The following is a 202,528-nucleotide window of genomic DNA, read 5'->3' on the forward strand; positions in this document are numbered from 1 at the left end:
TTTAAGAGAAAAGGGGTTAATTTAGGGATTTTTTGGGGGCTATTTTCGATTTGAAATGAACATTGAGTCAACTTCACATATCGTGACGAACGTGGTTTAGGCTTTCCATTAAATTTCAGCAAATCTATGTCACGGGTGTTCTCTATATTATTCATGCCATGGCCTTTACTCTTTGATAAGCGAGTCAATGCCATGCATGTGGCCAGCGCTTCAAACTCTCAAGCGCCATCAGTCAGTTAAGAGATTTGATATCGCTGCTGAAAGAGGGACATGACAGGCTTTCATTCAAAGGCAACATTTTAAAGTCTGAAAAAGTCTCAAAAGTTATTAAAGTGTTTAAGACATTAACATATTTTTGATACAGAGTACATGGATTGGCAATTATCTGTGTTTTAAATTAAATATACTCAGCAAAACAAGAAACATCCCTTTTTCAGGACACAGTATTTTAAAGATAATTTTGTAAAAATCCAAATAACTTCACAGATCTTTATTGTAAAGGGTTTAAACAATGATTTCCATGCTTGTTCAATGAACCATAAACAATTAATGAACATGCACCTGTGGAACGGTCATTAAGACACTAGCAGCTTACAGACGGTTGGCAATTAAGGTCACAGTTATAAAAACTTAGGACACTAAAGAGACCTTTCTACTGACTCTGAAAAACACCAAAAGAAAGATGCCCAGGGTTTCTGCTCATCTGCATGAACATGCCTTAGGCATGCTGCATGGAGACATGAGGACTGCAGATGTGGCCAGGGCAATAAATTGCATTGTCCTTACAGTGAGACGCCTAAGACAGCGCTACAGGGAGACAAAATGGACAGCTGATCCTCCATGCAGTGGCAGACCATGTGTAACAACACCTGCACAGGATCGGTACATATATAACACTGTAAGTACTGTAAGTACATCTGTTTGCGTTTCTGTGACAGCTGAAAGGTGTGTATAGACATAAAGACATTATTTTAAAGTTGTTGATAGATAAACCAACATTTTCAATGAAATGTGTTTTCGAAAGTAAGTTAAAAATTAAGTCATTAGTAATGTGATTACTTTTTCGATGAAGTAATCAGTATAATAATCTAATTACAATTTTAGAGAAATCATAAGAAATCAGTAATGGATTACTTTTTTTGAGTAACTTACCCAACACTGTTAACAATGAGCCAACACAAATGTCCACACAAGTGCAGACACCCCTGGAGACCTAATGTGTGAAATGAAAAAGGATTAGTTTGGTCATGAATTCATTTTGCACTCAAATAAGATCATATCAGCACTACATTTAGAGTCTAGAGAGAATATTTATTCCAATAGTATAGAATTACAGAATTACTGTAGATAGAATCTAACTAGTAATTATATCTTTATTCGGTCCACTAGCAGTTTGTCTATTATAAAACATTTGAGTCTGCAAGATTGTTTTACAGAGGTAGTAACCTTTCTGTTATATTTGGGGGAAAGAATTTTGCAGCATCCACAACAGGTCCGTGGCAAGAAATTCTGGGCCCTCTGACTGCTTTTGGCCCCTTCATATAAAAAAAATTCTGTTTATAATTTGTTGTGGGCTGCCCTGGACCTGTGGGCCCCTAGAATTGGTTCCACCTTTCAGCCCATTAGCTACAGCCCCGATTCACGGACTAGAATTGTATTTCGAAATGCCATACTACCATATAAACCCTTCCAAACTCAGCCTTGGTTAAACTTTAAACTGTGTTAGCCATTCAAGGTATTTGACTTGTAGAATATCGTTCAATCAACAATGTCAACTCAGGCAGAATTTAGGTCATGGGTTTAACCATGCTGCACAATCTCGAGACCACCCAGCCCCCATCCACATCAAGTGCATCAACATTCATTGCCGATAAATCCAAGGACAACAAGATAACAACCTGATATCACAACTTCCGAGGGAGGTTGTGTAATTGCAGTGCAATGGTTAACAATGACTTGCCCTGTCCGCCATTTTAATGGTAAATTGTCTGCACTTATATAGGGCCTTTTTAACCTTAACGGTATTCAAAGCGCTTTACACTGTTGACTCATTCACCCATTCACACACACACATTCATACACCAATGGCGGCAGAGCTGCCATGCAAGGCGCTAGACTGCCATTGGGAGCAACTTGGGGTTCAGTGTCTTGCCCAAGGACACTTCGGCATGTGGAGTCTTGTAGGCCGTGATTCAAACCACCAACCCTGCAATTAGTGGCCAACCTGCTCTACCACCTGAGCCACAGCCGCACCATTTGAGGCACAATATCATCCATATTTGATCATTTTGCTTGCATTGGTTGGGTTAAACAATCATGAGGTGGGTTTACTCTACTAGTGAGCTCTACTACTGAAGACTTGCACCATCCATGATTATGGTGTGAACCCAATAACCCCTGAAGAGAGCAGATCACCATCCTCCATGCATACATTATTAAAGAAGCCAGAACAACAAAAGCAACAGAATACCATTTAAGTTCACACTCTCAGTTAGCATGTAAAGTGATTTTAAACTTTCCCCAATCAATGATTTTCTTTCAAATAAAATTATTGTTTATGTAACTATTTATGTAACAAATAATGCTGTCATGAAAGCATTTGATGGCAGATTAACATAAATATTAGCATATATATTATATCTTGCAGAGGCTATATTGCTTTTAGGTGTATTATTTTACACCCACTATTGCACAAATACAATTTGTCTGCTGTCCAATCAAGAACTCATAAATTATTAGTTTTTTTCTACCAGCTTCAGAGTAACTTCACATAAACGATAGACTCCATCCTTAACTATACAGAGAACAGCCCATCCCCCTGGTTTACATATAATGTTGTGAATTTGGGATTTTTCCAGTGCATAGTTTAACATGCACAGATTTTTGTTTTTACCAATGAAACAAACTGAGCTTTTGGGTTTAAAAACATGTTTTAAAATATGAACTGATTCCATTGCTTACTCTAAATAAAGGATTCAATGGAGTGAATAAATAGCTTCACCAAAGCTTTAGCAAATAACATTGTTAGCCCCAAAGCTATTCATCAAGAAACCAAACTTTGTATTATCAATTTTTTTAACCAGATTGATTTAATGGCAAGTATGACTTCATAGAACATACTGCAGTTAAGCTGCATAGCCTATATGGCAGAAGCACCATCCATAGCTGTACATTGAAGCTAATGACCTCTTGAGGGAAAGCCGCCCATCCCCCATGTCCATTAATCACATAGAGACTTTGAGTGCAGTGAAAGAATGCTACAAATGCTCATATAGTTTCACACAGGTTAAGAAATATTGTAAATGTATATATATATTTCCTCACAGATATAAAAATTGACACAGGACTTCCAGAAAGGCAAGTGTAGCTTAAGTACAAATTATCCTAAATTTAGTTTCATTTTATGAGTAAGAAGATAATTTTTATGGGGATAAAATGATAAAACTTAATAGCTAAAACTACACCCGAACAGCTAATTGGCTGTTCCCTTTTAAATGTGGAGATGGAGATGCCTGACAACCACTTATAGCGCAGTTGCTATGGTAATTTACATGGCAGTAGAAGGTGGAATTATCAAATGCAGAGGAAGCAACCTTTTCTTTATATTTAATTTCCCCCCCGAAATATTTTAAGAAACATTTTAACACTTCTTCCACTTAACCATGCTTGTCTTTATTTATTTATCTCTTTCATTCTCTATATATTTAACTATCTATCCTATCGTTTGTCTCTCTGTCTATCGATCTATCTATCTATCCTATAATTTGTCTCTCTGTCTATCTATCTATATATCATTTTTTTCTATCTATCCATCCATCCATCCATCTATCCTATCATTTGTCTATCTATCTTCTTTTCTATCTGTCAATCCATCCATCTATATATTTATCTGTCTGTTTATATATCTATCATCTATCTATCTCATTCTTTTCTATCACCTGTCTGTCTGTCTATCTATCATCTGTCTGTCTATCTATCTATCATCTGTCTGTCTGTCTATCTATCTATCATCTGTCTGTCTGTCTGTCTGTCTATCATCTGTCTGTCTGTCTATCTATCTGTCTGTCTGTCTGTCTGTCTGTCTGTCTATCTATAAACATTTAAATATAGTTTTAAAAACAAGGCTTTGTCAAGCCAACATCTAACTTTGTCTCTACAAAATGTACTATCTAGTTCAAGATTATTATTTTTTGCAAAAATTCTAAATAAAAGCTTTAAATAAAAGGAAAGTTTTAACACTTTTTCCACTACCTGTTTCACTTTTAACCACGAAGGATATGACTCATAAACCCTGAGTCTGACACTTGTCACAAATGTGCCGTTATTTCAAAATAGATAATGTGGTAAACTCTCTGCCTCTTCTGCTTTACCAGGCACTGGTACCATCACAATAGTTCAAGCTGAAGTATGTAATTCCTGCGACACTAGCGCAACAGAATCGGACTGCAAAAATAAACAATGTTTCAAAACATCTTTCCGAATTCGCCTGTACCATGAAGCCGGTTTCGGTGGCTAGCAGGTAAGTTTTAGATTAGTTTGCCTCAACCCCAGGTTTTAGGTATAATAAATGCTGGTCAGCTTTTAGCAGTGTTCATCGCCATAGCAATTTACGCTACACGGCTAACCTGCTCCGTAGCATGTTTCATTCTGGATTACAGATGCTGAACCAATCAGCTGTCAGTAAAATGACATCTCTGACGTAATCAAGTCCCTCCCCCGTATCTCTTAAAGCGCACTTTACAAATAAAATCTTAGAAACCCACAAAATTGACTCTTCATGATAAATTATTTATTTGAGAATCTAAATATTAATGAGTGTTGTATTTTATTTAAAAATGTCATTTATTTTAATTTACCCTCTTTAACCATAGCAAAAACATTTTTGAAAACATAAACATAATATATTATGCTATCTATAACACAGCCAGTAAGATGGATTAATATGATAACTGCAAAAAAATAATCATTTTTAAAATATTAAAAGCTCAATATTGCTATGGAAAGGGGTGAATGCCACCCAAACCCCCTTCTTTCTTTCATGGACTCGAGATGAACATACAGTATTTTACTTGAAGTTTTACTGGAGAGAAATAATCACCATTAACCATTAACAACATATATATTATATATATTTATAACATTAAGAATTTGTTTGCAGCAGCTGCTGTTTCTTCTTGTGTAAATGTAAATGGCTTCATCATTTTAAAGTAATCCCTTGTACTGTGTAAATCACGTGTTTTACGTCTTCCTGATTTCATGCAGAACTCTCGAGCAATGTAAATGCATTTGAAATATATAAAAAAATGTCTTGTGCAGTTTAAATTAATTTAAAGTCTTATTTTCATAATCATCCCCCTGCGTCTCTAGCGAGACGTGAATCACGTTCTCTTTTTTTTTTTTTTATTTTTTTTTTATTTATTTTTATTTTTTTATTGAATACAAAATTATACATACAACAAAGGCACATTTTTTTCTTTTTACAATGTGTAAGAATATCGAATGAAAAGGCTCAACACAGTTTAACAAAACAAAATAACTAAAATAAAATAACTAGGTTGAAATAATAAAATAAATAAATAATAATTTAAGGGGCAATATCACACCAAATAATATGAAATCAAAAGATCAAGCAGCTTCATCGCACTCCCACCTCTCATTCCCTCAAGGGCTCTAGAAAAACACTTTAAATCGTTTTTGAACACAACAAGTAGTGGGAGGGATTTAAAAAATCTACATTTATGAATGAAATATTTTGCCATTATTACAATGTTATTAATCAAATAAAAATTAGCACAGCAGTCTTTGGGAATTCCAAATAGAATATGTTGTAAAGTAAAAGCAAAACCATCAACAACCACCTCCTTTTCTATCAACCAGTCTTGAACTGATATCCAGAAGATTTTGGACAGATTGCATGTAAAGAAGATATGGTCAGTGTCTTCAGGATGGTTATTACAGAAAGAACAAGGGACAATATCTATATTAAATTTTTGATTTAAGAATTTGTTAGAAGGATAGATTTCATTTAAGATTTTGAAGTGTGTTTCTTTTGCTTTAGGGGGAATGGGAAAACTTAAGTAAGCTGTTCTAAGATATTTTACAGTAGTCTTATTAAACATGTGATCTAATTTATTTCTTTTAATTTGACAAGGATAATATGTTTTTAAGATAACCTGTCTTATATATTTGTTAGTACAATGAGCACTTTTAAGATTAATATCTCCAATGAATAAAGTGGGAAGAGCTGGATTAACATTAGCATAAGAAAGAGCGCATCTCATCAGCATTTTTATGCCAGAAGGTATTGCATTAATGACAGTGAAGAACTCTTTGGGGTGACAAGTAAATCCATGCTTTAATGTAAAAACATTATAGTTTAAAAGGTTACCCTTTTCATCCATTAGATCCCTCACCGACCATATACTTCATTGAATCACGTTCTCTCACATGATTGGCTGGCCACAGCAAACGTCACTCATTCATGTGCACGAGCGCGTAGTCTAATTTTAAGGTCAGACTCTGAGTTGACAGAGAAAGTTGATGAGCCGCATCATGGTACCAATTAATCCTGATTGGATTTATTTGAATTCGTCAACGTGAAACCAATCCTGAAACCTTGAGTTCGTTCAGTGACCTTCATGATACAGGCTTCTCGTTTGCTACTGTTCAGTTAGATAGACCCGCCCCCAACTAACGCCATTGGTTGAGGAACGTTGTTGGGGCGGGTCTAAGCAAGTTATACTTACTTACAGTTGTCTCTGCATATCAACCTGGGATAGAACACTAAAAAGTTACATAACTTTATGGGGTTATTAATCAATGGTGGAGGCATAGTGGTCTAAAGCACATAACTGTTAATCAGAAGATCACTGGTTTGATCCCCACAGCCACCACCACTGCGTCCTTGAGCAAGGCACTTAACTCCAGGTTGCTTTGGGGGGATTGTCCCTGTAATAAGTGCACTGTAAGTCACTTTGGATAAAAGCATCTGCCAAATGCATAAATGAAATGTAAATTCAGTGTTGATGAATCCCTGGTTCAGTATCAGTCATTATAGATCAAACAGCAAATGGCTTTACTTTTGTGTTTCCAAAACTTTAACATCTAGAATTACGTTTTTCACAGGCAATAATGCAAATAAGAAGTCCTTGTGATTTGAAAGCTTTTTATTATCAAGATCATACAGGCTGATAGCCAAAATGTTAAGTCAACAATATCACAACATCCAAAATGAAGGTGGTGTTACAGCACAGGAAAGACCTTCTGATGGTGAATGCTTAAAACATTTGCAGAATGTTCCCAGGTTTGTTTATCTTCACCTTTCTTAATAAATAAACACTTCTGACCCAAAGGTGTTTCTGACACACCTTTGGTATGACTCCATGTCACATCTGTTGGTCAACATAAACAGTCGTTCAAGTCATTGGTTTTCTTAACATCCAAGCCATGGATCTTGCCTTTGAGCCCTTGATATGAAAGATATCTTCCGGGCCATCTCAGCTTGGTAGATTCTCTTACAGTTCTCGAAGTTCTCTCGCTCTCGCTTACGACAGGGCTTCTCGTAGTATCTTTTACGTTTCACGGATTCAATTACACCGTCTGAAGACAGCACTCTGCAGAGGAAAAGAGAGCATGTATCAACTAAAACATCTGTAAATATGAAATAGCTCACAAAGCCATGCCTTTGTAATTTCATAGAGCAATAATTTTAATGACAATTTGGCATAGTTGCTATATGAAACGTTTCTGGAGACAAAACATGTTTTACATAATCACCAAGCAAGCTTTTTCTTTTCACTGCTTTGGGTGGGAAAGTAACTTGCAGTAAACTGCAACTGCAAGTCAACTGCGCCCTCTATGGTAACGTGTGTCATGACGCAAGGGACTGATGGAGCAAACCAAAACTTTAACTTGTGTTTAAAAGGATAGTTAAACAAATAAATGAAAATTCACTCATCATTTACTCACACTTATGCATCCCAGATGTGTATGGCTTTCTTTCTTAAGCAGAACATAATTAAAGATTTTGAAGAATATTTCAGCTCTGTAGGTCCATACAATACAAGTGAACGGTGGCCAGAAATCTATTGCTCCAAAAAGCGATTTGATCAGTGTGTGTGAGAAACAGATCAATATTTAATCATTTTGTACTGTAAATCTCCAGCTTTGACCAGCTCCGACCATGTAGGTGATGATGCACAAATAATGTGAATCGCCAAAGAACAAAAGAATGTGAAAGTCAACATTTATAGTAAAAACATTGATCTGTTTCTCACCCACACCTATCATATAACTTCCGAAGACATTGAGTTGTATGGATTACTTTTATGCTGCCTTTAAGTCAGTGGCGGCTGCTGGTCTTTCAAAGAGGGGAAGCTCATTTTCGGCCTACATTATAAACTTATTTACCCTATTTTTTGCACTAAATCAATCTTAGGTGTTGATCTGCCCTGCTGTTTAATTCTAATTTTTTCCTCACAAGGAAGACTTTCAAATGGCTTCGCCAAAATCAGGTCGACAATATTAGCACCGTCTGCCATCGTGCGCAGTTTCACCCGTACGACGCTAGCCTAGCCTACTGTATGAATGAATGAATGAATGAATGAACGAACGAACGAACGAACGCTCTAAAACAAAATATATTAAACTTGGTAAAACTGAAACAAGGAATATGGTGTATAATTGTGTGAAATGTATTATGCAAATTGACTAGCAATTTCGCCAAACAAATATAAAGAAATAGGTTGCAGCAGTTTGTCTTTCGACTACACTTGAGAAATCTGCAATGGGACTGAGCGCGAAATAGCTTCAGTGACTTCTTATAGTACAGATTCGCTGTCAATCAAAAGGAGATGCAGTCTTTCGACAGATCCTCCAATCATCACGCGGAAGCCCGGAGTCCGGGCCAGACCACTCCTCATTCACCCCCAGAGATGCTGAGCCTCCGTGGGCGGGACATAATCGCAGCATTTATCCAATGACCGTCTATTTTCGAGCACTGAAAAAACTGTTCAGAGCAGCCCCATTGAAGTCAATGGACGCTCGGCTTCAACAGGGAAATGCACTGACGCTACGGGAATGTATGAGAAGTAAATCGAGTCAGCCGATCTGCTATATGTAATGTAGCTGATTCTGAACGAACTCGTCTTCGAGATGAACGTGTTCTAACGCATTTTTAGTCAATAAATTGTTTACACAATAGTACATATTTGACCATTATTATTTTGACATTATAGGGGAAGCTGAGCTTCCCTTGCAGTCTTAAAGAAATCCCCACTGCTTTAAGTGCTTTTTGGAGATTCACATGTCTGGACACCATTCACTTGCATTGTACGGACCTACAGAGCTGAGATATTCTTCTAAAAAATCTTTGTGTTCTGCTGAAGAAAGTAAATCATACACATCTGGGATGGAATGAGGTTGAGCAAATGATGAGAGAATTAACATTTTCGTGTGAACCATTCCTTTAAAGTGTAAACAGCTTGTTTTGGTAGGTTGTGGCTTTACGAGCGGTATTTGTGGACGTTAGCAGGGCAGATATGAAGCAACAGCTTTAATAACAAAATAAAGTCAAAGAACAGTAGCTAATTTTTTTTGTGCTGGTTGTATGGACTGATTGATGTACTAGAATAACATGACAACATATTTGATATCAACAATTAATTACTATATTGTTCTGCAGTGGAGAGCAGTGCACCCCTATTTGCTATCTCGAACATGACGCGAATGAACATAAAATGTCAGCAATATATACTAGTATAAAATTGCCTAGTAAAAAAAAAAAATAGCCACTGAAATGACATAATTTGTTCGGTTGTTTATTTTCAGACAGGCACAACACGACTGCTGTATCACGGTTACATTGCTGCCACTAATGAATAAACATATTAACGGCTAACGAGAAAATCGTTTCGCTATAGACAGGTAACAGACGAGGATGGTAATCAGGCATTACCTGCTGAGAGCGCCGTATGCGGCTTCAACATTGCCGTTCTGAACCATGACAGTCCGAGCGACGAAACGAAGGTGGTTCGCCATGTTTCATGTGTGTTGCTCCTAATTGAGCTCGGGTAGAAACGTAATCTGTTGAACGGTTAAATGAGAGTTCCTGTACAATAGCGCGCGTACGCAAGGTGGCGCCAAATAGATGTTTTAGAAAACGACCGTTGGGCTGAACCGTTTCTTTTAACGGTCATTTGGTTCAAACTGACAAGATGATTCTGTCAAAACATTTGGAGGTGGCACGTTGTTTTAGTAAAATATCCCATAGTCCATTTGTAAAGCTAATACACAGCTTTTGTACGCTTTACATTTAGGAAGAGACTTTTAGTGTCTTTTCAGTGCTTTACATAACAGTGCTTAGATGAAAGACAACATGTGGTATGTGTTTGAACATTTATAAACACGTCTGGGGCCAGTTTAATTCCCCATTACATTTAAAAAATGTCCCCTGTCTTTCTCTAGGTTCAGTAGGTGATATGGGAGCAGGATTGTTTTCTCATTCAAATTCAAGTAGCTGCATTGATTCGACCACTTCAAAGCTGATGTGCTTTTAGGGAACGCATTCAAAGAGAGCAAGAAAACAGCTTGAACTTTTGCCACTGTCTCCATTCTGACTGAAAGTACACAGTTTCTCTCTCTCTTCTCCCCTTTATTTTCCTCTGTTCCATTTCCAGGGATGTCATTTGTGATCCAGACTTGTTGAAATGCTCTTGGTAGGGGGGTGAGATCAGGGGGAGAAGGGAGAGAAAGAGACGGGTGGGGAGCAACTCAGGAATTGGTTGGTAATTACCTCCGAGCATTTGGAGAAGAGGATGTGGTTTCGGTTTACACGGCCTCATTATTTCTCTCCTCCCTTGCTCCCTTTTGGCCACTCAAACACTCCATTTGCTTTTTGTCTCTCCACTGCTGCTTTCACGCCATTTGTATGAGGAATGTGGAGACATGCACAAAAGGAACAAAGCGAAATGAAGCAGATTACAGAGCGAGAGATGGAGAAAGTCAGTGAGTGGGTTACAGAAGGTTTGAAGAGAATGAACGAAACTGGTTAAAGACAACTAATGGCAATACCTAATCATTTATAAAAGGCATACGAAGTCTGTGGCTAAAAATGTGGATAATCATGAATAAGCAAGAATAGCTCAACCAACAATTTTTGGTCTTGCTTTGTTTTCATTGTCTGCAGCATATCAATGAGAATAGATTCGTAATATGTCTGAAAAGCAATTTTGTCACAAAGCATTTTAAATTAAAGCATTTTATTATTTTGTAACATTCATTTCAGTAAGTAATCGTGCACTTATATGGCATCATATGCTAACTCAGCTTTTACATTTCCTTCTGCCCAACTTTTTGTCGAGAAGGGCAAGCTGATGAAACCACACCGAAATAGTAGTCCTACCCTTTCTACATTAGCCGTGTTTGTGGCCCCACTTGCTATTATGTTCTAGCTCAGTTCACACTGGAATGAGGACTGAATTATCTTAAATTTAGCTCATTAGCACACATTTCTTTGTTGTAGCCAAAGCTTGGTTTAATGAACATAAAATCAAATGGCAACAAGCAGGAAAACAAGGCAATTACTCATCCAGAAAATTAGGAAACTAGTGCTCTATGAGCATGCATTAAAAACAAATGCTATTGTCTGAAGTTGTGGTTAACTGAAATTGAAATTGAAACATAAAATCCCTCAAAATGTCAGTGACTCTAAATGCAAAGCTAAAGCCTGTGTCTTGTTAGGACACTGAGTCTACAACGGGACACTCAGCAAGAGAGACAAGAGAGCAGAGATTTGAAGCTGTGATATGATTGACTGACAATGGCTGACTGTTGTGGTTTGAATACTAACAAGGCTCAACATGAAATGCCTTTGTTAGCATATTTGTATGAGAGAAAGGGGTCCGATGGGAGTTTCCTTGTATTTTTCATTTGAATCATTTAAATTTTGTCCAAAACATCTTGACAAAATCTCCAAAGCATAATGGAATGTTTTTTCTTCAGTATGACCACAACCAAATAATGTCCCGTAGACGCTATTTAGCAAAGCAACTTGCATTTAAAGGAACATCCTGGGTTGGGACCTGGGTAGCTCTGCAAGTACTGATGCTGGCTACCGCCCATGGAGTCACAATTTTGAATCCAGGGCGTGCTGAGTGACTCCGGTCAGGTCTCCTAAGCAACCAAGTTGGCCCGGTTGCTAGGGATGGTAGTCACATTTGGGGTAACCTCTTGTGGTCGCAATTTTGGGTTCTCGCTCTCAATGAGGAGCATGGTAATTTGTGCGTGGATCGTGGAGGGTAGTATGAGCCTCCACGTGCTTTGACTTTCTGCGGTGTCATGCACAACGGGCCACGTGATAAGATGTGTGGATTGACTTTCTCAGAAGCGGAGGCAACTGAGACTTGTCCTCCGCCACCTGGATTAAGGTGAGTAACCACGTAGTAGGCTAAAGCACATAACTGTTAAGGTCGCTGGTTCGATCCCCACGACCACCACCATTGTGTCCTTGAGCAAGGTACTTAACTCCAGGTTGCTTTGGGGGGATTGTCCCTGTAATAAGTGCACTGTAAGTTGCTTTGGATAAAAGCATCTGCCAAATGCATAAATGTAAATGTAAGTAGTGGGAATTGGGCATTCCAAATTGGGAGCAAAAAGGGGATAAAAAAAAGAGGAATATACTTGGTATAATGCAAAGTATGCTCATTAACAGCATTTGTGGCATAATGCTGATAACCACAAAAAATAAATTGGGCTCGCCCCTCATTTATTAACGTTTAATAAATGGTTACAATTAGGCACAACAATATTGTCACAAGATTAAAATATTACACGTTATCAAGATTTTATTGTGATAAAATGTACACCTTCTTCTTGCATTATCTGTTTAAAATTTAATCCAAAACATCAATTACAGGGTTTCATTGTCATAGCATCAAAGTTGTAACTTTACACAGATAGTTAGTAGATGATTTTACATTAAAATAATGTTAACATGTATAATGTTTACATCTTTTGGCTATACTTTTGTGTGTATTTAGCGTTTTTGGACTGGCACCATTCACTTCAATTGTAAGTGCAAATAACTGCGATTAGCGGTTTCTTTTTATAAAGGAGGGACCAATCGAAATAATTTTTTGTGGAATCTTATGGCACAAATGCTGTTAGTGGAACTTAACTTGTATTGAACTTGGAAGATTCCTTTAAGTGAAAGTGCATTTAAGGGATACATTTAATCAGTATGTGTGTTCCGGTAATCAAACATTTATGACTTTGACATCTAGTGCTCAACCATTGAGCTCCAGGAACACAATGTGAAATCAACATTTCATTAAGCACAACCTAAAATCAATATTTTTTAGTTACTTAGGTTGCAGGTTGAGATTACTGGCACCATTTGTCACTGACCTAAGAATTACAAGATGGCCAAGTTTATTTGCTTTTTTATTATTCTTTAAACAGACTATGAAAACAGATAGCTATGGAATAACTGTTCACTTTAACACGGCTATACCCCAGAGGGCCACCACGTGGTACTTGATCGTCAGGGTTGATACTCCCAAAGTCCCAGGTGAGAACCGCTGGAGGTGTGATCCATGATTTAGGTCAGTGATATTTCCAATCACTATTGTGCTCTTCAGTAAAGTACTTGAGCAAGGAGTCTGATCTTGTATTGCGCGTGCTTTGGGTAAAATTTACATAAATAACATGCATTCGTTGCATTGATGGGAATGACCAGAATGACCCGATAGCAAATGGCTGGGCAGAGTCTTCATGTTTGTAGATAGCGGTCTTGTTCAGCCTAATTGTTTGATCTTTACGGGAAACACATGTGGTGCGCGCACACGCGCCACCTAATGAAACCGCACAGGCGCAAACGCACAGGATTGGAGGAGAACTCCGAGCGCTTATTTACAGGCTCATCCGAAGAGAGAAAGAGAGCACTGAAAGCCGGCTGAGGAGAGGAGATCCCTCCAAGACAATTATCTGAAAGAAAATACACGACAAACTGCAGAAACTCCAGAAACTAAAATTAAAAAAAATCTAAACAATCTCGTGAGCAGAGACGTGAGTCATGGAGCAACAATTTGCCGACTTTTCCGGATCTTGGAAAATGAAAAGTTCAGAAAATTTCGAGGAGCTTTTGAAAGCACTAGGTACGATTTTTACGATTCTTAATAATTGCTATTGTGTGCATGTATTTTTATTTTCACAACGGACACAAAATAGCCTATAGATAAACATTTATTCAGAAACTTCAATAAAATGTCAATAGTTTCATTTTCTCCAAAATCCTACCATTTGCTTGTACCAATATTTGTTTATGCGCTGCAATATTCGCTTTAATTAACGTTATACTTAAGCCGGTTCAACTATGATATCGTTGTCCATATTTCGAGTTTAATTAAGCTTATCTGCTTTGCCTAATTAGTCCTTCCGATAAAGTGATTATAGTCGACATAATAAAAACAGCAAACAAAGGTTAGGCTAATTGCTATTCTTTTCTCAATTGAATGCAATTTAGTTCATGATCCATCAATTCCAGTCAACGTGCACGGGTCAAAGACTCAATTTGTCCATGAACAGGCTGTATGGAAAGCTGCATGGAAAAATGTTCTGCCTCACTTCCTCATGGGATTGTGATTAGGCTCACAAACCCTGATACGGGCCCCTCGGCCAGCCATTTGGCTCTGTAGACACACCGTTCCTCGACCCCCAATTATTTGCCCCAGGGGGAGTTCACTTAGTCCAAGTATGCAGTTACCCCTAAATGAAATAAACGGGGCAACGAGTTCACTGTCTTGACTAAATATTTACTAAGAGTTATAGATTTCCTTGACTGGGGTGAACATTAATTCTGGGGTCCCTAATTCTGATTACATAAATATGTGTATGCTGTTAATTAAGCATTCCAATGCAGATTAGACATGCTCATAAAGGACAGGAAATTGGCCATAGTAAAACTGGAAAACTGGCTTTGATCCCTGGTTTAATAACCTCTCATCTAGTACTTTGTGTGTATGTGTTCTGTAGGGGTAAATGTCTTTCTGAGGAAAATTGCAGTTGCAGCAGCCTCCAAACCGGCTGTTGAGATTGCACAGCAGGGAGAAAGCCTCTCGATTCAGACGTCCACTAGTGTGCGGACCACTCACGTGTCCTTTACGGTGGGCCAGTCTTTCAACGAGACTACAGTGGATGGACGACCATGCACAGTAATTACATCTTTTTCATCTATGCATCAATCCATTCATAATCCAGCAAGTCATATTTGATGTAAATTGCTACAAAAGCACACAAGACAAGGCTGAAATGTTAAATAGTCTAATATCTCTAACTTAATCTATTATTTAATTTTTTTTTAAATAACTTTCTGTGTATTTAATGGTGAAAGTTAATCTATCCACACACACACACACACACACACACACACACACACACACACACACACACACACACACACACACACACACACGTTGTGTTTCCATGTTTTATGGGGACTTTCCATAGACATAATGGTTTTTATACTGTACAAACTTTATATTCTATCCCTAAACCTAACCCTACCCTAAACCTAACCCTCACAGAAAACATTCTGCATTTTTACATTTTCAAAAAACATAATTTAGAATGATTTATAAGCTGTTTTCCTCATGGGGACCGACAAAATGTCCCCACAAGGTCAAAAATGTCGGGTTTTACTATCCTTATGGGGACATTTGGTCCCCACAAAGTGATAAATACACGCTCACACATACACACACACACACACACACACACACACACACACACACACACACACACACACACACACACACACACACACACGCACAATGAATTATGTTTTCAGCAAGCAATCTTCTTTATGAGACACTCACAAACTCATATTTCCACTCTTAGCCCTTTTCTGACCCTTTCACTTTCTCCTCAGAGTTTTCCGAAATGGGAGACAGACAGTAAAATCTCTTGCGAGCAGACACTGCAGAAGGGGGAGGGACCTGAGACATCATGGACACGTGAGCTGACCAATGATGGCCAAATGATTCTGGTAAGAGATTCAGAAGAATGTGACCACATAATGGGGACAAAATGTAAAAGTCTCAGAATCTGTTATTGAAACATTTTCATTGTATTTATTGATGAAAAATCTGAATATTGGGAAGGATGTGTCTAATGGCCCTGCTTTAAAATAAGTCACTATCATAAAATACAGACATCCAGTGTTGGGTAAGTTACTCTATAAAGCAATTCACTACAAATAATTAATAACTTCTCTAAAATTGGACTGTTTATTTGACTGATTAATAGCGAAAGTAATCAAATTAATATTACTTCCTTTTTTAAGTTACTTCCTGATAATTCATGTTTTAAATGTATTATTTTTAGAAATATTTGTACAATCTTTAGGCTCCAAACAGTTGGAGTTTAAAGGGATAGTTCGCCCAAAAATGAAAATTCTCTCATCATTTACTCACCCTCCTGACATCCCAGATGTGTATGACTTTCTTTCATCTGCTGAACACAAATAAAGATTTTTAGAAGAATATTTCAGCTCTTTTTTCCATTCAATTCAAGTGAATGGTGACCAAAACTTTGAAGCTCCAAAAAGGACATACAGGGAGCAGAAATGTAATCCATACGACTTTAAATGGTTTAATCCATGTCTTCAGAAGATATATGAGAGGTGTGGTGAGAAACAGATCAATATTTAAGTCAAGTTTTGATAGAAAGTCTTTTTCCTGCCCAGTAGGAAGTATGCATGAAGAATGGGAATCACCAAAAACACAAGAAGAAAGTGGAGGCTGACTGAGCAGGGAGGAGAATTTATAGTAAAATTGGACTTAAATATTGATCTGTTTCTCACCCACTCCTATCAAATCACTTTAGAAAACACTGATTTAACCACTGGAGTCATGTGGATTACTTTTATGCTGATTTTTGGAGCATACAAATTTTGGCACCCATTCACTTGCATTACATGGATCAAAATCTTAATTTGTGTTCTGCTGAAGAGAGAATGCCACACACATCTGGGATGTCATAAGGGTGAGTAAATGATAAGAGAAATGTCATTTTTGGGCAAACTATTCCTTTAAGATTATGTCCCAAGGGCCAAAAGCATTTTTAGCTCATGATCTCAATACATATCCAGTTTAGACTGAACAATCAGCCTCTCATCCTTAGATATTACAGTACATCAACTCCTTTGATGTTATGTTTGAATGCCATTAACATTAAAGGATGTGATTATTCAAATGTCTCACACCTTCATTATCTTCCGTCCTAAGAAGAAGGTGGCAGATCTAAAGATCTTATACACATGATGAATGAAAGGCCTCTCTTTAACGTGATTATGGAAGTTACACAACTTACGCAATTTACAGTAAACAGTCCCACGACTCATAGTTTAATAACTGTTGTTATTAAACTATGAGTTAGACCACTCGGGCATGCTAGAAAATTAAAAAGAGAATGTATTGCCTGTGCTTTGATTCAGAGAACTGGTCTGATTCGATTTTTGAATATAAAAACATGTTTATAATACATCTCTGATGTTAATTTTCCAGACCATGAGAGCTGGGGATGTCGTCTGCACCCGTATGTATGAACGAGACTGAAGAATCTTTACACATCAGTTCATTCCACATCTCAACAATAACTACAGAGCTCATAAATGCTAGTTTTTCATTGTTTAATATAGTCTGTTTCTTTCCATTTTGAGATTAGCTTCTGTTGTAGGTTTGACATTTGCTGATCTGTGTATGACAGAGAAGGGATGTTTGGAGTCTTTGTTTTTCAGTCTGTGTTTTTCTTAGCAATGCGTCTATCAGAAAAACTGTATTTATTGCTATTGTGTATTTTAACCTGCAGTTTTATGTACCTGCCACAATGTGGCTTATCAATTAAATATGTTAATAAACCTGTATACATATATACACAAAAGAGTGTCAGGATGTTTTTGCTGAAAAATGTGTTGTTACTATAGAGTTATACACCAAATACAAAATACATAACCAAAAATCACATGACTACTTTCATTCTGTCCACAATGCTTTTTTACTCCTATCATCTTGGCTGGACGTATAAATCTCTTTGACACTGACCTCGGTTGCACTTTTCCACACATTTTCTGTCTCATTCCCTTTCATCAAAGTTTCCTTTGTATTTATTCTCACCTTTTCGTTTTTGAACCAACCTCTCTTAGGTTTGAACAACCCTATATACATTTATATCACATCAATGTGCCACAATTTTGTTTTCAAAAAGAATTCCTGGCAAGGAGTAAGGGTGAAAAAGGGAGAGGTATGGAAAGAGTGAGTAAGAAATTTAGAAAGAAAAATAATTTCATATTTTGAAGGAGTTATATTCCCTCTGCTCTCTCTCCCATCTGCAACTAGTTACCATATGAGGTCAGAGAGAATGGCTGTCATTCTTTCTCTCTCTCTCTCTCTCTCTCTCTCTCTCTCTCTCTCTCTCTCTCTCTCTCTCTCTCTCTCTCTCTCTCTTTCTGCAGCCAGGTTCATGTTCTGAACTGTGCATTTTTCTAAATCTAGGGCACATGCATCTGAAAGTTAAATGAAATATTATAAATAAGTAAAAAAACACGAAAGACTGCCAATTGGATGAGTCTTAACATACTTTTTCGCACACTGCAAAAAAAAAAAAAAAATAGAAAAAATCCTAATTCAGTATTTTTGACATGTTTTACAGTAAAAAAATCAAAAATAAACATGCTTAAAACAAGATAAATTTACTTGAGAAGCAAAATTGTGTAAAGCAATAAGACTTTGAATTATGTTTATTTTTTCTGCTTCATTGGCAAATAGTTTTTTCTTGTTGTAAGGCAAGCATAAACCAAGATTAGATTAACTTTAATAAGATAACTCAATCTAAAATTAAAATTCTGTCATCATTTACTCACCCTCCTGTTGTTCCAAACCAATATGACTTCCTTTTTTCTGTAGAACACAAAGGAACACTGTGGCAGGCCCTCTGTCACAGGGGGATCGGTAAGAACACTCCAACAAACTTTAATTGGAGCACTTTTCAGTGTACATCAACATGCAAAACTGTGCTTTTCAGGACACCAACTAAAACACATTCCACATACAGCCTTGCTTTTCAGAAGACACATTAACACAGACACACACACAGCTTCATGCATCTCTCTCTCTCCCTGTCTGCCGCTGTCTCCGCTCCTTAAGTACTCCCCCTGCTCCTCACTGGAATGCGAGACAGGTGTGGCGCACAGGTGGAACTTGTTCACCACTTATCTCCCCGGCCTAGCTCTGCCCAGAAGATGATTGGCCACACCCTACTCACTACAAAGACATTAGACAGAATGTTAGGCACGAAACGTGATCACACAGAAAGTCGACATGCTGTTTCCGAAAGTTCTGGTACCCTATGATCGGCGACAGTACAGCCCAAAGTATACTTTGATTTTGACGCGAACACTCAATGTCTGCGTACTGACAAACGCAAATCTTTCATACACAGGCATTTGCCTCATGTGTGCTTGGTAATACATGTGCTGGTATCTCCTGACATCCTAACACGCATGTTCTTGACGTGCAAATCCACTGTTGTTGTTTCAACCTTTGTCTCCTGTTGTTTACCGGCGATTACATCATCTTCTAGTGCTTCTTCATGACAGCATTGGAAAAATTGGGCTGCATGCGTTCAGTGCTCGAGCACTCAGCTGATGACGAGATTTGCATAACGTGTCCTGTCTGACCGAAGTATACTTTGGGCTAATGCCCACTCACTGATATTTGGCACTTCCCATCAGATATTTTTGCGTCGGTTTCAGGGTATTTATCTTCCCACGTGGCTTGACAGCATAGGTAGCGTTCACTTAATCAGTGTCGAGCGTGATTCTGAGGTTGCACTTTTCCCCTCCACTAATGGTTAGGGTTAGGTTTGGGTTGGGGTTGGGGTTGGGGGGGTATAGTCCATAAAATATGCATTCCTTTTTACTGTATTACATCCTGTACAGCTGAAAGGAACTAGCTTCACAACTTACTTTTGGCGACCACTGCTGGACATAAATGGAGCTCACACGTGCCTATACGCCCGACAACACTTACCGGTTTGGCTACTGGGGGCAGTGTTTTAAATTTTGGTAAGTATACCGATTTTTGCTAAAGAAAAGTCTGCGTTTTATTTCCGATTTCACTATGAGATCAGGCTGTAGGCACCGAAAGCCACAGTCACCATTCTCTTTTATTGTATGTAAAAAAAGCAGTGTCAACATTTCTCCTGTTGTGTTCCACAATACATGTTTAGAAGGGGTTTGGTGAGACTAAATCACAACTAAATTATTCTTTTAATTCAAGTCTGAATATTTCACAAATATTATAATTGATCTTTTTGTTTTAAGGATTTGTAGGTCTTTTTAACAGCGAAATGACAAAAAATATTGAATGAGCAAACTTTTTTTTTATGTACAACATAACATAACTTGTATATAACTTAACATAGTTTATGTTAAGACTCTTCCCTCTACTCTTCCTATCTTTCCTCTTTCCATTCACAGATATGCATATATCTCAGCGGAGTTCACAGACTGCTGTGTTATTTCAGTCTGCAGCCAATGATGATTTTTCCAGCTTCCCAGACAACAGAGCACACTGTGAACTGATTCAAGATTGCACATAATTTTACTCTGCTGTGCTGAGTATGTGTGCACATGTGTGTTCTACGATTCTCAAAGGTCCTTTTAAGGGTTTTATGTTCTCATAACACTTGAAGTCCAAAATGTGTCCATGTTGCAGTGTACAAAGGTCATTGTCAAGTTTACACACTTTGTCAAGTCAATATACCAATTAGTATACCCTCTGCTTAACTAGACAGTGACTATATATTTAGAGGTGCTTGACAAGTACGTTTTAACCTTAAGTATTAAACTTTAACATACAAAATGAACACCTCAAAACATGCTGCTTGTTGGTATTTTTATTTTTCTATGCACTCTATCACAATTTGTGCCAGTTGGATGATAAAATGGGTGAACCAAATCCTATAGACTAACACTGAAAGAATGAAGACATTGTCATTTTAGTGCAACAAAATATTAAAGAAACTTGGATGGGCTCTTTTGACTTATAAGCAACTATCTAGCATCACCCTAGCAACTACTCAGAACAACCTAGCTACTGCATAGCAACTCCCTGGAAACCATCCAGAACAACCTGGCAACTGTATACCAACACCCTACAAACCACTCAGAGCACCTTAGGAACCTCAGCAATGCCCCTGGCAACCACCCACAACACCCTAGCATTGTGGCGGTAAGTTTTGCATGGGCAAGCACTACTTACATTTTGTACAGAAAATAAAAAAATCTAGATTGTGTTACATGCATAAAATGTGCTTAAGAGAAGCATACTTTGTACCATTTGTACTGCATCAACTTCTATTTGTTCCATCTGTCTAGGCTCCTTTATGCAAATCCAAAATTCCAATCCCGAGAACATGCCAAAATACTTCTGAACACAAATTCATGTCTGCCGTGAAGCTTGGGATATTCACAGAGAGAAAAGTTATATTGCTCAAAGGATGCTCTTTTAGTTGAGAAATCTTTGAGATCACATTAAAATGTCCTTTAGTATCTTTGCAAATCTGAGCACAGTTTTCATGTTCCTATACCTTAATTTTTGCCAAATTATATTTTATGTGGCTCTTTGTACATATCACAGTGAAATCAGAGACAGTAGGTTGACTTTTCTTTAGCTGAAATCAGTCTGTGCTTACAGATATTCGGAAAATTGCCCCCAGTGGCCAAAGCAGTTAGTGTTGTTGGGCGTATGGCACACGTGAGCTCCATTTTCAGGAGGTAATGTCCACAGAGGGGCGCCAAAAGCAAGTTGTGAAGCGAATGGTTTTTAGCTGTACATGCTGTAATACAGTGAAGAGAAATGCATGTTTTATAAACTGCACGCCCCAAACCTAAACCCAACCATTATTGGAGTAAAAAGTTTATGTTGGAGGGAAAAGCACCGCTGGATGGCAGTAGTCGCTAGAGTACATGAGGCTGATTACTTCCTGAAGGTTCAGCGGTATCTGAACCCCGGCTTCCACCACTGCTGATGTTATTCGCAGTCAAGGCACTTAACTCCAGGTTGCTCACACGGAATTGTCCACTGTAATACATTGTACTGATAGAGATGCCGCTTGTCAGTGAGTCGGCATCCTAGTATATCGGAAATATCAGAAACAACATTCTGACTTTAAGCGTGATCTTGTTAGTATTGCAGCAGTTTCCTTGTGAAATAAACACTACAGGCGCTATAACATCAACTGGTGACAATTACTTGTATTCCCCTGCATGACTTGGAAAGCAATACATTTTAATGTTTGTGTTACAATAACCAATTACATTTACAAACTTGTTCATATGCACTCAATTTGCGCGGTATCTCAAGTGGTGAAGAGTTGCACTTGCATCACGGAGGACTGTGATATGATTCCTGAAAAGCACACGAGTCGACAAGTGAGCTGAAAGTGTGATAAAAGCACCAAAAAAAGATGTTGCTTCAGCAATTGTGTTTTTTATGTCACATTTGCTTTTTTGTTTCTCCCCTTATCTCCCCTAATTCCCAATGCGCTCTAAGTCTTTGTGGTGGCGTAGTGGCTCGCCTCAATCCGGGTGGAGGATGACAAATCTCAGTTGCCTCCTCAGATAGTCTGAGACTGTCAATCTGAGCATCCTATCACATGGCTTGTTGAGCGTGTTACCATGGAGACATAGCGTGTGTGGAGGCTTCACGCTATTCTCCACGGCATCCACGCACAACTCACCACACGCCCCACCGAGAGCGAACCACATTAAAGAGACCACAAGGAGGTTACCCCATATGGTTCTAACCTCCCTAGCAACCAGCCCAGACCTGGCTGGAGTCACTCAGCACACCCTGGATTCGAACTCGCAACTCCAGGTGTGGTAGTCCGTGTCTTTACTCGCTGAGCTACCCAGGCCCCCACATTTGCTTTTTATGACACTATCTGTTAGGTTTAGGTTTAAGGTTTAGGTTAGGGAGACAGGTCTTGTTGATTTAAAACTCAATGGAGCATTGACCTTAATAACAATCATGTGTTTGGGAGAAAATATAACTCACTTTTAGCACCACTTAGTGGACATTTTACAGAACTGCCGTGATGTAATGAACCACATCATTTTTCAAAAATGTCGCCACATTCACGTAGTTTTCATAAGATCAGTTCTATCCTTCCTAAATCTAGACCATACTGCTGGAAAACAAGGGCAAAACTCACAAACACACTCGGTCCACAGAACCTCCCTCCATCCATCCTGCTGGTTGCCTTGGCAAGTCTCTTGTGAAGACTTCATGTCAGCTCATTCCACAGGCGGTGATGTCATGGGGCCATGCATTGCTTGATTGGCTGTGGAATGTTGTGGCTTCAAGAGGAAAGCAAAAGGAAAGGGAACACACCCATTCAGAAAAGAGAAAGGGAGATAAAAGAAAATAGGCCTATTAGAGATAATTATGAGAGAAGTGACTACAATGACAAATCTTTATAACATTTCAGTATACTCTTTCTGAACTTAAAAAAGGAACACAGATAAGCTGTTTCTTATTAGATGTTTGGCAGCATTTTCAGTCTTGCACACCTTTTACTTTCATTATGGAAAAAAGATGCAATGAAAGTGAATGGTGACTGAGACTGAACATTTCGCCTTTTGTGTTCCATGGATAATAGAAAGTCATACAGGTTTAGAACAACATGAGAGGAGGTAAATTCAAATCGAATTTTCATTTTTGGGTGAACTATCCCTTTAAGATCTCATTCCTGTTTACAACTTTGTCAACACACTCAATGATTAATGTATCGCATATGAATTTCCGTGGAAGCTTGTGTGAAGATTAGAGCAAGCATACGGTCTGATCCAGAAATCATGCTGTTTTACAGGCAATATGGTCGAGTGTTTGGTTTCCATTCATTATGTGTAAATTTCTTCCACATCTGGTCACGGCCAACTGAAGTCAAAGTGTTGCATTAGTTTTGGAACACTTTGTGCATTAGCAGCAGTAGAAACTATATAACCAGAGAAATCAACCTGAACTTCTGTGGTCAGCGAGGTGAAACTTGAAAAGGATGTTTTCTGAATATATATCAATGTTATAAAGAACAGCGTTTTTTAATCTTTACAGACGCTTTATGAACCCCCCACCCAGACTTTCAGTCAACCCAGTGACCCCAATAAAACAAGATGGATTGTCTTGGTAATTCTTTGTAATAACTTTCATCAATAGCATACAAACATTACATTCTGTCATCATTTACTCACCCTCACGTCGTTTCAAATCCCTCTGACTTTTCTCATCCTTGAAACATAAAAGGAGATGTTAGACAGAATGTTAGGGACGGACAGTTTTAGACACTATTCACTTTCATTGTATGGAAAAAAGCAGGAATGAAAGTGAATGTTGACTGATGCCGTCTCGTTTTGTGTTCCTCAGAAGAAAGAATATCAAATGCATTTTGGAGGACATAAGGTGGAGTAAATGACCCTCAGACAAACATGGTCTTCTGTATCATTTGAAATAAATTTTCATACATATCTATAATATTTTATAGATTTTAAACAACATCCTATATGTATTATACTGTATATGTTCATAGAACAGGGACTTAAAAGGACCCACAACTGAATAAGCTAAATAGGAGACTAGAGACAAGGTTACAAGGAATAGAGAAAGCAAATAGAATAGTGGGTGATGATTGTGTGTGTGTGTGTGTGTGTGTGTGTGTGTGTGTGTGTGTGTGTGTGTGTGTGTGTGTGTGTGTGTGTGTGTGTGTGTGTGTGTGTGTGTGTGTATGTGTGAGCGTGTATTTATCACTTTGTGGGGACCAAATGTCCCCATAAGGATAGTAAAACCTGAAATTTTTGACCTTGTGGGGACATTTTGTCGGTCCCCATGAGGAAAACAGCTTATAAATCATACTAAATTATGTTTTTTGAAAATGTAAAAATGCAGAAAGTTTTCTGTGAGGGTTAGGTTTAGGGGTAGGGTTAGGTTTAGGGGATAGAATATAAAGTTTGCACAGTATAAAAACCATTATGTCTATGGAAAGTCCCCATAAAACATGGAAACACAACATGTGTGTGTGTGTGTGTGTGTGTGTGTGTGTGTGTGTGTGTGTGTGTGTGTGTGTGTGTGTGTGTGTGTGTGTGTGTGTGTGTGTGTGTGTGTGTGTGTGTGTGTGTGTGTGTGTGTTTTGTGCTATCATATGACTGACTGGCTGCCCCCTTGTCATCCATGTGACCTCACATGACTAGCAAAATGCAAGCCTTCAGTAAAGGTGGAGAGAAGCAAAGCAGAGATATAACATAAGACATGCCAAGAAATTATAAGTGAAATTGAGATTATGAGTGTGGAGTGTGTGTACATGTGACAGTTGATTGGGGAGAAATAAAGGTTATGACAGAGGAAATAATGTTTTTTTAGTTTTACAATTGAAAGAGATGGAAAGGATACAGAGGTATAAAAATGAATAATATATCATAAAGCAAAATCATTACTTCATGATTTCATTTTGGAATTAAACTTTTTTAAAATAAAAAAAACTGTTTTTTTTATTATTATTATTATTATTATTATTATTTTATTTTATTTATGAGGTATTCAAAAGAAAAGAAAACAAAGCACAGTTACTTGCTATAAAAGTACAAAACATTAGCTTTGGAGTTGATGTAAGAAGTAGGGATATCCAAGTAAATGGAAAACACTGCAAAAAGGTGGTTTAACAGACAGAAATTTACATTTGGGTACAAAAAACCTGACCAAATAAATAGGGTTACTGAATTAAATAAATGACTGAATAAATAAATAAATATATTTATTGCAATTTCATTGGCTGTCAAATAAAACTTTTGAAAACTCTCACACACAACATACAAAAACATACCCTCAGGCCATTTCAGACGTGTTTGACGTTTTGCTTCTGCAAAATTTTAGAAGAATATCTCAGTTCTGTAGGTTCATACAACGCAAGTGAATGGGTACCAGAATGTTGAAGCTCCATAAAACACATAAAGGCAGTATAAAAGTAATCCATATGACTCCAGTGTTTAAATCCATGTGTTCAGAAGCAATATGACAGGTGTGGGTGAGAAACAGATAATTATTTAAGTCATATTTTTACTATCAATCTCCAATTTCACGTTCACATTCTTGTTCACATTTTTGCTGATTGACATTCTTCATGCATATTGCCAGGGAGGAGAATTTATAGTAAAAAAAAACTTTAGTTTAGTTTAGTTGACAACTTTTTTATCCCACATGGGGCAATTAGTAGTAGGGCTTCAGACACAAACAGACAAGAACAGCAAAAGACCACGTGCAATCAGAGGTACAATAAGACCAATCAATTACAACACTTACAAAAGTGTTTTGCATAAAACATAAAACATATTGCAGCACATTTTCTCAATATAAAAAAGACTTAAATATCAATGTATCGCTTCTGAAGATATAGATTAAACTACTGGAGTCATATAGAATTTGTTTATGCTGCCTTGATGTGCTTTTTGGATCTTAAATATGACCTGTTTCTCACCCACACCTATTATATCACTTCTGAAGATATGGATTAAAACACTGGATTACTTTTATGATGCCTTATTGTGGAGAGTAAAAATGTTGGCACCCATTCACTTGCATTGTATGAACCTACAGAGCTGCAGATATTTCTCTAAAAATCACAATTTGTGTTCTGCAGAAGAAAGAGAGCCGTACACATCTGAGATGGTATGAGGGTGAGGACAAGATGAGAATTTGTATTTTTGGGTGAACTATTCCTTTAAGGACAAACATTATTGCTCACTCATTTTTAGTGGCAACAGTGACGTCTTGTGGTTGAAGTGTGAACTGCACTGGATTTTAAGGACATTACCTATTTTCCTTATATTAAAAGGCTTTTGGCGGATGAAACATTTATAAACGATACATCATGCAATTGTTTAAATAATAGGACTGTCTTTGAAATAAAAACATTTAAAATGTGCCTATAAGTGAAAAGCGCCCCTTTCCTTCCGTCCACTGACACGTGTTTCTCTTTCCTCGTCACATGACGGAACTACGTCCTACATGGCTCACAGGTCATGTGATCTGAACACACTTCCGGAACACAACCCACACGACGGTGCAGTCAGAGTGAAAAAAGAAAAACATCAATAAGAACAAACAAGAACATAAACCACTTCAAAATAAGGAAAGGATATGATAATGGTTTGAAAAGGAAGCCTGGCGGATGCTTTTAACGTTGGTTGGTTTGCTAGCAGGTGGCGTTGACCGGGGTCGCAGTCTGGTTTGTTTTGGTTAAATCATAATAAGATAAGAGGTAATTAATTGCACTGGACTGACTTCTGGCGGTTACTTTCCGTTATAAAAACGTGCCATTATCAATACGTTAGTCTGCACGTCTCATCTGAAGCTAATTTAGGTTTTTTACAAGATCTAATCTACCAAACCAAAACCAAGATGTCAAAATATACGACCTTTCCTGATGCCACTGATGATCACAATCCATTTCAGGTAATATTGTACTATTGTGTTTGAAACAGCACACCTGAAAACTGCTTTTTGTTGTTGTTTTCATTTGTGGCCTTGTTATTGTAGTGCAGCATCTCTTGTTATAATGACAGTGATGTCAGACCTTTGACGTAAAGCCCGTGTCAAATAACTGCCATAATAATATGTTATATTTGAAAAATATAACACTTTCAAATAGCTATTTTTTTTAACCAACATCAGTCCTGATCATAACTACCAAATATTCATTCATTTTTAGGATTTAAACCCTTTAAATGACAGTTTGTTTACATAGTGCCACTGTTGTTTTTACACACACACACACACACACACACACACACACACACACACACACACAGGGGCGAAAATGTCATCAATATGTTGGGGGAGACAATAAAAATAACAATTCTCAAGAGCAATTTTTGAAGGGGACACTAAGGGGTTTTTTGTTGTTGCCCCATTTGCATTTGTATTATTTATTTCTTAAACAATTATTTTAAGAATATATCATTATATTATTTACAATACACATATTTTAATGATATTTTAGGGGGGGCCTGACCCCCCACCCCACCGATTTCCGCCTATGCACACACACACACACACACACACACATTTCTCAATACACACATACAAAACACACTCTGACATCCATAACAACACACCCACACAATTTTAGCTGCATCATTTATTTAATTGGCCTACAGTGCTCTAATACAGAGAATAGGGGGAAAGCATGTATTTGCTCCACAGGCTAAACATGAGAAAAATGGCACAACTGGTGGAAAATATTAAACATTTCAATTTTGAAGCCTGGGCTCCAGAATGAAAGCATAATATCATTTAATTCACGATTTTATGCTTTAATGGTACTGGGATCAAATATTGCAGTTTCAATGTGGACATTTTTGCCCTTAAGGTCCTGAGTGCAACTATTTTGTGTACATTTTGTGTATTGTAGATGTATTATAGGAACTGAGGCGGAAATTCGAATTTCCCCCCCAAAATGCACACCTTTGGCAAAATGTATTCCATTGGCATTAACACAATCATAATGACAATAATAACAAAAATATACCTAAGGTCACATAAGGGTTAAAGTAAGTTATGTTATTAGTAGTTTGATACTTCTTAGGCTACATTTACTTGGGTTTACAATGTGCTAATGTTTGTTTTAGCAGCCTCTATCTTTAACCAGTGGCTGCCACTTGTTATAAATTAACTGAAAGGTTTGTTTCTGTGTTCGCAGGATCCATCAGTGACTCAGCATAGCAGTAATACAGGTTATGCCACGCTGGACCTCTACAACCCATTTGACAACAACACCGTTGGGGTAAATATACAGAGATTTTGTGTCTTGGAGTGAGAGAAATTCTTAGTTAGTTTATGAGGATGTTTTCATGTACCAAACTAAAGGGCTATTATATATACATGCCAGTCCTGCCTGATTTAGATGGTTTACGTAAGGCATAATACAAAGCTAGGTGTGCCGTAAATGATTTGAACGCACAACATGGAGGCAAACAACCACCTGACGCAGCTTGCAGGCTGTGAATGAATTTCTATTCGTTGTCATTTTCATTTTAATGAGGAAAAACCACCACTGCAGACATGACAGTTGTTAAATTGTCACTTACATGATGAGGGAAAACCATCCAAAATGCACATCGTCTTGCCGGACAGTTATAGACGCCTTTCATAGAGTCCCTGGTTTCCTTCCCTCTCCCTTCATGCAAAGTATTGCTGAATGCCAAACCATACTTTCCTTACTAGTCCTATGTGTGTGTAAGGGGAAAGTACAGGTGCATTTGTAATTTTATCCAGTTCGGGCTGTGATGATGAACACTGGTGTCTTCTATGTTTTTCTCTAGCACTTAACAATTGATTTAAAGACCGCATTGCATGACTTGAAGTCTGCATGACTTATGATGTTGTTTTTTGTGATGTTACGGTTAATCCCAGCTCTGACACGCATCAGACTTGTGACACTGTATCCGCGTCCAGAGGTAGTTTGCTTAAGCAGAGGCATAAAACTCTCGCAATGTCTCATTACGGAGCACAGCAGAGTTGGTGCACTAAAATAGAGTGATTAAAACCGACTGGAACTGCTAGTGCATTCAAAGATTTTGACGCACATATCCCAGCGAATCAGAATTGAGTGTTCAGAAAATGTTGTTTAATGTATCAGAATTTGTGTTATGTTCTAAGATGACATTCATTCTTTTGTCTTTTTCACTTTTGTTTTTAATGAATAAAGCCACCACCTCCTTATGAGGCAACATCTCCAGCTGCCCCGCCCCCGGCCTCAACCCCAACAAACAGGACCACGCCTACTGAACCCAGGAATTATGGATCCAATGGAACACAGGTGCTCTTGAGTTTCACAGTGGACTGTGACTGCTCATACTTGTTCGCAAATTTGTATAACACTGCAATTATTTTTAGGCATTTGTAGCACTATGTTGATAACCACAAAAAATTATTTGGACTCATCCCTCCTCTTTAAAAAACAAAACAATATTATGATTACAGTGAGGCACTTACAATGGAAGTGAATGGGGCCAATAATTGAAGAGTTTAAAGGAATGTGAAGCTTATAATTAATAAAGTTCTTACATTAATTCTTCTGTTAAAACTTTTGTATTATTTGAGCTGGAAAGTTAGGGTTTAAGGGGATATACTGTAGCTTTACAGCGTCATGGCAACAAAGTTGTAAAATTGGCTATAACTTTGTACAGAAAAGGTTAGTGAATGATTTGATCACTAAAATCATGTTAGCGCATATTGTTTGCGTCTTGTGGCAAAAGTTGGCATTTAAACGTTTCTGGATTGTCCCCATTCACTTCCATTGTGAGTGACTCACTGTTACACAGATATTTTGCTTTTTTTAAAGAAAAGGGGGAACAATTTGTAATTAACATTATGCCACAAATGCTGTCGATTGAGCTTAACTCCCGGAATATTCCTTTAATAACAATGTTAATGCAGCATACTTTTACTCAATATCTGAAGCACTGCATCCTTGTTATTTCTGATGTTAAGCAGCACTTTTAGTATCACTCCGTTAGATCTATGCTGCTGTGATGCAATTGGTTATTGAGAAATCAAAGGGTAGCTTCAAGTTGCAACTATCAAATGTAATGAAGGTTAACTTAAAATGATTTCACTGTATATTCACAGTATATTTGGAATGCTTCAGTATTTCTCGGAACATAAATAATATGATGGAATTGATTTAAATAAATGTTCTTAATATTGCAGGTGATAATCCATCTTTAGATACATGAGTCATACATAGTTACAAGATATCAGATATGTCAGCTTTAATGTCATTTACCCACAATCCAAAATTTACACCCACCAAGTGCCAGTTGCTGGTAATTTGTTTTATTTGGCCTATGAATTTCACAGTGTGTCAAGTAGGGCTGGGTATTGATACAGATTTCCCAATTACAGATTGGATTTGTTTTCGATTCAATATCGATTCATATGTGCATATTTCAGTCATAATGTCACTTTTGCTTTACATTTGAAAGACATTGTTTCCCAGCTAATGCTGTTAATTATAGGGGACCTTCTAACTAGGTACATTATGAAAATATTAATTTGACTTAATATATTTTATTCGTTTTGTTAGCTTTTAAAAAATGAACACATCAATGTATTCAATCATTAAATATGATATTATACTGCATATATTATAATGTTTTCATGTTTATTGTTTAATTGCAGAATTTGTACTGTTTACAACTATTTACATTATTTTGATACATTGATTCCCAAACAAATGACTCGTTTGAGCAGGTTCTTTTTAGAGAATCTAACTACGGAGTTACCAGTTTTGTATGATTCCAGATCAAATGACTCTTAAGAGCTGGCTCTTTTAGTGAATCAATAAGACTTGTGCATTTGTCGAAGCCAGCTGAATGAATCTGACTAAATTAATTGACTGAAATAAATCAAGAACTGTTTCACTGTTTTTCAATTCACTTTTCAACATGCATTCAGTATTGTTATTGAAGTTGAAAATTAAAAAAATGCATTTATTTTACTTTTAGATTATGTAACCTATTACTTTTGTATTATCATTTTTTTTTAATATTTTCTCCCCAATTTGAAATGCCCAATTCCCAATGTTCTCTCAATCCTCATGGTGGCACAGTGACTCGCCTCATTCTTGGTGGCGGAGGACGAAACTCAGTTAACTCTGCATCTGAGACAGTCAATCCGTGCATCTTATCACGTGGCTTGTTGAGAGCGTTACCGCGGAGAATGGCGTGAAGGCTCCACACGCGCTATGTCTCCGCGGTAATGCACAACTCACCACGCGCCCCACAGAGAGCGAGAACCACATTATAGCGACCACGAGGAGGTTACCCCATGTGAATCTACCCTCCCTAGCAACCAGGGCAATTTGGTTACTTAGGAGACCTGGCTGGAGTCACACAGCACGCCCTAGATTCGAACTCTCGACTTAAGGGGTGGTAGTCCACATCTTTACTCGCTGAGCTACTCAGGCCCCAACATTACTGTTTTATTAACAGAAAACAGTTATGCATTTCATACTTTGTCCATTCTCTCTATATATTTCTTTTTTCTCTTGCAGTCTGCAGTGAATGCCACCACAGCAGATCTGTTGAGGAAACAGGAAGAACTGGAAAGAAAAGCAAAGGAGCTGGAGAGAAGAGAGAGAGAGCTGGATGCTCATGCTCTTGGCTCTGGAGCCTGTGAGTGAAGTATAGACGGGGAAAGTTACTTGATTTTTGTGGTTTGTGTTGGAGTTTGCCAGGACAAGTAAATGAAATGGCTTCATGCTGCTGGCATCATGTCTAAAAAAAAAAGTGCTAATCTAGGGTTTGTTTTTGCCCTTTATATCCTGGTGAATAAGACTGTAATTATAAAAATAAGGTGTTCCTAAATCATCACTTTTTCTTTAAAACAAATCCTCTAAGAACACATAACCTAACAGGCCATGACTGTTTATATTTTGGATCAGGATCCATGATGGCAGTATAAACAAAGATGAGGAAGACAACTTGCATGAAATCTGTGATGCAAAAATGTCAATTTCAGTAGGTCATAATTCACAAAATTCTGCACATCCCTCCCCCCTTGTCTAGCGGTTATTTTTGAAAGGGACACAAGAAGTTGTTTGGAAGATGTGGATTTGAAGGTGCAGAAATGGATGAATCCAGAACAAGAGAGGAGGGGACAAAGAAACTGAACTGTTAAAAAGATGACAGTGATGGATGGATGGTATTTGCAGAGGAGTAATATTTAGACCTTGGCAGTAATGAACAAGACATTAATGGAGTGATGCGAGCGGATGTGATTAAAGAGTATGGAAATTAATCTCTGTCTCTCTTTCTCTCCAAGCTCGTCAGAATAATTGGCCCCCGTTGCCCTCCTTCTGTCCGGTGGGACCCTGTTTCTATCAGGACATTAATCTGGAGATTAGCCAAAACTTCCAGCGCACTGTCACCACTATGTATTACTACTGGATGTGTAAGTTTGTCCACTTAGGCATGTCTTTTACAGGCATGTTGGTCATCTGACTGTTTGTATCTGTTTCTTTTAAATACTTTTATTTAATTGAATTCTCAGACATCCTAAGCAAACACGTCAGTAATGGGAGTCTCCCATATATTGATATACTGATTAAACGACCTACATCTATCCATTTTAGCATTATCGCCATCAGCTGACAATCAGCATTATTCAGTGTTTTTTTTCTCCCCTTTCCTCCCCAATTTGGAATGCCCAATTCCTAATGCGCTCTAAGTCCTCGTGGGTCGTAGTGACTCGCCTTAATCTGGGTGGAGGTGGATGAATCTCAGTTTCCTCCACGTCTGAGACATCAATCCACACATCTTATCACGTGGTTGTTTAGCGCATTACCGCGGAGATGTAGCATGTGTGGAGGCAGCATCCACACACAACTCACCACGTGCCCCACCGAGAGCGAACCACATTAGTGACCACGAGGAGGTTACCCCATGTGACTCTACCCTCCCTTGCAACCGGGCCAATTTGGTTCAAACCTGATTGGAGTCACTCAGCACCCTGGATTCCAACTCGCAACTCCAGGGGTGGTAGTCAGCGTCTTTACTCGCTGAGCTACCAGGCCCCTGCATTATTCAATGTTGATTTCAATTTCACCTAACGGTTCAAGTTCATTAATGATTCAATTTACATTTCTTTTTATACTTAAGAGTAATTGCGCCTTACTATATAGTTATAACACAGTACAAAAACAATACCCGTTTAGTAAAAGTTATTTTTCTCCTAATCAAATGTGTATCTTTAACATCCAGTGAGTATTTACACACATTTAAAGGGATAGTTCACCCAAAAATGAAAATTCTCTCCTCCTTTACTCAACCTCATGCCATCCCAGATGTGCATGACTTTATTTCTTCTGCAGAACACTAACGAAGATTTTTAGAAGATAATTTAGAAGAATATCTCAGCTCTGTAGTTCTATACAATGCAAGTGAATGGCGACCAAAATTTTAAGCTCCAAAAAGCAAATAAAGGCAGCATAAAAGTAATTCATACAACTCTAGTGGTTTTATCCATGTCTTCAGAAGTGATCTCATTTATTTAGGGTGATAACAGACCAAAATATAACTTGTTTTTCACTATAAATCTTGACATCAGTGTTCTCTTTTCAAGCTCGATTACACTTCCTGCGCATGCATCAAGCACAAGTAAGTGTAAATGAGCTTGAAATCATGATCGTGCCTAGAGACTGCAATGGCAAGAAGATGTAGAGTGAAAAGGAGTTTTATATTGGTCTGTTCTCACTCAAAATGTATTAGATTGCTTCAAAATTAGTGCTGTGAAATAATTTGACAAGGAATCAGTTCTCTCTCTAGCATTCTGCTGGGGAGAGCATTTTATATAACCTGCAGCAGTGCTCAATGCATCATATCATGAACAAGACAAACAGTCTATCAATGTATGAATCAAACTCACTCCGAATGTTGAGACTGTTTGCCATTAATCGTATTTATTAGCCCATGTCAAGTTGTCATTTTTATTTGTGTAGCGCTTTTCACAACACACATTGTTTCAAAGCAGCTTTACAAAATTCATGCATTAACAGAAGATAAAACTGTAATATCTATAAAGTCTTAAAGAGTCATCATTGAGTAGTTTGATTAATTATGATTGTACATTTTTTATAAAAATAAATAATTAAATAATAATTGTATTTTGAACTCCAGTGAGCAAGCCGAAGGCGACTGTGGCAAGAAACACAAAACTCCATAAGATGTTGGTTAATGGAGAAAAATACCCTTGGGAGAAACCAGACTCACTGTGGGGGGCCAGTTCCCCTCTGACTAACAGCATGAATATAATACCAATATTAGATATATACGTGCAGTGCAAGTCATGGTTTAAAATGTTTAAAATGAGTTAGTGTGAAGGGCCAGTTGTCTGTAACCATAACCATAGACATATCCATGTCTGTGGTTACAGACAAATTATATAGAACAGTGAAATCGCTCACAGAAACTTTTAACCTCTACACAGTCTTGCCTGCATTTGACTCCAGTATCCCACGTTCACAGCAGATGGATGATGTGAGCTTCACTTCCTTCTATCTCATCGGTAGTCATTCCTGAATGTCACTCGTCGTTTGCATAGAGATGCGGTGCACTCTTGGGCTGGGCGATATGTAAAAAATATTTGAATGATTATCGCCTTTAAAAAAATTGCGCGATATACGGTTATATCGTCAACCCCGCTGCCGAGGGTCGTTGAATATTTATTGATTTGGCTTTAAAAATTTAATTAATTTATTGAAACACGAAACAAAGACATTTCTAAATTTAAATTGCACTTTAAACTAAACAAAAAGATCAAATAAAATAAAGAAGTGGTCAAAAAATCTTATTTAACCACTTCCCCATATCCAAAGATTTACCATCTGAAGATCAGAGCAGCAAAATGTGAAAAATTACTAATAGCCTAAAGATTAAGAACTAAAGACTATTATAAATGTAAAGACAATGATAATCAAAATAAATAAGCCTAATAGATTCCCTTGTGTTCACAAAATAATGCTGCCAAATTTGTGTTATTGAATTTGTGTTTTGGTATCACAGTTAATGCTGCCTATAGAAATTTTTAGTTCTAGTTGAACGTGTCTTGTATTATTTTATGATTTAATCACTTTCGTCTTTGTTTCTTTAATACAAAGATATATATTATTGAACCTGCAGAGTTGCGTTGCACAATGTTAACCACAAACTGGTTCGTGGAAATAAAGTGAACTAAACTCACAGCATCTCCTGAGATGATCAGAGATCATTTCCAGCATTTTTATAGACGACATTATTATTGCAAACTGTTTTCAGACAAATGAAACTCTTTAAATTCACGGTGTGTTTCTTCAAGCACGTGTCTTTGTGACTAACAGCATTTCTTGTCATGTGTCACTCCGAGACGTCTTACAGGTCAACTGCCTGTTGCGGGTAGATGAGCAAAATTAACCACGCATGAAATACATTTGGACAAGAATCTTGTGAATTGGATTCAGCCTCGTTGCATTTGGCGGGTGCTGGTTTCACACCCTGGCCACTGTTTAATATATTTGCTGACTTCCCAGATCCATGGTTTTGGCATTTCCCAATATTGTTGATCATCGTCTGTTAATTGAGTGTCACAGTCGGCGATATCTGGCAACATTGTCATATCGCCCAGCCCTACTGCGTTCCAATCGACCGTTAGGGTCCTGCGAACTAGACTTCACACGATATTCAGCCATCTTATATGATATTCCATTCTGAAAGGAACGTTTATGTTCATTTAAGGGCACTTCAAAAGGCATAGGGAATAAATGAATATTGATTTCACAGTTTTATATTGAATGTCGGGGGCCTGGGACAAGGCTAAAATAACAAAATCATGTGTTTTAATGTGACCTTCATAAAACAAAAAGAAAAAGGTGGAAATCTGTTAGTTTGAGGGAAAAAAATCAACCGCTGGCACATGAAAGCATCCAAAGATCAAGAAACACCCAATAATGAATTTCAAGTGAATTTTGAGTAAATATTGTATAAAATAACCACCCTGCTCTCTAGATATTGGATTGGCCTTTAAAAAAAAACCCCACTTGTTCGACCACTACTTCAGTGTGTTACTTTGCTTGCCTGTCTGTAGTTTTCCTTTGTATTAATCCCCACCTTCCCCCCTTCCTGTTCATCATTTTTCTCTCTCTCTTCTAGTCACAGCATGCACTTTGCTCTATAATTTCATCTCCTCCTTGGCTATGTTCTGTGTGGACACCACTGGTAGTGGAGTGGGCTTAGGTCTTGCCATCCTCTGGACTATCCTCTTCACCCCCTGCTCCTTCGTCTGTTGGTACAGGCCTGTTTACAAAGCCTTCAGGTACGTACTGCTTTAGATTCCCGCTCAGGTGCGTCTCTCAAGACACCAAACTCTCATGTGGACATAGATATGTATCCAGTAGTGATGAAACTATAACGAACGCATTTAAACAGCAGTGCTAATTTTTTATTCTTAATTTTAGGTATTACGGTCATTTAAAGGCATTAGTTGCCAAAGCTTTGGTGTTAAATGAATATTTCCGGGTTCAATACAAGTTAAGCTCAACCGACAGCATTTGTGGCATAATGTTGATCTCCACAAACAATTACTTTGCCTCATCCATCATTTTTGCTTTTTATTTTTTAAATAAAAGGGAGGTTATATTGAGGTACTTACAATAGAAGTGAATGGGTACAATATTTGGAGGATTTAAAGGCAGAAATTTCAAGCTTATAATTTTATAAAAGCACTTACATTAATTCCTCTGTTAAAACTCTTATTTATAACTTTTGATCAACATTAACTTGTATCAGTATCAACAGTACATTAACAGTATAAAACCTGGAATATTCCTTTAATTTTATTAAATGGTTGTTGCCATGATATACTTTTGGTAAGAAGACATGTCCTGTGATGTGACATGCTACATGGTATCTAACGTTTTTTTGTTATTATGCCTGCAGTCTTTATGATGTCCTATTCATTTTAGAGACTTTGGTACTTTGTATTTTTAGAAATGTATTTGTTACACTTTATGACCAAAAATGTCATTAAAAGTATTGAACATTTTGAAAAGAAATGGTGACCAGTCACAGCACCTAAAATATACACTTTCCTTATACATTCATACACATTTTAAGTGTTGGTTTAAATGTGAACCAACACATTCTCAATAAATTTGGCATATCCAGCTATAATCATCCTAAACTATTTTTGATAACATTTTGCTATATTTACCTTTTTTTTTTTTTACTAATATAAATATATATATATATATATATATATATATATATATATATATTTGTCACACCTCACAACCATTTAAAATGATCTTGTGAAGATAAAAAGGTGTGAGTGGGGGAATGGTGAAAAACTCACAGCACCGAAAATATACTTGAATGCCAGTTGATAGCAAAAGAGCAAGGCACTCAATCTCCAATGCAGAGTGTTTATTTCATAGGCAACAAAACATTAAAAAGCCAACGCGTATCGGCAGGCTAGCTAGTCTGACTAACTAGCTATTGGAGATTGAGTGCCTTGCTCTTTTGCTATCAAATGGCATTTGATGTTTTGACAAGAACCTCATGTGGCAATGAGCACATCTCCTCAGGATTCTTTTTGGATACATTTTAAGCCTAAGTAGCAGTCTTTATTTTCTATACCTAAAATATACCGTTTCATTACACCTAAAATCTTCATGTTGATTTAAAAACTGCTCATGGATGCCTTGAATTGGTATCATGTTGAATTTACTTCTCAGACAAAAGTGGATCTGGAGCCATTTTATGCTTCTCTTCTATTTTTCTCAACAGGAGTGACAGTTCCTTCAACTTCTTTGCATTTTTCTTCGTATTTTTCGCCCAGATGGTCGTTTACGTTATCATGACTATCGGTATCCCTGGCTGGGGCTTCAGGTGAGCGTGACAAAATAGACATGCTTACTATTAGAGTTGTTTACTTGAGTCCGGGCTTGTAATTAATGATCTGGAGACCAACTATATCCATAAGTGGATAGCTGCGACCCTGATGTTGACTCATCCTTCTTCTTTGTTTTGAAGGTTAAAATAAGCTTAAAATATTGATGTAATGGCTTAATGATGGGTTTACAGCTGTAATTTGAATTCAGATTCATAAACTGATTCACTCGAACTTGGACTCTGCAGTTATGGACTCCGTCTCGAGTCTTGACCCAAACTTGATTGGTTAAATACCAAGGCCTAGTCGCAAGAAACCCCTTAAGTTACTGTAAGACTACCCCTAGCTATAATTGTAACAAGAGTTTTCTTGACTCAGGGAGGTTTTTGGTTTTTTAACTTGGAGTCGACTAAGGTGGACTCAAGCCCAAAACTACTTGCTATAACTTTAAATTTTTTATGTACCTCTGTCAGTTGCATTCTATCATTTGACCACATACTTGATCTTAAAATCCTCTGAAATTCTCTTTCTCTCCTCTTCATGTCTCAGCGGATGGATTGTGAGTTTGGCCGCTCTTAAGGTCAACAAGGTAGTTGCTGTGATCATGATTCTGAATTCAGTGCTCTTCACCGGTCAGACAGCCATGGGAGTGGTGTTGCTCAAGAGGGTAAATCACATCTTCAATAACAGCAGCAAATGTACCTCTCAGGGTTCCCACGGTCATGGAAAACCTGGAAACATCAAAGAACATCATAATTGTGAAAGTTGTAAATTAATAAAATCTTAAAAGGAATAGTTCAAGCAAAAATGAGAATTCTCTCATTGTTTACTCAATGTCGTGTTGTTCTGTACCTAAAAAATACACATCTTGTGCCCAAACGTCATAATGTCATTGCGCATGAACCATTGAGGTTTGATGTGATGTTGCTCACAAGCCATAGTGATTTCAGAATTGTGAGTGAATCGTTTATAAATCATTTCACAAATCGGTGAATGATTCATTAGTGAATAGGTCTGAATTAGAATTATTATCAAAAGTCTTGAGTGGAGACATCATTGAGCTTCATTGGCCAAAAAGTGTGGAAACCCTGACCTGTACTCATCCATTAGCATTACACCAAAAGTACACTTAGAAATAAGAAGGTTTAAAACCTTTGTGTGTGCTCGATTTGAAAGCATTCAATAAAGCATTATGTCTGCTGCAATGGGTGCAAGATTGATTGTCATTTAGGATTCAGCTTTCAGTGTGTAAATGCACGGCCATTGCAGAACGGCAGCTGCATTTTCATGTTATTGTTGGGCCACATCTGGATGACTGCTTTTGGATTTTGCCAGAACACATCACATTCATCATGCCCTTGAGTTCCTTACATTCTGAAATAAATACTTTGATGCTTAATAATATTTTGTAATTCAGGTTCTCTGTTATAGGTGAGTCTGGGGCTAGTTGTTACACTTTTCTTCAGTGAATGTTTTTCAGAGTAGGTTTATTTTAATTTTTTCACATACCTTAAAGGTATAGCTCCCCCAAAAAATAAAATTCTCATCATTTACTCACCCTCATGCCATCCCAGATGTGTATGACTTTCTTTCTTCTGCAGAACACAAACTAAGATTTTTAGGAGAGTATTTCAGCTCTGTAGGTCCATACAATACAAGTGAATGTTGGCCAGAACTTTGAAGGTCAAAAAAGGACAAAGGCAGAATATGACTACAACTGTTAAATCCATATCTTCAAAAGTTATATGATATGTGTGGGTGAAAACAGATATTAAAGTCCTTTTTTACTATTAATTTCCACTTTAACATTCTGGTTTTGTTTTTGGCGATTTGCATTCTTTGTGCATATCGCCACCTATTGGGCAGAGAGGCGAATTTAAAGTACAAATGATTTTGATCTGTTTCTCACCCACACCTATCATATCATTTCTGAAGATATACATTTATATATGGATTACTTTTCTGTTGACTTTGTGCATTTTTGAGCTTCAAAATTTTGGTCACCATTCACTTGCATTGTATGAACCTACAGAGCTGAAATATTCTTCTGAAAATCTTAATTTGTGTTCTGCTGAAGAAAGAAAGTCATACACCTCTGAAATAGCATGAGGGTGAGTATATGATGAGAGAATTTTCATTTTTGGGTGAAACGTGTTTTCCACTACTGCCCAGCAAAAAATATATAGTTCATTTAACACACATTGGCATTTAATGACAACATGCCCCAATAGCGAGGCATTTCAGTAAGTGTTTGAAACCAACTTCTAGAGAAAATATACATTTGTGTAATTTGACTTTTGACTCAAAGCCTTATGCTTGGATATAGATAAGATATAGTCCTTTTGACAACTTTCCTATGTGACTACTAGCTCCATTCTCTCTCTTTTTAATTCAGCCTTTGTGTCTTTGATATTCATTAGACAGGAATTTCTGTAGTTTTAAAATGAATAAAACTCACCGATTCATTTTAGTAATTTAGGTTGATATATGAATGATAATCTTGTTTATTTAAAAAAAAAAATGTTTTACCTCCTCTCAGGTTCATTCTATGTACAGGAAGACTGGGGCAAGCTTTGAGAAAGCCCAGGCAGAGTTTGCCACTGGTGTGCTTTCCAATCAGGCAGTGCGCCAGGCAGCTACCAGTGCCACCGTGTCTGCTGCACAGGGTGCCTTCACTGGACCCCGGTAGAGAGCTGGATGGGCAGGAAGAAATGAGGTTTAAGAACCTGATTGATTCCGCAACCTTAAGACATAGTGACATATACTAGCACTCCTCGACATGGCCTAGTTACAAACCAACAAATTCACACTTAGCCTAGACCCCACTTGCATGTATGACAAGATAAATGGATGCATAATGATAGTAATGCAGCATTGGAAACTATTGGAACTCTGTTTGTTGGCCATGCTGAGCACTTCACCACTACTTCGAACAGAGAGGAAGGATCTAGGAGTTCATTAATTTGAGAATAGGGTTAATGGATATGCTCTCTTATCATTGTCAGGATAGAAAAGTCAAAAGGTGTACCAAAAACTTTACTGATAAATACCTAAGAACCCAGGTTTAGGCTTCCAATTCTAAAGGGATAGTTCACCCAAAAATGAAAATACATTTACTCACCCACATGCTGTTCCAAACCTGAATGACTTTCTTTAATCCATGGAACACATAAGGCAGATTGTGAGGGGCCGACAGCCTCAGTCGCCATTGACTTTCATTGCATGCTTTTTTTTCTTACAATTGAAGTGAATGGTGATTGCACTGAATGGTAATGATTAAGGCTAACATTTTGCCATGTAACTCCTTTTGTGCTTTCATTTTTGGGTTAACTATCCCTTTAAGATCTCTGCAGCTTCTCCAATGTGTATAGTGCAGATTCCAAAAAGATGTGCCACCGTCAGATTTTCCTTTTGCCTTTAATTTGTTCTTCATATGTAAATAGATGTACATGGCAAGGAAAGTAAATATTTCATTGCTCTAGAATGGAGGTTACTCGGAGCCTGTGAAGTTTAAATTGCCAAACTTTTTTTCTTATATGTAAGGGAGAAATCCCAAATCATATTTTAGAGTTTCATAATTCACTTTATCAGTGTAAAGGTGGGTGGATTATTTTTGCTTTGGTTAACTGACCTTGATTTATATAAAAAGCATGCTTAACGTGTTGATGCAACAACAACTACTGTATGTACCTTTTTGCTGTGATTCGTGACCCAGGTTAGGTCAAGCTCATGAGCTAAGATAATGTGTGCTTTGAAAACATTATGACAGCTGAACCTAAATATGAAATCATGAAGATCAAATGTACAAATTTGCATATCAAATGTGGTAGCGGACAATGGTGCGGTTATCTGTGGCTATAATGTTTGTGTTGCTTTTGTGATTAGTATTGTTTGTTTGTTTTTCTGTACACTTCGATCTAACGTTTTGTCTAACGTTAATGTACCTAAATGAAAGTATTACTTGGTTGTTTTTATTATGTTATTGCTGCTGTATGTTATTGCCATAAGTGTCACAATGTTCTTTGTTTTATTAAAGTTCCTGAATACGCATCTTGCACACTGAAAACCCAAATAAGTTGACTGTACTCAATTGATTTGAGTAAACTTGCTCTCCCAATTGGATTGAGTAATGACATCTCCAAATCCTGTGTTATTATGTTAACTTAACCGTGTTCATATGGAATGAACTTAACTATTTAAGTTAAAATAATTAGATGCAAGTAGACTAAACTCAGATATTCTATTTAAACATTGTTGTTTCTACTTAATTTTAGTTGAATTGACTCAAATTTAGGTCATACAATAACACAGCTCAAATAAAGAAGATTATAATCGATTCTAGGTCAATCATTAAAAGTAATTCTCCACTGAAAGGCATATATATCTGTATTTCTGTTACACATGCTTAAGGTGAACTGAAATAAAGTTAATGGGGTCAAACTTGAACAAAGGGGACACAGATCACCCTAATGGTAAATAATTATTTGCAATAAAACAAAATACTTCAAAAGAGCTAAGAACCTCTATGAATTTTTTATAACTATTTAAATGCCCCCATAAATTCCCTTTGACCAAGGAAACATAATTAAGTAATTCAAGTGCAAGGGCCTCAATGTACTAAATCATTTGAGTTATTAACGCTTGCTATCTTAAGTCTATAGATTTTTAAGATAAATAAGTTCAAGGAATTTATGAGCACAAAAATTGACATTTCAAGTAATGTTTAATTAAGGCAACATGCTTTTCCAGTAATAACAACTTTAGGGTTTACAGAGTACTGTTTGTCTTAAAAAGGTCATAACATGAGGAATCAAATTTCCCTTTGTACTCATTGTACTATAAAAACATACTGTAATTTTCAGAACTCAAAACTTCCTCCTCACTGCAAAAAAGAGCAATTGTTGAAACCAAGCTGCTGTAACGGTCCTGCTTGGCATGAGAGGCTGGCACACTAATGAGGAGTATACTATAATTACGTACCAGCTGGCTCCTGTTACACTCACCCCCCTAAACCTCACTCCCATCCGGGTCATGGCACCACTGTAACCAGTCTAGCTCAAACTGCTGCAAGTGGGATTCGAACCGGCGTCTCCGACATGAGAGGCAGGCGCACTAACGAGGAGGCTAAAGGCTACAGCCTCTAGCATTAGATGCTAGTGCACCTCTTGAGGCTAGAGGAGTGAGGTTTACGCACACTGCACAGCTATCACATACCAGCTGGCTCATGTTACACTGCCAAAACAAATTGTTCTCTACATCTTCCACATTGTGATGTCACACTGTGGTAGACATTTGCATCTGACCGCCTCCACAACAACACATCAACGCCTACTTTATTACTTTTGTAGCCCTGCCCAGCAGCAGTGAGCAGTGAGATGACAGGTCAGTCAACAGCAGAGAGACAATCATAACAGTGGACATTTACTGTCAAGTCTTAAAGGAGATGCAGCACCAAAACCAAGCATTTCTAACAGATGCTCAGAATGAAAGTGAAATATGATCATGTTTTACAAATATCTGACTTTTCTTTTTTTGTGCAAATAAATTTACTAATAATATAAGAGAACCTCAATGAACATATAATAATAATAATAATAATATTTATATATTTTTAAATGATAAAAAAGGCATGTCATGGCCTCTTTAATGCGTTTGGTTTCATAATAATCAAAAAATTGATAGCAAATTACACCATTGTGTGATTTCACAGGACACTTTTTTCTCAGGGATATCTGTCAGGTAAGAAGCCTTGAAATGATTCATTTTGGTTGAAGTATAATGCAATTGCATTTTGTTATTTATATTTTTTATTTTGTTGTTGTTATACACCTATCTGCTCAGCAGCTTTAAACAGAACAAAATTATATCAACTTGACATGAATGGAAATCATATGCTTCTACTTCCACTGACAAACAAATACACTATTATAAATTAAGTTGCCTCACAAGTCCAATAAATTAACTTCAGCTGTTCGAAAACAGCTTACAAACATATGCTATATATGGAATTTGATCACCTTATTAATAAGGTCATGGAATTCCAAGTGACCTGATTGTACTGACGCGTCTCCCTGACAACCGACGCTCCGCAACGTCACGATTCTATAAGCTCTTGAGTGAAGATGGCGGAGGCTGCCGCGACACCACGACACCGGTTTTTCTGTCATTGCTGTAAAGGTGAAACTGAGCCTAAGTTACCGGTGAGTGCACACCAACAACTGTGTGCTGTATTCATTTGCATTCAGTGTGCTTGATTGCTTTTATCACAACTCAATCATTAAAGTTTTCCTTTATATTTTTTAAACTTAGTTTTTGTTTCTTTTAAAATGTTTTTGTTATTGTTGTATTAGTTCACAAGCATTGCTAGAACAACCGTTATAGCATTATTTGTGTTAACGGCGGACTACACGTTATTTAGTGTGTGTGATACAGTAGTTGCGGGGAATTCGGGATCCAAGTTTGGGAGTTACACTGATGCCAAATTTAGCACAGCCAAGAACGTCTCTGACTAGTCTGCAACACGGTTAAAGCAAAAACACATGTTTATGGATATAGAAGAAGCAAAACATTGATTGACAATTGATTGGTGGGTGTAGGTCCAGGATAGGTTGCCTGACACCAAGGTGCATGTCTGGGATAGCATATTGCCAAAACCAGTACAGTATAAATTGCAAAAATTATCTAGTTTTATTTTATTACACAAGTTCTATGTTAGCTATATTTTCATGTGTTTTAAACATATGCTCAGTGGTGGTGAATCTGTGCAATCAGACAATAAAGTAGTATGATGATCATTTATTTTAAGTTTTAACCTCCTAAAACGGTGACTGATTAATCCTGTTAAGCAGGATCATGGATGCAAATATTTGCTGGAACAAAATTCAGCCTCACCCCTAAAATGAGACTGGTTCTGGTTGATAGGCATGTTGTTCCAAGACCAACTTATCCTAATTGGCAAAATCCTGGTCACCCACTGGGAACTTCTAAAAGATCATATTTGGAGATAGTTCATGTGGGACTGTTGGCTGGTGATGACAACCTGTGAAACACACACACGAAAAAGAAAAAAACCTATAAAAGAGTTATAGATGAACAGCTTAAGATACCTGATACTATTTATTAATATGCCTGTTTATTAATCCTTTAAACAGGAATATGTATGTCCCAGATGTGAATCTGGCTTCATTGAAGAAGTTGCAGAGAACTCCAGGTGACTTTCTCATTAACAGCAATAATTGTGGCTCATAGTGTTGTTCTCCATGAACTATTTAGAAAGCACATGACATCATTGTCTATATGTGTATGTTCTGTTTTTGAATTATGATGTCATTTACACCGAGTAAACTCTGTTTCAGTCTTCTACAGAGTGGTGACTTAACTGGTGATACAGCTGTAGCCAGCGATGACATGGCCTCACAGTTTGCAGAGGTGTAATATTTTACTCTGTCCTTGAAGACAATTGTCCGAAATTAAATCTCCTTGTACGCTGGAAAAACATAATACACTTTATAATTTTACATTGACTTATAATTCAAACTGATACATAGTTGTTTTCTGGTGTAGAGGAAATTAATGTAATGTACTATAATGTGTGTGTGTGTGTTTTGGGGGGGGGGCTCTCAATAAGCCTTTTGTTTTCTCTTCATCATTAGCTGTGGCAGCTGCTCTTCATGGAACATTCAGCCCTCCTGTCCGAGTCCGACCCCACTGTAACAGACGTGCTCCGCAGCCGCTCTGGTGTGGAAGCAGCAGTTGGTGATCCTGCCTCTGGGACAGTGGGACCTGCTGCTTCCGTGGAGACAGTTTCAGAGTGCACCGAGCCTGTACACCTCCCTCAACAATACAACCAGCAGCAACCCTCTAGACTGGATCAGGGACAGGCTGTGGAGGGGTGTGTAGTGCTGTCTACTAGGAGTTCTATAAAGGCTAATTTATACTTGCTGGACGAACAGGCTTTTTGAGAATGCCTATAAATGATGACCAAATGCACTGTGATGGTAAATGGTCTGCACTTATATAGCGCCTTTTTAACCTTAAGGGTATTCAAAGCGCTTTACACTGTGACACATTCACCCATTCATACACCAATGGCGGTAGAGCTGCTATGTAAGGTCTGCTATGTAAGGTCTGCCATTGGGAGCAACTTGGGGTTCAGTGTCTTGCCCAAGGACACTTCGTTGAGTCGTGTGAGCCGGGATTTGAACCACCAATCCTGCGAATAGTGGCCGACCCGCTCTACCAACTGAGCCGCCCCTGATGTCATTGTTCTGCTGCTAGGTCGTTCCTTTGGTAATATTTCACCTGCTGGTGCACATCCCTGAAATTCTTGACCTGGGAGAACTTGGATAGTCAAAGAATGTTGATGATTGGTTGTGAGTGAGGTTTGGCATGCCATCTGAAGAGAATGTAGCTAGCAAGGTTACCATCTTAATGTTAAAAATGGATAACGTTGAAGCTCGTCTCTCTGAGGTTGTTAAAAATGACACTTTTTACATGATGCAAACTACTTTTAAAATTACACAGCATGTATAAGTTCGGGTTTCGTTCGCCTAGGGTGCTTTAGCTTGTTTAGGATATTTTTTATTGGCTTTTTCCATTATATAAATTAGCCTTAAATTAAGTTTAATTGTTTTGAAGTACTATTTTTGAAGCATTTGTTTAATACAGATTTAATACAGTATAATCACATTTCTATTACTTTGCAAACCTGCAACATTTTAGCATGCGCTTTTCAGTTCAGGTCAGCATGTTTTAGCCTGCACATATAAAGATCTTAAATGACGCTTGGTCATGCTCATAAAACTTTTTGGTTATGAATTAGTAAACCAGTATTTTAATTATTGTCCCTCTTGTATCGGTGTAGGGTTCGCTCACCTTTGGCCAGTCAATTTCCAGGACCTTTCTAAAAATGTTCCAGTTGTTCATGATTACTGGTTAAAGATTTGTATTTATTTATATATAATTTTATAGCAGTTGCTAGGGCATATCTCTTTAATTGGTCAGGTCATGTACCAATTCTTGGCATCAATAGATTTAAACCATTTAAACACTGTACTGTAAATGCCTGCAATGAGTCAAATAATTCCTTAGATTTGAATTCCTGCACTCCCTTGAGGAAGAATACTTTGTAATACTACATTTATATTTCTACCAAAATTAAATTTTGGTGAAAAATCATTGGTGCTTCTGTAAACAGATAATTACATCCACTGAATCGATGCTTTTGTAGCACAAAAGGCTGATGTCCTGACATTTCTCTTTAAATAGCATTTACACTTTTTCTTTGTTTCTTTAAGGATTGTTCAGCAGTTCCTGGCTGGTCTGTTTTCCAATTCTGACAGTACAGGATCCCAAACATCCTCATGGTATGTGATTATACCCTTCATGCTGGGTCCATTTTTGTCATCCAAATTCATACTTATAATTTTTAGCCATTATTTACAAACAAATTCAGTGATTTATCATTAACCCTGTTCCTCAGGTCTAGCGTTTTACACTCTAACCCCGGAGACTATGCTTGGGGACATGGAGGTTTAGATGTGGTCGTTACACAGGTGAGTAACACTGTCATTGGTGACATCATCTATTGCACCATTTTGTGAAATGACTCATGTCCTCAACCATTTTGCTTTGCCTCATTAGACTTCTCTGTATTTTGCCTTTTGGCAAAACTAAATTTGTTCTCCATTTAAGAAAATGTATTCAGGCTAGAGTCTGCAATGATGTTGTTTTTTCATGCTTCAATTACGGAGGTATTGGAGATCGCAACCTTTGGCATTTTTTTTCTTCTAGCTGCTTGGTCAATCTGAAAATACTGGTCCCCCTCCTGCTGAGAAAGAGATGATCTCATCTCTCCCTACCGTTAGCATCTCGCCAGAACAGGCTGGTAAATTCCCATAATAAACTTGAGTCATCATGCATACTACAGTGCTTTTAAGTTCTGTGAAATGAGAGGCTGTTCACATACTCGGACACCCCCACTTTCACGGCTCACTATTATACTGAGTATGCTAAATGTGTTATTCTATTTGTTTGAGTGAGTGAACTGGAGAATGCAGAGTTAAACTAGATTTTTACAGTTTTAGAAGAAAATGTGAGTGGTGCTTGTCCATGAAAAACTGTGTTCTGGGTCATTTTCAATGTGCTTCTATGTGGCTGCTAGGTAGTTGCTTACTGACTCAATTCAAATAGCCCACCCCCAAGTTGGCTAAAGACCCCTTGGAATAATTCAGGTCACTCCTTTAGTGCAAGACCTGAAACATACTTTACACAAGTCGCGTACGTAGATGTGTGTGCTTGGCCAACGCATTGCCAACGTGCATTATGGTTGAACATGCTTTCCTTACCGTGTGTTCTTGCAGTAAGGCTGAAACATACTCTATGGAAGCACGTGAAATGAGATGCTTCTAGCTAGGCAACCTTGATTTAGTGCATTGTGTTCTACAGTGTGTCAGACCCCAATTCATACAGTAACATAACACAAATGTGCATTACATTCTCAACGTTGCAACAAGGGGCACTATTGGCGGATATTGATGTGAACTGTCTGCTTCTATGGAGCGTCTACTGTATGGCAAAGGCTTTTAAAGGTAACTCCGTCACCCCCTTAGTACTGAGGTTTGTTACCGCAACAGTAACGCAAGAACGCATGTTAAGCATGTTCAACCAGACCATGTGTTCGACAAGTGCTCGAATCTGCATATGCGCACTTGTGTAATGTATATTTCTGGCTTTACTGTAGTGGTAACAAACCTCAGTACTCAAGGGGGTGATAGAGCTCATTAAAAAATCTGTGCCATTAAACTGGATGCATTATTATTCAGGTAAGCTGCAATAAATGTATTGCTTTATTGCTAAGCAATATTCTCTTCAATCTGCTGTTATGCAATAACAGTAGTTGGCTTGAAAGAGAAAACTCACAGTTCACACTAATGTCTGCTATAGCTCCCCTTGCAGCAACGTTAAGGATGTAACCATGGAGTGGTGGTGGCGTAGTGGGCTAAAGGACATAACTGTTAATCAGAAGGACTTGGTTCGATCCCCACAGCCACCACCATTGTGTCCTTGAGCAAGGCACTTAACTCCAGGTTGCTCCGGGGGGATTGTCCCTGTAATAAGTGCACTGTAAGTCGCTTTGGATAAAAGCGTCTGTCAAATGCATAAATGTAAATGTAAACTCATTCTTGCGTTGTGTTATCAATTGTGGTCGGACTTATTTTGGAATGCAACAATGCATGAAATCAAGCTTGCAAAGCTAGAAGCGTCTGGATTTACATACTTGCATAGAGTGTTTCTGCCTTAAATGCATGGGATTTTTTCATCTGCTTTGTTGTTTTCTTGGTGAAAATTGTCCAAAAGTTTAGAAAAATAATTGCACATTTCTCTTTAGCAAACTGCATAATAGATATCGTTCATGTCAATCACAGAGTTAAATTGTGTACATGCCAAAATGTAATACTTAGGAATAGGATCAGGGGTGTATTCGAATTGCTAGCTGAAAGTGCAGTATGAGGAATTACAATGAACGTTTTCCCCCACATTATTGATCCTGAGCCACGAGTCCATATGTTAATTTAGTTTGTTTTCTCAAGCTTTCCATTTCAGTATAGTACAGTAAAAGCAACACTTGACAACTGTTCTCTCCCTTTTCCTTCTGTTTGTTCATCCATGCATATTTTGCTCTGTCTTTTTATCTCTCACAGCATTCCGACTGGAATGCCCTGTGTGTAGAGAGGAGTATTCTTTAGGGGAATCTGTCCGACAGCTGCCCTGTCTGCACTGTTTTCACAGCAACTGCATTGTGCCCTGGCTTCAACTGGTATGAGTCCCATAAAATAAACTGTAATGGAGTAAAGATGTATTCAAAAGGAAATTGATCAAACTAAAATGTAAGCTTGATATGAATGCTAGCTTTTGTGTATAGCAGTGACCATGTGTAATTGATGGATAAGTTATCTTTTACTTTTTTAACTGATAAAAACAAATCAGACCCTATTCATAATATCAACAATAGGTTACAATTAAGAAACGATGTATTCTCCTCACTTTACATTAGATATGTGTTGAAGAATGACATTGAGTTGCCCAATATACACATTTTCAATGTTTTGTTTCTGAAATATATAGGAATAGTTCACCCTAAAATTTTACATTTTGTCATTGTTTAGCCTCATGTTGTTTCAAACCTATGTATTTTTTCCTTCCGTGGAACACAAAATGAAATATTTGGCAGAATATCCAGGCTGCTCTTTTCAATACAAAGAAAGTAAATGGGAATCAGGCTTGTCAAACTCTGCAAAAGGACAAAAATAGCACCATAAAAGTGGTCCATATGACTTGTGTGCTATAATTCTTCGAAAGCCATACAATATTGTAGCTTTGTTTGAAGACCAAAATGCAAGTCGATTATCTTCCCTTCTGCCATATCTCTTATCTTGCACTTGCATATTTTCTAGGGATGGAACGATAGGATTTTTTCTCTTGCGATTCCGATTCCTGAACTCTCAATATTAGCTGATATCATAATAATGTTATAATAAGCATAATAAGTATAGAACATCTATAATTCACTGTGTGGAACTGATTGGAAGTACTCTTTGTGTAAAGAAACAAAACCCACTAACAATTAATTATTTCAATATAAAAAAGGAATACAAAAAAAGGGTTACATAAGAGCATGTGCAAAACTTTTTGTTAACTAGTCTGCAGGATGCAGCAGCAAAAATAACAGTAATTCCAATGAAAGTTTTCAGGACAAAAGAAGCCAGTTCTCTTTACACATTTGAACTTGTATCAGGACTTGGAAATGGTTTCAGATCTCCCTCTTTCTCTCTCAGTGTTATTTATGTATTTAATTTGAGTTTTATTAGTATGTCAATACACTTTTCAATCACATAGTAATTTTTGGAACAATGGAAAAATTAATAATAATAATATTTTTACTATACATTGGTGATAAATATCAGGTGTAATTTCTTAAGGCTTTTATTTTGAAAGTGGCGCTGAGTGCTCCAGGAAGTCAGTGTTTGAGTGTTTGTTTGTAGGCTAATTCACAGTAGCGTAATACACTTTTCATTCAACATCTGGTAAAATGCTTGTCTGTTGCTGTTCTCAGTGCATGTTATTGGCGGACTAAACTATTGATCATCTACATCTGAGATGGAGTTTGTGTGATCACAAATTGTGCTGAGCAGCACATCACAAGCCTCTGCGCGTTTATGTGTGTGTTGACAGAGCAGTGCTCTTCAGTAAAGCCTGGTGCCAGCAACTACTTAGCTGTGCATGCTGACTGTATATTTATTATTAAACACAGCCTTTTATCCAGGGCGTGCTGAGTGCAAAAACAGCCTTTTGCAATTGACAAAGCTTTTGGATGTCTAAGAGCCTGAATAAATGCATGAGTTATATGGACTACTTTAATGGCGATTTGAAGATTATTTATGTAATTATTTGAGCTTGACAGTGACGTCAATGACCAACATGCAGTATTGGATTTGGATCGAGCTTGTCGGACCTATACCCGATCCGGTTAAAAATGTGATAGCTTTGTGATAGCTTTTTAGGAGCTTTGCACTTTGGATGTGTTGTGTATAAGTAGTGGAATTAGGATGCTGTGTCAAGTTAAACGTAGTTTGAAACTTAGAAAAATTTTTGAGACCTCTGCATTCAGAGTTGTGCTCCGTTTAGCTGTGTTTGAAAGCAAAAATGAGTCCTCATCTTGCTGTGGTGCCTGTATGGCTAGAGTTGCATTTACTGCTCCCTGCTGACTGACACTTGTAAAAACAAGAAGGTGGTACTTCGAGCTTGAATTGCTCCGATTGGTAGGAAAATTCTGTATTACGATACAAAGGGAATTAAACATTGCATCATTTGTTTTACGCATTATTTTTATATAATTAAATCGCACTGAATTAATGCATTAAATCAACAGACATAGTACTTGTCTTTTAGTAACTTTATGCACTCACTTTGCAACATTTTGTTAACAGCACGACACCTGTCCTGTCTGTCGGAAAAGTTTGAATGGGGAAGACTATAGTTTCCAGTCACAGACAACACCTCCGGAGCCAATCCCATCACCATCGACTGTAGAAGACCATAGCACCTTAGAGACTCTTTAGCCACCTTTTATTCAACTGATTAATTCAGGACTGACACAGAGAAGCAAAGTCAAAATCAAGCAATGTGCAGAACCCCAAAAAATGTCCTGCCGTGTGCTTTTTATAGCTAAATATATTTTAACTGAGAAAGACAAACTTCTTTGATTCAAATTATATTATATTCATTATGGAATTTTGAGAAAGCTTTTTTGTGATCAGCGTTTGTATTTTTTTTTTAAATGTTTGTGAAGTTGTTCCCAATTGTGCTCTCAATTAGAGAATTCATTCACTGAACTATCCAACCTAAACCAATGAACAACTACCAAAGCCATCAGCCAACACAAGATTAATCAATTTGGATATTTCCAGGTTGGAACAAACACAATATCTTAGGTGTACCCCCAGGACTGGAGCGGAGTTAGATGATACGGAGACAGTCTCAGAGGGTACAGTTCAAGTTGCATATGTATATTTTATGATGCACGTTTACCCTATAGCTTCTTCAAGCTTTAAATGTTTGAATACCTCACAAATAAGTGAGCACACAGTTCACATGCACTTGTCAATTCATGAAATCTGCTCCACATGTCTTCACCCTTTTGAAGGCATCACATAGAGAATTTTAACTATATCTGCTTGTAACCAAAATAAAACACTCAAAATGTTACATTCGATGCCCCCTTGGTTGGCATCAAAGTTAACTGTGAAGAATACTTCCCTATTGAGAAATGTATGTGTATGTAAATGTTGTATTGTTAAATTGCTTTTTGTTTTGGTGTGTGGCTTCTTATGGCTATTGAGTAAAATGCCCTTTTTGATTCAAGAGGGATTAGTTAAGTGTCTGTGTTTTAATTTAATAACATGTTTAAACATGACACTGTTTATTTAAATGTTTCGGAACTGTTTTGATGTACATTAGGATAATTTTGCCTTCATTCTCAGGGTTGTTTGACTTTCTGCTCCATATTTTGATACCAAGATACAGTACCACTTACAAGACTGGACTGAGTGGTATTTGGAATTTTATACCATACAGCTACTTAAAAAAAAAGTATGCTTCCAAGAAAAAACAAAGTTGCAACTAATATCTAGAAAAAGGCATTTCACCCATAAAATAAACCAACTTATCAAGTTTGTACTCACAAAGCAAATAAAGCACATAACACCATCTGTACGACCATTTGTGAGCTCAGATTGCATGGACTACAGGTTGACCGAAGTGGGGTTTTCATAAGCCAATGGCAATATAACAACAGATATATTACAAATAATAGAGCTTAATGACGGCAAATAGGACAAAACTGTTTAGATTAAAGGTGCATTCAGTAATATTTTTTTCTTCTTAAAAAAGTTTTAATCCTTTGAAACATATGAATAATATCATTACATGAGCTGAAGTCTCAACTCATATCAGTAACCTTATAAAAGCTGTTTTATTCTACACGAAGAGTGTCCCTTCATGGGGTGGCCATGCTAGAATCACATGAGCAGCCAAATACTACTCACTTAATTGCAACAACTGTCCTGTTATTGGATACTTTCACTCATGGATTAAATTGCTCATGGCTGACTGGGAATAGTAAATTTCTTCAATGGCAACAGTAACTGAAAACTATTGCATTTAAATTAATTGAAATGAAATTTAAGCTCCATGCACATGCCTAAGTGTCATTGTAAGTCCAAGGGTGCATCCCAAACCACAAACCTACTATTTTTATATTGTAGTCTAAGTAGTGCAAGTAGTATGTTAATACTGAAAATGCAACAAAAAGAAGTGTACATCAAGTACCCGGATAATGCACTTCTTCGACTGTCAAAAACATAGTGTGGAATGTTGGACACTATGAGCCTGCCTTACCTAGCCAAATAAGCAAAGTCACCTGGCTGTGTTGCTCGTCTGACAAAACAATTGTAAATATCGGAGAATGAAGCAACTAGTGAAACTTCGGTGAAGACAGCACCTTAGAAATCGAAGTTAAATGCTTTACCATCACTTCAGTGTCTGAATATGTACATTGTTTGAGATACAAGTGTTGAACTGAGGTTGGCTAATGCGCTTAAAGGAATACTTCACCCAAAAAATTGTATTCACTCATTATTTACTCACCCTCATGATATCTCAGGTGTGTTTGACTTTCTCTCTTCACCAGAACACACTTGAAGAAAAATATCTTAGCTCAGTAGGTCCTAAAAATGCAAGTGAATGGAGATTTCTCTTTTGAAGCTCCAAAAATCACAGAGAGTCAGCATAAACCTCATCAATACGACTCCAGTGGTTAAATTAATGTTTTTTTAAAGCGATATGATCACTTTTGGTGCAAAACAAGATACATTTTTAAGTACTTTTTAACTATAATCCAAAATGAGGGCAAGCTTCACGAGAGGGTGGAGTCCAAGTGGTCTCTAATGTGACATATTTGCTTTGCCATGATACCGATGTAATCTCATGTTCTCCACTCCGCTGAGACATCCAGGATAAGCACACAAACGCAACATTATGAGTAAAGCAACAGATAAATACAGATCTAAACCAAATCCAAGCAAGCTACTGTACAGCATTCCTCCTTCTCACTTGTAAACAGCGATGCCCTTCCGGCTGTGACACATGCGCGTCAGTTCTCGTGTGTTTCAAATGCCAATGAGATTACATCACACACGCATTAAATTAACCGCTGCTGTCCTATCGATGACGTTTATGCTGACTGTCTGTGATTTTTGGAGCTTCAAAAGAGAAATCTACATTCACTTGCATTTTAAGGACCTACTGAGCAAAGATATTTTTCAATTTTTCTTCAAATGTGTTCTGGTGAAGAAAGAAAGTCATACACACCTGAGATATAATGAGGGTAAGTGAATAATGAGAGATTTTTTCATTTTTGGGTGAACTATCCCTTTAAGATAGCGAAAACACATCGCATGCATTTGAAATATAACTTCCATCAGCTGTTAACCGGTGAATACATCCATGAAGCAAAAAAAAAAGTTTGATGTTACACTTTAAATTCATACACTAGATGACTGAGTGCATAGAATATTTTGTAAGTGCATAATGTATAGTATCATTTTCTGACAGCTCAAGACAACTTAAATAAAAGTTACAGAGTGTTCCTTTAAATAACAGACAATTTATGTGAGCAGCTGATATATTGATCCGAGTTAAGATATATTATGGTTAGTTCCTCAAACAATTATATTACCATTCTTTATTGTTAATGTATTTGCATAAGTAAATGTGTATAACATGTAAATGTAAAATGTGAATAGTGCAAGAGCTAAATTTGCTTTTCAAATCGATAGCAGGTCACTTATTTGTCATACTGACATCACACCTAGACTGTCTAAGAACTTGCATGAAAATTGTTATCTCATTTATAGCTAAAAAAAGAAACTAGTGGTTTCACTGTTTAGCTGAAAATACCACTAAGTTTCTATTTGTTTTGCCAATGTCACACAACCTTGCATTTTGGCATGATTTGTGGCAACAAACCAGTCTTGAATTCACGACAGTTCGTTTTTCTTCGTGAAGTCACGTCAACACAATAATACTCCCTTGACATATCCAGCCACTCGACACCAGTGTGCAGATGCAGAATAGAGCAGCCAGTTAGATCAACGTCAAAAATAAACATATGGATTGTGCAACCGTGTATTTCACCATCCCGCCTCCTCCAAACGTAAGCCAATGGTTTAATGGGAGATGGTGTGAACGGAGAAAAAATGTCAAATGAAAAGCAGTTGTCGTTGCTTCTCTCCTAATGATTGGATTCAGCCCACATGTACAGTTAGGGGCCGTTCACACCGAACACGTCCTCGCGATTAAAAAAAAAAACGCTTGACGCAGTGCCACAAACGCAGGTGTTTTGAGATATTAAAAGCTTAAGTGGTTTTTCAATCGACATGCCAACAAAATACGCGAGAGCCGGTGCAATGGTAAAAGTCGCATGTTTACACAGGAAAACAAGTGCAAAAGAGCGCGGACGGACGTCAAAACGTGTTCGGTGTGAACTGCCCCTCACACAACCCGCCTCGCGGCAACAATTCCCACGGGAGTCTCTGTATTTCACTGTGGGTAAACACTGCCACGAGCGTACGACAACACGACCCCTCAACCCCCCTTTAAATACGCGACGATGCCATGTAAAACACATAACAAGTGCATTGCACGAGCACTACAATACATCTTCAATTATATTCAAATGGGACCAGTTGAATTTGTGAGCCACTGAGAAAGTGTCGAACAGCCTTCGACAACTGCCCTCTCCTCCCCTCCCTTCGCCCCGTCCCCCCTCCTCTCCTCTCCGCGACTCTCCCTCCTCCCCTCCCGCTCTTACTGTGAGAATGCCCGTGATGTACTGACAGAAACGATACGGGCTTAGCAGACATGGAGGCCCGATTAACGAGAGAGGCCAGTTCAGACGCGTCTCAGCTCGACTAACGCGGACCCAAAGAAGGATTCGGGCAACGTATCGGACCATCACGGGTAACGAACGCCACGCACGAGAGGAGGGAGAGGGCGAAGAATTTGAGAGAGAGATCCATTTCGGGCTCCTCTGTTGATTCAACGCAGCGGCCGCCATTTTGTTGACAGTTCGTGTTTTTAATTACCCGTGCAGGGCTCATCCCGAAGAGCGTTTAGATTTTCAATTCCGATGCCTTTGGCGCTTCTGTGGATGTTTATACTTTGTTGGGGGATTTTTATTGACGGCTTGGGCGAGAAGGCAACACTTTACTAAGCTAGGCGAGCTGAGCCACACCAACAGCGGCTGCTACGTTACATTACTAGTCGTGTGGACGGGGGTTTACACAAGTAAATGTGCCTGACAGGGTTTTTTGAGAGGTGCGAATTACCTGGTGTGAGGCCAGTTGTTTTGGGGGGTAGTAAAGACGAAGGCGAGAATTGAATGAACGTTGACGTTTTATATGTGCAGTTATAGCTACGAGGATGAGGGGAAACCAACTTACCTTGCCCAACCGTCATTGAGGCGGTCAAGCTCGCGACCTAATAAACACAATAACGTCACAAAGGGTGAATTCTGACAAGCGAGAGATAAGAGTGATTGAGCGCGCGCCACTTGCTCGCAGACATGTGTCTTTCGAAATCGCAGTGGCAGTACGTATTTTGACGTCCCGTTGTGGTGACAGTCCCAGCCAAGTAGCTTACCATTTTAATTTCACATCGCTTAGTTGTAAGCATACGTATGCATGATTTAGGACGAGATCATTGTAGGTTGCTCTTGGCTAACAAATTATGCTTGCTAGATGAGGATCATAAACCGTGACCAGTGCGCCTCACGTAGATAAATAACATTTACCGCATATTATTGATGCATGCAGGGTGGCTAGATCTTCGGACTCGACGAATATTAGCCTGTGTTATGCCATGCATTATGCAATGCATTGGCTGGAATGTTATCCCGAGCAATCTGACCATTTTTTTTTTTTACCCTTTTGCTTTTTTTTTCTTTTTCTTTTTTTTTTTGGACACATCAGCAATTTCAAGATAAATATCCAGGCGACCATGCTGTTACGTGCAAATGGAGGATTTTGATCCCAAATGATGTGAGCGCCGTTCTGGATCGTTATCAAGGTGAGTCTTTTTTTGCATTGTGTACCAAATTACATATTTGATTGTACAGTTAACTTACAAATGGACGGTGGGAGTGTGTACTTTCTATACAGGTGTTTGGAAGGGGGTTAGGTTGACTTAAATAAGCAACATAAATGACATAAAAATGCAGTTGTACAGAATAATACTTGAGCTTTGTTTGCTTGTTGTCTCCTAGAAAGTATTGCTGGAAATCTGTTTCAGAAGTTCTGTGGTATTTATTCACAAGATAAAAGGTGAAGTGGTCAGTTAGTTTGACTTATCTTCCTTTAGCAAATCATACTGAAGACCAAATTCATACAAATCCAACTTCAGTGGCACCTGCGAGTTGTGTATCTAATTCATTCGGTCTATGTGGCAGCAGCTTCACAGTTCATCCTCAGTTAACCTCGTTCACAATAAGGTTCATCGCACGTGCAAATTGCGCGCGCCTTTTACTAGGAAACGTTTTTCCCATTGGAGCACATGCAGCTGTACAACGAGCGAACGTCTGTGTAGAAAGCGCCTAGTGAGAGCTGTCTGGAGCCTTTGAGCCACCTTTGACCTCTGACACCGCTGTCAAGGAAACCAGAACCAACGCTTCCCGCTGACTGAGTGCCGTTGAGTGGAAAGCTGATTTCAGAAGGCATTTAGTTTTGTGGTGTGAAAAGATTGAATGCTTTCAGTTTGTAATCTGAGTACAGATTAATAGCAGATCCCTTCGTGGTCCTTTCTGGTTGTTTTTGAGGGCAAGTTGGTAACATTACACTTCAGTACCTAAATTAACCATTTGATGTATGGAATCAAGTGGACACCTTCTAAAGAATGATAATAATAGTCCTAATGCATTAGTGCTTTTTTTTTTACTAGCATTGAACAGAAAGGTCTTGTAAGGTTGACTGTGAGGAGAGAATCACAAGTACATATCAAGTATATCAGGATGTAAAATGGGAGGAGATGCTGATTGTTTGCTGTCAATCTTCTAAAACATATTTTTGTGTTGTAATCTGCCTTGGCTTCTCATCTTTGCCATCTTGTAGTCACCCTCAGTCTCAACTTTTTCAGTGTCTCCCGATTTGTCCAGGAAAGTGTGTTTTGGTTGGCTGGCTGTAGTGGCTTTCAGTGTTCATAGTAGAGATGAGGGCACGTAATTTCATAGTAGAAGAAAGAAAATCTAAATAGAGTTAGAATATTATATCTTTAGGCTGCCAAAACAAGCACAGATTAAAGAGTTGTGAGTGACAGGTGCTGAAAGAGTGTGGACAAAGAAGAAAGCAGAGAAAAATATGCCTTCTGAGTTTCTGTAGGGTATCTTTTGTGTGTTAATAAATTTGCTTTGATGTTACTCTTAAAGGAACTGTTCACCCAGAAATGAAAATTCTCTCATTATTCACTTACTCTGATGCCATCCCAGATGTGTATGACTGTCTGTCTTCAGCAGAACACAAATTCAATTTTTTAGAAAAATATGGAAGCTCTGTAGGTCCTTATTATGTAAGTAAAGGGTGCCATCAGGCATTTGGCGGTCCAAAAGGCATATTTAGGCAGCATAAAATTAATCCACACGATAAAGTCCAGTCTGATTAGGGCTTTCCCCTGATTGTCGACTGTTACTGTTAGTTGATGAGAAGAGTCTTGGTCGACCAAGTTTTGATTGGTTGGTTGGTCGCAGGGAGAAAAAATAAAACTCAGCAGGAAACCGACGCACACCGGTATTACTGCTGGTTGGACGCTAGGTGGTACTATGGTGTAGTTTTCGTTAAGCAGGGTTGGCGTTAATCCTACACAAATTAAAGCAAGGAAAAAACTGGAAAAAAATAAGTGCATTAAAAATGTGTGTTGTTTGAAAGATGGCTTTACAACAGTTGTTACCATTTCTCTGGTAAAGAACCTGCTTCATCAGTGCATTATCTACCGGTCGGATATTTCGTTGTCCAGGATAATACATCATGTGTGTGAATACATATGTTTTGTTCCCTCTTTCAGGATAAATATATATTTATATATATTAGGGCTGTCGATTTAAGGTGTTAATTCAGTGCGATTAATTTGATAAAAAAAATAACGCGTTAAAAATGTTTACATAATTAATCACAATGCCCCCGGACCATAATAAGGAAGATTCCTGAGAAATGCAAGCTTGTTATACCACCTGTTTACTCCAGAGGGCAGTAATTGAAATATCAGCTGTTTGGCAACTAGGGCTGGGTATCAAAAGATTTCGATACCGATACCTTGATTTCGATACCGGTTCTTAAACGATAAATTTTTCGATACCAATTTTATGAAATCCATTTTAACAAGATTACAAACATCAAGGATAAGTACGGTTTAACAAGATAACTAGTTTAATGTGAGTTAAACTTGATCAGTTACTGTCAACCATTAAAGCAGTTTTAGCATCGATTTTGTTATCTATAGCTGTACATCCAAACAATATCTAACGTTACGTAGGTCCCAGTTTATAGGACTATGTCACCGTGCACAGAAATGTTAATTTAACATGTATACAAACATGTACCACTACAAGTTAGCCAAATTTTTGTTGGTTTGTTTGCTAAACGTTAACCTTACCTGTCCCAGTCATAGCGCTGCTGCATTCATCAGTAGTTTTGGAGGATAACTCGTGTGGTGGGCATGTTCAAAGAAGCTCTGTGGCAGGACGCTGAGAGGATGACTGCACCGGCTCAGTCTTCTTGCAGTCGAAGACGGAGCAACTTTCGGCTCTTTAAGTTTATTCCGTGCACTGTCAAGTGCTTCATCAGATTTGTCGTGTTGCCGGTCTTGCCAGCAATTATCTTGTCGCAAATTTTGCATCGAGCCTGGTGAAGTGTAGCCACACTTTTGATCTTTTCCACATCTTTTACATCTATAGTGGTTGAGACGCATACACACTACAGCCTCACGTGTGAGCCACGTCTCTGGCCGTAACTGGCGTAAACTAGTGTTTTTACTTGATACCTAAACACAGCCATTCACCGGCACTTTTAGATTTGGGCACATCTAGCATGCTACATGCTTATCACTGACGTTGACGAGATTAACCCCATAGGTATCGAAATTTGTTACCGAACGACTAGACATTTTTTGATACTTGATTGTTTAGAGGCAATTCGGTTGATGCCTAAAATGTATCGAAATCGATACCAAGCCCTAGTGGCAACATGCAGTTTATACAGTGCAGAAAATAACCCTTCAGCAAGCAGCATAACACAAACATGCATTAGGTTCTTGCGTTCAAAACACTTGATGGATATCTGAATATTTGTGTATGTATATATAATTTAAAGATAACTATGTATAATTATTTCATCATTATATATTGAATTATTGTTATATGATGGGCTTTCTCAGCAAATATTTGTATATGCGATTAATCACGATTAATTAATCGGGACACCATGTAATTAATTTGATTAAAAATTGTAATCGATTGAATCCCTAATATATATATATAATTATATTATATATATAATGTGTAATCGCAATATCCAATTACATCGGCAGCCTCTGGGCTGAGGGATTGTGGATATTCTTGATTTAGTGATTTTACAAAATGAAAAACTTAAATACATTTCTAAATTCAAATTGCGCTCTAAATAATAAAGTGATAAAAGAGTAATATATATATATTACTCTTTTAGGCAAGTATCCGTCTTAACATGCAGGTGGAAAATTACTTAAATGAATACATAAAAACAATTATAAATGTAAAAATAATAATTATAATGATGATAATAATCACGGTTAGAGGTGAACGTGTTTTTGCATTTTATGTTTTAATCACAGATGTATAGGCTGCAGAGTTGCGTTCACAATAAACTGTTCTGTGGAAATAAAGTGAACTGAAATCAAAATACCTCCTGAGCTGAGATGTCTGAGGTCATATTTATAGCACTCTCATGGACGATACTGTTCTTGCAAAAAAAAAAATCAGAAGACAGAAACAAAGAGTGAGAACCTTTTACATGCGCGTGCTCCACGAGACTGCACGCCAGAACCTTTTACATGCGCGTGCTCCACGAGACTGCACGCCAGAACCTTTTACATGCGCGTGCTCCACGAGACTGCACGCCTCCGTATCGGCGCGTCATATAGGCACATAGACGGCTTTCTGTTATCTGTTCTTAATAATATAATAAAATGTGTTTCTTCAAGCGCGTGTTGGTATGTTAACGAGCAAATTATTTGTAATATTAACTTGATAATAATAATAGCCTAATAATAATAATAATGCTTTATTTATTGGGAAAATGACCCAAATATCGTCTTGACATGGTCAGAAGGATCAGCTATTGGCGATCACTCTGTCCATCGTTGATCCCAGAGATCATCGTCTGTTGGCACAACACTAATGTGCATTTCTCTCTATAAATTAACAAAATGTTCAGACAGACTCCTTGCTGGTTTTTCCGACACATTCAGAATCATTACTGCTTTTGCCGTTGTCGCTGCGGCTTCCTTCGTGCGTGCGCTTGTAAAATGTATATTTTAAGGCTCATTATTACGGTTTAATATTTCTCTGTATCGTAGAACAGTGTTGGCAATGTTACTTGCATTTTTTCTCAGACCTGGAGCATAAATAATTTTCTGGTGCCCCCAAATATATATATATATATATATATATATATATATATATATATATATATATATATATATATATATATATATACAGTGAGGAAAATAAGTATTTGAACACCCTGCTATTTTGCAAGTTCTCCCACTTGGAAATCATGGAGGGGTCTGAAATTGTCATCGTAGGTGCATGTCCACTGTGAGAGACATAATCTAAAAAAAAAATCCAGAAATCACAATGTATGATTTTTTAACTATTTATTTGTATGATACAGCTGCAAATAAGTATTTGAACACCTGTCTATCAGCTAGAATTCTGACCCTCAAAGACCTGTTAGTCTGCCTTTAAAATGTCCACCTCCACTCCATTTATTATCCTAAATTAGATGCACCTGTTTGAGGTCGTTAGCTGCATAAAGACACCTGTCCACCCCATACAATCAGTAAGAATCCAACTACTAACATGGCCAAGACCAAAGAGCTGTCCAAAGACACTAGAGACAAAATTGTACACCTCCACAAGGCTGGAAAGGGCTACGGGGAAATTGCCAAGCAGCTTGGTGAAAAAAGGTCCACTGTTGAAGCAATCATTAGAAAATGGAAGAAGCTAAACATGACTGTCAATCTCCCTCAGACCGGGGCTCCATGCAAGATCTCACCTCGTGGGGTCTCAATGATCCTAAGAAAGGTGAGAAATCAGCCCAGAACTACACGGGAGGAGCTGGTCAATGACCTGAAAAGAGCTGGGACCACCGTTTCCAAGGTTACTGTTGGTAATACACTAAGACGTCATGGTTTGAAATCATGCATGGCACGGAAGCTTCCCCTGCTTAAACCAGCACATGTCAAGGCCCGTCTTAAGTTTGCCAATGACCATTTGGATGATCCAGAGGAGTCATGGGAGAAAGTCATGTGGTCAGATGAGACCAAAATATAACTTTTTGGTCATAATTCCACTAACCGTGTTTGGAGGAAGAAGAATGATGAGTACCATCCCAAGAACACCATCCCTACTGTGAAGCATGGGGGTGGTAGCATCATGCTTTGTGGGTGTTTTTCTGCACATGGGACAGGGCTGACTGCACTGTATTAAGGAGAGGATGACCGGGGCCATGTATTGCGAGATTTTGGGGAACAACCTCCTTCCCTCAGTTAGAGCATTGAAGATGGGTCGAGGCTGGGTCTTCCAACATGACAATGACCCGAAGCACACAGCCAGGATAACCAAGGAGTGGCTCTGTAAGAAGCATATCAAGGTTCTGGCTATATATATATATATATATATATATATATATATATATAAATTGAATTTAATTAATATCATAAACTTGCGACTAGTCGATTAATGGCTTAAATTAATGCCTACTAGTCGATTAGGAAACTCTTTGGTCGGGGGCAGCACTACTTCTGATGCAAATCGATAGGTTGGTGTGAGAAACAAAATGATAATTAAATCGCTTTTATTTTTAAATCATTGCTTTTGGCCAGCGCTGGGTGACTTTCTGAAATGAACTAACTCTCACCTGACGTTCATTCCTCTGTTGTATAGAAAGTGTGTGCCTCCGACTCCACGCATGAACGCACCATACCATTTACGTCAATGATGCGTCGACTGCTGGCAGGAAGCGATTTGTTTTGTCATGTGGATTGCTTTGCTGCTTAAATATGCCTTTTGGACAGTTAAACAGCCAGCAGCCTGATGACACCTGTTTACTGACATTTATAAGGACCGACAGAGCTTCAATATTTTGTAAAAACCTTAATTTGTGTTCTGCTGAAGAAAGACATCTGTCATACACATCTGGGATGGCATCAGGGTGATTGAAAAATTAGAGAATTTTAATTTTTGGGTGAACTATTCCTTTAAGAAATGGCTATATCCTCTAGCTCTCTTTAGTTTGAGATTTACATTTACAGTTATGCATTTGGCAGACGCTTTTATCCAAATTATTACAGGGACAATCCCCCCGGAACAACCTGGAGTTAAGTGCCTTGCTCAAGGACACAATGGTGGTGGCTGTGGGGTTTCGAACCAGCAACCCAGCAACCTTCTGATTAACAGCCCTGTGCTTTAGCCACTACACCACCACCACTCGAGATTTAGTAAAGTGACATGATTAGGGATGTCCTGATACAATTTTTTGGAGAATGTAAATTATTTTTTTCTGAATTCCATATTACACATCTTTTTCTGTCAATTGGTGTCTAAATAAATTAATTCATTAACTTTAATCAAATAGAAATATATTAATACATTTTCAGCATAATATTGTATTATTTTTAAGTGCTTTCATACAGAACCTCACCGCACAATCAAGAATACAACATTGGGGTTATTTTTGGTGAAATAAAGTGTTGCGCAGCGGAACATCACAGATGAGAGATATTTCTTAAATATAATTATTATTGATTTATCATTGTTATTATTATTATTTGTAGTACTGCTACATAACTATGCAGTAGTGATATATTTCTTGTCAGGTTTTATTTTGGAATGAAGCCCTTTCCGTTTCTGTGTTTTTAAAAAATATATATTTTTAAATTTTTATTTACGGTAGCTTCTCACCTCTGGGAAAGCAGGTCGCTAGGTGACTCGGTATGTGTTTCATTCAGAAGTGATCAAACCTTTGCCCTATTCTGTTGAAAGACTTCATCCACTGTGAGAGCTTTGGAGGGTTGAAAGGTGTGTGGCTCAAAATAAGGTTATGTAATACTGAACTCACTTTTTAAATATTTTTTATTGGAAAATCTGTTTGACACGATCTCACATCATGACTACCATGATTGTTATTCCCATCGAAGTGCCCTTCGGAGGCTGATTTATCTGGTTTGAATCGCAGGCCAGTTTGATCATTAAACCACAAAAGACTGCTATTTAATTAAATGCATATGTAGTCTGTATATGCTGCTCGCTACAAAGTGAATAGCGCTCTACTCACTGTCATCTGCTACAAACAGAGCATGCAATGCTAATGATGGTGTGTTCTGCAAACATAATATATATATATATATATATATATATATATATATATATATATATATGGTTTTCCATGTATGAGCAGCACATTCATGCATTTACTTTAAAGTGTGGAGCACATGCAAACTTAATTATCTAATTAAATCACAGCTTTGTGGGTTAAGAATCACACTAGGACATAATGGGATTTTAATTTGTGCACTTAATGTTTACACAATGACATTCATACGTCAGATGTATTGGTTTTTGGTATTGAATAATTTGAGTACAAGTACATGAAATCAGAATCAATTTGTTTCTGTAGCTCAACCGATAGAGCATTGTACTAGCAACACCAAGTGCATGTATTCGATTCCCAGGGACCACGCAATAATATGTATACTTTGAACATTGTAAGGGGCTGTTCACACCAAATATATTTTTCCATCTGTCTGTGCTGCTTAAAAAAATAAAAAATAAAATCCTATGTAAACATGCACTAGGTGAAAAAAAATTTGCACCACGTCTCAATTTTTTTCAGCGTATTGCACTGGAGTGCAAGTTTAAAATAATTTTAAATCTGTCCTGAAATGCCTGTGTTCTGTTTTATTAATGGTGCTGCGTCTAGAATTCTTAGCAGTGGGAACGACCCCCAAGCCTACTTTATATAAAAATGTCTGCTAAATTTGTAAGGGTAGTTGACATTAAATACTTTTGGGAACTTGACCTGTCCTGTTATACTCTCATCTAAATGTATTTTGAATATTTTGTCTTTTATAATTGTTATGCATTTCGGGTTATTAGAGAATGCATGGATATTTTGTACGTTTAAGAAATTAATTTCACACCGCAGGAGCAATTAAAATGAATCGGTGAAAGCAAAAGGTGATTAAAAGTGGTGAAAAAATTGCAATTAATTTCCCTTATTCATTCCAATCAAGTTAAATTAAAATCTTGATGTTCATGGACGTCTTATGCGACAAATACCCATAAATGTAATTGTAAAATGTTGGTTTATAAGTAAACGATAACCCACTTGCAGCATTTTCTAATTTGTCCCGCTTCCCCTCAAGACTTTTCCCGCAGCCATTTTACAATACAAGGTACCATTTATTTTTGGCATCTTCTCAGCAAAGAGCGGAGGGACGAAAATGTGAATAACACAGTAACAAGAAGTGGAGTACGACCCAAAGCGCTGAGGAAATAGGGGAATGCTTGTCACTAAGGGAGGGACTGACAAGGAAAAAATACGGAGGGAGGGTGCACTCTGGAAAATGTGTTTTCGATTAGCAGGAACACAGCGACTCTAGTTTGACCGCTTTAATGCTAGATTTCCAAGTGAGTGTTACCAAGTGAGTGAATGAGTGAGAGGATGAAGAGAGTGACAGAACAGGGTGAAAGGGTAGGTCGGGCAGAGAATTAGTGAGGTGCGATTTTTGGATTGCAGTAAGTGAAACGGGCCAGGGTGGATTGAAGAGAAAGGGCGTGTTTAAGTGAAATGGGGTGAGTAATTATAGTAAACATTGAGAAGTGAGTGGGGGAAGAAAGGCAGGACTCCAAGTTCTGGAGCTAAGTTTATAGTTGTGGTGATTTCACAGAAAATGACTACCCCAATATAAAAGACCACCACTAATGAAACAACACTCTGTAAAATGCTCTCAAGAGCTCTGTTTGGTGCCGAGCGCTAAACAGCCGTAACCTTACGTGTACTGTTCAAATGACCTAGGCATTCTTAATAGACTTGTATAATGTAGAAGCATTTGGTCTCAGTAGGGCATAGAGAAACTATTCAGTTTTTTACTCTCAGTCTTTCAATCTCTCCGTGGCAGTCATAAAAATGGCTTGAAAAGCTAGATCCTCTGTCTCCCAGAGAGCCCTTTATCCTGAGGTCACTGCTCTGACTCGCCTCTGAATGACTTGACCCTCTGAAAGCACCTGTGGCTGGCGTGGTACTAAATTACTTGTTGGCCTTTTGTTTTGGAGGTGTGTTTGGTGCATAAGGTTACTTTTGTCATGCCCCTAGACAATTTTTTAATTTTATTTTTTTCATTCCAAAAGTTTACGGTCTCTCCATTTTATAATCTCAGTGAATTTGTCAGAAACTATTAAACAGGGTTGTAAAACAGGACTGTTATTTCTGTGTGAACTTTACAACTTTAAGTTTTCAATAACAATTAAAAACTAACTAATAACAACTACGCTGTAGTTGCGTAGACGTCATTCGGTCTTGTGTTCAATTCAGATATGGCATCTTTGACAGGTTGACATCAATGATATTCTCTTGTGTCTTGTCATTGATGTAAAACCTGGTGCAACACGTCTTCTTGACATGCCATATTTAAAACTGAACAAGATTTGAAAGCTAGTTTTAGACTAATGACAATATAAAGTGTGTATTCCTTTTCAATATAGGATTCATGTCTAAAGAATGCTTTCATTATTATACAAACTGTTATCAAGGAAATGGGAGTGCAGGACTAGTCAACTAAATGGTTGAAATTCGACACTGGAATTTTTAGTTGGTCAGTATTTTTGCCCATTAATCTGTTCAACATTTTTAAACATTCACGTTTGGCTTTATATTTTTACAAAGGATGCACTTAAATTACTTTGTCATGTTGATGTTACATTTTAAATATAATTAATAATCAAATTATTTAAAAAGAGGATATCTAGAGCAGATGTATAAAGTGTTTCATTTCACCTCAGGCCGCGTGTGCTTCTGTTCTCTCGCAAGATGAGCAAACTAGCTATGAAATCACTTCGGTGGTGGTGCAGGAAGCAGATTTTCGAAATGTTGTCGCCATGGATTTTTTCACATTTGAGTCTTCTTTATATCTGTGCATGCAAGTTGTTTTCCCAATGAGCAGACAAAGTGCAGGATAAATGCCTCAGGTGAGTCAGGTCACGTCTTTCAGAATTTTGTGAATTCTGTTTAGGACAGGCTACTAGGTTTGCTCTTATTGGTCCTGCACTGCATATTCGTTGAATTGTTTTTAGTAAATATTGGCTGTATTCGCTTACGTCGATTCAGTGAATGTGTGTCATGTTCTATATTTAATGTACAATGATGATAATGCAAGCTGGAATTCATTTCTGAAAAAGGGGGAGGAATCCCCCCTTTACATGACTCATATTGCTCATAGCACTAAAACATCTGAAATGTTACAACAAACTGAATTAAATCTCACAGGGGAGCTATTTTTTCTCAATTCCTGTATAGGGTCAGAAATCAACTTTTCCATTAAGGGGCAATACCTGCCCCTGGAATTGATTTTCAGGGGCATTTTTTCTAACCTTATAAAATGACATCCTTTTATGTCAAATACTTAAAACAATTAATTCAATTTTAAAATGGCATGTTTCAATCATTATAAAATCGCATGATCGCTACATTGCATTATTTGCATTGTTACTGAAATGGTTTTTTTCTCATTCACATATTTCCAAAATATTATAGCTATTAAATTAACATTTAGCCTACAAAACTTTTGCACCGACACAGAGGAGATGACAGCATTTCTCCAGATGTGGAATGAGGAGCGTATAAAAAAACTTAGCAACTCCTTCATGCCATTTGAATAAAACAATGCAATTCTAAACATTTAACAATGAGCAGTAGTCAGAGATATGAGTCATACACTAAAAGTGGTTAATTTTCTGTAAAATTATTATTTTATCATTAATAATGTTTTATTTTTAGTGCAGGTGTATGACATTGAACTGACGCATGCTCGTCTGTGTGCGTTTATGGCGCAAGCACCCACCACTGGCTTGCACAATGGACAGCACAAAAAATTTTATGTGAAAATTCAAATGAAGATCGCAATGTATATATTTTGAATTATAACAGATTGCTGGGGTATTTTTTTCCCCTAGAGCCCCCGTTAATTTCTAACCCTGAATGGAACTCTAGAACAGGTACTCAATTAAAGCAAATGTCTGGATAATAATATGTTGCTTAAATGGTGTCAGTAGTTATATGGCTAGGAAATTATGTATCTTTTTTTAATAGTTTTTATAACTTGGCAAGTTGGCAGCAATAGTACTTTGTACAACAACAAAAAAGGGGGTGGGGTGGGGGTCCTGATTAGGACTTAGGGGCCCAGATAGATCTATAGTAGTGGGGTTTGAGAGGTCTTTTCTACCAAAAGATTAAAATATTTAATCTTAAATCATCAGTCAAGGGCGCTTGCATATGAATATTAAAAGATAAGATCAACAATTCGTTTTGAATTTGATTGACAACAGTCCAGTTTTTGTGTTGGAATATTTTTACATTAAGAATCTATGGGACATAGGAGGCCTTTTGACAGATAAAATAATACTGTGGGTTCAGGGGTGTCCCCTGAGAGAAAATGTATAAACCGTGGCGGTTCTAGCGTGTATGGCGCCCCGGGCGAATTTAACCACTGAAGACTTATGGATTACTTTTATGCCTCCTATGTCATTTTTAGACCTTCTGAGTTCTGGTCACCATTCACTTGGATGGTAATGACCAACAGAGCTGAGATATTCTTCTAAATATCTCAATTCGTGTTCTGCAGAAGAAAAAAGACCCCTACAGGGTCAATTATGATTCTTAAAATCTATAAGAACAAGAAACAATATAGCCTAACTTAGGGCAATTTCCTCAAAAGCTTAAACAGGTTGACTAAATAGGATAACTAAAAGGACATTTGACACAAGAATAAGACTAAATTAAAAAAACAGATGACAAAATTAACACTATTACTCAGTTGTCAGGTCATTAGAAGTGTATTAATGCAAAGCCAACATTTACGTTTTCTTAATGTCACTTTTTTGATCAGTGTGGTACCACCTCCGCCTCATTTTGAGCCAGGAAAAACCCTGTTAAATGGTGCGTACAAGTTAAGATAACAATATGACTGAAATGTGTTTAGAAAGCCCAGTTTATATTCATTGTATTTTGTGCAAGTTATTAAATAGGTTTGTGCAAAAATTGTTATAAAGACTAATAATGTCTCCACTATAGTTTTTGTTAACTTAATATACAGTGTTTCTGATTGACAAAATTGTATTCCTTGTTGAGTTGTGAAGTTGGTTCATGAAACTCCCAAGTCCCTTGGTGGGTCTGTGTCCTTCATGCATGTTTTTAACAGCTTTGTTTTCCCACATAGGTCTTCAGCTTTATAAACGTATTTGCAGAGTAGACATTGAAAGAGCCAATGATATTCAAACACCTTGTTTAGGGTTTGAATGTTCATCAGTGATTTTCAAGGTGCACAATGTTATTTGACTGTTTTTATGATAAATGTAGCCTTTTATGGTTTAATTTAATCTAGCCTTTCTGTGCCCTTAGGTAAATCATTCAAAGTTGTATTTGTGGTTGTGGTTGCAGTGACCCATGTTTGCAAGGCCATTCTATGTTAATAATTAAAATAAAGGTTAAGACTATCTCAGAAATGTAGCTAATTTGTCTTTTGGTCTTAACACCCCCATCCTCTGTCTTTATGTCCACAGTTTGAAGTGAGAGGGCTGACCACTTCGGAAGGGACAAGATTGCTTTAACCCACCAAGGATTTTTTATTTTTTTTTGAACAACTGCTATACCCCCTCCCCCTTCCCCTTTATTCCACTTTCTTTTTCCTACCTGACATCTTCTCAGTCCCCCTGTGAGAAGCTATACAAACTATTGAGAACATCCTGCCCCACTCAAGCCCCCCTTGTTCCCCATATCACTGATGGATCAGAGGACACAGGGGGGGCCCTCCACGCCGCCCCCCCTCCCTGCCAATGCCCCCCCAGTAGAGCGTGAGAAGGAGGGTGTAGGAGGAAAGAAGGACGATGAAGAAGAGAAAAAGAAACGAGAGAAACCAAGAGACGGGTTGCAGACTGATACTTGTGGTGCTGAAAGTGTGACAAGTGACCTGCAGCAGCCACAGCCTCCACAGTTCTCGGTCAAAGAAACCAGTTACTCAGAGGGCAATGTAAAACTCAAGATTGGTCTGCAGGCCAAACGCATGAAGAAGCCTCCTAAGATCCTGGAGAACTATGTCTGTCGGCCAGCCTTCCGAGCCACTGTAAGGCATAGTGGAGGCAGAGGCGGAGGGCGTGGTAATCGTGGGGGCGGAGCCAGTGATGGAAGCAGCAAAACCTCTAACCCACCTTGTGGAAAAGGAGAGAAAAGCCCCTCTGTCAACCGAGGAGCCCCTGTTTCATCTTGCGCTCCTGCTGCCATGTCTGCTGCACCTTCTTTTCCTCCTCCCGTTTCCACCAGCCCAGTCACTTCTATGAATGGGAGTGCTCCAGCGAAAAAGGTACTAATTTGAAAATGCAAACACAGTATTTCTTCAATGTCTTAAGAATTGTAAATGAAGAGACTAGAGGGAATTAATAACATGCATCAATTCCCAGTGTCCATTTAAATATGGCAAACCAACAGTGGCATGACTGAATGGGATAGACAAACTCTCAAGTATCTCTCACACACCACTTTCCTTTGTGTGGTTTCATCAGATAAACAAGCTTTGCAAATCTTCCCACATTTTCTTAGTCTCTTCAGTGTTTTCCTCATTTACTGTATGAAAAAAGATAAAAATGGTCCAAAATTCCATTAATCAACCAGAATTTTGTGACGTTTTACAAATAAATTATAATATATAATAAACATGCATAATTTAATATAAAAGTTAATAAACATAATTTGTATAAAAGTTAGAATTCAGAACATTTTCCAGTTAATGTGTTCATAAGGAACTCGATAGTTTACCTGAAATTGAATTTACTCACCCGAATGTTGTTCTAAACCCAAATTAGTTTCTTTTTCCATGGAACTTAAAAAGAGATGTTAGCCTCAGTCATCATTCATGTTTATTACATCTTTTGTGCATAGAATAATAGTAAATGGTGACTGAGTCTACCAGACAAACATCTAATTTTGTGTTACAAAGGAAGAAAGGAAGAAATTAATTTGTGTTTGGCACAACAGAAGGCTGAAGGCAGATTTTTTTCCTTTTTTGATGCACTGTCAAATTAACTGTATGTTACAATGTAGCTGTGGCTTATAAACCTTATTTTCTTCTATATATTTAGGGTCCTGCAAAATTTGCTTCTAAGTCAGAGGGAAAAGCTGATGTAAAATCTGCTGCACCTTCAGAGAGACCCATAAACCTTCATTGCCCCGTAACAGAAAGCAAATCACTCTCCTCTGTAAAGAAAAGCCACGTTCCACAAACCAACTCCACCCCTGCCCCAATGCCACCAACAAAATCCCCAATTGCAGTATCACCACAGAACACCAAAACAGATGGGATCCTAAAAAATCCTCAGTACAATTATGCTGATGGACAGAAGGAGCAAGAAAGAGGGGTACCAGCCTGGGGTGCTCCTACAGTCACAGAGAAACTTGCTCAGCTCATAGCTACATGCCCGCCTTCAAAGTGCCCTAAACCGAAAGCTCGGAAGGTGTCACCAGCTCCAGCACACAGTAGCTCACCTCCCTTGATTTCTAATCTGCAGCGCCCTGAACGGGCTATGGCCAATAGGAACACCTATTCCAGGGCAGGGCATATTGCCCAACCACCACCTGTCTCACGACCCCCAGGTCGACCTTATGGGTCCAAAAATAAAGACAGTATCCTGGAGAAATTATCTGGGACCTCTAGAAAAGAGGAATCAGATGGACTTTCAAAAGGGGTTACTAGTAGCAACAGCAGCACAACCACCACCACTAGTACTGCACTGTCTCACAGCAGTAGTTTGATAACAACCACAAATGATATCACTGATAACAGTTCCACCAATGGAATTAAATCTCAGTCTCGTCTTGGGCAATGCCCATCTCATTCTTCCTCCATGCCTTCTCATTCTTTAACAACTTCCTCCTCCTCCTTGGAGAGGATTGAAAATGCAGGCAGTTACTTTGGTTTGCCAGGCTCCCTAGGATCACGACATAAAGCGAGTCCCTCCCAAATAGAGGAGTTTGCTGAGGAAGACAAAGAGTGTGACAAAGAAAAAGACATATACAGTCCTAGAGATTTAGGTGAGGGCTCAACTTCAGCTGTTCCAGGGAAGCAGGATGCTAAAGAAAGGTGTTCTCTGTCAGCTCCTCGAAGTGAGAGGGGTAAGAGTTTAAGCCCAGTCAAACGTAGTCCCAATCAGGAAAGTCACGTTAGTGGGGTGCCAAGTCCTGCTGAGTCCACCAAATGCACTATTTCGCCTTCTAACTCTTCTGGTGCCAGCAGGAGCCCACCACCACTATGTGATGACACAGGGGCTATATCTCCTGCTTCACCAGCCGAACTGGATTCTAAGCCTCTTAAGAAACGGCGTGGACGACGACCTCGCTGGACTAAGGTGGTCAATCGCACCCTGAAAGAAGCTTCTTCTAACCATCAGAAACCAGACGGACCTTTGCTTTCAGGGCTTGACCCCTCATCCCCTATTCGTAGGCCTGTGGGAAGGCCTCCTAATGCTAATCGTGTACCCCTTGTTGTTTCAGAACTTTTTGCAACTCCACCCAAGAAGAGGGGACGTCCCAAGTCCAAAATGCCTCAGTTAGATGCACCTGCACATGGTCGTCCCCTAAACAAACTGCCCCCCTCAAAAGTCTACACCATGCTTAAGTCAAAAGAAGAGCAGGATCCCCCTGTTTTGCACCCTGAAGTGGACTTGAATCCACCTAAATCCATGGCAAGAAAACGAGGTCGACCCAAACGTTTACCTCCAACCCTTCCACAAGAAACCCAGCCTCCAACTCTTGCACCTGAGTCAGGGGATACTTCAGTAGGTGATAAAGCTTTTCGTACTAAAGGCAATGGGCAGCTCATCATGAAGTCGATCATAGGAAAAATCAATAAAATGAAGACAGTGAAAAGGAAACGGCTCCTCAATCAGATACTGCTTGGGTCAAACTCCGGGCCAGAGCAGGATGGATCCAGAAGCAGTGGAGTGCCAGCCCCTGTGGCTGCTACAACACAGTCTCTTTCATCACTTGCTGCTACATTTGGGGGCAAATTGGGACCCCAGATCAATGTAAGCAAAAAGGGGACAATATATATAGGTAAAAGAAGGGGTCGTAAACCAAAAACATCAGCTAATCTCACCACAGGTGCCCCTATGTCCACTCCCGAACTGTTCTTGTCCCCAAACACGTCCTCCCCACACCATCCTAACCAGTCACACGCCTTACAAAACCAGCAACACCAATCTGAGGTGTTCCCTTCCCCATCACTCTCACAGTCAAGTGGGGGCCAAAGTCCCATTAGTGATGCCAGTTTTGTTGAGCCTGGTTCAGTGCACTTCACATCCCACTCAAACTATAGCCATTCCCATCAGGGCCACCACTCATTCTCCTTTCCCCCACCTACTTTTTCAGCCCCATCTGCTCGCACCATAGGAAGCTCCACATCAGCTCACCCATCTCAGAAGAAGTCTTCTTGCAGAGGCTACCACCATCACCACCACCACTACCGGCAGCTCTACCATTATCGAAAGTTTTCTCCTCCAAGGCCACTGTTGCCCACATCCCCTGCTCCACTTAGTGAGTTAAAGGAAGCCACACCTTCCCCAGTCAGTGAATCACACAGCGAAGAGACAGTACCCAGTGACAGTGGCATTGGAACAGACAACAACAGCACCTCAGACCGCGGGGAGAAGGGAGGTAGTGCCAGTGGCTTAACTGGTGTAGGGGTCCAACAGGGTATGGCAAGTGGACTCCTAATGCCTGGTGTCATAGGATCATCAGTGGGAGTTGGAATTGGACTCCCTTCCAGAGGTAGGAGGAGCCATTCATCTTCAGTTCTCTTGGAACGTCCCTCACCTACACCCTCCCCACTGGGAGTGAGAGCGTCACCTGACCCAAGAAGACCACACCCTACTGCCCCATCTTCTGCGCTGGTTGGACACAAAGAAAAGCACAAGCATAAGTGCAAGCGTCGTGGACATGGCTGCCCAAGCTATGACAAACTGAAACGACAAAAACGTAAACGCAAGAAGAAGTACCTTCAGCTTCGTTCGAGGAGGCAAGACCCACACTTTTTGGCTGAGCTGGATGAGATCTGTGTGCAGCTCAGCGAGGTACGAATTGCTCATCGCACACCTTCACTTCGCCTGGGTAGCAGCTTGGGTCTGGGTGCTGGAGCAGCAGGCATGGGTCGTGGGTCTGGTTTGGGCAGTGCTAGGGCCAGCAGCAGCCTCGGAGGTGGAACCAATCCACCACCTCGTCACTATCTGCATAGAGACCTCTTGCCCACCATATTCAGGATAAATTTTAGTGGATATTACTCACCCCACCCAGCCTACCCATGTGATTCACTTCATTATGTCCGGAAACCTGACCTTAAGAAGAAACGAGGGCGGCCACCTAAGCTCAGAGAATCTATATCAGAGGTACCTTATGTACCTGGGCTAGGCTTTCCCCTCTCCAGTGGAGGTTTCTATCATCCTACTTATGGTGTCCCATACTCTTCTGCTCCACTGGGACTTGGCTACTATCGTGGTTATTCCCCAGCAAGTGCCCTGTACCCCCATCCCCACCATCAGGCTCCCCACTCTGGCCCATCGCACCATGTGCATTCCCCCTCCTTCCCTCCACCTCCGCCCTCTTCATATGTCCATCATCATCACCCATCTCATCTGCTTCTTAACCCCTCCAAATTTCACAAGAAGAAACATAAGCTGCTTAGGCAGGAGTATTTAAGTGGGGGTCGTTCATCTGTACTCTACCCTGCCATGTCGTCCGAGCTTTCATTTGGCTGGCACCACAAACACAAGCATAGGCATAAGCACCGTGATCGATTTGGAGAAGAGGAGGGTGATGATGGTGGTGGAGCTATAGGTGGTGGAGGAGGTAGAAAAATAGGAGGTGAGGGCTTGGGGGCAGGAAAAGGGGAGCAAGGAGTTGGAGGAGGAAATGTAGAGTCCCTTCAACGCTGCCGGTATGGTCGAGATGGCTCTGCTGACTCCAGTGCAAACAAACAAGCAGCTGCTGCTTCTGCCAACTCTCCCTCCTCCTCCTCCACATTCTCTGCAGAACGGCACAAGCGAAAGGAGGCCTCTATGTCTTGTCTTGGGCCTTCACGGTTGTCTATGAGTAGTGGAAGCCGGGGGCATCATCCTGTTGACTCTTGGTTCAGGATTGGAAGTTCTGATACTGATTACTCCAAACTCTCTAGAAACCAGTCCCTTTCTGGGTCTGGTACGTTCTCTGAAGGATATGCACAAAATCAAGTGGAGTGCTCAGAAAGTGAGGAGGAAGATGCCACTTCCCCCCTTGAGGAGGTAGAGAACAGCCACCACACCAACTTGTTTGCATCTGCACTAACTCATAACTCCTTCAGGGGGAGTCATGGCAAAAAAGGTGGAACGCCAGAGAGTCCTAGCCTCTCGTGGTTGGACCGGAAAATGAGAAGGGATCGTTCCACATCTGCAGAGAGGAGAGAGTTGGGTAAGGGAAAAATCTTATGGACTAATGCTGATATTCAAAAGTTTATTGAGTAGTGATTGACCACTTGATTGTACTGATCAATAATCACAGTGCATATGTAATGGAGTACAACAATGCCCATTTCAAAACATTTCGTTTTCAAACAGCTGAATGCAAATCTCAGCATGAGCTTCCTTGGGTGAACCAAATTTAGTTTGTCATTGTGAAGGTTACAGATTAATGCTGTGAAGTGTAGTCACTTGCCAAATATAGCTTTAAGTCAGTGTCCTCCATAATTCTGTGCTGAAATTTTATTGGACATCACTTGCTTCAGTGCATGCAACAAATTTATGATTAGTCTCCAGCGCTTTCTGTCAGTGTTCTGTATTGATTTCAGGGTCAAGCCATAATACAACAGCATTTTGCACAACTAGTGGCTTAAAGTGGCTGACACAAGAATGGTTGAATCTGCTGCTTGTTTTTAAAGGGATAGTCCAACCAAAAATTTAAGTTCTGTCATTATTACTCATGTTGTTCAAAACCTGTATGACTTTCTTACTTCTGTGGAAGACAATTCTTCCTAACATCATCTTCTGAGTTTCATGTCAGGAAAAAAGTCATTTGGGATTGAAACAATTTAAGGGTGAGTAAATGATAACAGAATTAAAATTTTTGAGTCAACTACCCCTTTTAAAATCCAAACATGTTTGAAGATTAAAAGATTAAAAGTCCTATAATACATAATACCTCCCATATTCCTTTAAATGGCAACAGCAAAAAAGAGTAATGGCTTTGCAAAATCTTTGTCATTGTCCTTCAAGGCCAATAGTATCAGTAAACATTTTTTACTTTAGATTTCTTGTTATCCTCACTCTCACATATACACACACCTGCTTAGGCATAACGGGGCTAAACTATGTGAAATGGACTACCTTCTTTTTTTTTTTTTTTTATAGACAACAGTCTCTCATGCTTGGATGGAAGGACTGTGTATTTGTGTATATGTGCTCATGCATAGTGGGTCCCTAGTGAGACGGCAAAGTATAGTATGTAATCCAGGATTAGAGCTCAGGACATGAGGTCATCCAATGGTCATTGACTGCACCATTAATTCACTGTAGCGGCAAGAAAGGGAGAGAATCTGATGAGAATGAGTAAAAGAACAATAATTGCTGGAAGAAAAAGGGAATGTTAAAAAATGTGAATAAGGCAGTGAATAAGATTCGAAGGAGGAGTAGATGAATTGAAGCCCAAATCATTGAACCTAAGTTGTACATTTCATTGTGTAAACCATACTGCACCATTTGTGATATGACATGATACTGCAAAGACAAGAGTGAAAACATTGGAAAAGTCTCAACTCGTAAAATACAACAAGTACAATAGTTTCACTCACAAACTTGTGTTTAGCTACCTCATGTGACACTGATTATTATTTTAAGGTCTATGCACTGTAGGGCTGGGCGATACGATGATGTGATTGGATATCGACGGTGTCTTACAAAGATCCCGATGTCGATTCCGAACAGACATGATTGACAATATTGGGAAATGGCAAAACCATGCATCTGGGAAGTCGCCAAATATATTATCCTGTTGATATGGTCACAGAGTTTTTGAGTACAAACCATGAAAATGACATACCTGAATTTAAATGGTTGTATTTACTGGACCCTTTGGAGTATGGACACAGTTGTTGTATCTTTAGAAAGAAGAATTACAATATGTTGTTATTCTTTAAAGTTAGAGAAGCTCAAATTTATAGTAATGGAAATATTTTGTGCTGATCATGTTTTCTAATCTAAAAAAACTATAATAAAAGTGACGTCACTGCCGCATGCTTTACAGAAGTCATAAGAAAACATCCATGCGAAATGTTTTCAACAGATATTTCAACAGATTTATTTGTAAGTAGAATAGAACAAGTTTTAATTATTTTACTGAACAATCACTTGTTTCATGGAAGAACAAAAACAGGAATATTGGGTTAAATATTACTCATCCCCCAACCCCACTCAATCAAAAAATGCACCCCCATCCAAAAATCCCTACAAAGTCCCATTCAAAATGTTAAATTAAAAAAAAAAAAAACACTTCTCCCTTCAAAACGTCCCATTAAACATGCAAATCTTCCTTCTAGCAATCCTATGCAGTTTTGCTCAGTCAGTGGGCTCTTCGTGGGCCTCATCAACATCCAACAACACGTCCACTTCCTCAACTTCCAACTCTTCCTCTTCAGTGTCACTTTCCAGCCTTGTTGAGGATGGCTCTGTGTCAGGCTCAAAGAGCCTTAGGTTTGCCCGAATGCCAACCAGTTTTTCCACTCTTACATTTGTGAGCCTGTCGTGAACCTTTGTGTGCGTGTTCCCAAACAGCGCTATTTTGGCTGTGGTGAATCACGTGCCAAGCATTACGCGTCACCATGGAAACCATGGAAACCATGGGGGGGGGCATCGCGATGTCGGCTAAACATCGTGATGTCTGTCAGCCATCACGGCCCAACCCTAGTAAGAATACTAATGTAATGGCATGAACAGATACATAAATAGTAAGGCTAGCTAAATATTGCAGGAGGCAGAGAAAAACAGCCACATGAGGTAGCTAGCATCTGCCTTATGTGGTAAATAAAGTTATGCTAGCTTATTTAGCATCTAACTTATCAGCATTGCTACTAGATGAATACATTTGTATGTGATATTTGCAATTTAAACATTTAATAATATATTTCCCCATAATATCATCAAAACTTACTTCACTTTGTTTAGTCCACAGGCTCAAATGTGTGCCTTCAATAGTCTTGTGCTTTGGGCTTCTGTACATGTGATGGAGGCATGCACAGTGCCAGTAGGGGGTGTGGTCTCAATAGCCATGCAGTAAGCAGTGTTCTATGTGCATGTGATTGAGGAATGGCATGGATATTCAAGTGTATTTGAATGGCATCTGTTTGTTGTAGTCAAGATTATGCTAAAATATACTTTCCTCAACTATATTTAAGTTCCCTATGAAGAGCCAACCCTCAACTTTGAAAATTCCCACTTTATTCCCGTTTATTTCCATAAATTCCTGTTAATTCCCTTAAATTCCCATTAATTCCCATGGAAAGTTTCCATCTTTGACAATTCCCAGAATTTTGCAACCCTAATTGTGAACACAACTCTGCATTTTCAGTAATGTATATCTTTATAATTTAATCACTTTCATCTTTGTTTCTTTAATACAAAGTAATACAAGATATGATCACCTTGAACCTAAAATTGAGTATTATTATCTTCTCTTTTGGCAGCATTAACTGTAATACCAAAACATATTACAAACACAAATTCGATAACGCACATTTGGCAGCATTATTTTGTGAACACAAAGGAATTTATTAGGCTTATTTATTTTGATTATCATTGTCTTTACATTTATAATTGTATTTAGTTCTTAATCTGTAGGCTATTAGTAATTTTCCATCTGCATTGATGGATGCTTGTATGATGGCAAATGGGGCCATTGGAGATGGTAAATGTTTGGATTTGGGGAGGTGTTTATTTGACCACTTCATTATTTTAATGCTTTTTTCATTTAGTTTAAAGTGCAATTTGAATTTAGAAATGTCGTTTAAGTTTTTTGTGTTTCAATAAATAAATAAATACAATTATTAAAGCAAAATCAATCAAGCAAAAAAGTCACCGACCCTTGGCAGGTGGGTTGACAATATAATCGGCAATTATCACTAAAAAATCTTTACATATCGCCCAGCCCTAATGCACTGTGGAACACTGTGTTTGGTCTCGTTTCAAACCAGGATCCTCTGCTGTAACAGTATATCATTTTCCATATTCTGTTTATGTTTCATTAAGTAATACTCTAAAATGATTGCCACCAAGTAACATACATGTACGTTTGTCTCATTTTCATGTATGACTTAATGAAACATTAACAGAATATGGGAAATGGCACATGGTTGCTTGCAGCAGATGATCCCGATTAAAACAAGCCCCAAAACAATGTAACAAGGTGCAAAGATGTTGAAATAATCCTCACATTGTGACATGAGCTTTGCTTGTAACAACAATTATAAAGAGATACAGTCTGGAAAAGTTTTGATTTATTATTGCAAGGTTAACTGAGTCCTGTTAAGAAATACTGTCAGTATCTGGAATTTTAGACTGGAATAGACAAAGAGAGTAATGAAATGGTTAAGAAAGAGGAATTGTGACAATGAAATAGAAAGATGTGGAAGAATGGGTCTTTGATTAATGGAAAGATAAGATGGACAGTACAAAATAGACTAGACTGTTTTGATAAGGACTTAGGCTGAAACTAAGTTAATTAAAGGAATAATGGAGGATAAAGGGAACAGAGCTAATGGGGCCTTGCTAGCTGCTTTTGGTAGCTGCATTTTTTGCTGAATCTGTAAAACAGTTATTTTCTGCTGCTTCAGAATTTGTTTAGTAGGAGATCAGGAGATAGATGCATAAATTGGATTATAGATGAGGTTGCAGGTTATTAATTTTAGAAATGATGTCCCAGTCCATTGTCATATACCTTCTTATAAAGTCACCCCTGTATAAAGAAAATGAACATCCCAGTTGACTTTGAGAGTGTTGCTTTGTTGAAAGTCATTTGCAAGATGCTGTTATCTGCATTGAATGTTGCTAGATGTCAAAAGTGGGGCATTAAACAGATACACAGGCTGTTTTTTGTTTTGTTTTGTTTAGTTTAGATTTACTTTGTTGTTTCTCTGGCCTATCCTGTGATAGACATATTTGGCTCAACTATGTGTGTGTGAAAATTGCAAAAAAAAAAAATCAGTTTCACTTTTTATAGTTGCTGCATTTGGCCTTTGTAGGGCAGTATTCTATGAAAGCAGAATAAGTAAATATCAAACCCTCTGTCTTTTTGTTTTCTCCTAGGGAGCATATCTGGCACACAGAACCGTGGTGGCCAATCCAGTGTCCCAGAGGTTTCTGATGGTCCCCAACACAGACACCACCATCACCACCACCATCCTCCTTTATCCCTGTCTCGCTCTTCCTCTTGCCTCTCTCATTGCACTCTTGACCAGCCTGGAAGTGGGGCACCTCTTCGCCCTTCCAGCTGCCAGGCCAGTCCTTCCACATACTCTTCCCAACCTGCATGCTTTGACTCCTCCCCTTCCCACCACTCCCATCGGTTAGCCCCACCCCCTCCCAAAAACAACCTGCACCATGTGAACAAGATCCTTCGTGCAAAAAAGCTGCAGAGGCAAGCACGCACAGGAAACAACGTGGTGAAAAAACGGGGTCCAGGGCGTCCCCGCAAACACCCGATTCCCTTGCCTTCTCCATCACCCCCATCACAACCGTCTGAACCAGAGAACCACCCGGTACCTGACAGGGACCAAGGAGGTTTACTGTGGGAGGAAGACACTGTGGTTGATGCCATTGAGTCAGTAGTACAAAGCCATCGCAGAAATGGACGTAAGCGAAAACATTGGGAGAGAGAGACAGACGGAGGTGACGAGGAAGAAGAAGAACTAGAGGAGGAGAGAGAGGAAGTGGAAGAAGAAGAAGAACAGTCAGCTGCTAGAGAAGAAGAAATTACGCCGAAAGCTAGAACAGAAGGAGGGAGGGCTTGGTTGACACAGGATGAAATGCATTGTTTTCGCAGGTATGCTTTAAATACTAACAATGCATTGCTTTAAACAAACTCATGTTTTTTAATAAAGAATCAAGATAAATTGTGCAGTTAATGTTCCCGACATAAGTGGACCTAATTGAACATGAAGTTGAATGTATATGGTGCATGACTCATTTTTAAAGTCAACATGAAATTGACCCTGTTTACTTTTCCTAATAAACGTCTTTTGAGCACGATTCATCAATGAAACATGTTTGTCTTACCTTGCTAATATTTAATGCAGTAATTTAATGCTGGTTAATGTAATAAAAGTGAAGGCCATAACAGCAAATAATGAGGGGTTTTAAAAAGAAGCATCAGAACAGAACGTGCCGTGCCATGGCACCATCACACTGCATTAGCATTGGAATATGTCAAGATGCCCTCAAAACCATTAGACTGCAAACTTTTCATGATCCAATCAATTCCATGGAAAACATCAAATTACAAAAGTAAAATGGGTTATAGATGCTCTCACTCTCATAGTGAATTAATGGTTTTTACATAGCTGTGCATTGGAGGGAAAACCTGATGGCCAGTCCACCCCAGATTGCACAGGTCCCACTTCCCTGGAACAAGCTCCAAACAAATTAGTGACCAGCCAACGGGAGAAGAGAGCTGCTAGACCACCCAAAAAGAAGTTCCAGAAAGCGGGACTTTACTCTGACGTGTACAAGACTAATGAGTAAGGAGCACAGATATACTGTTAAGCAATAGGATTTTAAATAAAATTCATATCCCAGGTAAATTAATTGTATCTCTCCATCCCCTCCCCCCCATCAGTCCTCGCAGTCAGCTGCTACAGTTAAAAAAGGAGAAGTTGGAATACACTCCAGGTGAACATGAATATGGCCTTCTTCCTGCTCCCATTCATGTTGGTGAGTCTATACCTGAAATAGAGCAATCATTACATTTTGCAGTGAATAAGCTTTCTTTAACATGTCAATCTGAGATTTTATCCTAACAAGCTATGACCACCGCAAACGGCGATTGCCAGGGGATTTGGTTGATTACTTGGGGTATGTTAAGACCAAATATGTTCTGAATGCAGGTGTCTCAAGATGGGTTTTTTTTAACCTCGCACCACTTCTAAAAAACCCTTCGATTTTGCATAAGACTCAAAAAGAAAAGTAAAAAAACTGTGAGACATGCTGCAACACTCATACATGCCCATCTTGCGCATGCTTTCATAGAAAAACTATGGACATAAAAATGTGAACGGCCCGTAATGCAAAGCCCCATCCATTGTGAAATCTTGTTTGCACAAAATCCTGCTCCACATAGCTGTATATTGAACATCAAATACGTTCTAATTTGCTGTAATTGTGTTATGTGGCATATTAGTATCACATTCAGTGCAGAGAGATCAAAATAACTAGAAACTTAGCAAACACATTTTAACATGACAGCCTCATGCATCACTTAATGTAGCATAAAATCACATTGCAGTTTGTTTGACAATTGGATCTTTTAGACTGTTGGAACTTTCAGCTTTTAACATAACAGCAACATATTATGAATAGATTTCAAAGAAATATTATTTCAAAGAATAAGGTGGACTTGTATTGGTATACAACTTCTTTTGACATTTATAACCAGTTGATAATATATGTCCTTATGGGCTATCAGGCTGATTAGTTATGGTTTGAGTTATGAGGTGATTAGTTTATTCAATATTGAAATGGTGCTGCCTCAAGTTAAAGGACAAAGAGATTGAATTAATAACTGCAATTTGTCTTCTGCGTTTGTCCAGGGAAATACTTGAGACAGAAACGCATCGATTTCCAGCTGCCTTATGATATCCTGTGGCTTTGGAAACATGATCAGGTAGCTTTTTTTTTAGCAACAATTCTTGCATTTATTTGACCGCTGTAATTTGTAGTTATTTTGGGGGAGGTTAAAGGAGGTAGTTCATCCAAAAATGAAAATAATTTCTCACCCTTGTCTACACCTAAGAAAGAAAGTAATTTTGAACAACATGAGGGTGAGGAGGCTAAATAATGACAATTTAATTTTATGGCTAACTAGCCCTTTAAAAAAACAGAATACTTTGCTACAGCTTGGCTTTCAGTATGGGAACAGTATTGGATAAGCATTATCTTTCTGAATCTCTTGTTTTTAACTGTTTTCAGCTGATGAAAGCATACTTATTCTTTTTTTAGCTATACAAGAGACCTGATGTGCCTCTCTACAAGAAGATCAGATCCAGTAAGATTATTTTTTTTATGTCTCAATCCCTACCTGTGTGCACAAGAGAGCTGTAGTGCTGACATGCATACGTTTCCAAAAATATACTCATTTGACAGGAGTATTGAGGGTTGTTGATTCCTTTGTGGCTACACAGCTCTCTTGTTTTTGTAAACCCATTGACTCCATTTCAAAACCTCGTGAATTTCCTCTTTTTGTTTTAGAAAGATACTTTCTAATGCAGCATCCTACTCTAGGATTGAAACACTGTATATTGTAGGGCTGGGTGATATATAATATACACAGATCAGCCACAACATTAAAACCACCTGCCTAATATTGTGTAGGTCCACCTCGTGCCACCAAAACAGCACCAACCCACATCTCATAATGGCACCATTCGGAATATGGTTACAGATAACAGTAACAGTTACAGAAATATTCTTAACCAGCCCATCTGGCACCAACAATCATGCCATGCTCCAAATCACTGAGATCAAATTTTTCCCCATTCTGATGGTTGATGTGAACATTAACTGAAGCTCCTGACCTGTATCTGCAGTGCAATGCTGCCACACGATTGGCTGATTAGATAATCGCATGGATGATTGTTGGTGCAGATTGGCTGGTTTGAGGATTTCTGGAACTGCTGATCTCCTGGGATTTTCACACACAACCGTCTCTAGAATTTACTCAGAATGTTGCCAAAACCCCAAAATGTCCAGTGAGTGGCAGTTCTGCAGATGGAAATGCCTTGTTGATGAGAGAGGTCAACAGAGAATGACCAGACTGGTTCGAACTGACAGTCTGCGGTAACCGCTTTGTACAATTGTGGTGAGAAGAATATCATCTCCGAATGTTATTCTTATATGCGGGTTGGTGCTGTTTTGGCGGCACGAGAGGGACCTACACAATATTAGGCAGGGGGTTTTAATGTTGTGGCTGATCGGTGTACATGATATAAATGCGCAGAGCTTGTGGGCTCGGGTTTTTAGGGCTTTTAGAGTAGCTCACATGCATTGTGAAAGAAAGGTACTACATGTTCAAGCATTTGCACAAATCCAAACCACTTCAAGCTATTATACATATCTACAAAGGTGGCACAGTATAACAGAAAAGGAGAAGACAGCATTTCAACAGATGTGGAATATTGTAAATTATAAACTGCACTTTCAGTGAAAATAATATATTACTTAGGACATAAATATATAACTTTTAATAAAACAAATCTAATTCTCAAAATTCTAATGATAATTCAGTATTATATTATAATAATAAACTTGACTGGGTCCCACAGTAATAATTTAGTATTATGAAATATTCAACTGGGTTCTTAAAATAAGTTAATTCATTTTTGCCTACCTTGTTCAACTTGTCCATAAAGGTAAATTATGCGTTTTATTAAGCTACTACTGTATGTATCATTGTATATCAATTATAAATATAAAAGTGCATATCAATGAAAGTCTAATTCTCCCTTGTGTCCATTAGTTGAAATACATGCCTTACTGGAAAACATGCCTTCATTATTTTAAATCGATTTTTATTCAATGCCTTAATGATATTGAATCTATTTGGCTAAAATGGCTGTTTGGATGAAATTTCCTTGGATAGAAAACAAACAAACACTTTTGAGCCATTTCAGAGCAATTACAAAATTATTGAGATATATCAAATTTTGTCAATAGGCTGAAAAATATAGTGAAAATAGATTTTGAAACCATATCTCCCAGCCCTACTACATAGGCTTCATCTCTATTAACCATAACTCACGTGCATCACACAAATAGTGCTACTCACATAGTTTCATTATTATGTTGCTAAGTTAAACCTAAATGTACATAAATACAAAACAGAAAGTTTTAATACAAAAGTATTTATTACAAAATATGTATATTTACCATAAGCATTTTTCTCGATACTTTGGAGTCATTTTTTTTTCCTGAGCTCTTCGCAATACATTCTGGGACTTTCTTATCTGAGAAGGATACTTTGCCATTAATGCTACCTTAGAATTTGTGCCAAAATGATATTTCTTAGATGGCTGTGTACTGTGTATTTGTGTTTGCATATGTTATTGTATCTTCCAGTGTTAAAGAATTATAACCCATCAGTTTTTTCCTTCTTAGATGTCTATGTGGATGTGAAGCCTCTTTCTGGCTATGAAGGCACTACCTGTAACTGCAGGGCACCTGAAGACCACATTGAGATGGGCTGTCAGGACGACTGCCTAAACAGGTAATAGTGTGCTTAAATAGCAAAGAGGCTATATCTACTCGTCTGTTTACCTACTGATGCAGTTATATTTCTCATTGGTTTCCTACCTGTCTCAGGATGATCTTTGCCGAGTGTTCTCAGAGTACGTGTCCGTGTGGTGATCAATGTGATAACCAGCATATCCAGAGGCACGAGTGGGTGCAGTGTCTCGAGCGCTTCCGGGCGGAGGGGAAGGGCTGGGGCATTCGCACCAAGGAGCCCCTACGTGCTGGCCAATTCATCATAGAGTACCTGGGAGAGGTTGTCAGCGAACAGGAGTTTAGGTAAGAAGCTTAAACACAACATATGCATAAAGCTAATTCCCATTTTTCCTTTGCCCTTCTTTGTGTCACTGTTCTAACAAGTAATCTTTCCTCACTAAATGGAAAAAATATAATGCAAATTTACAAAAATCACATTCAATCAAAACAGAAATTATGTTTAAGATACAACTGTGTGGAGCAGGATTTTGGACCATTGTGATTTCAATGTGGGCGGGGCTACTGAGGGCGACAACTGAAAAAGAAACCTAGCGACTTATAAAATGACCTGTCGTGCTTTGCCTGTGGTGGTCGCCGCTGGTTAGGACAGATATATGATTTAATGCTTGATGTGTTATGCTTTCACGCTTAGCACCTTGTCAAGACCCAAAGTTTGGTTCTCACTTCCAACCCAAAAATGTTTAAAGCATCTGTGGATGTTTCTACATTTGCACAGACACTTTTCAAAGATTTTTTTATTTGTTTTTGTTACTTTTGATTTAGTCTTGTGCCTTGTTTGGGTTTGAAATGGCATTTTAAATGTTTTTGCAACAGTTTACCAGTACATTCAACTAGTCTCTTCGCATGTTTAGGAGTCGTATGATGGAGCAGTACTTCTCCCACAGCGGTCAATACTGTCTGAATCTGGACAGCGGTATGGTCATCGACAGCTACCGCATGGGAAACGAGGCCCGCTTCATCAACCACAGCTGTGAGCCCAACTGTGAGATGCAGAAATGGTGAGTGAAACGAGACCGTTGATGAGTCACTCATGAAGTAAGCCAATAAAATCCCATTAGTTAGCGATGAGTCCAGAAACAGAAAGGTCATTTTTTACGGTGAGTCACTGGCGACGTGGAAAACCACAAACACTGAGTAATCAATGATTTTATCCTTGGAACTTCAGAAATTGTTTCATTATAAGTAATCCATGGTTATGTTCAAAAGAGGGGGAAAGGGTTTATTTTAGTATTGCCTGGAAACCTATACATTACTAGTGTGCCACACATAGTCTACTGATCATTTCTCTCTCTCTCTCTCTCTCTCTCTCTCTCTCTCTACTCTTTGCTCTTTTTGTTACACTCACACACACTGACACCCACACACTAGACTGTGCTTGTCCGCTGGATGGTGGCGGATCATCCATCTTGTCACAGAAGAGCGATTAACTGTAGCTTGTGTTGGAGGGTGCGGGACACAGCTGTGCTGTCCAGTAGTTCACTGTTCGAACACACACACATACTGCATCTTTGCCTAAATGGGCTCATTCTACCTTATTGCATAATGTGCAGGACTCAGCCTAGTTGTTAAATATCAAGTCCACGATGCTTGATGTTGCTTGACATGCTAATAACTTTAGTCCTTTTAAGTTCGAGGCTTTTGAAACCCAAATTAAATTTAGCTGCAGTATATTAAAGCAGTGGTTCCCAAACTTTTTACAGTGTCATACCCCTCCAGACTAGTGATGCACTGAAATGAAAATTCTTGGCTGAAACCGAAAATTCTGGACACACTGGGCCCAAACTGAATATGCCGATTTTAAAACGAGACTTTGTTTAACTAAAGGCTGTAAGTGATTACACTTAGAACATAACATTACATTAGTAGGCTTAAACAACTTTTAAAATATTGGATTTAACTCTATAAATAAAATAAATGTCTGAAACAAGCACATCTTTACCCTTCAAAGTAATAATAAAGTGCTTAAAAACACACAACAAAAGAACAAATGCATATTTTCCTATTCCACTAGTTTTCCTTGTATCCGTCCATCATTGATGTTGTCATTATTGTCGCGAGTGGGAAAATAAACGGGTTTCTCTTTGACAGAGTCACTCACTGATCTAGTTTCAGGTGAAAAGTGTGAATTTGCGCGTATGCACGAGACTGCAAGTGGATGTCGAGTGATTCGGACTCTTCCATGTGTTTGACAGCACTGATGTAGAGCGTGACTGGGCTTGAACAGTAGGTGGGGTTATTTGATCGCCGAGTTCAGATGTGACTCATGATAAGCAGCCTCTGCACAGCCAGCACAGGAGAATTCTCTTTATAATGCGCTAACAACCTAGAAAGCGATCGCTTAATCTCTTCTGGGAATGTGGACTTTAGTGAGCAACTAACTGCACAATTGCATTTGAATTTAACACAGTATTCATTCATGAACTTCAGTGAGATATTTTGTGCTGTTGTGCTCGTTCGAGAGGCCACACACACATACTATATAAAGAGATGCGTGCGTCTCAACTATAAGCAGTTACTGTCAATAGCAATTTATCATCAGTCATCAGCCACTGCATGTTTACATTAAATGTAATTATACCAGGATCTTTTCACATAAACATTGCATTTTCCCCATGTCAGTGTTCCAGTTACCAGATTTTTTTTTTTGCCTATATATTCATTGAATAAATGGTTTTGTATACTGGTATAGATTTTTGCCAATAAAAGATAGTTCCAAAAAGCAACTATTGGCACCGATTAATCGGTAAAACCTCTATTTTAAATAGAATTGTTTTTTGTGTAAACACCCACTAGATTGATGTCTTTGACCTTTGCACTGCGTTTTGCTGTTTTGCATCTTGCACAGGAGCACCACGTTTATAAGCTGTATAAAGTTGAAAGATCTTGAACTTTAAAAACTCTAGACACCTGCGCTCTGTTCCATTTCACTGTGCTGTATCAAGGTTTTTTTTAATGCAAGAATGCGTTTGTTTTGAACAACCCCTTAAAGGAACATTCCGGGTTCAAAACAAGTTAAGCTCAATCGACAGCATTTCTGGCATAATATTGATTAACACGTAAATGAATTTTGACTCGTCCCTTCTTTTCTTTAAAAAAGCAAAAATCGAGGTGGCAGTGAGGTACTTTCAATGGAAGTGAATGGGGAACATTTTTGAATGTTAAAATAATCACTTTTTCAAAACAAAAGTAAAGCCACAAGACATGAACAATATTTGTGTAAACATTATTTTAGTGTTATAAAATCACTTACTAACCTTTTCTGTGTAAAGTTATAGCCAATTTTACAACTTTGTTGCCATGATGATGATATTTTTGTGGTTATCAACATTACGCCACAAATGCTGTCAAATGAGCCTTACTTGTATTGAACCTGGAATATTCCTTTAAGCATACTTGGGGTCAGAAATTCGAACTCTAACCCTAAGAATGAATAAAAATAATAGCGATGTGTTCATTAAAAGAAATTCAGCCAAGTAATTTAGTTTATTAGCATAACTGTAGGTTGTTAATGGTTACAAAGCAGCTTGCCACATTAAAAGAGATTGAATGCATGATTGGCTATTTTGCAGCTTCGACCATGGCTTTTCCAACTAAACTTTAGAGCTGAAACTGTGCTTTATAATTTGGTTTTAGGAATTAAACTAAAGTTGAATGTTGAGTTTTAATCAGGAATCTCTCTCTCTCTCTCTCTCTCTCTCTCAGGTCAGTGAATGGAGTGTACCGTATTGGTCTGTTTGCTCTGAAAGACATCAACAGCGGAATCGAGCTGACATACGACTATAACTTCCACTCCTTCAACACAGAAGAACAGGTATGTTGGCAGTGTTGCAGTCACCCACGTCCTACATGTCAGGAACATAACTGTCTGGAGCATGTATATGCATAGGCACACACACCTGTGTTTCGTAGCAGATGCTTGTACATGTTGAGTACATCATTCGTCCAAATCAGTGGTGCTGAACTCTAGCCCTGATACAATCCATCACAGCTACTTTATTTTGGCAGAGGATGAAACAAGCCTCTTGAGTTAATGTTAAGAACATTTTGTCATAATGATATCTTCGATGGAGCTTGAAACGCTAAATTACATGTGTGTTCTGAAATGCTTATTATTAAAAACAATATTAAACCGCATTTGCAATGCCTAATGTGATGTGACAAATATTACTGTAACGTGATATATTTCCAACTAAAAGCAGAATGTTCAGTAGGAAATAATGGGACTTTTCCCATGCACACTGCTTTAAGTCAAGTCATTTTTAGAGGTGAAGAAAATGAATGCATTCAAATAAATTAATTAGTTTGCTTTAGAATATAGTGCACTGATGAATCAGACACAACAGGACTGAAGATACTTATTAAGAAATTAAATATGGTCTATTTTTATTTATTTATTGCAATATGACAGTTTTGGTTTAAATGTATTTTCTTACCAAAGTGACAATTATTCTGCAGCCTTGATACAAAACAAATAAAAGCTTGAAGGCAAAAAAATGCCAACAGCAACAATGTACCTCTTTGATGTTTGACATTGGACATATCGTGTTTTTTCTTACCGAATAGTAATGTTTCTCTGTCCTTGTTGCTATGCAGCAAGTCTGCAAGTGTGGCTCGGAGGGTTGCCGTGGCATCATTGGTGGTAAGAGCCAGCGAATCAATGGGCTGCCTGGGAAAGGGGGTGGAGCCCGGAGGCTGGGGAGACTGAAGGAGAAACGCAAGTCCAAACACTCACTTAAAAAACGGGTATGAGAGAGAAAAGGCCAGTTTTTATTTATTTAAAAAAAAAAATGTCATCCAATAGTACTCTATTACTGTTATTTAAAAAAAACTAAATGAGATGTAATACAATTTAATTACATTTTTTGTGTTTGACCCACTAAGGAGGAAGAGTCCAGTGACAGCAGCAAGTTTTACCAGCACCTTTTAATGAAGCCCATGTCTAACAGAGAGAGGTAGGATCCATCATACGCTCTTTATCTTTGGGTGGCTGGTTTTAAATGGGCCGTATTTTACACTTATCTAGTATTTAATTTGTTCCTAGAATGCCACTGTAAATTTATGACTTCTTTTTGTAAATGACACAGTCAAGATCTTATTAAAACTCTCTTATTAAAAATTTCCTCTGATCTTATTATTTGTTTAATTCAGGAACTTTGTGTTGAAACATCGAGTGTTCCTGATTCGGAACTGGGAGAAGATGAGGGAGAAACAGGAACTTCTGAAGAGAGAGGGGGACCGAGAGAGGGACAGTAGTGGCCTCTCTCTTTACACTCGCTGGGGAGGAGTCATCAGGGATGACGGCAACATCAAATCAGGTGAGTGTGGGCATGCACGCAAACATCGTTTTGTTTGACCAATGAAATGAATGCAAGTTTGTAATTTCTCCACTTCGATTCTTCATACTAATTAACTGATACAATTGAATGTTGGGTTTTTTCCAGATGTTTTTCTGACACAGTTTTCAGCACTACAGACTTCACGCTCCGTACGCACGCGCAGACTTGCGGCGGCCGAGGAGAACACAGAAGTTACACGCACAGCACGCCTGGCACACATCTTCAAAGAGATCTGTGATATGATCATGAGCTACAAAGGTAAGCACAGACCCTTCGTTCAAACAAACACCCTCTCACTACACATAACTTTGAACAAATTAAATGAAATTACAAAGTTTTGATTTTGGTTTCATCAAAGATGTTGATTTTAATCTCACTTCAAATTTCTGAATTTAGTGTCAGCGCTTTTTTTTTGTTATTACTTAGTGTCACGTTTTATTGGGACTTGCTCGCGTACACACTAGGGCAGGTAAATTTAACACGGGGAAAAAAATTCTTCTTTTTTTTCTTTTTTCTTTTTTCTTTCACTTCCTGAAACTTCATGCCAAAGGAAAAAGGTGTCCGAGGTGTTCCTGGCAGGCTACTCAGCTTTACAGGCTCAGATTAGGGTGGACAATGGTCAAAACTTCACTAATGTTTTTCCCCACTTTCTGTGACTAAAATTGGCAAATATAAATGGAGGTACTCACTTGACTGCACATCCTAGCACAGAAACTGATTTTGTGGAGAAGGGCACACTTCTTCATTTCGTGCAAAGCATGTCCCAGGCATAATAAACACAGGAGCGTATTTACAGTATTTAGAATGAAGACTTGACTTCACAAGCAGTGAACCAGGCATGTGAGAGATACAGGCAAGCTGCTGTATTTCTTTGTATCGCCTCTAAATGTGCAACTACTGTGGTCTGAACCACTGACAATTGCGAAACCGTGCGAGTGAGACCCAGTGTTTCTGTGTTTAAGATTGAGAAGGACCTGGCCATTCAGCAAGCTGCAGACAGGTATACTTGTAGCAGGGTTTATACAAGGTGCTTGTAGGATTGAATTTGGCTTTTTTTGACATTTTTACCAAGAGGTGCTTAAAAAGTGCTTGAATTATAGAAAAACGTTTGGGCAGTGTTGTTCAGAATGGGCCAATCGCAATAAATTGTTACTGGTTGAGGATTTAAAAAAAATATTTAATAGATACAGCTGTGGTGGATTTCATAAGTATGAATCCTTGCAACTCTGTTTTAATTAAAAATTACTCTCCAGAGTGAAAAAATTCTCCATTGAGATGGAAAAGGTTCTGAATTTGAATGCGGATCAATGGAGGATTCAGTTTTGTGAGCTGCCGCGTAAAGAAAGCTTTGTGTCTCACAAAACGGGTTGTTTCTGACAACATTTTGGTCAATATCAAAATATGCTGACAAACATGTCCCTTGACTGTTTTAGCCATGATAAAGCTTTCAAATAGCCAAAAAAAAAAAAAATATATATATATATATATATATATATATATATATATATATATATATATTTGAATTGCCTGAAAAAAATCCTTGTCTCCTTAATCTGGTACACCACTCCCATGACATTATATGTTTATTTATTACTGTTTTAATACAAGCATTAGTGCAAGGCCGAACAAGTGTGCAAAAAAGCAAAACAAAATAATTAGTAATAATTTAAATATTTAAATAAAACTTTTATTGTCCATTTTGTCCAGTTTCATGTACAACAGTAAAGAGAAGACTCAGGGGTGTAGGACTTATGGGAAGAATTGCAAAGAAAAAGACACTTTTGAAACAGAAAAACAAAAAGAAAAGGTTTGAGTGAGAAAAGAAACACAGACATTGGACAACAGATAATTGGAAAAGAGTGTTATGGATCTGAACCCCATTGAGCTTTTGTGGGATCAGCTAGACTGTAAGGTGCATGAGAAGTCCCCGACATGACAGCCACATCTATGACAAGTGCTACAGGAAGTGTGGGGTGAAATGTCACCCGAGTATCTGGGCAAACTGACAGCTAGAATAACAAGAATCTGCAAAGCTGTCATTGCTGCACATGGAGGATTTATTGATGAGAACTCTTTGAAGAAGTTTAAGTTCTGATTTTTTTTTTTTACAAATTGTAATAGTAATTGTTCACATTATTAATGCTCTGACTACACATTGTGATCAGTTGAATGCCACTTTGGTGAATAAAAGAAACCAATTTCTTTCCATAAGAGCAAAATCTGTACATTATTCCAAACTTTTGGCCACCAGTGTAAATCTTTTTACAAATAACAGCGTCACTAAATATCACCAAAGGGAGGTTTTGTTATATTTACCAAACTTCTGGTGACAAATTTGTCTCCAAAGTATAGCTAGAGTAAACACGCACACTTAAACAGCTGGAGACCAGAGGCCTGTACCATGAAGTTCAATGAACGAACTCAAGGTTTCAGGATTGGTTTCATGTTGAGAAATTCAAATCAATCCAATCAGGTTTAATTGGTACCATGATGCGGCTCATCAACTTTGTCAGTCAATTCAGGCTTTGATTCTGACTTTAAAATGAGATTACGCACTAAGATTAGATTATGCACATGAATGAGTGACGTTTGCAGGACACAACCAATCGTGTGAGAACACACTTCTTAAAGCAGATGATAATGAAAATAAGAATTTCAATTCATTTAAACTGTGCAAAAGACATTTAAAAATATATATATACAAAACATATAAAATACATGTACACAGAGAGATTTCTCAAGAGAAATCATGAAGACTTAAACATGATTAACACAGTACAAGGGACTGTAAAACTGTAAAATTATGAAGTAATTAAAGACATTTACACAAGAAAAAAACAGCAGCTGCTACGAGAGCTCAACAGGACTGCTGCAAACAAATTCTTAATATGATAAATATATTTAAAAAATCTTAAAATTCTGATGTCAAAATTCCCAAATGTAATAAATGATTATGAAGCTGCCCAAATTCAACCTATATTGATTTGGATGAACGAAGAATTTAAAGTGAAATGGAGGAAGATGGAAATGTATCAAACGGGGGAAAATATTATCCCTGTTAAAGCAACACATTTAAATTAACAGATAATGTTTGTATTAATAGTACTTTTAGAATTTGATTAGAAAAAAAGAAAAATAGTCAAATTAAGAAAGATGTAGTTAATTTACAAGAAATTGTTAAAGATCCTGATTTCATGCCAAATAGAAGTTTTGGGCTGATAGAGGTCTGAAAATATATCACCAAATGTTCACCGATAAAGGAATGGATACATTTTCAAACCCAGCTAAAAATACGAGCTTCCAAATTCACAATGTGTAATGGGAAATGCATTCTGTCTGCCAATAATTGGTTTGCAATAATAAGACGTATTTTGTGCACTGTTTATATTATTATAAATTCAAGTATAATACAGTATGTTCATCTTGAGTCCATGAAAGAAAGAAGGGGGTTTGGGTGGCATTCACCCCTTTCCATAGCAATATTGAGCTTTTAATATTTTAAAAATGATTATTTTTTTGCAGTTATCATATTAATCCATCTTACTGGCTGTTTTATAGATAGCATAATATATTATGTTTATGTTTTTGCTATGGTTAAAGAGGGTAATTTAAAATAAATGACATTTTTAAATAAAATACAACACTCATTAATATTTAGATTCTCAAATAAATAATTTATCATGAAGAGTCAATTTTGTGGGTTTCTAAGATTTTATTTGTAAAATGCGCTTTAAGAGACACGAGGGAGGGACTTGATTACGTCAGAGATGTCATTTTACTGACAGCTGATTGGTTCAGCATCTGTAATCCAGAATGAAACATGCTACGGAGTAGGTTAGTCGTGTAGCGTAAATTGCTATGGCGATGAACACTGCTAAAAGCTGACCAACTTTCATGGTACCTAAAACCTGGGGTTGAGGCAAACTAATCTAAAACTTGCCTGCTAGCCACCGAAACCGGCTTCATGGTACGGCCTCTGTACTCTCAAATAATCAATTACATTCTTTTCTTTTAGACTCATCTGGTCAGACTCTTGCTGCTCCACTGCTTAACCTGCCTTCTAGGAAGAGGTGAGTACAATACTACCTTCTTATCACAGAATATTTATTATTTAGATAAGTACTTTTTGCCACATTTGTCTTAGATGATGTTATGAATTTCAGAGATCCGCAGGTATAGTTCTAATGATGTTCAAATACTATGGTTTTAGTACTTAAGGACTGATGCATTTAGAAACCTAGTGTGCTACAGATGTGTTACAGTCACAGCAACATTTACATCCGTCACAGTAATGTTTGAATTTTTCTTTATTTGTCTCTTTAGGAACATGCAGTACTATGAGAAGGTCACTGATCCGCTTGATCTCAGTACAATAGAGAAGCAGATCCTCACTGGACACTACAAAACCGTCGAGGCCTTTGATGCAGATATGCTCAAAGTGTTTCGCAATGCTGAGGTCAGTCACACTTCTCAGGGAATTCTTTTGTTAATCTGTAACTAGGCCTGTTAAGATTATTAAATAATCATCTGATCATGGTTATTTGATTAAAATTTATAGTGCACAATAATTGCAGTTATCTTATATAACCATGATTATTGTGCACTTTAAATTCCAATCACATTTTACTGTCCAAATAATGGAATTCAAATTGAATATATATAAATGTCATGAATGGCGCATTTGTGTGTCTCATTCAGTTGAACTGAAAATGAACTGCTTTCAGTAAGCAAACCTCCAGGTGTTTCAGACGGTTTGTTTCAATGAACTGGTTAAAAAAAAACAGTCTGCTGTTCTTTTATGTTGTCACGTAATGATGTCACAAGTACGTAATTCTAATATAACGGTGTCAAGGTATTCACGCAGAAACTTTCAAATAAAGCCATATGTAGATACCTATTGCTGATAATGAACTTTTATTCAATTAAGTTATAATAATAAGGGTGTTTATTTTCATCAGTGTTTCATTCTATGGTCCTGCATGTTGAATGCGACTGACAGATATTGATTACATCTAGAAAAAGTTTCCTACATTTAAAGTTTAGATATTCTGTTCATTCTTTTAAACTTATTCTCAACAGAAATATTATGGACGCAAGTCGGCTACAGGCCGCGACGTTTGTCGATTACGGAAGGCGTACTATGGTGCACGTCACGAGGCTGCTGTCCAAATTGATGAGATTGTGGGCGAGACAGCCAGTGAGGCGGACAGCTCTGATTCGCTGGAGAGAGACCACGGTCAACACCATCATGAAGGTGGAGGCAGTCACGATAAAGATGACGATGTTATCCGCTGCATCTGTGGCATGTATAAGGATGAGGGGCTCATGATTCAGTGTGAGAAGTGCATGGTGAGTCACCTACTTGGTTTCATACAGATCTCACTGATGATTGTAATTCCATTTCACTTTTGAGTGACTGTCCCATTTTAATTGCAGTGTGAATTAACGTCATTAATAGTACATTTATTGCTCATTCTTAGAATTAGTGACTTAAACCACTGACCCTATGTATTAAACTTCTGACCCTATGTATTAAACTTTGGTGTGTTACTCTTCCCACCCCATTTGTGCTACAGACAAGAATAGCGTTTGCTATTTCTTTTATTTTCTCTTAAAGGGGTAGTTCACCCAAAAATGAAGATTCCCTCATTATTTTCTCACCCTCATGCCATTAAAGATGTGTATGACTTTCTTTATTCAGCTGAACACAAATTAAGATTTTTAAAAGAATATCTCAGCTCTGGTGGTCCTCACAATGCAAGTGCATGATTACAAGATGAAACTCCAAAAGCATATAAAGGCAGCATAAAAGTAATCCATACGACTCCAGTGGTTAAATCCATGTCTTCAAAAGATATGTGATATGTGTGGGTGAGAAACAGATCCTTTTTCTAGAAGTCATTTTTTATTTTTTTTTTACTATCAATCTCCACTATTACATTTGCATTCTTCTTTTGTTTTTGGCGATTCACATTCTTCATATCGCCACCTAATGGGCAGGGAGGAGAATTTATAGTAAAAAAAAAAGGGCTTAAATATTGATCTGTTTCTCACCCACACCTATTATATTGCTTTTGATTTAATGACTAGAGTTGTATGAATGACTTTTATGCTGCATTTATGTGCATTTTGGAGCTTATAAAGTTCTGGTCACCATTAACTTTGCATTGTAAGGACCTACAGAGCTGAGATATTTTTCTAAAACCTTAATTTGTGTTCTGCAGAATGTGAGGGTGAGTAAATAATGAGAATTACAAAAATGTGTAGCTGCTCTGGAAAAAATATGCATTATAAAAGGCACTATACAAATAGAACTAAACTTAATTGATAAATCAGATTATGCAATTTGTTGAAGAGGGGGTTTTGCATAAAATATTTTTGCCTGGCGGATGATAAAATAACAATCTAAGGCAAAAACAATCCAATAGAATTTCATTGACATAATTTGTTGGTTTTTATAGGGTGTAACTATACTAATAGTTTAGTATAATAGTAAATTAAGGATGGGATGTTGCTCATGTTATACGTTGTGAATTGATTTTGATCTTAAAATGGGACAATTGTAAGAAACTGCAGTGACTCATTCTCTCTCTCTCTGTATCTATCTGTCAGGTGTGGCAGCACTGTGATTGTATGCGTTTAGAAGCAGAGGTGGAGCATTATCTGTGTGAGCTGTGTGACCCTCGACCGGTGGACAGCGTATGTGACCTTTCAATCTATACGACCTTACAATCTATTCTTCCTCTCTGACTTTGTTTAGATTGGCCACATGGTCTCTTATCTCAACATTTAAAGGTCACACCAGGATTCAGATCTCTACTCTTGTGACTTTCGCCAAGTATTACATTTTTGAAAGCCGAGTTCATAGGTTACCTTGAGTGTGTTTGTCTCTTATGCATTTCCTATCACGCTCCAATAGGAGGTTCCGATGGTGCCCCAGCCCAGCTACGCCCAATCAGGATCCATCTACTATATCTGCCTGCTTCGTGATGACTTGCTATTGCATCAGGGTATGTGTGTGCTTGTTTTCTTATGGGAGCGTTCATATAAATAAATAATATTTTAAGCCAACATTATTTTTAGAAATCGGCATTTAATTGGATTGTGTAAAATGGGCATTACACACCAGAACAGAGCCAGGTGGTTGAAGGAGAGGGAAGGGGTTGAAAGAAGTTATTATATTTTGATGAAAGAATATAAAGGCTAACATTTTCTCTTTGGAATAACATGGACTGGTGATTTGTGCACAGTGAGGCTGGTAGCTCAGCGAGTATTGGCTTTGACTACCCCACCTGGAGTTGCGAGTTTGAATCCCGGGTGTGCTGAGTGACTCCAGCCAGGTCTCCTAAGCAAACAAATTGGCCCAGTTGGGGATAATCTCCTCCTGGTCACGATTAGTGGTTCTCGATCTCAATGGGGCACGTGGTAAGTTGTGCGTGGATTGCGGAGAGTAGCATGAGCCTCATGCTGGGAGTCTCTGTGGTGTCATGCACAACGAGGGGATAAAAATTGAAAAAAAATAAATAAAATAATTGTGGTCTATTTGGATTTCATGTTGACTTAAATCATGTTCAGGACAGAGTGTTGTATAACATATAGGTTTAAATTTGTGTTGGAATCGTTTTGTTCTAGATGTATGTCATTGCCATTTTTTTAAGCATATTTTTGTTTGTGTTTGGCTGTTTTAGGTGACTGTGTGTACCTCATGAGGGACAGCAGACGCACGCCAGAAGGTCAGCCGGTGCGTCAGTCATACCGTCTCCTGTCTCATATCAACAGAAACAAACTGGACATCTTCCGAATCGAGAAACTCTGGAAAAACGAAAAGTGAGATTCACCTTTCTAAGATAAAATTGAAACAATTATGTCAACAAGCAAAACCAAGCACTCCCTTTGAAGTCAATATGAAACGGCAACCCATTTTAAGTAGTGTGACTGTTATGTTGATTGTTAATTTCCATGACTAAATTACAATGACTTTCAATGTTTTTTTGAATGGAAGGCTCGACCTTACACTTGCTTTTTTCATTGTAGGGGTGAGAGGTTTGCTTTTGGTCATCACTACTTCCGTCCTCATGAGACGCATCACTCGCCTTCCCGCCGTTTCTATCATAATGAGCTGTTCCGAGTGCCTCTCTATGAGATCATACCACTGGAGGCAGTGGTGGGGACCTGCTGTGTATTGGACCTGTACACTTACTGCAAGGGTGAGACACTCACACATAACAAATCAATAGTAAAAAGATTCATGAAATGTTACATGATGAAAACCCAACATAATTAGTGTGCTAATACCTGATGTATCTAATGGATTCAGGTCGACCAAAAGGGGTAAAAGAGCAGGATGTTTACATATGTGACTACCGCTTGGATAAATCTGCACACCTCTTCTACAAGATCCACCGCAACCGGTACCCAGTGTGCACCAAACCCTACGCATTCAACCACTTCCCTAAGAGACTCGCGCCCAAAAGGGACTTCTCAGTGAGTAGTAAAGGGGAAATCTTTTGGTTCTGGGCTTAAAGAGGGTCGTTTGGATAAGAATGACTCTCAGGAAAACTGTCAATAAATGTCTCTCTGTCTATATTTCAATGTTAAAATCCCAGATGCAGTTTATTGTGCAGCCAAAATCCCAATAATAACCAGAAAAAAATGAGAATTGGAGCATAACGCAGGACTATGTTCAAGCCTGATTTGATTGTTTCAGACTCTATTTTGAAATGGAGACTTTGCTCTGTTACATTGCTCTATATTTAAATATTTACCAAATTACATTTATAGCTTATACATTCATTGTTCATTATCCAATATATGTACATTTAGGATTTATATATATATATATATATATATATATATATATATATATATATGTATAGATATATATATGTAGCTATATAGATATATAGATATATGATAGATATATACTGATCAGCCACAACATTACAACCACTGAGAGGGAAAGTGAATAACATTTATTATCTCATTACAATGATACCTGTCAAGAGGTGGGATATATTAGGCAGCAAGTAAACTGTCAGTTCTTGAGTTTCATGTGTTGGAAGCAGGTAAAATGGGCAAGTGTAAGGATCTGAGTGGCTTTGACAAGGGCCAAATTGTGATGGCTGGGTCAGGGCATCTCCAAAACAACATCTTGTGGGGTGTTCCCTGTATGCAGTGATTAGTACCTACAAAAAGTGGTCCAAGGAAGGACGACCAGTGAACCGGCGACAGGGTCATGGGTGCCCAAATCTCATTGATGCACATGGGGAGCGAAGGCTTGCCCATCTGGTCCAATCCCACAGAAGAGCTACTGTAGCACAATTTGCTGAAAAACGTAATGCTGGCCATGATAGAAAAGTGTCAGAACACACAGTGCATCGCAACTTTGCTGCGTATGGGGCTGTGTAGCCATAGACCGGTCATGCAGACTCCTGTCCACCACTGAAAGCGCCTACAGTGGGCACGTGAGCATCTGAACTGGATCATGGAGCAATGGAAGAAGGTGGCCTGGTCTGATGAATCACATTTTCTTTTAGATCATGTGGATGGCCGGGTGCATCTGCGTTGTTTACCTGGGGAAGAGATGGCAGTAGGATGTACTATGGGAAGGAGGCAGGCCGGTGGAGGCATTGTGATCTGGGCAATGTTTTGCCAGGAAACATTCTGTCCTTGCATTCATGTGGATGTTACTTTGACTCGTACCACCTACCTAAAGATTTTTGCAGACCACGAACACCCCTTCATGGCAAAGGTATTCCCTGATGGCAGTGGCCTCTTGCAGCAGGATAATAACCCCTGCCACACTTTAAAAATTGTTCAGAAATGGTTTGAGGAATATGACAAAGAGTTCAAGGTGTTGACTTGACCTCCAAATTCCCCAGATATCAATCTGATTTAGCATCTATGGGATGTGCTGGACCAACAAGTCCAAACCAGGGAGGCCCAACCTCACAACTTACAGGACTTAAAGGATCTGCTGCTAACATCTTGGTGCCAGATACCACAGGACCCCTTTAGAGGACTTGTTGGGGTCCCTGCCTCGACGAGTCAAAGCTGTTTTGGTGGCAAAAGGTGGACCTACATGATATTAGGCATTTGGTTTTAATGTTGTGGCTGGTGTGTGTGTCTGTGTCTGTGTCTGTGTCTGTGTCTGTGTGTGTGTGTGTGTGTGTGTGTGTGTGTGAGAGAGAGTGTGGAGCGGGAGTGTAGCGGTTAGCGCGCTACGAACCCGGTGACCAGAGTTCGATTCCCACTCATGGCCAACACCAGTGATGATTATCTGAACCGGTCCCGGGCCTCCCCTAGGTCGACTCAGCCTAAAATGAGTACCTGGTGCGGTGTGTAAACATCGCCACTGGGGAGACAAAGGCGGTTGGGCGTGGTACTGGCCACCCACCCCCTCGTATACCGTTCCGGCCTTCATAGGTGCTCGCTAACAGCACTTGCCCCTACAGTCTGTTAAGGCTAAATGGGGGATCTTTGTCTTTATCTTTGTGTGTGTGTGTGTGTGTGTGTGTGTGTGTGTGTGTGTGTGTGTGTGTGTGTGTGTTATGCACAACTATAACCAATAGTTCCAAAAATCAGGCTATGATAAATCAGTAAAACCAATATTTTTATTTACTATTACATTATATCTGATCTGCTTTCTATACGTTGTTGACATCCACTTAATCCATGACTATTTGAATCTAAACTAGTTTGTTCTCTCTGTCCCTCACACTTTTTTTTTTTTCTCTCTCTCTCTCTTCAGCCTCACTATGTGCCAGACAACTACAAGCGGAATGGCGGTCGCTCTGCCTGGAAGAGTGAACGGCCCAAAGGTGCATCGACCTGCGATGAAGACCCCTCCCCCAGGACGTGTGATCCGTCCGTCACCTTCTCAAAAGACAGGGATGAGGATGGAGGGAGAGTAGTGGAGGGAGACATGGACACCACCCAGGAGGACTCCAGCAGCACCCCCATTCCCCAGCTATCCACATCACAGGAAAGGAAGACGGGTGGGGAGGAGGAAGATGTGGAAGAAGAGGAAGAGGGCGAGGAGAGGGGAGAGAGAAGGGAGCTGGACGAGGGCTCTCGGGAGAGGACAGGAGGACAAGACGTGTTGGACGCCCCATCCTCTTCCTCCCTCTCCTCTTCACCTCTTCATCCATCGATCCTGGGCAAGAGGGAAGCACAGAGATCGCGACTGAACAAGATTCTGCTCGACCTGCTGCACCGAGTGCCTAGCAAGAATGGTAAGAGTTAGAGAACTAAAGAGGAAAAGAGATTTTTGTAGTCTGTGAAAAGTGTTGGGTGTAATCTGATTTCAAAATAATTAGGTACTGAAGGACTCCAGACTGTGACCAAATGATTGCATTTTGTGACATTTTTCCCATTGGCGCGCCAATTTTATTATATGTCCCAATGGTGCGACTTCAGCCAACTCGCTCTCCGCTTATAAAGCTGGCACTACACTAGCAGACTCAGATCAACTCGATTTAATCTTGCCCTCCTAGTCAGTGAGCCTGTCACATATACTGATTAAAAATTGCTTCTGTCCTCTGGCAAAAAAAACTTTATACATGAACTGCACTCATTGGTCACTGCCTTGGTGGCGTGTTCCCGCCCCACCCACAGGCAGTGATAATTTCTAGCAAGCCGGATGTGTATTTTCAGTGTTTCAAGACATTAACTCAGCTGGGAGTCCAGACATTCAATTGATTAACACCTCCCATGCTAATAGGTGCTCTGTTTCCCGCTACCTGCCAGTGATTATGTTAATGAAGCTAACACCTGAAAATCATTGGAAAAATCAGCTAGTGTAGAGACCGCTTTAGCTGAAAAGCAATATCAACCGGCACACACATCAAAAGTGGACCGAAACAGCGTTATGTGCTACTTGGTTTAATGGACAGAGATGTGTTACTCGTGGACCTTGAACTCTCATATGCGGCGCAGTGTAAATCTTTAAAGGCATATTTAAGATTATATTTTTGCTTGTGTACTAAAAGCAATGGTAGACAATACACACTCCCATTACATATTACAAACACACAGCCCAAAGTGGCTGCCCTCGGGTGTTGTGAGCCGCATTGAGCGGATTTGGACACGTAGCGTGAGAAGTACGGTGCGAGTCGCAAAAGAAATAAAACATTTCGGCACAGAATTATCTGATGCAATTATCTGACAACCCTTGTTGAGTAAACTAGTTTAAAATCATATTAAACAGCCTTGACAAATAAACAGGAGAAAACGCTGGCATGCAGAGATATAAATTAGCAGTCTTTTCACACACTTCAGAGCACTTTAAAAATGACCATAAATGTACTATTGTAACTAACTGTATTAACAATAGTATATTAGACAATTATGTTCATAATATACAGGTGAAACTCAAAAAATTAGAATATAGTGCAAAAGTTCATTAATTTCAGTAATTCAACTTAAACGGTGAAACTAATATATTATATAGACTCATTACAAGCAAAGTAAGATATTTCAAGCCTTTATTTGATATAATTTTGATGATTATGGCTTACAGCTTATGAAAACCCCAAATTCAGAATCTCAGAAAATTAGAATATTGTGAAAAGGTTCAGTATTGTAGGCTCAAAGTGTCACACTCTAATCAGCTAAACACCTGCAAAGGGTTCCTGAGCCTTTAAATGGTCTCTCAGTCTGGTTCAGTTGAATTCACAATCATGGGGAAGACTGCTGACCTGACAGTTGTGCAGAAAACCATCATTGACACCCTCCACAAGGAGGGAAAGCCTCAAAAGGTAATTGCAAAAGAAGTTGGATGTTCTCAAAGTGCTGTATCAAAGCACATTAATAGAAAGTTAAGTGGAAGGGAAAAGTGTGGAAGAAAAAGGTGCACAAGCAGCAGGGATGACTGTAGCCTGGAGAGGATTGTCAGGAAGAGGCCATTCAAATGTGTGGGGAGCTTCACAAGGAGTGGACTGAGGCTGGAGTTACTGCATCAAGAGCCACCACACACAGACGGGTCCTGGACATGGGCTTCAAATGTCAAACGTCTTACCTGGGCTAAAGAAAAAAAGAACTGGTCTGTTGCTCAGTGGTCCAAAGTCCTCTTTTCTGATGAGAGCAAATTTTGCATCTCATTTGGAAACCAAGGTCCCAGAGTCTGGAGGAAGAATGGAGAGGCACACAATCCAAGATGCTTGAAGTCCAGTGTGAAGTTTCCACAGTCTGTGTTGGTTTGGGGAGCCATGTCATGGGCTGGTGTTGGTCCACTGTGCTTTATTAAGTCCAGAGTCAATGCAGCCATCTACCGGGACATTTTAGAGCACTTCATGCTTCCTTCAGCAGACAAGCTTTATGGAGATGCTGACTTCATTTTCCAGCAGGACTTGGCACCTGCCCACACTGCCAAAAGTACCAAAACCTGGTTCAGTGACCATGGTATTACTGTGCTTGATTGGCCAGCAAACTCGCCTGACCTGAACCCCATAGAGAATCTATGGGGCATTGCCAAGAGAAAGATGAGAGACATGATACCAAACAATGCAGATGAGCTGAAGGCCGCTATTGAAGCATCTTGGTCTTCCATAACACCTCAGCAGTGCCACAGGATGATAGCATCCATGCCACGCCGCATTGAGGCAGTAATTAATGCAAAAGGGGCCCAAACCAAGTACTGAGTACATATGCATGATTATACTTTTCAGAGGGCCGACATTTCTGTATTTAAAATCCTTTTTTTTTATTGATTTCATGTAATATTCTAATTTTCTGAGATTCTGAATTTGGGGTTTTCATAAGCTGTAAGCCATAATCATCAAAATTATATCAAATAAAGGCTTGAAATATCTTACTTTGCTTGTAATGAGTCTATATAATATATTAGTTTCACCTTTTAAGTTGAATTACTGAAATTAATGAACTTTTGCACGATATTCTAATTTTTCGAGTTTCACCTGTAAATTATCATACTACAACTAGAGCTCTATTGAATTTAAAATAGGCTACATTAGTGTGTGAGGGAATATCTTTCATTTTTGTTGCAAATCTGGCAGTTTCTAAGTGTTTATATCTTGTATTTAGACTTTTGTGTTTAGGGTACTGTTTCATCACAAAAATGCCAAAGTCTCTTTTATAGCAATCATGTTACATCTAACCATGGTAGTGAAGATCTAAAAAACTGTGAATTATTGACAAAGCTAGTTTTCCTTCTGTGTAAAATCTGTTCTCTTCTAATGCGCTTGGATAATAGAAAAAGATAACTGGTTTTGTTTGCTTTCAAATCTTCAAAAGATGACTGAACTTGAATCAACATCTGATGAAAGAGTCCAATTCAGTAGCACTGTCAGAATAATTTAGCCCTGTATAAATTAGGTGTTAACGGTTTATTTTTTATAGATGTTATATACCTTGCTGTTGTCAATACCAGTAAATGTACAGCTGCATACCAACTCCAATGCCTTACTGTTGAATCAGCACGACAGTGTGGCAAAATATGCAATATTATTGATAATTGCACTTATATTTGTCATTTAATAATAATAATAATGATAATTAAAATGTTATTATTAGTTTCTGCATTTTTCATTTTATAGGCCCCAGACCTGACCCCACACCAGTGCTACCAAATGAGGTACTGGTGCATCCGCTCTCAAATGTTAGTCTGGAGCCCTGTACTGTTATCCATCACTTTTTAATCAAGAAAGTGTAGTTTATTGCATTACATTAAATTATTGTAATGTGATTAGTTGCTGAATTTTAATTAGGTAACTTGGGTTAAAAGAGTACATTGAAAATTATTACTGTTCATCTGTTCGTCTGTTATTTTTTAAGACAGCTGAAGGGCATATGCCCCCTAATGAGTCATTGAAACACAATTCTGTGATTCTTTTTTTGATAAAGTCTTCGATTATTTAATTTACAATTTGACTGATCTGTCCATCAGTCATAGAGCTAAAACAAGGGTGGAGGCTTGGCTGGTAATGTGTAGCTTTAAAAAACATAACTGATGAAACAGGTCAAACATATATACCTTATGCAGTGACAGATAATTCGTTTTTATATATTTGTAAAGCTACTTTCAAACTATGTAGTTAAAAGTGCTATAATATTAATATCTAATGTATATGTACAGTACTGTGCAAAGGTTTTAGGCACTTGTGAAAAACTTTTAAAGTAAGGATTTCTTAAATAATTACACAAATAGTTTTCATTTATCAAATAATGTCATACAAAGTCCAGTAAACAGAAAAAGAGCTAAATCAATATTTTGTGTGAACACTTTTGCCTTTAAAACAGCACCAGTTCTTTTACTTACAGCTGGACACTTCTTTCTTGTTGTCAGATAGGATGTCCCAAACTTCTTGGAGCACTCACCACAGTTCTTCTATCTATTTCGGCTGTCTCAATTACTTCTGTCTCTGCATGTAATCTCAGACTGACCCGATGTTCAGTGGGGGGATCTGTGGGGACCGTGACATCTCTTGCAGGGATCCCTGTACTTCTATTCTATTCTATGGAAAAATGAATGTTAGGGAGGACAAAATGTCCTATTGACACTAAAGTATCAGATATAAATGACAATCTTAAGACAAATGTTTTTGTGAAACATCTTATCTTAAGACTTTTGCACAGTGCTGTATATTGAAATTAAATTAAACAAATAAATGTAGCTCTCTGAATAATTTTCTCCCACCCTCTCCTATTCCTGCAATCAGACTTTCGTATTTTTTTTTTTTACCATGAATAACAAATCTTTTAGTTTCATAAAAAAGGGAAGAATTCTGTGTGGCCTAATTGGTGTATCCCTGAAAGAAATGGCGTTTCTTAAATGTGAATAATTAACTTAATGGTGGACACTAATTATACATTTCCTCCTTAAGTCTGACTAGTCATTAAGACAACCCACGAGTAGTTCATTATAAAAATATCTAATTTTGCAATACATGTAATCGTAAAGTTCTATTTTGATGAAAATAATTGCTTGTTTCTGTCCCTCCTGCAGCGGTAGATGTGACGTACCTTCTCGAGGTAGGCTCTGGTCGCCGCCTTCGCCGACGGACTCTTGGACTGAGCGAATTTATTTGTAGGAAGTAATGCGGACAGGAATTTCTGCCGAGGACGCTTGCTGAGCAGCATCAGAAGAGGATAAAGGAGGAGTATGGCTGGACAACATCAAAAAATATGGGAGAACGGAAGAGAGCAGCAACACCAAGTGCACAAAGTCTCTCCTGTTCACATTTAAATCCAGCAGTCTCGCTTTTTAAAGGAACAACTAGAGAGACCAGCCCTAGCTTTGCACTGAAGACAAGCAGTTTTCCAGCTGCTGAAAAAGTCTTCACCTTGATGCATTTAAAAGTATGGCAAGTGTCAGACATAGGAAAATGTACTCCAAGCAGTTCAAATTGAAGAAAACAAATTCAAATCGAACGGTAACAAATGAACTACGACTGAACTTTTGACCTTCGTCAATCAAAAGTCTCTTATGACCGTTGACTAAGGTTGTTGTTTTTTAAAGGAAGCGTGCGGTACTATAGTCCTTTTGAGGATCAAATTAGCTTCGGCTGCAAGCGGAAAATGGGAGACCAGCGCCCCCTTGTGTCTATAGTGGGGAAGACTTGAGAACAACATAGAAAGGATGATGATAATACGCAAATAGGAGCGACAAAGAATGTGTTGTGTAACGCACATCCACGCTGCCCAGAGACTGAGAAGAGAGCTGAGAAAGAACGTTTGCTAACTGCACTTTTAACAACACGGACATCAATCGCTCCCGGAGATGTACGGATAAGACACACTAACACTCGCGCAGTATTGATCAATGCTGTACAATAAAGCAAAACAAATAAGTATATTACCTTCTTTTTAGTTTTTTGTTATACTTTTATAACATTAGGAATGAAGCACGATAGGGAGGGAGCTCGGGACTTTGGGAACGGGTTGGAATGTTTCGCTTATGTTATTGTGGGCATTGTGATTGGTTAGAGTGGCTGCCAGCCCCGCCCCCCCTTTTTAATGTATTTAATTCACCAGCTCAAAAAATATATATATATCAGTGGAGGCGCGCTGGCTTTATATAACGCCTTAGAATGCCACGATCTTGACCGCTTTTGTTTAAGGTAGTATGTGTGTGTGTGTGCGTATATGCGTGTGAGCCCATACTGATGATATAAATACAAAAAAGGAAAAAACTAAGGGCTTGACAGCAGTTAATAAACAGTTAAAATCATGATCACAAGAACTTAATGTATCATGTGATGTCATATTTTTTGTGAGTGGCTAGTAAGTGGGTGGGGGGGTTCGAGGTTTTCATGTTTTGTTTTAATTTTTACTTTCTTTTTTTTAATGGCTTTTCAGGTTGCCATGGAGAATGTTTATTAACAAAATTGTGATGAGATTTGCCCTTGATGCATCAGCTATGACAGATAAGTATTTTCACCCCTTAGATGGGTCGACAGAAAAAAAAACTGACAAAGTAAAGAAAGTTGTATAGTGCCAAGCTATGTATATATACAGACGGGGAAATGTGAGAGATGTCTCCAAAAGCAATATCTTGATTATGGATTTTGTGTATTGTATTGTACAGGATTCAGCCCTATATGTAATATTATTATTATTATTATTATTGTTGTTATAATTATTACTACCATTCTTATGATTATGCGATTTGTATTGACAGAACTGTCACATGTAACCTTAACGTTTAATAATCGCAAACAAATTTCTTGCGACAATGGAAACCATCAGAAATCATGTTACCCAAAACACATGAATTTAGCACACTGCGAGAGGGGGGTTGTCGACTGGACTTTTTTGAAGGGGGCATCGCAGTGACCCCAAACCTGGCACCCGTCACTGTAATGATTAATATTTACATTATTATAATTATTATTTCTTTTGAGGAGAAAAAGATATAATGTTCCTCGTTTTTTGCTGCAAAGTGTTGAACACTAAAAAAACAAACCAACATGAAAATGTCAAATGATATTTTGGAAAATGGCAGAACAAAAGATGCTGTCGACCCAATGTTCTTAATCTCCTTTTTGTTTTGTTTTTTTAAATGAGGAAAAATGTTTTGTTTTTGTGACAGTGGTCATAAATATAATGCTTGTGTTACTTGTATTTGTGTGTTTTTGAGTGGTTTAGTTATTTTTAGACAATCACAAAATAAGATGCAAGCATTGTATATGGACAGACTGGCAGGCATTTTGTGATGTTGTGTACAGTTTGTTGAAACTTCTTCCACTCTCGTTCAAAGTTTGTAATTATAAAGTCATGAAAATGCTGTTGGTTTTTACTTTTTTTTGTTTTGTTTTATATTCTATTTGTTTTGTTTGTTATTTTGTTTTGTTTTTTAATAAAAAGCACTACATTATTTGAATATACTTGCCTATTGCTTATACATTTAGCAGAAAATCTGTGATGCAGTTCATTAGTAGGTCATAACCATTATTACTCCAGGTATGCAGACAAATCGTATTTTAATTGTATGAACAGTCAATACAAATTCAAATAAAGTGAATTTGAACTATTGCGTAACACATTGACACTGTGTACCATCATTTGAATGACAAAGCATATTAGCAATGAGTCAGTATATCAATAAATAGCCTCACCTAATTAAACACAGACATGAAAACTGGAAACTTCCTGTTAAAATTACAATTAAAGAATATAGATATCTCTTTCAAACAGTGTATAGCTTTCAGAATCTTTGTCATTTTGTTTAATTTCTTTGATTAAAGTTAGTGGGTAATACCATGTTACAAGGCAGTTTTATTGTAGAAACCAAAAGTGCCGTAACAACAGAGTTTTGAAAAAGTAAGCTTAACATGTTCATTTTTAAAAGGATCAATTTAAGAGCTGCAGGAAAACATTTACATTTTACATTGAAGGAATATTTCGGGTTCAATACAAGTTTATCTCAGTCGAAAGCGTTTGTGGCAAAATGTTTACCACAAAACAAAATTTCAACTTTTTCAACTTGCAATTTTATATAAAAAAGGCAAAAATGGAGGTTATAGTGAGGCACTTACAATGGAAGTGAATTTGGCCAATGTTTGGAGGGTTTAAAGGCAGAAAAGAGAAGCTTATTATTTTATAAAAGCACTTGCATTAATTCTTCTGTTAAAACTGTTGTATTATTTGAGCTGTAAATTTGTTTAAATTTATATTTTTACAGTTGTTTTAGGGTTTGTTGACATTGCATCATCATGGCAACAAAGTTGTAACATTGGCTATAACTTTACACGGAAAGGTTAATAAGTGATTTTATCACATCTTGTGGCTATAGTTTTGAAAAGTGAGTATTTTAACATCCACGTCCTCACTGTAATCCAGATTGTTGCTTTATTTAAAGAAAAGGAGAGGCTAGTCAAAATACATTTTTGTAGTTAATTGATATTATGCCACACATGCTGTCGATTGAGCTTAACTTGTATTGAACCTGGAATATTCCTTTAATTCAATTAGCAGATGCATGTCTCCAAACCGACTTTGGGGCAGTTCACACCGAATGCATTCTTTGTACGCTTGTGTTGTTTTTTCTTTTTTGGACCCGAGGGGTGCACAGCTCAACAAAATTAGCGAAGCAAAATAAAGCTGAAAACACGTTAATTAAGCCACAACAAAAAAAGTCACAGCACAAAGAAGTTAAGCCACAACACAATTAGATTATTAGAAAAGAAAAGGCTTAAAGTAGAACGAACCTAAGAAAGAGAAACCAGTGGCAGGTCAGGCAGCAAAGACAGAGGTGGTAAAGGTGGCCAAAAAAGTGAAATAATTTCAATAACTTTCTATATGTTGTCAAAATTTGCATGCAGAGAGGATTTTTTCTACTGTTTTTGCCTTTGCGTGTTCAGAGAATAAAGTGTCTCGGGGGAAGGCCGGAAAGTTAGGAGGCAAAGACAAGAATCTGCCAGTGTCTGAGCAAGAGGTACGAATGACAGGAAGTAATACAGAAAGGAAAGCAATAAATCATCTTGTTCACACACAGATGAAATAAATATATTATTACTTGGCTCTCTGGAAAACTATATACAGATTGGTCAGTTGAGGCATTCTGCAGTAAAATATTTTAATAGTTAATAATGACAGCTAAACTGTATAATCGACCATTGTCCCGAGCAAACGATTTCCTAAATATCTACATTAGTTTCATTTCTGTCAAGCAGTCCCTTTCTTCTCACATACTTGATCTGTATCTCATATTAATATTTAATGTGCATTTATTTATTTGGTAAATATTAGCCATGAAATAAGATGAACATATTTCATCAGGGTCCTGATCATCCTGGATTATATCCTAATTAACTGGATTATTAAAATGAATAAATTGCAATTTGCTGTAATTAATTTGTATTTTTGGTAAAGGAAAAGTTCACCCAAACATAAAAAAATCTGTCATCATGTACTCATTCCCATGCCAGATGTTAATGATTTTCTTTGTTCTGCAGAACACAAAAAAAATTGTTTTAGAAGAATATTTCAGCTCTGTAGGTCCATTCAATGCAAGTGAATGGTGACCGAAACTTTGAAGATTCAAAAAGCACATATAAGTAGCATAAAAGTAATCCATAAAACTCCAGTGGTTTAAACCATGTCTTCTGAAGCAATCAAATTGGTTTTTGGGTGAGAAGAGACTATAAGTCTTGACATCTTCAGTCTCCTTGTCGATTTCAAGCTTAATTACACAGTGACTGTAATCTTGATTATCAGCTCGATTATCTGCAGTGCTCTGCTCATCTGTCTTCTATCTACAAACTACTGTGATTGGTAGATCCTTACCAGCGCTGAGAAAAGTAACACGTACCACATGACAATACAGTCCGCGTTACATCAAAAGTGGTCGAAGATTTACACCCGAGCAGCCATTCAATAGAAAATACTCCGTGAAGCGTTATAGTACCGTTAGTTTCTTTAGATCTAGTATAACTGACTATCTAGGGAAAACTTCCCCGTTTCATGATATTTTCCATTCGGTTTCCACGATCATAAATGTTTTGCTGTGATTGAAGAGGATTGTGGGAGGAGCTAATGCTCTCGCGTCAACGGTGCTGGCGTCCACGTCCTCTGAACCAATCAAAATGCTTCATGCAGGATCTTCAGTCACCACTACGTTAGCTGTCTTATTCTTGCCCTCCATGTGTTTTTAGTTAATTTGTACCTTTTTATAACTTGTATTTGGTTTGGGAGATTTTAGGCTATACTCGTCGCAGTACAGGCAGACTTATACTGGGTCGAAATACAAACCGGCGTTGTGTATAACTGGAAACGGTGTGAATACCCCGCTGCTGTAGCGCTGCCTAGGCCGAATATGTGAGTGTATTCCAAATTGCACATATATTGCAGCTGCAAGTTGGGAAAATTACACAGCATGTAATTACCTCGCAGGACACTATATCAAGGCCATAGTGGAGTATCTCCAGCTGGTATATCAGGCCTTTTAAGGGAAGGAAAAAACAAGTTTTGTGTTTATAAATATACATTTGTTGTCAAGCCTTCTTGTCCTGTATTGAACTGTCAGTACTGCACGTGCTTGTCCCAAATGGATTTGATGACTCTTAGCAGCCATTTATTTTATGTGCAAATATATAACCAGCAGCTGATTTGTGAGAATTTCATTGCTTCTAAAAGTACATATAATGCAACAATGCATACAGATATTGCATGCAAATAAAATATATGCATATAAATATCTTAATCAATGACCATGGTTCATAATGTCAATACTGTTTCAAGCATGTACAGTGCATCCAGAAAGTATTCACAGCGCTTCACTTTTTCCCCATTTTGTTATGCTACAGACTTAATCCAAAATGGATTAAAGTCATTATTTTTCCTCAATTCTACAAACAACACCCCATAATGACAACGTGAAAGAAGTTTGTTTGAAATCTTTGCAAATGTATTAATAAAAATAAAAATAAAAAACACCCACACATGTACTTAAGTATTCACAGCCTCTGCTCAATAGTTTGTTGAAGCACCTTTGGCACCAATTACAGCCTCAAGTCTTTTTGTGTATGATGCTACAAGCTTGGCGCACCTATTTTTGGCCAGTTTCTCCCATTCTTCTTTGCAGGACCTCTCAAGCTCAATCAGGTTGGATGGGGAGCGTCGGTGCACAGCCATTTTCAGATCTCTCCAGAGATGTTCAATCGGGTTCAAGTCTGGGCTCTGGCTGGGCCACTCAAGGACATTCACAGAGTTGTCCCATAGCCTCTCCTTTGTTATCTTGGCTGTGTGCTTATGGCCATTGTCCTGTTGGAAGATGAACCTTCACCCCAGTCTGAGGTCCAGAGCGCTCTGGAGCAGGTTTTCATCAAGTATGTCTCCGTACATTGCTGCATTCATCTTTCCCTTGATCCTGACTAGTCTCCCAATTCCTGCTCTCTTTTGTGCTCTGACATGCACTGTTAACTGTGGGACCTTATATAGACAGGGGTGTGCCTTTCCAAATCATGTCCAATCAACTAAATTTACAACAGGTGGACTCCAATCAAATTGTAGAAACATCTCTAGGATGATCAGTGGAAACAGGATGCACCTGAGCTCAATTTTGAGTGTCATGGCAAAGGCTGTGAATACTTATATACATCGTTTTTTATTTTTTATAAATTTGCAAAGATTTCAAACAAACTTCTTTCACGTTGTCATTATGGGGTATTGTTTGTAGAATTTTGAGGAAAATCATGAATTGAATCCATTTTGGAATAAGGCTGTAACAACAAAATGTGGAAAAAGTGAAGCGCTGTGAATACTTTCCAGATGCACTGTATACTGTGTGCAATGCAAGTTAAATGGTCTATGCATAAATAATATTATTGTTCAGCAATGTCTGTCACGGTGGTTGTTAAAGGCAGGGGTGTAAAGTAATTGAGGATAAATACTTAAGTATTATTTTTGGGGATTTGTACTGTGCTCGAGTGCAATTTAATCTGAATACTTGTACTTTTACTTAATTATATTTCCAAAGACAAAATAGTACTTTTTACACTTTACGATTTTATTTTAGCTTGAAAAGTACATTTTTGCAATCATTTTCTTTCATCTGACTTTCTACACTGTATCTGACAAACTACAGATGACTGACCAGAGGTCAGCCATTTCAAATGGAGTGTTGCACGGCAGCTGTGTGGAGTTTCGGCCATCTGCAGAGGCAGAATTTTGGATCTGATTTGATCTTCGGATATGTTGACATATTTGTGCAACTAGACCGTATGTGACCACCTGACTAAATGGGATGTATTCATTCAAAACTATGTGCACAAAGTGAGAAACACTGACTGTTTTTGTCCTAAACATTATTCTAAATGCCTACTACTTCTACAGATTGATTATTTTTGACTTCATAAACGTCCATTCACATTGCAAAAAATGTTTTAAAAAATAAATATGTATAAAGAAAAGTATTTTGCAATTAAATGTCATTTATTTCTACACTTGCCTTCATATTTAAATTTTAATATCTGTGAATTTCTTCTCCTTATTTGCTGAACTATTGTTGTTGTTAGGCAACTATTAATTATAATAATAACTATTATAGTATATTTAAATATATTATAGTATATTTTTATAGAAAAGGTACTTATATTGATTAGCCTGGACATTATATAATCCAGGAAAAGTTTAGAAGGCTGTAAGGCCAATGTCAAAAATCAAACTTTGCCCCTAAATTTCTGCTAAAACAATAATGAATCTTTCCTAATTTATCTTTAATCTGTTTGAGGCATTTGAATTGTAGATGCTTATCAGTGTAATGACTCCCCTGCTCAAAAAAAACATGTCCACCCCATATCTTCCCAAATTTTTCAGCTTCCTGTGGGGAAAGATGCGTTTCTTGAAGAAACGCTATATAATATTTCTTACGTTTAAGAAGAGAAATAACTTTACTACTTTTTATGGAGTGCCCCCCAACCTATTCACATTCCACATGGAGAGAGACAATCTACTCACTAACATTTTGACATTCCTCGGACAATCAAGTGAATGTTCAGTGAGTCAGTTTACTTGGCTGCAATGTGAGAACCACAAAATATCTTACTCAGTCCATTGACTTTATGAAGGGCATGGCTTGTTGGGGACATGTAAATACTTTACGGCCATCCTTAGCATCTATTCTCAATTTAGCCTGGAACATCAGTGCAAAAGCGACCTTCCATTGATTTTAGAGTTTCTTGCATTCCTTGAATCAGTCACATTTCTCTCTTGTCAAATTCGCAAAGTCTGGGAACAAGAAAATGCTGTGGTTCTTCCAAGAATGCCTTCCTTTACTCCTTGACTCGCGTAACACAAGATCTTTATGGATGATTTCAGAAATTTTCCAGAATTGATCCGGGCCTGTCTCCCTCAGCTGATCGCCAAGCCAGAAACCTGTGAGCTCACTCGATTTCCAACTTAAGGCCTGTTATGTCGAGCAGGCTCAAAGAGCCCGTCCAGGAATTTCCTTCTTCAGGAATTCCAACAATTCAGATGTTAGTCTGCCGGTTATGATTCTTCAAATCTTCCAACTTCTCCCAGATCTGCTCCAAATCCACCTTGTTCGCTAATGGATTAGAAGCGAATTCCCTCTCCGATGACTCCAGATAATCCCCTACTCTTGTAACCTCCTCAGTGAATTTCGTCTCCATGGCCATGATCGATAGATGTATTACAGCAAGATCCTCCAAGTCAACAATGACCTCCGTCAGCATTGAAGGCACATTCAACAATGACCTCCGTCAGCATTGAAGGCACATTCAACAATTCTCGCCTAATTTCCATCACTTCTCCAGCCAAATCGACTCCTTTGGTCCACGGCCTTGTCAGGGGCATCAGTTTGAGCATATAAGTGTCTTTCAATGTCTCCAGAGCCTGAGGATTTTGAATTCTTTGACATCTTGTCTTCCTAGAATAGCAACCCCTGGTTAAAGGTGACTCCAGTATTTAGCAATCCTTTTCCTGCTGGTAAAATGTCTCTAATTCTGTTTGACTTGGATTGAATGCTTTTGTTAATTGGTCAGTGCTGTCTGAGCCAGGACTTTGTTGTAGTAACATCTGTAATATTGTTCCAACAGTAAAGCGATGAGTGGTGGAAAAGATGAGGAGAACCTCCTGAGGATGACGAAGGAGGACCTGCAGTGCTGGATCCAGGCAGAGGTGGACCGAAACCCTCAGCTGATGGAGAGACGGGAGCAGCTGTCGCAGGTGGAGGAGTGGGTCAAGCAGAAGGAGAGGGAGTCCACCTTCACCCGTCTGCTGTATAGCAATGCCTGCGAGTGAGTTCATAAGATTGCGGCAGTGCTTGTGAATTAGATCTGATCTAAGTCTAATTAGATTTTTTTTAATGTAACTTATACACATTTAATTGTTAAAATGGTTAGGATTTGTTCTTTGGGAGGTAAGGTCATGATAGTCGAAATTATCCACACTCACAAAAAAAAAAATCCTTGACTAGTTTGAATTTGAAATCTTCAAACTTTTAGTGCCCTATTTTAAGAGCGCTATGCCATAAGTCATGACCAGGAGGTCATGAAGTTTTGATATTCTCATTCAATCATCTGCTAAGACTAGGCGCAAGTGGTTTAGTGAAACGCATGTGCAAAGCACTAATGGGGTGGATCAAATACAATTTACATTTCTCCTGTTATTGTTCCATCTTCATCCTATTATATATTCCATTTCCTGTCAAGCAACGTCAATATAAAGGAAGCAGCCCTGTGGAAATGAGGCAAAATGCACATTTGCCTAACCTTAACAGTTTTGAGAATAAAGGGAACTTGGATAGCACAAAAACTTATTTTACACCCCCTTCTAGTTCCTGTGGTAAGACCAGAAAAACCTCATGTTAATGGTTGTCACATGACTGATATGGCCATCACGGCGATCTCTGCAAGGAGACCCTCACCCCTAAAGGGCAGAGTTGATGGTCATTATAACCATCATGTGCTAAAATTTCATTGCCAAGACATAGAGCTAAAGCAAACTCCCTCAAGAAACCCCCTTAATTGCAATGGAAAAGATATAATTCCAACACTTCTTTGTTCTGTTTCATAACCTATTTCTATGCTTAAAATTAAACAGATTAAAGAGGAATCATGAGACATCATATCTGATCGTTATTCTTCAAACAGCAGCTTAAAAGTATCTATGAACTTTGAGAACTGCTGGACTCACTAAAATCTGACTTTACACTTCACAACGCACATTGTATATGCTAACATACATCACATGATGCCTAACTGTGGTTAGAATCATAGAATAATGTTCTGACCTTGTGCATACATGATGCACACTTCTACAATGTATAGTAATGTATATTCAAATTTGAATGTGTCGTGAAGTAACCACAAAGAAAAAGTATGTCATGTTTCATATGTAAATGCTTGTATGTTTACGTAGAGAATGTTGATATTAACAAACGTCATGTCCCTTGCACTTAGAGCCCGAAGCCATTTGTTTTGAGAATAATGGCTGGCTGATGAAGTTATTGGCCGGCTAGCCGGCTCAGCCAAAACCTAAATGGCTGCTGCAGCCGCCAAACTTTTCATAGCTGCAAATGGCTGAAGCTGCCACTTCGTGTCTACAGATGTCTATGTTATACTGATTTACTAGATCTCAATATTTCCAAGCAATGCATGGCTTACACTATATTTCTACAAAATGCAATACAATGTAATAAAGAAAACACCAGATTTTACTTTCACAACGTATGTACATATTTGCTATAGTGCTAGGCGCATTCAATAGCCACTGTAACGTTAGTGAATAATGTCCCTGATGCTGTGTAAGAATGCACACTTGTCAAACTTCACGGAGTAACGTTATGCATATATTTATGACATGTACAGTAATTCGCTGTTCAACTTTATAGTTAAGGCGAGACACTACAGGTGAATAGGGTAAAATTTTTAACTAGCAGATATCACCATGAAACTTTCCCAGTTGATTACTTACATTAAGATGAGAAAAAAATGTATTACAAGTTTTCTTTAATCTAATGTTTAAATATGCAAATTAGGCAATATCTAATTAAATATGTGCTAATTTGCATATATTTTAAAAAACGAAATCTGAGTATTGGATAAAGCCAGGTTAAAAATATTTTTTTCATTGTGTTCACATATTAGATGGGAAAAAAATTACAGAGGGATTTATGGATATCTACTTTTGTTATCCTGTAAATAAGAATATAATGATTTTCGCCATGTTTTTTGGAATAAAATGTTATATATATCAGGCTAGGAATAATATATTTACAAATCCCTCTGTAAATGTCTTCATAATATAACAAGGTACTACTGAAGTGGAGATTTCGGACTTGGAGTATGAGAGAAAGGTCATTTTGAGAAAACGGGCTTTAAAGATTTATCATCAGCCAATGAGATCGCGCATTCAGTCTTTTTACTTTCACGATTGGTTGCTGATAAAAAGGAAATGACCATATTTGGATCCAACAGGATTGTACAGAAGAGAGAGAGCTTCCTAACGGTGCATGTGATGAGAGGGTGAGTGACGGCAGAGATCGCGGAGAGGTAGGCTATGTTGATTAAGAACGCAAACATTTGTTGAATTTATGAGAAATCTACAGACGCAAACAGACGAAGTGTAGTAAATGTGTATTTCGGACTTTTTTTCACCACAAGTCTGAAAGAAGACATGTTATTGAAGACAAATATCCAAAAATCTCAAAATTGACCAGTAAAAAAAAAACAGATGTTTTTGCCTGCCGTGTCTCGCCTTAATATAAACACACACTGTTATCAGAATTATTTTGGACAAAGTTTTGCACATTTCACTTCAATGTACACTGAAGCATGCGTCGTGAATTAGCAATGTGGAAACGGTGGTTGTTACTGCAGTAATATCACGTTCAGTGCTATAAATCTCTCCGTTTCAGAATATTTGGTTCGTAACATCAATCTTTGATTCAGGTGTTTGTGCAACCGTGCCCTGAAGATTTAACAAAAGTCTGGGTAGGCCTAAGTTTAAAAAAAAAAGTAAGTAGGAATTAGGAAATTATGTGAGAAGTGAGATCAAAATTACCTTGCTTGCTTCTTTCCGCCATTTCACCTCAGTGCGAGAAAAACATGCATCGCTTCTTCTGTACGGAAAACGAGCAATTTTAATTGGTCGTCAATTCACTGTGAGTCTGTGTATCGTAGCAACGAGCACAAGACTGTGCTGTTATGAATCCAGGGGGAAAATAGATCTCGTGTATTGTTTATATATTTCGTGTGTGTATGTCACTATGTGATAGAATTATTATTTGATGCAAATAATTCTAGCCGGCTCAGCCAAACTTTATCAGATGGCGGCTCAATTTGGCTTACGAAATTATTGGCTGGCGGCGGCTGCAATTCTAAATGGCGCAAATGGCGGCGCCTGGCGGCGGCTTCGGGGTCTACTTGCACTGATTTCATTATATAAAAGTCAGGATAAAAGCATGCTCTTTTTCCGAGTGGGAAAACTGCTCTACGGCATACACGCACTTTGATCTCTATCCCGGGAAGTCCCAAGTCTCCCTTGAAGGAGGACTCACTTCCGGGGCTCTACATGGTCATTCCATCATCCATCAACGCAAATACAGACCTCCAGACTTTTGCTGAAATCAAGTGCTTTAATATAATGAGTAAACTGATCTCAAATTACGCCGTACTAAAGGAGTTCTTTTTAAGAGCAAAGTGGGAGTTTTCAAACTCCATCCTGTCCGACTTCTCCAAAGATGTCAAAGTCATTGCTTCAAAGCCCCGCATGGTCATTCCAGCACTGAACTATCCAGCATACACGATCTTAAACAGAGGTCAAAAACATCGACCTAGCACTACCAGAACTTTCTACAGACAGTCAAAAAACCAAAGCAATGCAACAAAATCCAATGAAATGCAAGTACACCTCCAGACTTTTGCTAGAAATTTCTTAGGTTTTATTTAAATACTTTGGGTATTTAACCAAAGTTTACCCGATTGAAAATCAAGGTTTACTAAATGAAGTATCAATGAATCTCAGGGCATGGCCTGTAGACTCCATAAAGTAAAATTTTCTCTGTCACAGATCATTTCAATTCATCTTCAGTTACAGCTCACTCACCAACCTGTTTTATGCTTGTCTATGTATGTTACTTTAGTTTTATGTTGTACATTAGCAATAAAGTCTTATTTGTATTCAAAGAGAATTTGACTGTATATTTGATCAAATCATATTAGTACTTGAAATCTGTCGATCCTAAGGATGCGTGATAATGAACATTGTTTAAATCTACAGTTGAAGTCAGAAGCTTGCATACACTTAGGTTAAAGTCATTTAAACACATTTTTTAACCAGTCCACTGATTTCATATTAGCAAATTATAGTTTTGGCAAGTCGTTTAAGACATCTACTTTGTGCATGACAAATCAGCCAGGAAGTTAAATCTTGGTTGCAAATGGGACTTCCAAATGGACAATGACCCCAAGCATACCTCCAAAGTTGTGACAAAATGGCTTAAGGACAACAAAGTCAAGGTATTGGAGTGGCCATCACAAAGCCCTGAACTCAGTCCAATAGAAAATATGTGGGCAGAACTGAAAAAGCATGTGCGAGCACGGAGGCCTACAAACCTGACTTGATTGCACCAGTTTTATCTGGAGGAATGTGAAAAAATTCCAGCAACTTATTGTGAGAAGCTTGTGGAAGGCTACCCAAAATGTTTGACCCAAGCTAAACAATTTAAAGGCAATGCTACCAAATACTAACAAAGTGTATGTGAACTTCTGACCCACTGGGAATGTGATGAAAGTAATCAAATCTGTCAAATCATTCTCTCTACCATTATTCTGACATTTTACATTCTTTTTTCTCCCCAATTTGGAATGCCCAATTTCCAATGCGCTCAGTCCTCGTGGTGGCGTAGTGACTTGCCTCAATCCAGGTGGTAGAGGACAAATCTCTTCCACCCGGATGTCCATCTGGTTGCATCCGTGTCTGTGACCGTCAATCCGCGCATCTTATCACGTGGCTTGAGCACGTTACCGGAGACATAGTGCATGTGGAGGCTTCACAATATTCTCCGTGGCATCCACGCACAACTCACCACGCACCCCACCAAGAGCGAGAACCACATTATAGCAACCACAAAGAGGTTACCCTATGTGACTCTACCCGCCCTAGCAACCGGGCCAGTTTGGTTGCTTAGGAATCAGAAAAATATTATTTTTTATTAAATCTAGACAGACCCCATTTCCAACAGCCATCACTCCAACAACTTATTCTTGAGTATTCATGCTAAATTGCTAATTTGGTACTAGAAAATCACTTATGCCATTATATCAAACACAGTTGAAAGATATTTGGTTTGTTAAATGAAGCTTAACGTTGTCTTTGTGTTTGTTTTTGAGTTGTCACAGTATGCAATAGACTGACATTTCTTAAGGACAATATTAGGTAAAAAAAATTATTTCTCTAGAAACTCATCAGTCATTTATTGATTTGAGGAATGAAGGCTATCCAATGCTTAAAATTGCAAAAAGATTTTATACAAAGGTGTACACTACAGTCTTCAAAGACAAAGGACAACTGGCTCTAATTGATCAACCAAGGTATCAGCCAAGGTTTCCATCGGTGTCTCTAAAGTGAATCGAAGTTATGTATATTAGTTTTATGTTAATTTTGGTGTTTTACTTTGCTCCATGTTTTTCATAAATATCAAAGTAGAAGTATTGCAACTGTATATGGATGATGTTAGTCCATAATTGAACCATTTCTATAACTGTCTTCTCATGGTCTCTGATTGGCTGTATTTGGTGTCTATGTCAGATCAGTCCTTGAGTGTGAGTCAGTGATGAAAGGTCTTTATGGAATGTTGGGATTGGAGTACCGAGACGTGGACTCAGAGGAGGAAGGAGAAGGGGTCAAGGAACCGCAGGATGTCATTCATATCACAGATGATGATGAGGAGAACGTAGATAACATTACTGGCTGTGATGAGGATGATGATAATGATCTTTTTGTCATTGATCTGGGAGGTAGGAGACATGTATGTTTATGGAATGTGCTTAAAAGTGTTGTTAGGGTAAATTCTGATTTTTTTTTTTTAAATAAAATAAAGTTCTGTACCATTTTGTGCTCTTGACTCAGGTTTGTCTTTTTGACTTGCAGCTACCAAAGAAACCTTGGAACCTATGGTGAGGATATGAACTGAGAAAATCACACGCATTCCAATATGTACTTTTCCATTCTCACTCCCTTTTTTGCTTGTTTACTTTCCCACTTTCTTTCTTTCTTTCTTGCTGATCTTTTCTTTCTTTCTTGCTGGTCTTTCTGTCTTTCAGCTTGAAAAGGTGACTTTGGCAATGCAGAAGTCCTCCAGACTTGTTCAGGACTTAGTCCAAATGGTGAAGAAAACTTCCTTTGTAAACACTGAATCATCATCAGATATCGCCTCCAGACCCTCATCAACCTCAACCCCTGAGATCAGCCCTTTTGAATCTATCGCACCTACACATCCGTCCCCACCAGTTACCCAGACAAAACGCACAGAAACCCTGGAGCTAACAGACCACTCCTTTGCTGTAATTAAGACTGAATCTCTGTGGCCTTCTAAAATGTCCTTGCTTTCAAGCAATTCTGGAGAGTGTAAAGATGTGAGCGGTCATAATTCGGATTCTACATCAACGATTAAATCTGAACCTCAGTTGACGACATTAACCTCTTATGAAATTACTTCGCTTCCGAGCAGTTCAAAACAAAACGACACTACTGCCAGTCATAACTGTCCACCAGTTAAGTCTGAAACTCAATTGATAGAAGTGACTCCTTCCATAATGTTTTCAAATCCAAGCAGTTCAGATCAACATGAAAATATCGAAAGTCATAATTTGCCATCTGTTGCAATGATTAAGACTGAACCTCAATTGATGCCAATGACTTCTTTCGAACTATCGTCAATTCCAAGTAGTTCCAAACAATGTCAATTAATTGCAATGGATAATTTGTCATCCAGGGCAACAATAAAGGCTGAACCTCAGTTGAATGAAGTAACTCCTGAAATGTCTTTGCTTCCAAGCAATTCAGTACTATTGGAAACAGTTGCCAGTTGTAATTTGGATTCCAAGGCAACATTTAAGACTGAAATTCAACTGACATCATTAAATACTTCCAATGTGTCTTTGCTTCCAATCAAATCAGAAAACCCCGAAACTATAGCCAGTCATAAAGTGTATGGCAAAGAAACAATTAAGAATAAAAATCAATTGACAGAAATGCCTCCTTCCATAAAGACTTCGCTTCCAAGCACATCAGAACAACCCAAAACTACTGCCAGTCATAATTCAGCATACATGGCAACAAATAATACTGATCCTCAATGGACAGAAATGACCCCTTGTGAAATGTCTTCACCTCCACACAGTTCAGCTCAAACCAGTCCTTCAGCCAGTCAGAATTCTGATTCATTAGCAATAAATGAAACTAATCTTCAGTTGACTGCAATGACTCCTTCTGAAATGTCTTCAGTTCCAAGCAGTTCAGAACAACCCAAAAGAACCAGTCAAAATTTGGATTCCACAGCAATCGATAAGACTGATCCTCAATCGTCAGGAGTGTCTCCTAAAACGTCTTCACTACCAGGCATTTCTGAACAACCAAGAACTATGGACAGTGATAAATCGGTTTCTTTGTGCAAGAAGACCAAAAAACTGACAAAAAGAAAGAAATCTGCCATATCCTCTATGCCCTCATCATGTGCCACAATAAGGCTGAGATCTTCAACAGCTGCTGGATCCAAAACCAGCACTCCCAGTTCACAAAATGAAACCCTAAGAACAACATTGTCTACCGAATGTAGTGCTGAATTGACTGACATAGAGGAGCCTGAAAGCGCTTCAAACTCTGATGATTCATCTGATCCATCATGGTCCCCTGATTCACCCTCATCCTCAACATCATCAACAAATTCATCTGCTAACATATCCACCAGCAAAGCAGCGACCGGTTCATTTTCAAGCATCAAAAAACCTGCTGCTTCTACTGAATCTTCAGATGTTATACAAGGTAAGCTTTCCTTTTAGTTTAGGTTAGTTTTTCCTGGATATTGGATCTGCTCCAAAACGTAGTGACTTGCCTCCTCCCTACATCTGCAGCTGCCTTCTTTGGCAGTATCCTTACTAAATAGAGCCTAATTAAGTGACTAATTTGTAACGCTCTACATAGGCAGCAACTTAGCATGCCTTACAAACAACGTTCTGCACATGTAGCAGTCAGCGATTCATCTTGCAAATGATTTCACAACAGGTATCACAAGAGGAACGACATAATAGTCTTGAGCATAAATATATCACAACAGTCCAATTTCCAATATGCTCTAAGTCCTCAAGGTGGTGTAGTGACTCAATCCGGGTGGCAGAGAACGAATCTCAGATGCCTCCTTGTCTGAGATGTCAATCCGCGCATCTTATCACGTGGCTTGTTTGAGCGCGTTACTGTGGAGACGTAGTGTGTGTGGAGGGCCATGCTATTCTCCGTGGCATCCACGCACAACTCACCTCGTGCCCCACTGAGAGAGAGAACCACATTATAGTGACCACGAGGAGGTAACCCCATGTGACTACCCTCCCTAGCAACCGGGCCAATTTGGTTGCTTAGGAGACCTGGCTGGAGTCACTCAGCACACCCTGGATTCAAACTCGCAACTCCAGGGGTGGTAGTCAGCGTCAATACTCGCTGAGCTACCCAGGCCCCCCTTTTAAGCAATTTTTAAACACATTTTTATGAATACTTTTCAGTATTGAATGGAATTTTAAGACTTATTTACAGTAGTTTTATTCTCAGACACCCAAGAACCGACTAGTTAATAATTGATGTTATCTAGTTTAGCTAGATGTTTTTTTTATATATATATATATTTTTTTAGTTGCGCTATTTTAGCTGCACTACTTTTAATTAGTGTTCTGACAGTGTACTGTGCTTTAGCTGGTGCTACATCAGATGTCTTGTGTATCTACGTGACACAATGTTATATTTTTGAAGAGGTGTAATTCAGGCTACGGTGTAGTGTTGTGCTTGACTACAGCAGTTATGCCATAGCCTGACGTGTACCTCCACAAATATGTAACAACACATTGTGTCAGCATAGACCACAACAGATGTGATTGGTCTGCTATGTAAACAAACATTGTCCCCCGGGATGATAAGAAGATATCTGATGTAGCATCAAATTCTATGCATTATATCATATTACATTTGGACTTTAGAGCATTGTTTTGTTGGGAACGTCTGCTGTTTTTATGTTCCATTTATGTTTTTTTTATTATTTAAAAGAAAAAACACAACAAAAATACATCTATACAACTTATATACACTGGGCTTTTTTTCTCAAGGCTTTTACTTGATAAATATTTGGTATGTGAGTGACAAAATATTTGTTGTATTCTACTCAAGAACATTCTGTATGATGGTTTGACATGGTGTATTAAATGATCAAATTTCATTAGTTATGAAAGCACAACGTTTCTAATTTGTCAGGAAATTAAAAAGCAGATGTTCAGATTTGGTTTTATTGTCTATATGCATTGTAATGTCCAGCTTATAAGTTTTACAATTACACCCATTTTGTTTTGATCAAGCGAGATGTTTGTAGTTATATATATTTTTTTCATCAAGGAACATCAAAAGTATGCCAGAATATTTCATTATGATTTAAGCGACTCGAGCAGGCATACAGTAAATGCCTTATTTTTTCTCTCTGCATGGCAGACATGTATTATTAAAAATATGCGCCTAAATCTCAACATGTTCACATTCTTTGAACTCAACGTTTTAATGCTACAATAATTGAACATCCTTTTGTATCCTTGAATTGCATTTCTTTCGTTTATTTATTAAATTAATAATTATTTCGGAAATGAAGGCATGTTCTCTGAATATACTAACAATTGGTTGTGTACTCTCAGAACGACGTATAACTATAAATGCAAACCACCCCGTTGGCCACAACACCGAGCCTAGGGTGTAGGTTTGACACAGATTTATAAATCGGCCTTTATTTTTTTTAATTAACGTTGCCGATTACAACAGACTCTAATGTGATGCAAAAGCACATTCACATATATTTGAAATGGCACAGATGGCTTGTGGGTTATATGTGTACTGTGCATAAGTTACAGTAAATGTGCATAAATGTAGTCTCTGAAGCAGCATCACTACAACCATACACATCCAGATGGACTTCTTTGGCCTCCCGCAAGGAGCTTTTTTGGGGTCTTTTGTAAATGCTCCCCATGAGAATTGTCTAATCAGGGTCTAGTGAACCTGAAAACAGGTTATATAAGGATTTCTGAACACCAGTCAGTCAATTAGTGGTTCCAGTGATCCATTTGAAAATACCTAATGGCTAATCCCTAATGTCGCTGATCTTCTCAGTCTCCAAGGGTTCAACCATTGAAGTCTCCAAGGGTTCAACCAGTGAAGTCCCCAAGGGTTCAACCAGTGAATTCTCCAAGGCTTTATCCAGTGAGCCTCCCGAGCCTTCTGAAATTCCTAAAGAGATTGAACTGAAGGTCAGCTCGGAAGTTTTGGGGAAGTGGAATAACTTGACATGGTGCCAAGGAACCATTGAAGAAGTCCAGACAACAGGTAAGACAGATCTTATGACTGTATATTTGTGTTCCCTTAGTTTTCTCTAAGACGTCCAAAGTGATGTTTGTTACAAGTCATTTATAATGTGATTTGTATTACTATCATTTCACGGCTCTCTGGAATTCTCGATTCTGATTGGTCAGTTGTGGCATTCAGCGGTCATATTTTGCTGAATAATGACATTCCAACTCTAATCAGTGTTTCATATCCATTTTATTTATTTGGAAACTAGCCATCTGATGGTCTTTATTGCAAAATTAACCCCCTACAAGATGATACAAGACCCCTTTGACTGTACATTATCCCAAACATACTTATCAAGTATAATTCAGTAACAGAAATAAGTACTGTAAATAATGTAATTTTTAAGTAAATTTATAACTGTCAAAATAAAAGAAAAATGGTCATAATTGACTCACCCTCTTAACGTTCCATACTCTGATAACTTCAGATTTTCCCGAGTACTTTCATACAGTGAGAGTGAATGGTGATGGAAAAAACTAAAACTAAAAAAAGCACAATTAAAGTATCATGACAGTGGTACATAGGATAATTTTATGTGACAATCAGACCAAAATTTTAATTGTTATTCACTTAAAATCTTACCCTCCATCATATCTCTCTGATCACATTTGCGCTTTACTGGATCGTGATAGGCTATGAAACAATCTGTAACAGTGCAAATTCGAATCAAAGTCCAAATTTGTGTGTGAATGAAAAGAATTGTAATATAGCAAAATAGAAAATGTCACTGCAGCAATCATTTGACCTGTCCTGTTTTGTTTTCCTTTCAGAGGAAGGCAAAAGTTATAAGGTGGAATTTAAGAATGGTAATAAAAGTGTGCTGCCTGCTAATCATGTGGCCAGTCTAAAGGCTCCTTTGCTCAAGGATCTATATATTGGCTGTCGTGTTGTCGCCAGCTGCCAAGATGAAGGAAAGAGCTGGTTTAAGGGTGCCATGCTGGCTGAATTTCCTGATCGCAGGAATCGCATGAGGTGAATATATGGTAAAGGGATAGTTCACCCAAAAATGGAAAGTCTGTCCTCATTTACTCTAATTAATTAATCTATGTTATTCAAAATATATATATTTTTCCCATCATGGAACATATTTAGCAGAATGTCCAGGCTGCTCTTTTCCATACAATGAAAATGAATTGGAACTGATCCTGTCAAGCTCTAAAAATGACAAAAAGCACTAGGCCTATTGCAATTTTTAAATAACCGTCTGATCGCGGTTATTTGATCTAACTGCGGTTAATTGAGATATCTGTGATTTTTGTGCACTTCAGATTCCAATAATATTTAAATGCCCAAATAAGGGAATAAGGGAAATATAAATGCCATCACTGTTGTGTTTGTCTCATTCTGTTCCGAAGAGCATGTGAAGCGCTTTTCTGATGTGTGCACTGTCGTGCCAAATTCGCGCAAATACAAACAAACAAATATAAACTTTGATAGTGAATGCAAAGTGCTCCGGCTTCACTTTAAACGATCATTTAATGGCAAATATTCCTGGTCACAGCAGGTTCAGAGGAGACGACGAATGCTTACACTTTCTGTGGAGTGATAAAAAGATTAAATTAAATCTCCATGGTTTTGCTTCATGAGAAATAAGAGCTCTTAATTTTAATCAAAGAGCATTAAAATAACGTGTAAAAGCAAAGAAATTATTATTACATAATAAAAAAAAAAAATAAAAAAAAATATATATCTATATGTAATATGAGTTTCAAAAACAACAGTGTAAATGTAAAATTGACCAAAACTAAAGTTCATATTTTAAGTATTTCAAAATATTTAGAATTTAAAAACATAATTTTTTTCATATCATTCATTTGTTTCTGAAGGGATAGTTCACCCAAAAATTTCAATTCTCTCATTATTCACTCACCCTCATGATATCTCAGGTGTGTTTGACTTTCTCTCTTCACCAGAACACATTTGAAGAAAAATATAAAAATGTCTTAGCTCAATAGGTCCTTAAAACGCCAGTGAATGGCGATTTGTTTTGTTTTTTTCTTTGGGGTTTTTTTGTGTTTTTTTTTGAAGTTCCAAAAATCACAGCCAGTCAGCATGAACTTCATCGATACAACACCAAACAATTAATGTCTTCTAAAGCAACACAATTGCTTTTGGTGCAAAAAAGATAAATATTCAAGTACATTTTTAACTGTAAATCATGCTTCAAGCCGGCAACAGTACACACGTTTGACGTAATCACGTTGGCATTTGAAACACGCAAGAACTGACGCACATACTTCACAGCCGCTCTCGCTCTCAGTGGGGCGCGTGGCTAGTTGTGCTTGGTGCCGTGGAGGATAGCGTGAACCCTCCACATGCGCCATGTCTCCGCGGTAACATGCTCAACAAGCCACATTATTTACAAGATGCGTGATTTGACACTCTAAGAAGCTGACAGGCTCAGTCGTCTAAATCACTTGCATGTGATACCAAATGAAGTGCTATGCGACTAAAGTGAATATATTTGGCAACTGGCTGGTAAATGTTATTGAAATGTTCAGCAGCGTTTGAAGAGTAAAAGTTTTTCCATGTAATGTGAATCCAAGACAAGATCCACGCAACCCATTTGTCATTAAATACTGCCTCTTTTAATACCCTTTCTGTTCTTTACGGTCAGTTGTTGATCAAAAACAACTATTAAAAAAAAACATTTAAATCTAATCATGCATCGCACAGATGAGGTAAAGCCATTCGAGTCCTCTCTAGTTAACATACGCTCATTTAAAGCGTTGTTTATAGAAATTAGTTAACGTAAAGAGACGTTGCCGGTTTTAGCACATGTTCAACATATCAATGTAAATACTTGCAAATAGTACAAATTATGCAATTTAACAGCGTGTGAATCGGAATCGAATTGAATCAGAATATCTGTATCAATGCCCAGCCCTACGTTTGATGTCATGACATTATGGACCGCTAGGCTTAAATGTGTGCAAGCACAAATTACATTTGAGGTACGTTGGAGGGGAACATTTTTGTTACTTTTGGTGAACTACAGTAGGCTAGTGAAAGTTGTTGGTGTTTTAACCATGTGCCTTATGTTATTTTAATATTGTGGGTGATAACAGTATATAAATTAGAATGTTTTTCTAATACTTTGCTACACCTTTCAGGTTCATGGTGTTTTATGACGATGGCCAAGTAGCTTATCTCGCTCTCCCAGACCTTCATATTGTCTGCAAACAAAGTAAGAAATTCTCTCTTTGTTTGTTCTTTTAGTTTAGGTTCAATAATTTTTTTCTCTACTTCCTTTTGTTTCCTTCTTCATCTGTATCTAAAGATACAATAGCAATAACATCAGCGAATTTGAACATGCAAAACGAATAACAGACATTGTGGTTTGTATTGGCTAAATAACAAAGCATGGGACTTTGCTAGAATATTTTTTGCTGTTTAAAGAGAGGGTTGTGATTTTATATGCTGGGATTTCAAAAGAATAGCTTAAATAACCTCTGAATGAAATGAACTGAACACAAATGAAAGTGTGGGGTTTTAGAATTGCACTCAGAAAGGCAACAGTGTGTGTATTTGGACCAGATATGGCAATTGATTATATTATTATATAATATAATAGTGGTCGAAGTGAAAATAGGGCTGAATGTTTTTGTGGCAACTTCAGTAGTGACTAAGCAATGCAAAAGCATTCTGAATAAGATTTTTTGGTGTCTTTTTTATTTATTTATTTGTTGTAATTATATGGTCATGCTTTTCCAGTTAGATGATACAATCTATATTTTGTACACCCATAACATTGTTCTGTCACTTTTGTTTTTGCAGTAAAAAGGGTATGGAAAGACATTGAGGATGAGACTGTTCAATTGGAGGTGAAGGAATATCTCCGTTTATTTCCAAATCCCATTGCCGTTGTGCTTCGCGTGGGGCAGGAAACTAAGGCGGAGCGGAATGGCAGGTTTGAGGCCTGCACGGTTCTCCAAATGGATGGCAGTCTGATCCAGATCTGCTTTAAGGTAAAATGATGTCTGCTGCTAGTTGAGGCTGATCATTATAATCCTTGATGTTGGGTAATTTTGATGTTAATAAATGTGTCTGTGTTTCAGAGTGACAAGCAAACAGAATGGGTGTATAAAGGCTCAGACAAGTTGGAGCACATTGTTAATATCAAGAAGCGTCTGTCTCAAAAAACACAACCCGCTAAACCAGGTAGTCATTTTGTGCACGTTGGCGTGGTTTGTGTGAATTTTGTGTTGTTTTTTTATGCACACTATGATAATGATAACAAACCTTATTATTATGTTTCGCCTTTTAAAGGTATCTCCTCAAAGCGCTTTACAGAATAAAAACAAAAATGTAAAGACAAATTGAAAAGAAATAGGCTACATCAACAGCCAGATTCCATAATTGTTCCATCTATGTTTCTTGTATTGCAGTAAGTACTGTGCCTCAGCACAGTACAACTTGCCCTTCGACAACAGTTACCTCAGCAACTGCTACTGTAACAGCTGTGACCTCAACAACTGTCACTTCCACTCATTTAACCCATCAAGCTAATACCGCAACCACCAAAACACCATCTATTACCGCTCAAAATAACACATCAACTGTGACTCCCATAAGTGTGACCCAACAAGCTGATACCACAGTCACCAAAACACCATCTGTTAACCCTCAAAATCCCACATCAGCTACTTACCAGGCTAAAGTCGTCCTGCAGAGGTTGGCAATGCCCTCGTCCATGGTAGCAAAGGCTAATAAGCAAACAACATTGTCTTTAAGGTGAGTTCCAAGCAGTTTAAGCAGTTTGTACCGTAATAATGTGTCCTGACGTGAACATTACGTAAATGTTCCAGTGTTAAGTTATACACTCGCTGAGCACTTTATTAGGAACACTAGTACTAATAAAGTGCCCGACGTGGTCTTGTGCTGTTGTAGCCCTTTCGTCTAAAGGATCAATGTGTTGTGCATTCAGATATTCTTCTGCTCACTACAGATGTACAGAGCGGTTATCTGAGTTAGCGTAGCCTTTCTGTCAGCTCGAACCAGTCTGCCCATTCTCCTTTGATCCTTTGGCGTTTCTGTCCGCAGACCTGCCGCTCACTGGATGTTTTTTGTTTTTGGTTGCATTCTGAGTAAACTCTAAAGGCTGTTGTGCATGAAAATCCCAGGAGATCAGCAGTTACGGAAATACTCAAACCAGCCCGCCTGGCACCAACAGACATGCCATGGTCCAATGCACTGAGATTTTTTTTTCTCCCAATTCTGATGGTTGATGTGAACATTAACTGAAGCTCCTGACCCGTATCTGCAGAATTGTATGCATTGCACTGCTGCCACATGATTGGCTGATTAGAAAATCTAATAAATAGGTGTACAAGTGTTCCTAATAAAATGCTCAATGCTCAGTGTATGTATCCTGTGTGTTCCAGTAGAGTTCTCTCTGAAACTTTAAAAATGCCAAGATCATGAAAATATAATTGATGAGTTTACCTGTTCCTTGTGGTTTTGTAGATTTGAAACTAAATCCCACAATTATTTTGACTAATCTGATTTAGCATTACTCTATAAAGGATATAACTTTAAGCATCTTACTGACTAAATGTACCCACCTCCACCACCTCGTCATTTTTGCTCTGTATTCCAGAAGTGTGAAACGACCAGCCCCTTATGAAGAAGAGGAGCATATGTCAGAGAAAGACCAGTCAAAGTCTGCATACATATATCATCGCTGCTGTCCAGCATGTCTGGACGGGTGAGACCATCAATAATTGAGATGCATCATGGTCAGAACCCACTTCATATCCCGTTGCTTTTTAAGTTTCGTCGAATGACTGCTCGGAGGCGGCTCGATGGAAAGGTGGGTGGCATTTTTGAGCAAGTTGTTTGTATTTGTTGTATTTCTGAATAGCAAGTTGGGCTGTCAAATTACATTTCCAAATTCAAACATTATCCTAATTTAAGAAAAAACGCACATTTGAATGCTAAAACAGTGCAAAGCACTGCCGATGACATCGGACCGATCGCATTCTTGTTATAAAAAAGACTAGACGCAGCATAACAAATACAGTTTTAGAAAGCAGGTGTCTCGAGATGTTTTAAAGGCTGAAGAAGTTCTTTTTAACTTGACACGGCATCTAAAAAAATACAGCACTCCTACACGAGACGTTGAATAAACAATGAAACATGGCAAAACAATCAAAAACATTAATCTAGCTTGTGTTTGCACAATAAAATACCAATGGTAAACTGGATGGATGCAAAAGCGTTTGTTGTGAACAGCCCCTTAGGTGGAGGTCTTTGGCCATCTTGCTGTCTTATCAGCATCTCTCAGATTAAGCAATGTTTTTTTTTTTTTAATGCTTCGTCAGGAAAGGAATTCAATTTGGAAATGTGTGTCTCGAAATCCGTCCATTCTGTAGTGTTCTGTTTGTTTAAACAGCCCCTGGGCTCAGAGTCTGTGCCGCTTCACCAACCAGTTCAGCCAAATAGCACTGCTTTCTGGGAATATTACTACCGTACATACTACTGTAATGAAAAACCCAGTGATATCTTTGTTATCATAAAGCTTTATTTTGGGTTAGTATACTGTGGGACCAGTGCAAGCGCAACACAATGTTAACATAGAACTTTTGAAATGTTTTTTCTTTCTGCCTTGTTTTACTTTTCACTTTACATTTGATTGTTTGAACCGACTAAAACATTTATATTTATTTTTTATTCTATGCACATTAGTTTGAAATGAAATTCTTTTTTTTAACAGCGCCAGGAAAACATTTTATTAATATTTAAGGTACAAATTTAGGTTCTCAGCTAGGGGTGTAAATCAGACGTTTCATAACGATACGGTCTTGGCCTGCGATCCGATATTTGCCGATACTTCGAAGTCTGCCGCGATATGATTTCGATTTTGATTTGATTCAGGGCCCTGTGATCGATTTTTCCGATATATGTGCCTATTTTACACAAATAAAAATGTTTTGCCCTCAAATAATCAAAAATGTATTTGAATGTTTTGAGCTCTCTGAAAATGCAAATGTAGTATCCACATTGGGACATCCACAACAAAATAGTACTTCAGATGTTGAAAAAAAAATTATACAGATAATAATATAAAAAAATAACGTCACACACAAGTGATCATCACTCATTTGATAACTGCATATTTTTCAGTTTAATCCAATTCAAAGTACTTGCATACCCATGACTTGTTTCCAACTATCCCTGCTATCCTTGGTTTTCTTGGCTACAAGTTATTTAGTTATAATGAACAATTACAGTTACAGGTAATTGGGATAAATGTTAATAAGTGTGTTGATGTGTAAAGTCTTATCACTGATGCTGGAGCTGAGCAGGTGTTTCTCTTTCCCTCATTAGTGCTGTTCAGAATGTCAGCGTTGTCAAGATGTTTCACATGATGGTTGAACTTCTCCATGGTACTTTTAAATGGCAAACTATCTTGTAAAATTCAAATGGGACGCATGCACAATGATATCAATGGAAGCCCGAATTAAGTGCACATGTTAGCTACTCTGCATTTGTCACGAGAGCTTGATGCTTACTCACGGATAGCAGAGCGCAATTTGGCTTCACAGACCCCGGACACATCCTTGTCCCACATGAAAATTTTATTTAGCGTTCATAAAGTAAAATTAATGTAATAAGGTTGCTTCATCGCCAGACGGAAATGCGTATAGACGTGGCTGACATGAGAGTATTAAAATAAAGGTGCATATTAAAAAAAATTTCTCTATCGATATTTACTTGTTGTATAGATAACATTGAATCATTGGTTATTGGATCAATACATCGAACCGGATCGATGGATCATTACATCCTATACTCCCAGAGTCATGGAAAACCTGGAAATATCTCAGAATTTAACATTTGTATTTTCGAGGCCTGGATCAGAGAGGGAGTTTAAATATTTTTTATTATTCATATATATTTCTGAGACTATGAATTTCTAACGTTCTGCACTAAAAATTGCGTCAGGTTAAAAATGGACCTTTTGTGTCCGCAAAATATAGTGAGTGCTGATTTGTGAGTGAATCGTCCCGTTGAGTTGGTTCTTCTCAATGAATCAGGCGAACCAGTTCATGAATCTATCTGAAGGATTCATTGGTGAATCATTCTGAATTTGAACGATTTATTTGAGAAGTCATGGAAATTCATCGGTCAAAAAGTATGTTTTTTTGGGGGGGGGGTTTATCAGTTCTAACAGATATGAGTTAAAGATGCATCATGACTATAAATAAATAAATTAAAACTGTTGTCAGAATATGAAGAAAAAAAAACACATTGATCATAATATAATATCCTAAACTGGAAATTAATAAGCCTCAAGCACAAAGGATTCACAATACAGTGACTTCTAAAAAGTTGCTAATATTTAAATATACTAATTTTATGCTATTATTTCTGTAGCTGAGGATTCACAGACAGATTTCACAAATTGTGTATGTTTGATACTTACATTTTTCAAAATGTTTCAATAGTTGGTTAAAGTTTGGTCTGTAACAGTTGTCATTTTACACATTAACGTCAACTAAAACGCTATATTCATTATATGCCATTTTTTGACAAATTAAAGATAATTACATGACAAATAGTGACTAAATTTAAAAGAATTATTATGTCAACACAACTGAGCTCTTTTAGGATGTTCATGTATTTTAAAAATTTGTTTCCTCTTCACTTTAAATAGGTTTACTTTCATATTTTCTATCGTTCTCCATGTGGGCGGAGCCTTTGTGACATGGTGGAAGTGCAAGAGTACCTGTTTGAAACACGCTGTGATTTTCTCTTCCTGGAGATGTTCTGTATGGACCCGTTTGTCCTTGTGAATCGCGCCCGACCCCCTTCGACTTCAACCAGCCAGCCTCACCTGTACCTGCCGGACATATCACAGGCCAGGGAGGTGCATCCGGTGCCCTGTATTAATGAAGTGGATGATACTCCTGCTCCTACTGTCAAGTACACCATAGAACGAATTCCAGCCCCAGGTGTCTCCGTCAACACAAGCCTAGACTTCTTGACTGGCTGTGACTGTACAGATGGCTGCCAGGACAGGTGCATTTTTTGAATCTTTGTATTCGTTTATGAATATTGGCATATGTCTATAAAGCAAATTGAAATTAAAGGAATTTTCCTGATTTAATACAGGTCTGCTACAGGAAATAGTTTCGACTCGTTCCTCAATCTATGCAATCAAACTAAAATTATGTTTACAGTAATGCTCTTATAATATAAGTCTATGTAGGAAAAATGTCAAAATACACACTGTCAGACATGTATAGCCACAAGTCTTAATATATAGTCTTAATGTTTAAGTTTGTTTTACCAATTTTGTCTGTGCAAAATAAAATGTTTCAATTACCGTCATTACAATGTAAAGCCGTTAAGCTGAGCATGGCTGAGTCAAACCCATCTGTCACAGGACAGATCATCGTCTTAGATACTGGTATCGGTCATAACTAATTTAAACAAAATGTTTAGTTTTGTCTTTAGCATTTTTCATGGCTTCCTTTCTTAAAATTCATTTAAATCATGCAATCAATAATGTACAACCTGCATTTGTGTTTCAGGTCGAAGTGTTCATGCCACCAACTGACCATTGAGGCCACATCTTTATGCAATGGTGGCCCTGTAGATGTTACTGCTGGATACACTCATAAGAGACTGCAAACAGGCTTGCCGACAGGGTAGATACAGGCTCTCTCTCTTTATCTGTCTGCCTCTCTCTCTCTCTCTCTCTCTTTTCTGTATGACAAGATGCAATATAAATGAACCACAACATTAAAACCACCTGCCTAATATTGTGTAGGTCCCCCTTGTGCTGCCTTAACAGCGCCAACCTGCGTCTCAGAATGGCAGATGCTATTTTTCTCTCCACAATTGTACCTCTCTCATCAACAAGACATTTCCATCCACAGAGTTGCACCTCACTGGATGTTTTGTGTTTTTGGCACCATTCTGAGTTAATTCTAGAGACTGTTGTGTGTGAAAATCCCAGGAGATCAGCAGTTACAGAAATACTCAAATCAGCCCATATGGCACCAACAACCATACTTGCGATTATCTAATCAGCCAATCGTGTGGTAGTGCAGTGCATAAATCGTGCAGTGCATAAATCATGCAGATACAGGTCAGGAGCTTCAGTTAATGTTCACATCAACCATCAGAATGGGTAAAAAATGGGATCTCAGTTATTTGGACCGTGGCATGATTGTTGGTGTCAGAAGGGCTGGTTTGAGTATTTCTGTAACTGCTGATCTCCTTTTTTTATTTGATAAGAAAACATGGGCATTATATATAATGCGATCAGATTTATATCCGTTACAAATACATCTTGTAGGGCACTTATACTTGGTCTACATGCTCTAAACCCCAAATAATTCATAAAATTTAATAAGAGCCACAGTTGCTTTCATTTATTCTTATTATATACATTTATTCTTATTATATAAAAAAGAATTTCACAGTTTTCATTTCTATTTTGCATCAATTTACCCATAAGTGATGAATTTGTTCTCTTAAACACATGATGGAAACGCTGCTTTATTTGCAAATTGTTTTTGCGATATTCGGATAACAGATGGAAACATGACTATTGTTACAGTGTTATTTATTTTTTGCAAAACAAAAATATTTTTATAGGTAAAACATAGTCTACAAATATTGGTAGGTTCAACTTTTGTATAATGTTTAATTTTAAATCCATTTATGAACAATTGACAAATTTGTTGACAAATGAATCGTACATTGCCATCGTGGTCGTGATCTTCAGTTAGATAAGCATTGCTAGATATTGCAGAAATCCAAACAGATGTAATTTTCTCAACTAAAAGATAAATCTATGTTAATATGTTTTTGAACACAAAGAGGATTCATACACCCTCTTCTCTCTCTCCATCTCTTCAGGGTGTATGAGTGTAACCCTCTGTGCCGCTGTGACCCAAGAATGTGCAGCAACAGGCTGGTTCAGCACGGTTTACAGCTGCGAATGGAGCTCTTCATGACACAGCACAAGGGATGGGGCATCCGCTGCAAAGATGACATCGCCAAGGGAACATTCGTCTGCGTTTTCACTGGTAAGCATACATCGTAATTTAACTGACCTAAAATAATGAATCTTGCGTTTTTAGAGGAATAGTCACCCATAAATGACAATTCTGTCACCATTTACCCCCCTCATATAGGTCCCAAACCTATAACTTTCTTTCAAAATGAGAGTGAGTAATAGTACTAGAGTACTATAGAGTAAATATATACATTTTTCTAATGCATCACAATCTTCATTTGAACAATCTCAATATTGATCCTTAAATCACAAGATCAATCTTTAAGTATATGCGCAACTCTCTACTATGCGAGTAAATCATTCGCACATGAGACCAAATTTCATGCTATGCGACTAAAATGTCTGTGATTAGCCACTGGCTAGTAAATTTTCATATTTCACTTACCAGTGATTGCGAAGTATAGCGGAGTAGAAGTTCAGCATCCTTTCACTACATGCTGAGAGTTGAAGTTTGATATCATGTAATGTGTCCAAAGACTAATCCATTTGTCATTGAATAATGTCTCTTTAAATACCCTTTTTTTCTGTACAATCAGTTGTTGATCAAAAACAAAACATAAACCATAAAACCATTCAAGTTCTCCCTTGTTAATGCTGTATGTGCTCATTTACAGGCGCTCTTTACAAAACTGCCGGTTTTCTTAAAGTGGCAGTACTGATTTTTAGCACTTGTTCTACAAACCAGTGTAAATAGTATAAATTATGCATTAAACAATAGAGATATTTATTGCTTGAATATTTATTGTTAGAAGGTCCCTTGTATAATTAACAGCATTAGCTGTGAGGAAATGTATTTAATCTTTAAGCAAAATAGACATTATAATTCAAATGTACTTAGATGAATCAATATCAGTTGAATTTAAATACGAATTAAAACGAGAGCTTTTGAAATTTAATCGGGAAATCTGTATTAATAGCCCTAGTGAGTAGAAAGCACATTTTTAATTTCATTGCTTTAATGCACCCAAATTGCCTCAGAATTTCCCCATATCACCTCTCTATGCCTGTTACGTCACAGGTCAAATAGTGAATGAAGACAAAGTGAATGAAGATGAGACCGTGTCTGGTAATGATTATTTGGCCAACCTTGACTTCATTGAGGGGGTGGATAAGCTGAAAGAGGGTTATGAGAGTGAAGCATACTGCTCAGACACAGAGGGAGAAAGCAACAAGAAGACTTTAACCATGAAAACTGGGCCATTATGGAAAAATATCCTCTACAATGAAGACTCAAGCAGTAGTGAAGGTATGTTGTGTCTGTAACCAAATTTATATCACTTCCACTCGTTTTACCTTGTCAATTGCATATCTTTGTGTAACTGATCTTTTTGTTCTTTTGTCCATAGAACAAGAGGAACCTATGCAGCTGGAAACTGAGCAAGAGGAGATGGATGGTAAGAAAGATGCTAAAAAGATAGTAAAACCTACACTGATCAGCCACAACATTACAACCACTGAGAGGTGAAGTGAATAACGTTGATTGTCTCATAACAATGGCACCTGTCAAGGGGTGGGATATATTAGGTTGCAAGTAAACCGTCAGTTTTTGAATTTCATGTGTTGGAAGCAGGAAAAATGGGCAAGTGTAAGGATCTGAACGACTTTGACAAGGGCCAAGTTGTGATGGATAGATGACTGGGTCAGAGCCTCTCCAAAACGGCGTCTTCTGGGGTGTTCCCGGTATGCAGTGGTTCAAGGAAGGACAACTGGTGAACCAGCGACAGGGTCATGGATGCCCAAGGCTGTGGGGAGCGAATGCTAGCCCCTCTGGTCCGATCCCACAGAAGACTGTAGCACAAATTGCTGACAAACTTAATGCTGGCCATTATAGAAAGGTGTCAGAACACAGTGCATCGCTGCTTGCTGTATATGGGGCTGTTTAGCCACAGACCGGTCATAGTGCTGACCTCTGTCCACTGCCTACAATGCGCATGTGAGCATCAGATCTGGGCCATTTTTGTCATTTTCCTGGGGAAGAGATGGCAGGAGAATGCACCATGGAAGAAGTCAGGCTGGTGGAGGCAGTGTGATGCTCTGGGCAATGTTCTGCTGGGAAACCTTGGGTACTGGCAGAGCTGTTTTGGCGGCACGAGTGGGACCTACTCGATATTAGGCAGGTGGATTTAATGTTGTGGCTGATCGTTGTATGCTATAAATATATGGAGTTACTATGTGCACTAGAATAGTCTTGTGGAAACATAGAAGTTACAGACAAACTGTGGTCCTAGTGTAGCTGCAGTAGCAAGGGGTATAACGACGGATGGATATGGACATGCTTTTTTCGTGTGGACAGTCTGGGTTAGGTTCTGGCTTTTGTCATACTTTTTTCCCATCCTGTGTCCTGTCTACACTATTTCCTTAAACATTACTTATACTAATAAATACAAATTAATTTATAGGTTGATTTCCTCACAATGATTTGGTCACTGTGAAGGTTGGGGAGTTTAGAGAAATATTGTAGTAACCATGTTTTTTGGTAGAAGTCCATGTTTTAATGCAATTAACCATGGTGTTACTACAGTAATATGTGTTAATAAAGTAACCATGTTTAATTTTGTGGTTTCTATGATTTTACTACAAAATAACATTGTGATACTATGGTTACTGTAGTAAAACCATGGTTAATTTATGTAAGGGAGGTTTAGGGGTTGGTATAGGGTGTCTGTGGGACTCTAAACAAACACACTGCAGTGATGCAGGGTGCAAATGGCATCTGATACTATTTGCACTGAGAGCAAAGAAGATGCATTTTGATGCTATTTACACTTGGTGCAAATAGCCTCTGCCATAATTTCAGTACGTATAACACCTGAAATTATAAGACAGCATCTATTACATGAGGTCATAGATCAAATATTTGTTCCATGTGAGGGGTTAGTTGTTATATGTCAAGAGGTAAATTAAATCAATAGGGAAAATGTGAATGATGTACATTTGAACAATTTAAAATAATTCATTGTTCAATTCTAAAGTCTTTGTTTTCTGCACATAACTCACATTTTCTGATATTGTTCATCCAATGACAGACGTTGATTGACTCAAGTAGATAAAGAAACACGCGTAAAGAATGACAAAGTGGATTGTTCATTGGAAAATACTGTTTAAAATCCTACAGAAGTTCCTTCTGACAATGGATTTTCTGTGCAGGATTGATGCTGCTGTAGCCTAACTGTGAATTCTTTGCTCATATTGCTCTTGGCCTGTCCTCTAAATATTTTCTTTCACATTTTTCTTCCTACTCAGTCAGTGATGAGTCCTTGATTGAGAAACCACTGTCATCTGAGCCTCATGAAATATCTGAATACACACAGAAGAATGTGACTGTCTTGGTCAATCAAAAGACAGAAGGTCTGTTTTTTTATTCTTGTAATGTCGGAGTCTTCATTTTAGGCTTGTTTTAGTGTTTTGTTGAAATTACCATCTCTTTGTTTTAGGCCAAGAGAGCTCAACTCCGAAGCGTTGCTTTGCCAAAAAGTCTTGCAAGAGAAGAGTAAACCCACTTGAAACATCTCAGACACCGAATGAGACGAGGGCAGTACAATCTGCCAAAAACACCCGCAGGCTATTCAACGGAGAGGAGGCGTGTTACATCATTAACGCGAGACAGAATGGCAACCTCGGGCGCTACATTAATGTAAGCCTCCCATCCTGTTCAGGATATGTAATGAAGACATGCCAATAAAGTTATGAATATTTTATCATATATTATGCACTCTTTGCATTACTTTTTACTTTTTGCATTCCCTTTCTCAACAGCATAGTTGCAGTCCCAATTTATTTGTCCAGAATATCTTCATCGACACACATGACCTCCGTTTCCCCTGGGTTGCATTTTTTGCCAGCAAGTCAGTGCCTCTGTTCATTCCAATTTCATTTTACAGAAATAACTCAAGGATGTTGTGTAAAGTTTGTCTGTGTGAGCAATAGGGGGGGGCGTTGCTTAGAAAAAGGGCCATTCACAAAAATAAATTAACTTAATTGCTATAAATGTATAAATTGACCTGAATTGCTTTTATAAAAAAAACAGTTTTAAAATACTGTAACATTATAATATACCCAAACTCTCTCTCTCATCTCTCTCTCAGGCGCATAAAAGCTGGTACGGAGTTGACATGGGATTACAACTATGAAGTGGGACGTGTGGAAGGGAAGGTTCTGCTGTGCTGCTGTGGCTCATCACGCTGCACTGGAAGGCTTCTCTAATATTGTCAACTGCTCTCTAAAACACTAAAATATCTCTGAGGTGTCATTTTAGACTGTAATACTAACTAATTAAAACATGTCTATGGTACTGTTTTGGAAGACCATTACAAATATAGAACCATTTATTATAAAATGTATATAATACAATGTAACATTTTTTATTTATACTTTGTTGCTGTTGTTTTTTTAGTAGTATTATTTTTTAACATATGCAAAAAATGTGAAGATATATGTTATTGGTAAATAAAATGTTCCAATATCAAGATTTAATTGTATATTAAATTATCTTTTATATTATTTGTGCTGACAAACAGACATTATTATTATTATAATAACAATAATAAAAGGATATGGGGGAAAAATATTCCCTGATATTACACATTACATACGTTTTATTGTAAATTATAATATATATAATGTCGATATCCTATTTCCCTTTTTCCATAATTTCAGCCAAAACAAATATAGTGTACTGTAGTAATGGCGCATTCACGTTATGACGGAATTACGTAAACGTGGATCCTATTCGGAGCAATTAACGTTCTCAGAGTCAGACCTCTTAAGTTATTTGTTTCTATAGCAACACTTATAACGCCAAAACGGCTTTGTTGTTGATAACGGCAACACAGAAGTGTTGATATGGTTACGGTTGATATTCAAACCTTGTTTGCTCACATAACTGTCAGCTGTAATAAATTATATCCCCATTAAAATATGATACGAAATAAAAGTAGATTTCATTAATGGTATATTTAGCCTAATGTATATAACATTTAGTATTTGTATCTAAAATGAATAAGGGGCAATAAATAAGTACTAATCCAAATGGCTGGAAAAAATATAAATATTCATTTTAATATCATAAATATTTTGTGTATGTTGAAACTTGACTGGGCAGAGAACACAGAAAAGTGCACCTTTAGATTGGTTTCATGCTGCAGAAGTAATTTTTTTACATAAAGTTTTCTCCCGTAAATGTCAACATCATCATCATGCTGAAAGGATTGAAGCCTGTCAACCAAAATATGAGCTCATTGATGTCCTTAAATGAGTCTGCTTTTTTATTCTCCGTTAGCCTACACCTGGTTGGAGTCTTCCGTAAATATTTAGTTTATACGTAGGGTTACGTCCTACCTAAGTTTAATGGTGCAACGCTCAAATATTTAGTAGATTGTAAATTGTGACTTAGTGCCCATTTACGCCACAACATGCTAAGTTGTAACTTGCGTACAGTTGGTGCAACCGGCCACATAAGCGTAAACTATTCAATTAGCCCATTTCAACATTCAGTGTAAGTCTATGGGATTTTTTCGAAATGGTTTTTCTGTTTAGACAAAATATATTTGCCCCTTTCATACATGCAACCAGGTTAATTAGGAAATCGTTGGGTTGCCTTTACTGGTAAATTATGTCCTGTTCTCAGATGACCTCAAACCTGAAAGTACAGTACATTTTCAGTAAAGGGCTGTGTGAAAGGGGCTATAACAACAAGAGTCAGAACAGTCTGTAGGTCTGTGCCAAGGTTGGATGGATCTTATAAGCTATAGCAGTTAAAATTGACCATTTTGGTCTTGGTTAGAAAATTTGAAAAACCCCTAAATAAAGTCTCCAGAAAAGGGCGTTTTCACACATGGCTATTTTGGATGATTTGTTTCGGAAATTGGCGCGTTTTCTTCCTTGGTCCGCGGGTTTTTCATCGCGGGCTTTTCATAACGGCGACAGCAAACTGGTGGGCGAGAAAATTATGGAGAAAATTATGGAGAATCAAGGACAAAACTGGGAAATTTGTATTTTTATATTATTACGATAAAGAGGCAGACAATTAGCGCGGTAAAGTTAGTTTTACTTAAGACATTCGTTGGACATTCGGTCTCGCAGATGTAAGGGACCGTGTGAAAACTCCACTCACTCCGCTAAAACAGATGTCCACTCATGCATTCAATTCACGTGGAAGTCATACATGAAAAAAACAAACAAACAGTAGGCCTACAATACATTTTCACATTCAGAATGTTCTAATAACTTCCCAGAGGACAGACAGACATACTACAGATGTGATTATTACAGTATCATCAATTATATATGTAGGCTACAGTAGGCTAATACGGTTTTATTTTTATTTTTTTATTTTTTTTATATTCACTAAAATTCACCAAAATTATATTTTCTCATTCTAAAGGCTTAACTTCCCAGAGGATAGATGAACTTACAACAGGTAAAGTTATTACAGTATGATCAATTATATAATATAGTAATCAGTTATTTTATAAAAATAAAATAAAAAAATCACCAAATTTATATTTTCTCATTTTAAAGGCTGTAGTAACTTCCCAGAGGAGATACGGACTTACTACAGGTAAAATGATTACAGTATGATCAATTATACAAGTACAATAATCAGTTATTTTAGAAAAATATTCTCTAAATACACCTGTCCCTACTGAATTACATGTGCATGAAATACCTGTCTGTGTGTACAGGGGTTTCAAGCAATATACCTGTCCCCCTGTAAACTCTTGTAAACACATACAGGTATTTCATGCACATGTAATTCAGTGGGGACAGGTATATCGCTCGAATTTTAACATCTGTTTCTATTAAAAAAGAAAACCGTTCAATGGTTAGTGATGTCGGTGACATATGCAATTTCTGAATTAGGAGTACGCCTACTCTTCCATGTCACATTTTTACTCTGTACTGAAACCCCTGGAAATAAGTTTTTATTTTATTTTATTGTATATTTTTTGTTCAATTACAAACAAGTACAATGCAAGAAATACAAGACAAATATAAGTCATTGTGGTACAGTTCAGAGTATATGAAACAGAGAATAATATTAACAACTAAAACATAAAGTGAACATATATGTAAAAATAAATAAACAAATAAAAAAAATACTGGAATAAAAAGTGCTGTATAATATTAGGGCAGTTATATGAATTTGAAAAGCTTTAACATTTTTATTGTTTTTTAAGCTTTTTGTTTTGTGATCTCATGTTTTAAAGGGTTTCAAAGTATATTGTGAGATCAGTATTACAAAAGGTAATATATGAGGGGTTCTTTTTAGTTATTTTTGTCTTATGAATATAAAGTTTTGCCTAAATAATTAAAAGATTAATAATGTCATTTTTGTTTTTCAGAAAAATATGGGTTTTGAAAACAAAGTAAAATGTCACAAGGTTCTAAATTAAGACTAAAAAAATTAATGTTCAATATCTTCAAATGATGTGTTACAAAAAGTAGGCTACTTTTATCACAAACAGTATGAATATATATATATATATATATATGCATACATATACATATATATATATATATATGTATATATATACAGTCCCCTGTTTAAGATGTGGTCGAGGACTTCTACAAATTCTCCTTTTTTTAAACTACATAGAACCCAAATGCAAAAAAGAGAAAAATCCAACCTTTTATTTAAGTACATTACTTTGGTGGTAAAAAAAAAAATCACACATTTAGATGTCCCACAATTATTAGCACTCTAACAATTCACTGATAAATCTAACAAATTTTTAGCACTTCTAACAATTTAAATTTAAATTTTAAATTTAAATTAATTTTTTTTTTTTTTTTTAAATATATTTTTCTGTAGTTGCTAAAGTTGGTCAGGGTATCTAGGAACTTTTAATTAGTAATTCATGACTTCCTGTTTCCCTGGGGTATAAATATGACGTGACACAGAGGCCTAATTCTCTAACCCATTTGACAACATGGCAAAGACAAGAGAACACACCATTTAAGTAAGGCAGATGTGTGTCGACCTTCATAAGTCAGGCAATGGCTACAAGAAAATAGCCACTCGCCTTAACTTCCCGTATCTACAGTCAGAGGAATCATTAAGAAGTTTAAAACAACTGGAACAGTGACAAACAAGGCTGGAAGAGGTCCCAAGTTTATCTTGCCACAACGCACAGTGAGGAGGATGGTAAGAGAAGTAAAAAAAGTCCTAAGCTCACTGTCACAGAGTGGCATCTTGGGGTCACAAAGTCTCCAAAACAACCATCAGATGCCAACAAGCTGTTTGGGAGGCATGCAAGGAAAAAGCCTTTTCTCACTAACACTCACAAACGTAAACGTCTGGAGTTTGCTAAGCGGCACTGGGACTTCAACTGGGATCGTGTGCTTTGGTCAAATGAGACTAAGATTGAGCTTTTTGGCAACAAACACTCTAAGTGGGTCTGGCGTAAAACAAAAGATGAGTATGCCGAAAAGCACCTCATGCCCACCGTGAAGTATGGTGGAGGATCTGTGATGCTGTGGGCCTGTTTCTATCCAAAGGCCCTGGGAACCTTGTTAGGGTGCATGGCATTATGAACGCTTTGAACTACCAGGACATTTTAAATAAAAACCTGATGGCCTCTGCCAGAAAGCTGAAGATGGGTCGTCATTGGGTCTTTCAGCAGGATAATGATCCAAAACATGTGGCAAAATCTACACAAAAAATGGTTCAGCAGTCACAAACTCAAGGTCCTCCCATGGCCATCTCAGTCCCCAGACCTCAACCCAATCGAAAACCTGTGGGGCGAGCTAAAGAGGAGAGTGCATAAGAGAGGACCCAGGACACTGAATGATCTAGAAAGATTGTGCAAAGAAGAATGGTCAAAGATCCCTCTCTCTGTGTTCTCCAATCTTGTGGAATGTTATAGGAGGAGATTAAGTGCTGTCTTGTTGGCAAAAGGGGGTTGTACAAAGTATTAACATCAGGGGTGCCAATAATTGTGGGACACATGATTTCAAGTTTTTTTTTTCTAAATGTGTGATTTTTTTTTTTTCATCACCAAAGTAATGTACTTAAATAAAAGGTTGGATTTTTCTCTTTTTTTGCATTTGGGTTCTATGTGGTTTAAAAAAAAGGAGAATTTTTAGAAGTCCTCGACCACATCTTAAACAGGGGTGCCAATAATTGTGGAGGGCACTGTATGTATATATGTATATATATATATATATATATATATATATATATATATATATATATATGTATATATATGTATATATATGTATATATATATATATATATATATATATATATATATATATATATATATATATATATATATATATATATATATATATATATATATATATATATGTATATATGTATATATATGTATATATATATATATGTATATATATATATATATGTATATATATATATATGTATATATATATATATATGTATATATATATATATGTATATATATATATATATGTATATGTATATATATATATATATATATATATATATATATATATATGTATATATATATATATATATATATATATATATATATATATATATATATATATATATATATATATACTAATGGCTGCATTTACAGGATAACATCTATGAATAATTTTGTAAATTATTTATTTTACTTGATTAGAAATAGCATATTTATATGGTAATGTCCAAATGCTGTGCCAAGATATACAATGAATTTCATAAAACGTTTATGAAAAAGGAGAGACCGTTTACAAAAAGGTTGTAAGGTTGTATTATTAATATCTACATTTGAGAATTTGGTTAAGATTATTATGCCATTGGGGATAGCCCTAATTACTTTGTCAAATTCTTTTTAATTTACAAAAAAAAAAAAAACAATACCTGGAAAAAAGTGAAAGCCCCCTTTACACACTGTAGCACGCGAGCGTATAAAGAAGGGCGGGAGGAGGAACCGGAAGTTGTATATTTCTTCACTGTTTATTTGTGCTCGAGTGAGAAATTTGGAGCAGAAGCGTCAACACTGATTTTCTGTGGGATAGACGGACAGGGCAACGGTGATTACATTTTTTTTTTATTGACGTTCACTTTTACCCCACTCTCAATTGAATTATCCCAAAAACGAGCATTTGAGATTCGACCCGTCGCAGATTTGAAGATCTCAAAATGGCAGTCGAGACGTAAAGCAGCTAGTCAGCTAGCGAAATATGAGATTCATGTTACCTTCCACCTTTGAAAGTTACTGTACCATGTTATGCATCGGAGTTGCCGCGCCTTATAACTAGTAAACCCATACTATTTGAATTCCCTTATTTTACGTTGTGAAATAAATAGTATGTCCAAACAATAACAACTCGGGCTAGTTGGTTAGCCTTGCAATTAGTTGGTGCTAAAATGCCATGTACTCTTGTTACGCATAATAAACGCCTGAACGTATCGTAACGTTAATCACAACCTTTAATTTGGAGGTACTCGAGCTTTCCTCTTTTGTTTGAGACTGGATGGTGGTAAAAATGCTTGAAACTGGATCCAGTAAGCAGCTCTTCAGACAGTCGAAGTCATGTTTTTCCAGTGTAGTATTTAAAAGGGCTATCTGCAATGTTTTAAATGTTATCCCTTCTTTAAAATAAATGTTTGTGTCAGTAATTACGACCCTAATATCCCAACTCTCCTGTTTCAAATGTAAATGCAACACTTTAACGAAAGCCCTATTATAAAGTATTCTCCATGGATTGTGTCTTACCCATTGATTCCAGGGGGGGATGGGGGTAACCCCTTAATAATCACCAATAATCAAAACAATCAAGTACAAGTACCCCAATGTTCAAGCCAAATCTTGCCATGGCATTGTAGAAAAATAGCGATGTTATGCGTTAAGTAGCTGCACTCCCTTTTTGCATGCAGACAAATTATAAGTGTAATTATAGTCCGATTCAGTACTTGATGGTCATACTAGCTACATTTGTTTAGAATTGGGTTTCATTGCAATGTAATAAAGCATAAAACATGACAAAATGTTTGATACATATAAGATCTCCAAAACATTGCAATTAGGGATGCACCGATACTGATGTTTTAGCTGGATCGTGCTTTTTATTCAAAGCCACTTGAAGACGTGTGATAGCTCTGTGAATCACAAAAGGCTGTGTTTTATAAGTAAATATCTAATATGCATGTGCTGCGCCAGCGCGTTATTGAATGGCGCTGCTCTATTTATATACACACTTGTGCCTGTTTTTAGCCTTCACCTGTTGCGCAACATTTGAGCGCTACTCACGAACAACATCTCAGATGTAGATGCTTAGTAGTTCGGTTCACTTATAATATGCATTTAGAACGGTGCCGTAGCGCAAGCGAATTAAACTACTGTGAACTTACAAATAGACACATACAGGACTTCCTGGAGAGTTCAAAATGTCAGGAAAAAAAGCCAGAAGGTTTTAAACTTAAAGGTGAACGATTTAAATATATTACTGTTGTTTTTACAATTCTAAAAGTCAATGATGATAATAATGTATTATTATTATTTGTTTACATATTCTAACAATATTTAAGTTTAATAGGTTCCAAAAAATAACTGAATGAAAAGTGAACTGATATCTTACAAATAAATGTAACAAAAAAAGAGATCTGAATCCTTTAATGTCCAGATACAATTTTAATGTTTTTTGCCCAAAAAAAACAAAACTACCTTCTTTTCTACTGAACACTTAGACTGGAGTTACTGTTAATTTTGCTGCAGCATTATCCATTAGACTAGTTAAAAGGTTTTTATTAATATGTTGTACATTTATATTGAAATAATGTGTAGTTAAAGGTTTGTTTCTTTACATATAATTGGCATCACTCAGTGAGGTATAGAAATTCTAAACTGATAATGAAAAAACAACACCGGTATTGGCCGATACTGAGATTTCAGATATTGGATCGGAAGAGAAAAAGTGGTATCTGTGCATCCCTAGTTGCAATGCAACAGTGTTTGAAAGGGCAGGCAAATTGGAGACTTCCTTGTCTTTTTTCTTTTGTAATGTTTTATGTTGTCTCCAAGTATTTTAACATCTTTTCAAGACCATCTGCTAATTGCCCTCATATGTGTTTTGACACACTTGAAAACTTGAAAGGGATTGTTCACCCAATAATATAAAATCTCTCATTTACTCACCCTCATGCCTCCATTTTTTTTTAAATATCTTTTGTTAAATCTTTTTCCTTATTAGATGCCGCACTCCAGACGGTACCCATCCTCGGAGAGGGCCAGCCACAGCAGCTACCAGGATCGATTTCGGGAGCGAGACCGAGGGAGAAAACCTCGACATCGCCGCTCGCCCTCATTCTCCTCCAGTAGTGAACGTGAGAGGAGAGGGAGAGGACACAGGCAGGAGGCCTGCTATGCACGATCAAGGAGGTATGATTGATATCAGAGAGTTGTTCCTCCAGTAGTCTTATTGGACACACAAGGCCCTTTTCCACCTACAGTCCTGTAACTTTTCCCTTAGTAAATTTCTAGATAAGAACTCTTAAGAGGATGAGACACCCATGAAGACTTTTCCTGTTGCATTAACACTCACCAAAGTTAAATTGTGTGACATCATCTAGTATCAACCATTATTATTCTGACTTTATTTACTCGTATGATTCCTTGGCAGCAACAACAAAAAGAGTTACACTTTTATTAGGGCCACTTTTTACTAACTTTGTCTGCATTGGAAAACGTAGACAGCTGCTTATCAGTTAATGGTTTAAACAACAGCGGTTTTAATCTGAACGGTTTAAAAAGCACCTTATTTAATCCTTCCAAGCCTCCAAAGGCAGCGTTTTCCAGTTTTCTGATGCAGCCTTTGTCTTCAGGTTATAGTTTAAATGGGGCGCATGAGCCACACCTGTGGTTCTCCATGCTTCAGCCGGAGTGAGAGGAGAGACGAGTAGGCTAAAGCACTCTTTGTCCACAGAACACATGCTGAAAGCAGCGGACAACATGTTGAAAATGCACTTTAAACTTATTTATCAACATAATATTTTACGATGAAGGCTTTTATGACTCAACATAAATTACTGTACTCAAATACTCACTCATTGACTTAAAAAGGACGCCTTGATGCTAGTTAACCACGCAGTAACAGGCACGCAATACTTCCTTGATGTAAACTAGATTTCATAACGGTTTAGAAGGGCTCACAAAATTCACAGTTTGGTTTGTACCTTGGTTTTTGGGTCATGGTTCGGTACAGCAATGAACACAAAGAATCTTTTATTTATTTTGAAAACAGCGGCTGATGGGCAACGGTTCTTATTGTAAAGTCTCATTTAAACATGGCTGCACTATTTCTTCAAAGAAATTACAATACACAACTTAAGAGCTCCTTAATTGCACATTGTATACAAACTGTTGCCTTCTGGCCGATTTGTATAACAGATTTGTATTCATGCATACTTATGTGTGTGTGTGTGTGTGTGTGTGTGTGTGTGTGTGTGTGTGTGTATATGTCTTATGTATTTCTATATACTTACAGTTTCTATTCGCTCTTTATTTTATTCTAGTTTTTTTTATTATCTCTTGTTGCTGTATTTTTTTGTGCTCTTGAAGCTTCTGTCACCAAGACAGATTCCTTGTATGTGTAAGCATACTTGGCAATAAAGTTCATAGCAAAATTTGCATCTTTTCAGCTCACCACTTGTACTTATCACTCAATTTTCAAGTTTTTTTTTTCTTTCAGTAAAATCAGAATATCCACACATTATCAGAGTAGAGGGAAGATCTGTTAGCATTGACTATGCTCCCTGTTGCACAATTACAGCACATGCTTTTTTATATAGAGTGGACACTACAGAATTGCTGAAATGGGCACAACACGTTAAGACTGTGTATGATGGCATATCTGCAGCAATTAATACTCCTATGACGTTTGTTATCGCTTTAACCCTGTCTGAGCTTTCAGCGAGAGGCTGCTTAAAAGGCGTGGTGAGACAAGCTCTCACAGGCCATTTATGCTTTGCTCCCGTAAGCTCAAGAGACACATGTGGATGATGTCGCCGCAAATGAGTCATCATGTTAGATGTGCTTCCTGAGCAGGGCCGCTATAAGGGGGACAACTGGATCTTTTGTCCCGGGCCATGGCAGAAAGACTGTTCCATATTGTATATTGCATCGGAGCACGTTCAGCGGAAGACGTGGATATAAACACGGAGACAGTGTGCGAAAGTTTGTGCAGTGAGCACATTGATGAAAAAACTGTCCGCTTAAACTTCACATGCATTTATCCGATCCACAGTTTCTAGGGTACCATGTAGTGTTCTGTTTTGATTCTGTGCAGTCCCGTGTTGCACCACAATCTTTTTTTCATTTTAGTTCTATGTGGTTTGTGTTGTTCGTTATGATGATTTACATATCAGCATGTGTAAAACCAATATTAATCATTCATGTGACCGCGCGTGTACCGTACTGAAGGCCATTTATCCGTTCGGGTCAGTGTGGATACATGTTCTTATGCAGCCCAGCGTTTTAATGTATAGTAGTGTCATTTTGAGTTTTGACTTGCACCAAACTCCCGCGAAAATATAAAAAAGGTATAAACGTATTCATTTTGTGAACGCAAAGCACTCCAGTTTCATTTAACAGCCATGTAATATCAAATATGTGTGGTCATTTTGGGTTTATTCACGCAGTGTTAATAACAGGCAGTGAGACAGAGATGCCCTGCTCTATTTCTGTGGAGATGATAATATCCAAGAAACAGAATCTAGAAGTCTTCCTTCATGAGAAATAAGGGCTTGTGAGTTAATCAGAGAGCCTTAAAATAATGTGTGAAAGTGAAGAATTTAAGGCAGAAATATTTTACTATTGCATAATATAATGTAATATAATAGCTATACAGGTTGGCTGGGTTGCAAAAGAAAACAAAAAAGTTACAATCGTGATGATTAACGTAAATTAAAGTTAGCATTACTAGGTTAATTGGCATAACTTTACACTGCTTACGGCTTCACTAGCTAGCTATTGTTAGCAGTCTGAGATTACATTAAAAGCTGAAACTGACATCACTAGTTTGTACCCTGCTTTTTAGAATGGTTAGAGCACGAAATTGTTAAAGCTACAGTAGGTAGTATTTATTCATTGAAAAAAAAAAAATGTTCTATATAAACATGGTGTCTACATTAAATGAGGCCCTGTTAGAAATGAGTTATCACCACAGACTCCGTGAAAGGCAGGCCTTGGCTCTGTTTGTGAACAGCTGTCAAGTAACCCTGGCTGGGGGTGAAGAGCCTCATGTATATGGGGAAGAATTGTTTGCGCTGTTTCTCACAATTAATTAATTTCAAATTTGCCTACTGCAGCTTTAAGAGCACAAAACTGTTTACAAGAGCACAACACTAGCCTCTTAATTTTACAAAGTGCACCAGATGGAAGTATTTATCTTTGAAATGTACAAAATGTTCTTAGGGGGGAGCATGCCATCGGATGCCCCTAGAGGGTTGGAGGTCCACCCCCCATAGTCTCACAAAATCCTGTGGGAAATACTGGTAACCATGATTATACTACATGACAGTAATGTTGATTTTGTGGTTGCTACTATGGTTGAACCTGTTGAAGTGTTTGTTACCAAATAGAGTATTCTTTCTTTGGATTTTGCAGAATTTTATTTTCTGAACTTTGTAAATACATACTGAAATCGTGACCCTAAAGCCGCTATACAAACTGAACCATGACAAATGTGGCAAGTTCTTCATGATTCTTGGAACATCTTATTTTCCAACAAACTATGTGCAAGTAGGAGTATGGCTGTTTCAGACCATTCTGGCAGCCTAGGCAAGTTCCCTATTGGCACCCCTGTCGGGTTGAGGGGGTGCTTGCGGTGTGTGGCGGCGCCCCTCCAGCGGGTGGTGCACAAGGCAATGGCCTATTTTGCCTATTCCTAGAAATGACCCTGCCTAGGAGAAATTGTGTCCAGGGTTAGGGTGGTCACACCAAATATTGATTCTTTTTTTTTCTGCACATTGTATGAAATTTGTTCAGTTTGTTTTGTTTGAACAATCATTGAACAAATGATTTGTTTGAAAACATCCTCACTATACAACATTTGACTAAAACAGCTTTATGGTACTGTGTGTAAACGATTTAGTGGTAAAATTACACCCAACTTGTCTCTAGCTACGACAACCGCTCTTCAGACCGCAGGCCATACGACAGACGCTACACCGAGAGCTATCGTCGACAGGATCACAGCCGGGTTCGGGACAGGGATCGTGACGGGGAACACGGGACGCCAAGGAACCACTACTCCCACGACGCATCACCCAGCTACGACTACCGCCGGGGCCGTGATCGACGCGAGGACTCCTACCGGAGGAAAGGCAGCAGGCGTAAGCACAAACGAAGGAGGCGTAGAACCAGGTCCTATAGCCCATCCTCCTCGGTGAGTACTTCAATACCCAAGCCTGCTCTTTCCCCCCCAATTCCTTCCCTATCTCTTCCTCTACACGCTTCTGTCTCTCTTTCTCTATAATATTTTCTTTTCCACAGCCCCAGGATTTGGTAAGTATGAACTCCTTTGTTTTACGTATTGTTTTTGTTGACGTTTTGCCTGATTTAAATAGATAGTTCAGCCAGAAATGAAAATCTGTTGTCCTTTATGCACCCTCATGTTGTTTCAAACCACATTTCTTTATTTCGTTTTTGGAACGCAAAAGGAGAATGTTCAGTCACAATTCACTTTAATTGTATGGCGAAAAAACAAGCATTGAAAGTTAATGCTGGCTGAGGTGAAAATTCAACCTTATGTGTTCTCCTCTTTGTGTTCCACAGAAGACAGTCAGTCATACAGGTTTGTGAACATCATGAGGGTGAATATATGATGACAGAATTTGTATTTGGAGTTAACATCCCTTTAATAGTGACTAAGTCTTTGCTTTCAGTGTTTATAGTATTCATACTTTAGGATTGATTTAATTTTGCCCTTTTTGTGAGGTCTCAACATTCTAGAGAGGCTCAAAATATCTTATGATTTGATTTGTATTGAAAACTATAAAATAAGTTGTAAATGGGAGAGCCTCAGTAATATTCATATTTATCTCTTAATTCTCATTCATTCTTTACCTTGCTATCCGCTCAACTATAAACATACCACAGAATTTAAAGATTAAAAAAAGTCAGATTCTGTAAGAAAATGTTAAATTGTTCCATAATTTTTTATTTGTTGTCTCACAGTAGAGCAACCTGTTTTATTTTGAAATTTTATGGATTGATGGTTCTGAATTAGCAATGCCTTTACTCATCTGCCTTTTTTATGAGTAAATGTTGATGCAGGTTGCCTTTTGTGACTTTTGTCTGGGCTGCTAGGCAGAGGGATGAGGGGAGTTTGAAAGACAGCAAGAAGGGAGGGGTAAAATTGTTATCTTTGACTTGATCCCTTGCACTATATCCCTATCGTTATATATATCTCCTCACGTGGTGTCATACGATTCGCCCCATGACCACCAAACCTACCTACAACAACTACGACACTGCTCATCTTCGTCGCCATGGCCACGGCTGCCCCCCTCCACTCTCCCTGCTCCGCCCACCTCCCTTCCTCCCTCTGTGGTCGTGACCTCTGATCTGTGACCCTGGCCGGGGCCGAAAGCAGCGGAGTGACAGCGGGACGCGGGCTCTATGTGTGAGGGACGACGAGGAGGGTCACCTGATCTGTCGGAGTGGCGACGTCCTGCAAGAGAGATGTACACACTGCCACTTCTACTACTACTCTACTCCTATATCGTAACCTTTCTCCCTATCAGTACCAGCACAAAGCAGACACACACAGGGGATGGCAGCAGGTCATGACCATGATGGTGGTGATGATGATGCTGTGTTAGAATGTTCTCCCCTTTTGCCCCAACAGGCAATGGGGAAGGCATGTTGAACATGTCTTAGTAGATCTCCTCTATTTATGCTTTTGATGGGGGGTGGGGTGTTGGTATTGATGCTTAGCAATACTCCCAAGGAATTATGATATCCTTATTTTTAATTTCTTTGTCTATGAAATAGAAGTCTCTCTTAAAATTAGCTTTCCAGAGTTTCCACAATGTGCTTTTGGTCCTAAATCTGCAGTAATTATTTAAGCATGTATTTAATATTAAGATTCACATTGTCCCTAGTTTTATGCTTTCCGTTTTTAAGATTTGATTAGTCTGTGCCATTTCGATAGTGATTTGGACTTTTATGCTAATTAAAGATTAGATTAGATTTACTCTGCAGATTAAAATTCTATTTTATTTTGAATTGGCTTGTAAAACCTAGGCCATCAGCGGTGAATCCTTCAACTTATGAAAACGAAAAAGATTAAATGTCTTAAACTTTCCATTTATAATTTTTTCCAGAACAGGAAAAACACGATTTACCACGTCTTTTTTTTTTTTTTTTCTTCCAAGAAATGCATGCAGACTGTTTTTCACATTGGAAAAACGTGCAGATTTTTAAAATCTGTTTTGATTCTTTTTCGATTTTTTTTTTTTTTTTAAGATTATCCTTTAAAAGATGGTTTGTTTAGAGATGGTTATGGTTAAAATGTGAGAGATTCTAAGAGGCTTGGAGATTAGTTAGAATTTTTTTTTCTTTTTTTCTTCAATTCTGTCCACTGTCTAACTACTCTCTTTACATTTCCCCCTCCCCTTTCTCTACTACTTTTTCTCTCTATTTGTCTCTTAGATGAGATCGTCAGCACTTTGGGCGAGGGCACCTTCGGGAGGGTGATGCAATGTATTGATCATCGCAGGTGAGTGTCATCACTTGGCAACCAATCAGCAGATTTATTACACAAAAAATGTGTTGCTTAGCTGTTAAAATGCCTGTTGAGATGATGAAATGAGCTTGGAAAGTGTTCTGTGGGCCATTAACACTTAGAAATGTTTGTGCCCCCTGTAATAACATGTCAAAGGAGCTTCTGAGCATTTTGTTGTTCCAAGGAGAATTATTGGAGAGTGAAGTAATGAAAATGGCAGTAATCTGTCAGTTTTACATGCGTGAAAGTGAAATACTGAAACTAATGGTTATTTGCTTGGTTAAGGGGCAGAGCTCATGTCGCTCTGAAGATCATCAAAAACGTGGAGAAGTACAAAGAGGCTGCACGGCTGGAGATCAATGTACTGGAAAGAATCAATGAAAAGGATCCTGAGAATAAAAAGTGAGTTGGAAAATATGATTGTCAAGAGTTTTGTTCATGTCTTTTTTGTTTCAAGCAGTCTTGTATAACATAACCCTAAATCTTATAAATTGCATTTCATGTTATACACCAAAGGTCCCTGTTTATAAAGGTCTTTTCTCTCTCTTTGTACACCCCTTTCAGTCTTTGTGTGCAGATGTTTGACTGGTTCGATTATCATGGCCATATGTGTATCAGTTTTGAGCTGCTTGCCCTCAGCACTTTTGACTTCCTCAAAGAAAACAATTACCTGCCGTACTCCATCAGCCAAGTGCGTCACATGGGTTACCAAATTTGCCTGGCTATTAAATGTAAGTAAATGCACATGCTAAAGACCAACATTTAAGTTAATGTTGAAGTTTTTCACAAAGTAAACTGATCCAGTTTAGTCCAGTGGCATGCATTGTATTCGTGAAATGATGATTGTAATCTGTTTCTCTCCTTTGCAGTTTTACACGAAAACAAACTGACCCACACAGACCTGAAACCAGAAAACATCCTCTTTGTCAACTCTGACTTTACAATCACGTACAATGTGGAGAAGGTGATGGAAGAGTTTACTGCTTAACTAAACCTAAATGGTTTCTGTATTTCTGATTGAAGAATTTTTGCATTTTGGGGTTACCAGCATTATGTGCACTTGACCAGGATTGTTGTCAACCTTGCACAGAAATTATTTCTGTTATTTTTAAAAGACATTTTGTTAAATATTTAGTGAAATGTGCAGTATATTTAATAATATATAATAATGTATTAAAAGAAAAACGAAGGACATAATGTACATGATAATTGATGGTCCTACTGTTTTCTCTTTGTTAGAAGCGAGACGAGCGTACTGTGAAGAGCACAGCAGTGAGGATGGTGGATTTTGGCAGTGCTACATTTGACCATGAGCACCACAGCACCATTGTCTCAACCCGGCACTACAGAGCACCAGAAGTTCTTCTGGGTAAACATGTTTGTGCTTTCTGTCAATCCTGCATTATGATCTTGATCAATCAGCATACATTTAAGATCTTAATTTGATGAGGAGTAATATGTGAAGCTTTCAAATTGACACATAATCAACACTCAGTTCCTCACGTCGCTGTCGTGTGATGTCATCGTGTTGGTGCGTTCACGCGACAATTCAAAAGCTCCTCTCGTAATGTACTTCACGCGAGAGTTAGGTCAATTCAAACAGCTTAAGGTTAAAAACATTTTAATTAGCGATTTGTTTTTCAAACAAACGTATCAATTAACTTCAGAAGACTTTACTTAAATATTGGATTAACTATGCTTTTTGGACTGTCAAAAATTGGTGTCCATTCACTTGAATTGGATAAAGCTAAAAACCTCGGATACTATCCTAAAAATCTTAAATCCTGTTCTGATGTAGAAAGAAGGTAATATACATCTTGGATGGCCTGAGGGCGAGTAAATTATCAGCAACTTATCCTTTTTATTATTATAAATTATCAGAAATATTCCTTGAAGTATTTTCAATGTATGTACATTATCTCACAAAAGTGAGTACACTACTTACATTTTTGTAAATATTTGATTATATCTTTTCATGTGACAACACAAGAAATTACACTTTGCTACAATGTAAAGTAGTGAGTGTACAGCTTGTATAACAGTGTATATTTTCTGTCCCCTCAAAATAACTCAACACACAGCCATTAATGTCTAAACCGCTGGCAACAAATGTGAGTACACCCCTAAGTGAAAATGTCCAAATTGGGCCCAATTAGCCATTTTCCCTCCCCGGTGTCATGTGACTCGTTAGTGTTACAAGGTCTCAGGTGTGATAAATTTGGTGTCATCGCTCTCATACTCCCTCATACTGGTCACTGGAAGTTCAACATGGCACCTCATAGCAAAGAACACTCTGAGGATCTGAAAAAAGGATTGTTGCTCTACATAAAGTTGGCCTAGGCTATAAGAAGATTCCCAAGACCCTGACACTGAGCTGCAGCATGGTGGCCAAGACCATATAGTGGTTTAACAGGACCGGTTCCACTCAGAACAGGCCTCGCCATGGTTGACCAAAGAAGTTGAGTGCACGTGCTCAGCGTCATATCCAGAGGTTGTCTTGGGGAAATAGACGTATGAGTGCTGCCAGCATTGCTGGGGATGGGGATCAGCCTGTCAGTGCTCAGACCATATGCCGCACACTGCATCAAATCCAGAAGGAAGCCTCTTCTAAAGATGATGCACAAGAAAGCCTGCTAACAGTTTACTGAAGACAAGCAGAATAAGGACATGGATTACTGGAACCATGTCCTGTGGTCTGATGAGACCAAGATAAACTTATTTGGTTCAGATGGTGTCAAGCGTGTGTGGTGGAAATCAGGTGAGGAGTACAAAGACAAGTGTGTCTTACCTACAGTCAAGCATGGTGGTGGGAGAGTCATGGTCTGGGGCTGCATGAGTGCTGCCGGCACTGGGGAGCTACTGTTCATTGAGGGAACCATGAATGCCAACATGTACTGTGACATACTGAAGCAGAGCATGATACCCTCCCTTCAGAGACTGGGCCACAGGTCAATATTCCAGCATGATAACGACCCCAAACACACCTCCAAGACAACCACTGCCTTGCTAAAGAAGCTGAGGGTGAAGGTGATGGACTGACCAAGCATGTCTCCAGACCTAAACCCTACTGAGCATCTGTGGGGCATCCTCTAACGGAAGGTGGAGGAGCACAAGGTCTCTAACATCCACCAGCTACGTGATGTCGTCATGGAGGAGTGGAAGAGGACTCCAATGGCAACCTGTGAAGCTCTGGTGAATTCCATGCCCAAGAGGGTTAAAGCAGTGCTGGAAAATAATGGTGGCCACACAAAGTATTGACACTTTGGGCCCAATTTGGACATTTTCACATAGGGGTGTACTCACTTTTTTTGCCAGCGGTTTAGACATTAATGGCTGTGTGTTGAGTTATTTTGAGGGGACAGCAAATGTACACTGTTATACAAGCTGTACACTCACTACTTTACATTGTAGCAAAGTGTCATTTCTTCAGTGTTGTGACATGAAAAGTTATAATCAAATATTTACAAAAATGCGAGGGGTGTACTCACTTATGTGAGATACTGTATAATGCACCCATTTGCACACATACACTAATGCAAATACGCCTTTATTTATAGTGTTGTTTTTTGATGCCATGCAGTTTATTACTAATTTATACAGTACATGTGGTGCTGACTGTATATACTGCATATTGTATAGCATATATTATGCAGTAACATGACATTGCTTCTGGAGGACTCCCTTGTTCAGAAAAGTGCTTTTCTTTTGTTTTCCTCCATTTCAGAATTGGGTTGGAGTCAGCCATGCGACGTGTGGAGTATTGGCTGCATCCTCTTTGAGTACTACCTCGGCTTCACTCTTTTCCAGGTACAAAGTCTGCCTCCCCTGCCTCTCTTTTGTTTTCTTGCCACTTTTCTGTATCCGTGACAGCAGGTCTACACAGCTACACTTGTTTATATACACATAAGAAGCACAAAATCAGGTAGAATCCTGCAATGTGGTCACAGGTGTTCATACGCACACTGAAGAAAAACACCTGCCATTAACCCTTTGACCACAAATGTACTCTCTAATGCTCCCATTTCTTCCACTCACACACGCATCCCTCTGTCTAGCCTGGAGAGAACATATGTCCTTACCTGTATTGTGTAGTCCAGCAAAAAAGAATACTGCTGAATGGTCCAATACTCCACATTTATCAGAGATTAAACTTTAATTTCTCATTTTAATTAGTCTCATGGTATGTCAGTTATTCTAACATTTTAATTAATTTTTACTTCAGACTCATGACAATAGGGAGCATTTAGCCATGATGGAAAGAATTTTGGGCCCTGTTCCTTCCCGGATGATTCGTAAGACTAGGTAAATTTGTTTGCTTATATTAAGCATGTTTAAAATTATAGTTTCCATAGTATTCATGCTTACATGAAGCAGGTTTTGCAACTAATATGGTCACCTCCCTTTTCAAAGGAAACAGAAATATTTTTACCGTGGGCGCCTGGATTGGGACGAGAACTCCTCAGCAGGAAGATACGTCAGAGAAAACTGCAAACCTTTACGGGTGAGGAACACAGACTCCTAAACGTTGGGGATGAATTATCTTCTGCCTCTTCAATTCTTGATTTCAAGGCAAATTCTTTATTTTGTCACATTGGACTCTTTCCCTGATGTCCGCTTGCATTAATGTTAAGAACGGTTATCATTTTTAGTTTTCCAGCTTCTCTCAAACCAATAGAATTACACTGACATTCTTTATTAATCTACCTTTAAGAGTGATATTTAAATTTAAATGACTTCTGTTATCATTAGACAGATTGTTTCACTTTTAATTGACTATCACAATTCCAATGGGTCAGAAGTTTATAGACACCAAGTTAACCGTGCCTTTTAAGCAGCTTGGAAAATTCCAGAAAATGATGTCAAGCCTTTAGACAATTAGTCAATTAGCAACTGATAGGAGGAGTACTGAATTGGGGGTGTACATTTGGATGTTTTTTAAGGCATAACTTCAAACTCAGAACCTCTTTGCTTGACATCATGGGAAAATCAAGAGAAATTAGCCAAACCATTTATTTTTTGGACCACTACAAGTCTGGTTCATCCTTGAAAGCAATTTCCAAATGACTGAAAGTACCTCGTTCATCTGTACAAACAATAATACACAAGTATAAACACCATGGGACCATGCAGCGATCATACCGCTCAGGAAGGAGATGCATTCTGTCTCCTAGAGATAAACGTAGTTTGGACAAAAAAAGTGCAAATCAATCCCAAAACAGCAGCAAAGGACCTTGTGAAGATGCTGGAGGAAACATGTAGACAAGTATCTATATCCACAGTAAAACGTATATTTATTGTACGTGATTATGGATTGACCTTAACGGCATATATATCTGATGCTGCAAAAATGACATTTCCAGGAGTGCCAGCACAAATATCTCATATTACGGACATCGACAAGTGCATGGAGAGCAAATGAATGACCACTGTTTTTGATTAATTTAATTGTGGTAGACATCCTTTTTATTTATTAAAGTTTTTTTTTTTCCACACCATTTAAAATCAGACAGCAGTCATGGAATGAGCCCACAATACAAAAAAACATGTGTGCACAAAGATGTTTTAAATTAAAAATAAATACACAATACTAGGAGAAAAACATAACTTTGTACTTTTTTGGAACAATAACATAACGCCCAATTCTATTAAATTATTGTTTAGCTTTTGAAAAAATGCAGACAAAATACCCTGTATTAATTTAAATAAATGACCAAACAAAAAAAACATTAAATTAAAATAATTACCAAATGAATATATATATATATATATATATATATATATATATATATATATATATATATATATATATATATATATATATATATATATTTAGACCTATAAATGCCTTTTCTTTAAACAAACTTAAATTAGCCTTACCCTGTTCTTTAGATGAAAAAAGTCGTCTGAATGACACTTTTTTTTTTTTCAAGACTAGATAAAACTATTTGTCCAATGCTGAGTTCAATTTCATAAAACCAGCTTTTGAACATTTTAAAACTTAACTATTTTAAATATAACCCTCTTTACCTTAGATTGAATTTGCTCAGCTTCAGAAAATGTAAATTGCATTATGACGCTAAAATTAATTTGATGACAATCAAGTTCAGTTGGTCATTAAAAGTTGCGGGACAAATATGTGGGACGTAATGCCGTTGTGATGGCGATGCTTTAGATGATTGTTCAAATTAGCCAATTGAATATCAGGAATGTATCAAATGTAAACCTTGATATTACACTGCATCAATTTCTCTTTAATATCGGTGCACACAGCATATACACATCGATGGATGGTCCTTATAATAAGACTGAAAGTTTCCCCTATTACTTGGTGCAGTTTACCAGCTTGAACAGGGCCATGACGATTTGCATTCGGGTCAGAACAGGTGGCATCCTGCGATAGACATAACATCAGGACCAATATTATAGTCCTTTCAGAAGGGCAACTGTTCCCTTTTGATTGCAATTCCTCATCGTCTGATTGCATTTATTTGTGAAATTAAAATGAGATTAAGCTGGCTAATTTCAATGAATTGTCTCAATACTCTCCCCATTTTACCAAAACTTCAGGGGGGAAATAATTCTGCACATCTGGGAGGCAAAAGGTTCACCATTAGTGATAAACACACATTTCTGTATGGAAACTGCTTAATGGCAGATAAAAAAAAAAAGAAAATAAAAAAAAAGCCTTGACGTCATCATGTACACCATTGTTATCGATAAAAGACCATTTGAATGGAAACGGGCAGAAGATGCCAAATTTTCCAAACTTTTTTTTTTACCCATTTTCACTTTGTCGATAACAAAATGGTGTGACAAATGGATGAAAACTAGGCTTTTGTTGTTTATTATGGTGGCTCGAGACGTTTTATTCCAAGATTACCACCAAGTTACCTGAAATTGGACAATACTGGGAGTTTTGAAATTGTGATTTCCAGGCCTTAAAATTAAAGTTAAAGTTATGGAATTGTGAATAACATGTTTATTTAAAATATTTCATCAAGTAAAAATTGCAGTTTGTGCAGTGTAAAACTCTTAAGACTCAAAAGGTCTTACCGTGCGTTCAGACTGGCGAGAGCGTCAAATTCGCTCTGGCTGTCCTGCCAACAACGCTATGGAAGATTCGTGGACGCTCTGACGTAGTTGATATAGGTGGCAACGTTCGTTCAGATTGCTTGGTTTTGTGAACTATATTTAAAGGGGCCGCAAAACATCCACATGTCGACCGGTATCTTTTTGCCGACATATCAGTAGCGTATGTACTCATGAAAGCTTTTAATATATTATTTAGGGCTGATTTAATGCGTTAATACAGTGCGATTAATTTGACAAAAAATAACACGTTAAAAAAATTTACGCAATTAATCACATGCCCACGGACCATAATAAGGAAGATTCCTGAGAAATGCAAGCTTGTAGTACCACCTGTTTACTCCAGAGGGCAGTAAGTGTAATTTCAGCTGTATGAGCAACGCACAGTTTATACAGTGAAGAAAACACTTCAGTAGACAGAACCAGAGCCATATAGAGAGAGAGTTGCGACAACGGAAGTTCTAAATGCTTGATCGTCACGTGATTCACGTAGACTTCAGATAGTTCCAGGAAGTGCTTTGGCGGGCATTTCAAACTGTTAGAGTAGAGTGACAGAACTGCGATTTCTGGTAATTAATAGTCAATAAATGCATTTATTTTATATATTTATGTAACACACCGACATATGTATGTAGCATGAGTATGTTGTTACAGCGATGTTGTTTTTTTAAAGATCAAATCAGCTAATATTTGAGGATTAGTGTTAAGCTACCGTTATTTGCCTCAACTTATTTCAGGCTAGGGTTTCTGTTGCCTTTTTATGTTACCTCATGTTCATTGTTTTCACTAATCTCAAGGTAACTAATGTCATATTTATGACTTTTCAGATAGTACAGAGACAGGCTGGTGACAGGTGATTTCCAGCTCGCACCGCACAATGGGTCAATGAACTATTAACTATTAGCAGCAGTTACGTAAATGTAAAATTTAGTAAAATGAAGCTTATTGTTTACAATTCTATATATAGTAATATAATTATTTATGTATTATGAATATTATATCTAATGTATAATTCTTACAATACTTATTCATATACACAATATATTCAGCTTTAAAACAACTTAAGCATACTCGTATATAAACTGCCGTTCAAAAGTAATGAGGCTGAAAATTCAGCTTGGCATCACAGGAGTAAATTACATTTTAAAATACATTAAAATAGAAAACTGTTATTTTAAATTGTAATAATATATTACGATATTACTTTTTTTTTTTAAACGATGGATGAAACTGAATCAAGAGAACAGATTTTACAATTAATAGGGTGTTCGTTACTAACTTTATCCAGCTCCAATCCTTGCCTAATCTGATAGTTATCCGATAACATCCCTTATCTCCTAATTTAATGAGTAATACTCAACTATAAGGTTTTAATTTACAAGTTATTTTTATTTAGATGTACTGATAATATACAGAATAAGATAATATTATTCTTTAAACGTCTCACCTTTTAAAAGTGCGTAGCAAACTGTTTGTTCTGCTGCATCTGTACGGCGCGGCATGTGTTTGCTGCTACTTCCGGGAACTATTGAGAGGCTCCAAGAGCCGCCATTGCTGTAAAAAAAAAAACGTTCCATTGGAGTCAATGGAGTTGTCGCAACTCTCTCTATATGGCTCTGGGTAGAACAACACAAACATGCGTTACGTTCTTGCATTCAAAACACTCGAAGGAGCACAAATGCAAACTAAGGGATCTCAAGATGTGTTTAAAGATTGAGTCTTAAACTATATTTAACTTGATACAGTGACCTAAACGTATTATGTTTATGACATAATGCACCCGAGACGCTGCACAAGCATGTCTGACGCAGATGTTCATTGATGGGTCCTTAAACCCTCATAATAAATCTCGAACTGATTGACACACTCACTTGTGAAATGGTTGCTGTGAACTGTATGCCAGTGATTGACTTATGATCAATAATATAGTAGTAAACAATACATTGAATTCTAAAGCTGCTTTTTGTATGGTCTTATCAATGATGAACTCTTCTGCCACAAGAATATAATGCATTTAATTATCTGAAAATATATATATATATATATATATATATATATATATATATATATATATATATATATAATTTTAAAGATGACTATGTATAATTTGATTAAAAATGTTAATCGATTGACAGCCCTAATTTATTATATAAACCATAATATCCATTTCATGAACTCACCTGGCACACCAACAATTTCAGACACCTTTGTCCACGCATTGTTTTTTTTTATTGTTTTTTTTTTATATCACTGTAAGCAAACAGGGACAGATCAAGTATTACGGGAAAACACGCACCGCAAAAATCAGTTTCTCCTCCATTTTGTCTTTAGCGAAGTTCCCACCAAACATTAGTTCCAGAGTGGAGCACTTCTATACTCCAATAGGATGCCGGCGAACCGCATCAAAGCTCATTACCATAATGTTTCCTGCACTTGAACTTTCCTCTGACGCCCAAGACGTGCTGCTTCTCGCTGCCGAGAGACGCTGGCTGCCATAGAAAATGAATGACTTCCGGTCGATTTGATGCTCTCGAGGCCTCTTGTCTGAACACATCTTTATGGTTTAATAAATGTTTCCATTTAAGTATAATAGTTAAAATCCAGTAATGCATATGATTGGCACCTGATAAGAAAATGAGAATCCAAAAATGATTTAAAAAAAAAAACACTAAAAAAAATCACAAACTGCTGTAAAGGTTATGAAAAAGTCACACAAATTCACAAGTCAAATATTAGGAATCATCGAGTACTGAATGGCAATTGAAGTAAATGTGTGTTGTGTAAATGTGCTCATCTACCTTTTCTCTCTCGCAGAGATATCTTCTATCTGAAGCGGACGAGCATCACCAGATGTTTGATCTGATCGAGGCCATGCTGGAGTACGAGCCAGCGAAGCGCATCTCTCTCGCTGCAGCCCTGAGACATCCTTTCTTCCAGTGCAACATCAGCACCACTGACCAGACCACCAGTAAGAGCTGGGAGGGAAACCGCGACATCAGTCGGTGACGCTAATAAACATAACGTCTCTATCTTGCGCCAAAAATCCCTGAGGACTCAAATGCCAAGAGAGTTGGAGCTGAACTGACATTAAACAAAGTTTTATAGTTCAAGAGAAATAAACGGTTCGACTTACATAATTCTGCATTTCTTAATCATCTTCCTATAATCTGAGAACAACCTCCTGTGCGTAAGAAGATCCCATAAACTTGTATTCTTGTAACCAATATTTATTTGGACATTTTGTTGGATTATTGAAATACTACATCCTCTTCGGCAGGAGTTCAGTTCTTCCAGTGAACAGCGGGTTTTGGCTAATGATTCCTTCGGACCGCCATACGCTGATGGACAGTGGTTCAAATCATGGCATTAGTCTTACACCTTTTATTCAGAAAATAATGGACAGCCCATTAAAGCAAGCGTTATAACTGTTACGAGAAGTTATTTATTGGGCAGTTGTGTGCATTTTAGCCCTTAGCTGATGAAAAAATTGGGAATGCATTACAGCACTCTTTGTATTCAGTTACTCAAACCAAGTTATGGAGCACACGTTGTTCTGGTGCTTCTGTCCTTCACAGCACATGTTTACAGTATTTAGTTCTAAATGTCTCTCCTTTTGTGTCTTTGTAAGAAATTGATTGTATAAATGTGTAAATATGAATAAATATATGTTGTGACTAGAATAAAGGCCCTTTCTGCCTGCCTGCTGTGAACATGTTTTCATGGCATCTCCCCAGGCTAAATGCTTTTACAATCAGTAAGTTCCTGTCGTGTCGTTTCTATATTGACCCTTTGTTCACATGATATTTTGTGCTTATGTACCTAATAAGAGTTTAACATTTAGAACTTAATTCAGCATTAGTGCTTGATCTAAATGGGATGAATGGAGCGAAATAGCAGGTATGCTCTGACAAATCATGACATTAGGAAACTGAAAACGGATTTCAAAGTATGCAGTTATGGAAAATCTTATCGAAACTCTTCATTTTCAGTGGAGGAAAATGCAGTTTCAGTATGGATGAAGGGAATAATCATTGCGAAATCAATGCATTTCCAAATCAAAACTTGTTAGTGTGGATGTGACTTAAGTGTAACACCTACAGTGCATCCGGAAATTATTCACAGTGCTTCACTTTTTCCACATTTTGTTGTTACAGCCTTATTCCAAAATGGATTAAATTCATTATTTTCCTCAAAATTCTACAAACAATCCCCATAATGGACAGACCATCTCTGCAGCACTCCACCAATCAGGCCTGTATGGTAGAGTGTCCAGACGGAAGCCACTCCTCAGTAAAAGGCACATAACAGCCCACCTGGAGTTTGCCAAAAGCCACCTGAAGGACTCTCAGACAATGAGAAACAAAATTCTCTGGCTGAAGAAACAAAGATTGAACTCTTTGGACTGAATGGCAAGTATCATGTCTGGAGGAAACCAGCCGCTCATCACCTGGCCAATACCATCCCTACTGTGAAGCATGGTGGTGGCAGAATCATCATGCTGTGGGGATGTTATTCAGCAGCAGGAACTGGGAGACTAGTCAGGATCGAGGGAAAGATGAAGGCAGCAATGTACAGAGACATCCTTGATGAAAACCTGCTCCAGAGCGCTCTTGACCTCAGACTGGGGCGAAGGTTCATCTTCCAACAGGACAACGACCCTAAGCACGCAGCCAAGATAACAAAGGAGTGGCTACGGGACAACTCTGTGAATGTCCTTGAGTGGCCCAGCCAGAGCCCAGACTTGAACCCGATTGAACATCTCTGGAGAGATCTGAAAATGGCTGTGCACCGACGCTCCCCATCCAACCTGATGGAGCTTGAGAGGTCCTGCAAAGAAGAATGGGAGAAACTGGCCAAAAATAGGTGTGCCAAGCTTGTAGCATCATACACAAAAAGACTTGAGGCTGTAATTGGTGCCAAAGGTGCTTCAACAAACTATTGAGCAGAGGCTGTGAATACTTAAGTTACATGGGATTTCTTTCATTTTTTTATTTGTTAGAAATTTGCAAAGATTTCAAACAAACTTCTTTCACATTGTCATTATGGGGTGTTGTTTGTAGAAATTTGAGGAAAATAATGAATTTAATCAATTTTGGAATAAGGCTGTAACAACAAAATGTGGAAAAAATGAAGCGCTGTGAATACTTTCCGGATGCACTGTATCAATGCTCTAATAACCTCTCAGAAAACCTTAGCAACCACACAGCAACATCCTGGCACTGTGGCAGTGAGTTTTGAATGAAGCATCATTCACATTTTCTTATCAAGATTTAAAAATCTTTCTATGATAATATGCCAAGTGCAGATAAATGATCTTTTCAGGAAGTTCAGAGACCTAAATCCAGTATTTCACAGAGACTTTGTGGCCCTCGTTGCTGGTCCGCCTTTACTTATTCATGGCCAAATAATTTCAAACACCACAGCTTGGTGTTGCTCTTCTAAAAGCACCCTTTCTCAGATCGCTCGCCGAGCTTCATCACTCTGACAGACTTCATCTAATACAGTGATTTGATGGTCGTGTTTTGGGCCCTGTTGTCAAATGAGGTCTAGATAGACTATATTTACCCAACGTCTAAATGTGGTATTTGCTAAAGAGAGTGCAAAAAGAAGAAAAAAAGGTAGACAAAATTCAGCTTCAATGGCTGTAGTTAAAGGATTTTCTCTCTTTTTTTTGCAGGGCTGTCACTGTAATTCTTTAAATATAGTATTTAATATAATATGTGGTGTTCACTGGCTTTGCAACTTGCATAAATGTTTAATGTCTTGATGTGTTTTAACAATAGTTTCATTCGAAGCATGAAAATTCTGTTTTGTGAGTCACACTTAAGAAAAAGCGTCAAATTAGTTTTTGAATGAACGAGAAATGGGTTGTTTGAGGCCAAATATTGTAACAGTTGTTGAGGGTGGAAAGGAATGTTTGGTAGCATCGTTCTTTAAACCATGACTTCATTCACATGTTTCTTGTCTTCCATCTGTATTCCCTCCTAATTTACCATCTGTTTGAAGAAAATATCTTTGCCCTTAATCTGTTAAGAGCAATGTACATACATGATGTATCTATTTAGCTGTATTGTGTTCCTAAAGGAATATTCTGGGTTCAATACAAGGTCAATGAAAGACAGCATTTGTGGCATAATGTTGATTATCACAAAATAAAATAAAAATTGGATTACATTGAGGCAGTTACAATGGAAGTGAATGGGGGGCAATTTTTTAACATTAAAATAATAAAATTGTCATAAGTATAGCCTCAAGACACGCGTTAACATCACTTTTCTGTGTAACGTTATAGCCACTTTTACCCGACGTAATATCAACAAACCCTAAAATGACTGTAAAAGTCACAATTTAAACAACTTTACAGCTTAAATAATACACGAGTTTTAACAGAAGAATTAATGTAAGTGCTTTTATAAAATAATAAGCTCCACATTTCTTCCTTTAAATCCTCCACAAAGTGGCCTCGTTCACTTGCATTGTAAGCGCCTCACTGTAACCTCGATTTTTTTATGGGGTTTGTATTTATTTATTTTTATTTATTTTAAGGAAAGGAGGGACAAGTCAAAATACATTTCTTAAGTAATATACAGTAGTTGAGAAGCCTCGCTACACTATAATATAGATGTTTACAGACATACAGTTTGTGATTTATATGTGAAAGTTTGTCTTCTGCTCTGTGAAACACCCCGCGACGCCATCGCTAATGGGATTATCATCAAGAATTAATCACTCTGTAATTAGCAGGGGACAGATGCTGGGAGTGAGCTGCTTTAAAACATGTAGCACAAGAAGACCAGACTAAAGCTAACAGGTGCAGGATGAGTTTGGAGGTGAAGATCCTTGGATCAGATGTGCTTCTGCGGATTTTCATCAGGTATCAGGTATGTCTGACATTTTTGGTTAGATATATGGTTTTGTTGTAAGAGTTTTCTGCATGAACAAAGTAACTTGTTTTTTTATTTTTATTTTTTATTTTTATGCAATGGAACAACCATAAAAAACAAGCACACATTTATTTGTGTACTTTATGTACTTTATGTATACTGGAATGGCTGAGCTGACTGATTGTATTTAATCAACACTTTGCCAGTTTTTATTGAATAATTTCTCCCTTAAAGGCATAGTTCTGCCAAAAATTTTAATTCTCGCATTACTTACTCGCCCTTATGCCATCCCAAATGTGCATGACTTAACTTCATCTGCTGAACTCAAATGAAGATTTTTAGAAGAATGTATCTGCTCTTTTTGTCCATACAATGCAAGTGAATGGGTGCCAAAATGTTTAATTTCCCAAAAATAACGTAAATCATCATAAAAGTAATCTAAGACTCCAGTGGTTTAATCAGTGTCTTCAGAAGCAATATGATATGGATGAGAAACAGATCACTTTTACATTATTGTGTTTCTGGTGGTTCACAATCTTCATGCATATCGCCCCCTACTGGGCAGAGAGAAGCATTTCTAGCAAATAAATGACTTAAATATTCGTCAACATTTTGGCACCCATTCATTTGCATTGTATGAACCTACAGAACTGATATATTTTAAAAAAAATCATAATTAGTGTTCAGCAGGAGAAAGAAAGTCACACATCTGGGATGGCATGAGAGTGAGTAAATCATGAGAGAATTTTCATATTTGGTTGAACTGTTCCTTTAAAATCTAAACGTATTAGATTGAAACAAATATTTAAGTTGAATTCCTTTAGGTGTGCCTTCAGTGTCTTTTAAGTCGGTTATAATTGACACTTTGTATTTTGAAAACATCCATTTCTTCATCTATTGAAAAGGTTACGTCTTTTTAATAAATACAGTGTATTTATTGGCATATGTCTTCTAAAAAGTGCATTGAAAACACAACAGTTTATTTCAGCTAATTTCTAGTGCCTAAGAATTAATGTAGTTGGTAACACATCACAATAAAGTTGTATTAACTACATTAGTAAACATACAGTACTCGCAGCATTTATGGTAACACTTTAGATTGAGGTTCTATTTGTTAACTTCAGTTAATGCATTGTTAATCATTGTTAGTTTATCTAATGTATCTAATATACAACCTATAATGTGTTACCACATTTATTTATCTCGCTTAATGCTAACTTCTAGTGTAGCCTAGTATATTTTTAACATTAGAAGATGTATACTATTTATATTGGTAAATGCATTATGACCTAACAATTTTATATTTATTATACTATTTTTATTATTAACCAGTAACCAAGTTAAACATGCTGTTATAATAATAAATCTCTGGCTGGTTCATGATACCTAATGCTTTTGTTTATGGTAATAAATAGAATCTTATTTTAAAGTTTTACCGCATTGTTTAGCATGAAACTGATTGTGTTGTATTTCTATTATTAATATTAATAACATTAGATAGTGTAGATACATTTTTAAATTAATTTGGGATATTTTGAATTTAAAAAATCTGAACCAGATTGAACCAGATTGATAATAAAACAATTTTGACTCTTGAGCTTCTCAATCTCGGTGAGCTTGAAAAAGGCTCAAGCATACTCAGTCCAGTAGCTCATTAAGGCTCAGGAATAAACCCACGCTAAAGAAAGGATGGACACTGTGCTGAAGAAATCCCTGGGTGCCCCCCCTCCGACAACTGACCAGCTGCGTGACGGGTGTCAAGGACGGATTTACTAGGAAAAGCAAAACTGTGTGCAGGAAGAGCGTCCCCTGTTGCTATGGCCAGACAGCACATGACTCCTCTTGGATCAGGGCTTATCAAGCAGAACTGCACAGGGAACGGTACGTATAGAAACCAATTTACGCCACATTGAAAAAAAAGGCATAATCATGAGATGCCAAGTCATATTTATGAAATTAATCAAAATTATGAGATTAAAAGACTATGCTTGATCGTTTATCTTTCATAATTTAGACCTCCTATTGTATAATATGACCAGTTATATCAAAATTGTGACTTACCAAAGCACTTTTTCTTTTAACTTTATCATAATTATGGCTTTATCTCATAATTTACTATCTTGTAATTATGATATTTTACATAAAAGTATGACTTAGAATCTAATAATTATGACTTTTAATGTCATAAATATGTAAGGGATAATGTAAAGTCAACCGGTTATTACCGGTTGGGACAGGGTGATCAGGATCCCGACGCGAAGTGGATTACTGGGCTTGTAACCAAATAAATGGACATAAATATTGATTTGCATTGAAATTATGTGTGAAGGAAGCAATCACTGAACAGCTCAATTACACCTCCTGTTTGTATCTGTTGGTGTTTATTTTGTAAGTAATGACCATCTGACCTCTCATCATCCCACTTATTACTACTACTAACTAAATAAATGGACATGAAGCATTGATTTGAGCTGAAATTATTTTATTAACTTGTAGAGATTGCACAGTGACCCGAGAAGTAGGAAAGGTGACATGCAGTACACAGATGAGCGGTCTGATATGTGGATGTGCGGTTGTTAATTTGAAATATCAGACCACTAGATGGCATCATTGACCAATCAGAATAGAGTATTCCAGAGACCTGTGTAATAAGACTTAGCATCTCATAATTGACAGCAAAGCACAATTTGTTTTTCATGTGGCAAAAACTGCCTTCCATACTGTACGAGCCAAATTGTTGTATTCACCCTTTTGTTTCAAACACATAACTTTATCTTATTTCATGTTCAGACCAGATGCGTCAAAGATGTCTGTCTCAGGGGCCTGGGTTGCTCAGCGAGTAAAGACGCTGACTACCACACCTGGAATCACATGTTTGAATCCAGGACGTGCTGAATGGCTCCAGTCAGGCTTCCTAAGCAACCAATTGGCCCGTTTGCTAGGGAGGGTATAGTCACATGGGGTAACCTCCTTGTGGTCGTTTTAATGTGGTTCGCTCTCGGTGGGGCGTGCGGTGAGTTGTGCGCGGATGCCGTGGAGAACAGCGTGAAGCCTCCACATGCACTAGGTCTCCGCAGTAACGCGCTCAACAAGCCACGTGATAAAATGTGCGGATTGACGGTTTCAGATGCGGAGGCAACAGAGATTCGTCCTCCACCGCCCAGATTGAGGCGAGTCACTAGGCCACCACGAGGACCTAGAGCGCAATGGGAATTAGGCATTCCAAATTGGGGGAGAAATGGGAGAAAAACGAAAGACGTCTGTCTTCTGCATGTTTAGGAAAACAATTGAAAAACAGTGCAGACAGATGCAAAAAACTAAGTTCAATCTGAGGCTCAAACATTAGGTCTAACATCCCCTATGAGCTTCTCTTAAGTAATGCATATAATTTCTCCATTGCCAATTGCTGATCTTTTCATGTACGATGTTTCTAATTGTTGGATCTTTATTCTGTTTGAACAGAAATTTGAGACAGGTGAAATTTGCGCAGAAGAATGCAGAAAAAGCAGCATTGCGAGTACACTGCAGAAGTTCACACCGCTACACAAAGGTGAGTTTGTTATGTTTCTTGTCTTGCCGTTTTTTTGTGAAAGCACAGAGTATGGTGGCCAAATGTATTTTTTTCTTTGTGTTTTTTCAGAAACCTGTTCAGAGAACACACTTGAAAAGCAAGACTGCTACCAAAAATGATGACTCTTTTTTTAAATTTTGTTTTTATGCTTTCCAAGGGCTGAGTCTCCGCATTAGTAGAGCCCAGTCTTCCTTGCCAACACCACCAACTGCAGACCAATGTAAGGTCATGTGATGACAGGCAATAAAAGTGTTTGTACAGTAGTTTAAAAAAATGAACTCCATTTGTTTTTAGCACTTTTAAGTGCTGGTAATCAATTGTACCAGCTTTTGACAGCTGAAGTACATTTTATTATTTTGCACAATTTTATTATGTCATCTTCTTATATCAAGTTATTCTTCTATGTATTTTGAACGTTCTTTAACTCTCCGCAAGCTACACGGTAATGTGCATGTGTTTTTCAAAAGGAATAGAGATTTCTCTCTATATTAATTTTTAGTCGAGACGTTCACCGTGAGGATTGGCCAAAAACATTAAACACAAAGGAATTAAAATTGTGTTTTTTCCAACTGACCCTGGTGCTTTATTAGCTAAAAACTATTTAATTTGTTTGTGCGGACAGACAGCATGACATTTTCTCAGTTTACACAGTGTGCACAGGACATTGTGGGATTTGATGCACACATGACACAGTTGACATGGCATTTTGAGACTTTCAGCACATGGCAGATCGTAACAACAGTATTCATAGGACCTTATGGGACATCTTAAAGCATGAAGAGAACACTCCGAACACAAACTGCATATTAAGGAACCGTGTAAAGTGTTTGGATTAAAACGACTTAAGTGGTAAACAAATTTGTGGGTCATCTTATTGAGATTAATTTGATGATATGGTTTATTAGCTATTATTACTCTTACAGAGCTGTAAATGTAGTTGAAGTAATAAAGGCCCTTCCCGTGTACAATGAATGATCACACATAGCAAGTAGGCCACACGTTTTATTTTTATCATCCTCCTTGCACTCAGCAAAGCATCTCCCTTACGCTCGGACACAGAAATACAAAACAAGTACAGAATTAACGTTTGTCGAAACAAGACACCATATGTAGGAGACACTGAATTTATTTGGCTAGACTGATACCCTGATGTGAGCAATATTGGGCACCAGACTGCAGGCTTATTGTGCAAAAATGATAGCTTACCATTTAATTTTGTAAATGTAACATGTATTAAACGTATAACGCCATTTAATGTTATTAATAGGGTAGTTAAAAAATAACTGGGACTTTTGGTCAACATGAAGACCTGTTTTACCTCTAGTCTTATTTCCAAGTGAAATAGGATATAAAACCAGAAAGGAACTGATTGGATTGTGAAAAGTGACACATTCCAGAATGTATTCATTTGGTTGGAGGGGAGGGTTTGAAAAAATGAAGAGGATCTTGTGATATCCGCTGAAAAGAAAAGTCATTTCAGAGATGGAGGAACTTCATGTATTTTAATGAAAGAATGCAAAGACCAACATTTTATTGCTTGGAAATAATTGCACAAATTATATAGGTTAAGTTTTTTAAGTTAAACTTCGATCTTTGATTGACAGAGCCAAGTCTGAAAGTAAAAAATAAAATAAAATATGCTTTAAAACAAAAAGAGAGAGAGAAACCAAAGTCTTTTTTAGCAAGTCAGTCCACTGTCGGCCATCTTTGACACGCTCTCAGGAGGCTATTTCCAGTGCAGCTCCTAGCTACTTGATAACGGTTGGTCAAGATTACGGCAAAAGAACATTTTTCAAATCAGCAATAAAATCTGACAATCCTAGCATCATAAATTGTGATTCTTTACCCCTCATATTATAAAAAAATATATACCCGGTAATAATTCGGGAGCCTGGGTAGCTTAGTAAACTTTAAATTTTTTTTATTATGCTTCAAACAAACAAAGTCAATGTACAGTAAAAACTACAATAATACATATATAAAGAGAAAACCAATACGGGGGGCTAAACATTATGTAAATATCAGATCTGGTCAAATCTTAGCTTAGTGAGTAAACATGCTAACTACCGTTCCTGGAGTTACGTGTTCAAATACAGGTCTCCAGCCAGGTCTCCTAAGCAACCAAATTGGCCCGGTTGCTAGGGAGGGGAGTCACATGGGGTAACCTCCTCGTGGTCGCAATATTGTGGTTCACTCTCGGTGAGAGTCATCCTCCTCTACCCGGATTATACATAGCACTCTAAAGAATAATTCACACATAATGGGCGACTTTTAGTTTGCCTAAAACGATGAAGAAATGCAGTGACGTTATTATTCTGCCAAAGTGTTAGTTTTGTGATATTTCTCCTGTTCGAGCACATCCCTGACATTCTTGACCTATGAGGAGCTAGTCGAAGAGAGGTGTGGTTTTGACCAGGGACTAAAAATGGTTCAAGGAACGAATACCGAAAACGAACAAAATGTTTAGCAGAATGTAACCGAAAACCAGAACAAAGTGATTTTTAATTGTTCTGGAGTGAAAACTTTATTTTTTAAAGTATTAAACCACTTCATGTTGCCTGGAAAAATGAAACATGTGCTTTGATCCTGAAGGAAACGGCTGCATCACACATTTCTTTGCCCAAGTGCCCGTTGTGGAAGTCGCATTCTGTGAATGAAAACCTTTTTAACAATTAAGTATAATTAATACATATACTGTACATGCACAACTAATCCAGATACAAGGAAAACATTATTAGAGGTAAAAAGTATTCACTGAATTATTAGATATGATGCAGTGGTGGCTCAGTGGTTGAGGCTCAGGGTTACTGACCAGAATGTTGGGGGTTCAAGCCCCAGCACCACCAAGATGCCACTGTAGAGCCCTTGAGCAAGGCCCTTAACTCCAGGTTGCTCCGGGGGGATTGTCCCTGTAATAATTGCACTGTAAGTCGCTTTGGATAAAAGCGTCTGCCAAATGCATAAATGTAAATGTAAATGATGCATTCATACAGATTTGATGATGCCGGGTTTTGATTCAGAAGCAGATCTGTAATTAAAATGATACTTAACTGTTAATTAACTGCTTGTTATGATTCCTATGCTGATAAATCCACCACACGAGAAATTAAAAATCTTATTTTCACTTATTTTGGTGAGGAAATGTTTTTTTCTTTTACTTTATACAATTGGGCGTGCCAGCTGAGGAGGAGTTGCATAGGTTACATGAGTTAAAACTATCTTGGAGATTGAGCAGACGATTTTTTTATTTAATGAGATTCACAATGAACACAAAGTCCACAAAGACTGGTGCCCACAACAAATGCATGGAGAGGAAAATGGCGAATGATTTAATCAAGTCACATAACATGTCACTGGTGGAAGGTCTCAGAAGTGGAGGCGACTGAGATTTGAGTAACCGCGCCACCACGAGGACCTAGTAAGTAGTGGGAATTGGGCATTCCAAAATTGGGAAGAAAATAAATAAACAAATAAATAATAAATTGGGTTTAAGTCAGAAAAGTTTGAAGGTTTGTGCCGAGTTTGTTGAATCATGTAAATCCTTGAAAATATCAAGTCATGTAATACATTTAGAAAAACCCTAATTTAGTGTAGGTGGTCAGCACTATCTATAAATACATGTATAAATATCGTTGCGATCTATAAATGCAGCATATATTTTTAAAGCGGTGTGCCACATTACATCTGTGAACCTCCCGCGTATTCAACGTCCTCTGGCACAGGCTGATCCCGCCTTTTTCCTCCCCAGCTGGGCCGCTCAGGTGTGACGCTCTATCCCTTACCTGCTCATACAGACAGCTTGTTAACAGACAACACGCAGGTGTCAGCAGAGAGGGGGATAAAGACATCGCCTTCCATCAAGAAGCCGATTATACTAAACACCTCTGCGGGTTTCATTGCGGTCTTTGTGTCATAACGGACGCGTGATTTGGCCATGCTCTTATAACACGACAAACCGCGCGCTCATTCTGGGGAGATTTTGTTAGTTTATAAGATGTTGGATACATGGAAAATGGAGACGGGGAAATAATATTGACAATAAATGTACTTGTTCCCAGAGGAACTTTCCTAGGGCGGATGAAGTGCGTAGTGAGGAAAGTCCGGATTCTCCTGTGCTTTTGGCTATAGAAGTTTTAGGGTCGCAAGAGTCTGGCATAGTCATTGTGATTGTGTTTACTGGTAAACTTACATTAAATTGACATGTTATGTCTTTTTAAGCAATGTATTCTTTCGCCTCAAGATTACATAATATTTTGGGGAAAGAGCTTTAAAACCAAACTTAAAGGATTCAAGTAAGCATTATGAATATTTAATGGGAAATTAAAGAGTCCAGAGAAGTATTAAAGTGAACAGGAACACATTTTTGCTAGTTTACTTTGACTTTATTTTCTTTCAGTTTATTGTATTTAAAAAGTTCAATTTTAGTTTTGTTGTTGTTGTTGTTGTTGTGGTGGTGTATACACTTTGCTTTCCATTTGGAAAACATCAGGACCTTCTCTGTCAGATTAGGCGATTATGATGCTGTAATTTATTTTGTGATATTTTGGTCAATTTGTCATTCTGAAAACACATTGACATCAGACTTTGAGTTATGGATGGAGATGGACGCCTTGGTGATGGCAGACCCACTGCTTCTAATGGCGATTCTAAACTCAGCACTAAGGGTGGCTTCTCCCTTCCCAGCTGGCGTTCCTCTTCAAGGACCTTTATGCGAGGGGAGCGACTGGGAGAGGAGGTAAGCAGAAGACTGCGGTCCATTGTGAATCACCACCAGGAACGAACAGACTCGGGGGGCAATCCCAGCTCAAAATCCTTTGAGGTTACAGAAGGGTTGGATGGCACGACTGCAACCACCACTGTGAGCAAATCGCCTGGACAAAGTCCACCTCGCATGGACAAAGCCATGCACGAGTCAACGGGGCCTACGAGAGTCCCCCTGCCATATGAATCAGAGGAGGAGGTCTTCAATGACCAATCCACGTATCTCCAGAGACAATTCAGCGCCATGCTTCAGCCAGGCGTGAACAAGTTCTCCTTGCGAATGTTTGGTAGTGCAAAGGGTGTAGCAGCCGAGCAGGAGCGGGTCAAGTCATTTGGGGCGTGGATCATACATCCATACAGTGACTTCAGGTGAGTGATGCAGGGGAAAGGGAAAATGTGACTTGGCAAAAACAAGGGATGGTGTTTACAGAGGTGGGAATTGAGCTCCTGTTGTGTTCATTGAATCCCATGTTTGCAGTTGTATTAACCATTTTTACTATCACTATTGCTTATACTTCGAGTTGGGATAAGAATAAACCCCTCACCCTAAGTATACTAAAGCTTCAGTGCTCAAATTGTGTGGCTTGTTGAGGGCAGGTGTGCTGTTACTTGTCTTAATAATCCAACTTATGATTTTATCGCTTTGTGGATGATAAAATTGGTGAAAAAAATCATAGACTTGCATTGACGAAGGGATCTGAGCCATTTCTAGGGACCAGAATGTCAAAGAGACTTAGAGGTGGGCTCTTTTGACTTGGGCAACCATCTAGAAGATCCTAGCATAGCAACCACCAAGAACACTCTAGCAACCACAAACATGCTTAGTCACACCATCAACACAGAAACTCACTCAACTTAGTCATTGACCCTTTGCTAAACCCTGCCTTAAAAGCGTTTCTGACCAATCCTGTCTTAGCAACTGTTGCCCCGCCGCCATTTCTCTGACAAGCCTTTTACTTTTTACAATGAGAGCCTATGAGAATAATGTGTGTGTGGGTCGTTTTAAGCAGAATTTGATCGAAATGACTAAAAAAAGGTAAAACACGTTGTTGCTGGGTCACTTGTAATAGTGACACAAGATACCTTGAGAGGATACACGTGATGTTTTTTTCTTTCTTTACTGTGTAAAGTTCATTAATGTGTAAATGAACAATTTCTTTTACAAAAAACGTCAACTAAATATGTATTACAATGTCACTCTTTATTCCAGCCCATGTAATAAGATTATCCATTAAGTTTATGAGAATATTTAGATTTACTTCACGCCAATCTCCCATTCATTCCTTTGGCAGAGCTTGTCAGCGCAAGTGACTGTAACCGAGGGGGTGGAGCTTAGTGAAGGGTCAATTGCTTAGTAACGCTCTGGCAACAACTCACTCACTAGCACTGTGGTAATGACTCTTTCACAGGCAAGCACCGCTTATGCTTCCCTTAGAAAATGTGAAAATCTGGGTCAATGTCAGTTAACCTTAAAATGTGGTAACTTTCAAATCAAAAACATTATTTTTACATCACTGAATAAATAAATTACACCAATGAATGTAAAGGAATCTTCAGGTTAAACTTAGTTTAGTTAAATCGACAGCGTTTGTGGCATAAGGTTGATGACTGCAATAAGTAATTTCGACTCGTTCCTCATTTTATTTAAAAGAAGGCAAAAATAGTTACAGTAAAGCACTTACAATGGAAGTGAATGGGTACAGTCCCAAAACGTTAGAATACACAGTGCGTCTAAAGTAAAACCACAATAAGGAAACATTGTACGTGTTAACGTTATTTTAGTGTGATAAAATCTGTTACTAATCTGATCTATATAAAGTTATTTTCAACAATACAACTTTATTGTCATGGCGACGTATAGCCATATGCTTGCTTCCACCATTGTCTAACAGTTGAGCTACAGAATTTTAGACGTGAGAACATTAATGTTACGACAATTTCTATTTATAACAATGCACAGCGGTCCAGAGAATCTTTAGAATTGTCTGACACTGATTATACAACCTCCAATCTGTTCAATATTGCTTCTTAGCATGAGAATATAACAAATCATTAACTTGAAAGCTATAGAGAAGGCTATATTCAAGTACAAGGTCAGAGGTCACCAAAAGCCACAAATTGACTGACACTGCTATTGAAAATCTAATATATGATCACAGGTGGAAACTTCAAAACACAGAGAGCATCTACAGTAGCATGCACATAAGACTGCATATCCAGTTTAGACATTCACATACAGAACATTCACAACTCTCTGCTTCCACTTCAGTAATTACTTTCTCAATCATCATCATCAATACATCAATACATTTATCCCCACAGTCATCACCATAGTGTCCTTGAGCAAGGCACTTAACTTCAGGTTGCTTCGGGGGGATTGTCCCTGTAATAAGTGCACTGTAAGTCGCTTTGGATGAAAGCATCTGCCAAATGCATAAATGTAAATGTATGAATGGCATGGCATGGCAAGGCAAGTAAGGCTGCAGCCTGACGTAATTGACCTCTTTGGTTAAGGTCACAATACTTATTTTATTAGCGACTCTTGTACCTAACCACATTTTAAATAAAACTTTATCTTCATATTAATGGTTTATTTACAATAAGATAGAGAGATGACCAGGTGTGCTTCAGAATCACATATCAAGAACTTATTTATTCCTGCACATTTAAATCAAATCAAATCACTTTAATGTCATACAACCATATACGCAAGTGCAACAGTGGGTGAAAGTCTTGTGTGCAGTTCCGAGCAACATCTAGGGCAGGATTCATTTGTTTCCACAAAATTCACTGAACAACGCCATAGAACGCCACCTCTATAAGTTACAGAGGACTAGCTTTATAGATTAGTTATAGAGTACTAGCGACTTACATTAGGAGCTGTAGCCTTTAGTCTCCTCGTTAGCGTGCCCGCCTCCCATGCTGGAGATGCCGATTCATATCTCATTTGGAGCGGGTTGAGCAGGACCGGTTACTTACAGAACCTGGCAGGCTGAACCGTGATTAGCAGTAGAGCTCTATAAACCACCAAGCTACAATTTATGTTTTTAGTTCATGTCTATTAGCTTTGAGGCCATCAATAGTGTAATCATAAAGGTGAAAAATTAATACACTAAAAATATTGATGACTCATCTTGCAAATAGTGGTATTTACAAATCTCTATCCAATAAAGAATCTCTCTAGACTGAGAATTTCCCTCCTCTTGTTGCCACATGTCACCGTTAGCATTAGAAAGTAGCACATTTTTATATGTCAAAACTTACTGTTTTAAGAGGAAATACATCAACTTATGTAAGAAAACTGCTTGTTAAGTGAATTAATTTCAATAAATTTAGCAACTATATGTTCTGGAGTTTAAAAGTAACATTTGCTAGTAAACTGTGTCAAAGTTCTTGCAAAAGAGCTAAGTTATTTTGCATTTGGATTACATAGTTGCAATTACAGATTTGAATGTATCTACTCCAGAATCTACCCTTTGATTCTTATATCTTGCATCATCACAAACAGGTTCTATTGGGACTTCGTTATGCTTTGCCTGATGATGGGTAACCTTGTCATTCTACCATGGGGAATCACCTTCTTTGAAGATCAGAACACGCTGCCTTGGATCTCCTTCAATGTGGCCTCTGACACTCTCTTCCTGGCCGACCTCATCATCAACTTCCGTACCGGCATTATGGAGGGTGACAACTCCCAGATCATCCTGGACCCAAAAGTGATCAGTCGGCATTACCTGCGAGGCTGGTTTCTGGTGGACTTCATCTCCTCCATTCCAGTGGACTACATCTTCCTGATTGTGGATATAGAATCCCGGCTTGAGTCAGCGGAGGTGTACCGTACCGCTAGGGCATTGCGCATCGTCCGCTTCACCAAGATCCTCAGCCTGCTCAGATTATTGCGTTTGTCCAGACTTATACGATACATTCATCAGTGGGAAGAGGTGAGCAAAGGAAGGGACAGAGAAGAGGAAGAGATAAGAATAGAGATCGAGACTAGTGATCTGTTCCAAATGCTAGTGAACTTTCTACTTAGTAATGTAAGACATCATAGCACTCTATCGAAGCGAAGGCTGTTCTGCAAGATAGGTAACATAATTATGCTGCCCCTCAAAAGTACCTTATTTTAGGCAAAATCTAAGGACAATCCCAGAAGGCACTTAGTGAAAAAATATCCATCCAAGATTGTGGACGAGGCGAGAGAAATACAAATTGTTCCGTGTAATTAAAAATGGATAATTTTACTCAACATGTGTGTGTTCTAGATATTTTTATGCTTATGAAGAGAATCACATCTTTAGAGCACAATAATATCTGTTGGAATCAATTGTGAGTCGAGTCTCCGGTTCTTTATGCGAGGAACACTATTTGAATGACACAAAGAGTTCCTGCCTATTTAGAGCATTCCAAATAAGTCATTTATGAGGTTCCATGATGGATAGAATGCTGCCTCAGAAGGTGGCTGTCTATGTTAGCATTAGGAAGCAAGACAGCTCACTAGGTTTTGGAACAGAGCTAAGGATAGTAAGGAAGGAAAGAGAGCCTGAGAAATAAGTTATAAGTTAAAGAGGTAAAGGGTGTATTCTGTAAGCAGCACTAGGCTGTCTAGCACACTTCCTAGCGAGCTATGACAATTCAAAATATGCCACACAGAGCTGATCTTCAGCATGGTGTTTAGCAAATTTGATGCTATTTTTCATTATTTTGGGGAAGAATGACCTGTACAGGAGAGAAACACATAATATAATGCATAACAGGATTAAGAAAAAGTTCTAGTTCTGACTGTAAAGCTGTCAACAATTTTTACAGATATTCCATATGACCTATGATCTAGCAAGTGCAGTGGTTCGCATAGTGAATCTGATTGGAATGATGCTGCTGCTGTGTCACTGGGATGGCTGCATGCAGTTCATGGTACCCATGTTGCAAGACTTCCCGGCAAACTCCTGGGTCTCCAAAAACAACATAGTGGTAAGTAGAATGAATATGTTTGGGTATGTTGGGAAGATGTACTTGTAAACATAAAGGCCTTATCCTTTAAAGGTACTCTCAGTAAATTACTTACGCATAGGAGCGTAGATGCCGCATCATTGTAGAAATCGCTACTCACAGTCAGCCAAGATTATTTTAATCCACGAGTGAAAGGGTCCAATAACAGGGCAGTTTCTGAGATTAAGCGACTGGTCATGTGATTGAAGCATGGGAGTGCCTATGAGGGAACCCTCTCCGTGTAGATTAAAACAGCTTTTATAAGGTTACTGATATGACTGGAGTCTTCATCTTATGTGTGTGGTCGAGATTTAAGTTTACAATTAATTTCTTTTGAAGTAAAACTTTTTAAACTAGGAAAACATTTGAGTGCACCTTTAAAGTTTTGGTTTAAATTGGCGACTTCTTGGTCCTTGTCTGTCAGAATGCCACCTGGGATGTCCAGTACTCTTATGCCCTATTTATGTCCATGAGTCATATGCTGTGTATTGGGTATGGAGCTCAGGCACCAGAGGGAACAACTGATGTCTGGCTGACTATGATTAGCATGATCATTGGCGCCACCTGCTATGCCATGTTTTTAGGCAATGCCACCAACCTGGTCCAGTCATTGGATGCCTCCCATCGTCAGTACCAAGAGAAGGTACCAATTGCTCACAAGTACTTTATAGGCATTTTTGAAATAGTGTTTTGGTTTTGTAACAAGTCCCTCTGTTTGGTCATTGGTTTGTTACAGTATAAGCAAGTGGAACAGTACATGTCCTTTCACAAGCTGCCTGCTGACATGAGACAGAGGATCCATGATTACTATGAGCATCGCTTCCAGGGCAAGATGTTTGATGAGGAAAACATCCTTGGAGAACTCAGTGACCCACTCAAAGAGGTTGTTTTACCATTTCTATAATACTCTCATTGTTTTTGGTCACACTCTTTTCAGTTAATAGGGATAGTTCACCCAAAAATTCTGTCTTCATTCATCACTCCAATATCGTTCCAAATCTGTATGACTTTCTTTCCTTTGTGGATGTTTGGCAGGATGATAGCCTCGGTCACCATTCAGCATTCACTTTCATTGCATCTTTTTTCCATTCAATTAAAGTTGTCAGTAATCCTCTGAAATTCTGCATTTGATCAACTTCTCTGTATCTCTCATCACAAACATTTGCTATAATTTCTCACATATAGTCTCTTTTACGTTTGTCAATTCCACATCCATGTACTCCTAAATCTTCTATCAGCAAACCATTAGCTCCTGAGAACTAAACTGCTTAAGGTTTCCTCAACACGATGCGTTAGTAGATGGGTTAATTTGAATCCTAATCCATTTTGTATTCTGTGTTTGACCTGCAGGAGATAGTGAACTACAACTGCCGCGGACTGGTGGCTAACATGCCACTCTTTGCGAATGCTGATCCTCACTTCGTCACAGTGCTCCTCACAAAATTACGCTTCGAGGTCTTTCAGCCGGGTGATATTATCATCCGCGAAGGGACGCTGGGTCGCAAAATGTACTTCATCCAACATGGCTGTGTCACCGTGATCACTCACGACAATAAGGAAAAGAAACTTAATGATGGCTGCTACTTTGGGGGTAAGTTTGATACATCACCATGATTTTGAAAATATCATTCCTGGACCAACAATGTTTGATGGTCTGGAAACATAGTCCTAACGCTAACCCTAACCTTTACCCTAACCGTAAACTACACCTAAATGATAGGTTGATCAACAGAGTTGGGGAGTAGTTAATAACAAAAAGCTAACAAGTAGCTATGCTACTAGCTTAACTACATTTTTCCGAAGTGTGAAAGTAGCTAGGCTTTTTTCGTAAAAACTTTGAAGCTTTTTATTGAAGCTTTTACACAGTACATGGATTTAATAGTGTTTTGTTGTGTGGATGGAATTTGATTGTAAGAAAAAAAAAATCAAGTGAATGTAAAATCTGTTGCTCTTCCTTTTTTCAGAAATATGTCTACTTACCCGTGGACGTCGTACAGCCAGTGTCAGGGCTGATAGCTACAGCAGACTTTATTCGCTCAGTGTGGACAGCTTTAATGAGGTTTTGGAAGAGAACCCATTAATGAGAAGAGCATTTGAGAGCGTAGTTGTGGACCGCCTGGAAAGAGAGGGAAACTGCGTGGTGTCTTCACACAAAACCATGGATGATGATGGGGACTGATACATTCTTTGTGTGATCTGTTCTGCTCACCTTGGTGAACTTTGACTTACCAGGGACCAACTGCTAAAAGATAAAAATGAATGTAGAAAAAGCGGAGGAAAGTATTACAGTGTCCCCACATAAGCACCTTTAAGATCTTGCTAAATTAATTGACTTTAATGACCATGTACATTTGCAGTATGATTTGATTTATCTAATCAGATATGTTTTTTGATCTTCCTTTAACAATGCAATGTATAAGAATATAAAAATAAGCAATACCGGTCCTGTACTTCTAATAATATTTTGTTGTCTGTTGAGAGACTGGATCTATAATTCACTTCAGTTTTGATGGTTTGTTAGTGACCAGGGACTTTGTTTAACATGGTGGGCAAAGCAAAATACGTTCGGCAATAGGTATTATAATACAATTAAATGAGCGCAATACAACATAATAAGTTAACATAGACATAAAATCTGGTTCACAAAGAAAATGTTCACAAAGAAACCTTCTGTTTTAACTGTTAATGTTAATCATAGTAGCAAAAAAATGTCTGCTAACTCCAAGTCTTTACTGAGCTAGGACAGCCTGTCCAATGTCCCCTTCACTTTGAATAGGTATTAAACAATGTGAGTCATATAATCACTGATTAATCTAATTGCATTCTGCCCTGACACGGGATAATCAGTCAAGAAGAAACTAACCCTTTAGGAAGAGGATGTTTTCAATTGTTAAACAGCCTTTCATAAATTAAGTTTTAATTATATTTTGTTAGTAACATTTCTATGAGTGATTGGAAATGTAAACCCCACACGATCTGATATTACCGAGATGCATATTGAGTATTATTGATAAAATATCGAATGCATAAGAACATCTACGAACAATGTGATTTGAAGAATATGTTTATTTCCTTCATGTGTTTATACTTATGTACTGTAATGTAAGGTTTCTAAATATAAATGCTAATATGAACTGTTCTAGTCAAATATGACTATATTATTAAAGTGCTGTTGGAGTTGTTTTCAGCAGCACTTTAAGCTAAATCCTTACATGTTTGGAAACTAGGCTACACATGGTATCTGTAGGTGTCTGTCCTGACAGTAAGATGCTGTGATGATTGCTTCCACTAGGTTCCTTGAATGCATACAGATACAGTGCTTACTAGAATACATCCTTACTACATTGTTGCATAGCGTTTAGTAGAGTATTCAGTTAACATGCATGATGTTTTATGGTTCATGCCGTCCAGTAACACAAGAAGGCACGGCTTTATCATTTTAGGAGAATTACAGTTTCTGTCAATAAATTTTGTTCTACAAAATAAAATTTAATTTGATACTAAATAAACTGGCTTTGTGCCTTTACTCAGGGCTGAAATGATACATCAGAAAACGTAATACAAACGTATTTGGAGACTTAAGCTTATATGAATGTCATTGCATTAGATAAGAGGATATCAAGTGAATTACTGCATAACAAAATTATGCTAGGTCGTTTCTCAGAACTAACTAAATTTTTCTGAGGCAGTTTAGCTAATATTAGTATGTATAAAGTCTGTTCACCTCAAGTTAACATTTGAGGGGAACTGACACATTTTAAACAACATACCTATTATTTTATAATCTTACAACTTTCTTTTACAATGTGTTCCCTGGTAGAACACTTAAATCACCCAGATGTCTAATTGATGTGTGTTATCATCATTTTTTAGATCATTTGCCCATTTGCGATACACAGGGCCATATTAACGGCAGACAGGGGCCCAACAAAACGTTAAGCCCTGGGGCCCTGGTGGTCAATAAGACATTCAGCAGATGTCTTTGAGACGTTTATGATTTAGAATGGGCTTAAATCTGCTCTTATTAAGATGTTTATCAGATGTCAATTACAATGCGTTGCTACAGACATCCTGAAGATGCACACGTGTCTCCTGGGTTGCTTGAAAAGTGTCTCTGTGCTGTATGGTTTGATATTTGCTATGTAAAGCAATCAAATTCATTCATTTTAGGCACTTAATTGTCCAAATACGTCTTGGGGCCACTCCAACCTTAAAGGGGTTGTGAAATGCTCTTTCTTATAGTTTTATTATCTTTACTGAGATCCACTTATGATGTTTCTGAAGTTTTTTTTTTTCTTTTCACCAAAATAAATCACAGTTTAGTAATATAAGATCATTTCCCACCCTGTTTTTTTGCTCTCTGTCTCAATGCTTGGTTTTGGTCTCAGCTCCTACTTTGGGAAGGAGTTTATGTCATCATAAACGCCAACCGTTCTGATTGGCCTACATCGTGCGGCCCCACAAATACAGCCATATTTGAAATTCAATGGGAAAAGAATGAACAACTACACAATATTATAAAACTACATTTCAGGCGTTACACATGACGCACATCCAAAGAATTGCATCTGAATATATTGAACTGTTCATCATAAGCACAACTGGATGCACGAGGTGCGTCGCATCAAAAGCAATAGAACCCATTATAATCAATGGTGCTGTCTTACCATGCGCCCCCTTGAGAGCGTGAACCACTAATCGCAACCACGAGGAGGTTGCCCCATGTGACTCTACCCTCCCTAGCAACCGGGCCAATTTGGTTACTTAGGAAACCAGGCTGGAGTCGCACCAATAGTGTTTTTAACTGCCCCATCCTTCAATGACAATTCTTTTGCAAAGCTTGAATAGTTTTATGACTGGTTCACAAGCAATCCAGGCTGAAATACGCTGAAGACACATCCACATGATGCACATTTATAGTCCAAAGCACAATGAAGGCACAGACATACATTTTTCAGTATCATTCTGTACTGAGGTGTCCATTTAGATGGGGGCAGTGGTGGCTCAGCGGTTAAGGCTCTTCTGGTTACTGGCCAGCAGGTTGGGGGTTCAAGCCCCAGCACTGCCTGCCACTGTTGGGCCCTTGAGCAAGGCCCTTGACCCTATCTGCTCCGTATCGTGGCTGACCCTGCACTCTGACCCCAGCTTAGCTGGGATATGTGATTAAAAATATATGTATATATATGCAAAAAAAAAGTATGTATAACGTGTGACCATAGTAAAGGCTTATTGTTGATAAGGCTAAAAAATGTTGAGCAGTTTGTGCACAGTACGTTTAAGTAAAACTTAAAACTGAGTTGTGGCCAGTGGGCGGGGCCAAGTGTGTGATGATGTAAAGTAGGTGTTGATGGAGTGGTGGTGGCGTAGTGGGCTAAAGCACATAACTGTTAATCAGATGGTCGCTGGTTCGATCCCCACAGCCACCACCATTGTGTCCTTGAGCAAGGCACTTAACTCCAGGTTGCTCCGGGGGGATTGTCCCTGTTATAAGTGCACTGTAAGTCGCTTTGGTCTGCCAAATGCATAAATGTAAATTATGTTGTTGCTGTAGAGGCGGTCATGAATTAATGAGTACCCTTAGGGAACAAACCTTTAGGGAATCGTGGAAGTAGAGAATTTCAATAAATGCTTTTATTGCATTAGGAATTAAGTTCTGAAGTGTACAGCATGTTTTAATAGTAGAAAGACCTCTTATATGTCAAAATATCAAGGAAAAATGCATTCCTCATGACAAGACCCCTTTAACACACTCAATATGAAATACAGGATGGGTAAAATGCCAGACTTAATCTACAATTTCTGTTGAAACTTTTTATAGCACAATAATTCATTTATCTCCTCTTTTCATATACTGAATATTCTGTGTATGATACAACTTAAGCTCAATTGGCAGCATTTATGGCATAATAGCAAAGTAAAGTGCAAAGATGGAAATTAATTTACTTTCTCAACTTTTACATTTGTAACAGATCTCTTACCAAACGAAGGGCTTTGAATTAAAGATGAGGTGGGTGGACCATACTCAGGATTTTATAACAACAGTCTTATTACCTGCAAAACAGCGCCTCCTTCAGTCTAAACGCGTTATTTCATCCGGGTTGGCCGCTGTATTCCTTCCTCTCTATATATTATAACAACAGCTCCGAGATCACGAAGGTAAGCTGCGCTTTGATCCCTTCCCTTTTTCACCTATGTCCCAGTTTTGACAGTTTGATCCGTTAGATTGATGTTACTGAATCTGCCATTAGTAAACCAAGACAGAAACTTTGTGCAGTGTCTAAACCCCACTAAAGTCAAGGGAGGTCACTGCGGGACGAGTCCATCTTAAATTGCTCTTAGACTTTATTTTCTACTCGTTTCATGCTTGAAATAAATTTGCCTTGTGTGTCATTATAATATTGTGTTATTTGTATTATAATATAATATTGAGTCCTTTTATTCTACTACACGAATGTACCTGTGCTGAACATTTTCCCTGCATTTGCACCTGCAACACTGAAGTTAACTCACACTGAGGGCTGTTGAGTTTCCTATGTGAATTATGATCAATGTATAAGGTGTCCAGTGTTGGGTAAGTAACTCTTATTACTAATTACTTTCTAAAACCCTTATCAACTTCGACCAGATGAAAAATACAAGGATAGACATGACATTTTTCTTTTAAGTCTTTCAAATAAATCACATAAAATCAAATAAATTATTCATGAACTGGTCAAAGTATTTAAAGGGGGCTGCATTAAATTAGAAAACATACATGTTAACGTTCGATGTTACATTTCGATTTTAAATTCACTCTATACAGTATTTAACACAATTACATCAGAAGTAACTGTAATGAAATGACTGAAAATTAAGAGTAATCCCTTACTTTACTTTAATTACAGTAATTACTTAGTAATGCATTACACGCAACACTGAAGGTTGCCGTTAAAGGTTCGAACCAGGAAAGTATGTGTTGTGCAAGAACATTTATATGCCGTTCTTATATTTTGGTTTTGTTTATTGCCTCTCTTTGGTTGCCAAGTTTTAGTGACGGTCAGTGAAAGCAATGCAAACAGCTGATTTTAAAAACACTCGAAGATGCTGTAAGTGATATTTCTATTCCCTGAAAGATATAATTAAAATAGGTGCAATGAAATATCACACCTGTCTGACACTCAGTTTGACGGTTGACGGTTTGATGACGATATTTTGCTGCCGGTGCTTTTTGCTACATTAATTTCTAGAATGGCACATTTAAGCAGACGATTTCTGGTTAATTGTGTTTCAATGGGGACAAAGATTGTTTTGTTGTTTATGTTGTATAATACTACTGAAATGTACTGCCAATCTCTCTCATATCAATAGAATTCATTTTCAATAACTTAAATGTGATTCCATGAAGATAATTCATGTATGTTGTGTATCTTAAAGAAAGGGCCCATTGTGTTGTTATTAAACAGTGTACCACATGCTACAACCTCAGTTATATATAAATGCTCACTCAATACCCCCCACCCAACACTCCCCCATTTGACATCTTACCATTTAGAAAAGCTTAAAAAAAAAAAAGAGTATAAAGGTAAATTTGTGTCTAAAAGATTTGTATAGTCAGATATGTTTTTTTTTTTTCTGTATAATTTTGTGTACATCTTATTTTCTGTTATTAAATTGTATTATTTAATATCAGTACTATGTCATATATCAGCTTTAAATCAGCCATCGGCCACCCCGCTGTCATGGGTGTCAAATTTCAGACATGTTATAAATGATTGTCGTGGAAATTAATGATCAATTAATCAATTTATCGACAACATTAATACCGCAAAACACATTTGGAGGACTCCAAATAATTTGTGCATGTAGTCTTCTGTTTAAGTATAATTTAAAAGAATACACTTAAGGGGATAGTGCAACCAAAAATTTAAATTCTTTCATCCTTTTCTCACCCTTATGCCTTCCCAGATATCTCAGCTCTGTAGGTTCATGCACGTGAATGGTGATCAGAACTTTGAAGCTCAAAAAAGCACATAAATGCAGCATAAAATTTACCCATACAACTACAGTGGTTTAATTAATGTCTTCAGAAGTGATATGAAAGGTTTGGGTGAGAAACAGATCAATATTTAAGTTCTTTTTAACAACAAATCTACACTTTCACTTTCAGAATGTAAAAGTGAAAGTGGAGATTTATAGTACATTTTTTAATATATTTATCTACTATTAATAAAAACGTGTATACAAGATACATATTTGAGTTCATTAAAACGTTGTGGATTGTGGGATATTTTGTAACTTTGGACTTTTTAAAAATTAAGTGAAATCATAAAAATTAAGTGAAATCATGATATGTCAGGTGAATGTGCCTTTGTGCTTTCCCAGCAATCACTGATATAATTGTAGGTTGGGAATAAACAGGAGACAGGCGGATCAACAGTGTTTGTTTGTCATGTTGTACTTTAACACATTATGGTGCATGCAGAAAATATAATGATAATTTATAGAGAAACGCTCCAACACTGATTACGTTGAGCACGCTTTATCTTTACACGAGAGGAAGTGAAGGATATACTTATCAGTGTCTTCTGGCATGATTACTGAACGTATTTGTTCTGAAATTAATTTATTGATGAACGATAAGCTTAATTAATCTAATTATATAATAATTTATCGATTATAGATTCATCATTAACATCCCTACACTGTCTAGATATCCCTATCAGCACCGACCATTTAAAAAACAAACCCATATCGGCCGACCAATAATTTCAAGTGTTTTGTGAACCTTCATGCTCAATGTTTCATCCATCAAGGATGTTGTCCTGTCTCGGCTGTCCTGTGCTTAGCCGGGTGCTTAGCACTGGGGCGTCACGAGCCCCGGTTGCCATGGCTGCAGCCAGTGCGTCACGCAGCCCGGCAGCTGCTACTGCCACCACTGCCTGTCCCCCGAGCTCCATGGCACTGGTTGCGGTACAACAGCACCGTCCAACAGGTAGCTATTTTCAGAAAGCACTATTAAATCTACTGTATGCATAACTGGTGATCAATTAGGCTAAAATCAGTTTGTGTCTAACAGGAGAAACCAAAAAAGACCAAATTTGGACCCCTCGCTGACCAGGACCGAATATTCACTAACCTATATGGGCGACATGACTGGAGGTGAAAAAACAACAACAACAACAATACAACATATATACATACAGTATATACTGTACAAGCAGTATAACCTACATTTAAATATGTATATTAAAGGCATAGTTTTGATCTTTACAATATAAACTGTCTTCAATCTTCAGACTGAAGGGTGCCCTGAACAGGGGAGACTGGTACAAGACCAAGGAGATTCTTGATAAAGGAGTGGACTGGATCCTGAATGAGGTCAAAGTGTCTGGTCTGCGTGGTCGAGGAGGTGCCGGATTCCCCACAGGGATGAAGTGGGGCTTCATGAACAAGCCCAGTGATGGCAGGTATGCTTTACAAGTCATGTTCATATATCAGTGGTAGCTGTTGCTATCTTATCCCCAAATTACAACTTATATTGTAGTAGAAGTACTATGAATGACTGTTGCCCAATAATATACCTGGTAGCCTTTTGTTGTTTTCATGATTACTTGATCTAGACATTCAATTTTCTTTGTCCTCTCAGGCCTAAATATCTTGTGGTGAATGCCGATGAAGGAGAGCCTGGCACATGCAAAGACAGAGAGATCATGCGCAATGATCCCCACAAGTTGATTGAGGGCTGCCTGGTTGCTGGTCGGGCGATGGGAGCACGCGCAGCCTACATCTACATCCGAGGAGAGTTCTACAATGAGTCATCTAACCTGCAGGTGAGAAACCAAAATAAGGCTACGTTCACGTCGCAGCCGAATGTGGCCCAATTCTGGTTTTGTTACTCGCATGTGACACAGATCTGTTAACTGAATGACAGTGTGATGTAGGGAAATACAGTAACACCCAATAAAGAAACCAGTATGAACAATGATGACCAGGTATTGGTATTGCTTAAAGCATATGCTCCCGATTAAAACAAGTCAAAATAAATTGTGGTAAGATTTGTAGATCTCGAGAAAATCTTCGCAGAGCGATTTTACATGCTGAGTCGGAAGTCGTCTGTCCCCATCAGGCTACCAGAGCGACTTAAGGCATGGTCACGTTTACCAAAATTCAGAGGCCGCATGTGAAACCAGCAAAAAACGAATTGTCAACCAGCCTCTTTTTAATGCTGCACTTTATACTCTGTGAGAGTAAAGTTAAAAAGAATATCTCCGCCAAAATGGTATCCTTAATTTTATGAGCAGTTTTGTACGAAGCACCGCCCACACAGAGGTCACTGCCAAATGAAGCAACTTCCTATTGGTCAATGCCATCGTAGCAAATTCGCCTGTGAAAGTCACCAAACTTGAACTGCACTAAAAACCTGCGGGGCAATTTCTTTGCCTCCGGAAGCCCATCGTGCAAAATGTTGTATTGTCCTATGCGCCTGAACAACTATAAATGGCACATTTTGAAAATGTTGAATGAAGTAACGTTTTGTGTTTCTCTCAGGTGGCCATTAATGAGGCCTATGCAGCAGGGCTAATTGGTAGGAATGCATGCGGCTCAGGTTATGACTTTGACGTTTTTGTGATGCGTGGTGCTGGGGCGTACATTTGTGGAGAGGAGACGGCTCTGATCGAGTCCATCGAAGGCAAACAGGGGAAACCTCGTCTGAAACCTCCTTTCCCTGCTGACGTGGGTATGTTGGAAATTGTCAAAAACAGACACAGCTAAAGCAAATCTTGATTTTTTTTTACATTTAAGTGACCCGTAATAGCTGTTTGATCATGATTAAGTGTAAGTACATCTGGTTGTTCAGGCCACATACTATTTGAGCTTCACAATGCCCAAATGGCTCTGTAGGAGCCTATGAAAGGTTGAGAGCAACCACGAAACACGGATATAGAATAGAGCTTTCAATAGACTGACTTATAAAAAGAAAATGGCGTGAGAATAGCGTGAGAATATTAAATGGGATTCATATCTGTTTTGTGGAAACACATTTATGTGGCCAAGTGTGCAAGGATTGCGCAGAGCGAATTGGATAGCAATCCGACTGATCAAGACGCATGAAGTGGCTAAGTTTAAATAGGTCCAGAAAATGTGACCGATATATTTATGTTTTTATTGCAGGTGTGTTTGGCTGTCCAACAACTGTTGCCAACGTTGAGACAGTAGCTGTGGCACCAACAATCTGCCGTCGTGGTGGCACATGGTTTCTGGGATTCGGCCGAGAAAGAAACTCTGGCACGAAGCTCTTCAACATTTCTGGACATGTCAACAACCCCTGCACGGTGGAAGAAGAAATGTCCATTCCCCTGAAAGAACTGATCGAAAGGCATGCAGGTAAACTGCATTGACATAGATCAAGCCTAATCTTACTCATAAAGGAATAGTTCACTCAAAAATGCACATTTCTGTCATCATTCACTTATGTTATTCCAAACCCAATTGACTTTCTTTGTTCTGAGGAAGACAAAATGCAGAACATTTGGCTCAGTCACCAATTACTTTGACTGCATCTTTTTCCAAACAATGAAAGTCAGCGGTGACTGAGGCTGAACATTCGGCTCTCCTTTTGTGTTCCATGGAAGAAAGAAAGTCATACAGTTTTGAAACTATGGAACAGAAGTTTATTTAGCATTAAATCATATGCTTCTCCCTGTAGGTGGCGTTCGTGGTGGTTGGGACAATCTCCTTTGTGTTATTCCTGGTGGGTCTTCCACGCCACTGATCACACGTCATGTGTGCGATGATGTTCTCATGGATTTTGATGCCCTCGTTCAGGCTCAGACTGGTCTTGGCACAGCAGCACTAATTGTTATGGATAAATCGGTGTGTTTCCTTGTAATTTACAACCATAATTTTGAAAAAGATTTGACGGTATGGAAAATGCTAATAAAAACAAAAAGGAGTGATTTGTAAATTCTATTCACACTCTGCTATTTTAAAAGCACTCCTACAACACATTATTTGATCTTTTACCTTGTGAATTTGATAATCATTTTTTTAATCTACATTCATTTTAAATCAGACTATTGGAACAAGCTCCAAAAAAGTTGAGACAGTCGAGTGTTTATAACTGCGCAACATCACCATTTTTTCTGGTAATACTTATTAAGCGCACTGAAGACACAAGTTTGTTAAGTTTAAGATAAGAGCTTGAATGGTCCTTTTCCTCTTTGGCCCGAACAACACAACAGCTGTTTTTACCAAAAACTATTTGAAAACCACAAAACACGATTCCACTGCTCTGCTTTCCATCTCAGATCAGACTGAGCCCAGAGAAGCTTCTGGACAGTGTTGATGTATGGCTTCCGCTTTGCATAGTAAAGCCTTAAAGGGATAGTTCACCCAAAAATGAAAATTCTCTCATGATTTACTCTCTCTCCTGGCATCCCAGATGTGTATGACTTTCTTTCTTCAGCAGAAAACAAATAAAGATTTTTAGAAGAATATCTCAGCTCTGCAGGTCCATTCAATGTGAATGGGTGCCAACATTTTTAAGCTGCAAAATCCACATATAGGGAGCATAAAAGTAATCCATATGGGACTCTAGTGGTTACATCCATGTGTTCAGACACAATATGATAGGTGTGAGTGAGAAACAGATCAATATTTAAGTAAAACAATTTTTTTATCATAAATTCTTCTCCCTGTCCAGGAAGAGGCGATATGCACGAAGAATGTGAATCACCAAAAATAGAAGGAGAAAGTGAAGGAAAAAGGACTTAAATATTGATCTGTTTCTCACCCTCACCTGTCATATCACTTTAGAATATATAGATTTAACCAGTGTCATCAGGAGCACTTTTATGTTGCCTTATGTGGATTTTAGAGCTTCAAACTTTTGGCACCCATTCACTTGCATTGTATGGACCTACAGAGCTAAGATATTCTTTTAAAAATCTTTCAGCAGAAGAAAGAACATCATTCACATCTGGGATGGCATGAGGGTGAGTACATGATTAGAGAATTGTCATTTTTGGGTGAACTATTCATTTAACTTACATCGGTGGATGCAGCGGAAATGGTGTTGACTGACAAAGCTTTATTTAAGTATTCCTGTCATGATATTCATTACAGACGAATGACGGTTTTTAAGACAGTGACGATTGAGAGATAAGAGATCATTACAAGTGCATGGCTGTGTAAACAGAGATTGCGGGTGCTAGATTGAACTGCCTGCAGTCCTGACCTGTCTACAATTGAGAATGTATTTGGCACTGAATGAAGCACAAAATACGTAAACGAGGGCCTGTACAATTGCACAGCTGAAGACCTGCATAATGGATAAATGGGGGAAATGGAACTTGCTTAACTTAACAAATGTGTGTATTCAGTGCCCAAATGCTTAATAAGTGTTATTAGAAGAAATGGTGAAGCAACACGGTAGTAAATACTCGACTGTCACAACTTTTTTGGAGCCTGTTGCAATCATCTGATTTTAAATTGGTTTCATATATATATATATATATATATATATATATATATATATATATATATATATATATATATATAATGAAATAAAATAGAGCTTTCAAAATAGCACAGGGTTATTAGAATTGACAAATCACTCCTTTTTGTTTTTACTAGCATTTTCCATACTGTCGCAACTTTTTTGGAAGTGGGGTTGTAAAAGAGAGTTCAGTCTTGTTTTATTACTTTAGTGCAAATGAGACCTCAGTTGCCCAAGTGTGTGCTGTAATATTTCTCACAAATGATCAGTTTCAGTACTGTAATTGCAATAATACACATGACTGTTGTTGAGCTGAATTTAATGTAGCTATCATAGTCCTCTTTAATATATACAGTTCTCTTTTCTTCACAGACTGATGTAATCCGAGCTATTGCCCGCTTAATTGAATTCTACAAGCATGAGAGCTGTGGGCAGTGCACTCCTTGCAGGGAGGGTAAGAAACTATTTGATTTCCATGTGACTGTTAAGAATTGCAGATAACTGTTTTAAAGACAAACGCTGAAAAACATGTAAGCGCTTGTTAATGAAACATGATTGTTTTTAAAGTATTGTAATTTAAATATAAAGTTGTTTAAAGTTCTGATTTGGTTATCATTAATTGTGAAATGCCATTATGTTATTGTGAACACAGATTGCTGATTATATATATACACGAGGTACTAAATACTTACCTTATTTACCTCTGTCACCTCAGGAGTGGACTGGATGAATAAAATGATGTGGCGCTTTGTGAAAGGCGATGCACAGTCAGCAGAGATTGACATGATCTGGGAGATCAGCAAACAGATCGAGGGCCACACCATCTGTGCTTTGGGTGATGGAGCCGCATGGCCGGTTCAGGTATAGCCAGAAATCTGAATACTGAATTGTTTATTTTTCTCAATTCAGAAATCTGATTTACTTAGGTTTGTCAATTTAACGTGCTAATTTAGTGTGATTAATTAAATGAAACATTAATGCAATTATTCATGCATGTAAATTCAACAATTAAAAATAGAGCTGAGGGATGCAGGTCAATAATAGGGTTATGTTTAATAATATAGAAATAAATTCAACAATATTTTGACTTCTAAAGCCACTTTTTGTATTCTCTGAAAGCTTTACTTGTATAATGCCACAATATTATGCAATAGATTTAAATGATCTGAATTATAATATTTATTAGGTCTATATATTATATTTATAATTATTATAATTATTCTAAATTACCTTTATTGGGGGCCTTTATCAATAAATATTTGTATAGGATTATTGCAATGAATTAATTAGCACATCATGTAAAAAACAATTTAGTTGATGGACAGCCCTAATCTAAACACCTACACTCACCTAAAGGATTATTAGGAACACCATACTAATACTGTGTTTGACCCCCTTTCGCCTTCAGAACTGCCTTAATTCTACGTGGCATTGATTCAACAAGGTGCTGAAAGCATTCTTTAGAAATGTTGGCCCATATTGATAGGATAGCATCTTGCAGTTGATGGAGATTTGTGGGATGCACATCCAGGGCACGAAGCTCCCGTTCCACCACATCCCAAAGATGTTCTATTGGGTTGAGATCTGGTGACTGTGGGGGCCATTTTAGTACAGTGAACTCATATTCATGTTCAAGAAACCAATTTGAAATGATTCGAGGATTGTGACATGGTGCATTATCCTGCTGGAAGTAGCCATCAGAGGATGGGTACATGGTGGCCATAAAGGGATGGACATGGTCAGAAACAATGCTCAGATAGGCCGTGGCATTTAAACAATGCCCAATTGGCACTAAGGGGCCTAAAGTGTGCCAAGAAAACATCCCCACACCATTACACCACCACCACCAGCCTGCACAGTGGTAACCAGGCCTGATGGATCCATGTTCTCATTCTGTTTACGCCAAATTCTGACTCTACCATCTGAATGTCTCAACAGAAATCGAGACTCATCAGACCAGGCAACATTTTTCCAGTCTTCAACTGTCCAATTTTGGTGAGCTCATGCAAATTGTAGCCTCTTTTTCCTATTTGTAGTGGAGATGAGTGGTACCCGGTGGGGTCTTCTGCTGTTGTAGCCCATCCGCCTCAAGGTTGTGCGTGTTGTAGCTTCACAAATGCTTTGCTGCATACCTCGGTTGTAACGAGTGGTTATTTCAGGCAAAGTTGCTCTTCTATCAGCTTGAATCAGTCGGCCCATTCTCCTCTGACCTCTAGCATCAACAAGGCATTTTCAGCCCACAGGACTGCCGCATACTGGATGTTTTTCCTTTTCACACCATTCTTTGTAAACCCTAGAACTGGTTGTGCGTGAAAATCCCAGTAACTGAGCAGATTGTGAAATACTCAGACCGGCCCGTCTGGCACCAACAATCATGCCACGCTCAAAATTGCTTAAATCACCTTTCTTTCCCATTCTGACATTCAGTTTGGAGTTCAGGAGATTGTCTTGACCAGGACCACAACCCTAAATGCATTGAAGCAACTGCCATGTGATTGGTTGATTAGATAATTGCATTAATGAGAAATTGAACAGGTGTTGCTAATAATCATTTAGGTGAGTGTATATTGAAGAAATGTTTTATATGGAACATTCATATTATGTAATTTTTTTCTGTCTTGGCTCATAGGGATTGATCCGTCACTTTCGCCCCTTGATGGAGAGCAGAATTGCAGACTTCAAACAGAAACAGCAGGCAATCCGCGCTTGAAAGCCCCCTATCTGCATCCGATCTCGCTCATCCTGTCATTTATTGTTATTTAAGTAAAGCCAATATTGTCTATAGCTCACTTATATGTGAACTTTTGTCTGCTGGCATCCACCAGGTGTTTCCTACATAAATCAGGGGCAAGTTGTTTTGAATCTTAAAATATCTGAATCTGTTCCACCATGGTGATTGACTCATTAAAGAGTGTTGGAGAAAATACATTATCCATTTACAATAACATGTAATAACATGTGAGTAAATGGTTATGGTTGATGTAATTAAATCCCATCATGATGTTAATGCCATTATAATGAAATCTTGCATCGTAATACTTATTGGTGGAAATAAATATGTGTTTCTTGATCTGGGGTTAAAACAGGGAATTATTATTGTATTTTGGATACAGCTTTGGTCTTTACTGGTATTCCACAAATAGCAGGATGACGATGCCAAGGTAGTACATAAAAACAAAGATGTTTATTCACAGATGTTTTATTTACAATCTGATGTTTTGTTAGGGCTATACTACTGTTAGAGTTTTCATTTGTTTCCTCACATGGTATAAAGGAGTTTGTATATACTGTTTGAAAAAATAAAGCTACCTTTATTAATATAAAGCTAATGGTCTGAACCCCTTACTATATGCAGCATTAAAGGAATATTGCGGGTTCTATACAAGTTAAGCTCAACCGACAAGATTTGTGTCATAATATACATATTCAAAATACATTTAGAATACAGTTACATTCAAAAAGTATTTTGATTACTGAAGAGATTACTTTGCATTATATTGTCATTTGATTCATTTAATATTTAGTCCTTTCAGATGTAAAACATTTATACATATAAATGATGCGATCCAAAGTGCATTTGAACAGCGGTGAAACACTTTCTTATGATGCTACATTCATACGAGCAGACAGAGAAGTACGTTTGAAATAAGTTTGGAGCAGAAGAAATAGAAATAAACCTTGTGTAAATTGTCAGCTTTATGCTAAGCTAATATGCTATTTCTAGCCATTTTACATGCACATGTTACAGACACGATCATATTTCACAATTCACTTTGGATCATAATTTCTTTTTTCTAGTAAGACCTTTGATATTAGGGCAAAAATTGTATTCCTGATAATATTTTTTGTTTTCCTGTAAAAATATATAAAAATCCCAAAAACAAGATAATTTTG

General features: G+C 37.9%; 9 protein-coding genes across 10 annotated transcripts; 8 read left to right on the top strand and 1 right to left on the bottom strand.

The window, feature by feature from the left end:
* Positions 1-7,154: 7,154 nt before the first annotated feature.
* Positions 7,155-10,070, bottom strand: mrps21 (mitochondrial ribosomal protein S21). Its single transcript, XM_052136120.1, has 2 exons — positions 9,956-10,070; positions 7,155-7,613 (listed from the first exon to the last, which is right to left on the bottom strand). The coding sequence occupies exons 1-2, from the start codon at positions 10,036-10,038 to the stop codon at positions 7,433-7,435; spliced, it is 264 nt and encodes an 87-aa protein (XP_051992080.1). The 5' UTR covers positions 10,039-10,070; the 3' UTR covers positions 7,155-7,432.
* A 3,817-nt stretch (positions 10,071-13,887) lies between these two features.
* Positions 13,888-17,946, top strand: LOC127650605 (cellular retinoic acid-binding protein 2-like). The gene is made up of 4 exons (XM_052136117.1): positions 13,888-14,153; positions 15,031-15,209; positions 15,926-16,042; positions 17,562-17,946. Exons 1-4 carry the CDS (start codon positions 14,072-14,074, stop codon positions 17,610-17,612), a joined length of 429 nt encoding a protein of 142 aa, XP_051992077.1. The 5' UTR covers positions 13,888-14,071; the 3' UTR covers positions 17,613-17,946.
* Positions 17,947-27,137: 9,191 nt separating this feature from the next.
* LOC127650603 (secretory carrier-associated membrane protein 3-like) lies at positions 27,138-42,927 on the top strand. The gene is made up of 9 exons (XM_052136115.1): positions 27,138-27,557; positions 28,804-28,887; positions 29,812-29,922; positions 32,161-32,281; positions 32,931-33,059; positions 36,791-36,953; positions 38,426-38,527; positions 39,078-39,195; positions 41,068-42,927. The coding sequence occupies exons 1-9, from the start codon at positions 27,504-27,506 to the stop codon at positions 41,215-41,217; spliced, it is 1,032 nt and encodes a 343-aa protein (XP_051992075.1). The 5' UTR covers positions 27,138-27,503; the 3' UTR covers positions 41,218-42,927.
* A 1,723-nt stretch (positions 42,928-44,650) lies between these two features.
* On the top strand, positions 44,651-53,778 carry LOC127650888 (E3 ubiquitin-protein ligase RNF115-like). Its single transcript, XM_052136527.1, has 9 exons — positions 44,651-44,728; positions 45,680-45,738; positions 45,884-45,956; positions 46,181-46,419; positions 47,825-47,893; positions 48,010-48,082; positions 48,321-48,414; positions 50,231-50,346; positions 52,517-53,778. Exons 1-9 carry the CDS (start codon positions 44,651-44,653, stop codon positions 52,646-52,648), a joined length of 933 nt encoding a protein of 310 aa, XP_051992487.1. The 3' UTR covers positions 52,649-53,778.
* A 3,201-nt stretch (positions 53,779-56,979) lies between these two features.
* LOC127650286 (histone-lysine N-methyltransferase ASH1L-like) lies at positions 56,980-111,048 on the top strand. Its single transcript, XM_052135604.1, has 27 exons — positions 56,980-57,107; positions 58,118-58,214; positions 71,227-72,023; positions 72,799-77,152; positions 82,033-82,768; positions 83,286-83,462; positions 83,561-83,655; positions 84,531-84,604; positions 84,940-84,985; positions 87,094-87,202; positions 87,298-87,504; positions 88,074-88,220; positions 90,925-91,033; positions 91,816-91,965; positions 92,104-92,174; positions 92,371-92,537; positions 92,664-92,816; positions 96,574-96,628; positions 96,882-97,014; positions 97,638-97,907; positions 99,171-99,257; positions 99,478-99,568; positions 100,247-100,385; positions 100,593-100,765; positions 100,876-101,042; positions 103,309-103,792; positions 108,523-111,048. The coding sequence occupies exons 3-27, from the start codon at positions 71,448-71,450 to the stop codon at positions 108,612-108,614; spliced, it is 8,862 nt and encodes a 2,953-aa protein (XP_051991564.1). The 5' UTR covers positions 56,980-57,107; positions 58,118-58,214; positions 71,227-71,447; the 3' UTR covers positions 108,615-111,048.
* A 2,580-nt stretch (positions 111,049-113,628) lies between these two features.
* Positions 113,629-143,635, top strand: LOC127650827 (histone-lysine N-methyltransferase SETDB1-A-like). The gene is given in 22 exon segments (XM_052136470.1): positions 113,629-113,834; positions 117,575-117,775; positions 123,291-123,499; positions 123,633-123,658; positions 123,806-125,525; positions 127,893-128,105; positions 128,903-129,104; positions 131,246-131,319; positions 131,910-132,100; positions 132,191-132,293; positions 132,521-132,866; positions 133,732-133,835; positions 133,838-133,944; positions 136,792-137,156; positions 137,672-137,788; positions 139,008-139,177; positions 140,186-140,413; positions 140,514-140,561; positions 142,411-142,515; positions 142,602-142,801; positions 142,924-143,012; positions 143,253-143,635. Coding segments are annotated over 21 exon segments (4,929 nt in total). The 5' UTR covers positions 113,629-113,834; positions 117,575-117,581; the 3' UTR covers positions 143,371-143,635.
* A 5,417-nt stretch (positions 143,636-149,052) lies between these two features.
* Positions 149,053-168,709, top strand: LOC127650491 (dual specificity protein kinase CLK2-like). 2 transcript variants are annotated; one of them, XM_052135928.1, is made up of 13 exons: positions 149,053-149,169; positions 151,330-151,517; positions 155,259-155,523; positions 156,733-156,823; positions 157,794-157,860; positions 158,152-158,268; positions 158,431-158,597; positions 158,736-158,830; positions 159,106-159,235; positions 161,591-161,673; positions 162,089-162,168; positions 162,277-162,367; positions 167,770-168,709. In XM_052135928.1, the coding sequence occupies exons 2-13, from the start codon at positions 151,330-151,332 to the stop codon at positions 167,959-167,961; spliced, it is 1,566 nt and encodes a 521-aa protein (XP_051991888.1). In that variant the 5' UTR covers positions 149,053-149,169; the 3' UTR covers positions 167,962-168,709. The 2 variants fall into 2 exon arrangements, with proteins under 2 accessions (XP_051991888.1, XP_051991889.1); XM_052135929.1 differs by lacking the exons at positions 149,053-149,169; positions 151,330-151,517; positions 156,733-156,823 and having other exon boundaries at positions 155,378-155,523.
* A 10,542-nt stretch (positions 168,710-179,251) lies between these two features.
* LOC127650567 (potassium/sodium hyperpolarization-activated cyclic nucleotide-gated channel 2-like) lies at positions 179,252-188,611 on the top strand. The gene is made up of 7 exons (XM_052136067.1): positions 179,252-180,540; positions 183,680-184,112; positions 184,978-185,139; positions 185,582-185,800; positions 185,894-186,040; positions 186,508-186,748; positions 187,122-188,611. Exons 1-7 carry the CDS (start codon positions 180,002-180,004, stop codon positions 187,334-187,336), a joined length of 1,956 nt encoding a protein of 651 aa, XP_051992027.1. The 5' UTR covers positions 179,252-180,001; the 3' UTR covers positions 187,337-188,611.
* Positions 188,612-191,249: 2,638 nt separating this feature from the next.
* On the top strand, positions 191,250-201,938 carry LOC127650358 (NADH dehydrogenase [ubiquinone] flavoprotein 1, mitochondrial-like). Its single transcript, XM_052135716.1, is given in 13 exon segments — positions 191,250-191,313; positions 191,659-191,728; positions 193,950-194,085; positions 194,087-194,128; positions 194,213-194,295; positions 194,433-194,603; positions 194,783-194,966; positions 195,685-195,874; positions 196,309-196,521; positions 196,844-197,010; positions 199,007-199,088; positions 199,350-199,495; positions 201,264-201,938. Coding segments are annotated over 12 exon segments (1,518 nt in total). The 5' UTR covers positions 191,250-191,313; positions 191,659-191,705; the 3' UTR covers positions 201,345-201,938.
* Positions 201,939-202,528: the final 590 nt, after the last annotated feature.

This window comes from Xyrauchen texanus, chromosome 10, assembly GCF_025860055.1.
Source record: "Xyrauchen texanus isolate HMW12.3.18 chromosome 10, RBS_HiC_50CHRs, whole genome shotgun sequence".
Lineage (NCBI taxonomy): Eukaryota > Metazoa > Chordata > Actinopteri > Cypriniformes > Catostomidae > Xyrauchen > Xyrauchen texanus.

What these genes read in the sequence shown, in the direction of transcription:
- LOC127650605 (XM_052136117.1), top strand. Translation starts at nt 14,072, where the DNA reads ATGGAGCAACAATTTGCCGACTTTTCCGGATCTTGGAAAATGAAAAGT. An exon ending in TGGATGGACGACCATGCACA is followed by an intron (nt 15,210 to 15,925) that starts GTAATTACATCT and finishes CTTTCTCCTCAG; the next exon opens with AGTTTTCCGAAATGGGAGAC. An exon ending in ATGATGGCCAAATGATTCTG is followed by an intron (nt 16,043 to 17,561) that starts GTAAGAGATTCA and finishes TTAATTTTCCAG; the next exon opens with ACCATGAGAGCTGGGGATGT.
- mrps21 (XM_052136120.1), bottom strand. Translation starts at nt 10,038, where the DNA reads ATGGCGAACCACCTTCGTTTCGTCGCTCGGACTGTCATGGTTCAGAAC. An exon ending in GCATACGGCGCTCTCAGCAG is followed by an intron (nt 7,614 to 9,955) that starts GTAATGCCTGAT and finishes TTTCCTCTGCAG; the next exon opens with AGTGCTGTCTTCAGACGGTG.
- LOC127650567 (XM_052136067.1), top strand. Translation starts at nt 180,002, where the DNA reads ATGGATGGAGATGGACGCCTTGGTGATGGCAGACCCACTGCTTCTAAT. An exon ending in ACATTCATCAGTGGGAAGAG is followed by an intron (nt 184,113 to 184,977) that starts GTGAGCAAAGGA and finishes CAATTTTTACAG; the next exon opens with ATATTCCATATGACCTATGA. An exon ending in TCTCCAAAAACAACATAGTG is followed by an intron (nt 185,140 to 185,581) that starts GTAAGTAGAATG and finishes CTTGTCTGTCAG; the next exon opens with AATGCCACCTGGGATGTCCA.
- LOC127650286 (XM_052135604.1), top strand. Translation starts at nt 71,448, where the DNA reads ATGGATCAGAGGACACAGGGGGGGCCCTCCACGCCGCCCCCCCTCCCT. An exon ending in GTCAGCGAACAGGAGTTTAG is followed by an intron (nt 87,505 to 88,073) that starts GTAAGAAGCTTA and finishes TCGCATGTTTAG; the next exon opens with GAGTCGTATGATGGAGCAGT. An exon ending in CCCATGTCTAACAGAGAGAG is followed by an intron (nt 92,175 to 92,370) that starts GTAGGATCCATC and finishes TGTTTAATTCAG; the next exon opens with GAACTTTGTGTTGAAACATC.
- LOC127650491 (XM_052135928.1), top strand. Translation starts at nt 151,330, where the DNA reads ATGCCGCACTCCAGACGGTACCCATCCTCGGAGAGGGCCAGCCACAGC. An exon ending in AAGGATCCTGAGAATAAAAA is followed by an intron (nt 158,269 to 158,430) that starts GTGAGTTGGAAA and finishes CACCCCTTTCAG; the next exon opens with TCTTTGTGTGCAGATGTTTG. An exon ending in TCACGTACAATGTGGAGAAG is followed by an intron (nt 158,831 to 159,105) that starts GTGATGGAAGAG and finishes TCTCTTTGTTAG; the next exon opens with AAGCGAGACGAGCGTACTGT.
- LOC127650603 (XM_052136115.1), top strand. Translation starts at nt 27,504, where the DNA reads ATGTCAAAATATACGACCTTTCCTGATGCCACTGATGATCACAATCCA. An exon ending in TTGACAACAACACCGTTGGG is followed by an intron (nt 28,888 to 29,811) that starts GTAAATATACAG and finishes TAATGAATAAAG; the next exon opens with CCACCACCTCCTTATGAGGC. An exon ending in GAGTGGTGTTGCTCAAGAGG is followed by an intron (nt 39,196 to 41,067) that starts GTAAATCACATC and finishes ACCTCCTCTCAG; the next exon opens with GTTCATTCTATGTACAGGAA.
- LOC127650888 (XM_052136527.1), top strand. Translation starts at nt 44,651, where the DNA reads ATGGCGGAGGCTGCCGCGACACCACGACACCGGTTTTTCTGTCATTGC. An exon ending in TAGATGTGGTCGTTACACAG is followed by an intron (nt 48,083 to 48,320) that starts GTGAGTAACACT and finishes TTTTTCTTCTAG; the next exon opens with CTGCTTGGTCAATCTGAAAA. An exon ending in TTGTGCCCTGGCTTCAACTG is followed by an intron (nt 50,347 to 52,516) that starts GTATGAGTCCCA and finishes TTTTGTTAACAG; the next exon opens with CACGACACCTGTCCTGTCTG.